This window comes from Alosa sapidissima, chromosome 11 (assembly GCF_018492685.1).
Source record: "Alosa sapidissima isolate fAloSap1 chromosome 11, fAloSap1.pri, whole genome shotgun sequence".
In the NCBI taxonomy this organism is placed as follows: Eukaryota; Metazoa; Chordata; class Actinopteri; order Clupeiformes; family Clupeidae; genus Alosa; species Alosa sapidissima.
The window spans coordinates 21,746,477-22,034,834 of record NC_055967.1 but is presented as its reverse complement, the minus strand read 5'-3'; the positions used below and the strand labels follow the sequence as shown (position 1 = coordinate 22,034,834).

At 43.4% G+C, this 288,358-nt stretch overlaps 13 protein-coding genes and 3 long non-coding RNA genes across 31 annotated transcripts in view; 7 read left to right on the top strand and 9 right to left on the bottom strand.

Annotated features, from left to right (window-relative positions):
* dgkzb (diacylglycerol kinase, zeta b) overlaps nucleotides 1–14,989 on the top strand; it is a 48,229-nt gene extending 33,240 nt beyond the window's left edge. For 3 of the 9 annotated variants that reach the window (XM_042110643.1, XM_042110635.1, XM_042110639.1), the window contains 14 exons: nucleotides 54–253; nucleotides 1,226–1,326; nucleotides 3,205–3,284; nucleotides 3,725–3,794; nucleotides 4,066–4,106; nucleotides 4,295–4,497; nucleotides 6,352–6,540; nucleotides 6,644–6,712; nucleotides 7,713–7,738; nucleotides 8,510–8,559; nucleotides 9,942–10,062; nucleotides 10,314–10,350; nucleotides 13,596–13,695; nucleotides 13,783–14,989. In XM_042110643.1, coding sequence (XP_041966577.1) covers nucleotides 54–253; nucleotides 1,226–1,326; nucleotides 3,205–3,284; nucleotides 3,725–3,794; nucleotides 4,066–4,106; nucleotides 4,295–4,497; nucleotides 6,352–6,540; nucleotides 6,644–6,712; nucleotides 7,713–7,738; nucleotides 8,510–8,559; nucleotides 9,942–10,062; nucleotides 10,314–10,350; nucleotides 13,596–13,695; nucleotides 13,783–13,890 — 1,395 coding nt within the window. In that variant the 3' untranslated portion in view covers nucleotides 13,891–14,989. Of the gene's footprint in view, nucleotides 1–53; nucleotides 254–1,225; nucleotides 1,327–3,204; nucleotides 3,285–3,724; nucleotides 3,795–4,065; nucleotides 4,107–4,294; nucleotides 4,498–6,351; nucleotides 6,541–6,643; nucleotides 6,713–7,712; nucleotides 7,758–8,509; nucleotides 8,560–9,941; nucleotides 10,063–10,313; nucleotides 10,351–13,595; nucleotides 13,696–13,782 lie in introns of those variants that run through there. The other 6 variants (XM_042110637.1, XM_042110636.1, XM_042110641.1 and 3 more) reach the window with 6 other exon arrangements.
* Nucleotides 14,990–19,977: 4,988 nt separating this feature from the next.
* mdkb (midkine b) lies at nucleotides 19,978–24,589 on the top strand. Its single transcript, XM_042109336.1, has 4 exons — nucleotides 19,978–20,104; nucleotides 22,970–23,043; nucleotides 23,376–23,543; nucleotides 23,808–24,589. Exons 2-4 carry the CDS (start codon nucleotides 22,971–22,973, stop codon nucleotides 23,993–23,995), a joined length of 429 nt encoding a protein of 142 aa, XP_041965270.1. The 5' UTR covers nucleotides 19,978–20,104; nucleotide 22,970; the 3' UTR covers nucleotides 23,996–24,589.
* A 952-nt stretch (nucleotides 24,590–25,541) lies between these two features.
* On the bottom strand, nucleotides 25,542–27,924 carry chrm4b (cholinergic receptor, muscarinic 4b). Of its 2 annotated transcripts, none has more exons than XM_042109334.1 (2): nucleotides 27,522–27,924; nucleotides 25,542–27,135 (listed from the first exon to the last, which is right to left on the bottom strand). In XM_042109334.1, exon 2 carries the CDS (start codon nucleotides 27,111–27,113, stop codon nucleotides 25,752–25,754), a length of 1,362 nt encoding a protein of 453 aa, XP_041965268.1. In that variant the 5' UTR covers nucleotides 27,114–27,135; nucleotides 27,522–27,924; the 3' UTR covers nucleotides 25,542–25,751. The 2 variants fall into 2 exon arrangements, with proteins under 2 accessions (XP_041965268.1, XP_041965269.1); XM_042109335.1 differs by having other exon boundaries at nucleotides 25,542–27,059.
* Nucleotides 27,925–30,592: 2,668 nt separating this feature from the next.
* On the bottom strand, nucleotides 30,593–56,936 carry ambra1b (autophagy/beclin-1 regulator 1b). 2 transcript variants are annotated; one of them, XM_042109333.1, is made up of 19 exons: nucleotides 56,610–56,936; nucleotides 55,155–55,357; nucleotides 52,722–52,780; nucleotides 51,294–51,477; nucleotides 50,686–50,858; nucleotides 50,464–50,530; nucleotides 47,397–48,880; nucleotides 46,087–46,173; nucleotides 45,705–45,881; nucleotides 45,473–45,553; nucleotides 44,991–45,088; nucleotides 44,206–44,316; nucleotides 43,639–43,827; nucleotides 43,182–43,336; nucleotides 40,228–40,367; nucleotides 38,182–38,292; nucleotides 37,764–37,999; nucleotides 32,216–32,362; nucleotides 30,593–32,101 (listed from the first exon to the last, which is right to left on the bottom strand). In XM_042109333.1, the coding sequence occupies exons 2-19, from the start codon at nucleotides 55,284–55,286 to the stop codon at nucleotides 31,581–31,583; spliced, it is 4,152 nt and encodes a 1,383-aa protein (XP_041965267.1). In that variant the 5' UTR covers nucleotides 55,287–55,357; nucleotides 56,610–56,936; the 3' UTR covers nucleotides 30,593–31,580. The 2 variants fall into 2 exon arrangements, with proteins under 2 accessions (XP_041965267.1, XP_041965265.1); XM_042109331.1 differs by having other exon boundaries at nucleotides 44,970–45,088; nucleotides 55,155–55,359; nucleotides 56,611–56,936.
* Nucleotides 56,937–62,179: 5,243 nt separating this feature from the next.
* Nucleotides 62,180–67,757, bottom strand: glcea (glucuronic acid epimerase a). 2 transcript variants are annotated; one of them, XM_042110496.1, is made up of 4 exons: nucleotides 67,400–67,757; nucleotides 65,139–65,626; nucleotides 64,769–65,008; nucleotides 62,180–63,703 (listed from the first exon to the last, which is right to left on the bottom strand). In XM_042110496.1, the coding sequence occupies exons 2-4, from the start codon at nucleotides 65,611–65,613 to the stop codon at nucleotides 62,679–62,681; spliced, it is 1,740 nt and encodes a 579-aa protein (XP_041966430.1). In that variant the 5' UTR covers nucleotides 65,614–65,626; nucleotides 67,400–67,757; the 3' UTR covers nucleotides 62,180–62,678. The 2 variants fall into 2 exon arrangements, with proteins under 2 accessions (XP_041966430.1, XP_041966431.1); XM_042110497.1 differs by lacking the exon at nucleotides 67,400–67,757 and having other exon boundaries at nucleotides 65,139–66,049.
* A 592-nt stretch (nucleotides 67,758–68,349) lies between these two features.
* nox5 (NADPH oxidase, EF-hand calcium binding domain 5) lies at nucleotides 68,350–83,337 on the bottom strand. Of its 3 annotated transcripts, none has more exons than XM_042109868.1 (17): nucleotides 82,571–83,337; nucleotides 80,125–80,275; nucleotides 79,860–80,010; nucleotides 78,258–78,468; nucleotides 77,375–77,612; nucleotides 76,777–76,930; nucleotides 76,490–76,671; nucleotides 76,191–76,373; nucleotides 75,833–75,965; nucleotides 75,521–75,663; nucleotides 74,594–74,758; nucleotides 74,459–74,503; nucleotides 73,977–74,101; nucleotides 73,462–73,546; nucleotides 72,722–72,821; nucleotides 72,436–72,602; nucleotides 68,350–69,471 (listed from the first exon to the last, which is right to left on the bottom strand). In XM_042109868.1, the coding sequence occupies exons 1-17, from the start codon at nucleotides 82,753–82,755 to the stop codon at nucleotides 69,340–69,342; spliced, it is 2,550 nt and encodes an 849-aa protein (XP_041965802.1). In that variant the 5' UTR covers nucleotides 82,756–83,337; the 3' UTR covers nucleotides 68,350–69,339. The 3 variants fall into 3 exon arrangements, with proteins under 3 accessions (XP_041965802.1, XP_041965803.1, XP_041965804.1); XM_042109869.1 differs by having other exon boundaries at nucleotides 82,536–82,658; XM_042109870.1 differs by lacking the exon at nucleotides 82,571–83,337 and adding an exon at nucleotides 80,517–80,522.
* A 94-nt stretch (nucleotides 83,338–83,431) lies between these two features.
* LOC121723780 (acidic leucine-rich nuclear phosphoprotein 32 family member A-like) lies at nucleotides 83,432–90,315 on the top strand. Of its 2 annotated transcripts, none has more exons than XM_042109873.1 (7): nucleotides 83,432–83,734; nucleotides 87,983–88,132; nucleotides 88,252–88,374; nucleotides 88,747–88,948; nucleotides 89,093–89,217; nucleotides 89,352–89,397; nucleotides 89,508–90,315. In XM_042109873.1, exons 1-7 carry the CDS (start codon nucleotides 83,447–83,449, stop codon nucleotides 89,591–89,593), a joined length of 1,020 nt encoding a protein of 339 aa, XP_041965807.1. In that variant the 5' UTR covers nucleotides 83,432–83,446; the 3' UTR covers nucleotides 89,594–90,315. The 2 variants fall into 2 exon arrangements, with proteins under 2 accessions (XP_041965807.1, XP_041965808.1); XM_042109874.1 differs by lacking the exon at nucleotides 83,432–83,734 and adding an exon at nucleotides 84,054–85,123.
* Nucleotides 90,316–91,539: 1,224 nt separating this feature from the next.
* Nucleotides 91,540–110,632, bottom strand: LOC121723779 (coronin-2B-like). Of its 2 annotated transcripts, XM_042109871.1 has the most exons (12): nucleotides 110,162–110,630; nucleotides 103,094–103,294; nucleotides 101,954–102,070; nucleotides 101,296–101,445; nucleotides 100,954–101,118; nucleotides 99,412–99,528; nucleotides 98,597–98,701; nucleotides 97,700–97,796; nucleotides 94,820–94,932; nucleotides 93,952–94,042; nucleotides 93,174–93,313; nucleotides 91,540–92,698 (listed from the first exon to the last, which is right to left on the bottom strand). In XM_042109871.1, exons 1-12 carry the CDS (start codon nucleotides 110,174–110,176, stop codon nucleotides 92,567–92,569), a joined length of 1,443 nt encoding a protein of 480 aa, XP_041965805.1. In that variant the 5' UTR covers nucleotides 110,177–110,630; the 3' UTR covers nucleotides 91,540–92,566. The 2 variants fall into 2 exon arrangements, with proteins under 2 accessions (XP_041965805.1, XP_041965806.1); XM_042109872.1 differs by lacking the exon at nucleotides 94,820–94,932 and having other exon boundaries at nucleotides 110,162–110,632.
* Nucleotides 110,633–119,514: 8,882 nt separating this feature from the next.
* LOC121723952 (integrin alpha-11-like) lies at nucleotides 119,515–172,371 on the top strand. The gene is made up of 30 exons (XM_042110198.1): nucleotides 119,515–119,659; nucleotides 139,217–139,328; nucleotides 144,131–144,240; nucleotides 145,542–145,633; nucleotides 145,908–146,022; nucleotides 146,380–146,507; nucleotides 146,861–147,009; nucleotides 148,200–148,344; nucleotides 150,187–150,349; nucleotides 150,454–150,524; nucleotides 156,823–156,967; nucleotides 157,464–157,612; nucleotides 158,278–158,421; nucleotides 158,937–159,140; nucleotides 160,958–161,088; nucleotides 161,193–161,359; nucleotides 162,350–162,486; nucleotides 163,158–163,268; nucleotides 163,493–163,578; nucleotides 163,737–163,941; nucleotides 164,524–164,622; nucleotides 166,291–166,367; nucleotides 166,636–166,719; nucleotides 166,828–166,918; nucleotides 167,494–167,607; nucleotides 168,048–168,131; nucleotides 169,789–169,899; nucleotides 170,069–170,164; nucleotides 170,499–170,612; nucleotides 171,079–172,371. Exons 1-30 carry the CDS (start codon nucleotides 119,611–119,613, stop codon nucleotides 171,157–171,159), a joined length of 3,564 nt encoding a protein of 1,187 aa, XP_041966132.1. The 5' UTR covers nucleotides 119,515–119,610; the 3' UTR covers nucleotides 171,160–172,371.
* A 3,143-nt stretch (nucleotides 172,372–175,514) lies between these two features.
* Nucleotides 175,515–179,828, bottom strand: fem1b (fem-1 homolog b). Its single transcript, XM_042110199.1, has 2 exons — nucleotides 178,816–179,828; nucleotides 175,515–178,684 (listed from the first exon to the last, which is right to left on the bottom strand). Exons 1-2 carry the CDS (start codon nucleotides 179,061–179,063, stop codon nucleotides 177,049–177,051), a joined length of 1,884 nt encoding a protein of 627 aa, XP_041966133.1. The 5' UTR covers nucleotides 179,064–179,828; the 3' UTR covers nucleotides 175,515–177,048.
* Nucleotides 179,829–186,065: 6,237 nt separating this feature from the next.
* Nucleotides 186,066–189,023, top strand: LOC121723954 (ceroid-lipofuscinosis neuronal protein 6-like). The gene is made up of 6 exons (XM_042110201.1): nucleotides 186,066–186,163; nucleotides 186,285–186,383; nucleotides 186,847–187,035; nucleotides 187,158–187,213; nucleotides 187,308–187,430; nucleotides 188,177–189,023. The coding sequence occupies exons 1-6, from the start codon at nucleotides 186,122–186,124 to the stop codon at nucleotides 188,475–188,477; spliced, it is 810 nt and encodes a 269-aa protein (XP_041966135.1). The 5' UTR covers nucleotides 186,066–186,121; the 3' UTR covers nucleotides 188,478–189,023.
* Nucleotides 189,024–212,699: 23,676 nt separating this feature from the next.
* LOC121724589 lies at nucleotides 212,700–217,956 on the bottom strand. The gene is made up of 3 exons (XM_042111264.1): nucleotides 217,471–217,956; nucleotides 213,581–213,699; nucleotides 212,700–213,490 (listed from the first exon to the last, which is right to left on the bottom strand). The coding sequence occupies exons 1-3, from the start codon at nucleotides 217,471–217,473 to the stop codon at nucleotides 212,908–212,910; spliced, it is 705 nt and encodes a 234-aa protein (XP_041967198.1). The 5' UTR covers nucleotides 217,474–217,956; the 3' UTR covers nucleotides 212,700–212,907.
* Nucleotides 217,957–248,117: 30,161 nt separating this feature from the next.
* LOC121724378 lies at nucleotides 248,118–250,105 on the bottom strand. The gene is made up of 2 exons (XM_042110901.1): nucleotides 249,406–250,105; nucleotides 248,118–248,510 (listed from the first exon to the last, which is right to left on the bottom strand). The coding sequence occupies exons 1-2, from the start codon at nucleotides 250,001–250,003 to the stop codon at nucleotides 248,431–248,433; spliced, it is 678 nt and encodes a 225-aa protein (XP_041966835.1). The 5' UTR covers nucleotides 250,004–250,105; the 3' UTR covers nucleotides 248,118–248,430.
* A 10,861-nt stretch (nucleotides 250,106–260,966) lies between these two features.
* On the top strand, nucleotides 260,967–273,472 carry LOC121724382. Its single transcript, XR_006035198.1, has 3 exons — nucleotides 260,967–261,505; nucleotides 270,101–270,112; nucleotides 273,463–273,472. It is a non-coding gene; the product is annotated as an uncharacterized LOC121724382 (long non-coding RNA).
* On the top strand, nucleotides 263,950–264,947 carry LOC121724380. The gene is made up of 2 exons (XR_006035197.1): nucleotides 263,950–264,060; nucleotides 264,918–264,947. It is a non-coding gene; the product is annotated as an uncharacterized LOC121724380 (long non-coding RNA).
* A 6,388-nt stretch (nucleotides 273,473–279,860) lies between the features above and the next one.
* On the bottom strand, nucleotides 279,861–282,097 carry LOC121724379. The gene is made up of 4 exons (XR_006035196.1): nucleotides 281,860–282,097; nucleotides 281,145–281,175; nucleotides 280,501–280,619; nucleotides 279,861–280,158 (listed from the first exon to the last, which is right to left on the bottom strand). It is a non-coding gene; the product is annotated as an uncharacterized LOC121724379 (long non-coding RNA).
* Between the last annotated feature and the right edge of the window lie 6,261 nt (nucleotides 282,098–288,358).

Here is a 288,358-nt window from a genome sequence, read left to right as displayed (position 1 = left end):
TGTGTGTGTGTGTGTGTGTGTGTGTGTGTGTGTGTGTGTGTGTGTGTCCGCAGGCGACACTGCAGGTCGGAGGCCACGGCGAGAGGCTGTGCCAGTGCCGTGACGCTGTGCTCACCACGTCCAAGCCCATCCCCATGCAGGTGGACGGGGAGCCCTGCAAGCTGCAACCCTCCGTCATCCACATCAGCCTGAGGAACCAGGCCAACATGGTACAGAAGACCAAGAGGAGGATCTCGCTTCCCCAGCTCAATGAGTGAGTCGCCCTTACTGGTCTCACCTGTCTCAGAAGTGCGTGTGTGTGCGCGTGTGTGTTAGTGTGTGTGTGTTAGTTTGTGGGTGCGTGTGTGTGTGTGAGTGTATGTGTGTGTGCAAGTGTGTATGTGTTAGTGTGTGTCTGTGTGTCTCTGTGTTAGTGTGTGTGTGTGTGTGTCTCGCTTCTGCAGCTCAATGAGTGAGTGGCCCTCACTTGTCTCACGTGTCTCAGAAGTGCGTGTGTGTGTGTGTGTTAGTGTGTATGCGCGTGTTAGTGTGTGTGCACGCGTGTGTGAGTGTGAGTGTGTGTGCAAGTGTGTATGTGTTAGTGTGTGTCTGTGTTAGTGCGTGTGTGCACATATATGTGTGTGTGTGCGTCTCGCTTCCGCAGCTCAATGAGTGTCTCACCTGTCTCAGAAGTGCGTGTGCGTGTGTGTGCGCGTGTGTGAGTGTGTGTGTTTGCAAATGTGTATGTGTTAGTGTATGTCTGTGTTAGTGTGTGTGTGTGTGCGCATATGTGTGTGTGTGTGTGTCACTTCCGCAGCTCATTAGTGTGTGCATGTGTGTGTGTGTGTGTGTGTGTGCGTGTGTGTGCGTGTGCAAGTGTGTATGTATTAGTGTATGTCTGTGTTAGTGTGTGTGTGTGTGCGCATATGTGTGTGTGTGTGTCACTTCCGCAGCTCGTTAGTGTGTGCGTGTGTGTGTGTGTGTGTGTGTGTGTGTGTGTGTGTGCGCACACACGTGTGCCTGTGTGCATGTGTTTGTGTTAGTGTGTGTGTGTGTGTGTGTCTGTGTGAGTGTGAGTGTGCGTGTGTTAGTCTGTGTGTGTGTGTGTGTGTGTGGGTGCGTGTGCATGTGCGTGTTAGTGTGTGTGTGTTTATGCGTGTGTGTGTTTGTGTGTGTTTGTGTGTGTGTGTGTGTTAGTGTGTGTGTGTGGGTGTGTGTAACTGTACTCTATTTCTCTACTTCACAGTCAGCAGCCTATTCCTGAGACACTTCAGATCCAAGTGAGCCGCATCAGTATGCACGACTACGAGGCTCTGCACTACGACAAAGACAAGCTGAAGGAGGCCTGTGAGTGTGTGTGTGTGTGTGTGTGTGTGTGTGTGTGTGTGTGTGTGTGTGTGAGTTTGTGTGTGCATTTGTGTGTGTGTTTGTGTGTGTGTGTGTGAGTTTGTGTGTGCATCTGTGTATTTGTGTGTGTGAGTTTGTGTGTGCATTTGTACATGTGTATGTGTGTGTGTGTGTGTGTGTGTGTGCATGTAGAGAGGCTCTTTATCATTCTCCAACTATGCCACACTGACTACCCAACACCAGAGACTTTGCTGAAGATCCCCATGCAGCTCTCTCCAACTGGCCCAAGTCTTGTGAGCGTGTATGTGTGTGTGTGTTTGTGTGTGTGAAAGTCAGCCACCCCACTCACTTTCTGTTTTTATGTGAATCATTTTCTCTGTGTTTGTTTGTTTATGTCTGTGTGGATGTGTGCTTGTGTGCGTGTGTGTGTGTGGTGTTGGGAGTAACGCGTTACTGTATTTTAGTTACTTTATTGGGTAACAAAGTTAGGTAATGCATTACAATTCAAATGTCAGTAATTAGTTACACTTACTGAATAACTGAAACATCCGTTTCTGCGTTTCTCACTGTATCTCTAATATATTGACTTATTGTTTCCATAGCAGCACGCAGTGACTGCCTATTTAAAATATAGATTAGATACATTATTTCATTGTAGAGGTGTGCACAGGAGAGAGCATGTATTCTCCCTGCTCCCTGCTCCCTGCTCCACACCTCCCCTACGCAAATCAGAACAGTGGCCTAAGCCAGCACTGGTCATGCAGACTACAACTGGCGCAGTGTAGCCTATTTTAAACTTTGTTCAAAATTGATGCATTCAAGTTAATTTAGCAGAGTTAGTATAGCCTAATTATCAATTGTCGCAAACGCTAATTTCTTCAAATGGCTCTCTACCAGACTACCTGTAGCTGAATTTGCGCAGGACGAAGAGAAAGCAGCCGTTTTAATAAATCAGCCAGCAGTGGAGAAGTAACTTTTAAGAAATAATCTGTAGCCTAGGCTAGGCTACTGCAAAAACGAATGTTGAATCTAGCGGACGTTTTTAACAGGCTACAAGAAATAGAGGCTTCGTCAACTGTATGGCCCATGTTCTGGTTCGTAAATTAATTTGCAATACTTCCAACTCTTCACTGCACTGTAGCCAAGTGACTGTATGACAGTAGGTTATTTATATTTCTGTACAATAACAAATTGATTCATTCAACTTTATTCAGAACTACGCACTTGGCTAGCCTGAACGGACACATTTTGTTTGGAGAGCACACAATTACAGAATTTGTAGGCTATTTGTGGTGGGTTACTAGCAAACAATGTTTACCTAATTCACTAACTCAAGACTTCAAGGTCATAGTATATAACGTTTTTTACACGAAAAACAGAAAGGATGCAGGCAGCAAATGTAGAGGAGTCATTTCCGATGGCAGAACAAAATGCTGAATGAAGCCCAAAGCTTTACTGATGTTCAAGCATACACAGCATAAAGCATACTGGCTATTGTTAGGCATGAAAGTAGACCTAATAGACTACTTTTAGCTGACCAATGCGAATCCTGAAATTGCACATTTTTTCTAATTTTGCACCCTGGTTAGAGACCAACTCAAAAGTAAAGTTGGTCTCTAACCAACAAGTTAAGTAATTTCATTACAATTTAAAGAAGTAACTAGTAACTTATTACTTTTTTTGAGTAATGGCCCCAACAGTGAGTGAGTGAGTGACACACAAGTTGTGTGTGTGTGTATGTGTGTGTGTGTTTATGTGTGTGTGAGTGAGTGAGTGAAAGAGAGAGAGAGAGAGAGAGAGAGAGCGTGGGTGTGTGTGTGTGTGTGTGTGTGTGTAACACACTGACTCAGATGTCCCTCTCCATGTCTCTTTTCCCAGCCATTCCTCTGGGGATCATTACTGTCCCGGGAGACAGTGATCTGGAGGTGTGTCGCTCTCACATCGAGAGTCTCCAGGAGGTACACACCCACACACACACACACACACAACTTGTCTCCGGGAGGTAAACACACATATACACACACATACGCACACACACACGCACGCGCATGCACGCACACACGCAGTGAGTCTCCAGGAGGGAGGTACACATACACACACACACGAGTCTCCAGGAGGTACACACACACACACACACACACACACACACACGAGTCTCCAGGAGGTACACACACACACACACACACACACACACACACACACAAACACAAACACAAACACACACACACACACAGCGAGAGTCTTTAGTAAGAGTGACAACACATACACAAAGGAACTCATTGAGAGTGCATAAGGTGGAAGGAGTGATGCATTGATGTTTACATGGGACAAGGATTCTCTCTCCCTCTCTCTCTCTCACACACACACACACACACACTGTGTTTTTGTCTCTCTGCAGGGGGTCGACAGCATGAGGTCAGATGCCGTGGTTTCCCAGAAGCTGTCTCCAAAATGGTGCTTCCTGGACTGTAAGTGCAGATGGGTATCTCTCCCGTCTTTAATGCAACACAAAACATCTCTCCTCAGAAACCAGCACTGCTGTTACAAACACAGCCTTCTGTTAAAGTCTATCTTTGTTAAAGTCTATGTGTTACAGTCTATCTGTGTTAAAGTATATCTGTGTTAATATCTATGTGTTAAAGTCTGTTGGTGTTAAAGTCTATGCGTTCAATTCTATCTGTGTTATTAAAAGACACCTGTGATCTAATATGTTGATGATGTTCTTTTATTCCTCTCCAGCTACAACGGCTGACAGATTCTACCGGATAGATCGTGCCCAGGTTGGGGATTGCTACACCTCCTCATTTAAAATGCTGCTTGCAGCTGTGGTTTTGAGAGTGTGTGTGTGTGTGTGTGTGTGTGTGTGTGTGTGAGAGAGAGAGACAGAGACAGAAAGTATGTGTGTGTGAGTGAGAGACAGAGTGTATGTGTGGTTTTGAGTGCTGCTCTGTTTGTTTGTGCCTCTCAGGAACATCTGAACTACATCACCGAGATATCGCAGGATGAGCTCTTCATCCTTGACCCAGAGCTGGTCACCAAGGAGACCGTAGGCACCTCCCCCGGCATGCCTAATTTGGTGGACTCCTGTGGGGAGAGTTCCAGCCGGGCAGATCAGTTCTCCTTTCCCCCCTCTTCTGCTTCGTCCTGCTCCGGCTCCTCACTGGGCCAAAGGTGAGCACAATCTAGCTGACCCCTGCTAGCCCACACCACAGCAGCCCGACCCAGCACTCTTGGTCAAGCATGCAGGACGTGTATCAGACACATTGGATTTGTGTGCCAAAAACATCAAGAAAAGCATTAAAGATTGTGTGTCCGTGAATAGGAAGCTTAAAGATTATGTGTATGTGAATAGGAAGCAGCCATTTTACTCAAACCTTTAGAGTAGAGAGGAGGTATATGTTTCTGGTTTCAAGGAGGGGCTTCACACTGGCATAGAACCCCATTTGCTCTCTTAATCAACAGTAGGGAAATTATTATGATCATCTAATCAGAACACATGGAACCGGTTATGTGGTTGTCCAGCAACATTAGTCAGATAGTTGCCCCATGCATAATCACCTTTAGAAAAGAGTTCTCATGCTAGAAGGCTCCAGCTAGACAGTGAGTCATCTTCATCTGGAGGTTCCAGCCAGACAGCGTGTCGTGCCCCTCAGAGCTTTAGGCTTCTGTCTCCCCTGGGAGACAATGACTTCTCACCTTCTCACAGACAGACCGGTACACATACAGGAAGAGCTAGGGAGACAGGCGGGCCTGCCACTGCTGCTCCTCCATACCATCTGGGCTGCTGCCTGGGCTTGTCCAGGTAATTTCTCCCATTAGCAGCCTGAGGCTGATGAGCAGGAAGTGTAGGGTCTGTACAAGACTCGGGCTGGCCCCCTCACCTCTCCGTCTGGGAGAGATGCTTATCTCACTGTGCTGCAGCTCAGCCAGTCGATCAGACTCGTCCCTGCCCTCAGGTATCAGTGGGCATTCTTAGAAGCATGCTTGTTGATCTTTGAAGTCTTCTAATGTATCAGACAGCCTGGAGCTCAGCTATGTGTGCAGGACCTAATGGCTTCAGTTCAGACATTACAAAGGCCCTATTAGTGTTTTGTACACTGTAAATAATCCAAATTTGGGTCTACTAGAAAGGATTTACACACCAAACCAGTTATTTTTTCTTACACTGTAAATATCTGTACACCCTCTGTCTGAAACACTCTGTAAGAGCAGAGAGGATTATATTCCAGAATCTTCAACTTGTTGCCAGTATAAGTCTGTATTCCAGTATTCCTGTTCATAAGGCAGTAAGGAGTGTGTAACGAGATTGTTTCATCTAGTAACAAAGACCAAGGGCTGGAACACAAGGGGTTTCAGATGAATATTAGTCTCTGAGTCACTTCCTCTGGCTGATCCCCGTTGCAGACTGACCACATGCACAAACACCAATAGCCAGTGGTGTAGTCTTGTTAGCTGTAGTGGGTATACTGTGATTTAGTCTAGTTAGCTGTAGTGGGTATACTGTGATGTAGTCTTGTTAGCTGTAGTGGGTATACTGTGATGTAGTCTAGTTAGCTGTAGTAGGTATACTGTGATGTAGTCTGTAGTGGTTATACTGCGATGTAATCTTGTTAGCTGTAGTGATCAACCCCAAATGTTAATACGTATCCTTGCCTATTTTTAGTGGGTATACTGAGATGGTGATGCTTTTTAAGTGGGTATACTGCGTAGTCCTGCGTATCATATAGACTACACCACTCAGCTTACAGGACTCCCGAGCTGGGGTTAGTGTAGCAGATGGTGCCTTATGGAAAATGTAAAAGGCAGCAGGACTGTGCAGTCCCAGCAACAAGTCAGTGCAGTTACACTAGCAGGACTGTGCAGTCGACCGTTCTGATGCATATGGAGATGTTTATGTGGTGTATGTAGAGGTGTTTATGTGGTGTGTGTGGAGATGTTTATGTGGTGAATGTAGAGATGTGTAGAGGCTCCATGGCGCCTCCTCTGGTATAGTGATGTAATGATGCTGCTCCCTGCCTACTGTAGATCTTTGGCCCCTGCGGCGCTCAGTCAGCGAAAGCGCACGTCCAGCGAGAGCTCTGCGTCTGAGGTTCTGACCCACAGCATCTCCTCAGGCTCCAAGGTCGGCCTGTGCAGGTGGGTCTCCCCTCACGCCACACCCGGTGTGTGTCCGGGTCCCCTCAAACCTGGTCCTCAGCTGGCTGGTGTGTGTTGGTGTGTGTCACACTCATGCCGTGTTAACATGTGTTTTCTGTGCTGAATGTCCATCTGTTTTCATCCTGTTGCCATCTGCCATCTCTCTTGTCCTGTTTTGAAGGAGGGGAGCTAAGATAGTCAATGTCCATCGATCTAACACCACAGAGGTTAATTTCAGGCCTATGGAAAGGTATGCATGGGTGCTCCATCACCGTCTCGGCCGCACAATTGTCTGTACCAGATATTAGAAAGCTAGATACCACATTGTCCGTCGAGTTCTATTAGGTAGCATCGTAAACGTGGGCGCCATATTGGTGGGAGCAACACCTTTACCGTCTATGGGCAACACTTGCCGGCAATCAGAGACACCTGTCTGATTTCCAGTCAGTCACATGTTCCTTCATTGGCCTCCAGTGATTGTTTCCCCCACCAAGATGGCGTCGCTATTTACACATGTTCTGTAATGCGGTATGTAGGAATGTGTAGAATCTAGAGATTGTTGAGAAATGAAATCTTAGCCAGCCGGGAGTAGAGTCAGAAATCTCAGAGTGCTTTATTCACGAATATCTGGAGACCTACGTTGTGTTGCTAACAGACGCAGTCTGATGCAACAAACAAGGAAACGCTTTTAATACCCCCCTGACAAGTCAGACAAGACATGACATCTCCATTAATGGTACGCAAACCATTTTACGACTTGGTTACCCAAGCAGTTGACCATATCTATAAGGTTGTATCCCATAACAACCGACATCTATGGAATCCAGTCAAGATTGACCCCAAGACAGTAGATAAGGTCTTGGGCGCCAGCCCGCCGGAGCAGGGGCCTACGCGTCCTTCTCTAAGGCACACACAAGCAGCATGGTTGCACAAACACCTTGAACATGGCATTCCACAGATGTTGCCTCATAAATCTACAGCAGCATCTCCCTCTTTAACATGCTCACAGAGCACACCAAAAGAGTAAATAGTTGAATATAGCACACACATATATGGTGAACACCTTTAAGGCCAACATTTCTTACTACAGGTATCTAGCTTTCTAATATCTATGGTCTGTACTACTAACTCTACATAGTCTCTATGGAGGGCACAGGGGGGAACATGCCAGCACTGTGGATCTCTGATGTCCTGTAGTAATGCTTCTTTCTGTCTCTCTCTCTCTCCCACTGGCTTGTGCATTACTGCAGTGCTGACGGTGACAGCACTGAAAAAGGTACAGAAATACCCCTGCTGTGAGTTTTCCTAAAGGGTGTGTGCGTGTGTGTGTGTGTGAGAGTGTGTTTGGGATGAGTTTCTTCTAAAGGGTGTATGTGTGTTTGGGTTGAGTTATCTTAAAGGTTGTGTGTGTGTGTGTGTGTGTTTGTGAGAGAGTGTGTGTGTGTTTGGGATGAGTTTTTTCTAAAGGGTGTATGTGTGTTTGGGTTGAGTTATCCTAAAGGTTGTGTGCGTGTGTGTGTGTTTGGGTTGCGTTTTCCTAAAGGGTGTTGGGGTCGAGTTTTTCTACAGGGTCTTTGGGTTGAGTTTTCCTTAAGGGTCTTTGGGTGGAGATTTCCTAAAGGGTGTTTTGGAATCAAACCAAGATCCACGCTCAGCCTGGTTAGGTGCAGGTAGATTGCAGGAACATACATAATAGGTGTGCCATAATAAGACATCTTTATTAAGACACACCTGAGAGCTCAGACCATACCTGAGCGAACCTGAGGACGCTGTATGCGAAACGCGTTGTTCGCTTTGAATAAAATCGAGTAAAAGTCAACAGTGTGCGGTAGAGCGATCTTTTTTTTGGTGTTGTGTTTTGGGTTGAGTTTTCCAGAGATGAGTACCAGATGGGGTGGGTTGTTTAGATGAAATGTCCTTTCCATCCAGAAGGGCGCATGGGGGTAGTTTTGGGGTAGAGGCCAGATTCACACACACATTTACAGTATGTTTGTTTGTATGTGTGTGTGTGTGGGGTGACTAACAGGTATGCTATGCTCTTTTCCAGAAGTGCTGAAGTTGCTCATTCAATGTATCAGAGAGAATGACATTGAAAAGGTAAAGGTGTTTACTATGTTGACTGACATCATGCGGATGCCATCATGTGCCTGTGTGCTAATCATCATGTGCTGTCATTAGCATGTATGGGAAGAATATCAATGACTGATGACTATGACTGTATCAGTCATATAGACTGACACAAAATACACTTTGGAACTGTTAGGGATGTGAGGATGTTAGGAGAATCTCCAGCTTGCTTGATGTTTGATATGATATCAGCAGTTGTAGATGTAGAGCACATGCAACCAAATTTTTAAGGGTGCGACTAAATTTTTTCCTGTGTCGCACTGGTGCACCTAACGTCGTAAGGGTGCCTAGACTTTCCTCGCATCTGCTGTCTCTCCACAAACTAAGCTTTGTTCTCCTTTGACTGGTGTTGCATGGTGCACCAATACTACAAAAGTATTGCAATACCCTGAAATTAGAAACGTCACAATACCTAATTTTATTAGTATCGATATACTTTTAAGAATGACAGTCAGTGCTTCCCATAGCCTATGTGTCTTTTCTCCACTCACAAACACACAGCTTTTAACCTTCAGCTGTGATACTTATCATGTGATAAGTAGCGAGACATGGCTGCTAGTTTAAGTGATGCTGTGGCCACACAGCAACAAATAATAGTAGGCTAATGTTAACATTTCCTAAATAAGCTACACAACCACGCAAACAAGGGGCAGCCGTGGCCTACTGGTTAGCGCTTCGGACTTGTAACCGGAGGGTTGCCGGTTCGAACCCCGACCAGTAGGCATGGCTGAAGTGCCCTTGAGCAAGGCACCTAACCCCTCACTGCTCCCCGAGCGCCAGCAGGCAGCTCACTGTGTGTTCCACTAATTGGGATAAATGCAGAGACCAAATTTCCCTTACGGGAATCAAAAGAGTATATATACAGTACTTACTTATACAAACTTCTCACATCTTGAGAACGTTCCATCTAGGTAACTATCCTGTTAGCTCACATGTCATGTCTATCATTCATGTAGTGCTCACCAAAATCATACGAATTAACATTGCAAGACACTTATCTCTTCTATGATCCCAGAAGGATTTTCTTTGACTTGTTAGATTTTTGAACATTTATTTTATCTAATGACATAGAAAACATAATGAATTTGCATTTGAATCCTTGCATATCCTTGGACTATATGCGCGACTATTTTCCTCTAGCCTAAAACCGTGAGCATGAAAGCTAATTACTTTCACATTCTTTTTAAAGTGAAAAAAAAAAAATTGGGACACCTAAACAAACAAAGTTAGGCGCACCCCGTGCAACCAATACAAACAGCTAGTCTGGAGCCCTGTAGAGGTTTTATAGGAGTGGGTGCCGAGAGGGGGACTGAGGTTGGGCTGACCCCGACTTCTGCGTTTCTCTTCCCCAGCTCAAGGAGCTTCACACACACGGTGCAGACCTGGGGGAGCAGGACACCTGTGGCCGCACCCTCCTGCACCACGCCGTAACCACCGGCAATAAGGACATTGTCAAGTTCATCACAGACAATGGTACGTGCTGTTGGAGAGTCACAACTGCTGAATAACGCTGTGACTGGCATCTGTAGGAGTAGTGAGAAGTCAACCAACACCATGGAGACACGTCTGTGTTCTCGACTTAACTTCTGTGTGTCTGTGCTACTAACGTCTTTCTACGAGACGAGTCTGTGTTCTTGACTTAACTTCTGTTTGTCTGTGCTACTGACGCGTCTGTGTTCTTGACTTTGTAATGGATTCCTCATTTCTGATGTGTCCTCTTGCAGCCCCCACAAGCATTCTGGACGTCACGGAGAAGGACACGTAAGTCCAGCCGCAGTTGTTGGGCCTCCTGATTGGTTAGGGATCTTCTCTTGTAGCTGCAGCTGTTGGGCCGTCGCACTTCTGTTTGGCCCCTCATCAATATCATTAGCATATGTTTTAATGAAATCAATGGCCTAAAAGCGGTAGCCTATGTAAAATTATATATTGAAAACATTGTATAGGCCTAGCCTATGCCATCTGAAATGCGTCATATACGCATAACTATATGCGTCAGTTCGAATAGCTTAACTAATTATGTTTTTCCAAGCAAGGCTTTCTGGAAAGAGATCGTATTCATCCATGTCCATTGTCCTCTACTCACTTTCATTCCTTTTGCTTGCAGTAATGTGAATAATCAACATTTAGGCCTACTTTGTAGAAAAAAATGGTAGGCCTACCTTATGAAGGAAAGACCTAGGCCTACAGCATAATCCTGTACGTTATGGTACAGTAGGCTACTGTACGTTTCCAATATGACCCAGGGTAATATGCTGATTTAGTCTACAAAACAGAGGACTAAATTAAGCCTGATATGTCATGTAGGCTTAACGTTTATTTTAGGATAGGCTATGTTTTTGCTGAAAAAGTAGCCTAGTTCGCCGGTCATTATTCATTCATTCTGCATATCTTTTCTATCGTTTTCTTTCAATAATGTCCAATGACTTAAACATTGTCCTTTATTGTTTGCTTTAGGCCTACCTTTATATTCTAGCCTACATTATTCAACTCACGTACTGTCATCTGATCTTGGGCACTGCCAGTCAAAAAAAGCAAACAGGTGCGCACTCTGCACCTCTTTACGCAACTCCGACGCAACACTAAATATGAAGATGCCTTGCTTTCAGAAGATAACTTCAGTCCCTTGGTTGTGTAGGCTATATATGATATAGAATATCTATAGCCTACATTGTATAGCTTACATTCAAATATTAACTTTCTGTTACGAAGCTGGGAATAGGCCTATGAGCGCAAATTAGGATGTAGTGGAGGCTAAACGCGAATAAACACAGTTTATCCACCTCTGAAAGTTCAGAAATAGAGTTTAGGCCTACCCACTTCTTATTAGAGTTTATCCACCTCTCAAAAGAGTTTATTAACTTTTAACATTCAAAACTGTATTATCCAATACTATCCTATATTCCCAATACTGTACAATAACCTCCACCATTATCAAACATGTTCTGAATGCCTTTTTAATAAATCTGATACCGCGAGATTGCAGAATTCATAGTTCACCCACCTCTTATTTTACCACTACCTCTCTGGCACAAATGTACTTTTCCTCTCCTAAACGAGGGCAATTGGACATTTTATGGTCAATATTAGATTGGTGAGAACACTAAATATACTAGATCACCTATAAGAAATTTCAATCATTCTATCGTAGGTCTTGGTGTTTTTTTTAGATATTAGGCTATGAAATAAGTAAGCTATACGTTTTTTCACTTTCTTAAAGGAACCATATGTAAGATTGTGGCCTGGTACTGCAATCACGTTCAAATTACTGTAGAGAGGTGTATCCCCTCCCCCTCCCCCTTGACTCGAGGTTGCCAACCCGGATGCCGAAACATACTGACTTCGTGATTAGTAGATGGGTGGAGGGTGGTGCAACAGGCCAAAACACAGAATGACATGACAAAACACATCAACATCAGTTGAGGGCTGCAACTTGACATGACAATATCCTGGCCGGACTACTGTTGTCAGTGATATAAGTATTTGAAATTAACATGATTTCTTAATGTCTAGTGACATATTAGGGCCATTTTATGATTAATTGAAATACATTTCTTACATACGGTTCCTTTAAGTAGGCTATAGTTCTCATTAGCAGTTTTATGCTAAACCATGAAACATTAGCCTAAGCTGCGTCCAAAAACGTCTTTATAAATCTTCAGACCCCCCAAGCGACTTTTTTTGTAAAAAGCGACTAGCGACAAATCTAACTACTTTTTCTGGCGTTCTTGAAGACTTTTTGAGACTGATGTGATGGCATGTAACGTCCCTTTTTACTCTTCTAAGTGAGCAGTGAGTTCGGCTGTGCTGTGTAAGAGTCTCATGCCTGTTTCGTTTGTAGGCTTCAAAATCGAGCATACAAGTTAGAAAAACCTAAAGCATTCGTTTAGGCTATGTAGCCTCAATGTTGTCAATGCAGGACAGACTGTCGGCTGAGGGAAAAAAAATTCTGTCGGTCTGTCCGAGTGACATTAACTAAATAAATCCAAAATATAGCCACTTAATTCTCATTCTGGTGTATACTATGACAAGATGTGCAGAAGTGTATCAATTACCCAATTACCAGTCACGACCTGGTGTAATTGATATGCAAATTAGTGTGTGACGTCATCTAGCGACATTTAGCGACTTTTGGAGCTGGCTTTAGCTACTTTCCATTTGAAATAGTTAGCAACACTGGCCGTCTCACTCCTGAATGGTTAGGGATCTTCTCCTCATAAGATAGTTTGAAGATATTAATCTCTTCTGTTTTAAAGCTTCAATATTTCAGCTAATCCTGTTTTAAAGTGTGTAGATGTTGTTAGTGTGTAGATGTTGTTAGTGTGTAGATGTCGTTAGTGTGTAGTGTGTAGATGTTGTTAGTGTGTATGTGTGTAGATGTTGTTAGTTTGCAGTGTGTAGATGTTGTTAGTGTGTAGATGTTGTTAGTGTGTATGTGTGTAGATGTTGTTAGTGTGTAGATATTGTATGTGTATATGTGTGTAGATGTATCGGAACACCCCCTATTACCGTCGGTCCCGTATTTCCGCCGTCTTGCGTGTATGTGTCATTTAATATCCATTTCTATACAAACCAAGACGGCGGACTCCTAAAGAAACGCAAACACCATAGGTGTATCTAAATTAGCTATGTACCAAAAATTACTTTTTACCGTGACTCAAAGAGCTGTAAACAGTGTTGTAAGGCTGTGTGTACACAACCGCTTGGAGCGCGGATATTTCAGGCAGTAAATGCTCCCGTTAAAAACCAAACCAGATTTTGTTCAAATCTACACACCTATGGCTCCTGAAAAATGTAAGGTTCATTTAGCAAATGTTATTTTGAAGTGTTAAAAAAAATGTTGTTTTAGAATTTCTGAACAAAAGTGGTGATAGTTGGGGGTGTTACGATATGTGTGTAGTGTGTAGATGTTGTATGTGTATAGATCTTGTAATTGTGTAGTGTGTAGATATAGAGCTTGAGGTTGGGAGTGTGTCCATGCTGATGTCTGTGGTCTGTCCCGGCTGCAGGGGTCAGACGGCTCTCCACCGAGCTGCAGCTCTGGCCCACAGGACCATCTGCCACTACCTGCTGGAGGCTGGAGCCTCACTCACCAAAACCGACTTACAGGTGCGCACACACACACACACACACACACACACACACACACACACACACACACACTGTTGTGGTGAGGACTGCTGATTTCCGTTTCAGGGTGAGACCCCCAGAGACAAGACTGGGGACCAGGAGCTGGCGGATTACCTAGAGCAGCTGGAGCACCAGCACATACTGCAGAAGGAGGACCAGGAGACGGCCGTGTGAACCTCCTCCTGCTGCCGCGTCTCCCCACAGGAACTTCCCCATGCGACGGAGACGCATCCCCAGGCCGGAGGCCTTCTTTGGAAGAGTCCCTCCTGGTCCTGCTGGGCTTCATGAGTCCGACTCCGGCCTGGTGGTAGAGACTAGTCCAGTCGGAGACCACTGAGGTCATCCCAGAGTTCAATCTGTAGTTACACTCTTTCGTTGGCGTTGGGGACATCTCAACTTTTTCTTTCTGTCATAGTTTTCTCAGCTTGATGCTTGTGATTGATGTGTGGTACCGTGGTTCCAGAGGGTTCTAGAGGCATCCCATTGGAACTTTCACTGAGAGCTTCCTGCTGCTTCCACGGCAACGCCAGTGTGCTCTGACTGAAAACTGCTTTGTTTCTGCTGCACATCCTGCTTTTTATCTCATGGTCTCTATTTTAGCATATTATTCTCTGAATATTTTATATAGATGTTTACTTCAAAAGGCTTTTCAAATAGTCACATTTATGCCAGATGTTTCAGAAAATGTCACGTTAGAAATAAAACATTTGTTTCGAAAATATCAGTATGGGTTATAAATGTGTATTGCTCTGGTAAATACAACTTTAGTAAAATATAAGTCAAAAACAGGTCTTCCCTCAGTGATATTTCTCTCAGAGGAGTGACCATATCATTCTTGAATCTTCACTTTATTTGCTGTTAGTAACTAAGGCCATCAGTATTATGCTAGTGAGAGAGAGAGAGAGAGAGAGAGAGAGAGAGAGAGAGAGAGAGAGAGAGAGAGAGAGTAGGAGCTGAGGTGCACCTGGCAGTCTGATGTACTCCTAACCGGGGCAGCCTCTCGCCAATGCTTGTGTGCGACACATTATGTGCCAAACTGGACTGCGTGCTTCTTAGTGGAGTCCACCTGCATGGGGCTGTGAGTGGGATGGCCTCCAGTGAAGCTTCATGGCTGCAGGCAGGAGAGGGTAGCGCTGGCAGGAGAGGGTAGTGCTGGCAGGAGAGGGTAGGAGAGGGTAGCGTGGGCAGGAGAGGGTAGCATGGGCAGGAGAGGGTAGCGTGGGCAGGAGAGGGTAGCGTGGGGGCAGGAGAGAGGGTAGCGTGGGCAGGAGAGGGTAGCGTGGGCAGGAGAGGGTAGCGTGGGGGCAGGAGAGAGGGTAGCGTGGGCAGGAGAGGGTAGCGTGGGGGCAGGAGAGAGGGTAGCGTGGACAGGAGAGAGGGTAGCGTGGGCAAGAGAGGGTAGGAGAGGGTAGCATGGGCAAGAGAGGGTAGGAGAGGGTAGCGCTGGCAGGAGAGGGTAGGAGAGGGTAGCGTGGGCAGAAGAGGGTAGCGTGGGCAAGAAAGGGTAGCATGGGCAGGAGAGGGCAGGAAAGAGGGTAGCATGGGAAGGAGAGGGCAGTGTGCACGGGGGCGTCAGCCAGCTGCAGACCTTCTCTCTTGGCTCTGATCCACTTAGGCAGCGGACGGGATGGCCGTCACATTCGCACGCCGTAATGGCCTTCACATTCCCATGCCGTAATGTTCTCTTTCATGACACTATAGTGGGTGTTAGCTTATTGTGATTGGCTGTTTGTTGACTATTTTTTCTAGCACATATCCAATGTTTTGGGGGAAAAATAAAAAAAATAATACATTTGTGTAAAATATACTGTATGTACTTTTCATTTTCTAGTGTTATTTAATGCTATTTTTCAGGCACTTGCTTTTTTCCAGAAAGCTTTAAAATATTGCCAGTAAGTGTTTTGTCAATGCTCTTTTATGAGTTGCTGTGCAATTCAGAATTAGAAAGTATATTTGTATCAAGCATTTTAAAAGATGTGTGAAGAACTCCATATGACGTCTTTGCATCAGGTTGTGTTTTAAAACTCAGAATACGTATGTAAACTATTTATAGTAGTGCAGTCAGATGTATAGACTTTGTTCTTTTTTGTGGGTGGGGGAGCTGGTTTATTATTGTCAATTTGAAACAATAAACATTTTGCTGTCTACTTGGAACATGAAATGTTCTTCTTTACTCCACTCATCTCTCTCTGCCTGTTAGCAATGCCGCCTGTGTCTCTTGTCTGTGTCTCTTGAAACAGCACTGCAAAAAATAAAATCTAACCAAGTGTTATTAATATTATATTAAAGGTGCTCTAAGCGATGCCACGTGTTTTTTAGGCTAAAACATTTTATGTCACTTACTGTAAACATCACCTAACCAACTGCTAGCTGTCTGTGTCCTGAATACACTGTAAAAAAAACGTGATCTCTGTGGACAGCCCAGGCTCCAAAAACGGCAACAAAAACAACCTGGGCAAACGTAGCCCATAAAAACATAAACTGTTCCAGCAAATCACAGACGAGATGCGCGTTTAGGAGAGTTTCAATTGCACGGGAGCAGCACGGGAGGGAGGGGGAGGAAGTAGCAAGCTAGCTCTCTGTTTTGTTTGAAAGTCAACAGAAGTGACGTTACCCAGCATCGCTTAGAGTACCTTTAAGATCAAAAGATCTATTTGGTATTGTTTTAAGTATGAAGAGACTTACCTAGAGCTCTCTCGAAAGATCATTTTGACTTAATTTAATAAGAAGACTGTGACTTATTATGACCGCTGCACAGCGAAGCGGCGGTCATATAGGTTTAGTCAGATTTTTTTTTTTTTTCCAATGTCCAAATGTTTTTTTTTTTTTTTCCAATGTCCAAATTTCCGTCAAGGATTCCCGGGACACTGAAAGACCGGGGTAGACAAAACTTGGTGGGCATGTAACCCCATATGGATAGCATGGAACCATCGTTTTTCGTTTTGATCTGTAGCCCCCCCGCTGGACTGCACCCCCCGAAAGGAGGGTAGGGAAGACAGGTTTTCTGTGAATATCTCGAGAACCGTAAGGTTTAGGAGGACAATTTTTTTTGTATGTTGATCTCAAGGGGCCATGTCAACCCATTCCATAACCACTCATTTCATGTATAGCGCCACCTAGTTAAACACAAAAAAGTAAAAATGAGGTGTTGTAATCGCAGATATCTGTGACCTAACATAGTCAAAACTGCACGAAATTGGAAGTGTAGGATCATTATGACACCCTCTGAATGCACGCCAAGTTTTGTGGAATTCCGTTCAGCCCCCCCGCTGGACTGCACCCCCTGAAAGGAGGGTAGGGCAGACACAGTTTTCTGTGAATATCTTGAGAACCGTAGGGCCTAGGATGACCAATTTTTTCCGTATGTTTGCCTCCAGGGGTCATGTTAACCCATTCCATGTGCACACATGTGCATGAACAGATACACACGCACACACATACATTCAGAGTAATCATACGTATGACACATACTCACACAGTAGACATATGTACGCATGCATGCACATGCACAAACACACATACGCAGGCAAACACACAAGCACGCACACACACACACACACATGCACACAATTAAAGAATTTCTCAGAATTATGAACAGGCAAGATGGGGGTGGGGTTGTATAAAATGAATTTTACATGTAAAATCTATGAACTAATCATGTTTTGGTACTTGTTGTCTAGCAGATACCAGTGAGAATTGAGTGTGGATAATGCAATTTAGTGAGACAGTTAGAATCATATAGGCCTTTCAGCGTGATTTATTTTTGTGGAAAAAATGTGCTGGACTGGACGGCGGTCATATTTTGTACCGCTCTGCGGTACATCTAGTTTTAAGGAGTCTTATGAAGACAAATTTGCTCAACGCATTGGCAGCCAAATTTACTTGTTTTTAGGATAAATTTGCTTAATGCACTAGCCGACAAATTTGCTTGTTTTCAGGATGAAACATCTTGAAATAAGTTAAATTAAGTCGAGTGATTTTACGAGAAAGTGCTAGATAAGTCTCAATAATGAAAACAATACCAACTAGATTTTTGATCTTAATTTAAGATTAATAACAGTTTTTTGCAGTGTGCAGCACAGATGACCTACTTCACCAAACTAACAACCTGCAGCACAGACTAGGGTTGAGCACCAAAACCCAGTTCCAATACATAAACGGCGCCGAGGCAGACGGTAGTAGTAGTAGTAGGCCTGGGAGCATGCCTATGTTCCCACAGCTCTATGTTCCCTAACCCTAACCCACCCACCCACACCTCAGGCCTAACCATAACTCCAACCTTATAAATTGGAATATAGGGCTGTGGGAACATAGGGCTGACCCCGTAGGCCTAACGACATTGAATAACAACGTGGATTTTGGTGCCTCATTTCGATGCCACTTAAATCTTGTGCATTTTTTAAATATGAGCCATCACTGCACGTCATGTGTCATCTGTAACATCTTGCTTTGATCACACCACATTCTATACAGTTAACTAACATAAACACTTCAAGATATAAGCTTAAAGCAGAGCGGTGCACAACATAAGCTAGTGGACAGTGATCACGTAAGCCCATGCCATTGCAAAATAGCCTACTTCAAAGCAATATCACAAGCTCTTTTCGAAATCTAGCAAATAACTACACACAAGCAAAAAGCTATGCAACAACAACAGCCTAGTTTACACAAACACTTGCTAATGCGCTAACTGAATGTGCTGATGGCATCTACAGTGTCCTCCAAAATGATTGGCACCTCTGTTGACTAGAAAGAGGAATATAAAATCATCTTTTGGAAATTGATCTTAATGCCTTAAGTAAAAAATGAGGAAATATCCAACCTTTAAGGACACTAATTTTCTTTGTGAATGAATAATGTATCATAAATAAATTTTCTTCCTTAAAATACAGGGGTCATAAGTATTGGCACCCCTATGTTAAATTCCCATAGAGGCAGGCAGATTTTTATTTTTAAAGGCCAGTTATTTCATGGATCCAGGATACTATGCATCCTGATAATGTTCCCTTGGCCTTTGGAATTAAAATAGCCCCACATCACATACCCTTCACCATACCTAGAGATTGGCATGGTTTTATTTCAGTTAGCTGGTTTGATTTGCATTGAGCTCAATGAGCATAAAAATAAAACCATGCCAATCTCTAGGTATGGTGAAGGGTATGTGATGATGTGTGGCTATAATATTAATATACCTCACTGCGTCAGGATTAGTGTGTGCTTTACCTCACTGTGTGTTCACTGTGTGCTGAGTGTGTTTCACTAATTCACGGATTGGGATAAATGCAGAGACCAAATTTCCCTCACGGGATCAAAAGAGTATATACTTATACTTAGCTGCCCAGCTGTGACCACTCTAGCCATGTTTCAGGTAAGTGATGGGTAGAGGCAGGTTGCTGCCTATTTGTGGAGGCCAACCTGCAAAGGTGTCTCACCTGAGAATGCAAGCGCTTCTGCAGACAGGTACCTCATTTATGAACAAGACCTCTCCTCCACTGGACTCCACCCTTTCTGCAATCAGGAAGTGTTGTCTTGAAGTTGGTTCACATTGCACGCGCAATCGACAGCGCTGCGCTATAAAACCCATTATTTTCAATGGCTTGCTTGCGCAAAAACTGGTTTGCCACTGCGAGGCCAAAATACAGCGAAAGCGGCATTTTATAAATCATAGGTATTTTGCGCTGAGCCCGACGGCAAGCACAACAAAAATCTTTGGGACATCAACTCCACAGCAAGAGCAACCTAGTGGCGAGCGTAGCACATGCCGCGTGCAATGTGAAGCCCCTTTGAGTCAGTAGAAGAATACGGGGGCTTTGGCACACTGGAAGCTCAGCAAACATACCTGCATGTTAAGAAATAATGGATGTTGTTTGCTTAGTTGGATCAACGTCATGCCATGACCACAGCTATAGAACTGAGATTATGTCTGGCGGCTCAGCATTGACAGGCTGTGTATCATGAAAATGGAAAATATGCATAACAATATCTGGTTATTTGACTTTTAGTAATAAGATACTGCCTGAGGAAAACATCAGTAGGTTAATTTACAGTAGGTTAAGAACCAAATCATCCAAAAGTACATAGCCTAGGGAAGTGTGGCAAATTGCAATAAAAATATGTGTTGTTTTGATGTGTTCAAGGCTAGACTACTGAACGTTCTATATCATACAAATTACAAGCATTTGGAACTGGGTGAACTAGACTACATTCTTCTTTAGAGTTATGGTCACGTGGTGCTGCCGGGGGGGTGGGGGGGCATTTAAATATCGTCCATAAGGGACCAGCTCAAACTAGTTGAGAAAAAAACAAAGCTTGGTTGCCTGGTTGAATACAGTCAGCTCCCGGACACGCATAACGTATTGACCAAACGGCGACAGTGCATAACAGTCAAGTAAGTCTGACATTCTTTATTCATCTGCTGCCACATGTAAAGCAGATCATTCCGTTAAATTTTTATAGCTTTTAGGCATACAAATATATAGGCTAGTTTAAAACTTAATTGTTTCAGTGTTCATCAATTGGTGTAACGTAATGCTTGCAAGATTGGGTAGCCTGTAGTTTACTTTAAACAACATCAAACCGAAATGAATAAAAATGTGCGATAGCCTTTGTGGAAGCTCATGTGAAACTCCTAATTGTTCGAATGCAAGGTTCACGTCAGAGTTAATTGTAGCACATTCCTCCGTTAATGCGTAGCATACGGTTCCAGGCTACATCGAAGTTTCCTTTATTGGAAGAAATTCAGTTCGCAGCATTTTTTTTGTCACTTTGTTGAATCAAATCGGTGTAATTGGCGTGACATTATGCGAAAGAATTAGATGTGATGCCGGTTTCTAGCCTGGTGTATTATTGTTTTTAATGTGTATCTAATTTCTAAAAATCCTCATCATAGCCTCCAGTATGAACCAGTACTTGATTAATTCCTTGCATTACTCTTAATTAGTCTATTCGTGTCGGTTCTGTTCCCTTGTCATTGTCGTTTTATAGCCTACTCTTTCATTTCAATGGTGGCATTATGTTCTAGGCTACTTTTTTGTCTGAAGAGTTGGATCAAACGTCAAACTTGGAGTCTCAACTAATTGTTGAAATTGTATCCTACGCCGATTTCACATTGCTGGTTAGACTATTTACTTGTAATCTGTTCAAATCATGTGGGCATGTGTGTTTTGGTGATCTGAGAGAGAAAAAGCTCCCGGCTCAGCCAGGCGGTCTGAGGCCATCTGGAAGCAGAGCGCGAGAGAGGGGGTGCGAGTCCAATTGTTTTGTTTGTGGCCCAATTCCTCCCGGTGGCTCCAATTCTGTCAAAACCATCAAGGCTTTTTTTATTAATGCAGGAAATGACTGGAACCAAATATTTGCATATCACTGAAGAGGTCTGTCAGGAAAATAGTTCTGTCAGAATGTACTTGATCTGTTTATTAATTTGACAGAGCCAGAACCTTTAGATCTAGTGTCATCTCAAAGTTGGAATGGAAGGAGTAACCTGAAATATCACTAGAGCAAACTAGGTCACCCTCTGGTATCTATTTTCCATGTTCTCCTGAAATCCCAGATTGTCTCATAAAATGTTGTAAATATTTAGCCTACTCCTCATTACCACGCCCGAAGAGTTTCCCATGCAAGCCCAAGGACCCAGGGTGCTTGGGACCCAGGAGGAAGTTTTAAAATGCCCTGCTAAACATTGAGCGAAAGGAGCGTCACACCCTCTTTCTTCATCTTTAGAGACGTTTTGTCTTCTTATGCAAATAAGTCTATATTCAGTGGCGCCTGAGGAGCCCCCCCTCTCCTTCTGCCCCCTCCCTCGGCGAGGGCTCAGCGGTGGGCCTTTAAGAGCAGTGAAAACGGGCCACAGCAGCCTTTGTGTGGAGCCAGTGAATCAGTCTTCCTTTGAGGCTACAAGGGGCTTTGAGTGCTGGCCTCTCCCTCGCATGGCTGGAGCAGAGTGGGGAGGCCTGCTGAGCGCGCTCACTGCACACAAAAGTGCTCCCCGGCAAAAGCCCTCCACATTTATGAGCAGCTGAAGAATGGGCCAGCCTTGCGCTACTCCTGGGAGAAACGGAGGGGGGGAAAATGGAGCGGAGAGCCTTTGCTTTAATAGAGAGCCGGGGGCCTCGTGAAACGGCCAAGATGGAGGAATTTGCCTGTGCAGCTGAGACACTGACAGACATCTGCTCTTAGACGGGATAGGCTGCCTGGGGCACAGTTCTCGCACTACCACACTCATGCTACTTTACTATACTTACACTACTTTAGAATACTCTACCATAGGCTCTACATGTCACTTCACCATACTTATACTTCTTTAGAATACTCTACCATAGGCTCAACCAGACTGATACTGCTTTAGAACACTATTTCTGCTTTAGAACACTCATACTGCTTTAAAATACTCATACGAAGGTTCAAACGTCTGGTGTTCCGCATTAACACATTTGCGCACCCTGTACAGCCTAGCTGTCAAAAGTGTGTACGTGTGAATGCCGCCTCATTCTGCTTTAGAACGCTCATACTTCTTTGGAGTACTCAGACTGCCGCCTCATTCTGCTTTAGAATGCTCATAGTGCTTTGGAGTACTCAGACTGCCAGAGTACTCATACTGCCTTAGAATATCCATACTGCCTTGAAATACCCACACTGCCTTTGAATACTCATTCTTTCTTAGCATATTCATACTGTCTTAGAATACTCAAACTCTCACTCAGTTATATTAGTGTACACAGTGGTGTGCATTTTTCAGTGAATGTATTATCAGACCCTCCTGATGAGTGTGTGCCTGGCCTGTGAATGTGGAGAGGTGTATGATGACTGTGTGGGCCAGTTGTGTGAGTGGTGAAAGGTGTGTATGTGTATGTGTGTGGTGACATTTGTGTGATGAGCGTGCCAGGAAGTGGACAGAAGTGGGAGTGGTGCCCGGACCGGAGTAAGAGGCGGCGGCTGGGGCCAGTACAACACCTGGAGAAGTGTGTGTGTGTGTGTGTGTCAGGGCTCCAGACACGGATAATTACAGGGTGAAGACAGCCTGACAAGTAACATAGTGTGTGTGTCTGTGTGTGTGTGTGTGTGTGCGTGCGCCAAGTCAGGAAAACCTTTCTGCAGTACTGAGAGCTTCCTGCAGCCTGGGGCTCAATCACGGAATGGCTTATATTGACCTGTCAGCTCCCTTTTCCCTGGACTGAGTGATTAACCCTCTAGGCTAGTCTTTGCACAGACTAGGGATGTAACTCAGCGTGTGTGTGTGTGATTGTTTATTCTACAGAATGCGGCACATCCTCTCTGTAACCCTGCTGTTGGTGATCGTGATGACAGCAGATGCATCAACAAGGAAGAAAGGTTAGTACATTACTGTTTAAAACACAAATCGGCTGCTAGCTGCTTTGCTAGCTAAAGTTGTGACGTCGGACATGTCTTCTGCTCTGGACTGATTCAGTAAAGTTGTGACGTCAGACATGTCTGCTGCTCCTCTGAGTTGCTAAGGTGTGTTTGTGCATCCTGTTGGTGTGTGTGTGTGCCCAGTTGGTGTGTGTGTGAACGCCCATTTGGTGTGTGTGAGCGCCCAGTTGGTATGTGTGTGTGTGCGCCCTGTTGGTGTGTGTGTGTGTGTGTGTTTGTTTGTGTGTGCATCCCGTTGGTCTGAGCCTGATGCCTGCTGTGTGTGTGCCCAGATAAGGTGAAGGAGCCCAAAAGCGGCGCGGACTGCGCTGAGTGGAAGTACGGCCGGTGTGTGCCCACCAACGGAGACTGTGGCGCCGGCGTGCGCGAGGCCACCTGCAACCAACAGACCAAGAAGCACAAGTGCAAAGTGCCCTGCAACTGGAAGAAGGACTTCGGAGGTAAGAGCCAAAGGTTCAGGCACAATCTCGGGCCCTGTTGCCATGACACTCAGGCACAATCTCAGGCCCTGTTGCCATGCATGTATGTAGCAAAGCTGATGTCACTAACGCCCTGTTGCCATGCATGGATGTAGTAAAGCTGATGTCACAAAGGCCCTGTTGCCATGCATGTAGTAAAGCTGATGTCACTAACGCCCTGTTGCCATGGATGTAGTAAAGCTGATGTCACTAAGGCCCTGCCTGCTCTGTGCTCTGTGTCTGCAGCGGATTGCAAGTACAAGTTCGGGCGTTGGGAAGAGTGTGACTCCACCACCGGCACCAAGAGCCGCTCGGGCACGCTGAAGAAGGTTCTGTTCAACGCAGACTGCCAGGCCACCATCAAGGTGTCCAAGCCCTGCGCCCCAAAGACCAAGAGCAAGCCGGCCAAGAAGGGTAAGGGCAAAGAGAACTAAGGGGCATCTGGTAGGACCACTCCGACGGAACCCGCACCTCCATCCTGTCCCCCACACAGAACAATCCTCTCCTACCTGAAGACCTGACCGAGATGGGAAGATCACTTGACATTCCTCTGGTAAAAGGAGGGAAAGGGTGTTTTTGTGGAAGGATAAACCTGTGGCAATTTGACGGTTTTTTCCCCCTGAATTTCGGTAGACATCCACACATGTAAATGATCTCAATATAATTATAGAATTGCTGTCTGTGGTTTTACAGAGTAACACCTCTAGGTTCTTATTATGTAGGGTTACTTTAAACGTTTACTGTACATTTGGAGGTTTCGACAATTTATCAAGTGCATTTTTACAATGAAAATTGAGATACTGTAGACGTAACATTTTATAGGAAATATTGATGGATATTTTCTTCAATTTATAAATAATTTACTTTTTTTAAATAAAAATGAAGATAATTGGTCACATTTGTATGCAGTAGAGACAGTATGTGAAAATATCTACATATCTGAAATGCTCTGTACAGTCCTATAAAACCTCACACATATGATGACTTAGTGCTCTGGCCTGTGAATAAAGGAGTGAGAGGAAATTGTATTTTCTCTGGTCTGGTGTCTTGACTCATTTCTGAAGTACATCCTCACCCCTAAACCCCAACCCTAGTCCTCATCCTTACTCCTCCTCCACAGTGGTGGACAGTAACTAAGTACTTGATTACTGTATTTAAGTATGATTTTCAAGTATCTGTACTTCACTTGAGTATTAATATTCTTTGGAAACTTGACTTCTACTCCATTATATTTGAAAGGCAAATACTGTACTTTTGACTCCACTACATTTGAAATATGAGCATGAATTCCTGGTTATTTTTAAGCACATTTGAAGTGATCATTTCAATGCAATAATGAAATAGACCATATTGAAGTTTATTTTTTTCAATAGTTCAATTTGAACTTGGCTGTGGTAATGATAGTGACAGCAGATTATTCATCAGAATATCCATGATCATGATGAATTTGGAAGAAAATTAGACCTGACCTGACATTCACCACATAGCTAGATCATTACATCATTAAATGGTAAATAAAATTACTCATAATTGAGTTATCCTGTTTTGTATTCGGTGGTGAAAATGCAAGGAACTTAAGATTTGTTTAAATCTTTGTGACCAATCAAAGGATGTACATCTTGGCAAAGAAACATAGAAACATTACATTACAACACATTAAAAAGGACAAATACTTGTTCTTTGTCCACCTCTGCTCCTCTAGCAAAGCGGTCATGAAACGGGTTTGATTGGGATTTACTACATCAGATACATCATAGTGAGCACTCATGGATTTCAGTCAGAAATGCCCCAAAGGCATGTGCTTCATCAGTAATGTAGAAAATTAAAATAACTCAGAAAATAAAATTAAAAATCTATTTGAAAAGTAATATTTCAATTTACTATCTAGAAACAATGTTTGAGGAGATCTTAATGTGAAAGAAAAGCTATTCAACATTTCATGGACATTTGTTTCATTAAAAGTTCAACTAATGGATGAAATTGAAAATCTGTGCTGTTCATATATAGAAACTATACTTAAAGTACTTTCTAAAACTATTGTAAATATACATTATGAGGGGGTTGCAGTATTCAAATTATTGTCGAAGGGGGACATGCCATTAAAAGTATGGGAACCACTTATATAGGTTATCAAGACGTAGCTCACACAAAGCTGTGGTCAAGACTTAGTTCACACACAGCTGTGGTCTTCTATTTGGAGTTGATGTTCTTATACCGACACAGCAGAAGATTCCGGAAGGTCTTCTTGAAAGTCTCATTGCAGAGCGCATAGCAAGCGGGGTTGATAGTGCTGTTGATGTAACACAGCCAGTAGCTAATTGTCCAGATTGTGTCTGACACACAGAAGTGGCAGAAGGTCCCGATGAGAACCATAATGTTGTACGGCGTCCACGTCACCATGAAGGCCAGGAGCACGGCCAGGATGGTCCTGGTCACCTTCCTCTCCCTCAGCGAACCACGTCTCCTGCTCCTCTTGCTCCTCTTGCTCCTCTTGCTCACGCGGCCGCAGGTGGGGGTGCCGGGCACAGGGGCGGAGGCACACCCTCCCAGCTTCGGATTGGAGAACCTCAGAGCCCTCCGGAGCCCCTGGTGCCCCACCTCCGAGAGCCGGACGGCCTCTCCCGTCTGGGCGGGCTGGCTGCTGTGCTGGCTGGACTCTGTGTCCAGTGGGGTGAGGTCCTCCCCTGCATGAGGGCCTCCCATAGGATGGGCTCTGGATGTGTGGGACAGTGCGCCACTCTCGATGGCCGAGACCTGGAGGAAGCGGGAGGTTGTCTCGGTGGTGGAGAAGTTTGGAGCAGAGCTCCGTGGGTCCGAGTGGCGTCGGCTGGCCCTGGAGATGCGGGCGTACAGAACCGCCATGAGAGCGGCCGGCAGGTAGAACGATGGAACCGCGGTTGCTAGAGTAACAGCGGGGTTCGACAGGAGCTGGATGTAACACTCGTCCCTCTGGTGAAGGCGTTGCCCATTGAAACGCTGCCATATCAGGATGGCCGGCGCCCAGAGCACGAGCGAGAAAACCCACGCCGTCAGAACCATCAGCCCTGCGTAGTGCAGGGTCCGTCTGGATGGGTAGGTCAGGGGGCGCGTCACGCAGAGGTAGCGGTCCACGCTGATGAGCAGCAAGTGCATGTTTGAGGAGTTGCTGACCACGTAATCTACCACGAGCCACAGGCTGCACATGAGTGGCCCAAAGGGCCACTGACCCATGAGCATGTACGCCGTGTAGATATTCATTGAGAATGCACCGATGACCAGATCTGCACACGCCAGGCTGAACAGGAAGTAGTTGTTGACGGTCTGGAGGTGGCGGTTGACGCAGATGGAGAGCATCACCAGGATGTTGCCCAGGATGGTCATGAAGCTCACAGAGCTGGCCGCCCCAATGATGAGCATCGTTTCCACGGAGCTGTAGGGGGTGCTGTGATGGCCGCACGCCTCTCCTGTGCCATTACCCAGACAACCAGCCCGACTACCATTTAGACCGGAGTCAGCACCCTGCGAGAATTCACACAGGCTTCCATTAAGGATTGAGGACATGATTAAATCCATCAGGATTAAAGCCAGTGCCACCCTGAGAACAAATAATTTCACTACCAAGTGTCAACATTGCAGTTTTAGAAGAATTATTTGCAATTCATGTGCAGGAAATGCAATATTACGGACATGAAAAATGCATTGCTCTAAATATTACTGAACAATACAGCAGAATCACAATATTTAGGACATGAAATTATCATTATTATTGTACTGCATTGTCTACTTCAGAAACACTGCAGTTTTTGTCCCATAACTGAAGTTATTTTTTGTAATATTTCACAATGCTGGCGTTCATCTAGTTCTTGAGTCATCCTGTAACACTCCAGGCATTTTAGCGACACTGAACCATCCATGACATTTGTGCAGAGAGCTAAACTGAAACTCCCAGTAAAAGCAGTGTTGTGAAATAACTCCACTCACCATTTCAGTAGGCTCAGCTCAGGCGTTTACCGGCAGTGTGCAGCAGCCTCCGCCCGAAGCCCAGCCCCACAGGATGTCCAGCAGGTACCGTTCTGGCGTTTCCAAGGCAGCTGGGACGTTCCCTAGGTCTCTGGGAGATGGGTAGTTGCTGCGGTGACCGCTTCAGAGGGGCACATGGCGCCTGTGCAGCAGAGCATCTCAGAGCTGTGTATCTGGACACAGCCGGCCAGGTGACCGGTGGTGGCTAATGCAATTATGCTAACTAATAGGTCACATCACTCACCCTAACCAACTTACACAGCAAACCCTTAATGCATACATGCATCCTCTCCCCAACCAACTTACACAACCCCCAGAATTAATGCATACATGCTGCACTCACACAACCACTGTCCACTCCTGTTGCAAGTGTTACCAAGTGAAAAGATATCCTTTTACATGAGACTGGTCTGTTATCAAGTGATAACATGTCTGTTGACATGAGACTGGTGAGTTATCAAACGATAAGGTATCCATTTACAGTACATGAGACTAGTCTGTTATCAAGCGATAACATATCAGATAATATGAGACTGGTTTTTGTTGGTGTGATGGCCTTTTCAACATAGCATGCTGACCGCAGGGGAGACAACTTTTTAATTAATTCAGAAAGCTGACTTGATGTGATGTCACTGTTGAAACCCTTAACAGGTGTGAGTTTTTGAACATTATAACAAAAGAATTCATGCTGCCATGATGAATTCAATGAACCCAGATATTTTTTAAAACTAAAAGGAATTTTCCAACATTCCTGTCACACCGGTGACAATGCACCTTTAGAAAGCTGACTGAGTGTGATACGACTATTGTATTAACAAAGAAAGCGGACTGTTGTTGTGACTTGATTTGTTTATTAACACAGAAAGCAGACTGTTGGTGTGACTTGTTTATTAACACAGACAGCTGTCTAAAATAACATCCATGAGGAGCCGCCCCCACTCTTGCCCCAGCCCCTGGTTTTGTTGACCTCTCTGTGAACGAACATAACACTGGATCTTTGGTGTTCCATTGCACTTGGTAGACCCTTCAACAGATAATCTCAGTTTTGTCAATGCCATGGCGACAGACCGTCACCGCCTTAGCGACAGACAACAGACATGATGCAGAAAACACCACAGGTTTCGGCGCCAGAGAGGGAGGGAGAGGGGGAGGGGGAGAAGGAGAGAGAGAGGGAGAGATGCAGAGTACTTCTGGCTGGGTTGAGCGTTGCTTCCTAACTCCCTCTGATGGCCACACCATTAGGGCGGGGAGTGGAGTGGACCAGATTCTAGTACTGCATGGGTTCCGGTGCTGCTAAGGTTTCGGCAGACAGGCTCCGGTGCTGCACAGGCTCTGGTGCAGATCACGTTTCGATGCTGCACGGGTTCTGGTGCTGCTCAGGTTCTGGTGGACAGGCTCCGGTGCTGCATGGGTTCCGGTGGACAGGCCCAGTTCAGTCACTGTATTTAAACCCACTGAAGTTGCTTCAGCCCAGCTGAACATGACCAGCCGCAGGCCTCTGGGAAGGGCAGAGAGCCGGCTGGGGAAACCTGTGATGGCCGCCTGTCTGGAGTCCCCAGGGGGCTACGCTGTCGCACCTGCCCTCGTCGCTAATGGGCCTCCCACCCTATGCTCCCCAACACCCTCATGCCCACCCCCCACCCCACCCAACATCACAGCCCAGCACACACACCAGATCAGAGTCCCCACCAAACCCCAACACCAGATCAGCGTCTTTGTCTAATGCCCACCTGGGATGATGGGGTGGGGGCAGGTAAGAGGAGCATCATGATTGTTAAGGCAGTCAGTCATTTTTCCTTAAAAAAGAAGATGCACTCAAGTGGCTGTTGAAGGCATTTCCAGATCCGTTGTCACGGAAACAGGCGAGTGATCCTGTGTCTCCTCCCCATAGAAATGTCTCTGTAAAGGTGGCGGGGTGCCAAGACAACCTTGTGATCGATGAACTGAGTTTTAAAGTTTTTTTTTTTTTTTTAAAACAGTTTTAAAGTATAAAACTTCTTTAGGAAAAAAAAAAAAAAACAACACAAACAATACTCAGTGATGGAGCATTCAAGATTACTTGTTGTCTAAAGTCAATCAAGGGTTGTGATTTTTTTTTTAAACAGATATTTGTGTTCAAGCAACAACAAACAAAACAAAACAACAAACAAAAGCAGAAAACAAACACAGCTGAAGCGCTACGATCAGACTGGTGACACCACTGCTTTCTCTCTCTCTCTCTCACACACACACACTGACAGACCTGTCTGAACCGCTACGATCAGACTAGGGACACCACTGCTCTCACACACACACACACACACAGACAAACACACCTGCCTGAAGAGCCAAGATCACACTGAGGACACCTCTGCTTGCTTGCTTGCTTGCTTTCTCTCTCTCTCTCTCTCTCTCTCTCTCTCTCTCTCACACACACACACACACACACTCTTCATCAGTGCTTTTCCTGTTAGTATGCCTTGGCGCAGGAGCAACACACACACACACAGCTGAAATGGGCTTTTTCAAGTAGGTACTGTTCTAGCCCCACACCTCAGCAGAGAGAGGTGCATATCCTCTCTCCTCACACACACACACTCTTTCCTAACACACACACACACACACTTTCTGCAGAGAGAAGGAGGTCCTAACACACACACACACACGCATACACACACACACACAAACACTCTTTCTGCAGAGAGATGGAGGTCCTAACACACACACACACACACACAGACACAGACACATGTGCGCATACACACAGAGACAGACACACACATACACACACTCTTTCTGCAAAGAGAAGGAGGTCCTAACATACACACACAAACGCAGACTGGACAGGAGGTCCTAAAACACAAACGTGTTAAATGTAGTGACAGTTACAGGTCATCTGTCAAACATACACACGCAGAAACAGGACAGAGAGAAGAACAGACTGCAGCTGCACACACACACAGCCCCATCCTGAGATGGAGCTCTGCGTTTTTGGTGGCGCAGTATGCCAGCACCTGTGTGTGTGTGTGTGTCTGTGTGTATGTATGTATGTATGTATGTGTGTGTGTGTGTGTGTGTGTGTGTGTGTGTGTGTGTGTGTGTGTGTGTGTGTGTGTCTCCCATTGCATGATTCTCAGTTTTCTTCAAGGGAATCCCAAACTGTACTGACCACTGGAGGTGCTTTGAGTGGGACACTCCGGGCGGTGTGTGTGAGTGTGTGTTATTGTGCCTCCTCAGAGTCCAGCTTATCTTACTTTACAATATTCATGTTTGCGTCAAATTAGTCAGCGCTTCCACTGCAGTCCACACACACACACACACACACACACACACACACACACACAGCCCCTGTAGCACAGCAGAGGATAGGTTGCATCAGTTGACAACACTCATCCGTTTTCCGACATTTTCGTTCATATTTTATGCATTCTGTCTTATCAGTTTAAAACACACTTGCAAGGAAACACCAAGACAGAAGACAAACCAGGCAGAACTCACTCTCCATCCAGGAGGGGTAACCATGTCCTCAAAACTTAAAAACACACACAGGCTCCCAGCTCAGACGAGCCAGGGGCATCCGGGCACAAGCCGTTAAAATCAAAATGGCACCAGTGCTGATCGGAGATGAAGAGAACTCCAGAGGCGCCAAGGGACCTCAGAGTTCCTCAAGAGCATAACAGACACTTGCTCAGCGTGAGAGAGAGAGAGAGAAGGAAAGAGAAAGAGAGACAGAGCCAGACAGAAAGAGAGTGAGATGTCTTCAAGTAAAGCCCTTTCTCTCTCTGGAATGCCTCTGCTGTCTGCAGGACCCAGGGGGCGCCCCAGTCCCGCCCTGAAGGTGCAGCATGGGGGGGCAGACTGATTGGTTGTGGAGTCGGGGGTAAATCAGGGGGGGCATGGGACGCTCAGGGTGCCAAGGCCAGCCGTGCCACCACCTCCTCCCCACTGGGGGCGCTGTGATGTGGGCTGGGGGGCTGGAGGGCCCTATCTGCTGTAACACCTCCTCCCCACTGAGGGCGCTGTGATGTGGGCTGGGGGGCACTATCTGCTGTACTGGTCTCCCGGGCCGCCGCTGCCGCTGCCTCCATTGTTGTTGTTGTTGTTGTTGGAGCTGAACAGGCGGTGGGGCGGTGGGGCGTCTGCGCTCCTCTCCTCAAACACGTCCTCCATGTCCACAGGCTCCAGCCTCCTGCGGCGCCCCAGCGGAGACAGCGGGCCGGCGTGCTGGGGGCTGGCGCTGCGCAGCGGGGCAGCGTGCGGTGGGTGCGCTGGGCGTTGGTGGCGGGGCTGCAGGAGCAGGTGTGCGGAGGTGGAGGCGCCGGTCTGCGAGCCGCGGTGGATGCGGTGGCTGACGATGATGTCGTTGCCGAAGCCGCCCATGGAGGCCATCGTGGTGCTCTGCTCACGCTGCACAACGGCCGTCATGCCGCCCTCCGCCATCAGCCTCCGCAGCCGCGCCAGCGCGTCCTCCCCTCCGGCCACGCCCCCGGCCGGCTCCACCACTGACCCGACACCGTCGGGGGCTCCTCCTCCCGCACTCGTCTCTGCGGAGCCGTCTGGACCTGCGAAGGACACGGGGAACACAGTCAGCAGTGCAGGTGAAGCTGTAGCTACGGCAACGGGGTGGCTATTGCGTCTGCTGCCGGCAGGCGTTGTTAATGCGAGAGGATGGTTACCATGGTTAGTGGTGGGACCACTGGTCTGTGCAGAGGTGTCCTGTGAAGCTGGTTCCTGTGCTGGAGGGTCAGAGGTCACCTCCGTGGTTACGTCAGTGCTGGCGTCGGGCTGTGAGCCACTCTGGGTCTGAATCTCCACACTCTCCACTGCAGGCCAGAGTAGAGGTTAGAGATCCACTACACTCCACCACTATACTCACCCACTCCACCACTATACTCACCCACTCTATACTCACCCACTCCACCACTATACTCACCCACTCCACTGTACTTGTGGGATCATTTTTATATGCTTCTCACTGAATGAAATGTTCAGTACCACGTGTACTATTATATGTACTATATGTAACTACAGTTAGTATAACGTGTGTGTGTGTGTGTGTATATATATATATATATATATATTGCTTATATACACACACACACACACACACACACACACACACACACACACGTAGTGAAATCTGGTTATGTAAGGGATAATGCCCGACGAGGTGTCCATAATCAGAAATAAATGGACGACGCAGAGGCGTGAACTGTCCGACGCGAAGTCCATTTATTTCAGATAATGGACGCATCGAAGGGCATTATCCCGTTTATACCATGGTCACTTACGAAATAAATAAATATGAAATCAATTATCAAGACTAAATGAGTTTTAGAGCTAAAATCGTTAGTTTTTTCAGCTCTTTATCGCAACGCTGTGGAACGTTGATAAGTTGATTGTTGATAATGCTGCCTTGGTTACCAACTAGCGTTTGAGCCAGCACAGTGATTTAGAACTGTCATCAGGCAATTCGAACGGAACGTCTTTTTATAGGTGTAGTATATCACTTTTTAAACGACACCCTTTTCAACCTAGACCATGGTATAACATAATTTAACTTAGGAATGTTAAGATAACCCCTGTGTCATCCAAAGTCTCCCTCTGTGGAAATTTCCAGAGTGAAAAGACTGTTTGCTGAAGGGTATCTGATTGTCTTCACCCCAAGGACACAAACATAGCCTAGGCCATTAGAAGGTTAAGGGGTTTTGTAACTAACTGGATGGATGGATCATTGTTGGAGGGAAGTTTCTTGTGATTTTCCATGTGTGTGTGTGTGTGTGTGTGTGTGTGTGTGTGTGTGTGTTAAGGGTATAAGAGCTGGCTTCACCCAGATATGTGGGATTGTTACGTGAATAAAGCTGCAGTCTCACACCAGTTGTCTTGAAGTCATTTTGACCACATACTCACTAGCTACACCATACTCATCCACTCCAGCACTATACTCACCCACTCCAGCACTATACTCACCCAATCATTACACCCCTACTCATGATCTAAATTATGACCAACTCTTGATCTAAATTAGAATAGATCAAGGTCAGGTCTGGTTTACAACCATAGACCTGAAAGATGCATATTTTCATATTCCAATTGCACTTCACCACAGGCAATTCCTCCGCTTCGCTTTCGAGGGGAGGTCTTACCAGTTCCAGGTCCTGCCATTTGAAATCTCTCTGGCACCCTGGCTCCACTTCAAGGGAGAGGTATGCGCAGCCTTCCTTTCCTAGACGATTGGCTTCTCTGTTCCCAGACAGGCACTAAGGGACTCAGCCCTGCTAGTCGCTCATGTTACCAGGCTAGGGCTCACTGTGAATTTCGAGAAGAGCTCCCTAATCCCCAGCCAGCAGACGGTGTTCATTAGAATCGAACTGGACTCGCAGGCAATGAGGGCAACCCCATCTCAGAGGCGGGTAGACGAGATTCTCCTCCGCATAGTGCGATTCAGGAGAGGCCGAGCTCTGACGCTCAGGTCCTTTCAGGCACTGCTGGGCATGCTTACAGCAGCCTCTTCCGTAGTCCCCCTGGGCCTCCTTTCTTTGAGGCCTCTCCAAATATGGATGATCAGGCTAGTGTTGCATCCGAAACACCAAAGGCACAAACTGCATTTGCTTAAAAGGGTTACAGCCATGGAAGAAGCGTTCATTCCTGACCGCCGGGATTCATTTAGGGGGGTCATACCTTCTCGCAGAGAAGTGGTAGAGAGCGACGCATCCCTGGCCGGATGGGGGGCTGTTTGGCAGTGCAAAACTGCCCAAGGCACATGGGACTTCGACAGAGGGAACAACACATAAATGTGTTGGAGCAACAGGCAGTCACTCTTGCTCTCGAGCATTTCCTGCCAGTCCTAGCAGGGAGACACGTCCTTATAAGGATGGACAACATGTCAGTGGTTTACCATATCAACCACCAGGGGAGCACAAGGTCTCTAGCGTCCCTGAGGCTGATTCAGCAGCTACTCTCATGGGCCTACCCTCAGCTATTGAGCCTGAGGGGAATGCACATCCCAGGCACACAGAATGTCACAGCGGACTCCTTGTCCAGACAACACCCCGATCCAGGGGAATGGAGGCTGAACCTAGAAGTGGTGCACAACAATATGGCAGAGCGGAGGTGGATCTTTTCACCTCTCAAGCCACGACACACTGCCCCCTCTGGTTCTCACTCAGGGAGTCAACAAGCCCCTTGGGCCAGGATGCACTGGCGCATGGGTGGCCCCAGCAGCTCCTATATGCATTCCCCCCACTCCCGCTAATACTAGAGGATTCTCCGGGAGGGCCACTAAGTGCTGCTTGTAGCCCCCAGGTGGCCAGGGAGAGTCTGGTTCCCGGTGCTATACAGCCTGCTGGACGGACAGCCTTGGCGTCTCCCTATGCACACAGACCTCCTCTCTCAGCTGGGTTTCCGGATCTGGCATCCGAACCCAACTTTTGCAACTTTGGGTGTGGCCTCTGAAGGGTGACCCTGCAGTGGTACGGACTATCCACAACTCACGGGCACCCTCCACTAATGCGCTTTACGCTAATAGGTGGAAGCTTTTTATACAATGGTGCCAAGAACATGGACAGGAGCCAACACGTTGCCCAATACCAGCTATCTTCAGTTTTCTACAATCACGGTTTGATGACGGACTGGCGGCATCCACTATCAAGGTGTACATAGCTGCAATATCAGCTAGGCATAACAAGGTAGAGGGAGTTACAGTGGGATCCCATTCTGTCTGGTGACCCGTTTTCTCAAGGGTGCTCAGCGACTGAGGCCCCCTCAAAGAAGGAGAATACCTTCCTGGGACTTGCCGCTGGTACTGAAGGCACTGTGTTGGCACCCGTTCAAACCTCTGGGGAGGTCAGGATTAAAATGGTTGTCTTTGAAGACTGCTTTTCTCCAACCCATGTCATCGGCGAAGAGAGTGGGGGAGCTACACGCGCTGTCTTTCAGCCGGGAGTGCCTACAATGGAGTTCCGACGGCACAGGGGTGACCATGTGGCCGAACCCGGCATTTTTACCCAAAACCTTCTCTGCAACGTACGCTAACCAGCCGCTCAGTCTGGGAGCATTCGAGCCCCCAGCTCAGGGGGAGGAACTGGGGCAAGGTGACATTCTTCTATGCCCAGTCCGAGAATTGAAAGCCTATATTGAAAAGACCGCTGCCCTCCGACAGTCAGATTCATCAGTGTTTCCTCTACGTTTATTTCAGCATGGCGGCCCCCCACATTTAATTAATACCGCCATGGTATCAGAATCAGGGCAGACGCACATTTGCTTTTTAAATAATCCTGCGACATATCCTCCCCTGCTGGCTGCCGCTCGCATTGCATTTTAACAATAAGTAGCCTAAACTAGTCAGAGGTTATTATGGCCCGTCCAGTTTCAGTTCATATATATTGTATTGATGTAGCTTATTTAAAGCATTAACTTTCTTCTCAGTGTTTCCTCTTCATTTAGCAGTGCCACTGCTTCAGAATTAGGGGAGACGCAAAATATTGTCCGGAAGCATAGTAGGCTAAATGCCCCCCGCTGGCTGCTGAAAATTGCAGTTTAAGAACAAACAGCAATGCTAATCCGAGGTGCCCGTCTAGTTTTATTCCATAAATATATTGTTTTTATAGACGTTAGTGACATGTGCTATCAAGAGCTTCCATGTGCTACGCATGTTTGTCAACATCGCAAAAACTACAATTTTCGCACTTGGTGGAAAGGTGTAGCACAGGCCAAGGAAAACCCATTCATTTCTGAAGCTGATAGTATAAAGTATTTCCCATATCATAGTCTATAAGCTTGCTTGCAACAACAGCAAAAATTAAACAGGAGAGAGGACGTCTCAGCGAAGACACCGCTGTTACATTACATGTACACTCAATCGCGAATCGACGCATTAAAAAAACAACGACTGCTCGTAGTACCGAAGGTAAATTACTGCCGCCACAAAAAATCTAGCGGAAACACTGTTCATTATTTATCTGCCACAAAGGACAAGTGCGGGGGCTGGCTTTGTCCAAGCAACGGCTATCCAAGTGGATCGTGGAGGCCATCAGCTATGCCTACTCTGATAGTGGCTTACGCTTCCACCTTGCGTTCGTGGTCACTCAACTCGGAGTGTAGCTGAGTCATGGGCAGCACTACGCGGAGTCCCACTCATGGGCATCGACTTGCACATTTGCAAGGTTTTATAGGGTCAATGTGGCCACGAACCTCGTAGCCACAGCCGCCCTCTCAAGCCATTAAAAGGGTATGTAGATCTTCCTCGTGACCCTGTTGGTATTTGTCATCCAGGTGCTGAAAGCACCGCCTCTGGCGGTCAGTAGAAATGAAATAGAACGATGGTTACGTATGTAACCGTGGTTCTATGAATTTCGGATGACTGCCAGAGCTTGGCAGTCACTCGGAAGGCGGACGAGAAGATTGCCAAGAGGTCACTTCCGGGGAGAGCGCTTCTTAAGTACCGGGACGGGGTCATGCGTCACCCATGTCACGAGTGACTTTGTTGATATAAACACTCGACCTGCACGTGCATGTGATGGAAATCCAGGTGCTGAAAGCACCCATCCGAAATTCATAGAACCACGGTTACATACATAACCATCGTTTCTACGCTCGGTTGATAAATGAGGGCCATTGTCTTCTTTGCTCTCAGTGCAATTTAATGTTTTACAATGTACAAGTACAATGTTTCAACACTTACTCATCAACTCCACCACTATGCTCCTCAACTCCACTATACTCTCTAGCTATACTATACTCATCAACTCCACACTATACTCACTAGCTATACTATACTCATCAACTCCACACTATACTCACTAGCTATACTATACTCATCAACTCCACACTATACTCACTAGCTATACTATACTCATCAACTCCACACTATACTCACTAGCTATACTGTACTCATCAACTCCACACTATACTCACTAGCTATACTGTACTCATCAACTCCACACTATACTCCACACTGCACCTCTCCTCTATACTCACTAGCTATACAATACTCATCAACTCCACACTATACTCCACACTGCACCTCTCCTCTATACTCACTAGCTATACAATACTCATCAACTCCTCCTTAATCACCAACTCCACAGTATACTCACTAGCTATACAATACTCATCAACTCCTCTATAATCAGCAACTCCACACTATACTCACTGGCTATACTATAGAGAGGTTCTAAGAGGTTCTGATGTTTACTAGAATGGACAATGATTAGGTGGACTCACCCTGAACTGCTTGGCTGTGGCTGGCCTGGACTGCTTGGTTGTGGCTGGCCTGGGAGGTTCCTGGCTGCTGGGGGTCACGGTCCGTCTGGGTCTGGGCGTTCTGCAGCGAGGGTGTCGGCGTTTGCGTGCCCTGAGAGTTAACAGAGGTCGCGGTGGTTGCTGGGTGACGAGGCTGCAGGCCAATGGCGTCCATTAGACCCATGTCCCTGTCCAGCCGCAGTATGGCCCTGCTCGACCTGCCCCACAAACAAACAAACAAAAAAACAATTAACTTTATCTGCTCAACCTGTCTGACAAACAAACTATAAACATGATCTGCTCAACCTGTCCCACAAACAAACAATAAACATGATCTGTTCGACCTGTCCCATAAACAACCAAACCGGCCCACTTCATGACTACGAGGGGCTGGACTCACCCTGGCCTGTCGGCAGCTCTGCCTCTGCTAGTGCCGGGGCTGTTGTTGAGGGAAAAGGCAGAAGACTCTGAAACCTGCTCTGTTGGACCCTCTCCATCACTGCGGTAGTCCCTGTAATGGTACACACACACACACACACACAATAATATAAATTCACTAAACTACATGGGTGCTTGTCACAATACACTTAAAAAGTCAGTCTTATCTTCAATAGTATTTTGAAGTACTATTCTGCTTTGTTGGTTCTCTTCCATCTTTATTTACCCTTATTAATAATTAGTGACCCCTCACTCATTATGTACAGTATGTGTGATGACTCCTTATTAAAGCCCTGTGCCTTACGCCTGCTGGATAGACTCCGGGTTCGCTAACTACGTTGTTGGTGCTTCGTTTTATGTATAGGGACCCTGAGCAAGCTACTGGCGAGGTTTGATGTTGTTTTGAACAATATTACTGGTTAAAAAATGCTATTTGGGAAACGTTTCACTCATGGCCCTTAGCTAATCCACTGTTTGCTATTTGGGGCTGTAGCGTATACCGTAGCAAGCTCTATAGTGGTTGATCAACGAAAAATACGGTTTCCACGGCTTATTTGATGTGTTTTAATGCAGAAAACCTTGGATCAATTTTCTCTGGAATTACACTTTAATATTAAAGATGAATACCGGTATACAAAATTTATGTATTTCAAAATGGGGTTTTCCAAAATAGTGTAAAATCATAACAAAATAGTTTAGAATGAATTTTACTACATAACTCTGCTAGCACACAACATTATTAAACACTAAAAATGTTAGTCTTTATGAATTGATCAAGTTAACATAAAATACATTTTGTTGTGTCTGACAAGAGTTGAATGATTAAAGGTGCTCTAAACGATGCCACGCGTTTTTTAGGCTAAAACATTTTATGTCACTTACTGCAAACATCACCTAACCAACCGCTAGCTGTCTGTGTCCTGAATACACTGTAAAAAAAACATAACAAACATAACAAACTGTTCCAGCAAATCACAGAAGAGATGCGCGTTTAGGAGAGTTTCAATTGCACGGGAGGGAGCGGGAGGAAATAACGAGCTAGCTCTGTTTTGTTTAAAAGTCAACAGAAGTGACGTTACCCAGCATCGCTTAGAGCACCTTTAAGTGAATAAATGTCCAATTTTATAAAAAGTGTTTTAATATAAAACCTGTTCCCCTTAATGTTTTTGTAGCAAAGACCTGTACCTATACACATAGCGACTTTGAATTAAGTAGGATTTTAAAAAGTGTTGGAAGACTTAGAGAGTGGTTTTGTCCCTTATCTCAAGAATCAGTGAGTTGCAGTGGTCTTTTAAATTATCCTGTCTACGTATCCTCCCACGCTGGCTGCCACTCACATTGCAATTTAACAATAAGTAGAACTAGTGAGAAGTCATTATGGCCTGTCCAGTTTCACTCCACATTTTGTATTGATGTAGCCTTCTTTATTGTAAAAACATTAACTTTCATCTTCGTTTTGTAGTGGTGGCCAATATTGGATACTTTCGGCTCAGATGTTGAATCATCGTCGCGTGCTGTTGTGGTACGCCAGTTCTGCTTTGCAGTGGACACATTGCACCTTGTCTTCTTTTCAAAGTTTGAAATGATCCCAAAACTTGGGACATTCTCTTCCTTTTACGGACAGTTTCTTTGCTCTCTGTCATCGTACCAACTTAATTCTGAAAGTGGTGTGTGCGTCAGTAATAACAGTCCGTGTGAAACAATAATCCCTGAGCTGAGCAGGCCACATAACGCACGTGATAGGAATTAAGAGAAGCTCTGAGGCAGAGAATTTTCCATTTTATCATTTTTTGTAATCGAAATATTCAAGTAATCGTTTCATCCAGTTACCATCACTACCGTACCACTGGATTACTAACACTACCAGCTACGAACACATGACTGTATGTATATGAGAGAGTGTGTGTGTGTGTATGTGAGAGAGAGAGAGAGAGAGAGAGAGAGAGAGAGAGAGAGAGAGAGAGAGAGAGAGAGAGAGAGAGAGAGAGAGAGAGAGAGAGAGACTCACACAGGTCGGCAGATGACCAGATCTCCCTTGTTGGTCCCGTAGGCGAGGCCCATTCCTGGCTCTGGAAGCCATCGAGCTGAATTGATGCTGACGTGCCGCCTCTGGTCGGGCCCCATGGGATAGACCACGTTAAACGCCATCTGCAACACAACGCAACACATCTCAACATGGGATAGACCACATTAAACTCCTCGTAGCACAACACAACACACAGATCACACCTCATTGGGCCGGCCTGCTCAAAAGGGACACCTGTAAGGCTCTACATGTAGCAAGCTCCCTTTAACACATTAAAAACTGACAAACAAGATCACAGAGAGAGAGGAGATGCCTGTGGGCTGGCTGTTGGGGGGAGAGGGGGGTCCGGTGTAGACTGACCCTGCCCACAGCAGTGGTCCGTGTCCGGATGCCCGTGATGGACGCGGGGGGCAGCGGGGTCATTTGGCTCCTTCTAAATGAGATGCCATTGTCTGCCCCCTCATCCCCGCCCATGGCTGGAGCAGGTGCCTGCCAGACGGACTATAACAGGCCACTAATAAGGTCTTTCCTTTTCAACAATGAGTTTGAATTTGTGTGTGTGTGTGTGTGTGTGTGTGTGTGTGTGTATAATCAGCATGGCGACAGAGCAGCAGAGCGTTCTGAATCAGATCAGCTTGGCTGCTGTTGCTGTGAGCCGGCGCTACACCATCAAATATCTCTGAAACTGAAATCAGTTACTGAGGCGTGAGGCACAAACTGGCTGGTCGGCACACTGCCACTCCGGCAGATCAAAACCTGGCAGCAGAGCCATGGGGTTAGGGCTGGATGGGGTTGCTGTGCTGTAAGTGGTTGGGGTTGGGTACAAGAAAAAAAAAAAAAAAAAAAAAAAGAAAAATCGGCCCTGGCATATTTGGCCCAAGCAGCCCTCAAATCGGTCGGAAACATATATTTTCAACTAAGTGTCGTGGTTTAGCCTAGAAATCTAGACGCACCCCAGCGGCAGCAAATTTAATTTGCTGCCCGGGCTAGTCTAGCAACTCTCTGTTGGCTTGTGAGCTGGAAAAAATAAACTTTGATAGGGCCAATCACATCGTGCATAGAGATGTTAGGCGGGCTTACCATAATGATTGATGGCAGAGTTGCAACTGTTTGGCTTGTTGCAACTGTTTGGCTTGAATTCCTTGCTACTTGAAAACAAAGATGGATGTTGCTGTTGGTGAACAGCGTGACACGAGTTAAGCTTTTTTTAAGTTGGCAAAACTGGAGTTACAAAACAAGCCAACTAGCTCCGCTGGTGGGAAAACGCATGGGACTCATGAGTTGTAGCGCTGTTCTATTGCGTGCAGAGGGAATTTGAAAGACAACCGATTATCCCGCCCCTCGGACTGAACACTGCCAACGGTGAGTGCCCAGACCCTACATTTCAATGTGGGTCTGGCTCGTCAGGCTAGTCGTGGAGCACTGACAGTGGACAAATGTAGGCCTCACTGGCTATCACTCTGACTGATCAGAGGCAGCCATGGAGCACATCATGTCCATATTTAAGTATGCAATCAATTATGAAAGAAGAGTTTCTGCTAGAAGTATCATTTCAAATTATTCAATACATTTAAACTAAGTTTACAATGCAATTGATTGTACCAAAAATGACTATGTATAAAGAGCTAAATTACCTAGATTGTGGTAGACCTTATTGTACTTTATACCAGTTAGTTAACACTATAGGACAACTGAAACACAAAATAAACAGGGCAATTTTAATGCTTGTTCCTGGAAATATTTAATAACAGTAGAGCTACATGAACTCATTCCCTTTCATGTCTTTCAGTAGCCTATCGTATGGTTATAGGTTAGTTGCCTTGTGCATGAATATGACTTGACGTTTTGTAGCCTACATTTCCGTCAGTCTACAGTCTTATAACCCATCTTTAGTAAGGGAACCCTTTCGATATAGAACCCTTTCGACGCTCTACTTTGAGAGACCAACCACTCATGCCATCGATGTTGAATTTTGGGCATCTAACGGAAACTGATAAATCTGACCAACAATTAACATCGATTTGACACTCTTTTGCTTCCCGGATTTGCAAGTCATTCATTTGGAAAACTTATGTTGCGTTATTTGTTATTGTGATCACAGCAGTGGGTGATGGCTTTATGTTATTATTACCATACCATTATATTATCGCAGTTAACAAGTCATCATAATCATCATTGTCAGCATGGCATGTCCCACACACCTGCTCCTCCATCGAGTTCTTGCCATTATGAAGCCTCAACTAGGCTACACTCTCCACCAGCTGCTGCTGCTCACTGTCCCTCTGCTCTGTATGCTTGATTACATCTCCACGTTCAAATTCAACGAACTTCAACAGTCATGAATTTATAATAGTTTGTTAGATAAGTTAATGAAGTTACCAGCGAGAGTTGCAACACAGGGACTTAAGTGGAAAGCACTAGGACTCAGGGACATAATAATCCAGCAAAAGGTAACAAAGAGATTTATTTACAACCAACGGATATCTGCTAAGACCTGAAAAAAAAAAACCTTTCCACTTTAGGAAATTACACAAACTCATCTCTCAGCGCCAGCCAGCTAGCTGCACACACCTTGGAAACTATGGTAATGTCTCCTAGTTGTGAAGAGCAGCAACCGAAGTATCATCACAGAGGCTAGTTTACTACTGGCATTGACGCCAATGCTGTCAAAATGGTGTCAGAAAACGGTTTACATTTCTTCTTCTATGGTGTAAAGTAGGTAGCAAAAGCCTTTTCACAACAGCGACACCTCTGTTCAGGAGAATACTGCAACTAGTGTTGACTGGTTGCAGAATTCGGCAACTAGTGTCGACTAGCGACTATAAATAGTTACGGCATTCCTGTGACGTCACATTGTCGCACGACAGGTCAGGAATGGCGAGTATATTAAGCGCATTGCTGTGGTGTTCTGTATTCTGACAGTGCTGTCCACTCACCCTGATGGAGGCCTCCCCTCCGTGAGGCTGCTGTAGGCGGAACACTTGCGCCACCATGTGGTCAGTGGCTGGGTGCAGCAGGATCCTGCGGGAGGCCAGGCCCACCATGACGTAGCAGCCCATGGGAGACAGGCTGACGGAGATGGCGTTGGGACCTGGGGAGCAGAAAACATGGAGTTACAGAGAGACCTGCAGAGAGAGGATGGAGTTACAGAGCGGCAGGCTGCCTCAGCTAACCACTACAGTAGCAACAGTGGAACTCACTGAAGCGCTTGGTGTAGATCAGTAACAGTGTGGGAGTCACTGAAGCGCTTGGTGTAGATTAGTTGTGGGACTCACTAAAGCTCTTGGTGTAGATCAGTAAGTGTGGAACTCACTGAAGCGCTTGGTGTAGATCAGTAACAGTGTGGGACTCACTGAAGCGCTTGGTGTCGATCAGTAACAGTGTGGAACTCACCAAAGCGCTTGGTGTAGAGGCGCTCCCCGAGGTTGTGTGGGGCGAGCGAGTAGACGGCCAGGATGCCCTCGTCGGGGAAGTCTCGCTGGCTGCTGGGAATGAAGACCGCCAGCAACTGCCCGTCCGCAGAGATGTCACAGCTCGCATCATTATAGATCTTACACTGTGGAACCAGCACATTCACCGAGCCTACACACACACACATTCATCATTATTCAGCTGTCAATATTTCAGTTCAGTCTGAAACTACTTGGGAGGAACTGAGCCATGTGTTTCAGGGTTTGGGTTAGCAGGCTGAACTGTGCCATGTGTCTTATAGAGGCTAGTTAGGGTTCAGGTTAGGTGGTGTTGCTGGTGTTTGGGGTTGAGGCTAGTTAGGGTTCAGGTTAGGTGGTGTTGCTGGTGTTTGGGGTTGAGGCTAGTTAGGGTTTAGGTTAGGTGTTGTTGCTGGTGTTTGGGGCTGAGGCAGTTTAGGGTTCAGGTTAGGTGTTAGGTGGTGTTGCTGGTGTTTGGGGTTGAGGCAAGTTAGGGTTCAGGTTAGGTGTTAGGACGTGTTGGAGTTTTTACCATTGCTGATTTCAGGTAGGTCAAACTTGGTGAAGTCCCACCACTGCAGCCGGTAAGTGGTGCTGGCGATGTTGCTGGCCACAGCAGACTGTCCGTCCCCGATGGATGCCCCTGCCAAAGCAAAGCGTCGCTATGGTGAGGAATCCTGACTGAGCACCTACACCTCACATTTACACGTGACACATTGTAACGATGTGAGCTGCGACATCTGTGCGGATGGGCACAAAGAGGCAAACAAATTTCTCCAATCCTGGCTTCTCTGCATCGGCTTCCTGCTCCGGAGTACAGTTCAAGGTCCTATTGATTGTTTTTAAGGCTGTAAATGGGCAGGCCCCAAGTTACATTACTGACCTCATCCATCACCACCAAGACCCAAGGTCACTCAGATCTGCAGACAAAGCTCTCCTCCACGTGCCCTGGCCACGGCTTTAACAAAAAGGTGACCAAGCCTTTGCTGTTGTGGCGCCACGGCTGTGAACAAATTGTCCCTGGTCATTAAAAATGCCCCCTCCATCTTTGCTTTTAAGGCCAGGCTCAAAACTCACCTTTTTTCTTTGGCCTTCCCAGTCTACTAAAACCTAACGATCTGTTGCCATATGCGGTCCTTGTTGTTGCAGTTTCCATTCAACACATCCAAAATCAAAACATTTTAATCAAATAAACAGCTTCTTCAGTGCTGACTCCATCTACCCCACCCTGTCCGATCCCCACCTGCCAGTGAGAGAGAACGTATGTGTGTGTGTGTGTGAGCTGACTGCACCTACCCCACCCTGCCCGAGCCCCACCTGCCAGCACGCGGTTGATGGAGGAGTGTGTGGCCACGCCCCCCTGGCTGCGCTCGTGGAAGATCCCATAAGGCAGGTACTCCGGGAAGAGAAATCTCCTACAGGGCATAGACCGCACTGTTACACACACACACACACACACACACACACACACACACACATCAACAGCACCTGAACACAGGCTACACACACACACACACACTAGCACCTGCTCAACCCGAACACAGGGTACACACACAGCACCTGCTCAATTTTGAACACAGGCTACACACACACACACACACACACACACACACACACACCAACAGCACCTGCTCAATTTGAATACAGGCCGCACACACACAAAGACAGGCCCCGCTCAATCTGAACACAGGCTGCTACATACACACACCCCGCTCAATCTGAACACAGGCTGCTACATACACACACCCCGCTCAATCTGAACACAGGCTACACACACACACACACACACTCTTACTGACCGTGGAACAAAGCGGCCGAGAGATGGCGCAGACATTCGGGTGTTCCGAGGCATTCTGTGCCTTGTCCTGTCCCCAGGGTCCCTATAGCGCGGGGGCACACACACACACACACACACACACACACACACACACACACACACGAAAGCAGATGGTGTGGTTAGAGAATGCTGTGCCCGGGTGAGGCATGCTGATCTGATGTGGTTTGGGGATGGCAGCCGAGCTGAAAACTCACTCCAGCTCCTCGTAGTCCACGTCGGCCGTCTCCATGGCAGCGGTAGGGCTGGGGACCTGGCTGTCCGACGATGACGAGAGCGTGCGAAGGCGGTTCTGCAGAGAGCGCTGGCGGATGCTGTCCCGCCGAGAGAGGTACTGGATCATCCGCTGAGCGTAGTAGGCAGCCGGAGACAACCTGCATCACACACACACACACACACACATCAATATACAAAGTCAGCTGGATCACACACACACACACACAAATACTTAGATTCACCTGAATCACACACAAACAATTATAATATAATATAAACAATTTTACACCCCTAAGTGAAAATGTCCAAAACACACACACACACACACACACACACACACTCACGGGTGGGGGGTGTGGTTACCTGGCAGGGTCGGGGTAGATGGGGTGATCCCGAGATCCTGTCATGTCGTAGCGGGACAGAGAGATGATGGAGGACTCCAGCAGCCGCCTGCTCACAGCAGACACACACAGTTCAGCAGGAGCATACACACACACACATTACTGCTCACAGCAGACACACACAGTTCAGCAGGAGCACAGTACACACACACACACACACACACATTACTGCTCACAGCAGACACACACAGTTCAGCAGGAGCATACACACACACACACATTACTGCTCACAGCAGACACACACAGTTTAGCAGGAGCATACACACATACACACACACACATTACTGCTCACAGCAGACACACACAATTCAGCAGGAGCATACACACACCAGAGGCGATTGCTCTAAGACTACATAGGGAAGCTCAGCCTCCTCTAAAATATTACGAAAAATTGCATCAAATAATACTGTATTACATTAGCCTACCCTTCCAATTAGAACATGCTAAAAACGTGTTCAACTTCATGGCTAGTTCGTTCAGCAATAAGGCTTTGCCGGTCATCTATCGTGATTTCGCACCCCTAATACATTGCTGTGACGACACGATACATCAAAAACCCCATAGACGCTCGGCTTCACTGGACTTCCAATGGCACTACATGGTGGGCCAATTTTAAAAGCCATTTGATAGTCTTCCCCACCAGGGGAGATTCAAAATAAAACAGCAAAGCAGATGAACGTACAGAATTGTCACAGAGAAATAACTCTAGTAGGCTACCAAATAGACTAGATTAAACTCTCCCCAACCCCCCCGGACAATTCACTACCCTATCTGTGTTATATTATTTATACTATAATTATTCCCACCCATAATGTTCTATTATTTATCTATAATTTGTACATACTGTAATTACACTTATACATAGCCATATTTTACTGCTCTTCATACTATTCATCCTACACATACACTTATTCTTACAACATCTTATAATGTTAGTTAATGTTAGTGAGTAGGTGTGTCCAAACTTCTGACTGGTACTGTATGTGTGCACCCACATCCACTCACACATATGCAGACACACAGTTCAGCAGCAGCAAACACACACACACACACACACGCACGCACCAACACACACGCACCTATGTGGGCACCCACATGCACTCACACATACGCACACACAGTTCAGCAGGAGCAAACACACACACACACACACACGCACACACGCACACAAGCACCAACACACACGCACCTATGTGGGCACCCACATGCACTCACACACTCACCCCGCCCCCCCGCCCCGGCTCCCTGAGGTGAGGTTTGTGAGGTGCTCACCTGCGTAAAGAGTCCTCGTCGGGCGGCTCCACAGGCACTTCCTGGTTTAAGGCGTCCTGGGCAGCGGGCTCCACAGGCCTGCGGGACAGCAGTGGGGGGGGCAGGGGGGGTCGGGCACGTTCCCGCTCGCGTTCGCGTTGCCGACGGTCCTGGCTGTACACCAGACACTGCAGGCCCAGCGGAGCCTCCCGCGGCACCACGTGACGCACCTCCGCCGGCTGCTGGGGGTCAAAGGTCGGCTCGCCAGGCTGCAACGCCGCCCCTTCAGGGGGAGGGGCATCCTGCGAGCCTCCCGGCGCCGAGAGCGAGAGCGGCCAGGCGGACGAGGAGGAGGAGGGGCCGGGGGACGCGGAGGCCACGGAGTCCTGCGTGGACGAGGACGAGGGGCCGGAGCGCTCCCAGCGCTGCGTGTCGTGGTTATAGGTCAGCAGGTTGTGGCAGGAGCGGCAGCGGTTCAGGCTGGCGTGGGCGTGGGGGGCGGGGGTGGGGGTGGGGCCGGGGGGCTGGTAGTGGGACGGGCCGGGTCTCTCCGCCTCGCCGCTGGTGCCCGCGCCCTCGCCGCCATGGTTATTGTTGCTAAGCAGCTGCTGCATGGCCTCTCGGTTACCGGCCGCAGCCAGGCCGCCCCCCCGGGCCAGGCGCTCGCCGTCCTGCATGCGCTCGTACTCCATGAAGTAGCGGCTCAGGTTGCACTGCAGCACGTTGCGGATGGAGGCGGGGCTCTGGCTGCGCGCGCCACCGTCGTAGAAGGGGTGGTGCCCGCTGCTGGTGCCGTGGCCGGGCCTGAGCGAGGCGGCCGCCTCCGCGCCCGAGGCTGCCGGCGGTCCGCGACCCTCGCTGGCCGACGTGTAGATGGGCGCGCTGGACGAGGACGAGGCCTCCGCCGGACGCAGGCCCGGCACCGGCGACGGGGACGAGGACGACGCGCTGGTCCTCGGGGGGAAAACGCCCTCCGCCTCCCGCCCCCAGGGCTCGGACCCCGCGGCCGCGTGCGCGACGAAGGGCCCCTCTGCGCTGCTGTGCACGCTGCTGAAGGCCGAGGGCCTCTCGGGGGCCCCGGGGGCGGGCGAGGGCTGCGGCTCGATGGAGAAGCGTGGCGTGAAGCTGAAGGGGACGGGCTGGGGGGGCGCGGGCTGAGTCTGGGTCTGAGGGTTCTGGCCCGTAACCGACAGGTAGGGGGCGCCAGAGGTGCAGCGTCCGCAGTAGCACACGGAGTCTAGGTGGCGCGTGCAGCCTGGAGTGGGGGCAGGGGCACCGGGGGGCGCCCGGGAGGGGTACTGGAACAGGGGCATAGAGGGCAGGTCGCGCCCCTCGGAGCCCCTGCGGGGCATATCTGAGGGCAGGGGCACTTGGGAGCGGGGCGACAGCATATGCAGGAAGTTGTGCAGAATGGGCGTGCGACGCACGGGGGGCGAGCGCACAGAGCGCTGACGTGGCAACGGCATCTCCAGGCCGTCCATCGACGCCTCCGAATCCTCTTCATTCTAACAGGGGGAACAGACGGCTCAGCAACAGCCTACTACAAATATCCATCACACGTAGGCACGCAAGAACACACACACACACACGTATTAAACTCACGCACACACGGAAGGGCAGACTGGTCATTTACAGGGATGCAAACACACGTGTGGTGAAAAAAGAGAGAAACACAACTTATCTTATCTTAACTTAACTTATAGGTTTAAAGGAGAATTCCGGTGTGATACTGACCTAAAGTGTATTGAAACATGATACCGAGTGTGAACGTATGTCTCATAGCCAATCTCGGCTTGTCCCCTGCACTCCAAAATCTGGCGCTAGTTAGCCGATGCTACCAACAGCTTTTTCAATAGTGGTGCTTCGGCATCGGGCTAGCCATGCAAATAAATCACTGTTTTACACCCATTTACGAGGCTCAATGTATCTCCACACTTCATTGGTAGACTTCCGAGGGCCCTGACATTTAAAACAAGACATTGAGAACTTTGAAAAAGCACTGGTAGTTTACTTGCAAGCCAAATACTGAACATTGACTGTGGAATCAGGTAGTTAAACATGGTTTAAACTCATATGTTGCAGTAGAAGTAGAAGTGAAAGGAAATTAGCCTATTTGGAATATTCTGTAGACCTGCTGTTCCTTTTATGAGAACAATTTAACTGACTAAACAAGTTTCCATTAGGCTATTGAATGCTTAAAAAGTGAATGCTATATACTTTACCATTAGCTAGATTAGAGTGGTTCTATTGTCATCTAAATGCAGTGTTTAGTTGGCTGCTCAAAGCATTTCACGTTCATCACTCGTGGTGTAGGCCTATGTCTGGAGTGATCGCTGTCCCTTTAATGTCTGGGACTTAAAATTACGTTTAACTCCGTGCTGTTTTTGTTGATGGACGGTGCCGTCTTTGATTCAGTTTTCCTACCATTTTAATAAATGACACACGCAATTGCGTGGTTAAAGTAAGGAATTGTTTTCACTAGTTTTCTTGCAATTCCCACATAACATACTAGGCCTAGGTTACATAAAAAAAAAAATTTGTCGGTTACTGTCTAGTTCGAACTTCGTTATTGACAGGCGGAATAGCCTAATTTTATTATTGTATGGTTCTGGATGATCAGTCAGATGGCAGCACACTCTGGTTCCTCTGGTAGCCTGCGGTAGATGACGTGAAAAAGCTAGAGTCGCCGGAAAGCATCCCAGATGATCAGACACCCCCCCCTCCCCCCAAAAAAAAAACTCTTTGGATCTGCACGATTCACAACTGACGTGAAAAAAGCGTGAGGCACCGAAAAGCGTGCTGTAAGTGTCCTGCATTTCAGAGACATGAGTAATGCCAGATTAAAATGGGAAATGAACATTGGGGCTTGAGTCCAAAACACTTTGGATACCATCAATTACCCATCTGCAATATTTAGGCATTTAAATGTCTTCGAGTTCTCATGAAAATAGTTACAACCAGGGAAGGTGCATGGAAACAGTATTTGGAAGTAGCCTGCATTGTAATCAAATCCAACCCTTCCTTCTTCAGTTTCACACACAGAGACAGACAGACAGACACAGACACAGACACACACACACGCACTCACCTGTTGACTGGATGGGTTCACTATAGCAGTCAAAAGGTTGTGGCCGAGAGGATCAAATCTCACCAGTCTAAAGACAACAGTTAGATCCCATTATTTCTGTATTTTAAAGGCAATGCAGAGGCTAAAACAACAGCTGGAAAAATGTGAATGTGACTAATTCACTAGTGTCCTCAGTGCCCTACTGGTGCATAGTCACAGGACACACACGACACACACACACACCTGACTCTCTCCATCTCGCTGGCCGTTTTGACCACAGCAAATGGCTCTGGCCGGCTCCAGTCCCAGAAGTGGATCTCGTTGTTGGTGGCGATGAGCAGGAGCTGAGCGGTGGGGTGGAACGCCAGGGAGGCGATGGCCACATCGTTCTCTGTGAACCAGCTCTCGCTCCCACCCTGACACACACACACACACACACAGCGCAACAATCACTGGATCAGCTCTGGATATGTGTGTAATCTGTGTGTGTGTAAGCGGCAGCCTGAATGCGTGTGTAGGTGACATGCTTGAGTGACAAGTCTGAATGAGAGTTTATAAGCCAGTTGAAAGCGAGTTTGTAAGTGAATGTGTGTGTAAGCGAGTTTGTAAGTGAATGTGTGTGTAGGCCAGCGAGTAAGTGAGTGTGTGTGTAGGCCAGCGAGTAAGTGAGTGTGTGTGTAAGTAAGCCAGTGTGTGAGTGAGTGTGTGTAAGCCAGTGTATAAGTGAGTGAGTGTGTAAGCCAGTGTGAGTGAGTTTGAGTGTGTGTGTGTGTAAGGCAATGTGTAAGTCAGAGTGTGTGAATGCATGTGCGTGTGTGGGTGCGTGCGCGCGGATGTCAAGGCTGACTCACATGTAGGTCCCAGATGCGGACCTCTCCATCGAGGCAGCCAGAGGCCACTAGGCCTGGGATGGTGGGGTGAAAGGTCACGCACCAGGGCGTCCTACGATGGCCGACCAAAGAATGCAGACACTTCCCAGTCTGCACCTCCGTGATGTAAATGTTGTGGTTCACGTGAGTGGAGGCCATCAGTTTCCTGTGAGGGAGAGGGATGAAACACCAGCACGTGTTTGTTTTTTTCTTTTTGCGTGTCTGTGTGTGTATGTGTTTGTGTGTGTATGTGTCTGTGTTTGTGTGTGTATGTGTGTGAGAGAGTCAGAGAGACCACCAGTTTACTGTGGGTGTATACAGCTCTGGAAAAAAATGAGGAGACCACTGAACATTTTTCTGATGTCATCCTATGGTTGCTGAGTGAAATTCGAATGAGCTGGCAGTCATGTTCAAAATTAAGAGACCACTGCAAATTTGAATATGACCGTCAACAAATTCGAATGCCACTCAGCAACGGTAGGCAGAAAAATGTGCAGTGGTCTTTCTTTCCCAGAGCTGTATTATCTCTAGAAACAGCGTCCTTTCCCAAATACAGGGTTTTCTACTGCTGCTTCCTCCACTCACACTTTATTTTCCCATTCATTTTTCCCAGAGATCCTTAGCGAACCAGGAAGGGTTTAAATGCTAACGCTAAAAACTAGAAGTTTCCGGATGATTGCCCACTCCATTGAGACTGGAAGACTAGATGAAAACTGTAAACCTTGGACTAGCAGGGTCCACAAAAAAGGCTCAGATCAATTGATGCAGAGAATCACTTGGATTGTTGTCATTTTGTGACAGAATTCAGTAATCTAAAATAGAATGCAGTATTCTAAAATAGACTGCAGTTAACGCACAAATTAGGTTTATTTACAGGATGCATCTTATATTCGGGATATGACAGTATGTGAATCCATTATGTTGATAATAACAACAACAGGACAGATATCACAGATAATATGAGTGGTGGAGGCTAAGGGGGCATGGGGGGTGAGCTACCGAACCCCAATTACCAAACCAGTTGAAAGACCCCACAACTACCAAACCGGATCAGAGGGATGTTGAGTCTAAACACAGAGGTGTGTTCACCATATTCACCAAGCACAGGCAAAGGTTTGTGTCAATTGACTTGGTGTTGGCCATTTTGTTTAGAGTTTAAACAAACAACAATTTTACGATTAAAAAAGTATATATGTAAAAGTTCAAAGAAAAAAAGTCCAACAGGATCGTTCGCCACTGTGTCAAATTTAAACACACTTCTGGCTTTACGCTCAGCATACCACTAATCATGTGTGTGTGTGTGGATACGTACATGTATGTGTGTATGTGAGAGAGTGTCAGTCAGTGAGAGTCAGAGAGGCCAGCAGATTCCTTGTTTTGTGTGTGTGTGTGTGTGTCCATCATGCCTACCTGTCTGGACTAAAGGCCAGTAGGAATGTTGAGCGAGGACTGTCCGGCAACTCCACCTTCTGTGGAGACACACAATGCCAGGAATAGTAATAAAGCACACATCACACACAGTCATCAAGCACACATCTCACACACACAGTCATAAAGCACACACCTCACACACAGTCATCAAGCACACATCTCACACAGACACACACAGTCATAAAGCACACACACAGTCATCAAGCACACATTTAACACAGACATAAAGCACACACCTCACATCTCGCACACAGTCATCAAGCACACATTTCACACAGACACACACAGTCATAAAGCACACACCTCACACACAGTCATCAAGCACACATTTCACACAGACACACAGTCATCAAGCACACATTTCACACAGACACAGTCATAAAGCACACACCTCACACACAGTCATCAAGCACACATTTCACACAGACACACACAGTCATAAAGCACACATTTCACACAGACACACACAGTCATAAAGCACACATCTCACTCACACACACATACATAAAGCACACATCACACACGTCATAAAGTACACATCTCTCACTCACTCACACACACACACACACACACACACACACACAAAGTCATACAGTAAAGGACATATCTCACACACACACATCCTAAAATACACATCTCTCGCAAAAACACACACATACACAAACACACACAACTCATAAAGCACACATCTCACACACAGACTTGGGCAGCACGCCACTCTCTCCCAGTGGTTAATCTGGTCACTATTAAGTTTATATTCAAGTCATCCTCCTTGTGAGAGAGACAGTGAAGCACACCTAACAGGAGTGCTGTGCTTCTCATGTATTAGGCTTGCTCACCAATCAGAAGTGGCCCAACTTAAAGTGAAATTTGGAATACTAAACTGAAGCTTTACTTTCGAAAAAATTATACTGCAAATTAAATATCTCTCAGAACAATTGCACATTGCTAACACATGCACACACCCACACCTGGTATTAGGATCGGATCTTGCCTGTTTCACTCCTCTAATGCCACTCAGATCACCATGCACTCGGATACAATCAGAGATCCATAAAGCCCACATGTCATGTACACACACACACACACACTCAGATCAGCACGCACTCAGAAAAACACACACATAAAGCTCACGTCTGTACACATACACACACACACAGTCCTAAAACACACCTCACAAACATGATCAAAAAGCACACATCTCTCTCATACAGTCATAAAACACACATCTCACACAGACAACAATAAAGTACACATCTTACACATGTCTAGCTGGGCACAGCCCCCTGGGTCGGGGCCCTGTGCTGTGTCGTCCACACAGATATTATGCAGATTATTACACACCTGCTGCCCGAACGCCCTCATCTCAGTGTCTGGCTCTTTAGACCTTTGATCTAGTGCTTGGCATCCAGCACGGGGCTGCACTGTCTCTCTATCCTTAGTGTCATTCGCACTAGATATAATAACTCAGGACTGAATAGTCTGTGTATGAACTAAGCCGAAGACACTAAACAGGAGGTCACCTTAGAAGGAGCGGAGACCTTTTACTAAGGAAATGTGGCATTCCTCATCCTACCCCTCCTACCCACCCTACTCATCCTACCCCTCCCACCCCACTCAATCTACCCCTTCCACCACTCCTACCCACCCTACTCATTCTACCCTTCACCCCTGGACCATCCAACTTTTCAATACCACACAAAAGGGGAGGGGAGAAATGGACTTTTCAGCATTAGCGTGTCTCTCTCAGCCCCTACCCTTATATCACTTACACCTGACTGTCTTACAGACAACTGTATATTAGCCCTCCTACATAATCTGGACTGTGGTCATAACATCTACATTTTATAACTTATTCCCTATTATATAATATTAGTATATTATTTTTCTTGTTCATACTTGTTTCTTTTCATAGTCATAGTTAATATTTAATAATAAGCAAAGGTATTGCACTGTATGTATGTGAGACATACAGTGTGTGTGTTTGTTGTGTTATGGTTGCTTATAAGCTACTGGATGCCTAAAATTTCCCTCTGGATGAATACAGTATCTATCTATATATCCCTTCCACCCACCTTATCCACCCCACTCATCCTACCCCTCACCATAGCCACAAAGCATCTTCTTACACATTTGCAACCCCAAGTGACACAAATGTCATTTATCCCTGCAGACACTAACTTACCCAGAGCTACAGACAGTAATTTACTAAATTAACCACTAACACTAACCTGCAGACACTAACTTACCCAGAGCTTCCAAGGGATTCAACAGAAACTACAGAAACTGACAGAACCCTGGCTTCCACGGGTCTGCCCTCTGATCACTCTAGGTGTGGACCGACTCATAGTGCACATCTGGTAACATGCTTGGCCAATTGAAGAGATGACAGTTGGGATGGGAGCTTAGTACCTGGCTTTGCCATTTCATCCATCGAGTCCTCTCTTCCACCAACTGCTGCAGAAAGCGTTGCGAGCCCAACACCGTGGCACCTCTCTCCCGTCCCAACAGGATCTGCACGGAGTTCCTGTTCCGCGTCGCCATGGTGCTCAGGGTACTTCCTCCCACTCAGGCTGGTCAGTGAGTCTGCAGCGTCTAGCCACACATTCTCTGGGCTGCCAGCCCAATAGTCAGAGGGCCACAATGAGTTGGTGAGAGCATGATGAGGATTCTGCAGTACTCCTCAAATTAAAGTTTCAGAATAGCTACGTCTAGATCCTAAAAATAACTGGCACAGGCCTATATGGGCAAAGCCACATCTCTGAAACGGTAATCTCTGAGAGACATAGGAAATCATCTTCTGGAACAGGGTGAAATATGACATGCACAAAGAGTTCTACTGTGGGTCCGTTTGTGGGGGTACATTTACATCGCAAGAATTTGGTTTCATATGGAACAAAAGAGTACCACGAGAGAACATCGAGTGGGAAAGCGCATGAATCCTTGGCAGGCTCAGCCACATTAATTTAAACCAAGACAGAAGGCCTTATTTTATGTCCAAGACAGGCATATGTCCAAACACTGATGATCATTGTGTAATTCTGTTTCCATCAACTCGAAGAAAAACTAGCCAGAATCTTTGTGGTTTGCCCTCTCTTCCAATCTGACGTCTACAATAAAGCGATACTGTTCCGCCTTGTTTTATCAGCATTTCTTATACCATTGCACATCATCGAGTTGTTCAATTTCTCTTTGCGAACTTACAGATTGTGAGTTAGTTAAGGGAAATGTTATGGGGATTACAACTTGAATTCCCCCAAAAAAAGGATTTAACTGGGGTGCAACATAGCTAATCAAATGTAACGTTAGCTAATCAAAATGGAGCGATGGACAAACTGTAACAGTAACGTTAACAGTCTTATAGTTACACGACCCTTACGTAATGTTAGTTGATCTGTCTCCCCACGTCAGCACTGTTACATCTGGCTGCTGCATTTTGCCAAGAAAATAAAATCATAATAAAACCAAAGTAGATTCTAAATTTTGCTAAAGGGCCGGGACTTGCTAGGTTTAAATAGTCAAACAAACAAAACACGCAGTGGCCCGCAAGCCATACCATCTCTCCAACTCATTCAGCATGTAAAAATCATTTGTGAAAATATGTGACATAGTAACAATAGTCTTGACGATTGCCTACCTAAATAACGACTCAAGCTAAATAGTTCGCACTATCGCTAGCTAACTTTAGCTGGCTATCATTAGCTTTCGTTAAAACACCAGTTCGATGGGAAGGTGTAACGTTAACGTTAGCCGTCGTATAACATTGATTCGTCATTCAATGCTATTTGTGCCATGTTGATTTTAATGATGCATGTATATATTAATGTACTGTAATCTTTGTTGTGTTGAAGATTTGTTGTGGCTCACCTTTTTTACCAGTCCGACTGTTGAAATTATTCATCGTAGGCGTAGCTAACTAACGTTAGCGTTCATGCTAACCTGGTAGTTAGCCAGTCCAGCTTGTTGTTGGACTGTTATTGTTTTCCATATATCTGGAACTGCATAATATTTTACGTTCCCTGCTGACTAATTCAATGTAAATAAATATTTACAACATTGTCTTAAAACGAGGAGATTGTTCGTCTAAATATGCTAGGCAGGTAAAGCAAAAACACGGCGCTAGCATTAGCTAGTAATTCAACAATTCAGAGAGAAGGCTAAGATACCCCTCTTGGCCAACTCAGGACGAGTAGTTGAGCGGAGATGTAGTGTATGCGTAACTAATCGAGCACAGAGTTTAACTTAGCTGTAACGTAATTTTTTGCTTCTTGTTTTCTTTTTATTTTGATACGTCCATGTAAAATACCATATCATAGAACTCCAAGAAGAAATCCAATACATGTATAGTAGAGGGAGAGCAGATAGTTAACAAACGTTCAGAAAAAGTCCTGTTGGCAAATTTGAGGAAAAGTAAAGGGGCTATTTCACACAATTTGAGGGTGCTGAATTCAAATATTTTGTTTACCAAGCTCAATTTTGAGTTTTAAGCTTGCTAATTAGCATACTTAGCATAATTCACATACTTTTTGGTTTTGCCATCAGATATCATAGGAATTGCAAAAAATAAGGCATTAATATATTCTTTATGTATCAGATATGTTGTAGGACAGGATAGGAATTACCCCAATGACCCTCAAGGTGGCAAATGAAAATAAGCTAAAATTTAAATATAAATTGAAATAATAGCTAAAATTCAGTATGACGTTTAGAAGCAAAATAGATTCCTTAAAAATAAATTGATAGAATAGTAGGTGACTGCTCATTTTTCTGTAGAAAGTACTTTGTCACTAACTATTATGAACAGTTGTCAGTATTTACAGAGGATTTACACTGTACACTATTTTTTTTTTACTGTAAAGGCGACTGTGCTTGCCTAGTTAAAACATCTCACTGATGCACTTTCCTATCATTCAAATTCCAGCCATGCAAAAAAATGGAAGTGTGCATGTTTGAGGGTTGCTGAAGAGTGCTATGGAGATTGCATTATTTGCAAAAAATTTAGACAAGATATCCCTTATAGTGCAACAAAAAGAAACATTCCCCAGTGCATCATTATTACATATGATGCTGAAAGGGAAGTGGACCTAGGACAAACCCTCAGCTATGAACTGATTAATGTCCCTGTACTGTAGCTATTGCAGATAGCGATGGTTATTTGTGAAGTGGAAATAAGTCTATCCTCACTCAAGTGCTGTCTAGCAATGTGGAATGTCCAGTAGTGATCACTGCAAAAACTGCTCATTCAACACTGGTAATAGATGCTCAAGATCTAGTAATGTCTTTAGGACACCCATCTGACTGCAGCACATTTAAGAAGTATGCAGGAAAGTTTGTAAGGAACTTTTGTATTGTTATTTGGTATTTGTTATGTGGTAGCAAATGATGCTGACTATCAAAGAAATAGACCTAATGTAGGAATGCACACAGATATTGCAACAGATACGCTCAGGCCAATCCAAACTTTTCTCATTTGTTGTTCCTCATTGGTGGAACACACTGCCAGTTCCTACAAGGGCAGGGTCATCCCTCTCCATTTTCAAAAAACTCCTGAAGACCCAGCTCTTTAGAGAACATCTCCTTTCATAGCACCAACAAGTCTTGCTGTTCCTAGCACTTACCACCCGTCTTCAACTGACACTCAACTGTTTAAAAACAGCACTCACTGATGCACTTATTCTTACTGTACTCTACCGTTTTTAAATTGTCCTAAAAAATTGTTGAGAGAATTGCTTTAAAACTTAACTGTTACCATGTTGTTAGTCACTTTGGTTAAAAATGCATCAGCCAAATGTAATGTAATGTAATGTAATGTAATAATGGTGTAGGCCTATCTGATTAAGACCCAAAGAATGGTTAAACGTACTTATTAAATAACACTGGTAGCAAAGAAGACTATCTTCACTTTTTTCCCTTTGCAACTGTCAAAGAAATCCCATAAACACAGGAAGGCCTTGGGTATCCTACATCAGATGGCCTAAAGATTAAGCTCTTCTGCATAGCATTAAGTGATTTACATGCAGTATTTTGAACACCGACCTTGATCTAGCCTACTTTGGCTATTTAAAGGTAATTTATTGCCAAAAAATCACACAATATAAATGAGCTATAACAAACAATAAAGGACTTAATCACACACAAACTACTATTTTGCTGACAACAAAAATAATAATTATGTAGGAAGTTTAGAAGTTTAAAACCCAGAATTGACCAAAAGTGCACCAAATTCAACACAAATGACTCAATACTCTTGGAGGAGGCCTGTGTCCTTTCTTTTCTTTCTATCTTTTTGGATATCGTTTCAGTATTGAGTATCAAGATATTTATGGCAGGTACAGTATTGTATCGAAGTTATAATTTTGGTATCGTGACAACACTATGACAGAGCCACTGTTTTCTAGATGTCGAGGATCGGAGGCTCTACCACCAACAAGTGATGCTGCTCAATGGCATATTAGAAGAGCACATTATCAAGCTCTAGTATGGAGGCAAGCACACATACCAAATCCAGTGTTACTAGAAGTAAAATGTTTTTTACTTGTCGGTTGTTGCTGACGGTAGATGCAGTTCTGCATTAGGCTTATTCCCGCTATTCATTGATATATTCTGAGTTGAAGGTTATCTGTGCAATTTGTTATTGTGATGAAATGCATTAAACACCACGAGTGACTCACATGTTAGCAATAAAATAATGGTTGTGTTTTGATTAGAATTTCCGAGTTTATTACATGTTAACTGTAATCATTTTCCCATTAAATACGTTAATAAACTATAGTATGGCTTCTTTAATGCTCAAACATGTATTTAGAGAACACTTTTATTTGGTTTTAGTGATTACTTTTGAAATCAACCCAATTTAGGGAAAAATAAGCAAAAATAATCGCTATTTTATGTGAAAATGCTGATTATGCGGCTTAGAACTCAGAATTGAGCTTGGTAAACAAAATATTCAGAATCAGCACCCTCAAATTAGGTAAGAAGGGTGGTTTACCAACTTTTCCTCAAATTTGCAGAAGTTCATCAGAAGTTCTCTTCTGTGAAGCTGCTCTCCCTCTATAGGACATTATGTTTAATTTCTACATAATACATCTGAATGTTAGCCTAGAAATCTAGACGCACCCTAGCGGCGGCAAATTAATTTGCTCAGCCTGTACGTCTAGTATCAAACTATAGGGATTTCTATTGGCTGACGCCGTGGACGTCATCCAATCACAGCGCTCTATTTTGTTAGAGAGTCTTAAGGCGGGCTTAACAGGATGACGACAGTCCTGCGACGGTGAACAACAAGGAAGGTGGCTATGGCGAACGAAGAGCGGTTGTTTGAATCGGACTTGTTGGTTTTCTTTGAAAGTTGAGCAACACAATGCACTTAAGTCATTCCTTTCAAAGAAGGATGTATTTGCCGCTTTGCCGACCGGATATGGTCGTAGCGCTGGCCTATTGCATGCCTAGGCAGTTTGAAAGACAATTCTCTGCCCGCCCCTTGGATTAAGTGAGGTGAATGGCTCGATTCCAGACTATACATTTCAATGATATAGGATGGCCCGCCAGGCTTTCTGAATGTTATATTAATTTGTAAACTCTGCCAGTTAATCCACGTTGGCTACTATCCTACTAAACTATCGGCCTCGCATACAGATTTTTTTTTAAGTTAAGCATGGGACATCCTCTCTTTAATGTGATCAGACAAAAGTGAAGACAGGAAATTAACAGACGAATATCAACTTTTATTGCACACATTCAAATAAGTTGGCACTGATAAAGAATACCCTATAGCCTACAAAATGTAGAATTCCTCACAGGCCTCACAAACCCTGTTCAAATCATTGCAGAACTTGGATGAGGCCTGACACTGTGCATGGGTGTAGTACCAGGAGATTGGGCACATATCTCAGACTTGCTGGACAGTTCTTCTGTAAGCATTGTTGTGCATCTGTAAAATCAGGTTTACTCAACACTTGATCTGTAAGCATGAAACCGTGTTCTTCTCATTTTCTTCTCAATTCACCTCCGAGGCAAGAATATTTATTCTCTCTCACACACACACACACACACACACAAACCAAAGAGTTACTGTACAGCAGAAAAAACACACAGCATAACAAACATCTTTTAAATTAAATGTAGTTTAAAGTGCTAACTGACTGCTCTGACTGCACTGCTAAGAGTGTTTACTGAATGATTCCTCTTCTATAACTACATTTAATTAGTAGATGAAGGAAATCTATGCAGGACTGTGCAACAGACATTCCGAGGAAGCACTGCAACTGTGGAGCAAGCTTCATCTTTTGAGGTGCTCGGGGAAATGTATCCCTGACACCTTTTGGGATGGTGTTCTAGTGTGTCTGAGGGGGGCGCTCTAATGTGTGTGTGTGTGTGTGAGAGAGAGAGAGAGAGAGAGAGAGAGAGAGAGAGAGAGAGAGAGAGAGTGAGTGTGTGTGTGTTTGGGGGTAGTGTGTGTGTGTGTGTGTGGGGGGGGGGGGTGCGTTATGTGGATATGTAGCATGTAGCTTACCTAAAGTACTGTAGCCTAGGCCCTATGTCAATGTCGATATGTAGCATGTAGCTTACCCAAAGTAGCCTACTGTATGCCACTGGGGATGTGCAGCATGTGCCTACTTAAAGTACTGTATGTCACTGGGGATATAGCTTACTTAACGTACTGTATGTTATTGGGGACATGTAGCTAACCCACAGTAGGCTACTGTATGTCTCACTGGGGGATATGTGCTTTTTATTCACAGTAGACACAGTAGAAAAATTGAGATGTGGTTTTGAAAAGGCAGTGGCTATTGGTTCAGATACTTGTTAATGCAGTTAGAACAAAATTCTCAATTTCAAGAACTTTGAACTTTGAAAACTGTGAAAGTTATTGTGAAAGTAGCTTTGGGGGACATAATAGTCTATAGCTGATTTAGGCTACGGTCTTCATGGCCGCGGATAAGATCGCCTCATGAATCATTTATTTTATCTGCTGCAATAAAGTGAAGTGAATCTAATTCTAAATCTAAATCTAAGATTTCAGCGAGTCTAATGCTACTCTTTAGGTGATCCTATAAAAGTGGATTAGACTGAAGCAGCATAATGTTGGTTTATAGCCTAGAAATCTAGATGCCCCCTAGCGGCAGCAAGTTACATTTGCTGCCAGGGCTAGTCGAGCAACTCTCCGTTGGCTTGTGAGCTTGAAAAATTAAACTTCTATGAGGCCAATCAAATTGTGTATAGAGTCTTAGGCGGGCTTAACATAATAATTGATGGCAGAGTTGCAACGGTTTGAATTCCCTGCTACTTGAAAACAAATAAGATGGATGTTGCTGTTGGCGAACAGTGTGACACGAGTTAAGCTTTTATTAAGTTGGCAAAAGTTTGAACTAGCCAACTAGCTCCGCTGGTTGGAAACGCATGGGACTCATAGCGCTGTCCTATTGCATGCAGAGGGGATTTGAAAGACACCGATTATCCCGCCCCTCGGACTGAGCACTGCGAACGGTGAGTGCCCAGATCCTACATTTTAATGTGGGTCTGGCTCGTCAGGCTAGTTGGTTTATACTGGGACTCAAACAACATTTTGGCCAGTATTTACTTCTATAAGATTATGCCTGTTCTCAAATCTGCCTGGCCTGTATGTACAAATATGTACCCATGCTCAGCCAAGACAAGGTACATGCTTTTCTACAGAAACTAATCAGCTGGTTTTCTAGGATCTGGTCCAATAGCCACAATGTTTTGGAGGAGTAAAAACATTGTCAAAGTAACATAGATTTGATTTGAAAAAGTGTGCAAAGCTGCTTCACACTATGAACAGCAGGACACCCAGTGAAACAGGGTGTCCCGAAAACTAAGTTAGCAACTTTGTTGGTTGCAAAGCAATTTCCCATTGCCAACCAACTAAGTTGCTAATAGGTTAGGAACTTATGGTTTTGGGAAAAGCACTCTAGGCTAGTTGTGCTTGGCACGGCCTCCTTTCAGGTAGGTCTTCCAGCGCTTGAGGTAGTCTCTGAAGATGGGGGTGCTGTGGAAGGAGGCGAGGAGCTGCAGCTGGTTGATGTGTGTGGTGTGGTAGTCCCAGCGAGCCACGTTGGGGGCCGTGCCTAAGACAAAGTGACGCAGATCGTAGACGGTGCCGGAGCCGGTGTCAAAGAGAGGCAGCATGGCCTTGAGAGACTCGATTCCTCGGCTGAAGAGAACCTCCGCCTCGCGGCCCAGCTTGTCTCCCGCTGTTTCGGCCACGTCGTACAGCCCAATGAGGGCGTAGATGAAGCCGTTGAGCACAAACGAGCTGGGCGTGGTGGGGTACTCCTCGTACCAATCGAACTTGTTCATGAACACGGCCCTCACCCCGTGCTGATCGACGGTGCGTTTCAGGGGCCCGGTGGCGCGCAGCGCGGCGCTGAGGAAGGCCGGGTCGTGGGTCAGCAGGTAGGCACGTACCAGCGTGGACATGGCCTGGCCCTGCGCCATGGCGGAGTACCAGCCAGGCTCCAGTGGCCGGAAGCCCTCGCCCAGCCTCCGCGCCACCCAGATGGGCCAGCCTCCACGCTCGTCCTGGTGCCGCAGCAGCCAGCGGCTGGCACAGAGGAAGGCGGCGCGATGGGCGGTGGACGAGATGGTGATGTTGTCGATGAAGCCGGAGCCCCGCAGCTGCAGCTCCACCACTCGCCGTGGCACCACCCTCACTGGCCGTGCCACCTTGGTGTTGGACAGACCCACGCCTTTCCGCAGGTCCGTCAGCAGGTCGCGTGTCACCGTGCTCCACACGGCCCTGGCGCCGATGCCGTAGGTGACCTCGCGTTCCTTGTAGGCTAGCAGTAGAGAGCTAGTAACGTAGTGAATGACAAACGGAGGGCCTTTTTCTGACGTCTCCAGCACCACGGACACACTCCCGTTGGTCAGGAACTTCACGTCGAATGCGAGGACAAAGTCCCTGGAGTTACCCAGAGTCAGAGAGATGCCTGGACAATTATCTACAAACAATGAGATAATTTTAGATAGCAAACAAAGACTAACAAAAAGCACAAACAAAGATTTAACTACGAGAAGATGGCACTACTTTTGTCCACAGTGCATGTATAATGTCCACATGGCTGTGTTTAACTCTAAAATAGTGATTATATTCTTCACAGGGGCGCCTGCAGGAATTAATGCTATGGTACGCACACCCATCACCCCCCCCCCCAAAAAAAAATAATTCACTCATGAACAATATTTGTCCGTTTTAGGTCCGTGCATTGGTCAGTCAGCAAAAAAGTAGCCTACATAGCATAACAACATCCACATGCAATAACACAACGACAACGTCTACAATGACCTATTCATTTGGACAACTTGATACAGCCCTATACAGGCTAAAGTTACCTTTAGTTTTGTTCTAGCGTAACGTGACGTCTGGCTTTAGTGCAGTCTAACGTTCTGACAAGCACACCAATTGCCTACCTTGTTCTTGTCCATCTAGAATAACTCCTAGCTTTGCTGCCTCCATCCTTTCTGTTTTCGTTGTTTAAAACTTGTGATATCCATGATGAGTATTGAGTTAGTGAATTAGCTCAACATTGTGTGCTGATAACCATATATAGATAGCCGAGTAAAAGAAAACTACAAGTAGCGTATTGCGTGCCTGCGTGCGTATTCTCTCTCCTGCTCAAACAAAATGTGTGCACGTTAATTTTGATAACGTGTTCACTAACTTTACGTAATAGAAAATGGTAAATAGCCTGATGGCATGCAGCTAATGGGATACTGTGCATAGTTGGGAAGGTATGGTAGGCCAATTTGGTATGAATACACACACACACACAAGGGACACAAAGACATTTTCTCTCGCTGTTGAGTAGCCTGATGGTACGCACAGTGCGTACGGACGTACACCTGCAGGCGCGCCTGATTCTTCAGATAAGAGTTAATGCTGGGTGGGTGGGGGTAAGAGTGTTGGGGTGGTGGCAGCAGAATGGTGGGTGAGGGTAAGAGTGTGTGGGCAAGAGAATTGTGGAGGTGCGGCTGCTGGCAGGTGAGTGGGTGGTGACATCACTGACCTGGGGCACTGAACTGTCGTGTGGATGTGGCGCGTGCAAAGTCACGGACTCTTGTGAGGGCACACCCCTTTGGAATGGTCCAGGGGCTGGGGCCTTCAACCGTGCCCTCCGGCCGGTCGTAGAGCTCCACACTGGGCGGTCGCTCCGTCAGGTTCTTGCTGTAGTGGCTCAGACCGTACTGGGCGATCTGGATGGGATAGAAGTAGCCCTGAGGGCCCCACTGTGTGGACACTGGGACTCCTGAGGAAAGGGAGGGCGAAGATACACACACACAGGGTGTTGAAGACCACACACACACACCAGACTCATATTTAGGCCTACTTTAGTATCCATGACCTACAGTAAGCATGCTTAGCCCTGCTCAACTCACCCTCTGCTCCACTGATGCACTTGACCCGCTCACGCACCTCCACGTTGTAGCCCTCAAACGACATAAAGACTCCATCGGGGTGGTAGGGCTCGCGCTGGGTGTACACCTTTGAGTAGCTGTGGGAGAACTCAAAGCGTTCTGCGCCGTCATACTGCGCAATCCTGCCGTACACGCCAAAGTACTTCTCCACCCAAGTGAAGGGCAGGAACACCTCGGCCCCCTCACGCCTGCCTTTGATGGTGGTATCTTCATTGATGAGGCACTCGATCTCCTCGTACGGAACCTCTCTGGCGATGGGTGGGGCCTCTGGCCGGTCGAGGGCATCGGCCTCGGCCGTGGGTGCTGGTGGGGGGTGGGCCGGGCTGGGCGGGGGCTCGTTGGAGCAGCGGTTCCACAGCAGGACAGTAATGAGGGTGAACACAGCACAGATCACTATCAGTGTCTTATAGTTGACCCGCGCCACCAGGCAACGCATCCTCACATCATACCTGCAATCAGCAGAGCAGAGAATCGTAATACAGAACAGAGAACCGTACTGCAGAGCATAGAATCGCACAGATGAACAGAGAACCACACTGCAGAACAAAGAACTGCACCTTAGAACAAAAACACATTTGGAACTCTTAAGGACAGCTGAACCTGCCTGTCTAATGGCTCACAGTGCTGATTGACCTTTGACCTATGCTTTGCAGATGCAGTGATGAATGACCTATGCTCCACAGACAAACTGATGACCTCCGCAGACCCAGTAATGAATGACCTATTCTCCACAAACGCAGTGATGAACTGATTGCATGATATGCTCCGCAAACGCAGTGATGAGTGGACTGCATGACATGCTCTGCAGACATAGTGATGAACTGACTGCATGATAAGAATTATGACTCTCTTATAACAGAACCAGTGATGAACTGACTGCATGATATGCTCTGCAGACACAGTGATGAACTGACTGCATGATAAGAATTATAATATATAATAACAGAGTAGCCTTTTTCACTCTGCATCTGGGATGGAGCTTTCCTGTGATTGAGTAGTACTTATCAATGCACTAACAATATAGTGACACTGTACCTTTATTGCACCTTGATTGTTGTAAGTCATTTTGCACAAAAGCGTCAGCTAAATGACTAAATGTAAATGTTACTGATGATGACGTGTTTCTACCCTTAACTTTAAAGTTGGAACTGTGAAATTTAAAGAAGAAAATAATCAGTCTTCCGAGTTATCTGGAGTACAGCATTTAAAGTATTACACAAAACAGGCATTTTAATTAGGCAGGACTCCAAGGCAGCCTCGTAGCAGAACTGCTAAATGGGCAAAATGCTGTCTGTTTTAAGGGGAGAAATGAAATACTCATGTGGCACATGCGTAACATAATTCCTCTAACTGTTCTTCAATAGACCCAGTGTCCAGGAGGATAATAGCCCATCTTAAAGAGCAGGCCTTTAGGCTAGGAGAAAGAATACCAGTGTCAGGAGAAAGAATACCAGTAGTGGTTCTTTTGAAGAAATATGGCTTTTCTGTCTATTGGTTTATGTTTCTTCAACCTATACAGGCACTCAAGAAATATCTCCCGCTACAGGAGCTGCCTGTCGTCTTCAGGAGGGCTCTCTCAATGGGTTGAACATATGATATGATTTGCTGTTATGAGTGTATGTGTGTGTAATGTGTATAGCCTATGTATGCCTTTGTGTCTGTGTGTGTGTGTTAGTGTAATCTTCAGGAGGTCTCTCTCAGTGGATTGAACATACCGGTATGTGAATGTCTGACATGTGATTTCTCTTTCAATGGGCTAAACATGTGAATATGCCTGGCATGTGATTTCTCTTAAGACTTCAGAGGCTGCGCCAAACGAGACTCGTGAATATTAGGCTGGCGCTGTTTCTGCTATGGCACTGGCAGAACTTGAAGCGACAGTGGCAGTGAGGATGAAGTCTTCAATGGCACTTTGAAAAAACACCTCGATACAAAACACGATAGCTGTTAAAACAAGGTGATAATATGAAATCTAGCGATAAACTTCTCAGCATGACACGGAGGAGATTGCTTGGACAATTAAATGTAGCCTACCGTTAGGCCATCTTAAAGTTCTTAAATGCATGCATCGATGTCATTGTCTATTTAAGACATGTAGCCAATTTGCGTAGTTTGCAACGTTTTTGTTTAGAGGGCCAACATCTGAGAAAGTAGGCTTTTTATTGAAGGCTTCAGTAACAAAACGCTATGCAGCACAAGACTAGACGGAAAGGGACACCTACCCACGCAGATGAAACAATCACAATACAGCGACATTCAGTAGATCCGTAGATTCAGTAGCACATCCACTCTTAGTGAACAACGCTATGAAAAACGCATCTTTGACAGTATATATCTTGCGGACCCCAATCCTTTCTCTAGCAGACCTCTGTCATATTTTCATTCTCGCAGACGCAACAACACATTGCTGACAAAGGTATCATGTGAGCCAATAGATGCGCTCTGTCAGTGGTGACTAGCTTGCAGTTCGACCAATGACATCTGGCATTTTGGATGAGCGGAAACCAACAGCATCGCATTTGGAGAGGCTCTGGACCAACTCCTTCAAATGTTGTGTCTCTGTAATGCATTAACCTACACGCATTTCCACAACAGAGTTTGGTTATGTTAACTATTTATAAAAGAATAAGTGTATTGTATGTTGTGAGTTTGTTATTATATCCGTTATAAATCCAGATTTCCCTATAAGTTAGGCTCTAACCAGAGAAGGCGGCATCTCTTTAAGAGAGGAGGTTATTGGTATTACCACAAACACATAGCCTAATTACACATCGAACTATACTGATACATTTCCATGTACAAAACATTTAACACTGGACATTTTTAATATAAAATGTACATTTCACATTAACAATTTCTGCTCGCATACTAAACCACATTTTGAATGCTAGGGGAAATCTTCACATGTGGCATTGACTAACTATGCTTTACGTACCAGAGCAAAAAAAGGCAGAACAATGACATGCAGACTGATCGCAACACATGAAGCTTATTTACAATGCTCCTAGGAGGAGGAATATCAGTAGGAACATCATCACAAGGATGTAGTGCAAGAAGACATGATGAAGCATTAGAAAAACATTTGGATAAACAGGTAATGCGTTGAAACAAATTATATATATATATATATATATATATATATATATATATATATATATATATATATACCGATATTGTATACATAGAATTATTTTCATATTCCTTTTTAAGTGTCTTCATTCACTCATTCATTCATTCATTCATTCATTTAAGTGGTGATAATTAATTGGGCCTCAGATAATGTTTGGGGACATGGCACAACATCTCCCCTCAGATAATGTTTGGAGAGATGGCACGACATCTGCCGTCAGATAATGTTTGGGGACACCGCACGACATCTGTCCTTAGATAATGTTTGGGGAGATGGCATGACATCTGCCCTCAGATAATGTTTGGAGAGATGGCACAACATCTCCCCTCAGATAATGTTTGGGGACCAGAACTCATGCTAATAACAAGCCATACGTTGACAATTTCTAATGAAGTGGGATTTGTCATTCAGCACACCAGGATCACAGCAAATATACATGTCAGTAAGACTGTTTGGTGCATCTGGAGATTACTTTTCTCAGGGAATGTACGAGACAATGTTTCTGCGTGAGACCCACTGTGAGAGAGGGATGACAAGACAGAGGGATGATCTCAGCTCTGCTTCTGATTGTGGTTCTGAGGTAAATACAGCTAGTGATGCACAGGAGCAAAGTCAGACAAGACAGCTGATCTCACATGCAGCATGCATCATGCTGAGGGACACAGTCCAGAGAGTGTGTGAGTGTGTGTGTGGGTTTGCAGTGGGATACAGTCCGGAGTGTGAGTGTGTGTGTGAGTTTGCGGTAAGAGACAGTCCAGAGTCTGCGAGAGTGTGTGTGTGGGTTTGTGGCGTGGCACAGTCCAGAGTGTGAGTGTGTGTGTGGGTTTGTGGTAAGAGACAGTCCAGAGTGTGTGTGTGGGTTTGCGGTTAGAGACAGTGCAGAGTGTGTAACAGTGTGCGGGTTTGTGGTAAGAGACAGTCCAGAGTCTGTGAGTGTGTGTGTGGGTTTGCGGTTAGAGACAGTGCAGAGTGTGTAACAGTGTGCGGGTTTGCGGTAAGAGAGTTCAGAGTGTGTGAGAGTGTGTGTTTTGCTCAGAAGTTCTCCTTGTAGAAGTGGAAGCCAAAGTTCTCACACTGAGCCTTGATGATCTTGGCGAGGGCAGGAGAACCGCAGTAGAACACGTGCACCTTGCCCTTGTTCTCCTGAGACACCTTCTGGAACACCTGCCATCAGAGAACACAAAGCCCTGAAGTACACACAGATCTGCCCAGATCAGACACACAAACACAAAAACACACCCACGCACACACACACACACACACACACAAACCACAAACACACACACACAAACCAAACACACACATACCACATACACACACACACACACACTACAAACTCATACCACAAAAACACACACACACCACATACACACACACCACAAACACACACAGACACACACACACACACATCTGCTTCATCACCTATTGGCATGAGCACTGTCTAAACTCACAGTTATGGTTCTGCCTTCTGCCCTGTAGCCCTCCAAGCCCTACACCATCACCTGACACCTTCTCAAAATAGCAACTTACCGTCAAAGTGACACAGACCGGGGTACTTCAGCAACCTACTGTGATTAGTTAGCTTAGCAACATGCTAGTTTGCTGACAGAAGCTTAGCAAATCACCTCAGACATATTTTGCTTTCAGCGATAGGGTTATCCGATTGGACAATGTATAATTTTATAGTACATTATAGTAATGTAACATGAACTGGCTGGCAGACACCACACAAATAACCTCAGACATACAGTAATTTCTGGTTATAATAACAAGGTTGTTGGAATATATTGTGTCTATTTGCTTGTTTCATAAACGGACTACAAAAGAAGTGACGTGACTACCCTTCGACGTTACTCATGGTAGCATGGTTTGTTTATTAGCCTGGTTAGCATTGACACTTAAAGCGATGGTTCGGAGTAATTTCACCCTAGGGTCCTTTGCACCATGACCCCGAGCCAAACACCCTCACAGAATCTGTTTGCCCTTGGTCGAACCCTGGTCGAGTAGCGTTGTGAGAAACGAATGAGTTTCTGCAGGCGTAATGGAACCAACTTTTATCTCGTAAATTACCCCACTAATAATGCCCTGAATGGTACGAAACTTCTACAGTATGTTCTTTACTCATAAAACGAGGCATTGAAAAGTTTGTAGGTACACCAGGAGTTTATTTAAATAACACTTGCCTGAGACTATCACTTACGAGATAAAAGTTGGTTCATTACGCCTGCAGAAACTCATTAGTTTCTGTCAGGGCTACTCGACCAGGGTTCGACCAGAGAATGTCTAATAAGGGGAGAACCGCCACTCTCGGGAAACTTCCGGTTTCTGAACTGGTTGCAGTTCCTGTTCTGGTTCCACATGAGGGCGCTCACAAATAAGTGCAGAATGAATGGAGGTCTATGGAGCTGTACCCCTCAAATCCACTTTTCTCGGGATATAATTTTTTGCCCAGAAATTTGAATGTTGCATGCGAAAGAGGGGGCAGAGAAAATACACACCGCTGAGTATTATATTTTTTGAGTCACTTATTTGTTCTAAAAAGCCTTTCAAATGCGTCAATGACGTCATTCATTAGCAGAAAGCTAGTGTGTTGTGGTCAACAACGACCCAACCTGTAAGAAATCGAAAGGACGTAAGTACTCGTTCATTCAACTTTTGACCTATAATCCATATTGAGCTTGCAGAAACCATAATCAAATCTACGATTTTTCAACGACAACCAGGTGAAAGAGACACATTTAGCCGTCTACCTCCATAGACCCCCATTGTTTTTGCACTTATTCGTGATCGCCCCTAGCGGAACTGCAGCAGATTGCAGGTACAATGGAGTTAATAGGTAGTGATCCGGCTCTCCGTAAACGGGCTCTGGTTCGACCAAGGGAAAACAGGTTCTGGGAGGGTGTCATGGTGCAAATGACCCTAGGGTGAAATTACTCCGAATCATCGCTTTAACACTTACTGCCAGCTCTTCATGTGAGTAGAAGCACAACACCAGTTATCCAGACATAAAGGTAATCACCACACGGTTTACATCACGTTCTGTTATTACAAAAATATGTTAAGCAAATTGCTGTATGCTGTACTGAGATTAAGCGCCCAAACTCTAGGAATGCAACCACTAGGTGGCGATGAGATTACTTTCCCTCCCTATATATATTTCGTATTTGATTAGCAACTGTCTTTTCGTGGAGACTACGCTCAGAGCAGCTGCAGAACAACAGCGAACGGAAAACGGGCTATGAAACAAAATTAAGGAGAGCCCTGTGGTTGATGGCTCGCTGCCAGCGTCTTGACGTCTAGACATTGAGAGGTCAATTTAGATAGATAGATAGATAGATAGATACTTTATTGATCCTCAAGGGGAAATTCAAGGGTCTCGGTAGCATACAGACATAACACACAACATGCACTTACAGCAGAAGTGGTAAACATAAGTGTAAGTATAAACATATAACTAAACTCCACTGTACAATAAAGACAGTAGAAGATAAGACAGATAAGAAAACTAACAAAGCTAAAAACTAAATACACTATATAAGTTAAATTAAGAAAGTCCAATGTGCTTGAGGGTGATCAAGCATAAGATCTGAGAGCACAAGAGCTGATCAAGTTTAGGTGGTTGCGATATTTTGACTGCATGTGCAGTGCTGTGTACATTTTTATTGGTTATTGAACTGTTAAGCCGCGAACTTGGGTTATGTTTATCGGCGTTACTATAGAGATGACGACTGGGGCTGGGGGACGTGAGTCCGGGCGTGTGCAGGCCTGAACTGCACTGTATGACCACTGAGCAGAGATAAACAGTAAAATGTAGCTGGGACAGTAGAGGGGTTAGAAACCCATGAATGAAAATAGCCTATTTATTTCAGGTAGCCTATTTTTGCACCAAAAATATGTGAAAACCATGAAAGTTTCAAATGTAAAAAAAACAAAAAAAAAACCTCTCATGTTCTCAGCGCCCCCCTAGGTTGTACGAACGGCCCCCAGGGGGCGATACCCCCTTTGAAAAACCCTAGTCTAACTGGTATCAGTACTGTCTAACTGGCATCAGTACTGTCTAACTGGCATCAGTACTGTCTAACTAACATTAGTACTGTCTAACTGAGCTGCGGTGGCCAGTGTAGCTACCTTGCTCCACTCTGGCCGTCCAGGCTGTGTGCGTGTGCGCAGGCCAGTAATGGAGTCCCGCATCTCCTTCTTAGCCAGCAGGTCCAGCGCCATCTGCAGGCCAATGGCCTTCATATCATTTTTACTGAGAGCAGAGGTCATGTACATATGCATCTCCAAGAAGCGCCCTGAAAACACAAACACACACACACACATACACACACACATTTGAAGACATATCAAAAGATGCATATTTGCTGAAATGTATCTGTGCGCAAGGAGCCTCGGCTCCTCTCGCTGAACGCACCCTCGGGCTCCATGTCTGCCTGGTCCATCTCCAGCTTGGTCAGCAGGCTCACAAACCACTCAAAAGACTTCTGGTCCCGGTTTATCCAGATGAAGTCCACCTATGGGGCAGAGTGAGCATCCAGTGGTTTACCCAGCACTGTGCTACAGTGGTTCACTCAGCACTGCACTGCACTCTGGTGGTTTACCCAGCACTGCACTCTGGTGGTTTACCCAGCACTGCACTGCACTCAGTGGTTTACCCAGCACTAAGTTAAGTCCACTGATGTGATTGGCCTGACCGAAGTTCTAGCTCGCAAGCCAACGGAGATTTGCTAGACTACCCTGGCTGCAAATTACATTTGCTGCCGCTAGGGTGCGTCTAGATTTCTAGGCTAGAATAAATGGGCATTGAATAAACAAAGTTGGATTAACCAGAACTACTCAAGCAAGCAGTAAAGCTAATAACCAGACATACACCGATTCTGTGTGGAAATATATTTATATTAATATATTTTGGCAAGTCAGTTTTAAACTGCTACAATAACATTCCCTGATATTCCATGACTTTGCCCCAAAAATGATAAAATTCCCTGACTTTCCATGTCTGGAATAGACTTTCCAAAATTCCATAATATTCCAGAAATACCTGCACTCTGGTGGTTTACCCAGCACTGTGACCCGTGGTTGACCCAACACTGTACTTTACCCAGCCCTACACTCTGGTAGATTACCCAGTCTGCACTGCTCGAGCAGACCTACCTTCCTCAGCTTCATCTCACTGTTCTTGATGTTCTCACACCAGGAGTAGTTGCAGTTGGGGCAGTTCTGCTTCCTCATGCGATACCTGCAACCCAGAGGGAGCACAAATCAGCAGAGCTTCAGTGCAGCTGCAAGTGTCTCTGTGCAGGTCACTCAGGCTGATTAAATACGCACATGAACATGTCTGTGTGATGGGAGAGAAAGTACTCATCTATCTCTGTGTACATATGAACACAATGCTTCATATGCTGACAGTAACTGGCATTAAAAGTAAAGTTATAGTTCTTTTAATTCTTTAGACAACTAAATCTTCCCTTCTCAGTGGCAGTCGCTGGCGTCTTTGATCATGTTCATGTTTATTTATCTACATTTTATTTGTAGAGCGCTTTATCATGTCACTCAAAGCACTGAACATGCTTTGAACATGAACATGTTTGTCTGTGGCATGTCTGTGATCATGTTCATGTTTGTCTGTGATCGTGTCTGTGGTCATGTTGGGTTTGCTTGGGACTCACCGGTACATGATGCTCTGCAGGATGGAAGCGAAAGGAGTGATACCAATGCCGGCGCCAATCAAAACCGCATGCTCCGACGCAAAGATCTGACGTGTGGGGGTTCCGTATGGCCCATCCACATAACACTGCAGAACACAGAGGTAATTGTACAGAACACTGGATGGTACCACAGAACTCTGAAGAACACACAAACCATTCTACAGAACACTGGATAACACCAAGATGACTACAGAACACTTGAGAACACAGAGATCATGCTACAGGACACTGGAGAACAGGTAGAAGATCATTCTACTGAAGGACACAGTAGTGAGAAAGTGCAAATGAGGAGAGCGCAAATCTAAACTGATACTTTACTGCAGGAAATGCTGATAAAGAGTCATATACTTTGAATAGTGAGCAGTTTCAGTGCAACCTCATACAGTATATTCTTGTGAGATGCCAGTGCAACCTCATACAGTATATTCTTGTGAGATGCCCACCTTTATGTTACAATATCTGTGGTTGTCACTCAACTTTGCAGAAATCTGTGAAAGCAAAAAAAAAGTTGTTTAGAATGCAAAATAAGCATCCGTCTGTAAGACTGAGGCTGCCTGTCTACACAGGGGTCCACCCACCTCCCTGACCACTGGGAGATCCCCCTGCTCCGCCTGCGTCGCCGGGTCGGGCTGGTGCTTCAGACCTCCCCGTGGGCCGTTGGGCCGATACAGAGTCAGCTCCACCGCCTCGTCTTTATTAGACGCCACAGCGCTGTTCCAGGACGTGCTCTTAAAGAGCTCCTCCTGTATGGGGCATGGAGATGAGGTGAGCCTCAGGAGATGCTGTAAGGCAGATCTGCCTTCCCTGCAGTGCAAGTGATACTTCATTTGCCTAGAAATCTGAATCAATTCAATTTGATGTTCAATGAAATTAATTGAATGTAATTAATTGATGAACATGAATGAGTATCTAGTTGTGCATCTGAGTTTAGTCAGAGAGAAGCACTAAGGTGACTAGGGTTGGCAAGCTTTCTGTATATCAATACCCCCCATTCTACTAACTGAAGTGTAAGCCAATGTAATGAAGTGTATAGCCCAGGGTGTTGAGGGTGTTGGGGATGTGGAGGGTGTTGAGGGTGTTGAGGGTGTTGGGGTGTTGGGGATGTGGAGGGTGTTGGGGATGTGGAGGATGTGGAGGGTGTTGAGGGTGTTGGGGTGTTGGGGATGTGGAGGGTGTTGGGGATGTGGAGGGTGTTGATGGTGTTGGGGATGTTGAGGGTGTTGATGGTGTTGGGGATGTGGAGGGTGTGGAGGGTGTTGGGGATGTGGAGGGTGTTGATGGTGTTGGGGATGTGGAGGGTGTTGATGGTGTTGGGGATGTGGAGGGTGTTGGTGATGTGGAGGGTGTTGGGGATGTGGAGGGTGTTGATGGTGTTGGGGATGTGGAGGGTGTTGATGGTGTTGGGGATGTGGAGGGTGTTGGTGATGTGGAGGGTGTTGGGGATGTGGAGGGTGTTGAGGGTGTTGGGGATGTGGAGGGTGTTGTTGGGGGATGTTGAAAGAGACCTGTGTCCTCCTCTGGTGCTGACGGTTCCTCAGGCTGGCGGTGAGCCGCTTGGTGCTGACCGCCTGGAGGTCCGGCTGCCTGAAGTACTCAAAGAGTCGATTGGTCCACTGGCCCATGGAGCGAATATGGACCCAGATGGTATCTGGACGCAGCAGAAGATCAGCATTTTAACCCCATACATCCAAAGGTGTTCATACAGCAGCATTTTAACCCTATACATTCAATGGTGTTATATACAGCATACAGTAGCCACCCATCAATACACCTATTAATGACAATCATATTAATATTCATTAACAGCCTCCGGCTACCTGGCTGCTCTGGGGCACTGCTGATGGTAAATGGGTGCCACTCATATTTGGCGATGGCAGGAATGTTGAGATAGACATAGTCTCCAGGTTTGAAATGAAAAAATGGTGGCCGTTTGATCACAAGGTGGGTGACCTGGATATCGCACAAAAATAGAGCACAGTCGTGTGTACAGTCAGGGAAGTGCAGTACTGAGCATGTTCACACACACACACACACACACACACACACACACACACACACACACACACACACACACACACACACACACCCCAGTAAGCAACCTCAGTCGTGTCTACAATCAGGTAAGTACAGCACTGAGCATGTTCACACACAAACTGCAGCAGGCGAGAACAGCACCTTGGATGGCAGAAGGTTGACCTCAACGATGTAAAGTCCGCCTATGCGGGACACGGCGATGCCCACAATCTTCTCCACCAGGAACACTGCTCCTGGCACAGCGAACCACTTCCAGAAGTTGGCACAGTGAACGATGAGCAGTGCCCACACCCACACGTACGACAGGTGGGACCAGTAGAACACCTGCAAGCCAGCAGGCGAGTGAGACTCACGCGTTTGGGTCTGGAAGAGTGAGGGGTATGGGGTGTTTGGGTTTGTGGGATATGAAGATATGTGCGTTCGAGGCGTTTGATTCTGACCTCGAAGTGGCCGCTGCGACGCACAAATGTGCTGGAGCACACGGTCATGAGGCAGATGATGAGCTGGAGGACGATGCCGGTGATGGAGGCAGAGCCGTGGACCCAGCCAATCCCAGGCCTCGTGGTCAGCAGGTACTCCCACAGCTGGTAAGTTCCCCTGCCGTCGCTCTGGGACAGCTGAACTGGAGGAGACAGGTCACGACGTGTAAAATGGAGGAGACAGGTCACGACATGTGCCGTGAGGGTGTGTGTGTGTGAGGCTCTTTGTGTGTGTGTGTGTGTTTTACCAAAGTTGGTGACGTGTGCGGTGGTGTGCACCAGGGAGAAGAGTAGGATGGTGTAGCCCACGATCTGGTGCAGCAGGATGTTCTGGTCCAGAGGCAGCAAACGCACTAACCAGGTGGCCCTCAGCCATGTTAGACAGCGTCTGAGCATGAGGATCTGAATACACACACACACACACACACACACACACACACACACACACACAAACATATATGCTCACACACACACACACACACACAGACACAAATACACAGACACACACATGCTCACACACACACGTGCGCTCAAACACGCACGCACACACACACACACACACACACACACATATACATACACACACACCCACACACATTTTAATTCTTTATTTGAATCCACCAATCAATCAATTCCTTACAGAAATATTTTCAGTGATGATACATCTTTGACACACAAAACATCACGTACGCCACCCCCCACCCCCCAAACAAACACACACGCACACAAACAAACATTTAAAAATCTGATTTCACAGCAACAAGTAAATGTCCTGTCCTAGGCACAATGGCCTTTAATCTCCTGTTCACCATGACAACCAAGTGTTTATGTGTGTGAGTGGCTCACCATGACGACAGTGCAGTTGAGGTTGAGGCACTGGCCACAGCCTTTGGCCAGCATGTAGCTGGCGCCCCCTGCCATGTTCTGCAGCATGGCCAGCACAAAGAGCAGGCCGTTGAGGCAGGCGTAGAAGCACAGGAAGAGCAGCTTGCGGCTGTTGTTGTGCCAGTAGACACGCGTCAGATAGCGTGGCGTTGGATGCCGCCTTGTCTCGACCTCAGGAGGCTTCAGCCAGTTAGCTGCACTGCAGACAACAAACGCATGCACACACACACATGCCCACACACACACATACATACACATACACACACACTCTCACACAGACACACACACACAAACACACATACACACACACACACACACATAAAGTGGGCAGGTAAGGACAGAAAACACACTCATACATATATACACACACACACACACACACACAAATATATAGTGGACAGGAAAGAACAGGAACACAGACATATATAGACACACATAGTGTGCAGATCAAGGACAGAGAGAATGACAGGAGGATCACACAGACACGGGTCTAGTGTGCAGGAGGATCTAGTCTCAGACTCTAGTAAACTGATCACACAGACACAGGTCTAGTGTGCAGGGTGATCTAGTCACAGACTCTAGTAAACTGATCACACAGACACAGGTCTAGTGTGCAGGGGGTAAACTAGTAAACCGATGTTTGAACTGTATGGATCTCGTCCTTGTTGCCGCTGTGTGTGTGTGTGTGTGTGTGCGTTTGTGTGTGTGTGTGTATGTGTGAGTGTGTGTGTGTGAGAGAGAGTGTGTGTGTGTGTGTGAGAGAGAGAGTGTGTGTGTGTGTATGTGTGTGTGTGTGTGTGAGAGAGTGAGTGTGTGTCTGTGTGTGTTTGTGCTGAATGCACACCTGATGGTGAGATTCTCCATGACTTCTGGAAAGTTCTCCAGCTCGGCCTTCAGCTCCTCAAATGTGATGAAGCCACTGTTGTCCTTATCAGCTGACTCGAACAGAGCGAGCGTCAGGTCGTCCAGCTTCTCCTCCGGCAGGGAGATGGCACTCTCACGCAGGCACGACTTCAGCACCGTGCGCAGCTCGTCTGGGTCTATGGAGCCGCTGCCTGAGTGGGGGACGGGATTGGGATTATCTGATGCTATTATGCTATACCATGCTAGTATGCTATACCATGCTATTGTGCTATCATGCTAGTATGCTATATCATGCTATTGTGCTATACCATGCTAGCATACTATAGCAGACACAACATGGATGCACCACACTTAGCAGCAGTTCATAAACAACTATTAACTTGGACTTAACTGTAAAATATATTTATATGCACGTAAAATGCCAACTATCTTTACACAGATATGTTTTTGTTTTAAATATTAATAACTGAACATAGCTTTCCTGAATGTTTTTCAGGAAATATCTTCTGCCACTTTTAATAACATTGGGCACTGAACACTCAGATATGCAGGGTAACGATACAGAGAATGAAACTACCAATAAACATGAATGTTCCTGTTTAACATTCTATTCTTCTGCTGTGTAGTGTGTGTGTGTCATGTATGTGTATGTGTGTGTGTGTGTAGTGTGTGTGAGTGTGACCTCCTACCTGCTCAGCCCGTCCACATGGTAGACCTGGATGTGTGTGTTCAAATGAATGTTGAAAATGAAAATTTGGACTATTTCATGGAAAATATCATCATTTTAAATTTGCTGCCAGCAACATGTTTTTAAAAAAAAGTTGGGACAGGGAATGTTTACCTTTGTGCTGCTTCACCTCATCATTTAACAAAATTCTGTAAATGTTTAGGAACTGAGATGATGCACCTAATTTGACAAGAAATCTAACCACCACCACGAACCCTCTTTTGTTTACCAGTATACAGTATATTGAAGAGTTTTTTGAGTGCTTAATTCATGAGGGCATCCATGGCCTACTGGTAAAATGTGAGTGAACAGCACTTCCCCACATCCATGGAACACCAACCCCCAACTGCTCCCTGGGTGCCAGATCAAGGGTTGCTGTCTTTTCACTTAGTGAATATACTCTACAAACTCTGACATACACCATCAACTGTGAGACCTTATATGAAGAGATGTGTGCCTCTCCTAATAAATTCCAGTGAATTAATTTAGGCACAGGTGGACTCCAATCAAGTTGTAGAAGCATCTCAAGGACCATTGATAGAAGTAGGAGGCACCAGAGCTCAATTGCAAGCGTCATAACAAAGGGTCTAAATACGTATGTAAATGGAATATTTCAGTCTTTTATTTTTTGTAAATTTTACGAAACACTCCAAACACCTGCTTTTTTGTGGAGTGTTGGAGTATTGTGTGTAGATTGATGAGAAAAATACAATTATTATATATATATAATAATTGTATAGTCTCTGATGTGAGAAATTAGGTCGAAACATATAAAATATGACCCCCACCGTCCACATCGCAGACCTGGTAGAGAGTGTGTGTGTGTGTGTGTGTGTATGTGACGTCCCCCCTCACCATCCACATCGTAGACCTGGAAGAGGAAGCGCAGCTTGTCCGTCTCGCTGCCGTGTATGAGTAGGTCTAGTGCGCCCAGCAGCTCGTCCAGGCTGATGGAACTGCTGCCGTCCGAGTCAAACAGAGCAAAAAAACGCTCTGCAAAGAAGGACTGCACCACAACAACCACAAACACACAAATAAACAAACATATTAGAACAACAAAATCCAACAGCACTTGGGCCCTGGCCCAGCCTCCACCCCAGGGTCACACAAAACCAGTCACCTCTTTCACTTTGAGGGCAGTTTTAAACTCATCCAGGTCAATCTCTTTGTCATCACCAGCGATACTCTCAAACTGTTTGGTGACCCACTCCAACCACCGAGCGTCCTCATCCTGACTCATGGTACATGGAGTGCTGCTGTTCCTTATAGCCCTGAGGGACAGTCAGAACAAAGAACACAGCAGTCAGCACAACAGACCACAGACCAGCGTAGATGACCACAGACCAGTTTAGGAGACCACAGACCAGTACTGCAGATCAATCAATCAATGCCTTTATTTGTCCCCCAGTGGGGCAATCTGTTTCACAGCAGTAGGAGCACACAAAATTACAAAAATACACATAGTATAATAAATAACATAATGCACATCCTGATCAATAATGGATAAACTACCTTTTCCTCCTGGGTCATTCCACGTCAGTTCAACCAGGGCCCAAGCACTTAGGTCTCAAAAAATTCTGAAAAAATTACCAGGTGTACCTATGTTGATGTCGATGGTGCATTTTGCCCATTGATGTCGATGGTGCATTTTGCCCATGTTCAGGGTGGAAAGTGAAAAAGAAAGATTTGCATAAGACAAGTCAAATTGGTGTTTTTAAAAAGAAAAGATCATGGAGAATAAAGAAAAAAATATTTAAAAAATCTTTGTATATTCCCACAAGGTGTTTGGGTGCTCTGAAAATGAGAACCAAAATGATTTTTTAAACTTGTAAGGTCTGCTGTTCAGACCCTGAAGGGATTTATTTTCTGTTCATTGTTTTTTGTGAGAGTGTTTCTACTTATCTCAGTAAGGAAAATAAATCAAGAGCCTATGTTGAGTACAAATATGTCTTCTTAAGGCTTAAACAGAGCCCAGCCAAAAACTCCAATAAAAATTGTATCAACTTTGAGGGACAGCTATGACCATGCAGGATTATCCAGACCAAATGTGACGATTTTGCTACATACTATTCCTATTTATGTACAAGCATGCAAAATTTGAGCCTCCTACATGGTTTAGTTCTTGCGCTGTGAGCTTGTGAACTTGGACAAAAAAAAGAGGCCGAACAAAATCGACACCCCCCTCCCCCTGTGAAACTGGCTGTATCTTGGAAAGTATTGATCTTACATAAGAGTAATTTTACAGTGTGTCTCCTGGGTAACATAGGTACACCTGGTAATTTTTTCAGAATTTTTTGAGACCTAAGTGCGTGAGCCCTGGTTGAATTGACGTGGAATGACCCTCCTGGCGTTTAGAAGAGAGACAGCAGAAGGAACAAAGGAGTGTTTGTATATGTTTGTTTTGGAAGTGGAAGTCTGAGCAGTGAACCTGATGGTAGAAACTGAAACTGTTGATGTAGAGGATGAGAACCGTCAGACAAGATAGAGTTTGCTTTCTTAAGCAGCTGGTTGTTGTAAATGTTTCTTGTGCAAACCCAGTGATTTTACTACTAACACTAACAACCTTGTTCAGTAGATTCCTCTCTTTTACCCTGAACGATTGAAACCAACAAATAAAGGAAAACGTAATAACAGACTCAATAAAAAAAAAGATAAAACATAGTCATCAGGGTAGAGTCAACCTGGAATTTAGAAAGTTTTCTAAGACAATGAAAGACACAGCTGACTTTTCTTATAGATCGAGTCAGTATTTTTCTCAAATGTCAGCTTGTTGTCAAGAAAAGTGCCTAAGTACTTATAAGACTCTACAGATTCAACTGTCTGACCATCAATCACTATGATGTCAGGAGAAGGCTGAACACGTCTAAAATCAATGCACCTGTCCTTTGTCTTTAAAACGTTCAAGGATAAAAACCACACCATTTTAAAAAAATAAAAGTATGATCACAGACCAGTATAGCAGACCAGAGACCACAGACCATTAGAAGAGATCACAGACCAGTACAATAGACCACAGACCAGTATAGGAGACCACAGACCAGTACCACAGACAATTAGAGACCACAGACCAGTACACCAGACCACAGACCAGTATAGGATATCACAGACCAAGGAGACCACAAGCACAAGCAGGAGCATTCGTCTCATGCGGCTCTCATCGCATCTCTACAGTAGCAGAGCTGTGGGTGGGACACTGTAAATTACATTTGCTCCGATGGTCACAGATTATCAATACGCGTGCATGGTCGTAAATACAGTTCTCAGAGAAAAAGAATGATACATTAAATCACTGTGACATCCTTATATGTCTTTGGTTGCTTGGGTCAGTGGCTCATAAAACAGCTGACACTACATGCAATATGATAAAGCAAAAACATGCCGTATAGTATCTTAAAATGTACTTGCAATAATTTGACTAATTCATAATCAAAAAGTCATACACGCTACACTGGTAAATGGTTGGATTATCTGGCCTTTGATCAAAGTCATCCACAGATAGAACCACCAATTCCCAAAAGAATCAATATTTACCTGTGAAAATGATATCCTCTCTTTTTGTCACTTACATAAACCAGACTCGTAGAAGTGCCTTTGGGTGAGACGTTCCTGTTCCTCTGTATATGTGTAAGTAAAGAGATTGTTCTCTGAGGTGAAGGAGGTCTGCCCCCCTTCCTGAGGTTCTCCAGCCACGGCTGCCTGCTGTCCAACAGGCTTGAGAAGGAAGAGCACAGCAGCTGTCCCTGACAACCATACTTCCCACTGTGCAGAGGAGCAGGACAGCAACAGGCCTTTCATTCACACTCCACAGCCTTCAGAATTTATATATATTACAAGTTTAGATGTTTACCAATAAATCAAGATCAATTGAAGATATAAACTCCATTCTGGTATCATGGGTAAAGGCTGCTTCCATCTTTCCAACTAGCTTGATCTGATCTAATATCTATGTTGCTAAGACACCAACTGAAAGACAAATCTTTGTCATGATCATGAGTAATTTAAAATAATCTTACCCAAAATAATAAACAAAACAGCATGTAGCCTTTCAATCTATTTCATGCCATTTTTATTGTGAAGTTATTTTGGGACTTTGCATGCTCTTTATTATTTTGAGTAAGATATTCTGACTATTGGTTTTCATTGGTTAATTATCCATTCAGCCACTAGGTGGAGTAAGATCACATCTTTTTAGGTGAGGGGGAGCTTTCATATTTTCGCTGTATTGACTAATGTAGATGCCACATTTTTATTGTAGACCTATGAACATACGTGGATATGAAATAGTTATATTCCGTATGCAGCTACATTAATAACGATGCTAAAGCCCTCATTTTGAGTTGGTTCAGTTTTTTCAATGCACCTAGTGCAACTTTGTCATTAGATAAAAGTCTATTTTAGTGGTTGTGACTGTTGACCCGACATAATTTAACATTTACGAAGGAATGACAACATTTTTTAAATCTAAGCAGCACACAAAACAAAACTTTGGTAGGAAGGCAGCACAGTTGCCTGTTCTACGAGCTGCGCTATGTACATTAAACCTGCGCAAATCAAGGACGCAGTTCGCCGATTGTGGCAGCTGCAGCACTGTGCAGCAAATTTGTTCGCTATGCAGCCAGCGAAACACACCCAGCGGAAAGGGGTCCTCGCCACGACTGAACAGCGTACAATGCCTTTCTATAAACCTGCAGGCGCGGGCTGGAATCGCCATACAACGACGGTCGAAGACGGTATTTTGCTGCAATGGCTATTATGTATCGACATTAATAGAACATTTGAAACAATGAAACGACTAAAGCCTTGCAAATGCGGTCTTTGAGCCAGAGTAGGCTACCAGGCGGGGCGCTTATGTAACCCATGGTGTCAAGCAATGTCTCTACTCTATTTCCGTGCCACCTATAGCGGCAGCGGAGTTCACATCAGTCGCCTGAATGATGGGTAATGTTTATTCATTTATTCAATACATTTAACAATCGTTAAATGTGTTTCCTTAAAAATGCGTTTGATAGTCTTCAAAATGGCGCCTATGTATTAAGGTCAGGTGATGTGTCGTCTTCTCCATTTTAGCTGGAAAATTTTAACTGGCAACGGAACTACGGGGGTGGGACCATAATTTGTATTTTCATTGGTAAGGTTGTGACGTCCGGATTTGGGCGAAGCGATTTCTCATTTTATTTGTTTAAATTGGTGTCAGTCTGGATCAAAAAAATGTGTCAATCTGGTAAATCTTGTTGTTGCGAAGGGCTGAGTTTAAAATGAGTTCAACAGTCTGCTTGTGTGCCCTGATGAGGGCTTGCCCGCTGTGTTCTTTCTGGTTGCTGGGGACTGTTCACTTCGGACACATGTAGCATACACGATCGACACTAGCGAGACCTTATTTTCAGGATATTTTGCACTTTTTAATGGTGTTGGTACGAAGTATTACACCCCGTGATTTCTTATTGTTTTGTCTTTATTTCACCTCACATGAGTAGCCTAACTGCAGTAAAAGAATCATCTAACATTGTTTTCTGTAGGCCACTGTTCAGTGTTGATCAGACGACCATTACCGTTGAAAATTAGAAATTCTCATTGTTTGATAATTTGATGAGCTCAACTGCAATCTAGAAGGATGGCATACAGGTTTTGCGACACGATGGCTCTATTTCGATTTAGATTCGTGTTCGCCTAGGCTGCTTGTGGACGTTCATGAGTTGTTGATATACCCCAAGTGGTGCCTCGGTCGTCTTTACGTTTCAACAAAAACGAAAATACTTTCTACGAGGTTAACTTGTTTAATAAATGATTATCGCACTTGAACTACACTCTTTCCTTTCTCAACCAAACAAATACACCAGCTCCGCCTTGTTGAACGATTGGTTCAATATGGAGGTTGGGCGTCTGCAAGTACTTGACGTGCCTATTCTTGTCTATTGATTGGCCATGTGTGACGACAGTCACATGTCATGTCCCGCCCTCTAAAGTGATCAAGGTAGTGTGTGAACTGTGTCTAAGAGGCGGCATCCTTTAACGCTTCTGCATGTCCAAGTGTTCCTGTATCTCCTGATTGCTTTACTGAAGCCGAAATGGATATGAAGAAAAGAATTCATCTAGAATTGCGAAATCGGACACCATCTGATGTAAGAACCTTTTTGTTGAATTAATGTTTACTTGAAAGACAGCATGTATCGTGATACTGCCCTGGATCTGGGTTAAAGGCGCACAGACAGTAACGAAGTTGATGTGGCATATTCTTGAATGGACTTTAAATGTAGTCGGCTTCAGGGTGTCATTTGTTGAAGAAGTACCTTAGACCCAGAACGGCATTTGTCATCCCTCTTTTGATCTCATGGAACTATTTAGCGCTTTGAGCTGTGTGTAAATGCAGCGGTTGCAGTGGTGAGCAGCCCGACGGTAGCTGAAGTAAACAAGGGTATCAGTGTGGAGCCATGTTTGTAACTTTAATCTCGTGCGCGCCCTTTTCATTTAGCACACAACTGCATGAGGCCAGAATTGGATGATTTCTGCCATTCTTCTATTGGGGTGCGAGAGATCAGTCGTTTGTTAAGATTTGCATTAACATCCTCCGGTGTGTCAACGTTTAATGGAGATAATGTGGCGTTAAATTTGGTTGGTGAAACAACGTTGGAAGGTACGTTAACGTTATAACGTTAGCCAAGTAAGCTAACATTAGCGAATGTTAGTCTGTATAGCTATACTGCTTTTCGCTAGTGAACGTTAACCCCAACTTGTACGTTTGTGGCTCGGTGTGTAGAACGCATTTAGAACAATAATGTCTGGAAAATATTTTAGCATTTCAAGCAATGTTATTGCTTTATATCTTATTTAGAAACAAAAACACAGATTTGCGGTAAAACATGCGGCAGTTAACGTACAAGATGATCTTGCGTTCTGGAATGTTTCACATTACCGTAAATTTACCTCTAAGGAAACGTTTTATAACACTTTTTTTAACACTAATTCAGGTTGTATCCAGTGTTAATGGTAGGGTTGACTATATACCTTCAATCCCATCGATAACGTTTTAAAATCTTTAATTTGGTCTTTAAGCCCATGCTTTAACGCACAACTCCAAGAAGTCGAGCCCGTTGTCTTGCCGTTTACCATCACTGGCCACTGTCTGTTGTGGATGCCCCGGTTGGGTGAGAGAAGGTTAACCAGCACAAGGCATGTGTTCTGGCGTACATGGTTCATCAAGCAGGAACTGCTTTCAGAATAAGTGAACAAACTCCGGTGTTGGAGATCAGGTTGGGTAGCTAGTATACGACGCGTTATCGTTTCGTACTCTTGTCCTGGCAAGCATAACAGTTACGCAGAGCTCCGTTACATGCCGCCATTTTAGTGGTTGATTAACCACTACACCATCTATTTGCCCGAAAAATGGTCCGTCTGTTAACACATAAGAGTTTAATGCAATCCCTTTTCAAAGATTACCCATTTAGATCTCCAAGTTGAATTTACTGTGTGCCAGCGTGGTTGGTTGAGCCCCTTGGCCACCTATTGTCTTAGCTTGGTAGCGCTAAAGCATTGCACGGATGCACTTTAAGCCGAAGTGATATTTGAGGGGTAATGTTGGCTAACTTGGTTTACTATTAAGTTCGGAATGGGCGAGACTGAGTAATGCGATAGAAATACGCTTTTATTTGCTTAATCGTACCATGAATATTGAATCAATGTCGTCGGCCATTTTGCATAAAACGTTAGCGAAATAAAATCGAAGTCGTGCGTTTTAGAAACTTGTTAAAAGTAACGTTATCCTAGTCCGTATTTTTAAAAACGGAAATAGTGTAATGTGGAAGCGGCTGCTTTTAAAAATAACCCCCTCTTCCATGGAACTGTATTTTGTATAATTAGCAAATGTAAGATAATCTTAACAGTACGTCAAGACGCGACACGACGGAATCCCGCTGTGGTTTGCCAAGAACTTTGGAAAATAATTATAAGCTCAACATCGGTGATCAATGGGAAGTCGAGATGTAACAGACTGTTTACGGGAGCTCGTGTGTTCAAGAGTACGCTGCAGTAATGCCAGTTAGCTCCGTGCAACGCACATTTATTGGTGCGGTGAGTGGAAATGAATCCAGCCTGCACTGCATCAATGGGGACATGATGTATGCCACCTTGGGAGTCTAAAGACACTGCATCATGGGCGGGGGCTGTTCAATGGCAGTCTAAACATTTGTGGTTTGGGGGAGACATGCCAACCATCACGCTCAGATGAAGTTTCTGTGTGTCCTCCACGGGTCAAACCATGTTTATTTTATCCGTGACTGCGCTGCCCTGGCTATATTAGCATAACCTGTAGCTCTGATACCGAGGTCCGCCGGATTCTAGCTAGTACTCTAGGGCACAGTAACAGCAAATTACCTGGGTTAGATGTCCTCTCTAATCATTAAAGTCATATTTGATATATCAGACGATGTACTTGATATGTTGTAAGGTTAGGCAACCTAACTTTCTAACTAACACCCTGGTGTTAGTCCTGTTGGAAAGCCTTGATCAATGCTGTCAATTCTTCTCAGTGTTCCAAGGTATGCTGCAAACATGCCTGAATATTTTTAGATTACAGTTTACCTTCTGTAGATATATAATGGACTATTCACACTGTTCACATGTGATGTATGTGGACTGTTCACATGTGGTGATGTATGTGGACTGTTCACATATTCTGGCCCTGTGTTGGAAAAAAAAACCCAGCTTTGTTTTGGCAGATTTCTCCTGGCCCTTGCCCTGATGAAATATTAATGATGAAAAACATTTTTGTTCAGGTTTACTGCAAGCAACACTCTGTGTCAAAACGTACTGATGATTTGACTCAATTTAATGCCTGCTAGACTAAGTGCAGTCTGACTGTCCTAAGGAGCAGACTCTGCTGTGAGGGGTCTGCATGTATGTGAACTGCTACATGTTAAGGTTGGCTGTGGCAGCCCAGTTGCAATGTATGAGCCGGTGCTAATTGTGCTCGCGTTGTGTTTCAGGTCAAGGAGCTGGTTCTTGATAACTGTCGATCAAATGAAGGGAAAATCGAAGGCCTCACAGATGAATTTGAAGAGCTGGAGTTTTTAAGCACAATTAATGTTGGCTTAACATCAGTTGCAAATTTGCCTAAATTGAATAAACTCAAAAAGGTTTGTACACAGACATATCTTCAGATGTGAAGTGACATAAGCACATTTCTCTCATAGTTTAAGTAAATGTTCTTGATGTTTTAATAGTTTGATTAAGTAGGTTATGTGCTTAATTTTAGCTTGAATTGAGTGACAACCGCATCTCTGGAGGCCTGGAAGTTCTGTCAGAAAAATGTTCAAACCTCACACACCTCAACCTCAGTGGAAACAAAATCAAAGACCTCAGCACCATCGAACCTCTGGTGAGACTCACAGGGCTATATGTGTGTCTGTCTTTGTGTGTGTGTGTATGTGTGTGTGTATATATATATATATATATATATATATATATATATATATATATATATATATATATATATATATATATGCGCGCGCGCGCAAGCAAGAGAGGAAGAGGTAAATGATGTCCGCAAACCACTGAAGGCTGCGTGTGTGTGGGTGTAAGAGGGTGAGCTCTGACCAGTCCGTGTGTGTGTAAGAGGGTGAGCTCTGATCACTCCGTCTGTGTGTGTGTAACAGGGTGAGCTCTGTTCACTCCGTCCCTGTGTGTGTGTGTGTGTGTGTGTGTGTGTGTGAGAGGGTGAGCTCTGACCACTCTGTCCCCTCCCTGGCAGAGAAAGTTGGAGAGCCTGAAGAGCTTAGACCTGTTCAACTGTGAGGTCACCAACCTGAACGACTACCGGGAGAATGTGTTTAAGCTCCTCCCCCAGCTGACCTATCTGGACGGCTATGACAAAGAGGACAAGGAGGCCCCCGACTCGGATGCTGAGGGCTACGTGGAGGGGCTGGACGACGAAGACGAGGATGATGAAGATGGTATGTCTGACATTAGCAGTGCCAGCTAGCTGAACCTCATGAACAAGGCCAAAGTCCTGGTGTTCATGTGGTGTGTGTGTGTGTGTGTCATTAAAAGAATCCTCATCTGATTGTGTGTGTGTGTGTGTTTTCATGCTTTTGTAGGAGCAGAGGAGGACTATGATGAAGATGCAGCTCCAGGGGATGAGGATGATGATGATGAAGAGGTGGAAGAGGAGGAGGATGACGAGGAAGGCGGCGAGGAGGACGACGATGATTTAAGTGGAGAGGTAAGACTGTCCCTTCCACTCCGCCACACGCACACCAGACGCAAACTGGACACGTGTGTGTGTGTGTGTCAACGCAAACTGGACATTTGTGTGTGAAACACACCGTAACATTAATTAAACTTGTGTGTTGACAGGAGGAGGAGGATGAGCTGAATGAAGGCGAGGATGATGAGGACTTAGGTGAGTGGAGTGTGTGTCTGTGTGTGTGAACATTAGTGTGATCTCTGTGTGTCCATGTGTGTGCGCAACAATATAGTGATCTGAGTGTGTGTGACTGTGCTGTGTTACAGACGAGGAGCGGGGGCAGAAGAGGAAACGAGATCCTGAGGATGAAGGTGATGATGATGATGACGACGACGACGATGATGAAGACTAAACCCGCTTCTTTACTTGCTTTTTAAAAATGACTCTTGTGTTTCCTAAACGGACATATGAGCTGTGGGTGGGTGTATGTGTGTGTAGAGACTGGGGGGCTGGGGACGTGAAGTCCAGGTTAGGTCACAGGCGTATTTCTTTTATGTTTATCAGTTGCAGACTTTAGTTCAGTTACATTTCTTTTCCAGCTCCGGTCCTGTAATCCAGACCACAAACATTATTTTGTAAAGGAACACACTCCCTTACTAAAGGTGTCAGTTCTTGCTACCATGGATGCCGAAATGCATATACAGATGTTTTTACAACAGAGAGCAGAAACGTACCCAAAGCTTTTGAGTGCTTATCCACCTATTTTGATGACTACTGCTTTTTTAATCTCATACACCAGCCTGCCCTTATTTTCCTCTGGAGGGTTGTTCATTTTACAGAGTAAACTATTTTACTGTTGTGAGTGTTGAGGGTGGCCTTGTCCCAAGGAGGCTCTGTGTGTGTGTGTGCGTGTGTGTGTGTGTGCACGCTTGCGGCCCCTGTCCGTCTTGCTCTGAATGTCTGCCATTATCACAGGCTGGCTCCTTCCTGTGCGTGAATAGTCTATGTGTGGGGTTTTTGTAAATAGTGACCAAAACTTTTTCTATGCTCTTTTGATAATGGTAGACATTTTTTCATTATCCAGCTGTAACAATTTAACTATAATAAAATGTTCATTGGACATTGAAGAATCCATATTGTGAATGCATGGTGTCTTCCTGTTGGTGTGTCTTGTGCCACTGAAAGCCTATTTCCACTGACCGAGAACTGGTTCCATTCCCGTTCGCTAACCAACATTTGAAAACAGTTCGGAACGTGGCACTGTGGTTCAGAGCTTGAACCAGAAAATAGTCTTTTTTTTCTGTGTGCAGGAGCGGAGAAGGCTTAAGAGTTTTCCGTCCATATCAACTGTTGCCATGAGTAAACAAAACTAGCCAATTAGCACTAATGGTAACTAGCATTTTAAACAGCTAATTTCTGTCATTTTTGTTCGTATCATTCTCCTGTTAATGCATGTCATTAACTTATGTTTTGCATGAGACACCCATTGTTGATGACACACCCTTGGTTTGGTTCAAACCTGGTGGAAATGTTGGCTCGTTCACTAGATAACAAAGAATTCTGAACGGTTCAAACAAGGCGTTTTCTGACGGTCGAAAAACGTCCTGAGAGATGAGCACTACCATGGTGCCCTGCTGTCGTGTAACGGGAGAGATGAGCACCGTGGTGCCCTGCTGTCGTGTAATGGTACAGTGGGCACCCCATCCCCCTCTGGACACGGGATGGGCACGGATGCTGTTTTCTACTGGGCGTCGCTGGCATGGCGACAGACTGCAGTAGATTGAGAGGATGCTCTGTGATTTGGCCGTCCCATCAAGAATAATGTCTCCCCCAGCTGATGAAGCACAGCAAGAACTCCCCAGCTGTTGAGGAAGTGCTCCATCTAGTGGTCAAGTGGCTGTGTTGCTGCACAACACTGAAAAATGGCCAGGGTATGGCACACTTAACGAGCAAAGCCATGTGCAGGGAATCCGTGCCATGGTTTTATTTAAAGAGTTGTGCATTCAGTGACTGCCTTGTTCACCTCAGCCAGCACTTCAGGGTCTGCGGCACAGAGGGGCAAGTAGGATGTGGGATCAGGTGCCCAGCTTCCCTTCCAGTCACCAGAGAGATAACCTAGGGTTAGACTCTGACTGGTTATCACAGAAGATTGACCCATCAGAGTCTAACCCTAACCCTAGGTTATCACAGGAGAGATGACCCGTCAGCCTAACCCTAGGTCATCACAGACCTGTCAGAGAGCATCACATGAGAGCATGGCCATTGAAACCAGATCAGCTGATAGTAGAAAAAGTTCAACCTGAATGAACACATATAAGAGATACTGATGGGTGACCTGCTTCAATCACTTGCATAATGTAGAAGTGGTCAATTTTTATAGTCAACATAAGCAAACGGTATTTATAAGCAAACAGATTATTTTCAAGAGTTTGAAGGTATTTACAGTACATATATTTAACAGTGTCAGCATTGGGGGTGGGGTGTCTGCCTCCTGTCGATGGCTGAGAAGGTGTAGGACTACACTGCACAGATTACTGCTGTTTTGGGATGTAGGAACAACGCATTGAACATGAGCTCATAATAAGGAGTGAATAACTGAAATACAAGGAACAGATATCGCCCCATGCTAAAAATGTCACATAAATGTCCTACAGAAGAGGTGGCAGCAGTAACCCACCATGGCAGAGTGATGTCTCCATGTCCTCGAATCTCATATGTCCCATCAGACCTGAGAGTAATGTCTCCATGTCCTCCGATGAGACCTAAGAGTAATCTCTCCAGTTTCTGAGAGTAATGTCTCCATGTCTTATGAGAGAGCTGAGAGTAATGTCTCCATGTCCTCTTATCAGACATCTCACTCATCAGAGAGTGAGAAAGAGTAGTTTGAAGGAAAATAAATGTGAGGGGACGTACAGTTGTTAAATTTAAGAGGGCGAGAGTAGTTTTATGAGAGGAGAGGAGCTTTTATTTAGTTTAATGGAAAACTTAGATTTTTTTCCCACATAGATCACCGTTTCTCGAGGTCACCGAGTACTGTCCATACAAAATAAAACAACAAAAACGGTGCTACCTAGCTCGAGTTGCTGCAGCCAACAGCTATAGTAGCAGGCAGCTACAGTGCTATACTCTGGGGGCATAATTTTAACTGTGACCTTGAGAAACAGATCTATGTGCAAAATCGCCGGAATTCTCCTTTAAGGGAGAGTAAATTTGAGGGGGTGAAACTCGTTAGGAAGTTTGAGGGAGATTAAGTTCGAGGGGGCGTTAGGATCGACAGTTAGGATCTCGTTAGGGTCGACAGTGAGGCGTCTATGCTGAAGTGCTTTATGAGTGTCAGGCTCCTGAGAGGGTTGGGGTCGGGGGGTCGGAGGGTGATGGTGAGGGGTCATGAGCAGGAGTTGTTGTTTTTCAGGTTCTTCAGCTCCAGTTCCAGCTGTTGGATCCTCTGGTCCTTCTGCACCAGATCCTCTCTCATCTGCCTCAACTCATCCTCCTGTCTGAAGAACATCCTCAGGAGCTATGTACATGGAGTCACACACACACACACATAGCACACACACACGCACAGCACAAGCATGAGAATGTTAATGTAACTTGCAACTTCTATGTATGTAATGTACTGTAAACTGAAATCCTATGTCACTATGTCATTCAACAGTTAGCTTAAGCTAATCTCCCAAGTTGTGTCTTTTTGCTTTATCAGTTTACAATCACAAGTTCCTAGAGGAATGTGCGTGTCATGCCACAGATTAACAGGCTCTACGATAAAAAAAATAGTTTAATTCTTTTCATTTTTTTATAGTGCTACACTCTTCTACAGTCGAGTCGAGACATTTGTTGAGTCCTAGTATTATGTTGGAATATACACCAAGAGTTCGTTGAAGGGTGTCCACAAAATATTTTCAACAGAAATTGTATTCTTCGGTCAATATTGTGTTTATTTGATACTGTGTTGGTGTGAGGCTCACACACACACACACACACACACACACCTCGCTGTGGGTCTTTGGCGGGACGTTCTCCAGCAGGTCGATGCTGTGCACGGGCCCCGGCCTCCTCCCCTGTCTGGAGGCCCGGGTGGCCTTCTGGCCTGGTGGCTTGTAGCTGGCTTTCAGGGACATCAGAACTGGTCCTGTTGGGATAGCACACACACACACACACACAAATGCACATGTGAATGAACATACACACATTCACAATCTTCAACAGAGTACAGGAGGTGTGTAGAGTGAGGGAGATGAGAAAGTGTATGATAAGAAGAGGAGGTGTATGTAAGTGTAAGTGTATGTGTGTGTGTGTTAGTACAGGAGGTGTGTAGAGTGAGGGAGAAGAGAAAGTGTATGATGAGAAGAGGTTGTGGAATAGAGGAGGTTTATGCGTAATAGTTTAGGTGTGTGTGAGGAGTGGAGGGTGTGTGTGTGTGAGGAGTAGAGGAGGTGTATGAGGAGGAGTGGAGGTGTGTGTGAGGAGGTGTGTTTGTGGAGCAGAGGTGTGTGTGTGTGAGGAGTAGAGGGTGTGTGTGTGAGGAGTAGAAGAGGTGTGTGTGTGTGTCTTAGGAGAAGAGGGTGTGTGTGTGTGTGTGTGTTAGTAGAGGAGGTGTTTGTGAGGAGTAGAGGAGGTGTGTGTTAGTAGAGGAGGTGTTTGTGAGGAGTAGAGGAGGTGTGTGTGAGAGAAGTAGAAGGGGTGTGTGTGAGGTGTAGAGGAGGTGTGTGTGTGAGGAGTAGAGGTGTGTGTGTGAGGAGAGGAGGTGTTTTTGGTGAGGACTCATACCTCGGTTGACCCCTCTTAGCCACTCGTCTGCTGAGAGTGCTGGTTCTGGTCCTGCTGTCATGGGGTAAAGGTCCTCCTGGTACGCCTCCGACTGTTGGCACACAACACTGGGTGTCTACACAAGCCTATGTGTGTGTGTCTGTGTCTGTGTCTGCCTGCACAGGCCTGTGTGTACCTGTGTGTCTGCACCAGTGTTAGGGTTTGTTACTCAAAAAAGTAATGTATTACACACTTGCTACTGTAAAAAAATGTAATTCCTTACATTACTTCTTTACTCTTTATGGAAAGTAGTGTGTTACATTACTTGTGCGTTACTGCAGTTCAAATGTTTCTATGGGCACTGTTATTGATACCTTCCCCTTTTATTTATTATTTAATTAATGATGTTATGTGAAACATTAGATTAGCATAATCTAGTCTATTAGACGCCTATCCCAGACACTGTACCAGGCATTTCTTACAGACAGCAGATCATTGCTTTGTCTTACTGAAAGATGCCTTCAAGTTCACAAACACGGCACCTCAGTGCTGCTTTTAAAAATTGTGCAAATTGCAACTGCTTAATGGAAGTGCTGCTGCCCAGCTTGCACACCCTCTCTCACAATGTTGAAAGACACAACTTACAACAATTTTAACTGCTTTCGTAAGTTGCGTACCTACCTTCTGTCAATCATAGGCTAGATGCTCTTGTTCACACTAAACCAGTGGCAGTCCTAGCTTGTATAACACCCTGAAATGTTTTTGGAGGCAATTTGTGGTGTGATTGACTTTAGCTTAGTAATTAATGCTCTTCCGCTCCAGTAGTAAGATAACAATGGCCCCTATTTTGGCGATCAGAAACGCAGTGACCCTGCGTAATATGACTTACCCTGCGTGGTACAATCATTGAGATAGTCTCCACCAGCCCCTTTAGTGTTACCAGCTTGTAGAATCGGAAGACTTCACAAGCTCCCACATCTAGTCCACGTTTAGGCATCACACCTGACAAGTACACGTCATCGTTATTGTCTAGTCCACGTTTAGGCATCACACCTGACAAGTAGCCTACACATCGTTATTGTCTAGTCCAGCGGTCCCCAACCACCGGGCCGTAGCCTACGACATGAGTTTAAAAAAACAAAACAAATGCAAACCAAATAAACTCAATTTAATTCACAATAATGTCACGTTTTTACATGGCATAGGCCTATATGCAGTTGTTTGATTGCACGCATGTTTGCATTTCGCAAGGTCTATTTTCTTACGTCTGTCTCTGTCCCGCCTTCAACACTACATATTCCCTAAAGCGCTGCGTCAGCTCACTTCACTTGATCAGTTCTTCGCTAACGGTAGTGTCACACGAAGTTAGCTAAACTGCTAGAATGAGCAACAAAAAACAACAATCTTTAGAGCATTTCTTTGGAAGGGGTAGTGGGGAAAAAAGACCCACTGATGATGGTAGTGAGCCAGATACCTCAAAGAAAAAGAAGGGGTCATTCAATAAGAAATATGACGAGTCATATTTAAAATATGGTTTCGCAGAGTGACTCGCATGCACCAAGTCCTTTATGTGTGGTATGTGGCGATAAGTTGTCAAACGAAGCAATGAAACCATCAAAGCTAATTCGACATCTAGAGTCCAAGCATCCTACACTGAAAGACAAACCCCTTGAGTTCTTTGAGCGTAAGAAACGCGAGCAAGAAGGACAAAAACTAGTGCTTAAAGCAACTACATCGGTGAACGTGGCTGCGCTAAAAGCCTCATACTTAGTGGCTAGTCGGATTGCTAAAGCTAAGAAGCCGTTTACTATTGGGGAAGAGTTAATTCTGCCTGCTGCTAAAGACATGTGCAATGAACTCCTTGGGGAGGCTGCAGCTAAAAAAATAGCTCAGGTACCGCTTTCTGCAAGCGCTGTCCATAGACGAATTGATGATATGTCAGAGGATATTGAGGCACAGTTGTTAGAGAGGGTGAATGGGTCACCGTGGTACGCTATCCAAGTTGATGAGTCAACTGGTGTTGAAAATAAGGCAATGCTGCTGGTGTTTGTCCGGTACATATTTGAGGAGGATGTTCAGGAGGATGTGTTGTGTGTGCTGTCACTTCCAACGAACACCACAGCTGCAGAACTGTTCCGGGCTTTGGATGGTTATGTGTCTGGAAAATTAGACTGGTCTTTTTGTATTGGCGTATGCACTGATGGGGCTGCAGCCATGACCGGACGGCTGTCCGGTTTCACTGCAAGGGTTAGAGAGGTTGCCCCTGACTGCGAGCCCACACACTGTATCATTCATAGGGAAATGCTGGCTAGCCGAAAACTGTCGCCCGAGTTGAATGGGGTATTAACTGATGTAGTTAAAATGATCAACAACATTAAAGCACACACACTCAACTCTCGCTTATTTGAGCAGCTCTGTGAAGAAATGGATGCAGAGCACAAACGCCTTTTCTCTTGCACACAGAGGTCAGATGGCTGTCAAGGGGCAGGTCACTGGCCAGAGTGTTTGAGTTGCGAGAGCCGCTACAGAGATTTCTTACAGAAAAAAAAGTCACCGTTAGCTGCACATTTTAGTGATGAGGACTGGGTGTCAAAACTCGCTTACCTGTGTGACATATTCGGGTTGCTTAATGACCTCAACCTGTCACTCCAGGGGAGAATGACGACTGTCTTTAAACTGGCAGATAAAGTCACCGCATTTAAAGCCAAGCTTGATTTGTGGGGACGACGAGTGGACCGGGATGTATTTGATATGTTCCAAACAGTAGTGGGGGTTTTGGGAGAGACTGAGGCAGGGCCCTTTCTCTCGCAGCTGGTGCGCGATCACCTTGTTGCGCTTTCAAATGAGTTTGAGCGTTACTTCCCATCCTCCAAAGATCCACGGCAAACCAATGGGTCCGCAACCCATTTGTCAATATCCCGAATAGTCCTAACATGTCAGCGCAGGAGGAAGAGCAGATCGAAATTGCAAATGACGGTGGTCTTAAAATTGTGTTTGAGCAAACCTCTCTGGCGGGTTTTTGGATCAAAACCAAAGCAGAATATCCAGAGATAGCCGTAAAAGCGCAGAAAACGTTGCTACTATTTCCCACCACGTACCTATGCGAGGCCGGGTTTTCGGCAATGACTGCAACTAAGACCAAATTGCGCAATCGACTGGACATTTCGAACACACTGAGGGTGTCACTGTCTTCCATCACCCCCAGATGGAACCTTCTTGTTGCAACAAGCACAGGGCTCCCACTGATTATTCGTAATGCACGTTTAGTTCCCATGTTTTGTTCCCATATTTTGTTAAGCATATGTTCACACTTGATGTAGCTTCAAGTTGTTCAATTTTCATAGTTCATATTGTTAAATTTTCACTTAAAGTTCACGTTTTTCACATTGTTAAGAGTTTGTTACCTTCACTGTTCATACATAACTGGAGCTCGTTCTTTTCAAGTAATGCATGCACAACATATGGAACATGGAACCCCCAAACGCACCCCCCCCTCCCCACATCGCCGCCCCCCCCCCGCCGGTCCGTGAAAATGTTTTTAAACCGGTCCATGGTACAAAAAAGGTTGGGGACCCCTGGTCTAGTCCACATTTAGACATCACACGTCATCGTTATTGTCTAGTCCACGTTTAGCCCCCATACCTGAGTAAGTACACGTCATCGTTATTATCATTAACCTAACCATAGTCACACCCTCTACAATGCATCCAGACCAGAGGCAGCACCATACAGATGTGTGACTAGTGCACATAGTAATAGCAGTTCTTACCGAGACCTTTCTGTGGAGCAGGTGAGTGGAACTCCATTATAAACTGCAGGTATGGCTTCTCTGGAATGACTTCATAGTACCTGATGTTTCCATCTCCCTGGTGAAAAGTTCACAAAAATGGTGTCAGTTGGATGTGACCTACCCTCCAGAACATATGAAACTAAACCCCGCCCTCGAACTAAACCCCACCCCTAAACCCCATGTTAATATTCTGGTTTTGCTCCTGTTGTCAGGGCCCAGAGTTCTCAGGCCGGACAGGTGAGAAGAGTTCTGAGTTGTGATTTACACCTGTCTAAAGAGATGATGGCGGTAGAGTTGTGATTTACACCTGTCTAAAGAGATGATGGCGTGAGGGTTGTGATGGCGTGAGGGTTGTGATGGCGTTAAGGTTTTCTAGAGAGGACGATGGCGTGAGGGTTGTGATGGCGTGAAGATTTTCTAGAGAGGACGATGGTGTGAGGGTTGTGATGGCATGAGGGTTGTGATGGCGTGATGGCTTTCTAGAGAGGACAATGGTGTGAGAGTTGTGATGGCGTGAGGGTTTTCTAGAGAGTACGATGGCGTGATGGTTGTGACGGCGTGAGGGGTTTTCTAGAGAGGACGATGGCGTGAGGGTTTTCTAGAGAGGACGATGGTGTGAGGGTTGTGATGGCGTGAGGGTTGTGATGGCATTAGTGCTTTCTAGAGAGGACGATGGTGTGAGGGTTGTGATGGCGTGAGGGTTGTGATGGCATTAGTGCTTTCTAGAGAGGACGATGGTTTGAGGGTTGTCATGGTGTGAGGGTTTTCTAGAGAGGACGATGGCATAAGGGTTGTGATGGCGTGAGGGTTGTGATGGCGTGAGTGCTTTCTAGAGAGGATGCTGGCGTGAGGGTAGTGAGTTGTCACGGACTGCACCTTGCCCGCCAGGTAGAGCATGTGTGTGTCGGGATCGTAGAAGGGGAAGAGCAGTCCAGACAGGCCGTCAATCTCCTCCTCCACCAAGGGCATGGACAGGTCCTCCTGCATTAATTGTATTTTTATTTATTCATTTCCCTTTCCATTTGGACATAATGTGAAGAATACCCATGCTCTGTGTTGCCTACATGCCACTAGTATTAGCATGCTAACCAGCTATTATCGGACCATATTATACTCCCTATTCCATTATCGGACCATATTATTCTCTTGTAATACCACATTGTACCTCAAGAGCTGTATCATAGACTATGTGCTGTATTGAGTAAGAAATTAGAATATCATGGAAAAGTTCATTTTCCCCCGAAATTTATTTAAAAAAGAAAACTTACATATAATCTAGATTCATTACACATAAAGTAAAATATTTCAAGCTTTTGTTTTGTTTTAATCTTGATTATTCTAATCTTGATGATTAGTGTTTACAGCTCATGGAAATAAAAAATCCAGTATCTCAAAATATTACAATAAATAATTTATAATACAGAAATGTTGAGACCTGAGAAGAGCTCTAATCAGCTAATTAAGTCAAAACACTGGCAGTACTTTCCTGAGCCTCTAATCTCTCAGTCTGTGCAGGGCAATGGACTTTTCCATGATATTCTAGTTTTTTGAGATGCAAGAAATAGAAGTGAGTGTACAGTACCTGGTCTCACTTTATATCATGTGGTTATGAAACAGTAAAATAGTGACGGAAGTCAGTTTACAATAAAATAGTGATGGAAGTGAGTGTACAGGAAGTGAGTTTACAGTACCTGGTCCCACAATGCAACCTGCCTGCTGTTCCATCGCGAGACGCCTGTTGTTGCTAACTTTTTGATGTTGCCAAGAAACACCACCCTGTTTACTCTGTGACTCTTGCAATCAGCCTCCTGGGAGGAATTTGAACAGTGAAGTCAGTCTTTAATCACCTTTTTTTATTTAATGTGTATGATATTACAGTTTTTTCTGAATGCTTAAACACAACCGTGATTCTTATAGCACAATTTCTAAAACTATTAATACTTATAGCAAAACCACTCACTGAGTTTGCAAAACTAAAAGCACAAACACTGCTTTGCTCTCAGTTTGCAATTTTGTAACACACACTTTGCACAACTGTAGGCACAATCCACTGCACAGCACTCTTTTTGCGGAACTGTAAACACAACTCACTGCTTTACACTCAATTTCCAAATGATCAACACACTCCTAGCAAATCTATACACATGTGTGGCTATTATTTACACTATTTTGCCAACTCTCTGGCACACTTTCTCATGTGAAAACTGTTTTAGATAATTAGTTCACTTTGCAATCAGCCTAAGCACTATAAATAAGCCACAGGTAATGTACAATGGGTACAATGGAGGGAGCAGGAAGAGTGAGAAGAGTAAGAATTAGAGGAGGCTGAAGAATAGGACGTAGAGGTGAAGAAGTGAAAGGGAGAGGATGACAAGGACAAGGAGGTGAAGTTAGAGGAAGAGGACAAGGAGGAGCAAGAGGAGGACGAGGAGGGGGAAGAGGAAGGGTAGGAAGAGTAAGAAATAGCCCTTTTATACAAGCAAAAAAATCAGTCTACATGTGGGGATATTGTCATGTCGGGCCTGGATACGGCATTCCAGAATATATTTTCCCCGGTGCCTTGGACTAGGACATTGCATGTGATGTAGACCAAATGTTGAGAGAGACGACCCGATGTAGACTGATTTGTTTTGTCTCAGTGAAATTGCTATTTTGTGTTTTGACTTGGAAAAACACACTTGTGTTTGTTTTGATGTGTGTAAATAAACACCAATACTTGAAGTTTGGATCCCTGTATGTTTACAGAACTATGACAAAAGCATGACCTCAAACTGACAGTCTACCTTGTGCACAGAGAAAGCAAAAGCCAGATGTGTTTTTGATTCATACTATGTGTGTAGTTGGCACATTGTGTGCTTATTATTGTGATGGCTTGTGTTTACTGTGTGATCCGAAAACACCATTTTTACGAAGGTGTGAACAGTTAAGCAAGGTGTGTTAGCTTTTGCAAGAGAACTACAATGTTTTGCTGATTGGGTGAAAGGTTTTCCTATTTGTGTGTAGAGTTTTGCGAAAAAATCCATAGTTACAAAAAATGTGCTTAAGCAATCAGAAAAAACTGTAAAGGCATAGTCCTTGTCCCTGAAACAACCTTGCAGCACAATTGTGTCTTGAAGTTTATTGGCTGGAACACTTTCCAGAACTTTAGAATGTGTAATTGCTTATAGGACTATACCTGTAAGCATTTGCCTTTTTGAGGTATATACAGCATGGATTGTGTCTCTATTTCCTACCTGAAGAACATCTCCAGACCGAGGGTCAATCAAACGTAGCCTCCTGTCCTTGCAGCTGGTGGCCAGCAGACTGCCGTCCGTGTTAAAGGACATGGAGAGGATGACATCAGAGTGGCTGTCAATCACCTTCACGGCTCCGCCCATCTCCAAATTCCACACTAAGATCTTGGGGGGGGGGGGGGTGCAGAGAAATAGAGAGGACGAGAGAGGGAGAGGGTGAAAGAGAGAGAGGGGGGGTTGTAAGAACTCATGAGTCATGACCTTGGAACATTATAATTCTGTCTAGAGGTGAAGTGACTGAAGAGACAGAACTAGATGAGTGGGAGCACCAGGTGTATTCACCTTTAAGTCGTATCCAGCGCTGAACAGCAGTCCGGCACAGGTGGGGTGCCACTCCACGAGGCCCACCTTGCGGCTGTGGCCAAACAACTCCAGAACACACTCGCTCATGTTCCGCCTCAGACCTCCCTCCGGAATCTCCCAAATACGCACCTGAAGTCAGCAACCACCCAATCAGCAATCTGCATTCACCCAATCAGCAATCACCCAATCAGCAGTCAGTATTCACCCAATCAGCATTCATCCCATCACGTGCTCTCAACCAGCCAATGACACCACCAATTTATAGAGTAGAGATATTCTACCATATTACCCGCTTACAGAGATACCACCCTACCCGCTTACAGAGATATCACGCTGATACCACCCTACCCACTTACAGAGATACCACCCTGATACCACCCTACCCGCTTACAGAGATACCACCCTGATACCACCTTACCCGCACAGAGAAATGTGGGATGTGTAATGAGCAAGCAACAAAGAAGATAAATCCATTTAATTTCTGACCAACCTATGTGGTGTTACTAAACTCTCCCAATTATTTTATATAGGAACCTGATCTTGTTCACTTGAGAGCTGCTCAGGGCCAAGGGTATTGCCGAGAGTAGCCCCTGCAGCCTCGGTGTGTGTGTTTGTGTGTGTGTGTGCTGAAACTCACAGAGCAGTCCTCTGAGCATGAGGCTATAATGTTGTCCATGAAAGGATTCCATTTGACGTCCAGAACACTGCCCTGATGGCCGCAGACTTTGGGGTAGTTTGGGTCTATCCGCCCTGCCTGAGAGAGAGAGAAAGAGAAGATCTTATCACCTAGAGACTTTGAGCAGAGACTTTCTAATGGAGACGCAGCACTCAAAAAATCCTCCATAGAAATGCATGGGATTAGTTTGTAACACCATGGCCGTTATGGCCGTTGTCTACACATATCCCACCCCTTTCGCGGCAAAAAAAGTCGAAATGTGAATACATTGTGCCAATCATGTGTTGTGTATTGTGCCAATCATGTGTTGTGTATTGTGCCAATCATGTGTTGTGTGTCGCTGCTGGAGCAAGGTTAGTGTTGTGAAGCCTTGTGCGCACGCATTTCTACCCAAAATATGCCCGATAAGTGCCCAAAATGCATTGCAATATGGACTTGCCCAAAATATGAAGTGAAGGGACTTGCCTAAAAGGACTTTGCTTTTAGGCAAGTACCTAGAGGACCTTGAGGGCTTGCAATGTGCCCCAGTGGCCACTGAGGGGTGCTGATGTTGCGTTTTGAGGCCCTCAGACCTTTCTGTCCCTCAGATGTCTGAGTACAGAGACCGAGGGGGTGTGTGAGACTAAGAGACTGAGTGGGGTTGGGAATTAGGTGAGGTTAATAGTGTGTGGGGTAATGAGTGTGCGGTGTAAGATGAGTGTATGATGAGTGTGTGGAAGTGTGGATGCAAAAAGGTTAACATACAACCCTGTGGGGTAATAAATGTATGTTTGGGGAGAGGAGTGTGTGTGCGCGGTGATGAGTGTGTTTGGGGTGATTAGTGTGTGTGGTGTAATGAGTGTGTGTGTGTGTGGGGGGGGGGGGGGGGGATTAGTGTGAAGGATGATGAGTGTGTGGGGGAGGTGATCCGTGTGTGTGTGGTGATAAAAGTGTGGGTTGATGAGAGTGTGATGTCAGCTGCAGAGTTAAATCTCAAAAGACCCTAAAATGTCTTCCCTGTTATCTTGACAATAGAACGGGGTGCAGTGTCTACAGGTGGACTGAGGACAACAGAGAGCCTTATTCAGAGATGGGTTCAGGTGACTACAGTAACAGTGTTACCTTGGTAACCGGAATGACAACAAAAGCTCCTCCTCCTGCGCTCTCGGTCACGACGGCCAGGAACTTGGCGTTGACGGCACAGAAATGGCTGTCGTGGACGCTCCTGGTGACGGGGATCCCATCGAAACACTGCTCTCGGCCGCCAACTTTGCCATACACATTCCGGAACTTAGAGCTCCGGTACACGGGCCGCCATGACATCTAGAGCAACAGAAAAGTTCACATTGTCACTGTCCTGCCCCAGACCTGCTGTCAGCCAGCTCAATCACACTTGCACTGGGAACCTACTCTGCAGCATGGGTGTGTGTGTGTGTGTGTGTGAAGGTCTGGGAACCCACTCCACAGCATGTGTGTGTGTGAGGGTCTGGGAACCCATTCTGCAGTGTGTGTGTGTGTGTGTGTGTGTGTGTGTGTGTGTGTGAGGGTCTGGGAACCCACTCTGCAGCACGTGTGGGTGTGAACAGATTGCCAGGAGTTGATTTCATTTTTAGCACAACTTCATGTTCGTCCAAGAATGTCAATCCTGGGAAACCAACAGAACAAATGTATGAGCAGATTAATAGGCAAATAAATCTAACTGACTTAAAGGGGTTATTGGAGAGTGGCAAGATACACACTTCCAGTTACAGAATTCACAGGACACAGACACAGTTAATCTTCAATCTTAGCAGTTTTTTTTATATTGAGATGATTGTACTTCGTATGTAAATATCTAAGTGCATCCAATGTGTTGTCAGTGTGATTGAAGTGTGTGCTATTTCTAAAAGTGGTATCGCCAGACTCAGAGAACGGCTGGAAGAACTTGAGAAAGGTAAAAATCAATTGTTTAACTCAAGGGGAGGTGGAAAATGAGTGTAATTCCCCAAATGGTGGAATATCCCTTTAATGTTTTTTTTAATCATGGTTGTGGCTATTAGCACAATGTTTGTATTATCAGGTGAGTTGTGTGCAAGTTGTGTTGTTTTAATCAGTATTGGTCATTCCAAAAAAGATAAATCAACTGTGTGTGTGTGTGTGTTTGTGTGTGTGTGAGTGTACTCAGTGGGCTGATGGTCGTTAGCGGCTGTGCTAAGGATTGAGCCTTTGTGCGGATCAGCTGCTGTTTGAGCACTAGCGTTAGCGTGCTAATGAGGACACACAATGTGTAAAGAGATCAGGGGTCATGCTGCCAGGGAGACACCGCTGGACCCCGCCTTGTCCTCACACAAACCCACCGGGGCAGAAAAGCATCTTTATGACAGAGCCACGACCTGAGGTCACCCCAGGGTCATGACCTTGAGAGAGGTCATCAGGCGACAGACCGCCTGTCCTCTTCCTGGACGGGAGCCTTTCCTGGCCCACCCGGTCTCCCACCCTGGCCGACCCTCCAGCTATTTTTACAGGTCTTTTCCTTTACTCATGAGCTCCATGCTGCTGTGTGTGTGTGTGTGTGTGTGTGTGTATGTGTGCGTGTGTACTGCCTGTGTTCTGAGTGTTTGTGCATGCGTGTGTATGTGTGTGTGTGTGTATATGCATGTGTATGTGTGTGTGTGTGTATGTACGTGTGTGTGTACTGCCTGTGCTGTACTGTGCTGCCTATGTGTGTGTACTGCCTGTGCCCTGAGTGTGTGTGTGCGTGTGTGCATGTGCGTGTATGTGTGTGCACTGCCTGTGCCCTGTATGTGTATGTGTGTGATTTACCTAATGCTCCTATTGTTTAACCTAATGTTTTGGGATCTTCTTTACCATGCATCTAACAAATTAATTCATACAGAGACGTGGTGTATATATGTTATTTATATATATGGTTATTGTTATTATTCTATTAAATTCTACCTAGTTTATTACTAATATTAGTATTTTTTTTATTGAGGCTCTATGACTTGTTCATTTTAATGTTTATGTAATGGATGTCATTGTAATTCATTTTGGACAAAAGTGTAAACGTGTGCGCTGAACCATCAGGAGATGTGTAGAACTAGATGGGGGGGTGGGGGCAGTAGAACTGGGGGGGGGATGCCAGCTGGATTACTCCTTGCTGCCCTACATACGGCTCAAACGCTGCTCTGACGTTGGGGCTCTGACCTAATTTTTCGCAAGATAATTTTCATCTCTCAGTGTATTCTGGGAGTAGGGCATCTTTGATGACATCATCACTGTTAATACTGTAACTCATAGAAAGCCCGGAAGAAATGACCTTGCCCTGTTAGAGCAGAGGGTCTTAGCCCTAGCCCTTGCCCTCATCCTAACATGAACCCCAACACAAACATGCATGGTGTCAGTATGTCTCTGATGCATGAGGATCTGTGTGCCACATTGTTTGAATTCATTCCATATTTGTCAGTAATCTGGAACAATAGAAACACTGACCTACTTCTGCCATCAGCAGAGAGCAGATTTAGCAGCAGAGCAGAAGCCCTGCAGGCACAGTGGAGCTGGGAGAGATCTCAGCAATATGCTCCTGACCTGGACGAGCCTCCTTACAGATGTGCTGCTACTGACCTGGACGAGCCTCATTACATACATACGTGCTACTAGTGACCTGGACGAGCCTCATTACAGATGTGCTGCCCGGGGTCAGGGGACTGACAGCCAGGAAATCTACATGCACCAGAGTGTAGACTGTAATTAATGGCAGCTCTCTGTACAAACTCTGCTTGACAGACTATCACTGCAGTTATATCTTCACCAGTCTTGAGTGTTACCATGTTCTGTCTGAGTGTTCTTGTAATGTATTTGTAATGTCATGTAATAATGTATGTGTCTCTATCTATCTGGAAGCAGGTTGGCTGGTGATCACTGGTGTAGAGAAGCCGTAAGGTTATGTGGTGTGATGCTGCTCTCTCTTGGTCTCTTGCTCTCAGATGCACAGACACACATGCAACCATACAGACATGCACACACACACACACACAAACTTGCACACACAAACATGTGCCCATACTCAAACAATACAAATACACACGCACACATGCACTAATACAGACCTAATCAAAATAAGAATGACAAAAGTAAGAATGAGAGATGATGTGTATTGTGTGTGTGTGTGTGTGTGTGTGTGTGTGTGTGTGTGTTTAATCCCCAGACCTGGCTAAAATGAGTGTGTGTCTTTTGTTCCTCATTATGAATCATGTGTTTTATGGGTAAATCTCCATTATGAATCATGTGTGTTATGGTGTGTGTGTGTGTGTGTGTGTGTGTGTGTGTGTGTGTGTGTTATGGGTAATGCCCCAGGGGAGCACTCCTTTGTATTAGCATCCGTGCCTAACCTTACCAAACACAGACACACACACACACACACACAGACACGCATACACACACACACGTGCGTGCACACACACACACACACACACACACACAAACAGCTGCTTTGACACACATGTATTGTGTCTTGTGAGGCCCATTCACCATTCAGGTGTGTTTCCTGGTTTGTTGTGTCTTATTTCCTCTCTCAGACCCAGATGTTTCCTGTGCTTGTTCAGGCTTACCCCATCAGACGCTCTCTCTCACACTCACACACACACACACACACACACAAATGGACATCTTACTGTCTATATAGACAGAATTACCAGATCTGTTCAGCTTGCGTGACATGACTTGTGTTCCAGCCACATCCAAACTGACTCCTACCCCTAACCCTATTCCTAACTTGACCCTAACCTTACAATTTTTGCCTATTGCCTACACACTTTTTGCTCATTATGTCAAAACTCAAAATGGTTGTCCTTCTGTAAGCTTCTCTCATCTTCACAAAGGAACTCTGGATCTCACTTATAGCGACCATTGAGTCCTTGGTTACCTGTCTAACCAAGGTCCTTTGTACCCAATTACTCAGTTTCACTGAGAGGCCAGATCTAGGAAGACTGTTGGTTGTTTAAAATATTTTCCATTTGAGAATGATGGAGGCTACCGTGCTCTTGGGGAGTTTCAATGCTGCAAATATTTTCTTGTATCCTTTCCCAGATCTGTGTCTTCACACAACCCTGTCTCGCAAGTCTACAGACAATTCTCTCGACCTTGTGGCTTGGTTTTCACTCTTGACATACATCATCAACTGTGAGACCTTACATGTGTGCCCCGCCTAATAATGTCCAGTGAATTAATTTAGGCACAGGTGTACTCCAATCAAGTTGGAGAAGCATCTCAAGGACAACTGATAAGTAAGATGCACCAGAGCTCAATTGCAAGCGTCATAACAATGGTGTGAATACTTATGTAAATAGTATATTTCAGTCTTTTATTTTGTATAAATTTACAAAACACTCCGTACGTACAAAAAACGTTAACTTTACTGTAAAAAACATATTCAGATCAACAACGCCATAATTGATCCTTCTATTTTAACTGTATCAACACATAAACTAATCATGACAAGGTGCGTAAGGATTTATCTTAGCCTACCTTTTATTTGAACAACCAGTATCAACCTTTGATCTGACCCCACCTCAATGTCTCTTCATATCTCTTCCATTGCTTGCAGAAGAGGCATGCAGGCATGTGGTTGGTGGTCATATACTTTTCTTCAAAGTCTCAGACATACCTGAAAACACTTACAGAGAAAACTGAACACCAACCAGTCTGAGACTACAAATAGACTTCAGGTAAGCCATTGTGTACCTGTTCAACTGTGTAGTTTTACTTTGAGTAACCGTGTACAGTTTTGTACTTTTTTGTACTTTTTGTACTTTTGTACTTTTTGTACAGTTTCGTCCCTTTACTCCCAATTTCTAAAACCTATCGGAGAATTCTTTTCAGTGTGCCAATGAAAAGTATATGACCACCAACAGCAACCATAAACATTTATCACTAAACACCCAACCTCACACATCTATAACCAAACACCAATATCCTCACACATTTATACACATCTATGACCCAACACACAACCTCACACATCTATACGCATACATAACCCAACACCCATAACCATAAATCTATAACCAAACACCCAACTTCACACACATATATAATACACATCTATAACTCAACACCTCACACATCTATAACCATCTATAACCCAGCAGCCGCAACCTCACACATCTATAACCCAACAGCTGCAACCTCACACATCTATAACCCAACACACAACCTTACACATCTATAACCCAACACCCATAACCTCACACATCTATAACCCAACACCCTACACATATATACACATCTATAATCCAACACCCATAACCTCACACATAACCCAACACCCATAACCATAAATCTATAACCAAACACCCAACTTCACACACATCTATAATACACATCTATAATCCAACACCTCACACATCTATAACCTAACAGCCACAACCTCAAACATCTATAACCCAACAGCCGCAACCTCACACATATATAACCCAACAACCATAACCTCACACATCTATAACCAACTATATTGTAAACCAACACCCATAACCTCACTCATCTATAACCCAACAGCTGCAACCTCACACATCTATAACCCAACAACCATAACCTCACACATCTATAACCCAACACTCATAACCTTACACATCTATAACCCAACACCCATGACCTCACACATCTATAACCCAACAACCATATCCTCAAACATCTATAACCCAACACCCATAACCTCACACATCTATAACCCAACACCCATAACCTCACACATCTATAACCTAAAACCCATGACCTCACACATCTATAAGCAGTGTTGGGAACGTTACTTTAAAAAAGTAATTAGTTATAGTTACTTACTACTTGTTCCAAAAAGTAACTGAGTTAGTAACTGAATTACTCTATGATAATAGTAACTCGTTACCAGGGAAAGTAACTATTTGCGTTACTGTTAAAAAAAAGTTGCTATATGTCAAAGAATTTGGATTTTGTGAGCAGGCAGTTGAAATGAGTAGAATAGACAGGTGTTTGTAGGCTACATAACTTTCGATATTTAATAGATAGATAGATAGATACTTTATTGATCCCCAAGGGGAAATTCAAGATATTGCACATCGACAGACCTATACGGTTGACTTCAGCCTGTGTCATAGGTTTTGAGGCAGAAAGATCTAGCTTTTGCTGCTTGGAGGACTTTGCTCCGAGTCCTTCTTTGCTAGTGGATGGCGAGCTATCATCTGTGGTGGAGGTATCGGTGTTTTTGGCCACTAGCTTTAGATGCGTGTTTGAGATGCTTCATTAAATTAGAGTTGGTTACAACGGATGCCGACAAAGTCTTCGCTCTTGGACATAATGTACACATTACATGCACATTCTTGCCTTTGACCACAATGAATTTGAACTAGTGCTTATATCTCCACCTTGAAAATGCCAACTTTTCATCGGATTGCTCCTGACCTCTGCTGTTTCGTCAAATCTCTATTTTAGCTGGTGCGTGTGTGTGTGGCGCGTGTGCTGGCTAGTGTGTAAAAACACTGGCTCTGATTGGCTATCATGAAACATGATTCTGCCTTAGCCAATCATGTCGTTATTAACCCACCTCCTCACTAGCTGTGAGCCAGTGGTGCGTTCGGATTACACAGTTTATTCAATCAATGCATAGTAACGCACCGCATTTAACGTCCAGTAACGTTAACGGCGTTGTAACGACGGGAAAAGTAATTAATTAGATTACCCCGTTACTGAAAAAATAACGTCGTTACCTAACGCCGTTCTTTTAAACGGCGTTATTCCAAACACTGTCTATAACCCAACACCCATATCCTCACACATCTATAACCCAACACCCATAACCTCACACATCTATAACCTAAAACCCATATCCTCACACATCTATAACCCAACACCCATGACCTCACACATCTATAACCTAAAACCCATATCCTCACACATCTATAACCCAACACCCATGACCTCACACATCTATAACCTAAAACCCATATCCTCACACATCTATAACCCAACACCCATGACCTCACACATCTATAACCTAAAACCCATATCCTCACACATCTATAACCCAACACCCATGACCTCACACATCTATAACCCAACACCCATAACCTTACACATCTACCCACACTCCTCCCACTACTCTACCCACACATCCATGTCCCTACTCTGGTCACAGAGACAGTTTCTATGTGCACACATGTCCCCTCTCAGATCACTTACCTTTGCTACAGTCATGCACAGCTGTCCGAAGCCACCGTCCAACACAGGCAGGCTGACCGGCTAGAAATCCGCCAGGGTGAGATGCTGTGTGTGTCAGAGTGACGGGAGAATTAGCGTGTGATGTAGAGTGTGTGTGTCAGATGGTGACAGAGCGTGTGTGTGTGTGAGTTGTGTGTGTGTGAGATAGTGACAGAGGCCACACGTGTGCGTGTTTCAGTTGAGTTGTGCTACTGTGTCTGAGAGTATGTGCGAGTGTGTGTGTGTGTGTGTGTGTGTGTGTGTGTGTGTGTGTGTGTGTCAGATGGTGACAGAGAGCATGTGTGTGTATGTGTGAGTTTGTCAGATGTGTTGTGCTGCTGTTGCGTGCCTCGCTGAGAGCATGCATCTCTTCCAGTCACAGAGGAAGAACTCCTCCCCGTTTTCCTCTCCACTCTGGCGACACGCTGCGCTGGAGAGAGAGAGAGAGATGGATAGAGAGAGGGAGAGAGAGATGAATAGAGAGAGAGAAATATAGAAAGGGAGGGAGAAAGAGATGGGTGGAGAGAGAGGGATTTAGAGAGCAAGAGAGAGATGAATCGAGAGGTATATAGAGTGAGGGAGAGAGAGATGGATAGAGAGAGGGAGACATAGAGATGAATGGAAAGAGGGATAAGGAGTGAGAGAGAGAGATGGATAGAGAGAGAGGGATGGAGGGAGAGGAGAGAGAGAGATGGATTAAGAGGGGGCTGAAGAGAGGGATGGAGGAGACACTAATAGTAGAGGCTTGGGTGAGAAGGGAGGAGTGGGAGAGAGAGGATGGGAGAGGGAGAGAGCGATGAAGTGAGGGAGAGAGGGATGTAGGGAGGGAGAGAGGGATGTATAGTGAGAGAGAGGGATGAAGTGAGGGAGAGAGGGAGAGAGGGATGTATAACGAGTGGGTGGGAAAGAGGGATGTAGGGAGAGTGGGTGGTAAAGAGGGATATGGAGAGAGAGGAGAGGGAGAGAGGGATGTAGGGAGAGAGGATAACATGTAAGCAATAAGGATTAGATCAGATTGACAGAAAGGAGAGAAACTGATCAAAGATGAAGATGTAAGAGAAGTGTGAAAACCGACTGCAAAATACCACACACAGATCACCCCAACATCTCCAATAACACACACAGATCACCCCAACATCTCCAATAACACACACACACAGATCACCCCTACATCTCCAATAACACACACAGATCACCCCAACATCTCCAATAACACACACAGATCACCCCAACATCTCCAATAACACACACACAGATCACCCCAACATCTCCAATAACACACACACAGATCACCCCTACATCTCCAATAACACACACACACACACATACACACAGATCACCCCAACATCTCCAATAACACACACACAGAGATCACCCCAACATCTCCAATAACACACACACAGAGATCACAGATTTGGGCAGCCGTGGCCTACTGGTTAGCGCTTCGGAGTAGTAACCGGAGGGTTGCCGATTCGAGCCCCGACCAGTAGGCATGGCTGAAGTGCCCTTGAGCAAGGCACCTAACCCCTCACTGCTCCCCGAGCGCCGCTGTTGTTGCAGGCAGCTCACTGCGCCGGGATTAGTGTGTGCTTCACTTCACTGTGTGTTTCATTAATTCACAGATTGGGATAAATGCAGAGACCAAATTTCCCTCACGGGATCAAAAGAGTATATATACTTATACTTATACTTATACAGATGTTCTCCTGAATGCTTTATGTGACACTGACGTGCATTTATCCTTTCAAACGTTTTTTTTTTTGGCAAGCGCTTATTTCTCTTGTGTGAATGTGTATCTGGAGCTGAGGCATTTGGATGAGTGTGTGTGTGTGTGTGTGTGTGTGTGTGAGAGAGAGAGAGCATGACTCTTTCCACTGGCCTGAGCTGCTGTAATGTGTGTGTGTGTGTGTGTGTGTGTGTGTGTGTGTGCAGGCCTCTTTCCACTGGCCTGAGCTGCTGTAATTCCCACTCCGCTTGTGTTCCTAAACTGATGGGAAAAGGCTGGATGCTGAGGCCTGTATGGAAAAAATTACCTCCTTGCCGAGCAACAGGAGCAACTGCGTTTTAGAATGAGGTTGATTATTGTGAGGGTTCTGGAGGTGGGATATCTCTACCACCAGCGCCACAGCAACCTGAGCAGTCCTGGGGTGCCCTCTGCTGGCAGGTTTGAGAACTGAAACATCATCTTCCTTTCAACTGCTTTAGCTATTGACACAAAATAATACAATTGACAAATGATGACTCAAGTATGTGTTTTAAAGCAAGAAGAACTTTAGAAAAACAGACAGACAAGTTGGAATTTTGGTTTAACCGCAACTTTCTATAAAGACATAGAATCTCTTTCTTTCCATTTAATGCACTTTGTGCACCATTTGTTTGCTAGGGATAATTGTGTGCTGAGAGTTTATAACGTATGCTGTGTGTCCCTCTGTACTTTTGTCTGTGTTAGAGTATTGCTTTGGGTAGGTTGAGAATGCACAGTATATAATATAGCCTAATGACAATATATAATGTACAATATACAATGACAATATATCATGTACAATATACAATAGCTACACAATATATAAAGTACAATGACAATATATAATGTACAATATACAATGCACAGCATATAATGTACAATATACAATGACAATTTATAATGTACAATATGCAGTGCACAATATATAATATACAATATGCAATACAGAATATACAATACATAATGTATTTTTTTCCAACTGTTTTGGGGTAGACATATGTTTGGATTCATGTGTTGTTCTGATGTGATCTCATATGTTCTCTGTTCTCATATGTTCTGATGTGATCTCATATGTTCTGATGTGATCTCATATGTTCCGATGTGATCTCATATATTCTGTGTTCTCCTGTGATCTCATTGACTCCCAATGTTTGACAAATCCAGAAAAGGCCCATGTGGCAACACAAGTCTTTTTACCTCCTGCCCAGACTTCTCAACACACACACACACACAAACTTTTCAACACACACAAACACACACACACACACACACACACACACACACACACACACACACACAAACTTTTAATTTGCTTTTGGGCCCAGTGTCATTCCTCCAAATGAAATTCAAACCAGATAACTCTGTAAATCTGTCTGTCTGTCTGCCCAGCTCTCCCCATAACCCACACATCCGGACTGGGGGGGGAAAGCATCCTTTTAATAAAGTGCTTCACAGAGGCATTTGAAGGAGCCTTTAGTTATTAATATTGATCAAATCTGTTTTGAGATGAAATCACAATCATTTATTTTTGCTCGCTGCTATTGGCATCAGAACTGAGAACAAAATAGACTCATTTTGAAGCTAGTGTGCAGGTGGACTGATCATCCAAAAGAGCATTCCACGTGAACCCGTAAGACGCAGGTCTGGCTTAATTCATCCTCAGGGACGCCTGCGGTATGGCTTCAGTTTTCTACAGGAGACAGGAGCTCATCCAGTGTGCTCCTCTGCGCTGGCCTCCGTCCTCCTCCTCACCACAGAGGCAGAAGTGCTCTGCTATGACAGATAATAATTTTGCATTATTATATATTACCAGAAGGGCCCTCTGGGGGCCCCCTGTCAGTGCTGGGCCCTTAGAATCGTCCTACGCCCACCCCCCGCTCAAAGGGGAGCTGCCCGCTCCTGAGTCTCCCTCATCCCTTCCCACAGTGACTGGAGCAACGGAAATATCTTAGGTAGTCATGCTTTACATATGGTGACATTAAAGGGCTGTTAGACAACGAGACAGACATAACTGCTTTGCTGCCACATGGCAAGGCTGGTATGCAATAATATAGTGCTGCTATAAAGAGCAATAGACGAGCTACATTTGTATATTTGTTATATATTTATATGTATATATTGATACGTTATATTTGGTTACATTTGCTACTAAATCTACACACAAAATGGATCAGAAATGAATGTAGAAAGGCAACTCTTTAAGCAGTCCTCTTGCCATAAGGCCGCCCTCACATGCTATCGGGAAGATGAAGATACTTCCCATTTGTGAATTCGGAACTACGAGTGTGTTATGTTGTGCTTATGAGTGCTTTTGTTGTTGGCACCATTTAGCATCTGCTCTGGGTAAAACGACATTTTTTAATAATATGTTAAGTGTAAGTAGAGAACACATTAAAATGTTCAATCAACAGCTATAGCAGTAACAGTAGCTGAACATAAAGGAATTATTTACCATACGTGGCGAATCCTGCATTACTCTTGTATGTCTTGCTATGTTGAAATGGGAGCGTGCCTATGTTCCCACAGCCCTATGTTCCCACAGCCTAACCCTTACCCTAACCCTAACCCTAGGAACTTTGGGCTGAGGGCCCTATATTCCCACAGCCTAATCCTAACCTTGGGAACATAGGGGTCTGGGAACATAGGGCTGTGGGAACATAGAGCCTAATTTTCAGTGGAAAAAAAAAAATCGTAGAAATGTGGGAACATAGGGCTGACCCCATTGAGAAATATCAAAGGTTATCTCATCTCGGGAACTTGTGTATCAAAATTATCTCCCAATTTCCCATTTGAAAATGCATTCATGTGCATTTAGCACTCATATTTACCATAATTCCAATATGTGAAGGCAGTATGAGTCACAAGAGGTAGTCGTCTCGGTCCCCTTTAACAACCAGATTCTGCGTTGCCTCTCCTCCCTCGACACCCACGTACGATTCCCCTTTCCCCTTTACCAACCACTTAATGTGTAGTAATGTGAAGTAAAAAGGACATTTTCCAAAATGAGTTATCTTTAAATACACTAATATTGAATTGAATTTGACATAGCTGATGTAATAAGAGGGTGTCTGGCCAAGTTAAAAAAAAAGGCAGGAAGCCCTGGAAGTTCTAACTGTTTGCTGCAGCAGGTAAAACCAATTGTTTTTTTGTTGTTTTTTTCCCATACCAACAGTACTCGGTGACCTCGAAAAACAGAGATCTAAGTGAAAAATCCCCAGGTTTCTCCTTTAACCTGACATTTGCTCTTTAAAAGAAGCCAGAGCGACAGCACAGTCCTCGGTCCTCATCCTGCTTGACTTATCAGCTGCCTTCGATACAGATAACCACCACATCCTTCTCCCTTCTCTCTAGGCCGTACTTGTCTCAATATGCTTCCCAACTCCTGATACAGCCCATGGTCATCATGCGACTGTGTGTGTGGTTGTCTCTCTGCCTCAGTCTATCTATGTGTGTGTGTATGAGTACACTTCTTATGCTCAACTACCTGAAGGATGTGCCCTCTTTCTCTGTGTGTGTGTGTGTGTGTGTGTGTGTGTGTGTGTGTGTGTGTGTGTATGTGTGTGTGTGTGTGAACTGAACCATCTGAGGCACGGGGCTCTGCTCTGCAGCCTGTACCGCACCACAGCTCTCTACCCCGCGGCGGTTATCAGAAGCAGCTGAGAGAGAGGAGAAGATTACCGAATGTCACGCACACCCCTCCTCGGTGCTCAGGAGATTAGTGGCCCCGAATGGTGCGCTGGTCTGCCCTAGAGTGGGTGATTATTGCCCCCGAAAGGCATGCTGGTCTGCCCTAGAGTGGGTGATTATTGCCCCTGAAAGGCGCGCTGGTCTGCCCTAGATTGGGTGAGGCAGTGTGGTTCTGGTGGCTGACTAGTTCCCTGTATGTGACGTTTCTCTCATTTGACTCTGGAGACAGCAGCTTCTCGTTCCAGGACAAATAGTTACTCAATTTCAGCTTCTCCAGTTATATAAATACCTTTCAGCTTCCAGATCCAGTAACCCATAAATGGCTCTACATCTTCAGGTCCAGTTAGAAATAAGTACCTTTTAGCTCCAGATCCAGTTAGAAATAAATACCTTTTAATTTTCATGTTTCATAGATAGCTCTCAGCTTATATATTCAGTTATACTGTATAGGCTAAATATCATAGTTACACATAGATAGCTATCAGCTTCTAGATTCAGTTATACTGTATAAATATCATGTTTAGTTACACATAGATAGCTCTCAGCTTCTAGATTCAGTTACTGTATGAATATCAGTCCCAGGTCTATCTATCAGTCATCTGTGTGTGCCCACACAGGAGTTTCAATACCGTATAATGAAAATACTCTATAGTTTATTATGCATATATACTTAACTGTTTTAAAATATCCCTCATTTGAGTAAGATTGCATATGTATATTTTTTGTAAGGTTTCACAGTTGTGTCCTCAATTATTGATGACCATCAGAAATTCATCATAATGTCATACAATTAGACAATATCTAAGGTAGCTGCCACTCTGATGGACCTTCTGTCACATTTCACATCTGCATAATACATAACAGACTCTGTCTGATTAGTTTTTATAGTTACTGAATATCACAACACTGTCATCAGATATCGGAAATTGTTTGATATTTTAGATCATTTTGTTCTTCTTAAGTCAGCAGAAAACACAAAATGGTTCCATACCTAATTTGTCGGATGTCAATTCTAATCTAAAGTAAACAAAACTTTAAACTTTCTCAACTCTAACTCAAATATATTGTACATAAAACCTAACATCTTCACTATAAATGTTGTTCTAGTTCAGTATCTGATTACTACAAAGAAATTCAATAATTAAAATTGCTACATGCACTGTCAGACATAAATCAACTCTGTCAGATTGAGATTTTATTTATTTGTCATTAGGGTATTTGTGTTTGTTGTGGAAGGTCATCTAAGTAAGAGCATGTGTTTCAAGTTTGTAGGCATAAATACATTTGTTTTTGGTATCTGACAGTGTTGGAAAAAGGTACATTTTGATACAAAAAATGGTTGAACCAAAACATATCTGTAGATTAGAATGTGTTAAAAATATGCAGTGTAATTTGTCATAGTCTGAAATGTATTTTTTGTCCATTTTTGCAGAATGTTTTGTTCCATGTCTCCAGAATGACTACCTCTCAGCTTTCAGATCCAGCAGCATGTCAGTGTGATGAGTGCTCTGTCTGTGCACATGTTGATCAGGTGTGTTTTTACCATCAGGCCTTCGGTTTCTCTGGCACGGCTCGGCATTCCAATCAGAGGAAGCCAGTCAGGCCCTGGCAACCCCACTGCTCCTCTAAGTCATCCCCGGCAGGAGTGACAGCGTTCCACGGACTGCAGCTCATGGCAGGACAGCAGCTGTTTGGCGAGACTGAAGCACCGCCAACCTTTCCAAGCAAGTCATATATCACAGCGAGACCCTTCACGGCTGCACATCCTCAGGCATTCATTTGGAGAACACGTCTCAAAATAAATGACAATAGTAAAAAAAAGTATTTTTAGTTCATTTATGGAATAAAATGGTCACTTGTTTGGTAGTTAACGTGACCTCAGTGCAATTAGAACAGAGTTTCACTGTAGATTGGGCCATGTGGCAGTTATTGGGCCATGGTGCTTTCAGGAACAACTGCATGGAAACTTTGCTCCCTTACACAATTCTCATTCTGCAGTTGAGTCTGTGCTTTTATACATAACATCTGTTCTGTGGAAGAAAAGGAGGCAGAGAACAGAGTGTTAGACTGTCAGTACAAACCATACATGAAATCTGTAATGGAGACCCTGTCTAAATGATGAAACTGTTGGGAGTGATAAGGGAGTTCAGACTCTACTAATGGCTGCCTTACCGCCTGCCTGCTGTGAACGCCTGCGGGTGTTTACTTTTACATTTATTCATTCATCCAAAGCCACTTACACACACATACACAGTCACATCACACATCAACTATATTACAGGGGCCCCAAATTGTCCCTGGAACAATTTGGGGTGAAGTGTCTTGCTCAAGGTAACAATGGTGGAAGGCGGGAATTGAATCCACAACTTTTCAGGCTACCTCATGGGGTTCATCCCTATGTTCCCCGGGTCCTATGTTCCTTGCTCGGGGTTAGGGTTAGGGTTATGGTTAGGGTTTTACAAAAGGGTCCTATGTTCCCCGCTCGGGGTTAGGGTTAGGGTTTTACAAAAGGGTCCTATGTTCCCCGGTCCCTGAGGTTAGCAGGGAGTTTCACTCCAACAGTAAAAACAGCTGTGTCCTCTGAGGCTGCTGCAGTTGGCCAGTGCTGGGTGACCACAGGGTGACCCATGGGAGAAGATGAGAGGGGAATTCGCCTTATTCAGGCCATTGTGTGAAACCAAAACCAGACAACAGGGGTACACTGACTATATCATTAATGCGTTTTCGACACCTCCTGGCGAATGCATAGAACACAACAATCCTATGGTTTGTGTACCTTGTAGCCTCGTTTTGGTTTACAATGGCCAAAATCTGAATAAGGCGAATGAGGATAAGATGAGGGATGAGGATGTGATCATGAGATGGGAATGAGGATGATGGGGATGAGGATGAGAATGATGAGAGGGGGATGAGGATGAGAGGGGACCACATTTGTGGTTTTAATGGCAGTTAGTGTCAAGTTACATTAACTGAAGGAGACGCTGGATTTATTTAGACATTACGCTAAACCAGCACAGAAACACACAAGCACACACACCTAAACACACACACACACACACACACAGAATTCTCCCCCTTTGAAGCTTCAAATGCTGTATTTGAACAGTCACTGGTCTGGAATTGTTTTCTGTTACAGCGCAGGGATCGGGCAAGTGTTTGCACCAGAGGGTTTGTTCCGGGGTAAACACGCAGGCGCCACTAGATCTGATTTATGATGCCTCTGTTCTGGCTCCCGCTCTCTAGTTCAAAGCCAAGTCAATTCAAGTCAAGTTTATTCATATAGCACATTTCATACACAGAGGTCATTCGATGTGCTTTACATAAGCAAAACCAAACAGTAATAGCAGATAAAAGCATAGAAGGGCAACAGTCAAAGAATAGTTTTAAAAAAGATCATAATAATAAAAAAAAGAATAATAAAAAAAAAAGTGAAGCAGCGGAATGTGTTGTGTTTCTGCCAGGGATGCACGTCAGGGTTCCACTGCCAGGGATGCACGACAGGGTTCCACTGCCAGGGATGCACTCCTTTGTGAAGCTCTTCTCAGAGGCTCAGAGGAGAAACGAGGGGCCGTAGACTCAGGGTGCAGTGAAGCCTGTCTGCTTAAGAGCACAGGACTGACGCTGAGCAGAGATGTGAATGAATGTCCAAATCTGGTGTCCATTAGCATACCTGACTGGCATTCCTCCTCTGTGCCAGGTGTGTGTAGGGGTGACTAGTAAAGCCGCCACGGGATTTACGGCACTGCAGAGAGGAAAAAACTCTTTAAAAACCCCAGAAAGAGTGGTGTGTGAGGCTAGGGTTACTGTGTGTGTGTGTGTGTGTGTGTGTGTGTGTGTGTGAGCAGGAGAGGGGTAGTTCCTCCTAGTCTCCTTTCATGTGCCCAGTCTCCTCCTCCTCCTCTTTCTGCTCCTCCTCTGATCTGCTTACAGGAGGGCTGCTACAGGGTTGGAGTTAACAAGACTTTCAGTCCTTCTCCATCATACACACACACACGCACACATGGAGTATTACTTCATCCTCTTACTGTTCACCTGGACGCTATTACCAGGTAAGCACAGTGTTTGTGTGTGTGCAAGTGTGTGTGGGTGAAGTAATTATGTATAGCTGTATATGCACACAGGTGTGTGTAGTGTGTAGTTTCTTAATATTGAGGAAATAGGACTGATGTGTATGTGTGTGTGTGTGTCTGTGTGTGTGTGAGAGTGTGTGTATGTGTCCGTGTGTGTGTGTGAGTGTGTGTATGTATGTGTGTGTGTGTGTGTTAGAGAGAGACTGGGGGGGGGGGCTCTGTGAGTGCTGCTGCTGCGTGTGTGTGTGTATGTGTGTGTGTGTGTGTGTGTGTGTGTGTTAGAGAGGGACTGGGTGAGTTCTCTGTGTGCTGCTATGTGATAAAGAGAGAGCGGGTTGACAGGCTGTATGTTCTGCAGAGGTCTGAGAGGCATTAACCCACCTGCTTGTCTTCTCTCTGGATGGTGCTACAGTCTTGCATATGAAGGGTTTCATATTCCTGTGTGTTTGTGTGTTTCATATTGAATTAGAGTCCTGTATGTGTGTGTGTGTGTGTGTTTCATATTTGATCAGAGTCCTGTTTGTGTGTGTGTGTGTGTTTCGTATTGGATTAGAGACCTGTGTGTGTGTGTGTGTGTTTCATATTGGATTAGAGTCCTGTGTGTGTGTGTGTGTGTTTCGTATTGGATTAAAGTCCTGTGTGTGTGTGTGTGTTTCGTATTGGATTAGAGTCCTGTGTGTGTGTTTGTGTGTGTGTGTGTTTCATATTGGATTAGAGTCCTGTGTGTGTGTGTTTGTATGTATGTATGTGTGTGTGTGTGTGTGTTTCGTATTGGATTAGAGTCCTGTGTGTGTGTGTTTGTATGTGTGTGTGTTTCATATTGGATTAGAGTCCTGTGTGTGTGTGTGTGTGTGTGTGTGTGTTTCATATTGGATTAGAGTCCTGTGTGTGTGTGTGTGTGTTTCGTATTGGATTAAAGTCCTGTGTGTGTGTGTTTCGTATTGGATTAGAGTCCTGTGTGTGTGTGTGTGTGTGTGTGTGTGTGTGTGTGTGTTTCGTATTGGATTAGAGTCCTGTGTGTGTCTGTGTGTGTGTGTGTGTTTCATATTGGATTAGAGTTCTGTGTGTGTGTGTGTGTGTTTCATATTGGATTAGAGTCCTGTGTGTGTGTGTGTGTGTTTCGTATTGGATTAAAGTCCTGTGTGTGTGTGTGTGTTTCGTATTGGATTAGAGTCCTGTGTGTGTGTTTGTGTGTGTGTGTGTTTCATATTGGATTAGAGTCCTGTGTGTGTGTGTTTGTATGTATGTATGTGTGTGTGTGTGTGTGTTTCGTATTGGATTAGAGTCCTGTGTGTGTGTGTTTGTATGTGTGTGTGTGTGTGTGTGTTTCATATTGGATTAGAGTCCTGTGTGTGTGTGTTTGTATGTATGTATGTGTGTGTGTGTGTGTGTTTCGTATTGGATTAGAGTCCTGTGTGTGTGTGTTTGTATGTGTGTGTGTGTGTGTGTGTTTCGTATTGGATTAGAGTCCTGTGTGTGGTGTGTATATACAGTAAGGTGGTTCCCCAGTGTGTACTAGAGCAGGGCAGTAAAGGAGCTGTGGTGCTGATCTATCAGCTGCTGCAGCCCAACCTGAGAGGAAGAGCCACACACATCCCCATCACACACACTACCCCCATCACACACACTACCCCCATCACACACACCACCAACATCACACACACCACTCCCATCACACACATCCCCATCACACACACTACCCCCATCACACACACCACCAACATCACACACACCACCAACATCACACACACATCCCCATCACACACACTACCCCCATCACACACACATCCCCATCACACACACCACTCCCATTACACACATCCCCATCACACACACCACCCCCATCACACACACCACCCCCATCACACACACCACCAACATCACACACACCACTCCCATCACACACACCACCAACATCACACACACCACTCCCATTACACACACCACCAAATGCACACACACATCCCCATCACACACACTACCCCCATCACACACACCACCAACATCACACACACCACTCCCATCACACACACCACTCCCATCACACACACCACCAAATTCACACACACCACCTCCATCACACACACCACCAAATTCACACACACCACCCCCATCACACACACCACCAACATCACACCCAGTGTGTACTAGAGCAGGGCAGTAAAGGAGGTGTGGTGCTAAACTATCAGCTGCTGCAGGCCAACCTGAGAGGAAGAGCAACACACAACTGCCTCATCTTCCTCCTCCTCCCCCTCCCCAGCCACACAAAGATGCCTCCTCCTCCTCATTTGGACAGAGCTGCCTCCTCCTCTTCCTCCTTCTCATCCGCACAGAGCTGCCTCCTCCTCTTCCTCCTTCTCATCCGCACAAAGCTGCCTCCTCCTCTTCTTCCTTCTCAGCAGCACAGAGCTGCCTCCTCCTCCTCTTGTTGCCCACGGAGCTCCTTGGAGACTCCCCCTACACTTTGGAGGCTTATTGGAGAGTATGGATGGAGTGCTGCATGTCACTGCATGGTCTGAGTGAAGGGAAGGTGTGTTATGGGGTGATGGAGGTGTGTGATGTTTATGATAGGGGTGATGGGGGTGATGGAGGTGATAGAGTTGATGAGGGTGATGAGGAGGTGTGCATGATGGTGATGGTGTGTGTGATGGGAGTGACGTGGGTGGTAGGGGTGATGGGGATGGTGTTTGATTTTTGTGATGGGGATGGTGTGTTTGATGTGTGTGATGGATGTGTTTTTAGGAGATGGGGGTGGTGTGTGTGATGGAGGTGGTGTGTGTGATAGGGGTGGTGTGTGTTATGGGGGTGGTGTGTGTGATGTTGGTGGTGTGTGTGATTGGGGTGGTGTGTGTGATGTGGGTGGTGTGTGTGATGTGGCTGGTGTGTGTGATGAGGGTGGTGTGTGTGATGGAGGTGGTTTGTGTGATGGAGATGGTGTGTGTGATGGGGGTAGTGCATGTGATGTGTGTGGTAGTGTATGTGATGTGTGTGGTGGGGGTAGTGTGTGATGTGGGTGGTGTGTGTGATATGGGTAGTGTGGGTGATGGGGGTGGTGTGTGTGATTGGGGTGGTGTGTGTGATGTTGGTGGTGTGTGTGATGTGGGTGGTGTGTGTGATGTGGCTGGTGTGTGTGATGAGGGTGGTGTGTGTGATGGGGGTGGTGTGTGTGATGGAGGTGGTTTGTGTGATGGAGGTGGTGTGTGTGATGGGGGTAGTGTATGTGATGTGTGTGGTAGTGTGTGTGGTGTGTGTGGTGGGGGTAGTGTGTGATGTGGGTGGTGTGTGTGATATGGGTAGTGTGGGTGATGGGGGTGGTGTGTGTGATATGGGTGGTGTGTGTGATATAGGTGGTGTGTGTGTGATCTGGGTGAGCCCTCTAATCATCCCCCTAATCATCCCCCAGTGTAATTGATTGATTGATTTGTACCCTCACTCTCCACCTCAAGCTGGTGTGTGTATATAATAATATGGGCTGCCTGCCATGCATCACCCAGGTGGGTGCTACACATTGGTGGAGGTCAGTGACATTCCCCCTCCACTATGAATCGCTATGGATGCCTTTAAAAGCATAGAGTGAAGTGCATGCGACTTCCACACAAGAGAAAGACCAATGACTTCTGCCCATGGAGGTGGATTTAAGCAGACCAAAAGAATACATTTTGATTTTTGTGTGTGGTGTGTGTTTGTGTGTGTGTGTGTGTGTGCTTGGGTGTGCATAAACGCTTGTGTCTCCATAAGTGTGTGTGTAGGAGTGTGTGTGTGTGTTTGGGTGTGTATTAAAAGCTTGTGTCTCCAAACGTGTGCATGTAGGTGTGTGTGTGTGTGTTTTGGTGTGCATAAATGCTTGTGTCTCTATACGTGTGTGTGTGTGTGTAGGAGTGTGTGTGTGCATAAGGAACACACTGTACAGCACTGCTCAGCTTTCCCTGGTCAGGTAACCCGTCTGGTTAGATTGGCTTCGTATTTAACTGAGCAGAAGAGAATAACCAAAAGATGACATTTCAATTCGTGTCTATGTGTGGGTGTGTGTGTGTCTGTCTGTGTGTGTGTGTGTGTGTGTGTGTGTGTGTGTGTGTGTGCACGTGCGCGAGTGTGTGTGTGTGTGTGTGTGTGTGTGAGTCTGTGTGTGCAGTGAGTCATGCGGATGAAGAGGTGTCAGAGAGTAGTAGGCCGGCTGGTTATGACTGTGCCTCTGAGACTGCAAGGAGTGTGCTTGACATCTGTGAAACTGATATGAGTGTCTCTGAGATCTGTTAAACTCAGATGAGTGTGTGTGTGTGTGTGTGCATGTTTGTGTGTGTGTTAATGCATGCTTGTGTGTATGTGTGTGTGTGCATGCTTGTGTGTGTGTGTGTGTGTGTGTGTGTGTACATCCTTGTATGTATGTGTTTGTGCATGTGTGTGTGCATGTGCATGCTTTGTGTGTGTGTGTGTGTGTGTGTGCGTGTGTGTGTGTGTTAGTTTATGCTTGTGTGTAAGTGTGTGTGTGCATGCCTATGTGTGTATGTGTGTGTGTACATCCTTGTGTGTATGTATGTGTGTGTGCATGCTTGTGTGTATGTGTGTGTACATGTGCATGCTTTGTGTGTGCGTGTGTGTGTGCGTGTTGGTTCATGCTTGTGTGTAAGTGTGTGTGTGCATGTCTATGTGTGTGTATGTGTGTGTGTGTGTGCATGCTTGTGTGTATATGTGTGTGTCTGTATGTTTGAGAGAGAGATCTGTTAGGCTGTCATGAGTGTGTGTGAGATCTGTTAAACTGAGGTGAGTGTGTGCAACATCTGTGTGGTTGAGATGAGATTGTTTAGAGACTTTGGGCCCTCTCTTAGTGATCTAAATCCCAGCGCATAGCGTATTCTTATCACGACGCAAAGTGTATTCCCATCTTACACCCAAGTTTTTCACTATGCCCTTCTCTTTTATTACACAATGCACCCAGGGGTGTGGCAATTAACAACCTAAGGTGTGGTCTGGCACATAATCTAAAAATCGCTATCTTACACTATTTAAAAAGCATAAATGTCCTTAGGTTATGTTTTCGATGGTAACCCAATGTCAGTCAATAGTGAAAGTAACTGTGTAACTGTTTTGTCGTGGAATATCTGTTCTTATATGTATCTAAAACTTAAATGAGTTTTGGGCTAAGACAAGAGGAGGGCTATTTCTCAGGAACTGAAATTCAGAAATACAAAGAAATGGCCAAAAGCTGATATTGATATTAAACTCAGTTATGTCTAGGAGAAATGGGCCAGACAAGGAAGAGATCTCATTTTGATTTTTTCTTTCCTTTTTCCTCTCCAAAGTGGCTCTCAGAAATGTGGCCCGCGGGTATTCAAACACGTGACCGTGACCTCCGTAACGGTCGTCTTCGCCAGTCAGCAGGGTACCAGAAGCTCCTTGCCCTCACTTGAGTCAGGGGAGGCGTGTGTGTGTGTGTGTGCGCATGTGTGTGTGCATGTTTGTGTGGAATGCATTGTCTTGGACAAGATGTCTGTGGTCAAAAGCATGCCTCTGAGTAGGAAGTTCATAGATGATGTGGCTGTTGTGGCTGTTGTAATTGGTTATTGGATTCTGACTCTGGAACAGAACAGAAATGTCATCCAATTGGAATGTGATGCTCTCCGGTGATTGATTACTGGAATATGCCCATAGGAACATCTTTGTTCTCAACAATGGATGTTTGATAGCTCAGGAGATCAAGATGTGATCTTACTATAGTTTCAATTATGTATCAGGAGAAAGAAATGAGAGAAGTTAATTCATTTAAGCATAATTGTCTCAAAACTGTAAAAGGAGCGTCGGATATCCCGCCTGTCTTTGCACAATTATAGGGCCATGATAATGCATGCGCTAGCCTAGAGTCGAGAAAAAGAAGACTAAATAAATATGCAGACATGTTATGTGCAATTCAACAACTACACGCATGACATATAAAAGATATAAGCCTAGCCTACTGTAAGAGCCATAATGTTAATATGAAGGAAATCATTTAATTCTAAATATCTGTATTATTTTTTGGAGTATTTGAGATTTATAAATAGCTGTTGTGCAATGTAGTAATGATAAAGTAATAATTTAGTATTGCACATTGTATTTGACCTTTGACTGACGTCACGGATGAGTGCAGCAAACTTAGAGATTGTGGTGAGACGTCAGAGCGCAACAGTCTTTGACCGTGACTACATGGAATTATTGTCACTGCTGAAGGATTTTAAGTTTGGAAGATAATTGTTTTGTAAAGTGACTATTTTTATTTCAGTAAATCTTTAAACTTTCAAGAAGTCTCGCGTCATTGATTTTAGTCTCTCAAGAATTAGAACAACAAGAAAACCAAAGAAATCGCCCCTACAATAGTCAAAGACTAGTGGTGTGCTCGTGGATGCTGAAGCATGGTGGAAAGGAAACCACGTTGTTGAAGCAGAAAAACGAAGTCTTCATCTACAGAACATCATTCTAAAAGGAAGGTAACCACGCAGTATTATAGCCTACCGTGAGTGTTTAGCCTACTTACCGAATGCAGATAGAATGTTGATGATGGAATGTTCAAGACGAAGATTTGCATGGAGAAACGTCTTTGAAGCTCATATGCTAATATGAACATGCTAGTTATAGCCTACTTGCTACTGCAAACTAACCTGACTATAGCCAGATGAATTTCGCTCCACTCATCCATCTGGAACCGATCCATTGAAGTGTTGCTTCAGAAGGCTGGGCCTAATCAAAAAATGCTTGCATATGATTGAATAAGCCACTTGTCCGTCATCTATTGACGTGCTACTTCAACCACTCACATCGAAGCCAACCCGTGACGCTAATAACAGTCTCACAGTCGCTTCTACGCTATGTCACATCTATGAAACTCCCGCCCTGCGTCCTGATTGGCTGTACCATAAAATCGGTTGCAGAAATCACTCTCAATGGAAGAGGTCCCAGATGGATGTGAGTGAAGCTAGGCGGAGCTAAGTGGAACGAAATTCATCTGGCTAGGGTCAGGTTAACTGCAAACGCCATTGGACCTCCTTTCAAGTAAGATTGCTTTATTCGGATGTTTGGTGCACAATTGATGTGTCCATTCACAAGAGGATTTGTAAACATTTAGAAGACAAAGAAGTTGTCACATTTACAGCTACGTGTGATAATTGATGTGCAATAGCTTAGCCGAACTGAAGTGTTAAAATTATGGATGACTCAGCAATGGACAACGGAGACGATAGCGGCCATAAGAGGGCGCCAATGCCCACAGAATTGGCTAAAGAAGAAAAAAATAAAAAGACTGAGAAATCAAAGATAAGGAAAATTGGCTTTACTTACTCGAAAGGTCCATGATATTCAGCAAATGAGATAAGTTGAAAATAATGTGGAAAAAGTTGAAGAGGAAATTTCATATGCCTTTCAACGTATTTTTGTTGAGTTTAAAGACCTAAATACAGAAGTTATGGAGATTATGCCTGAAGAAGAAAAGGAAAATGACCAGTCAAATTGGTATACACCTAAGTGTGAGAAATTTTTCATTTTGGAAACTGGAAAATGAAAAACAGTTCATTTTGGAAACTGGAAAATGGGTAAGGGTGTCACGATTTCGATTTTATATCGAAATCGTTCAAAATTACATCTCAATCTCGAACTTCGAATTTAAAAGTAGAATCGACGATGCAGCCACACCCCCAATGTCACATCCAGCATGTATGCCAAGACGCACAAATACACGTGCTGAACTGCAGCATCAACACTCCTCTAATTTTAGGCTGCAGCCAGTTAAAATATACACATCAACCTACTGAAATCAAAGCCCCTCTTGCTACTTTGAAATCACCGGTGTGGAAGTACTCGTTCATTCACGTCAATTAAAACTAACTTACCCTACTCAACTTAGCAAGTGAAAAGATGATCTAGTTACAGTCCAAAGTTACTTTAAGGCTTAAAATGCACATTGATAAGTATCCATGAACACTAACCTTGGGTCTCTTCGAAGTGTGCTGAAACGATCAAATTATAATTCTGTGTTGTTTCATTTCACTATGTTCACGTCTCTGTTTTAGCCTAATGTTGGTTCTGTTTACATTACAACCTCGCGGTTGGAACGGTTTCAAAATAAAAAGCGGTTTCAAAATAAAAGCCCCCCGAAACAGAAAAGGAAAAGGCCAAAAAGAGTAAATAACATATAAGGAATGCATTAATAGTAATGTTGAAAAAAAGATCGAAAATCGAATCGAATCGTGACTTTAAAATCGAAAATTGCATCGAATCGAGGATTTGGAGAATCGTGACACCCCCAAAAATGGGTTCATTTTGGAAACTGGAAAATGGGTTTCACAAACTCGCAAAGAGCGTAGTGAAGAAGATGTAAATGATGATGTATTGCCAAGGGATAGTGTTTCTGAAACAAGGAGAAGTAGACATGGGTCTGTAGCACAATCCACAACCAACTCGGCACGTTTGAGAGCCAAGGCAGAGCAATGAGCATTGATGGCGCGCGCAGCCGCTTTAAAGAAAAAACATGAAATAGAAGCTGAGGAATTTAGATTAAAGGCTATGCGTGAGCAGATGGAAATGGATACAGAGATTGCAGCTTTAGCTGCCAAGATGAAAATATTAGGTGAAAAAGAAGAGACTTGTGATGGCATGAACAGCTATTATCGGTCAAACAAGAGCATTAGTATGGAACAAGGACATGACTTTTTAGATTCTCCATTCAAAAAAGAAAAAGTGATTTTCAATCCACTTCCAAGGTCAATGCATAAGGAGAGCAGTCGCAACAGGGTAACTGAATCAGCGAGAAGCATGCCACATTCTGTTCCCTCACAGCAACGTCCGTTGCAACACACTGATAGAGATCTTCACAACATTATGCAACAACAGAATGAAGTGACACAGCTACTAGTTATGCAGCAAAGGCTATCTCAGCTACCTCAGAGAGATGTACCAGTATTCTCTGGAGACCCCCTTGCCTATAGATCCTTTATGAGGGCATTTGAAAGTGCAACTGAGAGCAAGACAACCAATGCTCAAGACAGGTTGTTCTACTCAGAGCAATTTACAAGTGGCGAACCAAGGGACCTGGTCCGCAGTTGTGAAAACATGAGGCCTGAGAAAGGATTTAAGGAAGCTAAGGAACTTCTTCAGTACCATTATGGAAATGAACTGAAGGTAGCCACAGCATACCTGGATAAAGCACTTAAGTGGCCACAGATCAAAGCTGAGGATGCCAAGGGATTGAAAGCATACGCATTGTTTCTCGTAGGATGCAGGAACACGATGACTGATATCCAGTTCATGGAAGAGATGGATAATCCCAGCAATATGAGGACAGTAATCTCCAAATTTCCCTTTAAAGTCAGAGAACGATGGAGAAACACTGCATTCAAGCAACAAGCACGCCAAGGAAGATGAGCCAGATTTGATGATTTAGTGAACTATATTGACTGATCCACTCTTTGGTGACATTCAGGAAGTGAGCTCTGATGGAAAGGCCAAGTCTAAACCCGTTGGTGCAAAGAGTTTCAAGAGGAATGACATCAAGGGAGCTAACTATGCCACGTCCGTGTCTCCTATTGTGGAAGACAAAACCCAGACTCCAAAAGAAAAGAATAATACGACTGACACTCAACAGAAGACTTGCTTGCATTGTGAGAAGTCACATGCACTCAGTTCATGCAAGAAGTTTAAAGAATTGGAACATAAAGACAGAATACAATTCCTGAAAAGCAAAGGACTTTGCTTCGGATGTCTCAATCAAGGACACATGAGTAAAGATTGTAAGAAAAGAATGACTTGCGAAGATTGTACTTTGAGACATCCAACTATGCTTCATATCACAAAGGAAAGAAGTGTGTCTAATAAGAATTTCCATGATGAAGTCTACAGTATCAAATGCTCTTCTGTCACTGGAAAAGGAAAGCTGTGGATCTACTGGGGTCATTGACGGTGATTGCATCCTTTCGATAGTACCTGTAAAGGTGAAATCAAAGAAAAGTGACAACATTGTAGAAACGTACGCATTTTTGGACCCAGGAAGTACCACTACCTTTTGCACAGAGAACTTGATACATAGACTTAATGTCCATGACAAGAGAACAGACTACATTGTACCATGAGGCAAAGGAAGAAGACGCATGGATACGTCTTAAACGATTTAGAGATATGTGGAGTAGAGAAGAACAATTACATTGATCTTCCGAAGGTGTTGACACAGAAGAATCTACCTGTGAAGAAAGGAAACATTCCAAGACAAGAAGATATTAGTAAGTGGTCTTACCTAGGTGATGTACGTCTACCACATATTGATTCAGATGTTGGATTGTTGATAGGTGTGAATGCCTACAAGGCCATGGAACCATGGAAAGTGGTGAACAGCAGAAACGATGGGCCATATGCTATACAAACAGTACTAGGCTGGATAGTGAATGGGCCAAGACAAGAATATTCAAGTGGGAGCTCTGAAGTTCTGCAAAACTGCATGGTTAATCGTATATCCGTGGAGACCATCGAAGACATGCTGGTGCAGCAGTTCAATGCTGATTTCCCCGAACGTCAGTATGAGGATAAGAACGAACTGTCTCAGGAAGATCATCAATTCATCGGTCTGTGTCAGACTCAGTAAAGTTCAAAGATGGTCATTACCATATAGGACTGCCATTGATAGATGGAGCTGTTGAGGTTCCAAACAACCGATGTATAGCCACACACTTTTTCAAGTCTGAAAAAGAAGCTCTCAAGAAAACCTCAGTTCCACACAGATTACAGTGGGTTTATGACTAGCATATTGGACAAGGGATATGCTGAAAGAGTACCTGACGAGCAGTTGCAGACAGACAGACGGGTGTGGTATATTCCCCATCACGGGGTGTACCACCCCAAAAACAAGATACGAGTGGTGTTCAACTGCAACAACTCTCCCCCCTCCACCCTCAGCTACATAACATCCTGGACATTGGACCCACAATGGCCGCCTGCACTACTCCACTTGCACACTTGCACACTTGTACACTTTACAACTTGTTGTTGTTGTCCTGAAAACACAACACTTCTGCTGCTCTTACATAACTTGCACCACTATGCCACTTTCTTTCTTACTTAGGTCAAACAGAACTACCCAAGCCTTTTATTGGCCTGACTTTGCACTAGTATTTTATTGACTGTCTATGCACAATTTCAACCAAATTTTGCTGCTCTTATTTTTTTCATTATTATATGTGCCCTCTTATTTACTTATTTACTTACTTTTTTGTTTACTTGAATGTTATGTTTGTCTGTGGACTTAAATTGGTAAAATATGTCTTGTCTTCACCGTGGGATAGTGAGAAACGTAATTTCGATCTCTTTGTATGTCTGGAACATGTGAAGAAATTGACAATAAAGCTGACTTTGACTTTGACTTGAAAATATGGAGAAGAGATCAAGATCTTGATGCAGGGAAAGGATGTTAAAAAGAGTAGCCACAGTTGGATCCTTACCTTGAAGATGGAGTGTTGAGAGTGGGAGGAAGGTTAAGCAGATAGGCGATGCCAGAGGAGGCTAAGCATCCAGCCATCTTGCACAAGGACCTCAGGATTTCTGCTCTTATTCTCCAGCACACACACCGACAGGTAGGACATTGTGGACGAAACCATGTTTTGTCAAGGCTCAGGCAGAAATATTGGATCCCGAAAGCAAATTCTGCCATAAGGGAAATGTTATCACACTGTTACACATGCCGAAGATTGCGCGCTAGGACAGGTGAGCAGAAGATGGCAGATTTGCCAGCTGATCGACTGACACCAGATAAGCCGCCATTTACACATACTGGTGTGGACTACTTTGGACCATTTCAAGTGAAGAGAGGAAGATCCATGGTCAAAAGATATGGTGTGCTGTTTACTTGTTTGACAATAAAAGCGGTACACATAGAGGTCGCACACTCTCTCGACACAGATGCATGCATCAATGCATTGCGCCGCTTCATCAGTAGAAGAGGACAAGTTTCTATTATGAGATTGGATAATGGAACAAATTTCGTTGGCACAGAAAGGGAGTTGCGTGAAGCCATACAGAACATGAACAAGAACAAGATCAAGGAGGATATGATGGAAAAAGGGATTGAGTGGATCTTTAATCCACCTGGAGCATCTCACCAAGGAGGTGTCTGGGAGCGCCAGATTAGGACTGTAAGGAAGGTACTTGGTGCTCTACTGAAATAGCAAGTTCTTGATGATGATGGATTACACACACTGTTGTGTGAAGTGGAGTCCATAATCAACAGTAGGCCATTAACCAAGATGTCAGAAGATCCTGATGATCTTGAAGCACTCACTCCAAATCATCTGCTTCTGATGAAAACCAAGCCTACTATACCACCAGGAGTCTTTGAGAAGAGTGATGTGTATGGAAGGAAACGTTGGAGACAAATCCAGTACCTGTCCAACCTCTTTTGGCGCAGATGGACTGCGTAGTACTTACCTCTGCTGCAAGAGCGACAGCGCTGGTCCAAGCTGAAAAGAAACTTTGAAGTTGATGACATTGTTTTGATTGTGGATTCTTCTAGTCCACGGAGCTCATGGACAATAGGCCGCATCATCAAGACGATGCCTGATTACAAAGGAAATGCAAGAAGTGTGCAAGTTCAGACAAGGAGCAGCCTCCTGGAAAGGCCTGTGACCAAGATATGTCTGTTGCAGGAAGCAGTGTAATAAATGTGATTTTATGCTACTGTGTGTGAAAACAAAACAAAAAAAAACCTTGTAATTTCACTGTTATTAATGTGTATTTCACAGATTGTTTATGGAAAAGAATGGCTCTATCTGATTTGAGTAATTAATGTAGTTCTCCGCCCTACATAATTAGGGGTTGGGTATGTAAGAGACATAATGTTAATATGAAGGAAATCATTTAATTCTAAATATCTGTATTATTTTTTGGAGTATTTGAGATTTATAAATAGCTGTTGTGCAATGTAGTAATGATAAAGTAATAATTTAGTATTGCACATTGTATTTGACCTTTGACTGATGTCACGGATGAGTGCAGCAAACTTAGAGATTGTGGTGAGACGTCAGAGCGCAACAGTCTTTGACCGTGACTACATGGAATTATTGTCACTGCTGAAGGATTTTAAGTTTGGAAGATAGTTGTTTTGTAAAGTGACTATTTTTATTTCAGTAAATCTTTAAACTTTCAAGAAGTCTCGCGTCATTGATTTTAGTCTCTCAAGAATTAGAACAAGAAAACCAAAGAAATCGCCACTACACCTACATTATTATGTGGTAAATTGAATTTATCCAACCTGCTGGCAAGCCAAAATGCGTTGCACGTGGCTTTATCATTGTCCTCTGCAATATAAGCAACTTGAATATATCGCACATCCAGTTTGAACACCCTGATGGACACTGAACTCTGGGGGTTATTTGAACGTTCACTGAAGTGGTTTAGGCTACTGGAGCGTAAGAATTCCGCCCGTCTTTGCGCAATTGGCCATTGATTGACGGCCATTAATTAATTAATATAGGTGGCCTGCATGCACAGAGTTTGTTTGATGCATGGAGTTTCCGACCGTTTTCCGCTGAGAGCTTAGAGAATAAAATGAGGAGAGCTACCTGTGTTTTACATAATGTGTAACATTTATTCACATGGCCAGTTCAAAATCACCTAAGGTTTTGACTGAAATGTGTGCCGATATCAATTATTGGGAAAAACATTGTTTGGAGTGGATGGCGGGTGGATTGTTGATGTAGCTGCAGGTGCAGATGACATGACTACAGCTCATCCATGCATCTAGGATGTTGGAATTTGATAGGATACAGGAACTGCAGAGATAAATTGAAAATGAGGATTTGTAATGTCGGAATAGCGGTACTAAAAAAAATCGGAGTAGGGGCATGTCTAAATAGAGGCATGTCGTAATAATGGTATGTCGTAATAGAGGATTGTCGTAATAACGGGATGTCGTAATAAAGGGTGAACCCCGCTAATTAGCGGTTTGTGGTAAAACTGGTCACGTTCGATTAGCATAAAAACATATCCCAGAGAGCGAACGAACTCGGTACACATGTGTTATTAACCCCTAGGTTCATTTTACGCCAGAATTGTCCTTTAAACTTATGATAAAAACATTTATCATAATATTTAGGATTAAAAAAATATGAGTACAGAGAAGCCATACCTCATTTGCCATTAGGCTCATTTGATTTTGTGCAGCACAGATCTGGCTGAACATGAGGCATGCTGCACAATGCACGTGCTGCGCATGAAGTCAAATGAGCCTACTAATTTGGACGTACTTTTCCTCAAGATGGTGGCGACCGGAAGACAAGTTAAGGTGACTTCTGACTTCATAAACAGTCCTTATTATAACCTCTGCAAACGTACAAAGTTTATAATACTTCAATTTGTCTGTAGAGGCCCTCTTCACACTACCACCTCTCCGATTAACATATTCTTGCTCCCAAACGAAAGTTTTAACTTGTTATCATCCATAAAAAGACCCCAAGCTGTTTTAACTCCGGATCATTCCTTTAGAGGTTAGTTATCTTTTTAAAAGCTAGTTATTTTCTAGCACTGTATTTTAACATATGCAGTCTTAAAAAATAATCTCTTTTTAGATGTTCTTTTCTTGTGGGTGACTTTCCGTGGTGGTTAGAAGAATTTGTCCATTGATGATGGCTGGTTACTAGACCCTGGGTGATGGCCGGTTATTGTATTATGACCCTGGGTGATGGCTGGTTACTGACATATGACCCTGGGTGATGGCTGGTTACTGAAATATCACCCTGGGTGATGGCTGGTTACTGAAATATGATTCTGGGTGATGGCTGGTTACTGGAATATGACCCTGGGTGATGGCTGGTTACTGGAATATGATCCTGAGTGATGGCTGGTTACTGGAATATGACCCTGGGTGATGGCTGGTTACTGGAATATGACCCTGGGTGATCAGAGCGCTTCCCAGATCCTGCAGGTGGCTGTAGTGGTGCTGAGGGGGATGTGAGTAATAGGGTGGAAATGTGTAAGCTGTGTGTGTGTATTACTTTATTAATGTGTGTGTGTGTGTGTGTGTGTGTGTTTGTGTGTGATTGTATGGGGAGGGTGTAGACCAGGACTCTCTGCTGCTGGGTTCTGAGGAGGGGGTAGGCCGAAGCCACGTGTTTATTATCCAACACTTCAGCGCTTCCAGAGATGCTGGCCTGAGATCAGGAGCTCGCGCTCTCCAGACAGCTGCTGGCATCTGCACGCTTGTGTGTGTGTGTGTCCTGGTGTTTGCCTGAGGAAGTCCTGGACTCACAGTTTATTTATGTGGGCAGGAGCTGGAGCTCACTGTCTGCTCAGGAATGAGAAGAGGAGGAATCTTACCGAGGAAACGACACAATCTGTCTCTGTCCTCTACACATGCACACACAATCACACTCACACTCACACACACACTCACACACACAAGCTCACTCACTCACTCACTCACACACACACACACACACACACACACACACACATGCATACTGTACACATTTACACATGCACATACACACATACACACAAATGCATGCACTCTCTCTCTCTATCACTTACACACACACACACACACACACACACACACACACACACAGTGATATATTTTCTTTGGAAAAAGCAAAGTAATTTGTTACTAGTCAGTTATTTCTTTCTTTGGAAATACTGTAATTTCTGTCTTTGGCAAAATCAGGCTAAAAGCATAAGTATTCCGTCCATATCAACTGTTGCATAAACAAAACTAGTCAACTAGCACTACACTGCAGATGTTGACTAGTATTTTAAACAGCTAATTTCTGCCGTTTTTTACGGGGCAACTGTTCATATAATTTTCCGGTTTATGCATCTCAGTAACTTTTGTTTTGCATGCAACACCCATTGTTGATGACGCATCCATGGTTCGGTCTAAACTGGTGGAAATGTGGGCTGGTTCACTAGATAGCACCAAGGTTCAAAGAACTCCAAACGGAACCAGTTCTAGAACGGGTTCTCTGTCGGTCGAAAAACGCCTACAGTGGTTGCACAGATCCAGCAGACACAGAGAAAGTGAACCAATCTGCTCCCATTTCAGTCCCGCAGCTGAGAGGAAGTCAGATAAAGATTCATTCGGAGCTGTTCTCTCTTGGCCAAAAGGACAGACTTTTCATCTGCTCTTCTCATAATATCCTGCTGTGGAAATCACAATGGAGAAGCATCATGACATCATTCATGCTATGCGATTTTTTGTCGTCTTGGCAACAGCACTAAAGTCTGTCTGAAATGGCCTCCCTGATAAACATTTAAATTGAAACCAGACTCAACAGCTGCCCCAGAATGTGTCGGGCCAGACAGACAGGTCGGCGTGGCGACAGAGCAGTGAGAGAAAGAATGAGAGAGAGTGAAGAGAACTGAAGAAGAGAATAAAAGAGAATGGGATGTGGAGGGTCAAGGTGCACATGACTAAGCTTGTGTGGTTGAGGTGAACATTACTAAGCTGTTCTTTGATCATTTCTACTGTAGTTGGTCTTCCAGTTTTCGGTCCTCCTGTAATTAGCGCTGCTTGGCTGTTGATGAGGACGTCCTGTGCTGAGGTCACCACATGCTACACACCATCTTAACACCACACAACATCACACGCCATCTCATTACCTAAACACCATCTAAAACTTCCCTTGGAATGAATAAAGTATCTATCTATCTATCTATCAATCTATCTATCTATCTATCTATCTATCTAACACACCAACACCCCACACATCATCTCAACACACCACACACCATCTCAACACGCCACACACCACAGGCCATCTTAACACATCACAGGCCATCTCAGTACGCTACACGCAATTCCAATACATCCAAGACATCTCAACATGCCATCTCAACACACAACACACAACATGACATCTCAACCTACAACCCACCACACACTATCTTACAGTAACACGCTACACGCCACCCCAACACCCCACACGCCATCCCAACACACCACACGCCACCCCGACAGGCCACATGCCACCCCAGCACGCCAGACACCACACCCCACCCCAACACACCACACGCCACCCCAGCACGCCAGACACCACACGCCACCCCAACACACCACACGCCACCCCAACACCCCACCCCAACAGGCCACACGCCACCCCAGCACGCCAGACACCACACACCACCCCAACACACCACACGCCACCCCAACACACCACCCCAACATACCACACACACGCCACCCCAACACACCACACGCAACCCCAGCACGCCAGACACCACACGCCACCCCAACACACCACACGCCACCCCAACATACCACACGCCACCCCAACAGGCCAGACACCATCTAGTGTTTCCACATGTGATTTGTGAAAATCCGGGACATTCATTGCCGAACCCACCCCCCCCCAAAAAAAATAAAAATAAATAAAAATAAAATAAATGCCTATAATTCATTAGGTACTAGGCTTATTATTGGTTTTAAATAATAGCTTATTAACAAATGCTGCAGATGTTATACTGTTTAACTATGGTGCATTCATTGTCACTTTAAGGTTGCGGAGTCTAAACGGTTCTTATAATGCCCTTCCACCAGCTCTTTTAAGATAAGGCTAATCCATAAAACATGAACAATAATATGCATAATATTAAGTTGTTACCCACTCCGGAAATTTTCACCCTGTCGGCGTGGTATACTATGTATCTCTTTTTCTTTGCCGCTGGCCCTGACTTTGATTGTAGGCCTATATCCTCCTCCGTTTCCCCCCCCCCATTTTATGAAACCAAATCGAACCGAAATTTCTTTTTTTTTTTTACTAGGCTACCGTCTCCAATCTGTTACCCGCACGCACGCACTCACTCTCTTGGACATGCTGCGCGCGGCCGGTAGTTGCTAGGTGATGCTGATGGTTAAGGTAAACTTTCGTTTCGCTGGTCTGCATTACAACCAATCAAATAAGCGCATGCCTGCCTCCGACAGCTGGATACAATCAACATAACTTAAGATAAATAGTAGGAACGTAGGTTTTATTGAAAGTGAAACTATTAAAAAAATAGAAGTGCCTTTGCACCAAAAAACAGGACATTTGGTATCCCGGGAAAGATTATAAATTTTCCGGGACAGACATTAAAAAAGAGAACAATTCCGGGAAAACCAGAACGTGTGGTAACCCTAACACCATCCTAACACCCCACACACCACCCCAACAGGCCAGACACCATCCCAACACACCACACACCTCACATGCTACATGCCCCACACCATCTCAACATGCCACACACCACACTAGGGCTGCGCGATTTGGGGAAAATATATAATTGCGATTTTTCTGAAAGATATTGCAATTTGCAATATGATTTTGATTTTGACAATGAATCGATTCAGTTCAATATTTCAAAGGTCTCTTTAATTTGTGCCACCCTTGATTTGTGAGCACGCCGGTGCACAAGAAGCACAGCACCCCTGACCAACTGTGAAGCTCACCAATCAGAATTTCTGTGTCCCTCACACACAACATACACCCACCAACCAGCAGTTCCATAGTCAAGGAGCTTTATATGAATATATGTGATGTAGGGCCCTATTTTGGCAATCTAAATGCATGGTCACTGACAAACAGCAGGGGTTTGTCCAGACCACATTCGGGGTGGTTTTGTTATCAAACATTGGGTGCTTGGCGCAAAAAGGCGGTTCTTATGTTTCTTAATCAGTCATGGGTGTGTTTTGGGTGTAACATCCTTTAAACCAATGAAAATGACATCATTCCCTTTAACAACAAGCAGCGCAACTTCAAACAGCGCATCGATATTTTGAAGGAATCTGCTTGCATGCGAGACCGTATGGAACAGTTATTCCACTAAACCATGCTTAACTAAAACCTAGCAGTGTATAGCCTGCATGCATTAGCACTCATCTATTATTTGAAATAATAGGCAAAGTGAAATTAACTTTAAATTTTATGAACTTATATTTTCCTGAACTATTTATTAAATAATTGTTTTTAAAGTATTTTTGCATGGATTCTACTTTTTAAATATATGTATATTTTAAAATCTCACATACCCCCTGGAGTGCCTTCACGTACCCCCATTTGAGAACCACTGTCATAGTCAATGACAAAACAGTTATACACAGTTAATTACTTTCACTATTGACTGGGTTACCATCAAAAACATTTTGCATTTGCTGCTTACATCTCGTGACAGTGCATCTTCACATTGTATTTTTACCATTAATTTTTCGAGTTGTCAAGGTGCTCCAGTCTGGCTATTAATAATATAACATATACTATTCCAACATTATGACGTGTGTGTGAAAAATGTGAAGTGCACACCCTGATTGTGAAACTACTCGTATGCTGGTGTGTATTTTGTTCCTGATGCCTTTTTACTGTACACTTCACACTGTGTGTGTGTGTGTGTGTGTGTGTGTTGTAGCTGTGTGATTCCAACACTACGTTGGTGTGTATTTTGTTCCTGATGCCTTTTCCTGTACACTTGTGTGTTTGTCTCTGCTGTGTGTGTTTCCAGGGCTCTAGTGTGTGTGTGTGTGTGTGTGTGTTGTGTCTAATGCATCTCTGCTGCATGTGATTCCAGGGCTCTGTTTCTGCTTCAATATTGACGTGAAGAGGGCAAAGGTCATCCATGGCTCAGAGGAGGCCCAGTTTGGCTACACGGTGCAGCAGCACCAGGCGGAGGGACAGAAATGGTGAGGCTGCCGCTCTTTCTCTCTCTCCATCACACTCTCTTTATCTCTCTCTCCATCACACTCTTTCTCTCTCTCCATCACACTCTCTTTATCTCTCTCCATCACACTCTCTTTATCTCTCTCTCCATCACACTCTCTTTCTCTGTCTCCATCACACTCTCTTTCTCTGTCTCCATCACACTCTCTTTATCTCTCTCTCCATCACACTCTTTCTCTCTCTCCATCACACTCTCTTTCTCTCTCTCCATCACACTCTCTTTATCTCTCTCTCCATCACACTCTCTTTATCTCTCTCTCCATCACACTCTCTTTCTCTCTCTCCATCACACTCTCTTTATCTCTCTCTCCATCACACTCTTTCTCTCTCTCCATCACACTCTCTTTATCTCTCTCTCCATCACACTCTCTTTCTCTGTCTCCATCACACTCTCTTTATCTCTCTCTCCATCACACTCTCTTTCTCTGTCTCCATCACACTCTCTTTATCTCTCTCTCCATCACACTCTCTTTCTCTCTCTCCATCACACTCTCTCCCTTTTTCTCTCTCTCTCCATCACTCTCTCTCTCCATCACATTCCCTCTCTTTCTCTCTCTCCACCACTCTCTCTCTCTTCCTGTATATCTCTCATTTGCACTTTCTGTCTGTCTCTCTTTGTCTTCCTCACTGTATCTCTCTCTCACACACACAGAGACTCTCTCTATCTGTCTCTCTTCCTCTCCTTCACTGTCTATCTCTCTTTCTCTCCTTCACACTCTCTCTCTATCTCTCTTTCTCTCCCTATCCGTCTTTCTCTCATTCTTTCCCTCACACTCTCTGAGTAGGTGCATTTCTATTAACCCTGAAAATGCGCAAATCTAATATGAAAAATGGAAAACGAATAATGGAAACGTGAATATCGCAAAAACTCACAAATATCGCAAAAAATGTTCACGCTTGCATGAGGTGTTTTTTACCGATGTATCAAAATAGCACTTTATCGCAAAAGCGCAATGGAAACACTTTTTTCGCATTTAGGTGAGTCACAAAACACTAAACGCATTCAAAAAGGTGACACATTTTGTGCGGCCTAATGAGAAAGGATTTTTTTTAGAGTTGGTTCGAGGTGAGAACATCTGTGCAAGTCTACTGTGAGAAATAACAAAATGCAAGCATTTATAATGTTAAATGTGGACTATTTCCTCCCACAATCGTCACACGTTGTTGCCAAGAATAAGGGTTTCACTTTCCATTCTGACCCACTCAATTTAACTACCACGGTTTTTGGTGGATGCAATTGAAGATAAATTGACAAAACTTGTCAGATTTTGGGAGACACGTTGTCACATTTATCTAAAATGATTATCGCGACAAGATAAAACTTATTTTGCGCAAAGCTTTAATGGAAATGCAGCTTCTGTCTGTCTCTCTCTCTCTCTGTCCCACTCTGTCCCCTGGTCTCTCTCTGTGCCTGTCCCCTGGTCTCTCTCTGGTGTCTCTCTGTGCCTGTCCCCTGGTCTCTCTCTGTGCCTGTCCCCTGGTCGATGTCCTCATATCCTGTGCTGTGTCTCATGTCGGACCCTTCAAAGGAAAGGCGTCAGCATGAGACATAATTTGTCATTTGTTTTTAAAACACTTAAATAACCTTTCTTCCTTGGGAGAGAATGTGAGGGATGCTCTTCTCCATGGAGACCTACTCTACCCCAGTGTGTCTGTTCCTGAGACTGAGGTTGGGGTCAACAGTCCGCCTCTCTCTCAGATGCTCTTGCGTCTGCTGATGTGAAACTGCGCTTATGGAATAATAATGGTTGACATAGGGGGAGTATACGGTATGATCCATCATTCTGACTCGTATTTTCCATCAGTCTGTGTGTGCCTGTCTGAATGTGTGTGTGAATGTGTGCACGTGTGCATGTAGAACAGGAACATGTTCAGGTCAGCACAGAGGTTCTTTGCGTGTTCAGTCTGGCTGTTTAAGGAACACTCAGGGGCTTGGTGTGTTGTTATCTCCCTGGACACTTGAGCCACCTCACACACCAAACACCCCTAGTCTGTGACAGTTAAATATGCGGCGTAAAATGCATGATGTATGAAATGTTTTCTGTAATAGATCTTATAAACTATCCACATTCACAGCTGAGCTTTACTGAATCCTCTATCCGTCTTATTTCCATCGGCCCCTGGGTTGTAAATCCTCTTTTTTTCTAGCTGCTGCTGCAAGGTTTCCCTAAACCAAACCCTTCCCATTGTAGCTGCATCTGGTCTGGCTGCATCTGGTCTGGCTGCCCCCCCCCCCCGGGCTGTGTTCCAGCACTCCTCTCTCTCTCTTCACAAAGCCTGTTGGGGTCTTCCAAAGGTCTCCTCTTTCAGCAAAGAGCACTCTGTCAGTGACCACAGGCTCTGCGTCTCTCCTTTTGTGAGAGCAAAGTGAGAAGTAAAGCAGAGGTGATTTGAATACAGTCAAACAGCAGTGCAGCAGTGATTTGAATGTAGCTGGACTAAACGGAATTAATGTGATCTTGATCTTGCTCTTACAGGGATAGGTGAGAGGATCACGCCAGTGATAGGTTAGACAGCTCCACAGGCCGGTAGGATATTAAAATGGACTAGATTAGACCAGCTGTTAAAATCTGGGCTGGACCAGCTATTAGAAACTGGACTGGACTGGTTGTTAGAATCTGGACTAGACCAGCTGTTGAAATCTGGACTAGACCAGCTGTTACAATCTGGACTAGACCAGCTGTTAGAGTCTTGACTAGACCACATGTTAAAATCTGGACTGGACCAGCTGTTAGAATCTGGACTAGACCAGCTGTTAAAATCTGGACTAGACCAGCTGTGCGAAGAAGTCTGTGTTGCCCTCTGCCCACTGAGACCATCATAAGATCAGGTTTGTCCAGATTGTTTGTGAAGGCAAAACACTTTGAGCTGCTGATGGAGCTGTGTATTGCTCCGTCTGTTCTTGTGCTGCTGTCCCTCTAGACAACCAGGACTGCTGCCAGTTTTTCTTCCAGGGCCAGACACATCTTTTTAACAGATCACAAGCAGTCAGACCCTCTTAATCATGCTGTGAGTCATATGTGAGGTAATGTTGCTCAATCACTAGGGCACTCTTTCCTGTTTTTCATCTAGGGGAGGGAGGCATAGTTTGTGGTCCTCCTGGATTGCAGAGTGTTTTTGTCTTTGAAGTTGCAGGTAAATAAGCGGAAAGTATGCGAGTTTGTCTAGCAACCTGTCCTCGAGGAGCCCCTGGCTCTTCATGTCTGGAAAGTCTGTGTTGTGGTTGCCCCCTCCCTCCCTGTCTCGTGCACGTCCCAGACTCCAATAAAAGGGGGTGGGGAGAATATACAACCAAAGTGTTTATCATGACACAGTTGCTGGGCAAAACTATTTGACCAGGGTCACAGTCTGTCACCCTACTGGGTCGGAACAGCAGACCAACATGTGTTTGTCTAGAAGGAATGCTAATGACAGATGTCAACGCAGTCAGTCAACTGAACTGGTTACAGTAAGTGTTCCATGGTTACTTATTTAATTTATTTTCTTTCAGAATGAACATTTGTGGAACACATTATGGGCCCTATCTTCCACCCAGCACAATGTGATGCAAGTCTTGTTCCTATCTTCCCCTCGACACATTGTTTAAACCATCCGTTTCAGATCGCTAAAATAGGTCCCTCTATCTCTAAACTAAACCCTAATCTTACTGGGTTTCTCAAACACTAAACCATAATCTTATTGACCTCTACCACTGTACCCTAGTCTTATTGGCATTTTCGAACACTAAACCCTAATCCTATTGGTCCTTTCTAACACTAAACCCTAACCCTAATCTTATTGGCCTTTTCTAACACTAAACCCTAACCCTATTGTTATTGGCCTTCTCTGCTTGACTCCTCTACCTGATGTGGGCTGTTTCCTGACCCCCAGCTGAACCCTCTGAAGCTCTCACAGTGGGCAGCAGCGAAGCTGTGGTCCCCTCACTGCACTAGGTCTGCGTGGTTAAGGTTGACATGGGGAGAAGAAAACTGCAACCGCAGAGCTGTGAGACCCTGAGTCTCACTCCCATATGGTACAGACAGAGACCCCAACTCTATGGCCTGGACCAGTAGCACTATATGACTAGTTAGTGCCAGTCACAAAGATGCCCAGTTTTGTCAGTAGTAGATGTCTTGTTACATCACACGCAGTAGTAAGAGATGTCATTTTACATAACAGGCCGTATGGATGACCAGTTCCTGGCAGTAGTGATGCTGCAGGAATGTAAACACAAATGAACTTAGCAGACTGAGTTTTAGGAAGTGGTTTGGCAGCCTCTCCATGCTTGACATGAATGTGAAAGCCATAAGTGCATTACGGATCAGATCTTTGTTTTGCCTTAGAATCATAACACACAGGCACAACGGTTGTCGTCACAACTGTAGAGATAATATAGAAACAGTACTTTACACTTAGTGGTTGCTTTTTCTGTCTGTTACCATGAAAAAATGTGGGCGGGGGAGGTGCTCTCCCATGCCCACATCCACAGCTGAAGTGCCCTTAAGCAAGGCCCCTAACCCCTCACTGGTCCCCGAGCGCCGCTGTAGCAGGCAGCTCACTGCTCCGGGTTAGTGTGTGCTTCACCTCACTGTGTGTCTTTCACTAATTCACGGATTGGAATAAATGCAGAGACCACATTTCCCTCAAAAGAGATCAAAAGAGTATATATACTATATATGTTTCCATATTGTTGCTGTGACGGTGGATTACGATTACTTACATATAATGGTTGCTCTTTCTTGTTGCTGTGACAGTGGATTACTGTAAGATGTTGTCTGTATTGCAGGCTGCTGGTGGGAGCTCCGTTTGAGAGCAGTGGTGATCACCAGACAGGAGATGTGTACCGCTGTCCCCTGGACCCCCGCCGTGAGGCCAGCTGCTCCAGGCTCCATCTGGGTACTCGCCCTTAGATTGATGGATGTATGGATTCAGCACAAGGCCTGAGTGACTCAGACTTAAAGATGCATTGTTTTTTTTTAGTATGTGGATGTAATATAAGAATTAGTATGGCAGGTTTTAAATCCAATACCTCTCCAAAGCAGGATTTCTTGCAGGGTTCATAAGTATAACCACTCAACAGCTAATCTAAAAATAAACAGCCAACCAACAGCCAATCAAAAATAACATTTGTTGTTTTGGGGTAAAATTCTTAAATAGAAAGTTCTGTTGATGTTATATTCAGTCTAAATAATCTGAATGAAGTTCTGTTAAAACTCACAGTGTAGCCCATTACTTTTGTAGCATTTCAAACTCCATCATAGTGCCTGTATACTATGCGCAGGATGGAACTTGTATTGACCTGTGGGGTGTACTACGAATCTCGATTAGTGGGTTAGCGAGGTATGTTGCGCTCAAAGCCAGGGTATGCTGTGACACGAAAGTGGATCTGTTTTAGTGTCGCTATATCACCATGGTATCTTATGCTGTCAACCAAACCTGGTCGGGAGGAGGTTATGTGCTAAGTTATAGCTCAAATCGTGTAATCTACCGCCCACTGACCAATCAATTATCTTAAAAACGAAGTTATCTCACATGTAGGATTCTGTCATATATCTTACAGGTGGAGCTCCGCCTCTACTAACATTTTGGATCTCGAATGTGCTTTAATAGTGCTGTGCGTGCAAATATCCCACTATGGACGTGCATACCATACAACAACTGATGACAATTCATTTATTTGATGTTAAAGGTTCACAAAAAATGACCGCAGTGTAGATTAAGCTATCGCTCATGAATGCGGAAGTAATTGTTTTTAAATAGAGACGGTCTTGTGCGTCTCCACGTTACACGATTGGCCAAAGTCATCCCAATACCGAGAACGCGCACAGATCTGAGCTGAAAGCCTAGTTTGACAAATATATCACATAACTGCTATCGTAGTATCACTTAACGTATACCCCTGAGTCAAGGCTTTGTCAAGCCTCGCTATGTCTACATAGCCTAGATATGTCTAACGTGCTTCGTAGTATACCCCACTGGTGCTGCTCACTGCTCAGCTCTGCTTATGGTACCCCTTGCTGTCTCTTAAGCAGGAGGGTGTTGGTTTGGACTACCTGCCATGACATGTTATTTACAGCAGACATTTGTTTTTCTAGCAACTCTTCAGTGGCTAGATGTATGCCCTGACATTGTATGACCACTGTTGTTGCTGCTCAAATTTGGTTACCGTGTGGGTTGCTATGTCTGCTCTCTTCCAGGGAATGAATCTATGAGCTATGTGTCAGAGCGGAAGGACAAGATGAGAATTGGAATGTCACTGACATCCAACCCTGAAGATCAGAGCTTTGTGGTGCGTTCAAAAAGCTTTCTTACGTGTATGTCAACATGATATAGTTATACTGCATTCAACAAACTGAAAGTGTTCATATATTTGTGTCAGATCGTGTTCTTTGGGTTGTTTATTTGTTGTGTGTACGTGAATTTAGTTAGCACTGTGCATAGGTTAGTGCACTAACTGTGGCCCTGTGTGTAGTTAGTACAGTATGTGGGTTTGTGCACTAACTGTGGCCTGTGTGTAGTTAGTATAGTATGTGGGTTTGTGTACTAACTACCATGTTGCCCAGGCCTGCGGCCCCCTGTGGTCCTATGAGTGTGGAAGTGCATACTACAGCACGGGCATCTGCTCCAGAGTCAACAGCTCCTTCCAGTTCACCAACAACATTGCCCCGGCCTTCCAGCGTGAGTCCTACTATCACCTCGTAGGCTCTCACACTTGGCTTTATTCCCCTCTCTCACACACTTGGTTTTATTCCCCTCTCTCACACACTTGGTTTTATTCCCCTCTCTCACACACTTGGTTTTATTCCCCTCTCTCACACACTTGGTTTTATTCCCCTCTCTCACACACACTTGGTTTTATTCCCCTCTCTCACACACACTTGACTTTTTCCTGTCTGTGTTTGATATCTTTCAAGACAAGTTCTCATATGTTCTACAGGGTAGATTGTGCCTGAAGGAAATGAGGAATATTTGGACCTCCTGAAATGCTGATGACAGAAGTGAGTGTTGTTATTCCGTTCCTGTTTGTTTCCCTAGGATGCGAGACGTTCATGGACATCGTGATAGTTCTTGATGGCTCCAACTCTATTTATCCCTGGTACGAGGTGCAGGACTTTCTCATCAATGTACTGCAGAAGTTCTGCGTTGGGTCCGGTCAAACACAGGTAAGTCTCACACATTTATGAGAGACCTATGGCTATCCTCCATCCTCTCACCTAAGAGCTGCTTACCTACCAGAGGCCCTTTAATCTTGTGCGAGTTAAGCATGTCGTATGATTGGTGGAGAGATGTGTGGGAGTGTGTATGTCATATGATTTGTGAAGAGTTTTGTGTGAGTGGGCAAGTGTAGGGCAGCCCAGTAGGGCAGTTGTGTGTGAGTGTGTATGTTGTAGTTTTCTCTGTGTGTGTGTGTGTGTGTGTGTGTGTGTGTGTGTCATACTGTATGTCTATTGTTTGTCTATGTAGTACTTTAGAAATGTAATCTATCAGTATCATTACGGTGTTGGTTATATGTCAGGTTGGAATCGTGCAGTATGGGCAGCGGGTCGTGCATGAGTTTGCCCTGGACGACTACGAGTCGGTGGAGGAGGTGGTACAAGCAGCCCAGAACATCCAGCAGAGAGGCGGAGAGGAGACGCGCACCGCCCTTGGCATCAGCAGTGCACGGTACCAGAACCGACCACTCCAACAAGACCAAGAACAAACACCAACAGAACTAACAACTCTAACAGAACGAAGTAGTTTAAGAAACCCCACAGAACATAACTAGGAATTAGGAACATTATCAGAACTATCAACTGAACTGTAAACTACAACAGTACTTACAATACAGACAAATCCACTGACAGAAATCCACTGATGAACAGCATTCCACTAACACTCCACTTAATACTCACAGAACTGCTAAATTGTCTAAAACAACCAATGACTTTAACACAGTGACCACTAACTCTAATGAAACCAATTTAAAGACCAATTTAACCTAGCGACCCACCAGTCTCTATGAATGGCCAGAACTAATCTAACCAATGCCAAGTCCTTGGTAACACTAAATATTGTTAATCCCCTATTAACACTACTGTCGGTGTGCATGTTAAAGGAACACGCCACCCAATGTCAGTAGTAATATATGTTCTTACCTTAACTTTCACGAGTTGAGTCATACCTCTCCCGTGTCGGTATGTGCACTCAAACACTCTGGTGCGTGGCGCGAATGTGTTAGAATGTTGCTATGCTAGCAGGCTCAGACGTAGCCTTAGAGAAAGGAAGATAGCAGTCACATCCAGCAACTCTGCTCATGCTGATAAGAGTTGGTTCTCAGGTCTTTCTTAACCCCTTGATGCTGATGAGAGTTGGTGTTGGTTACATAACATAACATAACATAACATAAGGAAAGATAAAGTATACTTTATTTACTTTATTGGTTCTCAGGTCTTTCTTAACCCCTTCATGCTGATGGGAGTTGGTGTTGGTTACATAAGATAGGATAAGATAAGATAAGATAACATAACAGAACATAAGATAAAGTATACTTTATTTGGTGTTGGTTAGATAACATAATATAAGATAACATAAGATAAGATCAAGTATACTTTATTTGGTGTTGGTTAGATAACATAATATAAGATAACATAAGATAAGATAAAGTATACTTTATTTGGTGTTGGTTAGATAACATAATATAAGATAACATAAGATAAGATAAAGTATACTTTATTTGGTGTTGGTTAGATAACATAAGATAAGATAACATAAGATAAGATAAAGTATACTTTATTTGGTGTTGGTTAGATAACATAATATAAGATAACATAAGATAAGATAAAGTATACTTTATGTACTTTATTGGTTCTCAGGTCTTTGGCCTTTAAGCGTGGCGGGCGAGAGGGAGCCAGAAAAGTGATGATTGTGATTACTGACGGAGAGTCGCATGACAGTCCTGACCTGCAGAAGGTTGTTGAGGACAGTGAGAAGGACAACATCACGCTCTACGCCATTGCTGTGAGTATGATGAGGGAGGTACAACCATGCTGTACACCATAGCGGTAAATCTCCTAATGGAAGAGGCCTATGACTTCATCCTTTCAACAACACAAAGGCCCCAAGGTTGGCAGCACTGTATCACCGGCGAATATGGTAGAGCATGCGCAGTATTCGCATTATTCACCTGGTGGTCATTTTGATAACTGGAACACCGCTGAGGCTCGTTGAGGGGTACAAAAACCAGGAAGTTGAATTCATCTCATTACTATGTTTTTAATTCACTCTCAATAAAGTAATGGGTTTTTAGGAAAATGTTAGAAGGTTTGACACTGAAAGATTTCTTTCTGTGGGATGAGGTACATTTGGATGCATTGCAGTGAGGCACCATTGCCATTGGTAGAATTCCCAGAAGGGGTGGGCGTACTGTATACCTCAGGTTCGTTCTGACGCTCCGGGTGGATGAGGTGAATTGCATGAGAGAATTGCCACCAGGAAGGTGTGATCAAATGCAATAAATGGGTTGAACCAGGTTGGATTCAATGTGGTTAGTGTTGAGCAATACCTTTACATGAAATGCGTCAGGTGAGATTACAGTAGCCTTTGAAATCTCAATATTGCTCATCTGATTCGTTTTTCAAACTGTATGTGACTATTCATGTAGGCCTAGCATTTGTTTTGCAAACAATTAAATTCAAAAAAACATTGTAGCTTTTTTTAATACTGTATAACATCTGGCCAGATTGTTAATCTATGTAAGTAGGGCCTAGGCTAATACGATTTTGAGCAAAACATATGCAATATTACATATTCAATTATGAGTCGCACTGAATCGGGTTTAATGGAATCCGATGTGATAGCCTAATCTGTGATAATACCAAAAATTATCTTATACAGTGCCTATAAAAAGTATTCACCCCCCTTGGATATTTCCCCTTTTATTGCTTTAATAAATGGAATCTTTGTCAAATCAATTAGACCTTTTTTTTTACAATGATTTTCCAAAATCCCCTCTTTAATGTCAAAATGAAAACACATTTCCACAAAGTAATGTTAATTAATTAAAACATGTATGATACAAAATAAGAGAACATTGGGTAACACTTTACTTGACAGTATTGACATAAGAGTGACATGACACTGTCATGACACATGAACCCTAACCCTTATCCTAACCTCTAACCCTAACCTTAACCCTAATCCTAACTTGTTATGACAAAAACCGAATGTCACTTAATAACAGAAGTGTAATGTCATAAACGTTTATAACTTGTCTATGACACGTTCATGACAGTGTCATGTCACTCTTATGTCGATACTGTCAAGTAAAGTGTAACTGAACATTGTAAAAAAAGGCGAAATTAAATTGATCAAGATTCCATTTATAAAAACAGTAAAAGGGGAAATATCCAAAGGGGGTGAATACTATTTATTGGCACTGTAGCCTAGTTGATATCTGATAACTATGATAGGCCAACTATTGCTTTAGTATTAATAGGAAAAACGTGCAAAAAGAGATGAATGACACCGCAACATAGGAAGATATGTTTGTCTACCTTGTTTCATAAGTGTTGGCCATGCATTGATATACTATAATACGTTCTGTGGATAAACCATGGTTTCGCACATTTCGCACAGATTCCCTTGACATAGCTTTGCGGGAGAAAAGCCTTTATGACATGGAAACATCGCTGCCAGACTCAGGGCCAAAGTCTTTTGGGGTTTTCTTTTTGGAGATGTATGACTTACTCGGAGTTACAGCTTAGCACTTACGCTGAGTTAAAATGTAGCACTTACTGTAAATTTAGCACTTGCTCTGAGGTGTTAGTTGACCCTGTTCTTGGTGCTCTGTGCTCTGACCAGGTGCTGGGTTACTACAACCGTCGGGGCATCAACCCTGAAGCCTTCCTCAAGGAGATCAAGTTCATCGCCACCGACCCTGATGAACACTTCTTTAGTGTGACTGATGAGTCAGCCCTCAAGGACATCGTGGATGCCCTGGGCGAGAAGATCTTCAGTCTCGAGGGTGTGTCTTAGATAGATAATACATAGAGATAATAATTAATCTCTAAATATGTTTCTTTTAAGTCTTTTATGGTGAATGGGTGGGGTGTGTTGTTTTGTGTCCAGGAACCAACAAAAACAAGACATCGTTCGAGCTGCAGATGTCCCAGGCAGGGTTTTCCTCTCACATAGTGGAGGTGAGTCGCACTACCAGACCTCACTCAACACTGTTCTAGCCAGCTTTCCTTCCTCTCCCCGCCAGTGCCACTGAAGTCACATCTATCTATCTGTCTGTCTATCAATATATCTATCTATCTATCTATCTGTCTGTCTATCTGTCTATCTATCTATCTATCTGTCTATCTATCTATCTATCTATCTGTCTGTCTATCTATCTATCTATCTATCTATCTATCTGTCTGTCTATCTATATATCTATCTATCTATCTATCTGTCTATCTATCTATCTATCTATCTATCTATCTATCTATCTGTCTGTCTATCTATCTATCTATCTGTCTATCAATATATCTGTCCATCTATCTATCTGTCTATCTATCTGTCTGTCTATCTATCTATCTATCTGTCTATCAATATATCTGTCCATCTATCTATCTGTCTGTCTATCTATATATCTATCTATCTGTCTGTCTATCAATCTATCTGTCTATCTATCTATCTATCTATCTATCTGTCCGTCCATCTATCTATCTATATATACATATATCTGTCTATCAATCTATCTGTCTATCTATCTATCTATCTATCTATCTGTCCGTCCATCTATCTATCTATATATACATATATCTGTCTATCAATCTATCTGTCTATCTATCTATCTATATATATATATATATATATATATATATATATCTGTCTATCAATCTATCTATCTATCTGTCTGTCTTTCAATTCCCTCAGCTTCAGAAAGTAGACAAGGAAGTGTCCTTGCTGGGTGGGAATTCTGCCGGTGTGTTTGGCCTTTCCCAGCCTGAAGGGCAGTGGGTGTTGCGGGTGCCTGACTGAGGCAGGTAATGGGTTAGAGTAAATGCCTTAAGCCACAGGGCTCCAGCGGAGCTGGGAAAAACAGCACATTCCTGCCGGGGACTAAGGATTCCAGAGGCCCCGCTCAGGGGAAGGGAGAGAGAGAGAGAGAGAGAGAGACAGAGAGAGGGAGAGAGAGAGTGCTGCACGATAACCCTGTGGAAAGTTATTTTCCTCTCGTTCCTCTCGCCTTAAGGACCAGAGGCTGGCCAGTGAACACATATGGTTTTGTTGATTTTTCCTTGTAGAAGCGTACACACACACACACACACACACACACACACACACACACACACACACTCACACACACACACACACTCGCACTCACTCAAACACACGTGCACTAGTGTCCCATTTGTATGGTTCTCCATGTGACCGTGTTTAAGACTCTTTACTGGCACGTTGATGTGAATTGTATTGTATAGTTTATTAGAAATGAGAGCATAGTCATTCGAGTTTGGTGCAAATAAAACGGGCTGAAATGGATGAAATTAAATTTCAGTGTATGTTTATTGGTTTGGCTCAGAGCATCTTTATGAGCTCTGCTGCACTAGAACCACTGGTCATTTAATTGTATAGGTCTCCCTGTTAATTTAGTGTTCTGATTCCTATGTTTAATTTGTGCACAAAAAACTAGTTTAAATCTTCATTTCTTATACTGATCTTTAGTCATGGAGCCCAACCATGAGGTATGTAGTTGGTCGTGTTTGTTTGGTGTGATAAACTTTTGATCGTGGATTTATCTGCTGTACTTATTGACTTGTGCCTGCAGACAGAATGTACCTGTTGTCAAATGTGCTGAAGTAAATGGATCCCAGATGGAGGCGTTATTTGGTGAATATGCCGTGGCTGGTAGTCAAGTCTTCCACGTCAACAGTGAGCAAATCCTTGGCCTGTGGCTGTCCTGCAACAGCTCCACTGCTGAAATTTAGTGGGACTGGAGAGCTGGCCTACTTTAATCTATGATGTCAGAACGCAAACTTCTGCACACCAGTAGAGTCTTCCTTATGCAACGTTATTGATGCCCAACTCACTTATTCCTCTGTGAGCAGATGGTCTTTCTTGTCTTCACTACAAGAGTCATCTCACCTGTAAGGTCTCTCTCTTCCTCAGTGGCCAGTGTTCTCTTCCTTAGTGACCAATGCTCTCTTCCTTAGTGACCAATGCTCTCTTCCTTAGTGACCAATGCTCTCTTCTTTAGTGACCAGTGTTCTCTTCCTTAGTGACTAGCAGCTAGTTGCACTAGTCGAGTGTAAGTTTGATCATAAGTTTACGTGTAAGGTGTGTCTCAAAACTTACGTTGAAACTAGCTAGTTTTAAACTAGCGCTGCATTTTCTGTCTTTTGCACCATTACTACTTACTGTAAGTTACATGGTAGTTAGTAGCTACAAAATCAAAATATTGTGGGAATATTTCAGCCACCGCTGTAGGGCTACTGTAGCAGTAGGTTTTTGTTAGATAGTGAAGGTAACTCTATATTGTTAATATGGTTAATGAAATTTGTGATAACAGATCAACAGCAATGAAAGATGTGATTTGCAATGGTAGGCACTAGGCAGATGTTTGATATTTGTACTGCTAGGTCCATACGATTTCCAGTGAATACAAACAGGATCGTCGCGAATCGACAACTTATACTTTGTTAAATTCAACATTCCCACCATGTAAGTGAGTTGTCCATGTTACAGTTTTTCTCAGTCGCTTTGGTGCTTTTCTCACATCACTATTAAAGGAGAATTCCGGTGTGATATTGACCTAAAGTGTATTGAAACATGATACCGAGTGTGAACGTATGTCTCATAGCCCATCTCGGCTTGTCCCCTGCACTCCAAAATCTGGCGCTAGTTAGCCGATGCTACCAACAGCTTTTTCAATAGTGGTGCTTCGGCATCGGGCTAGCCATGCAAATAAATCACTGTTTTACACCCATTTACGAGGCTCAATGTATCTCCACACTTCATTGGTAGACTTCCGAGGGCCCTGACATTTAAAACGAGACATTGAGAACTTTGAAAAAGCACTGGTAGTTTACTTACAAGACGATTTATACAGGCAGTACCTTCACGAAGTTTAGCGTTTGCAGCCATCTTGAATTTAGTCACGATAAGTCGAGCAACGAATAAGAATGAACAGGTATGATAAGGGATCAGATTCCAAAAATAATTCAGTGAAAATGCATGGATTCCAGTTTCTTCCAGTAGCAGCAACTGGAATCCATGCATTTCCACTGAATTATTTCAAGTAGTGCAATTCTCAAAACAGTTAGTGCAAACTGCAAAACCTAGTGGATGACCTGCAAAAGCACGTCACTTGCTCAAAATGGATAGTCCATTCCTCAAAAGCAGGTATTCATGTCAATGAAACTGTCAGTGTCATCAAAATGAGAAGTCTTGACACCATCGTTTATGAACAAGATAGTCAAATGGCTTTGTCATGTTTTCATTATGACAGTTCTCTCAGTGTTTTCCAATGCAAAAAAAGGTCAGAACTCGGTGACACTACCTGAACATGCTCAAGACAGCACTATACAGTACTTGTACAGCCATTTGAAAACTACAGTAAAGTTACACATTGCTGTAGTTAGGCGAGTAAGTGAGTACAAGACACTGAATCCATACATTTTTACTGTATGCTCTTTGCAATTCTACAGCACTGTGACAGAATTTGATAACTAGTTCAACAATTTTGTATGTAATGACTCAAGCAATGAAATGAAGACTATTAGTTTTATTGGGAACGACTATTCAGCATTCATAAGTATAGTTCATTTTGACTGACATGACATAAGCAAATGATAATGTTAAAAAACAGCAGAGAATTGTATGAAAGCAACTGATACATGTCCAAAAGTATTTGCAATTTGTTCAGAGGAAGGAGAAATTGCTACTATGATGTGCACAAATTACTAATGATGGACCTTACACCTAGGGAGAGGGAGGTGTAAGGTCACAACTTAGCGCTAAGTCCTGACATACAGGATGGGGTGGGATATATGTAGACAATTGTCATATTGCCGTTACGAGCTAACACCATGCATTTCTAAGGAGGATTCTTAGTGACCAGTGCTTTCTTCCCCAGTGACCTTTGAGCAAAGATACTTCAGTTTACAGTAACAAGATGAAGCATATCAGGCTTTGCCATTGGAACAAATTGGTACCTACTTCCGATTCCTAAATTGGCGCGTCCATAAACGTTTCTCTGAATAAGCAATAAGAGAAGATAAATATAATTCTGTATACTGTTTTACTGTCATTGTTTGTGTGTGATGCCAATTAAACACTCTTTTGAACATGGAATAAATAATTCATTTTGCACGTTAACCTAGCTAGCTAAGTTACAGTAAGCACAAGAAACGGTTGTGAATGGGAATGGATAGTTATGTTCGTTAGCTTGGTGTAGCTAAGGACTTGTATGGAGTGTTTCTTGTGCCACTACAAACTGAATCTGATTTTTTGTATTTGAATTGCTGAATTTGAGCAATTGTATTGAAAAAAAAATCTATTTGGAAATTGAATTCATTTAGTATTTTGAAGTTTGTAACTAGACCCCAAGGCATGGCCGCAGGCGTTCAGTGTGGCGAAGTTGACCCACCTGAAGCCCCTGGCACACTGGCCTGAAGCCAGTTGATGCAGGGACAGGGTCAGGCTGGAGACTAGCAACCTCACAAACAAGGTCACTGGTGGGAACAAGGAGGGACTGCAGATTTCTACCCAGACCTGAAATCTGGTTTGCCATGGTAACCATTCCTGGAACCCCTGCTTTGAAGAAATTGTTCTCTCCATTAGGGAACAAATGGCATGCCAGTACTCCAAATCAGTGGATCTTACCAGTTCCGAATTAAGCCTGCTGAGGGTGTACTCAGCCTTGCTTAACTCCTCCATGCGGGCATTATAGTCTGGTTCCATCTTTGGTCAGTTCGTATTGTCAGAGTTGGAAGGACAGGACCCAAGACTCTTCTAGGCCGAAGTTCAGACAAACACGCTTTATTATGAATCTACAACTTATAACCTTACAAGCTTACAAACCTACAAACAAACATGACTGACAGGACAACAAGAGAGACGGAAAGAGGAACAGAGGGGTGTAGAAATGCACAGACCAATTAACAGAAAGCCAAAGGACTGGACAAGACCAACAAGACAATAACAGGGAACAGGTGAGAGCAGAAACGTAGGGAAACTAACGACACAGGAAGTGCAGACCAAATAAGGGGTGGGCGGTGAGAAAGACACATGACAGACAGGTAAACACAGAGCTCATGAGAAACAGCAACAAGCACAAAACACAAAACAATATACAAAATGCCCACCATGGTGGCACAAAGGCAGTCATTCCCTGCAGGATCCTGACACGTTCACACAAAACTCAATCTATTTTAAGGGACTTATGACATCTCATAGTCTTTCCCACAGTGCTCTTCTCATATACAAGCCTCTGCAGAGGGTCTTATTATATCTTATTCTGGTCTCGTCCAACTACTAAGACTTGGTAAAGAAGGAATTATTCTGCATATAAGGGGCCTTCAACATATCAGCATTTGTGCCCCAAAACCTTTACATAACTACCCTAAACACCTGCAGGTTCAGTAGTGAACACTTCAGTGGTCTTCACATTATGCTTGATTGAATCTTGATGCCATCGAAGGCCTTCTTTAAAACTGCCAAAACACACAGATGCACACACACCATACACGCTATAAGTCGCAAACACACAGACCACTTATGAAGAAATGCACACATGGATCCATCAGAGGAGAGTAGGGAGAGGAGGAGGAAGGGAGAAGAGGGGGGAGAAGAAGAGAAGAGGGGGAAGAAGAGGAGGGGAGAAGAAGAGAGGAGGAAGGTTGGAGAAGAGGGGAAAGGAGGATGAGGAGAAGGAGGGGGTGAGGGGAAAGGATAAGATGAGAGGGGGGTAAGAAGGGAGTGTTCGAGAGATGAGTGAAGAGAAGGCTTTTATGGAGCCATTACACAATGGAACAGTGGGTTTTACAGAGTGCAAATGACCTCAGACCAAAATAGCAAAAGTCAGTTAGACATAATATTACCAAGACAACCACAGGGGTGTCGGCATACATTCCCCTGCATCTCAGAGAGCCAAACACCAACAATCACCTATATTACAAACACAGCAAACTAACGGACTAACTACAGAACAAACACCTCTGTTATCAACACCAGCAAACTACACAACAAACACCTCTGTTATCAACACCAGCAAACTACAGAACACGCACCTGTATTGCAAACACCAGCAAACTACAGAGCAAAGAAACTACTGAACAAATACCTCCATTATAAATGACAGAAACTGCAGCACAAACACTTTTATTTCAAACAAATTACAGCACAAACATTTTTTAATTTAAAGTGGTTACATCAAAACACAGTATTGTGTGTTTGTGTGTATACGCGTGTGTGTGTGTGTGTGTGTGTGTGTGTGTGTGTGTATAGGACGGGGTGCTGGTTGGAGCAGTGGGAGCGTATGACTGGAATGGGGCGGTTCTTAAAGAGACGGCTCATGGGAAAGTGATCCCTCCCAAGTCCTCCTACAGCTACGAGTTTCCGGAGAGCTTGAAGAACCATGGAGCCTATCTTGGTAAGAAACACACTCATACACACACACACATGTGGCCTACCTCAGTAAGACACACACTCACTCACACACACACACACACACACACACACACACACACACACACACAAACACATGGGGCCTACCTCGGTAAGACACACACTCACAAACACACACACACACACGCACAAACACATGGGGCATACCTCGGTAAGACACGCACTCACACACACACACAAACACATGGGGCCTACCTCTGTAAGACACACACTCGCGCGCACACACACACAAACACATGGGGCCTACCTCAGTAAGACACACACACACACACACAAACACACACACACACACACACACACACACACGGGGCCTACCTCGGTAACACACACACACACACATTCGGCCTACCTCGGTAAGACACACACTCACACACACACAGACACACACACAAAGACATGATGTGTGATGTTCCATTTGAAATGACTGCTTGTAGATTGACCTCTGACCTTTGCATGGCTAGGTTACACAGTCACGTCAGTGGTATCAGCTAAACATGGCCGTTTGTACGTATCTGGGGCACCACGCTTCAACCACACTGGGAAAGTCATCATATTCACCCTGCAGAATGATGGGAACCTTACCATTCTGCACTCTCTTAAAGGACAGCAGGTAAATATCATCACATTCTGCACTCTCTTAAAGGACAGCAGGTAAATATCATCACATTCTGCACTCCCTTAAAGGACAGCAGGTAAATATCATCACATTCTGCACTCCCGTAAAGGACAGCAGGTTAATGTCATCACATTCTGCAAGCACACAATTGACCCTGAACCCATCTCAATCATGTACACTTACAGTAAACAACTAACCCAACCCAGAGCTCATGAACACACACAGCAGTCATACACGTCCATAATCAGACCTCCAGGTGAGGTCAGTCATACACGTCCATAATCAACCCTCCAGGTGAGGTCCCGATGCCCTGGTGTGCTCCTGTTGCTGTTAATGAGTCAATGGCCCTCATTTACCAAACGTGCGTACAACATGAAACAGGCGTACACTCATTTCCACCCAAAGCATTGCATTTATCAATTTGTGCGTGAGTGATGGCTACGCTCAAATCTCACCTCAAGTCTCAACTTGTGTACACAAGTTTTTGAGTCTGAAGTCTTATGGTGCATCATAATAAATCTTGCGCTCAGATCGGTGCTGGTTTCTATGCTCGATTGATAAATGAGGGCCGATATTAGGTGCAGCAGTAAAATGCTGGACATCATTGGATATCCTCATGGGTCAGCTGGCTGTTTTTGTTGACTGTCTGCCTCCTGTAGATTGGGTCATACTTTGGCAGTGAGATTGCTCCACTCGACGTCGATGAGGACCAAGTGACAGACTTCCTGCTGGTGGCGGCACCCATGTTCTTTAGCGAAGGCTGGGAGAGGGGCAGAGTGCACATGTACAAAGTCACGGAGGAGGTGAGAGTGCACGTGTATGAGAGTGCACGTGTTCTGAGTCACGGAGGAGGTCAGAGTGCACATGTTCTGAGTCATGGATGAGGTCAGAGTGCACGTGTACAGTCACATAGGGGGTGAGAGTGCATGTATATGAGAGTGCACGTGTACAGAGTCACAGAGGCCATGAGAGTGCACGTGTACAGTCACAGAGGGGATGAGAGTGCATGTATATGAGAGTGCACGTGTACAGTCACAGAGGGGATGAGAGTGCATGTATATGAGAGTGCACGTGGTGTACAGTCACAGAGGGCATGAGAGTGCACGTGTACAGAGTCATAGAGGGCATGAGAGTGCATGTATATGAGAGTGCACGTGTACAGAGTCACAGAGGAGGTGTGACTCTACATCATATTTAACAGAAGAGGTTAGAGTGTGTGAGTCTCTCTATTCTGCTGAGCCTGCACAGACATCCTCACCTAGATTAATTTATCAGCTAGTTCCCGTCTGACCCGTCCTCTCCTCTCCTCCCTCTTCAGACCCGGTTCTTTCTGGTGGGCTCACTGGAGGTGGCCGAGCGAGCCGAGAATGCACGCTTTGGTTCTGCGCTGGCGTCGGTGCCGGACCTGAACGGGGACGGCTACAGTGAAGTGGTGGTGGGAGCTCCTCTGGAGGACGACCACCGGGGAGCCATCTACCTCTTCCACGGCCGAGCTCACGGGCTTCACCCCACACACAAACAGGTACAACCACACAACATACAGCCCACCCCACACACAAACAGGTACAACCACACAACATACAGCCCACCCCACACACAAACAGGTACAACCACACAGCATACAGCCCACCCCACACACAAACAGGTACAACCACACAGCATACAGCCCACCCCACACACAAACAGGTACAACCACACAGCATACAGCCCACCCCACACACAAACAGGTACAACCACACAACATACAGCCCACCCCACACACAAACAGGTACAACCACACAGCATACAGCCCACCTCACACACAAACAGGTACAAGTACACAACATACAGCCCACCCCACACACAAACAGGTACAACTACACAACATACAGCCCACCCCACACACAAACAGGTACAGCCACACAACATGGGGGCAGCTGTGGCCTACTGGTCAGCGCTTCGGACTTGTAACCGGAGGGTTGCCGGTTCGAACCCCGACCAGTAGGAATGGCTGAGGTGCCCTTGAGCAAGGCACCTAACCCCTCACTGCTCCCCGAGCGCCGGGATTAGTGTGTGCTTTACCTCACTCTGTGTTCACTGTGTGCTGAGTGTGTTTCACTAATTCACAGATTGGGATAAATGCAGAGACCAAATTTTCCTCACGGGATCAAAAGAGTATATATACTTATACTATACTATACTATACATACAGCCCACCCCACACACAAACAGGTACAACCACACAGCATACAGAGCATGTAGCTCTGATGCTGTGTATAGCTAGGATTTTACATACTGCCCTGATGCTAATTTATCTATAAATGACAGAAACATCTGTCTGTCTGTGTGATTGGGTGTGTGTTTTTCACATATCTGTCGAACCGTTCATCTTACTGATTGCTAAGGGGACGAGTGAGTGCAGTGCCAAGTTTGACGTTACTTGGAATATATTGGTTAAAGAAGCACACATTGGCTTTTGCCACTCTACTGTAGCTACTCCTCCTCTCACACAGCACTGGAGAGTGTGTGTGTGTGTGTGTGTGTGTGCACGCACTACTGTAGCCACTCCTCCTACAGGAGAGTACAGGTGGGTTTTGAGCCTGGATTTAAAAGGTGGCAGCTGATTCCACAAGCGTGGAGCAACAACTGTGAAGGCTCTGTCGCCTTTTTGCCTTAACTGAAAGCGGGGTATGTGGATGTAACCTGCACGATTCAGCCCTGCACACGCCCGGACTTGAACCTGCGAACAGCAGCACCTCGGATCGGGAGGCGAGCGTGCTGACAGTTGAGCCAATAACCCAGGCTACTGGCTCGCATGCCAGCAGCACTCTTGAGGCGTCGGGGAGTGAGGTTTACCAATGTTCCACGAGCACAGCTAAGCTAGCTCACATCCGTTACATGGAGAAGGCCTTTGTTGCCAGATCTAAGAGACCTGAGGGCTGAATGGGGCTGTAAGGTCAGAGATGTAGATTGGGGCCAGACCATTTTGTGCTATAAAAACCATTAACATAATCTTGAATTGGATCCTGAAATGGACTGGGAGCCAGTGAAGGGAGGCTAAGACTGGGGTAATATGCTCCAGTTTTTTAGTGCCAGTTTGCAGCTTTACCACTGCATTCTGGACTATCTGAAGGCGTGACAACAGTGATTGAGGGAGACCTAGGGAGAGGGAATTGCAGTAATCAAGCGGTGATGCTAGCAGATAGCAGATTTGATAAACAGCAGATTTGATAAGAGGTTTATAAAGTGTGGCTGTGTGTGTTTGTGCGTTTGTGTGTGTTTCTGTGTGTGTGTGTGCCTGTGTGTTTGCGGCTGTGTGTGTTTGTCTGTGTGTGTGCCTGTGCTTGATGTCATCCCCAGAGGATCGCTGCTGTAGACGTGGACCCAGGCCTGCGTTACTTCGGCTGCAGCATCCATGGGAAGATGGACGCGAGTGGAGATGGGCTGGTGGATCTGGCTGTGGGCTCCCTTGGTGCTGTGGTGCTACTGTGGTGGGAATCGCCATGCACACTCACACCTCACTGACTCTATGGCATAGGAAACAACTGTATAAAAACAGAACATGTGTGTGTGTGTGTGTGTTTCTCTTTCCCAGGTCCCGCAGTGTCATCCGTGTGCACCTAAGTGTGAGTTTTGAGCCTTCAAAGATTAACGTGTTCAACAAAGACTGCCGACGGGCAGGGAAGGACGTGACGTGCATGGCTGCCATTGTGTGTGTGAGGGTTACAGCACAGACCCCCATGCCACCGACTCTGGGAGCAGGTCTGTTCGCGCCACGGACATTTACGCAGTCCCTGAAAAACCTGACTTATGTCATAGTTTCTATAAATGAGTCAGTTTTGCTATGAAAAGTATTTTCAAATTGTCCTCAAGTCTTAATAACTTGGCTAATCAATAACTTGGCTTATCCATGCCCCCTCCTACTGTGTGTGTGTTGTGTGTGTGTATGTGGAGTGTGTGTTTGTGTGTGTGGAGTGTGTGTGTATGATTGTTGTGTGTGTGGATAATTCCTGTCAGATGTGGCTCAAGGGGCTACGACACCAGGGTCAGGGAAAACTCTTTCAAGTCCGTCACACACACACACACACACACACACACACACACAGAGCCATGAAAACCGTCTTAAAGTGTGTGAGCCCCCCCCCCCCCCCCTCACACATACACACACTCCCTGCATCTGGTTTACATCAGACATGTGTGCACACACACACACTCAGAAGGAGGGCAGGGAGAAAGGGTGAATGAGAGGAAGAGGGAACTTTATTGTCACTGCACAAGTACATTATCAGTACGAAATGCAGTTGACATGGGGACTCTCTCAGGTCCTCATATTCCTCAGTAGACTCTCTCAGGTCCTCATATCCATCAATAAACTCTCTCAGGTCCTCATATTCTTCAGTAGACTCCATCAGGTCCTCATATCCATCAGTAGACTCTCTCAGGTCCTCATATCTGTCAGTGGACTCTCTCAGGTCCGTATGTGCCTTAGTAGCCTCCTGGGCTTAAGCTACATGCCACAGCAAATCAATTTGAGTCCCAATGAAACCTTAACATGTAAAATATGTCCTTCCTCCGCATCGCTGCCGGCTTCTCCTTCACGTGTTCTCTCTGGAGATTCACATAATCCAGACCAAAGCCACAGAGGGCTAACTGAAACCTACTGCTGCTGCTGCTTTATAAAGTGTGTGTATATAGATGAGCAGCCGATTTCTGAAGTGTGTGTGTGCGTGTGTCTGTGTGTGTGTGCTGCAGCTCTGAGGAGGAGTGTGTATATAGATGAGCATCGATTCTCCCCCAGGGCAATGCTGGATGATTTAGAGCATCTCCACTCCAACATCACTGTGCTCCCGGACATCCAACACTGCCAACAACTCCACTTCCACGTGCAGGTGGGCCTGTTGGATATGTGTGTGTTTGTGTGTGTGTATACGTATCAGTCAATCAAGCTTTATTATAAAAATTCCATGGCTTCCTTCCTTGTCTGGTATCGTCAAATCAGCAGGCGCATTCAATCGAATCAGTGCTGTGCAGATCTGGCTAAACGTAAGGCATGGTTGTATTGAAAGATTCAGCCAGATTTGCGGAGCGCTGCATGATCGAACGCGCCCGCTGATTTGACGATACTGGACCAGGGAGCCATGGAGTTTTCTTCCTACAGATACAGGTGTTTTAATAAACTCCTGGTACACTTACTAAGTTATTGATCCTTCATTTTATGTGTAGGGGCCCTATTCATACTACTGCAGAAGTATGGTGCTATTTTGAGCATGATAAGTGGTTAAAATCCTTTTGGCAGCCTGCCCTAAGCACTGCCACTGTCAGCCTATTGGCTGGAGGCGCTGAAGCCGGTCAAACTCGGTACTCCTTCAGGTTGAAATCGCTCCGGAATTACGCTTTAACAATGGGACTATGAGGGCTGTATGCTAACCGTGGGACTATGAGGGCTGTATGCTAACAGTGGGACTATCAGGGCTGTATGCTAACCGTGGGACTATGAGGGCTGTATGCTAACAGTGTGGGACTATGGGGGCTGCAGGCTAACAGTGGTTTGTATTTGCAGGAGACTTCAGATTATGTGCGTCCTGTGATCTTCACTATGGAGGTAGTCCTGCAGGACCCAGACCATGGCCCTGTCATAGATGAAGACTGGCCAACTACTCTACGAGTGGAGGTATGGACACACACACACACACACACACACACACACACATTGGTCTGGTCCACCTGCTCATCTTACACTTGTTCTCTTCTTCCATCTCTCTCTCTTCATCTCCTCCTCTCTCTCTCCCCCCCTATCTCTCTTTCTCTCTACACCTTTCTCTCGCTACTTCTCTCCTCCTCTCTCTCCTCCTCTTTCTCTCTATACCTCTCTCTCTCCTCCTCTCTCTCTTCCAGCTGCCCTTCTGGAATGGATGTGAAGAGGATGAACACTGCGTTCCCAACCTCATCCTGCACAGCCACACTGACCTGCTGGACCTCCAGTAACACACACTTTCCCTCTTTCCCACACACACATACACACACACACACACACACAGACTCACACACTTTCTCTCTCTCTTTCTCTCCCTTTCTCTCTCTCTCTCACACACATACACACTCTTCCCTCCTTGTCTCATTGTGCTGTGTGTGTCTGCAGGCAATTCTGCAGCCAGAGGAAGTGCTCTGGCTGTACGGTGTGTGAGCAGCAGGGGGCGCTACAGGGCGCGGAGCGTGTGATGGAGGCCACCCGCAGGCGCATGTTTGTGGATGCTCGTCTGGAGAACCGCGGGGAGAACGCGTACGGAACCACTCTCAGGATCTCCTTCAGCCCCAACCTGGCCTTCTCCAGTCTCGTGCTCAAGGTGTCTGTCTGTACTGCCATTCAGCACTGTACATCTGCTGTCTGTACTGCACACTAACACAGTCCATTCGCTGTCTGTACTGCCATTCAGCAACATTATATCTGACGTCTTTACTGCCCACCAACACAGTGCTCTCTGTATTGCCATTCAACACCATACAGTGTGCAGTGTACGCATACGTGTGCAGTACAGACGTCAGCTGTACTGCACACCAACACAGTCCATCTGCTGTCTGTACTGCCATTCCGTATTGTCCATCTTCTGTCTGTACTGCACATGAGCATGAGATGAGCTCCATCTGCAAGGCTGAGGCTCCACCAAGGACTAATCTCAGGGAGGCACTAAAACCAAACTGTGTGTGTGTGTATGTGTATGTGTGGTGTGTGTGTGTGTGTGTGTGTGTGTGTGTGTGTGTGTGTGTGTGTGTGTGTGTGTGTGTGTGGGTGGGTGGTGTATGTGTGTGTGTGTGTGTGTGTGTGTGTGTGTGTGTGTGTGTGTGTGTGTATGTGTGGTGTATGTGTTTGTGTGTGTGTGTGTCTGTGTCTGTGTCTGTGTGTGTGTGTGTTCTGTCCCACATTCCAGGGTTCCTCAGACATCCAGATCGACTGCTACAGTAAGTCAGACCGAAGCCACCACAAAATCTGCAATGTCAGCACGCCCTTCATGAGGTCACAGAGTCAGGTGAGTGTGTTCCTCTTCATGAGGTTGTAGAGTCAGGTGAGTTTGTCCCTCCTTATGAGGTTTTAGAGCCAGGTGAGTTTGTTCCCCCTCATGAGGTTGTAGATTCAGGTCAGTTTGTTCCCCTCATGAGCACAGACATCCTGCAAACCAACGGCTGGTGCTGCTGGTACTGCTGACCAAATTTATCATGGTGAATCTAAGAGCCTGCTTCAGACTCGGACATCTGAAACGGCTTTGGATGGATCACTGCACCTGATCATACAATCATTTATTCAGTCCATCATCAATGGGACATAGCAGCCAAATGTCACAGACACAGATTACAGTTTCTACCATATGAGAGGAAACATTTGCACTCACATTCCTGTAGATCTCAATCCCTGATCCCACTCCAGAACAAAGACAGACCTGTTTTCACCTATTACAAGTGTAACCTAGCAGCCTTGTTGAACCCCTGTCAGCTGGGGTTCAATTCTGGGACCTGCCGTTGCGAGTTTGTGTCACTTTAGATAAAAGCGTTTGCTAAATACACGTCAACTTTAACTTTATATTGTAGTATGTTGTTAGCATACTATAAAAGATCAGACCAGTTAGGTGGGGAAAATATCTCATTTTCTTTCCCCTGCAGCCTAGCTGGTTTGCATTGTGATCTTGATACAGAAACAGGAGCTGAGCCCTTCCCCAGGAGCCTGTCAGCATTTGCATTGCTCACTTTATCACACCCAGATTTCTACTCCCCAGTCCGAGTTGGCCAGTTGGCTGGTGTCCAGATCACTCTATCGACGTCTGTTCTCCCTTCCTCGTCTGAGCCTCTGGACATCACAGCTGAGTAAAGTGCTCAGATATGTGTAGTGATTTAGATATATGACAGCACAAAAATGTGTGTGTGGGTGGTCTAAAGAGCTAGCTAATGCTAGTCCATGCTGCTGTCATAAACTTCTCCTGTCAGGATCTACAAGCTCTGGGTATTGTGCTGCCAAGCTCCTGCCAAATCTTTCATCTCTGAAGTTGCCGGCTGAGAGAGGACTTCATGTGAAGGCTTCTGATATCTGTTTTAGTCTGCATTCATTCCTGGGTGCACCTTACCAGCAGTGAAATGTACTTGAAGACATTAGGGTTAGGGCTAGGCTTACAGACATTAGGGTTAGGTTTACAGACATTAGGTTTAGGACTAGGCTTACAGACATTAGGGTTAGGTTTACAGACATTAGGTTTAGGACTAGGCTTACAGACATTAGGGTTAGGCTTGAAGGCATTAGAGTTAGGACTAGGTTTACAGACATTTAGGTTTACAGACATTAGGGTTAGGACTAGGCTTACAGATATTAGGGTTAGGGTTAGGCTTGAAGACATTAGAGGTAGGACTAGGTTTACAGACATTAGAGTTAGGATTAGTCTTGAAGACATTAGGATTAGGACTAGGCTTGAAGACATTAGGATTAGGACTAGGTTTACAGACATTAGGGTTAGGTTTACAGACATTAGGGTTAGGACTAGGCTTACAGACATTAGGGTTAGGACTAGGCTTACAGACATTAGGATTAGGACTAGTCTTATCGACATTAGGGTTAGGATTAGGCTTGCAGGCATTAGGGTTAGAGATAAAAACATGAGAAGGTTTGTGTGAGGAAGGCAACCTGAGCAAAGGCTTCTGTTTGTCTGGCACAGGTGTCTTTCCGTGTGGAGTTTGAGCTGAGCAGGTCGGTCTTCCTGGATTACGTGCAGGTGACTCTGGAAGCCAGCAGGTGAGACTCGGAAGCAAACATGATACACTCCCCTGACCAATCAGCACACACAATACACTCCCCTGACCAATAAGAACACACAATACACTCCCCTGACCAATAAGCACACACAATACACTCCCCTGACACACACCAATCAGCTATATGACTCTTTCACCTGAAGAGCTTCCAGCATACATGATATCCATAAACTTACATAACATGCAGATGTGTAATATGTAAAGAGACTAAATAAATCCACTGAGATCCACTGTCTGTCCATCTGCAGTGAGGGAGAGGAGAGGAGTCTGCAGGACAACCTGAACAACCTCTACTATCCCATCAAATACGAGGGCGACCTCCTCTTCACCAGGTAGCTGCCTGCCCAGGGGCACGTTCACCAGTGCACTGCTCAACACTGCCCCTGGTACTGTGTCCACATACTGTGTGAGTCTCTGACGTGGATATGTTTCCTTCATAGAGACTCAAACCCAACGCGCTTTGAAATTAAACCTGAACCTTCTGAAACCAGTCCTGGTGCCATCGGACCGACCTTTAACCTTTCATACCAGGTGGGAAATCTCTGGTTTGGTTGAATTATCCACTTACACTGTAGTTTTAGCCACACCTGGCATGCACTAAAAAAATATTTATAAACATTAACAATTAATGGTTTCCCGCTGTGTGTAAGCCTGTGAGATACTTTGTGTCAGTGGTTCTCAACCTCAACAAGATCATTATATTTTCTGGGGGTCGCCAGGTTGCGTGATTTTCTTTATAAAAATATAAAATAAACCACCACTTTTCATCCGTTTTGTTTCATTTTCATTACCATTTCTAACACATGCATACAAACAGCGGTCGTGTTCACACAAGACAGACCATACATGGCAGTCTGGCCTTAAGCATCCGTAAAATTGGCTATAGTAATATTGCATTGAGTTCAGGAGTCACTGTTATGAACAAAAATAAATGCAGGTGGCTGGTGGGGTGGGGGTCTCAAACACCAACCTGATTATTTTGGGGGTCGTGACTCAATAAAAGGTTGAGAACCACTGCTCTATGTGACCCTGTAGTATGAGTTCTTATCTCATGTGTATAAGTGCACTGTGTGACCCAGATTTCCAATCCACTGCCCACCACACAGATCCAGAATTTGGGGCTGTTCCCGGTGGAGGAGCTGCAGATTACTGTGGAGATGTCGGCTGTCACCAGTGGCGGCAACCAGCTCCTGCATATCAGCCATTTCCACATAGACCAGGCAGGACACCCTGCAGAACGCATCAGCCATTTCCACATAGACCAGGCAGGACACCCTGCAGAACGCATCAGCCATTTCCACATAGACCAGACAGGACACACTGCAGAACGCATCAGCCATTTCCACATAGACCAGGCAGGACACCCTGCAGAACGCATCAGCCATTTCCACATAGACCAGACAGGACACACTGCAGAACGCATCAGCCATTTCCACATAGACCAGACAGGACACACTGCAGAACGCATCAGTCATTTCCACATAGACCAGACAGGACACACTGCACTCTACTTAAGACACAGCCACAGAGATCAAGCAGGATCAGATTGGTCCTTATTTGTTTGCAATGCATGAGGTGGCAGTATGCCATGTTTATGTATGATTGTGTTTATGTGTGTGCTCATGATTGTGCTTATGCGTCCATAACTGTTTCTTATCAGATGGCAGGCTCACACTGCAACCCCTCCCGCTCCATCCCTCCGACACGAGCTTTACCTGAAGACCTGTCTCTCACTCCACAGCTGGTGAGGACCTCTCTCTCTCCCTTTCTCTCTCTCACTCCACAGCTGGTGAGGACCTCTCTCCCTCTCTTTCTCTCTCACTCTCTCTCTCATGCAACAGTTGGTGAGGACCTTTCTCCCTCTCTTTCTCTCTCACTCTCTCTCTCATGCAACAGCTGGTGAGGACCTTTCTCCCTCTCTTTCTCTCTCACTCTCTCTCATGCCACAGCTGGTAAGGACCTCTCTCTCTCTTTCTCTCTCTCACTCTCTCTCATGCTACAGCTGGTGAGGACCTCTCTCAAATTATTGGCATGACAAATTTGACAGTTGAAATTTGACATTTGTATCGCCAAAGCAATTGTTACATAAATATATCAGGACATAAGCAATTCCACAGGTATATACAAGGGGTACATAGACAAAGTGAATTGTAAACAGAAATGTGTACATACAGAAATCACTCAGTGTCTCTCAGCTGGTGACCGGCAAGGACATATTGGGCAGCAGTAATACAGCTGTCTGTGTCCTCTCCCAACAGGTACTGTATAGTAGTTTGTTCGGGTTTGGTAGGTCATACAAATCAGGGATTTTGTCTTAATTTTGGAAAGTAGTTATTACGAATTTATTGGAATTTTGGCCATTCTGTTAAAAAAGTGTAATTCAGTTTCAACAACATCATCTCTGCACTGCTGGAAGCCGGATCTTTTTGTTTCATCCTTTCGTTAGGGTCAAATAGCACTGAATGTGTTTTTGATTGCCAATATTCGTCATAAATGGCTTTTATGACGAATATGGTTCTCTCCCTCTCATGCCACAGCTCAAGTCTTTGAACAAGTTGCAAATGCTTTGGTACATCCATGCAAATGGATATTTACAATTCTCTGCTGTTTCCTACATTATCAATTGTTCTAGGGATAGTTTGGTGATTTACCTAATCTTCGTTCTAGCGGTGATTTTCAAAAAGTGTTTAAAGACTCATCTGTAGTATCTACAGTAACTAATAGTATCTAACTAATTAGTTCTCGAGTCACAGTTTGTATGTGGTTATTGTTAAATGTATGTGGCCTGTTGCTAATATTAGTTGGTAGGCCATGTGGTAGGCCATATGACTATGTTGTTTAACTGTTAATTATTTTATGATGTTTCTTGTTATTGTTGTATATCACTTTGGACAAACGTGTTTGCCAAAGAACCATAACCATGTAGTCAAAGTCAAAGTATCTTTAATTTGTTTTGGACGCTGAGAGAAATTGCTGCAAGAGTTACAACAGAGACACAAAACAAGCACAGGGTTAAAACAATTACAAGACAATGTACAGTAAAACATCCTGTTGTGTGTGCATATGATTCCCTCATGCCCATCACTCAAACTTCCCTGTTGTTGTTCCTCCTTCAGAAGCGCTCCAACAGTGTTCTAGTTAGAGCAGAACTCATACCTCTCTCTTCTTCCCCTCACTCCCTCCCTTACTACACAGCTGGCTGGTTAGGACAAGTGCCTTCCTCTCCCTCCCTGCCTTGAGTTCACCTGGTTTAGTTATATTTCTCTTTCAGCTCTTGTTTTCTAGCCCTTTGTGGGAGCTCTGTGAGGACCCATGGCCTGTGTGTTGTCCGTCCTGTTGTGTGTGTATATGTTTCCCTCATGCCCATCACTCAAACTGCCTTGTTGTTGTTCCTCCTTCAGAACCGCTCCAACAGTGTGGCCCTGTCTGTGCAGTGCAGTGTGACCTTACCTGCCCAGGCCCAAGTCGGCGTGTCCATCGGAGGATGGCTTCACCTCCACGCCTTACTGGCTGTGAGTCCCCCTCCCCCAACTCACTCTTTCTCAGGGTCACAATCAGGGTCGGGGTGAGGGTGGTGATTTGGGGCTGCTGTCTCTGGAGAAATAGTGAACCTGTGCTATTTCATGTTGGCCTCAGATGTCTCAGTAGAAGTGATCCTGTGCTGTTGGTGCTCTTGTTCAGGTGCAGTTCAGGAAGCTGGAGCTGGTTACGACTGCTTCAGTGGAACTCAACCCGGTCAGCCCAACTTTCCTGCATGAAGCTCGGCCAACACGGCATGTATGTGTGACCCATGGGGAGGGGGGGGGGCGCATGCCAATTTTTTTCTGTTTGATAACACTTAAAAGCAGGTGGCTTATCGGCTTTATGGATGGAGACCTCAGTGGTCCAAGGTGAGCAAGAGAGTGGAGCTGCTCCGATGTTCCTGCTTACATTGCCTCCTGCTGTTTAAAAATCGGTACTGCATCAAGATCATCTGTAACAGCCTTTCCACAACAGGAGCACAATAAGCAATAACAATAATCTCCTGGGGCGATGAAGCTTTGCTCTGGCAACTCCGACTACAATGTGATCTGATCTGTAGGAGTTTCTCATTTGTGTTGATTTCCCCCAGATAATCCTAGAGATTAGAAAAGAGGAAGATTACAGAATTCCCATCTGGATTATAATCGGGAGCTCACTGGGAGGCCTGCTGCTTTTAGCTCTGCTTGTCCTGGCGTTATGGAAGGTGAGTCGTTTCATCAGGTGTTATCACTCGTACAGTCAAGTAATGCTACAGGACGTGCTCAAGGAAGCTACAGGACCTGTTTGAGGAAGTTACGGGACCTGCCTGAAGAAGCTAAAGGACTTTTTTTATGATACAGTCTGCTTGAGGAAGCTAAAGCAGTGTTTGTGATACAGTCTGCTTGAGGAAGCTAAATCACTGTTGTGATACAGTCTGCCTAAATTCAGGCGTGGGCCAGGGCGTTTGAGATTTGAAAATAGGTAATTATATATCAGTTCTTTGAAAGTTACTGATGACTTCAGGCAGACAATTTCCTTGCTTTAAGTCCCGTGTCCAGAGGCCACTGCACCTTATTCCAGTTTGGGAAGCCCTGTTCTCACTCTTGAGTTAGTGAAGTTATGTGTTCTGTTCTCACATTCTAACTTGTGAGGTCATGAACTTCCTGAACGTTTTCCCTTTGTTTCTCCAGCTTGGCTTCTTTCACCGGCAAAAGCGAAATAAAGAAGAGGATGAAAACCAGCTGACCAATGAGAAGACACCAGAACAGTGATAACCCCGGTGACTACACACCAGCTGACCAATGAGAAGACACTAAAACAGCGATAACCCTGGTGACTACACACCAGCTGACCAATGAGAAGACACCAGAACAACGGTAACCCTGGCTACCACATGGGTTTTCTTTGGCTCAGGTATACAGATGGGAGACAGTGGACATGGGTGTGACCTCTGCCTACCACACAGCCAATTAGCACTTGTTGAACCCTGTTTATCCAACCACTCAGGCTCCTTACCATCTTGGCCTTAACCTAGGACACCTTCAAGAGATGCAGAAGGTCCCGCTATCCTCAGCTTGTAGCACCTGCCTTAAAGGAGACCCACTCACTTGCAGAACATTCAAATTGAGGAGCCTTCGCATCACAGCCTGCCTCTGGCAGCAGAGCTGTGGGTTGGCCAGTCTTCAAAATATATTTGCCAATGGTTTGAAATCACTGCAGAGAACTTGCCATGTCAGATGAATGCCGTTGACAAAGCAGTGTCAAAAGAGTAATATGGCAAATTGCACTTTTAGGTTATTTAGGTTATGTGTGGTGAGGAAAACTGTTGGACGATGGGTGTAGTAGAGTGGACAAAAGGCTCTGTATGTTTCTGTGTGAGAGGTCATCTTTTGGCTTCATAATAGCATAACCACCCCACCCCCACTGCACCCAATGCTCAGACACCACCAGACTACCCATGATGCTTCTGCCAGGCCACATGCACACTCCAGCTCCAGCACTTCACAACCTGATATAAAACATGGGTTTGAATGGAATTATAATGTATTGTTAGTTAGTTGTATACTTTAATATAAGCCATGTTCGAAGTAAGCTGCCATACCAGACATTCAAATACAAGGCTGAGTCACACAAGACTCAGACTTCTTCCATCGGCCTGAAGGATCAAGAACTATGAGGGCTGTAATGTAACTTGCTTTTAAAAACACTTTGCTGACCTAGCTAAAGTTAACGCACAGTAGCACAGTCCTCGGCTTGGAATCTGCTATCTTCTTTGGTTGACTTCATGTGTAGTGAGTGAGGGGTCACATAACTGATTATTTGTGGATGAATTATCTTTTCAGAAATGTATGTTATATTGATGCACTTTTCAATGTATATTAAGACAAACTTGAAGAATGTAAATAACTTATAGTGTTACCCACTAACACAAAAAGGGAAGCACAGTTCACAATGAGAGGCATTATTATTAAACTGTAAAAACAATTTTGCAAAAATATTATTACCTTGTGCTTTTAGTAGACAATATGATAGTGTGTGCCACACAGCCACATTGCAGTACCCTACATTGTGCATGCCCTATGTACACAAAAGTGTGTGTGTTCATTATGCGTCTCTAAACGTCCCACAAAGGTCCTGTGTATGGGCGATGGCAGACATCTCACAGGCTAGTTTAAGAGGGCTAAGCCTCTCCATTTGATGGAAGATGTGCAATGAAGCATCTTAGGTAAGACCCTTACAGCTGGCATGGCTGGTGTGAAACCCATAGAGCTGGCATGCAGACATTTCTGTTTGCCCCCAACATTGTCTTCAAGGCAGCGCTGCCTGGAAGGCGCTATGGTAATCCATGGGTTAAGGTTGGGGTTAGGTTTAGGATAAGGTGCCTTTAAGTCGACGGTGGCAGTGTTGCCTGGAAGACGACGTTGGGGGCATAAAACACCATCGAGCCATGCAGACTGAATGCTTGTGGCCAAGCACCATCTAAACAAAGGGCTAGTACTACTGTTGCTCATCTGTCAGGGTTTTTATGTTGGAAAATGCACAAATGTGCCTCTTTAACAGTGGTCATGCTGTGTTCAACTACAAACAACACGGAATTCAAATCCAAGCCCTTCTGCAACTGAATGTTATTTAAAACTAGAAAATGTAATTTCGAGGAAATTACCAATGCATGAAAATATAAACATACTGTATATTAACATAAAATGCCAAACAAACTTTTATTTGGAAACAGTTGGCAGGAGTCATAGTTGATAACAACTGACAGTTGAAATGGCTGAATAGTTAAATAGTTGAGTAGTTTAAATAGTTAAATTATTTAATAGTGAATTATTGTAGTGAGGACATTTATTTTGAAACAGTTGTGGGCAGAGGAAATAGTAGTCTTAAGAGAGCCAGATTGTATGCTTAAAAGCCTGAGACAGAGTATATAGTTTAAAAGTTGAATGTAGATAGTGTAATGGATGTTGATAGACAGAAAGTTGAATGGATGTTGATAGGCAGATTGTTTAATGGATGTTGATGGATAGTTTAATAGGTGGATGAGTGAATGGTTTGAAGAGGATGAATGGATAGAAAGTTGGATGGAATGTGCCTTATATTCTTGTAGAATGGAGACACAGAGTTGGCCTAGTTAAGCAGAAAGCAGTTGATACAGGTGCAATCAGTTTAACTGGCCCTTTGATGGGTCCTAGTTGAGCAGCTGGAGGTTGATACAGGTGCAAATCAAGTTAATTAGTCCATTGTGATGTCATAGTGCTAATGTAAAGTCTATGGGGAAAAATAAGCTTGTTTTTTGTTAATATCTCAGAAAGTATAAAGTTAACAAAAGTGAAAAATACATTCCTCAAGTGTCCTTTTCAAGACCTACGTTACAAAGTTTGAACAAAGTTTCTACGTTAAACGGTTGAAGCTGAATTAGACGCAGAAATTTGGTGGGAAGAATAATAATAAGAACTAGAAAAGCATTTCCTGAAGGAAATACAGTGCATGAAAATGCAAAAATATGATGTAAAATATCATATAGAGTAAAAACAAACTATATTGGTTGCTAGGTAGATGAGGTTTAATATAGTTGGAATGACTGAACAGTTAAATAAGTGGATAGTTTAAATGGTTAAATTATTTAGGTAGATAGTTGACGATAACTGACACTTGGAATGGCTCTAATGTTTGCTAGCAGTTATGCTAACTATGTTAACAAAGATAATAATGTTAACCAAGTTACTATGCTAACTAGCATGCTAACAAGGTTAAAATGCTAAGTATGTTAACCATGTGACTTAGCTAACTTAGCTAATCATTTTTAGCAGTTATGTAAACTATGCTAACTAGCATGTTAACCATGTTACTTAGCTAACTTAGTTAATCATTTTTAGCAGTTATGCTAACTATGCTAACCATGTTACTTAGCTGACTTAGCTAATCATTTTTAGCAGTTTTGCTAAAAATGCTAACTAGCATGTTAACATGCTAGCATGCTAACTATGCTAACCATGTTACTTAGCTAACTTAGCTAATCATTTTTAACAGTTATGCTAACTATACTAACTAGCATGCTAGCATGCTAACTATGCTAACCATGTTACTTAGCTAACTTAGCTAATCATTTTTAGCAGTTTTGCTAAAAATGCTAACTAGCATGCTAACATGTTAGCATGCTAACTATGCTAACCATGTTACTTAGCTAATCATTTTTAGCAGTTTTGTTAAAAATGCTAACTAGCATGCTAGCATGCTAACTATGCTAACCATGTTACTTAGCTAACTAGCTACAGTGGGTAGGAGTCATAGTTGATGACAAGCAGACAAACAGTTACAATGGCTGAACAGTTGAAAAGTTCAGTAGTTTAAAAGGTTAAATTGTTTAACAGTGAAATACTGTAGTGAGGACTTTTATTTTGAAACAGTTTTTGGCAGAGGAAGCAGTTGAATAGGGTGTGTAGTCTTAATAGGGCCAGTTTGTATGCTTAAAGCCTGAGACTGGCAGTTGATGCAGGTGGCCCGAACACCTGCCATAGGATTCTAATTGCTTAACGGCTCTATTGTGATGTCATCAGCCCATGTTAAGTCTATGGGGAAATTTTGACTAGTTTTTAATTAATAGTTTAAAAAGTATAAAAGTTACAAAGTTGAAAAATACAAAGCCCACATGTCCTAAGTAAGACCTACGTAACATAGTTTGAATGAAGTTTCTACGTTAAACGGTTTAAGCTGCATTAACTGCGTTAGAAGAAGAAGAATAAGAAGAAGAAAAAGCCTTGGAATAACAGTACAGTGCATTTTCATGCACTGTAATACTTCGGATAACAGAACAGTGCATTTTCATGCACTGTAACTAGTCGTAAGGTAAGCCCAGTCTTAAAGGTCTGTTTGATTCCTCCCTTTCAAACTCAGCCGAGGACCCAAAAGTGCAGACAGCAGTCTTTGTGTAGCCTTCTGAGTGAATCTCAGTGAGCCTTATGATGCATTCACATATAATTTCCATTTCTGTCTGTAGTACAGAGACCTGGTAGCAAAACAGCAGTGTGCTGTTATACAGTATAAGTCCACACTAATTTCTCACACACACAAACAAACAAACACACACACAGGCATCAGGAGTTGTGCTATAAACGGAGAAAGGAGCCAATGATGAGGTCTCATTTATTAAGAAAACAAACAGCTGTAGTGTGACAATCCATCTCTGCTGGAGCACAGACAATGACCATGTCCTCCCACCCTGAGAGCACAGACACTGACCATGTCGTCCAACACTGAGCACAGACACAAATCAACATGACAATCTCTCCATGACAATCTGAACACTGGTGGGAGTTTGGCGATGTAAGGATAATATATATAAAGAAAGTCAGTCCTTTGGTTGTCAAACCTTTAAATTAAAATCTCTCATTCATAGCATCTTAGATGTAATTGTTAATTACAAGGTCTCCAAAATAAAAAATAAAGGAATAAAGACCAGGCAAACCAACCCAAAAAGTTAGCAATAAATAGAACACATTACTGTTCCGCCTGGAGTTGTATCCCATGTGTGTGGGGAAGCAGACCTCTCCTCCACCTCAGCGCGACACATTCAGGCGGTACAATCTCAAGCAATAGGGACACCATGGCTGGTGAAAAGGGGGGGGGGGGGGGAGCTTCCACATTCAAAGCAATGCTCAGCACATACACATACACTTTTTCTGTCTTCCTGATCCTTCACAATGACATGGACACATTCGAATCTGTTCTCACTCTTGACAGCTTGAAGGATGCTGTCTCTCTGAGGTGGCTGTCTCTCACACACTCTCTCTCTCTTTGACACACGCACACATGCTTGCGCGCGCCCTCTCTCTCGCTCGCTTGCTCACACACACACACACAAGCCTGATCACCAAAGAGAGGAGAGGAGTGCTTAGAGGGGAGGGGAGGGGAGGGGAGGAGAGGACCTTTTGCACCTCTGCATTCAACACACAGACGAAGCAAGCACTCCATGGCAACTCAAGTTGGATTTCTTTTGTCCAATAGTTGATTTTCTGATAAATGATTTTCTGATATAATTTAATAAACATTTTTTTAAAACAAAATATTCCAAAGTATGTATTTCAAATATACCAAAGGATAATCATAAAACCAGTTGTTAAAAGCTAAGAGCAGCCCGAGTAGGCTGATGGTGCAGTGGAGGTCTCTCCTGCTGCGGCCATCTAGAGGTCAGCCCTCACAGGGGTCAGACAGCGCTGGTGGGGACATGACCTGGCAGGTCACACCTTTCATACACACACCTGTTAAAGGACACACCAGTAACCCGGGATGAAGTGTGCAAATGGCTTCCAGACAGAACACATTCACCTGGGTGGGAACGAATAGCGGGCTGCCACTACAGACATTTCACCCGACACAGGCCCTCTCTCTCTCACACACACACACACACACACAGACACAGGAGAATGCACCTGGCACAGTCCTCACACACACACAGACCCACCTGGCTCAGTCCTTTAAAACAAGCAGTCCTTCACACATGAGCCAGGTGTGTGCATTTTAGACATATGGCAAAAAGAACCAGAAAACAGCATCTTCAGCACCACTGGATTTAGTAGAGCATGGGCTCATATAAAACAAAAGTCAGCTGTGTGGCAGAGGAACTCTAGGCCAACGCGCTCTCGTATAAAAGAGTCACCGTTTCAGTGGAACTCCACAAACTCCTCGAGCGTGCGTGGGATCTGGTTGCGGTAGGTGATGTGGTGCTGCCTCACGGCTCGAGCGGCCAGGCACTTCAGGCTCATCTTCATCTGCGTCTTGAGCAGGATCTCGGAGACGCCGGTGGTGCTCTTGTCCAGCGGCGTCTTCTTCTGCTTGTTGGTCATGTCCGTGTGGGCGCCGGACTCCACCAGGCTGATGATGATGGCGTGCAGCGTCAGGAAGTCGCTAATTGGCCGGTTGTACTGCACGATGATGTGCAGAGGGCTGTTGCCCTCGTTGTCCACGGCGTTCACCTGGGCTCCGCAGTCGAGCAGCAGCTTGGTGACCTGTGCGTTGGGGAAGCTGCACACGTCGTTGGTGTGGAAGTCGTCGACGGGCGTGCTGGAGCTGATGGCCAGGTGCAGCAGCGAGGAGCCCTCTCGCGAGCGCGGGTCCAACTGCAGCAGCTGGTAGACATGCTTGTTGATGCAGGCGCGCTGGGCCGCGCTGCACTGCGTGTGCGTGGAGATGCAGAGCAGGTAGAGGAAGGTGAAGATGTTGGACTCCAGGTTGTCGGTGGCGGCGGGCAGCTCGGGCTCCGGTGTGCTCTCCATGCGGGCCATGCTCCGCTGGATCTCCAGCACGCTGCAGCTCAGCACCTGCTCCACGTCGGCCGGCTGCACCGTCTCCTTCAGGTGCACCATCTGGGAGAACACCTGGGCAAAACGCAGCAGGTCCTTGTGCGTGTTGCGGTTGCTTCTCTGGCGCAGGTGCAGCGCGTGGAGCCACAGCTTGATGCAGCGGTCAAACTCCATGTTGTCTGCGTAGACGGCGCCGCGGTAGATGATCGGGTGCGACACGTCGATGTTCTCAGAGCCCAGGATGCGCTCGCGCACCTTCAGGCCCTCCATGTGCAGCGCGTCGTGGTCCAGCCGGATGGCTTCCAGCTCAGTCAGGCTTTGGCACTCGCTACGGCCGCCGTAGGCCGGCACGGGGGGCAGCTGGGGCTTGACGACGGGGCGCTCGTGGTCGCGCATGCGCTCCAGCATGGCCAGGTACAGGTAGTGGTAGGTCTTGAGGATGTCGTAGTACTCGCGATCGTTGGCAAAGGAGGCACCGAGCAGCTCGAGCGCCTCGATGCGGCTCTCCGCGTCGCAGTCCGTATGCTGCAGCAGCAGCTCCACCACGTCCGCCTTGCAGCTCTCTGCCGCCACCTTCAGCGGTGTCATGCCGTGGCCATTCAGCACCATGGAGGCATGTCGCTGCACCAGTGCCTTCACGATGTCCAGGTGGCCGGCCTCGGCAGCGAAGTGCAGGGCGGTGGCGCCACAGTGGGCCTTGGCGTTGGGATTGGCTCCCCGCTCCAGCAGGAAGTCCACCACGTCCGAGTGGCCCTTGTAGGCGGCGATCATCAGGCAGGTATTGTCGTACTTATTAGCAATGCTAATGTCCGCCAGGTGCTCAACCAAGTAGCGTACAATGTCGAGGCGTCCATCGAAGCAGGCGGCTCGCAGCGGGGTGGAGTTGGTGACGGTGGTGTGGTTGACATTGGCACTGTGGGACACCAGGAGCTGAACCACCTCAAAGTGACCCGCCCCTGCAGCGCACCACAGGGCCGTGGCTCCATCAATCACGTATCTGACAAACATAGACACACATCAATCAGCCTGCCGCCAAAAACACGACCAGGAAAACCTCGTAGTGTTTTACTCATGACAGGATACTGGAGGTCACAAAAGTCATAGAAATAAAAGACAACAAATACTAACCCATCAAATCTTACAGTGCCCGTCTGTTCCGTGTCCACTCTGTAGTGATCCAGAAGAAACCGCACAACTTTTTCATGACCGTTGCGAGCAGCTATAATGAGCGGGGTAGACCGCTGGCCGGCGAGATGAGTTACATAGTTGAGTAAGTATCGCGTTTCGGTCTCTGAGTGGTTCAGCAGCAGTGCGGCTAATGTCAAGACTCTGCCCTCGCTAGCCGCTTTGTAAACATACCCGGCCAGCGACTCCATTCAGGACAGTGGCACTTCCTTCGTCTCCACAAGTATCGCCCACGGGTTGCACCGATAAGCAGCTCGCCTCCCATTAAAATGTACAATCAAGATCAATAACGCAAGTGAAAGTCACTGGTCCACCGATTTTCTGTTGAGGCGAGGTAACATCTTTGCAGGTTAAAAGTCGCTCGACCAAGCTTAGCTTCTATGTTAATCAGTAAACATCAGCTAGCTGCTAGTTCAAGTTAGCCTGTCCTGTCGTTTGGCTGGATAGCCAACAGGAAACGGTGCTGGTATGATAGCTTACTTCGAAAGTGTCTCGTTATCGTTGAACGGTTTACGTTAAACGAAAAACCGCACAAATTTAATGAATCTTGCAAGAGTTCACTTGCCTCATCCACTCGAGTTGTTAGCTTGACAACTTGTATGGTTTGCTTTAAACAAGCATCTAGCGAAGCGAAGCGTCTGGAGCTAGCAAGCTACCAGCTACGAAATATTAGCTTAGTAACTATCACCACGACCGAATCCTAATGTTAGCCTGTGAAGTAGTTCTAGCTGCTACTGTCTTTGCTGTCAAACCTTTCGTTTAACGACTCTGCGTAATTCACTTGGACTACATATATTATACTATGGTAACGTGTTCGATAACTGCAGGTAGATAGCTAGCCAGTAACTAGCTTCTGACTTGAGATTAAAACACTTCCAGCTACCTTTAACCTTTGCCACCTTTGGTGAAGCTGGTGAAAATCACGCACAAGAAACCCCGGAAGTGTACGTCTCGTTTTCCGATTCTCCGACGATACATTTTCGCCTACCTATCTTTCCTATTCATCCCTGTCAGTGCCTAATCTATTGAACTCACATTAAAATAATGTGTTAGTTAAGCACTGTAAACACTCTCAGGTATACTTACCAAAACAAATAAGTCTGTGTGTTTTTTTAGAAGCTTTTGGTTGTGCCACCTGGTATTTTTTGGGTGGTGAAATTGCAAATAGGCCTACACTCTAAAAATGTATTAACCCCCTGTAGGCTAAATGTTGCACAGCCATTAAGACTTTAACAGTCTTCCAACTTCAAAAAAATACATTTTGTCCATTTTTAAAGATTATTTTGAAAACACAAATTTAAAAGCCTTATTTGTCAATACTCCTCTACGTCCAAGCTGGGTTTTGTTGCACACTGCACAAATGCCCAACTGAAAAATCTGTGTATTGGCTGACCAAAATAAAAACAATTCTTGATTTTGTTTGGGTGGGCAAGACACAATGCTTAGCCCACCCTGGCCCCTGCCAAGAGCCGGCCCTGAAACTGTCAGCTTTTTCCATGTTAGGTAGGGCCTAGGTACAGTATGTCACTCACACTAAAAGTTATCTAGGCCTATAGGTTAGAGCTATTCACAGTTCTCAGATTTGTTAATGGCAGTGAAGATGAGCAAGCATGTACCTCTGGATTGCTTAGGAACTTTTCCTAAAATTCACCATTTTCAATAGGATTTTCGATAAAGGACCGAGGCCAGGGGTTTTCAAATTGGGTGAATATAAGCCTCCCTGCATACAGTGCCCTCCAGAATGAATGGCACCCCTGGTGAAGTTGGTATAAAAACAGGTATATAAAAAAATAAAAGGTTGCACTTTTCATCATTGTTTTCATTGTGAGATTGAGATAAATCACCAAAAAAATGTATTATACCTTTTTGCAGAGCATCATCAGCCCCGGTCCACGAAAATACAAACTTTAAATAATCATGGTCATACTTCCTACATTTTTGTTTGGCCCAGTCTTCTCTCTTACCATAGATATATGTACTGTAGTCACTAAAAAGCGATACATCTTTTAAACCCACAAAGAAAACATGCACAATAACACGCAGCAGTACAGCACAGTACAGATGAGAGCCGTTGTGCTGCACCTCCCTGAGGCTCTTTGGCACCCCCTAGGGGAGGCATGTCTCACCATTTGAAAACTGCTGGCCTAGGCCTATATGGCAGTGTGTCATTGACTACAAAGTTTCAGATTAAATGGATGTTCAGAATATTATGAGACATGTTGGTGTATTATCATGTTTAGAGCCTAAAATGTGTTGCTATTAGGCTAACATACAATTAATTATGAAAAACAAATAGTCTACAATATGCTTAGTGGTGGCCATCAGTGATAACAAATAGTCTATGCTTAGTGGTGGCCACCAACTGATCATGGAAAACAAATAGTCTATGCTTAGTGGTGGCCATCAGTGATAACAAATAGTCTATGCTTAGTGGTGGCCACCAACTGATCATGGAAAACAAATAGTCTATGCTTAGTGGTGGCCACCAGTGATAACAAATAGTCTATGCTTAGTGGTGGCCACCAACTGATCGTGGAAAACAAATAGTCTATGCTTAGTGGTGGCCACCAGTGATAACAAATAGTCTATGCTTAGTGGTCACCAGTGATAACAAATACAGTAGTCTATGCTTAGTGGCCACCAGTGATGTGTGGGCTGTCCAACCTGGGTCAACCCACTTATTGCGTTTGATCACACCTTTCCGCTGGCAATTCTCTAGCAATTTTCTTGTGCCATAGGCTACTACACATGCTCCACCATTCCGCATGCTCCACCATAGTCTTCTTCTCATTTCTCGTATTTGTTCATTCTCTCTTCCTTCCTTATTTCCTAGCCCCTCCTCCTAATCAATCATGTGAAAGAAACGAGGAAGCAATGCAGTACAGATGGAAGGACAGACAGATATGAGACATAAGATATTCTGCTCACTGACACATCACTTTTAAGAGAGGTCAGTTACTGATGATGCGGCAGCTTCACCACCTTGTCATAATAGTGTACGGAATTAGGGAATAAGATTAATCATCAAAACATTATTGCGTATAATCAGAGCTTGGTTGAAACAATAAATGGAATTTGTATGCTGAACCGACCCAAAAACAGCATATTAAAAAGTTTAAATTATTTCAACCAAATGGAGGCGACTTTATTTTTAAATCTGTGGAAATCGCAGAGAATATTGATCTACAAAAGCCTAAAAACATCCTGTGAACACATAGAATGATTTGGTATTGATACTGTGAATGAGTTAATCTTTGGCTGTTCTCAAGATGAGTGATTGTTATTTAAACACAATCCATTGGCAAAACAAGCATCAACTTTTTGATAAAGTTGTCATTGTAGTTGATGATGAGTCAAGCATATTATTGCGCATTCTGACTGAAAATGCTTCCATGTAAGATGCACCTCTGCTTCCTCATGTATCTGTTCTCTCTCCTTTCTCTTCTCTCCTGGTAGCAGTTAGACAGATGAGACATCCTCGATGACGTCAAGCTTTTCAAGGGCACAAGGAGGAGGAAAGACCAAGGAGAGAGGAAGCAAATAAGGTCATGAGATGGCTGGTGCACACATAAGACTTACAGGGGAAGCATTAGGCTGGTGTACACATAAGACTTACAGGGGAAGCATTAGGGTGGTGATACACATAAAGGACTTACAGGGGAAGCATTAGGCTGGTGCACGCATAGGCCTTACAGGGGAAGTATTAGGCTGGTGCACACATTGGACTTACAGGGGAAGCATTAAGGGGGCTTCACATTGTACGCGCAAGCGGCAGCGCTGCGCTATGAAACCCATTATTGTCAATGGCTTGCGTGTGCAAGAACTGGTCTGCCACTGCGGCATTTTGCCCCTTAGCCGCTCTTGCGCGTGCCGCGGTCAAAGTTGAACCATGTCGAACTTTGACCACGGCACGCTGTAAATCATAGGTCTTTTGCACTGAACCCAGCGGCCACCACAACAAAAATCTTTGGGACATTATCTCAACCAAATGCAACCTAGCGGTCAGCGCAGCGCATGCCGCATATAATGTGAAGCCCCTTTTAGGCTGGAGATACACACATAGGACTTACAGGGGAAGCATTAGGCTGGTGCACACCTTGAACTTACATGGGAAGTATTGGTCTCACATTGGACTTTCCTGTTTCCGTGGTGCTAAGCAGACGAGAGCTAGACTCCTCCTAGACGGGATACTAGTCCATTGCAGGTATCCCCCATCAAAAGCTGGTACCCATTTTACAGCTGGACGGACTGAGACAATGCAGATGACGTGCCTTGTCCAAGGGCATGACATGCAACATCAAGTCATCATCTGGGACCCGAACTAGGCTGGTGCACGCATTATACTTACAGGGGAAGTATTAGGCTGGTGCACGCATTAGACTTACAGGGGAAGTATTAGGCTGGTGCACACATTGAACTTACAGGGTGACTGAGGACACGTTTTGGCACAACTGAAGCACTCATCTTCAGGTGTTTATTGACAGCAAACAGGAAATGGATATACAAACTTCTAGACAATAACGGAAGTTCGTCACTACGCTAGTGCATGGTGAATTCATGGCACCTGGGAATGACAAAGACGGCCCCCGTGATTACTTTGTTTTTCCCACAGCGAGTGTTCATGTGCTTTTCCGTCGGAATGTGTGACAATCATGGATGCCACAACAAAGGTTTAAACATACGCTCACTAATCCTAAATAAACAACTGTATTTGCTTAAAATATAGTGTAAGACGCTTGTGAAAGAAAGATATGCAGCTTTCAGGTGACAAAAACGGCAAATTCCCAAGTTCACATTAAAACTGTTGGACATGAAAGGCCACATGGACTACAAATGAACTACAACATGACGACAAAAGTGATGACAAGCCCCTAACTGGCCAACTCTGTTAGCAAAATCTAGCCCCAGTTTCCGACCTCTGACTCACACATGACGTGACGTGAATGATGTGCAATGATGACGTTTTCACTGGGAAAAAGGTTTTTCCGATGCCCATGAACGCTAGGACAGAGCCTATTAGGCTGGTGATACACACATAGGACTTACAGGGGAAGTATTAGCCTGGTGGTATACATAGACCGTGTCTCAATGTCCTTCAAGGAATCCTTCAATTGCTTTTTCAAGGATGTCATTGAATCTTGTTGAAGCACTGCTCCAATGTCAAGCATCCATCAAATTCTACTAAGGACAAAGTCCTTCATTTCACAGAACTTTCAAGGATGCCTGTGTATCCTCAGTGGGCTTGGAACATATTGGCACATTTATGGAGGATTTCAAAAGTGTACTTAACAAGTTCAGTTCACTATGTATTTAAATGTAAAAATAGTTTGTTTCATTTTAAATGAATGAGTGCACACATAGGACTTAAAGGGGAAGTCTGTATTTGAATATTATTAATTATAGTTTGAGCTTTATTTGTCTGGTTACTATATTATTATTATTATTTTTAGCTTTTGAAAATGGGCGGGTGGCTCCATGGAGGATTACAGCTTAACGTTTATCCTCAGTGTACAGCACTTCCCCTCTTCTGTCCCTCGGATGATGCGTTAACAGGGAGAACATGCAAATGGTGCTTATGGAATTTACAGCAATTCAAAAACAACCTGCAACTGCTGGAGTGGAAACAAAAACTACAGATATTGGATGTCATTTCAATTCAGCGTGTGGTGGGATACGCATACATTTCTGATTTTGAGAACAGGAAAAGAGAGAGAACTGCTCCTGTTATCCTTTATGAAGTAATTTTTCATCAGCAAAATTCTCAATCACCGCTTGGTTGAATAGGATCCGGGATGCAAATAAACACAAACCGGTCTGAAAAGGTACTCTTAAAGGATGTCTTCACGGCACATGGCAAAGGATGCTATGGTACAATACGGAAACGACCCAACTCTGTACCATATAGGTTTGAATTTCTTTACTTCTTTATTACTTTTACATTGAACCTTTACATTTTCTGTCTATATATTTCCTTTTATCTAGTTTATGGAAATGCAGCCTGAATGAAAAGATAAGGGAATGGTCCAGTGGGTTAAAACTATCAAAGGATTTATTTTGGATAAATGTATTTGCTTAGTGCAATACGTATAGCCCAGACAGGGAGAGACCAGATGTGTTGAGAGGCTTGTTGTGAGGAGGGAAGATGAATACTCTGTTTTGCAAGTTATTCTATTCCGAGTGGGCAGGCTAGTCGCTGTTTGCTCACACCCTGCCCACACTAACCTTTCCTCCTTGTAGCAGGAGACTTGTTTGGTGAGGATTTAACAGAAACAGATCGGAGGGGATTATAGTTTGTTTTTGCACTGCAGGGGTTGAAAAAGCTCAGCATTCAAACATTGCAAAGGGATTAGCAGGCAATTCAGCTGCCACCCCAAAACTTGAAATCTTGTCCTCTCAGTGAATAACAAGTCACTCTTGTGACGCAGCATGGTCAGACCAAATTTCCCTCACAGGATCAAAAGAGTATACTTATACTTAGAGCAAGCGTTGCATATGGGTACAGTGTTTCAGTACCATACATGCAGATACACACGTACATAACATCACTACAGAAAAAAATCACAAAACTTAACACAAACAGACACACATGGGATGGTGCTGATAGATGACCAAAGCAGTTGTGAGCGAATGGGGCTTTAACGCTGCAGATGAGGGCTTAGAGCTGCAGATGAGGGTTTAAAGGGGAGGTGACCGGGTGTCCCGACCTCCACCTCACGCCAGCCCTGACCCCTTGCCACGGCTGGGCCCGTGCTTCCACCTGCTGTTGGAAAGATGTACTGCGGTCTAGAGGCTCAGAGCTACTCTCTTGAGCACTGCACTGCACTGCCGTATCAGATGCTCTGAGCTTTTCCTTACATGCACAGAGCTGGCCACAGTTTTGCAGGTCCAATACAACCATTTTTTTGTTTTGTTTCAAATTGTTGTACCTCTGGTTTTGGAATACAAGTTGTGTTGATTTTATTTTTCGCTTGCTATTTCATGTGATGGCTAACTCTGATTGATATAAGATTTGTATTTGAAAGTGTTGATGTGGTAGGTATCATAACATTTTGCAAGATGTAACCTAAATGTAGAGGCTCATTTGTTGATATCAAGGAGGAGAAGGAACCTCCCAGATTATGTTCATACTGGCCTTTCCCAAGCTCCATGGCTCACTGTTCTGTATAATGTCGGATGTGGCAGACTCGGCCTCCCAGACGTCTCCTTGAGGAATCCGCCCTTCCACTTAAACCTCTGGTTGTACTTCACCATGCAGAACTGGCTGCTTTACTGTGGAAGGGCAATTGTCATAGTGAGTACTCCCTCTTATTAATGTTAGATTTGGTTTACTTATTTGTCTTGCACTACGTGACACTGCGTGCCGTCACACCTGTACTACATGTCCAACGCTAAGTGATTGTTTATTTGGTCAGATTATGTGTCCAGTGGAGTGGTGTCCTCCGAACAGGCCCAGTCCTGCAGACTACATCCACCTGGCCTCCAACCTCCTCACTGCTCTGCTGCTACTAAAGGTACTGACCTCAGCAGGGTGTACCGGTATGTGTGCAAAAGGAACATTATCTGTGCTCTCACACCCATACAGCTACAGTACCCTTCCCATCTGCCCTCACACCGCACACACCTCTATGGAGCCCTCAGTGCCTGAATTTCCTATGTGACTGACTGCTGTTTCTTGTGTGACTGAGAGCTGTTTGCTGCATAGGTTTCCTGTGAGACTGCGGAGTTTCCTGTGTGACTGACTGTTGGGTTTCCTGTGTGACTGACAGCTGTTTCCTGTGTGAGTGACTGCTGAGTTTCCTGTATGTGGCTAAGTTTCCTGCAGTGACATATGTTATCATATGACATATGATGACATATGATTGACGTGCAAATGAGCGAACTGACTGACTGACTGCTGTTTCCTGTGTGAATGCAGAGTTTCCTGTGAGAGTGACTGCTGTTTCCTGTGTGACGGACTGCTGTTTCCTTTTTAAGATCACCCAGCGGAGCCCCAAGATGCTGCCCCACTCTGCCATGCAGCTGAGCATCATCATCTTTGCCATGGGAACCAGCATGCACCTGGTGGGTGACTCTATCACCCAGCGCCTCATCCTCAGTGGGTACCAGCCACACCTGCCCTTGCGGGAGAACCCTATCATCCAGAACGTCACGCCCAAAACACTGGTACCATAGAACCCTGTCCCTGTCATCACGCCCAGAACACTCGTACCATAGAACCAAGCCTACCCCCAGTCCTCTGCCCTGGACTGGACTAAAGTGACCTGGAAATGTTCTGTTTGTTTCAGATTTACTCTTTTGAACTTGTGTCTTACTATGACGAGGGCCTTGGTCATGTCATGTGGTACGTGATACCCAAGGTTTTGCAGTGCATACTTTGTGATTTGTTTAGAATCCAAACTTTCTCTGTTTCAGTAAACGCTCTTACTCTTCTTCAGGGGAGTCCCCTTCCTCCTCATCCTCTTCCTGTACTTCACCGGCTGCTTCACACACAGCGAGGAGGAGAGAAGCATGCCGTACTCAGCCTGGCTACTTCTGGGGCCTAGTGCTCTCTTTTACTGGTCAGTCCATTTGCAGTAGTTTGAACTGCAGAATAGCATCATCCATTATATTTAAGAGCCATCCAGAGACAGGATATGTTAATCCAGAAACATTTGTTTAAATAAATCTAGATACAGTATATTAGATGCTTAAGAGTAGTGGCTACGCTACTATGTGTTATGGGAAACTGTGTTTATGTAACAAATTAGGTGGTTCTGCAGCATGTAATTGTAATTACTGTAACAGTAAATTGGAAAATTACACAAAATGGGGGTTTTGCCCCCTGGGTACAAGCCTACATTTTCCCAGACTCACAAGTCTTTCAGTGGATTTGAATCTTGTAAAATGAACTTCTTTTCCAGACTTGCACAGTGGTAGTTTGTGGTAGGAACATTCAGATGTTCTCTGTCCAAAATTCACATCTTGATGTTATAGCTAATATCCTAATATATTTTAATCCTAATAATCTCCTAGGTATAACCTAACCCGCCTGGCAGAGGTTTCCACAGGGATTTTTGTGATTTTTTTGTGATTTTGTGATTTTTGCACTGATCAGGAGTGGCACCTTGAATTTCATTGTTAATACACTGTATTTTTTGCAATGACAAATAAAGCTAGGAGAAGCCCACCCCTAAATTCTGAGCATTTCAGTGAACAATTCTATGTAAAGAATTTTGTTTTCATTACTGGCCTGCTGTCCGAGCTGTCCACATGTCAGGCAGGGGGCTTGAGAATAACACTCAGGCTTTTCTCTTCCTGTTCCCAGGTGCGTGATAACCGAGGGGCAGATTTTTATTCTCTTCACCTTCACTCTGTTCGCCATGGCGGCCATGGTGGTGCAGCAGAGACACAGAGGCTTCGGCCTCAACAGCAACGGGCTCTTCCTGCTCTCCAGCTTCTCCGTGGCCATGGCTCTGGTGGTGCTGTGGGTGGCCTTCCTCTGGCATGACCCTGTCCTGCGCAAGAGGTACCCTGGGGTCATGTACGTGCCAAGGCCACGGGCCTTCTACACTCTCCACATCCTAAAGACACACCAGCCTCACGGGTACCCCAGCTCTCAGGGCTGATGCTGCGCATCCTCCCCCCTTCCCCAGTTACCCCAGGGCACCCGAGAGGTCCACACCCGTGCCCCATTTACCCCAGGGGCCTCAGAGAAAGTGACTGGTGGAGGGCAGGCTGTCAGGAGCCTCTGCAGTCTTCATGACCACAGTACATGCCCACAATGGCCCATAATGACCCAAAGCCCATAATGACAGGGCAGCTCCTCCCCTGAAAGGTTTTAATACTGAACATTCCTCAGACTGAGAGACACAGCAATGCCCAACAGATCTGCTGAAGATGAGTGAATCTGAGCAAAAAAGAAAGAGCATCTGTGTGTGTGTGTACGTGTGTCTGTGTGTGTGTATGAATGTGTGTCTGTGCCCTTTGAATGGTTTCAGCACCCTTGTACCCTCTGCATACTTCTGCTGCATCATGGACCTGCATTGCTGATCCTTCTGTGATCCTGAGCTCTTCCATGCTGTTCCTGTGTCCAGAGTATTGTTGATACTTGCCGTGCTGTAGAGGTCTGCACTCCCGCGGTAGACCCGCAGGTCCTGACTCAAATGAGTGCGGCGCGGGACAACTTTTGAAATCTCTTTGCGGAAGCGGGTGGGATGAGAGAGGTGCGTTCGCAGGTGCGTGACAAACCGATGATTCACTGCACTCCCGCAAATTAAATATGTGCGTAAAATTAAATAGGGAAATGATTAAAGTAGTGTTCATAACTATAGTTCAGCTGGATGTTCTGTTAGGCAGCATTAAAAAACGGGGTTTAAGCATAACTGACGGATAGCAGGCCTATAGCCTATATTGTCGTTTATGTGGGTTCAATTTGTTCCTGCTGCTCATTGTCAAAATTCGAAATCGAAAGCATGACAGAGGAAAAAGGCACCAGACTAGGCCTACTTCAGTTGTTAGCCTACATTCAGAACCAAGAAACTGAAATCTGGAGCGGGCGGGAGCGGGACATCATGTTACAGATGACACATTAATGCAGGGGCGGGACAGAATATTGCAGGAGCGGACGGGCGCGAGACCGAAAAATCAGTCCCACGCAGACCTCTACCGTGCTGCAGTAAAGCACTGTCCTTTTAGATTTAAGAAGCATAAAAAGCGTATTGGCAGCAGGTGGCCTATTCTAACACACGCCCAGAGTGAGTGTGTCTGAGTTAGTGTTAATTTCGTCAGACGAGACGAGAGGAAATATGTTCCTCAATGACCTTTTTTTTCATGACTAAGACGAGACGATGACGAGACGCCATTAATGTCCTGAGACACTGACTAAGACTATCTTAAGATGCATTATTGTTGACGAAAAAAGACGAGACTAAAAAACGAGACTTTTTAAAAATAAAAACTAAGATAAAATCTCTCTTCATTTTCGTCTACAAAATGAGAAGACAGAATATCTAGCTGTTACGTTTTCAAAATATTCCGAATGAGTTCATGCTCAACAGCTTTCCTGTAGGCTAGTCTACGTGCTGTTGCTGTAACCCTGTGGCTGCAACACAAAACTACATGGAACAAGAACACCGGAGATTTCTGCCAGAGTTAGCAAGCTAACTACCTAAGCTTTATGCCACAATGCTACATACCCAGAAGTTGAAGCTTCTCTTATACACAGTGTTTCCCCTAGAATTTTTTCCAGCAGCGGTGCTGTTGATCGTAGGGCCCCCCCCCCTCCTTCAATGGTGACTTCTGGTGGATTTTGTGAAAGAAATGGACAGATTGAGTTACAAATTATGACTAACCATCAACACAAGCATTTACAAAGCATGATTATTGCAGTACTTTAACAGGATTATTCATGTTTTTCTTTCACCTTTTTCATTTACATTATTAGTAATTAGCCACTGTACAACTGTACACTGTAGGTCACTGTACAAACTATTACTATTTAGAATACACAGTGCTGTGCATAAGTTAAGACATTTATTTATATAATAAAATGTATTTATTTACGATACATGATACATTAAAAAATAATTGATGTCCTATTTTTTTTTTTAATTAAGGCATTAAGACAAAAGGCAAAATATGTTTTTTATTCCTCCCTTTAGTCAATTTCAGCATGGGTGTCTTAACTTTTGCACAGCACTGTATAAACTATAGACTTCTCTTTCATGTCATTACACTGTATTGGTGCTGTGGAAGTCGAATTGAGTGCCTGTCACTTTAATGTCGTGACGCCCGTGAGGCTTGCTTGATTCTCACGGTTTTAAGCTAACTTAGTAGCGTTGTTGTGCATGGTGCATAAGAATATGTGGATGAAATGAATTATGTTTCCCATGTCATGGTGAAAAACTGGAAGAAAATCTATCTTGGATTATAGCAGATAAGTGTCTTGTATCATATCTATAATTTTGGTGAGCTCTACAGGAATTACAAACTATCTCAGATGTAAATGGTTGCCCTATTACTCAAATTCAATTAAACCCACCAATAGGCTAGCTAGACCTTAGTTTCACAGACTAGGTATGTTAGCAACACAGGGCTTGAAAGCATTGCCTGTATCACAAACAAAAACGAAACAATGCGTGGAATTGATCTGGGAATAGGCTACTGAAGGTAGGGGCAAGCTATCTCACATGTTTAATTTTGTTCCTTGGTTAACATAATGTAGGCTACATTTTTTGCACAAAATTGCGTCTGCTAATAAACTTAAACATAAACACAAACAAGCGTGATCTGTGGAATCCCTGACTGCGTCTTCAACGTTAGCCTACTATTATTTGTTGACATGAAACCTGAACGAACGGCAGCTGTTCCTGAAGATCACTTGCGTCTATTTTTTTTTTTTTTAATTAGGCAACTTTTTTTGCAGTGGTGCTTGAATTCCAGGAGCGGCGCTGCGCAGCTGATGAATACATTGTAGGGGAAACACTGATACAAATTAACATCCCCCAGAATGTCCATACGAAAATGTTCAGCATGTAATGTCAACTATTTAACTAGTTACACTGATGATGCAAAGTTTGCTAGCAAGCAAGCTAATATGGAAAGTTCGCTAGCAAGTTAGCTATGGCTAAGATGGAGAGTTTGTTTGGGGAATGTGTTGCGTTTGGGCGCATATCGCCATCTAGCGTGGCGGAGTAAAACATTAATATTTGGGTCTACGACAGTGTTGCTCAAACTTTTTCAGACGAAGGACCACTTAACTAACCCTAGCTAAAAACTTCAACAGTATATTAGTCTACACAATAGGCCTACTCACTGAACCACCTTGCTTATTGTCTTTGCACTTTGCTTATTGTGTCAGAGGATTCATACTGTATGATTTAAACTGGCATATCTTACATAGACAGTGTTGCAGAACTGTTTGGATTTACATAAAAGTAGTTCAATATTGCAAACAACTCATCTATATTATATTTTACCATGTCTGCTCGCGGACCACTTGGGATAGCTTGCGGACCACCAGTAGTCCACACTTTGAGAAACACTGGTCTACGAATATCATGACAGTGGTCCAGTCAAATCTTTTACTGTCTATGGTCAAATCCCAGCCGAGCTATAACTAGCTTGACTTACCTGTGCATGTAAACATACTGACTGACAAAAAATGAGTAATTATAACAGACGAGTAGCCCTGTGGACACACAATATTGTTGTAAAATTGAGATGTGTGAAACACTTGACTCAAATGGTAATCAGAAATAATTTGTTATAATAAAAAAAGACTAAAATGTTTTGACTAAAACTGACTAAGACTAAGATACCTTTAGTTTTCTTTTGACTAAAACTAGACTAAAATGACGAGACTTTTAGTCGACTAAAACTTGACTAAAATGATATTTGAATGACTAAATATGACAAAGACTAAAAAGGACATTTTGTCACAAGACTAAGACTAAATTAAAAATATGTGACAAAATTAACACTAGTAGAGTGTGTTTGTGAGTATGTCTGGATGTATTTGTATCTGTGAGTGCGTCTGGGTGTATTTGTGTCTGAGTGTATTTGTGAGTGTGTCTGAGTATATTTCAGAGTGTTATATATAGTGTTATGTATATATATATATATATATATATATATATATATATATATACATACAGCTATGTAATAAATAATTAATAATTTGATACATTATTTATTACATAGCTGTATGTATGTATGTATATATACATACATACATACAGCTATGTAATAAATAATGTATCAAATTATTCATACCCCTGGCAAATATTGATTTAATGTTGATTTTCTCTTTATCAATATACTTGTTATGACTGAAAATGACACTGCCACATGCCAAAAGGTTAGACAATGTAAGACAATATGGGAGAAACATGGAATAAAAAAAGTGTGGCATGAAAAATGGAAAAATGTCAAAATAGTGAGCACAAGGCCAGAGTGATGGCAAAGAATCGTTCCTGCCTCAAAACCCGGATTTCTGCTACAAAGGTGTGGTCTACAATCATTGTGGAGACATGGAGAGGCTTGGAAGGTATTATAAGAACCATTTTGAGAGCTGTGATGGCAAATAAAGATGTTTCCACTGATTATTTAAAAAGGGTATGAATAATTTTGGACATGCCATTTTTCATAAAAATGTTTTAAAAAGTGGAAAATGCTTCTATTTCTGATTCCATGTTTCTAACACATTGTCTTACAACATTTTGGCATGTGGCAGTGTCATTTTCAGTCATAACAAGCATATTGACAAAGAGAAAATCTACATTAAATCAATGTTTGCCAGGGGTATGAATAATTTTGTTCCTAACTAAGTGCTTGGCACAGTTGTTCTGTGACTTTGATAGAGTGCAGACGCCTTTATTAATAACTATGCTTCAGATCCACAGTCTCAATCATTGTATGGAATGTGTTTTAATACTCTAAATTGTCTACCCAATAAATTGATGATTGATTGTTGATGGTTGATTTTCCTGGCAGAACTTTTTGTAATGCATTTTGCAGGTAATAAAAAAAAGTGCTCAGCACATTTGCTCTGTGGCTTTCCGTAGAGAGAACTTTCAAAATTGCTTAGAACGTAGACTGGACATAAACAAGTGTCCTTGATCTGAGATCAGCTCTGTGCCTGCATTCCCTCAGTGCTACGTGTGATGTTTCATATATTGTGATTGCAATATTGTCAACAGTGTGCTGACAGGAAGTGTATCATACAACATAGTTATTTGAGTATAATGAGCTTTCTTCATTAAAAACTAATTACATGAGCTCATCTGCTCCACTAACAGCACTAGTTTTCTTCACCCCGATGGAAAGTGCTTTCTACCTGAACATATAGACAGGGTGCGATTTGTGAAAAAAATGTGATTTTGAATAAGTTTGTAACAACCCCCCCCCCAAATAAATAAATAAATAATTGCCACCAAACAGCAAACAGCGAGTGTGCTACTGATTTTCAACCTTAATCAGGACAGCGACACTTAAAGTGCTGCTACTGGAAGCAACTGGAATCCATGCATTTCCACGGAATTATTTTTGGAATCTGATCCCTTATCATACCTGTACATTCGTACTCGTCGCTCGACTTATCGTGACTAAATTCAAGATGGCGGCGAACGGTAAACTTCCTGAAGGTACTGTCTGTATAAATCGTCTAAATTTAAATTAAACTAGATGTACCGCATAGTGGTACAAAATATGACCGCCGCTCAGTCCTGTACATCCATTCCGCGAAAATAAATCATATAAATTAATTTGTCTCCATCTTCTACTCCATCCCCCACTCTTGAAACTTTTGTGTATGCTTGTTTGGAATGTGTGTTTGCGGGCCACACACAAAGTAGCCTACTGGTGCTGCAAAGGTGAATAGATTTGTAGCACTTGCCAAAAAATTTGTAGCATTGTTATAAAACCTTTAAAATATCTAAACAATCACAAGTAGGGCAGTTCATCACAGTCCATCCATTGCAACTGGACGGACTGATGAAAGGTACACCTTTAGGCTACATTGTATTTGGGAAAAGCAGAAGGTAGCAGCATAATGTATTTATTTATTTATTATTTAACAAAACAATCCCTGTCAGTTCCATGCAGTTTTCAACAGCTATCAAGAAGAGAGGTCATGTCATGGATTTTTGTGAATGTTTCTTCTTCTACATATGCATAAGGTTAGTCATCTAGTTCATATGATATTCAGAGTTCACCCAGCCTAGTCCATTGTAGGCGCCCGATAGAAATATTGTTTAATTTTGCAATTGAGATATCCACGCACTGGCGCCCCCCCCCAGCGACTTGTTCGCCCCCAGTTTCAGAGCTATTCTAAATGCAAAAATGCATAGAGGGAGTTATGACAAAACCGTGACTGTTAACAAATTATAAGCTATATAAGGTAGGCCCTATGCTAGGCCTATTACACAACATAAATTGTCACTAGGCTATGCTGGCGACCCAAATGGAATCTCTTTTGGGATTCAATGGCTTACAGTATCAAGCGGACTTAAGCTGCCACCTCTTGGCGAAAAGTTAATAGTTTTGCATATCAGTAGTAATACATTTCACGCAGCTGTGTGAATCACGGAAAGCGACACTTCTAAATGGAACCCAACCCACTGTACAGCAGCTCAAGGTCTATGGCTAAAGCAGCCATAATGAAAGCGTTATCATTGTTTGGATACTTCACACACTTATGTTTTTTAATCGCATAGACTACTACTACCAAGCTGGAATCAAAGCACATCGACTCCCCTCTCACACCCTAAAGACACACTTCGAACAAACAAAAAACATCTCAGTCTCACGGTATAGCCATAGGCAAAACTGTATTGGACCGGTGTAACGTTGGTACTAAATCATCCATCGCAAAGAATGATTTTTGTTAGCCTGACGAGCCAGACCCACATTAAAATGTAGGGTCTGGACACTCACCGTTCGCAGTGCTCAGTCCGAGGGGCGGGATAATCAGTTGTCTTTCAAATTCCCTCTGCACGCAATAGGACAGTGGCAGCGCTATGAGTCCCATGCGTTTCCCACCAGCGGAGCTAGTTGGCTAGTTCAAACGTTTGCCAACTTAATAAAAGCTTAACTCGTGTCACACTGTTCGCCAGCAGCAACATCCATCTTATTATGACCGCCGCGCAGCGAAGCGGCGGTCATATAGGTTTAGTCAGATTTTTTTTTTTTTTTTCTTTTTCTTTTTTTTTTTTTTTTTTTTCTTTTTCGCATGCCCAAATTTCCGTCAATGATTCCCGGGACACTGAAAGACCGGGGTACACGAAACTTGGTGGACATGTAACCCCACATGGATAGCATGGAACCATCGTTTTTCGTTTTGATCTGTAGCCCCCCCGCTGAATTGGACCCCCCGAAAGGAGGGTAGGGCAGACACAGTTTTCTGTGAATATCTCGAAAACCGTAGGGTTTAGGAGGACCATTTTTTTTTTGTATGTTGATCTCAAGGGGCCATGTCAACCCATTCCATAACCACTCATTTCATGTATAGCGCCACCTAGTTAAACACAAAAAAGTAAAAATGAGGTGGTGTAATTGAAGGTATCTGTGACCTAACATAGTCAAAACTGCACGAAATTGGAAGTGTAGGATCATTATGACACCCTCTGTATGCACGCCAAGTTTTGTTGAATTCCGTTCATGGGGGGCCACACAATAAATTAATTTATGTTACTATACACCAACTGGCCTGTAGGTGGCCGGAGACAGTTTTCTGTGAATATCTCGAGAACCGTAGGGCCTAGGAGGTCCACCTTTTTTTTGTATGTTGGTCTTAAGGGGGCATGTCAACCCATCCCATTACCACTTATTTCATGTATAGCGCCACCTAGTTAAAAATTAAAAAGCAAAAAATTAGGTGTTTTCATCTCAATATCTCTGGCTGACAAGGTCAAAACTGCACGAAATTAAAAGTGTAGGATCATTATGACACCCTCTGAATGCATGCCAAGTTTTGTGTACTTTCATTCATGGAGGGCCTTACAATAAAATAATTTATGTGTACATTTAGTGACGTACACCAACAAGGATTCCCGGGACACTGAAAGACCGGGGTACACAAAACTTGGTGGGCATGTAACCCCACATGGATAGCATGGAACCATCGTTTTTCGTTTTGATCTGCAGCCCCCCCGCTGGACTGGACCCCCCGAAAGGAGGGTAGGGCAGACACAGTTCTCTGTGAATCTTTTATGGTATGTTGGTCTCAAGGGCCCACATCAACCTGGCTCATAATCACTCATTTGTGATTTGCCCCCACCCCCCCCCCCCCCCCGGTCAAAAATGAAAATGCAATATTATTCTGCTTTAATCGCCCCTATCTTCAGTTAAGATGTTCAGAACTGCACCAAATTTTATGTGTATGATTGACCTGGCATTCTCTGGGGGTCTGGGGGTATGCCAAGTTTCGTAGAATTTCATCCATGGGGGGGGCTAAAAAAATTAGGTTATGTGTACATTTAGTGACTGTACACTCATTGGCCTGTAAATGGCGGTGCACACATATAAACATGCACACACACAGGCACCCACATACTATCGGTATTAGAACGGCCGATACATAATTACAAATTCAATAGGATCAAAAGAAAGCCAAAATATTCATCATCATCATCATGGCTGCATTTTCAGTATTGGCGATAAGTAGTCGTTTGTCCACTAGATGGCGCATCGTTGCAGTGAGACGTAATTTTTTTGGAAGTTAAAAGTGGGTTGAAAAAATAATGGACACTTCCTACAAGGACTGTAATTTACCGCAGCGAACATCTAATAAGGACAGGACGATGTTCACATGAAGTGTAAGTGAGGATGAAGTGTAAGTGAAGATGAAGTGAGGATGTTTATCGGACATGCTTGGTTTTTACTGCAGGTACGTTAATCTTGTAATATCAATAAGGACCTAGGTAATGTTACCGTTAGCGTTGGTTGAGTGATGGAGGCCCATTTGATTGATTGCATTTGTAGAAAACTCTAAATGCGGTTATACCAAGCAAATTGATAGCAGCACTGTTTGTATCTTTCGACTGTCATTTATTGCACGTGCTACAAAATCATTCTGTGCAATGGAAGATTTACCAACGTTACACCGGTCTGATACAGTTTTGCCTATACATGCGTGAGACTGAGACGCCTGTTTATTTTGTTTTAAGTGCGTGAGGGTGTGAGAGGGGAATCGATGTGCTTTGATTCCAGCTTGGTAATTGTAGTCTGTGAAATTAAAAAGTACGTGTGTGTGAAGTATCCAAACAATGACACCTTCATTTCATTATGGCTGCTTTAGCAACACACCTTAAGCTACTGTGTAGTGGGTCCCATTTAGAAGTGGCTACTTCATTCGCGCTTTCCTTGACTCATGGAACTCATGGACTCATGGAACTTTTCGCCAAGATATGGCAGTTTAAGTCCGCTTGATACTGTAAGTCGTAAGCCATTGGTTTCCAAAGGAGATTTTATTTGTGTCGCCAGCATAGCCTATTGACCATTTATGTTGTAAATAGGCCTACCTTATAATCCTACCTGTAGCTTAGGGAAGCTAACCGCTTTCTATTAGGATCTAGTTTGTTAGTTACAGTTTTGTCATAACTCCCTAATGCATTTTTGCATTTAGAATAGTCAGAGCGTGTATATCTCAATCTGAAAATTAAACAATATCGGGTGCCTATGGACTAGGCTGGGTGAACCCAGCCTGATCTGCCCGCTATTTCTTTTTTGATTTCTTAAAAGATTGAGCTTGGTCTGATGAAAGCCAGACTAGCCATGGACCTCAGTTACACAATGCAAGGGAACATGAATCAGCCTATATTTGCACGAACAATAACGGACAAAAGCTCTTCAACTTTGGCCCGTTAAAATGTGTATGAACAGTCTAGCGACGCATTTCATCAAGGCCCATTTGGACATGTCAGTTATTTGCACCACTGGTTAGATGTAAAACAGCATTTCGTTTCAGACTACTGTTACTTAATTTGTGCATTAACAATAACGTTTCAGACTACTGTTACTTAATTTGTGCATTGACAATAAAGTATTACATGAACTAAAGATGACTAAAATCTTATGTAGAAGAAGAAATATTCACAAAAAATCCATCCATCCAAAAATGACCTTTGTTTTTGATAGCTGTTGAAAACGGCATGGAACTGACAGAGATGTTTTTGTTTATAAATACATAAAAAATAAATAAATAAATAACATTATGCTGATACCTTTTGCTTTTCCCACATACAATGTAGCCTACAGGTGTAAGTGACCTTTCATCAATCCAGTTGCAATGGATGAACTGTGATGACCTGCCCTACTTGTGATTGTTTAGAGATTTTAAAGGTTTTATAACAATGCTACATCTTTGGCTATTCTACAATCTATTCACCTTTTCAGCACAAGTAGGCTACTTTCTGTGCAGCCGCACACACACACACTCAGGCATGCCAAACAAGCATACACAAAAGTTTCAAGAGTGGGGGATGGAGTAAAAGATGGAGACAAATTGAAGTGTGATTTATTTTCGCGGAATGGATGTACAGGACTGAGCGGCGGTCATGTTTTGTACCGCTATGCGGTACATCTAGTTTGTTTTCAAGTAGCAGGGAATTCAAGCCAAACCGTTGCAACTCTGCCATCAATCATTATGTTAAGCCCACCTAACGACTCTATACACGATTTCATTGGCCTGATTAAGTTTCGATTTCTGGAGCTCACAAGCCAACGGAGAGTTGCTAGACTAGCCCTGGCAGCAAATGTAATTCGCTGCCGCTAGGGGCGCGTCTAGATTTCTAGGCTAGATTTTTGTAGCACGTGCAACAAATATGTGTAGGTACAGCCCTGCCCTGGATACATCTCTCAACGTGCGCTCTAAAACATTTGGTTTAAATGGAGATGTAGATCACGGGTGCGTTAATAAATCTACATTGCGGCGAGTTGACACAAATTATTCACTTTGACAAATTTATGTAGTTTCAGTCCTAGTTACTGTACTTTGAGCCATGCTCTTCCTTACTTGAATTACCTTTGAAAATAGAGGATTGAAGTAGCCTATATTGGTGTTTGGGAATGAACGTTGACTCAGATGCTTTTTGAGACTTTGAGCTAAATGTCCCAGCCCGGTGTTTAGGATGCATCATCAGGTTATCTTTCAGGTAGCCTATATTTTCCATTAGAAAACCATCACGTAGCGAACGTGTTGTGGCTAACTCACTTAGCTCCTGTTAGTAGCCTAGGTTATGGTTATAAGCAAATGAGATGACAGTCGAAAGATGCAATTAGTGCTGTTATCAATGTTCTTGGTAGCCTATAACCGCATTTATGTTTTTCTACAAATACATCAATAATCAAATTGGCCTCTATCACTCAACCAATGCTAACGGTAACATTATTTTACCTACTCTAGGCTATTGATATAACTTAAGATTAACGTAGCCTACCTGCAGTAAAAACCAAGCATGTCCGATAAACATTCACAGATGCGCCATCTGGTGGACAAACGACTACGTGACGCCAATACTGGAAATGCAGCCAAATTATTATTATGATGAATATTTGGTTTTCCTTTAATCCTACTGAATTTGTAATTATGTATCGGCCGTTGTAATTGCCGATACTGATGGTATGTGCGTACCTGTGTGTGTGTGTGCGTGTGTATATGTGTCAGAGGAGGCTCCTTCATTGAGGAAAGGGAGGAACACCCTCCCTAAAATTTCAGAGAAAAATAAAAAATATATATAAAGTGAATTACTATTCTGATAAATTACTGTTAATATATTACTATTTGAACACTTTATATGATCGCTTCGCTAGCTTCGCTAGCGGCGGTCATAATAAACTACCAGTGCTTTTTCAAAGTTCTCAATGTCTCGTTTTAAATGTCAGGGCCCTTGGAAGTCTACCACTGAAGTGTGGAGCTACTTTGAGTCTCGTAAATGGTGTAAAACAGTGATTTATTTGCATGGCTAGGCCGATGCCCGAGGCACCCCCATCGAAAACCTGTTGGTAGCATCGGCTAACTAGCGCCAGATTTCGGAGTGCAGGAGACAAGCCGAGATGAGCTATGAGACAAAAGTTCACACTCGGTATCATGTTTCAACACACTTTAGGTCAATATCACACCGAACTTCTCCTTTAAGACTTATGCCTCTCTCTCTGCCTCCATAGGCTAGTCCAGTGGTCCCCAAACATTTTCTTCCGAGGGCCAGCTCACTATGCCTGGCTCTAAGAGAGGGCCAGAGACTCGGAGTATATCAGTAACCATAAATAGCTTAGCGCTGTGAACAAAGGCAGTCTACTTTAGTTGAATATTCCATTACATTTAATCTATAGGCTATTCCAATTTAATACCATTGTTATCTGTGTTTATATTGCCATCATGCCATATCAGTGTAAAATGTAGCTCAAATGAAATAATAATAATAAATATTAGCATTCTCAAAACTATAAGCAGGGAGTCCCAAAAGTATATTTTGAACTCTGAACTTTGCATAGGCTACACAGCTCAAGTTGTGAACAAGCAATATCCTACAAATAATTTAAAGTTCTCAAACTATGAGTTTTATGAAGTGGTGGCAGAAACATCTGAAATGACCACCATTCTAACTTTCACTCACCTGATGAGAACTTTGTGAACTCTGTATGAACATGTGAATGAGTGAATAAAAAATAAAAATAATTATACCAGAAAGTTTCAGAATTATGACTTGAATAGAAGTAAGTTAGTTAGTTATTAACAATTAATTGATACATTTTTAGAATACTTTGAGCACTGATGCAGTCAGCAGAGGCCTCTTACATTGTTTGCAGGTAGGCCTACTATACATTTCATTCCGTTTTCGATGGCGAACACGAAACAGCGCCAAAACAACCACCAGTGGACACAAAGAGTATTACATGTGTACTGTTAAGACCCGCCATAGAGAATGAATGGGGGAAATTACGGAGGTTATAGTTTGACGATGTCGTACTCCTGTGCGGGCCGGATCCTATATACCACGGACATGTTTTGGGGGGCCACCTAAAATGAGGTGGCTGGCCGTAGTTTGGGGACCACTGGGCTAGTCTGTTCAGACTGTTAAGACAGCACAGCACTAAGTTTTTATTTTGTGCATCTGTAAGCTACAGTGCACTGTCTGCACGCACACACACCTTTGGCTTAATGCCGCCCTGTCTGTCAGACTGTTTAGACAGCAGAGCACACTGGGAGATTACAGCCTAATAATAAAAACAGCTGCTGTAAATCATTTCTGTGTGGGCCCATTGTGTGAAATTGTGCACAAGCCTGCACAGCGACAGCAAAGAGAGACGTGCATACGCGCATCGCAGTCAGTGGGAGGGGGGGTGCCTTTTTTGATATTGTGAACAGGGGGCAATATCTGTTTAATCAGTCCCTGGACTTGAGTCCTAGCATCAGGTCTTGTGAAGGTGTGTGCAAAAGTAGATTAATATAAAATGACAATACGAGTACTTTAGACCATTATTTGCCAAGGTATGCTCATGCATTTTGTAAAATGCCCTATGAAAACTCCCCATAGGACTTTTGATTATCCAACATGCATACTGACATACTTACTGCATATGAACCATATAAGCATAACCTTGGCCTCAAATGAAAGGTAACACTCTGAAGTTTCATGCTTGCATTTGTATTGTACTTCAGGGGTCATTCTAATATGGAATGACTACACTGAATATGGAATAATTACAAAAAATTGCAAATCTTTACCATTTCTATTTCAATTCAATTGGTGTGTATAAGATGGACTATCCATCTGCAAAACTAATATTGGATCAACTGGTAACCAACCTTGGGCTGGTGTAACCAAAGTCCTTTAAGGCAAGTCCCTCCACTCAGCGGCCATTTTGCAACGCTTTTTGGGCACTCATCGGGCATGTATTTCGGCAGAACACCATGACACCAATCTTGCTCCGGCGGCGAGATCACAACACATGATGGGCACGATGTCTTCACAACACACCACATTATTGGCTCAATGTATTCACAACACAGCACATGATTGGCTCAATGTATTCACATGTCAACGTTTTGCCGCGGAAGGGGTGTGATATGTGTAGACAACTGTTACAAACTAACCCCATGCATTTCTATGAAGGATTTTTTTAATGCTGTGTCTCCTCATTAGAAAGTCTCTGGTGTAACGGAGGCGTGTAAATCCTCACAACCTTTGGGCTTTTAGCTCAGTGGTTAGAGCGTTCGACCAAAGTCCTTTTAGGCAAGTCCCTCCACTTAGTGGCCATATTGCAATGCTTTTTGGGCACTTATTGGGCATCTATTTCGGCAGAAATGTGCCTGTGCAAGGCTTCATGACACCTTCATGACACATCACATGATTGGCTCAATGTATTCACATGTTAAAGTTTTTCCGCGGAAGGGGTGGGATATGTGTATACAACTGCCATTTTGGCATTACAAACTAACCCCATGTATTTCTATGGAGGATTTTTTGGAGTGCTGTGTCTCCTCATTAGAAAGTCTCTGGTTAGACTCCCATGACGGTGTGTGTTGAGGTGGCGGGTTCGAGGGTCGTGAGCGGCGGGCGAAACGACCTCTGTTACACAAAAACACTAATAATAGTATTATTAATGAAACACCCCTATTCCCACAACCCGTCTGACCATCCAACATGATAAATGTTGTCCCCAAACGACTCGGAAGATCTTAGACACAATAGGCTATTGTTTAAAATATTTATTAAGGTATCGGCACAAACTGAGTGTTAGTGTAGACGGGATGTACCCAAAAATTGAAAGTGAGGAGTATTTATGGGTACAAGTTGGGAACTTGCCTACTTTACATATTTCAAGGGTGCTGAACCCAAAAAACCCAAGCGAAATTGTGAGTTTTTGACCTTCTAATTTGCATATCAAAATGGCCGCCAAATTGTCTATCTTGCTCAGTCGTTGGGCCATTTTCCCCTAGTTTTTTTGTAAGTAGGCAATCAAAGATGAGGAAATTAAGTTTCTAGATCTATAGTCTAGGGTCAGAGCAAGGATATCACACACACACAATGAAAGAAAAAGATAGACACACACACAAACAGACACATACACACACAAAGAGAGAGAGAGAGAGAGACACACACTCAAGCACTAGAGGTGGATTTTGTCGTTCGTTCTCATGACACAGTTCGCCAAGATGATTCGTTCTGAATCGTTCGTTCTTTCGCATTTCCGGTAGCCTACAACGTAGTTCAGCAGTGAATCATGGAATGCAGGTTCTCAGCTCCTCGTTTGTGAAAACGGTCAACACAACACTGTAATTGTAGCGCAAATATAGCTGCAACTTCAGGATTATGTGTACTTTTAGACAAAACAGCAGTAGCTAATGTGTTCATTCACCTTGACATTACTTTTTTAAAAATGTGTTCATTCATAAAGGAACAAAGACCCAGTAGGCTATGCCGACAAACATGTTTAAAGGCATGGCAGAAAGATTATATTGATGAAAAGGTTTCAAGTCCCCATTTTGCCTAGGCTACAGAGCTAATCACTCTGCTTCTTCTGCTTCACTCTGCCAAGAACGAGTGACTGACCTAACGAGAACGACAGACCGAAGTGAAACAGGTGGGGGATCTTGGCGTGAGAACGAACGAACGAACGAACGAACGAGACAGATTGAAGAGACATTTATTAACCTGGCATGACACAGAAAATACAAAGACAGCATGCATTTACCATTAGACAGATATTTAAATGTAAATGCCAATATTGAAATGCAAAATGGAGTTGTTAATGTAAACCATTATCATTATGTTTTATCGTATGCTCTCCCACTAGTCTCACTAGCCCATTTGTTTTTTTTCCATGGAAACGGTTGCTATGCTTTCATGCCTCTCATTGGCTAATTCGATGAGAACGTTTTAGAAACAATACAGACAACAGCATACGATTGGTTTGGCTCTCGCCTTAGGAAGCTGGGCCATAGGCATTCACAGCAGCACTAGGTCAGTGTGATTCAGCGACGAACGAAAGAACGAACAAGAACTGGAAAGGCGAACCAGTTCAGGTCGTTCATTTTAAAGACCCGTTCAAAGGAACTAGTTTGTTCGCGACCGACCCACCTCTATCAAGCACACGTGCACACACACACATAGAAAGATAGCAACACACGCACACACAAACACACATACACGCACACACAGAGCAAAGAGACACACACAGAGACACACACAAACACAGAAAGAGACACACACACAAACAGACACACACTCAAGCACATGTGCACACACACAAAGACAGACAAACACACACACAGAAAAAGCGACACACACACACAGAGAAATACACACACACACACATACACAAAGAGAGAGAGACACACGCACAAACAGATAGAGAGAGAGAGACACACTCACACACAGAGGGAGAGAGAGAGCGAGAGAGAGAGACACACACACACACACAAACAGAAAGAGATATACACACACACAAACAGAGAGAGATATAGACACACACACACACAGACACACAAAGATAATACCAATGATATTTATATATTAAGCTACTTTACAAAATCTAAGTTGGAAAAGGCCAAACAAATAAGGTTAATATTTCAGCACAGCAGTCGAGGCAACGGTGTAGTCATTGTGTGGGGTGGACGCAGAAGCATGAAACAGCCTTAAGGCAAACATGAAGAGGGATAATGCCCCCCTTCCCCACCATCCCACATCCGGTAACATGAAAACAACTTTTTAGGATCGTCTCTTTTTGAATATTTTTTCCTAGCCTAGAAATCTAGACGCACCCTAGCGGGCTAGTCTAGCAACTCTCCGTTGGCTTGCGAGCTGGAAAAATGAAACTTCGATAGGGCCAACCACATCGTGTATATTGCTGTTGGCGAACAGCGCGACACGAGTTAAGCTTTTTTTAAGTTGGCAAAAGTTTGAACTAGCCAACTAGCTCTGCTGTTGGGAAAACGCATGGGACTTATGAGTTGTAGCGCTATCCTATTGCGTGCAGAGGAAACTGGAAAGACAACCAATTATCCCGCCCCTCGGACCGAGCACTGTGAATGGTGAGTCCCCAGACCCTACATTTTAATGTGGGTCTGGTTCACCAGGCTATATTTTTCCCTATTCACCTGGGTTTTTCCCGTCTTATCAACAGGGGAAACTTCAGAGTAACATTTATTGAATATTTATGTCCACCTTAAAAATAACACATATAATGCCACCTTTGAAGTTGTACATTTGCATATAAAAAAGGCAGTGAGCCTCCACTATATCCTTGCTCTGACCCTTGACTATTGATCTAGAAACTTCATTTCCTCATCTTGATTGCCTAAAAAAACTAGGGGGAAATGGTCCAATGACTGTGCAAGATGGGCAATTTGGCGGCCATTTTGATATGCAAATTACAGTAGAAGATCAAAAACTCAAAATTTTGCTTTGGTTTTTTGGACTCAGCACCTTTGAAATATGTAAGGTAGGCCGGTTCCCAACTTGTACCCATAAATGCTCCTCACTTTTTATAGAAGGCCTTTTTTCTGAAATCTGTCTAGACTATGTAGGCTATGTTTTTCGCGGTAGAATCGTGGTAAAAAATTTAAGCTAGAGACTTTGGTTATCTCTAAGAAATTACGTTAGCACTTCACACACATGTAGACTTGCCTCCAGTATTGAACCAAAGGTAACTCTTACTCTTAACTCATATGCTATAGATTGAAGAATGCTATTAAAATTGTTTCCTTAATTCCAAATGGAGACACCGTTGACCGAGTAGATTCCAGTGTAGTTAAGAGCAGGTAAAAACTTGAGGCTGGCTTGCGAAAGAATAGTTCCTTATTCTGGATGTAACAACAGAGTTCTGTAGCTCTGTTGTACGCACAGCACAGTGTTGCAAAGTGAAGCCAAGGTAATGAACGAAGCGCACAGATCTAGGAAACTCCTGGTTTATTATAATTCCAGAATATACATTCACATCTGGGGTCAAATTGGAGGAGGGGAAACGAGTAGTGATATGGCCTTATTCAATTAAAGCTGCAGTTGGCAAGATTTTTTTGATCATATTCACTGAAACCGATACTATGCTCCAACAGAACAACATAAATCAGCCAGTTTTAGAAAAAAAAACCCGCACTTCTACCTCCACCTAGAGCCTGTTATTTGTTTTGCAAAAACCCACAGCTCCCGGTTCTTCTGGTCCAATCAGAGCTGTGTGAGATCTGACTGTCAATCACAGTCTGGTGCGCCCTGATGAGGACAAACTCGATGAGAGGGTGTTCGTCAGTGGCAGACCGTGCGTTCAGTGGTTAGGCCTTCAATGATGACTATTTTTTGACAAAAAATAATAATAGGGGGGCGTTCCGGGGGGAACACCACCCGAAGATTTATTTTGCATTTCAGCGTTAAAATGTGCAATTTCCCAGCATTTCACGGTGGGGGGAAAAAGTTCTCTTTCTCACGCAAATCTGTGTAGCACTCTAGAATCTTTGTTAGACAAATAATTAATGTTCCGAGCTGAATTCCGCATTGCTTAGATCTTTATTAGGCGAATAGCACCCGGCCATCATCCTTATCAGCAGCAAAGTGAATAGGCTGCTAGGCTAGGCTACTTATTTATCACCCATATTCATTACAATCTGCTGCCTGCTACTGTTCGGTGAAGACGTGCAATTTAGTCCATGTCATATTGAAAGTGAACACCAAGTGCGCTCAAGTATGGGTTTGTGCAGACTATTTTGAAATATTTAGGCTATCGGTTCCCTAACTTATGTTCATGACTTGCACGCACATATGGCGCTGCAACTGGTCTACAATGATGTGTCCAAATCATTTTATAGTTTAATCTGACATCAGCAAACTTGCTTCAGACTGTTTGTAGGGCTCTCCTACTTAACTGTAGCTTTAACATTACAGTGCAACTGTTTTAGGTTGTGCTGCTGCTCTGATTACTCAAAAGCTAATGTGGAACTACAGTAGGCTATCCTACAGTGTTTGCCAAATGTATTTATGAGAAAGTGTCTCAACAGAAAATTATAAGAAAATGTCTCAGCACACCACCATGATATTAAACATAAAAGTCAGAAAATGTATTGCCCTATGCTGCTACTACTGCTTGTTGCCTATTTCATAATGTCTGATGGCCACGCCATAGATTTCACCAATAATGGCTACAAAACACAGATATATAAAAAAATTGTGACTAAATAGCAGGGCAGGAAACCAAGGCAAATGACATTTTTCACATAGATGCTGATCCAGACAGCTTCACCAAAGCCACATCAACTCACACACAACTTCAAGATAGCATATAATCTAGTAGTAAGCACTGCGGTTTGCAAGCAGCACAAAAACACTTTTTTATATAGAAAAGGGCCAGATTACAAGCATGTATTACAAGTCTATGTTATCAAATAAACATGAAACAAAACTTACCAATTCCTGCATAGGCCACTGACCAGCTACGTGCAGAGCTAGCTGACATTATGTGTATCTTGCTAACATGTAGTCCAGTTGACACTGTAACGTTACATGATATAATTTTGCTTAAAGGATAATTCCGGTGTGATTTTGACCTAAAGTGTGTTGAAACATGATACCGAGTGTGAACGTATGTCTCATAGCTCACCTCGGCTTGTCCCCTGCACTCAGAAATCTGGCGCTAGTTAGCCAATGCTACCAACACAGTGTTTCGTTGTGGTGCCTCGGGCATCGGCCTAGCCATGCAAATAAATCACTGTTTTACACCATTTACGAGGCTCAAAGTAGCTCCATACTTTATTGGTAGACATCCGAAGGCCTTGACATTTAAAATGAGACATGGAGAACTTTAAAAAAGGACTGGTAGTTTATTTACAAGACGATTTATACAGACAGTACCTTAAGGAATTTTACCGTTCGACGCCATCTTGAATTTAGTCACGATAAGTCGAGCGACGAGTACGAACGAACAGGTATGATAAGGGATCAGATTCTAAAAAATAATTCAGTGGAAATGCATGGATTCAGTTGCTTCCAGTAGCAGCAACTGGAATCCATGCATTATTTGGACAGGTTGTATTACACAATAGGCTATCCAACGCTGCACCCAGTGTGAATTTGCAGCTTGATTAAACCTAGGCTACATTTGCAGGCAGACAAAATGAATCCAACGCAAGTTAAACTTACCGATAGAAGCGCACATCCCTCGGGTATTGTGGTTCGAGCAGGCATAGTCTGCAACTGTTGTTGGATATTTGGCTTTTGTCTCAACTGGCAGCCTCAACATTTAAATCAAATGCATATAGCCTAATCATGTCAATGTTGCAAGAAAGCAAACTAAATAAGTCATTGACATGTCACTTGGAGAGAAATAGCAGCCTATATTATCCAGACGTTGCGTTGTCATGGACTACAGAACTACAGCCTGTGCGTTTTAAAATAGTTTTCATACACAACGCAATGAGTAGGCTAATAATTGGATATAGGTCATTGCTATGCAATGCATCTGCTAAAATGTATGGTCATAGTCAGTTATGTCAACCCACATATACGGCAAATAATAGCCTAATATGACAACATTAAAATTTTTCTTTTATTTACCACAAAGTCCGGTAATATAGCCTAAACCATGTAGGCATTAAGTCAAGTATCAGTAGCTTAATCCAAGAAGTTAGTTGTTTTAATTGTCGTCTTCCAGAAATGCAAACCAACAGACGCGCGAGGACGTTTGTGCCCAACACTAAACTCGTGCATGAGCATCTACCAATCAGCATGCAAAAACTGGTGCCGGAAGTTGCAACCATGTAACGCCATGTTTTCAAAAATGTCGGCGGCCAAATGCCCTGCTATGTGGCTGAAGCTAACCCTACAAATCCTGACTCCCTGGTGTCGAGTGACCCATCCCTAGTTTTAAATGTCAGGGCCCTCAGAAGTGTGGAGCTACTTTGAGCCTCTTAAATGGTGTAAAAGTGATTTATTTGCATGGCTAGGCCGATGTCCGAGGCACCCCCTTTGATAACCTCGGAGTGCAGGGGACAAGCCGAGATGAGCTATAGACATACGTTCACACTCGGTATCATGTTTCAACACACTTTAGGTCAATATCACACCAGAATTATCCTTTAATTCCTTATCTAGGTTTTGTGAAATACCCCTCAGGTCCGTAGCAGGTTAACTTTCAAGCTAAATTAATTAAGCTGTGTTGCAAAAAACCCAATCAGTCGGAAAACAAATCCAAAAAGATGGTTCCGTCAACCTGTGCTTTCGTCACCTGTAGACTACAACTTCAAAAATATAAGTAGGAACGCTTTTTCCGACAGTGTCACCAAGCATGGATTTACACATTCACTATCTCCAAAGAATTTATGAAAATTATGCGACTTTAAATGTTTTAACTAGTGTGGTTCTAATCTTGCATCGTTTGCGTTCTGTGGTGGTGTGATGCGTAGCGAGACGGTGTAGTAGGAAAATCATAATGTGTGTGCAGGTTCGCTTCCCACCTATAGCAAGCTTGATCATGCACTTTTTAGTTATACTTTTTAATGAAAGACATGTCCTACTGTTGATGTCATGCACATTTGCCTGTTCATTGACAGTAAATATGCCAGTGGACTACATTATATCTGATGCAAGCCATAAGGTATACAGTGTTGGCCAAAAGTATTGGCACCCATGCTAAAGTTGACTGAAAAGAGGAATATAAAATCCTCTTTTGGAAATTCAGTTAGCCTATTAGCTGGTTTGATGCTCATTGAGCTCAATGCAAATCAAACCAGCTAATAGGCTAACTTAAATAACATGCCAATCTCTAGGTATGGTGAAGGGTATGTGATGATGTGGGGCTATTTTAATTCCAAAGGCCAAGGTAACTTTATCAGGATGCACAGTATTCTGGATCCATGAAATAACTGGCCTTTAAAAATAAAAATCTGCCTGTCTCTATGGGAATTTAACATAGGGGTGCCAATACTTATGACCCCTGTATTTTAAGGAAGAACATTTATTTATTTATGATACATTATTCATTCACTAAGAAAATTGGTGTCCTTAAAGGTTAGATATTTCCTCATTTTTCACTTAAGGCATTAAGATCAATTTCCAAAAGATGATTTTATATTCCTCTTTTCAGTCAACTTTAGCATGGGTGCCAATACTTTTGGCCAGCACTGTAATTCTGTATAGGCTGCTAATAGCCTGATTTAAACCGCTTCAACCGCTTCGATAACTGTTCATGAATGTCAAATCAACTGTGTGCTACACAGATTAAATATTAAATGACAAATTGAAAGCCATTACATTTCAGATAATTATATTTCACTAATTATTGTATGTAATGTAATCATATTTACACTTTGGCAGAACTATGAGACTTGGGAGACAATAGGCTATACTAAGTTGATACCAATTTCTTTTATGACCACCTACGCCTAGACAATAATTTGGAATGAACCCTTTAATCTAAGAACGTAGGCCTATGCCTAATATTTTGAATAGCCTATGCTATGCCAAAGCTGTTTTTTGAGTTTAGGCCTACTATTTATTCATTCACTCGTTTGTTTAAGAGTGAAGACAATCAAACTCACAATTGATTTCAAACCATCATTGTTGTTTAAATGTATGCTTGCATTACTTTCCAATTTATGTAGGCTAGTCCTAGACAACTAGCCTATCTATTTTTTTATGTTCAATTTGATGACTTTCAATGAAAATTCTGTAGATGGCGCTTGTACACAGACATCCCAACTTGCAAAAAGTCATTTCAGGGAGGCATCACGAAGCCCCCCCCCCCCCCCCCCCATGTCTTTTGCAATAATTTAACCCGCTATGGGCAATGCTAAAGTCACTGTTTACAAACAGTGCAGCGTGCAAGATTAGGTCCATCATTATGTTTTACTCTTGTGAGACAAGGGTAGCCTACACTTGAAATGGGTCTTACATTTTCCTTTTTTTGAGGCACTGACCATGACGCTTCTGTTTCTACTGAACTGATTAATTAAGTTCGGGAGAAAAGACATAAAAGCCCGCCTACATTGAAAACTGATTGGTTGATTTAGCGAAACAGGCCAATCAGGATGCTCTCTGTCTTGGATGCGCTCAGACACACACGCACCACCCCTCTCTCTCTCTCCCCTCGTGTGCGCGCTACACTCAGATGCACACGCGGTCTCGCATGCGCGCTCTTGATCGCTCACTCTAGATTCCGGGAGATTTTATCTAATTTGCGGGCGTCAGGGAGCCGCTATCAATATGCGGGAGACTCCCGGAACTTCCGGGAGACTTGGGATGTCTGTGTACATCGAACAGAAATAGTGGCAATAGGCCTATTGCTTTAATTTTACGACACATATACTCTTTTCGTCAACCTACTGTTTTGGTCTACTTTTCTAGATCAGAGATGAAGCTGACCTAAACCTCGCTTAGATAAACATGGCCAAGATGCCGCTTGAGGTAATTAACGGCTTCAGCAAGTGAAAGTCTATGCTAGTTCAAGCCAGGCTATTTCTGTTAAGCGCTACACCTTCATAGGGAGGTTGATGGAATACCCCTCCGGTTAATACGTCAGTACCAAACATTACTAGCCTATTTGTTTAAAGGAACTCAGTGTCCACCCACCAGGAAGAAGACACTTGCCAATGATGCCTGGCCAGACTCTTTGCAGGAAGAGAAGTGAAGATTCTGGTTTATGAGGCTAGTTATTGCATTCCTTACAATGCACAAATTCCCTCGCGATTGAGACCATTCTCTGCATACGTGCATTTTGAAACATCGCGATGTGAAATGCTAAACAGCTGCTTACGATTGTTTGTGAAGAGGTCTAGAGTCCTTTCGACTACTTCTAAGCTGTCCCAGACTTAGGTGCTACTTTTAGCGCTAAAATGCTTCGTGAATTACTCTTAGTCCAAAAATAATTGGAGTCCTGAAGTAACAGGTGACACGCCCATTATTTTTAGAAGTTTCTCCTAACTTCACCAGTTAGAACTGCTCAGCTGTCACCACGGGAAGGCTTCAAATTGTGCTTTCAATGTGCGGCCGACTGTTCGTTTATTTTCTAGAGGCAGTGGTTGTCATTAGCCTATATTAATAAACAATTATTGAGGTTATTAATCTGTTGCAGTAACCATGTATTCATAAATTATGAATACCAGGCGCAACGCAATAGCCTCCGAAACATGTAGCCTAAATATATTTACACATTCTGAATATCACATCTAGAAAATAATGAGTTTTGGCAATCTATGGAAGAAACAGGGTTTGATCCCTGAACCCACTGCAAGGCTTACAGTTTGTATGTGTGTTGGAGTTAAGACAGCACTGAAAACCTATTGCGATGCGATCTATTTGATCTTAAGTTTGATTGTATAAAGACCCTTAGGGCTGTATTTAACATTTTTTTTATTTACTTTCACATGTGTGGAAACAAAGAATATGGAGCAAGACACATTTTTGATTCTACAGATTTGCATATGGGCGAACCCACATATGACGTCCACAGGCTGCACAGATACCTAACATTTTTAATCTATGAAGGTGTACAGTGCAGAGACAATGACATGAAAAGTAAATGTAAACAGCGACAACAAAATTAACTGTGCTGATATCCTTCTGATTTCTTGATTTACTCTCCCGTTGCAACACAATTACTTGCTTGAAGAGTTTCCCTTGTTTTTCCACAATAAGCACAATTATCATTATGGCAGCGGTACAAGAACACCTTATTTGCCAGAGACAGCAGTTGTTCCACATTTTCTGTTCCCTGATAGATTTCATTGAACACAAAGGCCACTGGGCCAGTGAGAGTTTCCCAAAGACGTTCAACAAATGGTAAGATATATCTTTGTTTGTTTTGATTTAGGCATTGGTTCACACAGGGGGAGTTGTAGGTGTAGAATACCACACAGTCATTAAGGTGATCTGAGGTCAGGTAGTTCATGGGAGTCGTTTTTATATCATCCCTGATCTTGCCCAACAGAATGTACTCGGAATGATGAGCTGTATCCCCTTTACCAACAGGTCGAGCGGCAACCAGGTTTTCTCCCACAAACACTCGATCTTTCGATGTGTTTTGAATTTCAGAGATCACATCTTCACGGGATGGCAGGTGTATTGCGGGGTTCAGCTGACCAGATTCACATTGATCTGCCGGGAATCGGACAGCAACAGCAGTCTGAATGACATTCTGACCACTTTTTAGTTGGTACCTGTGGGAGAACAGACAGTTACAAATAATGACAGTGAATTCTCTTTCCTATGTTGTAGTTTTTATGAAGAATGGCATGGTAGTTTCATACGTATTCTCAATATGCGCAATGATTTTTTCGAGTGCGTTGAGATTCACTTCATTCACACCAGTAGTCCCAGAGGAGAGGAGAGAGAGCAGGAGCAGTTGGCTCAGCACACCTGAACAAACCTGTACAGGAAACAGAATTGCAAAGGTGGGGGGCCATGAATGTACAAGAGTTAACACTGGTTACTAATAGTAATATGCCTAGTAAGATCCCAACACACATGATCAAATGGTTAGGCCTAAATTCTCTAGTATAAAATTGCCAATCAAATTACCAAGCCACCATGTACTCTCCACTGCACAGGTAAAATAATTGCAAATGAGGAGGTGACGGGCACAGAAGATATTTTCAAAGAGGTGGGGGGCAAATTTTGAGAAAAATCCCGGATACCACAATCAGATTTCCAAATATCAAACCACCACTTCTGGCCCACTAAGACTACCATCATATTTTAAAGTTGCCTGAATATTAATATAGTAACATTGATTGTAGATGAATCCTTATATCCACTACACTACCTCCACCCAGTGAAAAACACCTACAACCATGCAACAGTTTCGGTTTTCTTCTACTACACACTGCATTTATTAAACATTTGTAAACTATTGTAACGATTGATGAGACTCAAAGTTGTCCAATGAAAAGTTATATTAATGGAAGCGGGAATCACACACATACCAAGACGCCATTACACAAGAAACACAAGGAAAGTCAATAAAATACTGACATACACGGGGTAAACACATGAGGTACAACCTAAAGAAAGACTACACAAACTAACACATACATGACAAGGTAAATGCAATCACAAAAACCGACATTACACAATCTAGCATTCACACACATTGCATTCTGGGAGGATAGCTCTCAGTCCGAAAGACGTTACACTATTATTAAATGCTATGTTCCTCGGAAGACGTTACACTATTATTAAATGCTATGTTCCTTTTTCTCGTTTTTTTCTAACTCTCTAGGTCCTAGACCTATTCACAAACAATCCTAAACTGCTTTTTGTGGCATTTCACGTCGCAATGTTTTGAGATGCACATGCGGCTACAGGAGCTCTCAACCGCAAGGGAATATTGTGCATTGTAGTGCTGGGCGGTATAACCAAAAATGTATATCACAGATTTTTTTTTAAAAATTCTTACGGTTTCACGGTATATGACGGTATTTTTTTTTTCATGCATAATCAGATGTTCACAGCATTTTCTACAGGTTGAGAGAGGAATTGCTGCAGTACATTGACTAAGGATGGTCTATTTTACTGTCATGATGTAGAATAACTCCACACTAGTGGTAATGCAGTTTTGCATGGCCCCAGAAAATGATGCTGTTTACAAAGAGACACTCATAGATAAGATACTTTATTGATCCCCAGGGGAAATTCAAGAAGATCATGATTCTACTCATGACTCTAATGAAGAATCTAATCAGAATGCAAAGACAATTGCAGTCAAAATACAGAACTTTTACTGTGCAAATTTCACAAACATCTTATATAACCAATAAAACGTATAAAACCAATACAAAAAGTAGTGCAACTTGCAATAATTATACTTTTTTGAAAATTATACAATTTAAAATAAAACCTCTCTGCTAATATGCTTACTCTGTCAAACAGGCCTATCAGAAACATGCCTTATTGTTATTGTGTGGTTTGCATGACGTTAGTGGTAGGCTAACGTTAACTTCATGTAGATGTAGCTGTCTTGTTAGCCTGCCATGAGTTTCGGTTCAGTTCGCTAGGCAAAACATTAACAAAAAAGTTCGTTTTGGTGCACTGATGACAGTCAGGATCATTTCTAACTAGCCTGCTAGAATTGCGCAGTTCATGTCTATAACATGCTTTACTTGCTACCTGGATAATTTCAACGAATATTCTTAAGGTGAGATGAATGATAAGATCATTAAACTTCACTGTGTTCGGTGGGTTGCTAACTAACGACATCACCTACTAGCCAGCTAGTTACAGCTATTGAACAATCTCAATAGAATTTTCGTGACGGTAAATCCCTTTCAATACAGTATCCCTTAACGTTTTTTCCTTAACTAAAGAAACAATTTAAGGTATTCTGTGCAACACCCTTAAATAAACCCCTTACCTAAGGATAAATTAAACCTTAAGGGTCATACTTCAGGGGAAAAACTTAAGGTGTTTTGTGTTTACCCTCACTATGCCTGCCTCGCAGTCGCACCATGCGTGCGTGTGAAAAAAGTCCCGTCTTGTGTAATGAAATACACCGGTATGGCGGTATATTAAAAATTCACATCATAACGAAAATATACACCGGTTTACGGTGTGAACCGTTATACCGCCCACCACTAGTGCATTGTAACTAAGGGATGCAATAACGCCACTAACAAAAACCAAAACCTCATTGTCAACATGTAGCTATAAACTAAATGTAACGTTTCATTGTAAATCAAATTAAATTGTGTCTCCCCTTTGCCTAGGCCTACGTGTCTTCATACAGATTAATTTAGAAAATGTTGAAATATACTGCATCAATCCGTATATTTCATTATGCTATAGGCTATTTGCTTTGTCTTACTCTTTATTTAATAGGCTATTTATTCATCATCTTCCGTCCTTCACAGTAGGCTACTTGTGTAGCGCACGCATTCTCACCAGAAAGACCTGTCACCAGTCACTCATCATCGTAGGGGAGGGTTTCCCGCGTTATAATCATCAGCCAATCAAGGTGGTCACTTCAGTCAAGCTTGTGCATGGGTAATGACGTCAACCATAGCAACGGAGCTTGTCTTAGAAGTTATCATTTTTCCTTACTAAGAGTAGGCCTAGGTCTGGGCCCGTATTCACAAAGAATTTTAAGGCTAAAAGTAGCTCCTAACTGGTGAATTTAGGAGCAACTCTTAAAAATAATGGGCGTGTCACTCGTAACTTTAGGAGTAATTCACGAAGCATTTTAGACCTAAAAGTAGCACCGAAGTCTGGAGCAACTTAAAAGAAGTCGAGAGGACTCCTCTCCTAGGGGAGGAAACAATCCTAATCCTCGAGAGGAAACAATTCTAAAACGCTTTTTGTGGCATTTCACGTCGCGATGTTTTGAAATGCACGTGTGGCTACAGCTCTTAATCACGAGGGAATAATTGTGCATTGTAGACTCGTAGTGTGAGCGATATTGGAGCGGAACAGAGCGGCCGCTCCGGCCTCTAAATTAAAAAGCACTCCGCGCTCTTACAAAATTCCATCTGCTCGGCTCACTAGCTCTGGCTCATGGTATAGACGCCCAACAAAATGTTGACATTTCCCGTATTTTGGTTGAGAAACCCGGGAAATCTTACTTATTTTCAATGCTGAATGTTGACAGCTATGGACCGAAAGGATATTTGAAGAGTACAGAAATCACATTCGCTCTAGAATCTTTGCTAGTGCCTAGAGGACCCTCAGTATCTCCACTCAAAAGCCACAGCGCGAGGTCTTTATTTTACAACCTACCCTGCAAAAAATAAGGAAATGAAGGATAAACGTGGTGAGCCGATGGGTAGGTGCCTGAAGTGTAAAGACTGAGACTGAGAGCTACATAGAAAAATATGCACCAAACAAGCCACTTGCTGTTTTCATGAATACAAAAGTTGGGTGACCCCCCCACCCCCCCTAGACTAATAAAAGTTGGCTGAATAAAAAGACATGACTCTCCCCTATTTTCCTCCAGTGGTCCATTCCATACTGAACGGTCCCTTAGGAGCTACTTTTAGCCTTAAGATTCTTTGTGAATATGGCCCCAAATACATAAAGGGAAAAAAATGAGCGAGATGTGGAAGACAGACTTATGAGGGAAGACAGACTTATGAGGAAAGACAGAAAAACAAATGAATGGAAGAGCAAAGAAAGAGATAGTGAAGGCGACAGAGAGAGGGAGGCTCACCATGGTTCCTGATAGATGCTGGATGTGGTTGTTGTGAATTCCCCCAACAGGATTGATTTCAGTAGAGTGCTCAACCTTGATCTCTTCAGCTAGGATGCTGTGAAGTGAATATGGCTGTAATCTTCTCCTACATATACTAACTCGGTGCCTCCCTTGTCCTCATTCTGATACTGGTCACTTATGCAAAGTGGACAGGTGTCTGAGACGCCCAGGGCTTGGTCTGGCATGAGAGAAAAAAAGAGACCCATACTAACGGATGCCAGCTGGGACAGGGTTATCTAAAGGGGTGTGTGAAAGGTAAGGTGAAGTAAGGTATTTTGTTTCGTCTCAAATGGAATTTATCTCACATTTATCTTTCTGGCAGCAGTACAAGAACACCTTTTCTGCCAGGGGCAGCAGATGTTCCAAATGATCTTTTCCCTAAAAGAGATTTCATTGAACATGAAGGCCACTGGGCCAGTAAGAGTTTTCCAGTCTTTCAACAGATGATAAGATATATCCAGACATGGGCAGTATTTTAATTATATGTATTTTAAATACATATTTATTAACTTTAACATATTTTGTCATTTGTATTTTGCAAGATTGGAACAAATCTAATGTAGTTTGTAACAAAATACTTTGAGGGATTGTATTTACATATACATAAAATACATAAATACTTCTAAAAAATAAAATCTGTTGTTTTTCTTTAATAAGCCACAATTTCATTTCTCAGTTAAATATACTACCTATAGCCATTACAATAAGCTATGCTTATCATAGTCCAGGAGTCAAAGGCCAGAATTTTGGTGAACCTGGTTTTGTCAGTTGAAGTTTTTTTTTCTTTGCTGTTTCTTCTTGCCTGGGTTTCTCCAAAAGAATAGGGTGGGTGCCCGATGATATCCCTTGTTGGGCAATTCCCTATATTGAGCTCTAAAGTTGACCTAAGTAGCGATTTGTCCATACAAATACTCACTTCATTACTACTGGTGTCAACAATAATCGATTCGGCGATGCATTGCAATGCGGGGCATGCACGATTCAGCATCGATGCGGCAACGTGCCATAATCGATTATGTCACTGTTTATTTTCTGGCCTTGAGTGGACAATAAAGTTGTGAAGTTTCAATTACTTCTGGGGGCATTTCCGGAGCAACGTTGTAGTGACATGCGCAGCCTGTAGCTACAAGCTAAGCGGCAGCACTAGTTAGCATAACAACAACACTAAAGAATTAAGATGACGGAGGGACAAGACGTACGCGGTGTGTAAAACCTGCCACACTAAAATCAAGCACGTTGGCAATACAACTAACTTCATGAACCATGTCGAACGTTGGCATCCTGAGCTTGGTTACTGTGTGTGCAGTATGTGCAGGGTAGGAATTTTACGACGGCCATGGCCATCGTTGCCCGAGGTGGCCATGATGCCCCTTTGAAAATCAGAGGTTTACAGACCATGGCATCATTGAGCCTACTCATCACACAGACATCACAAGTAGCCTATCACATCACATGAAAGAGCTTTTTCTCAGCTTTTAAACGATGTTAGCCATTAATTGCTGTGGTGAACGGTTCATGAGAAAAGTAAATAATATAATTAAATTTAAAGGAGAATTCCGGTGTGATATTGACCTAAAGTGTGTTGAAACATGATACCGAGTGTGAACGTATGTCTCATAGCCCATCTCGGCTTGTCCCCCTGCACTCCAAAATCTGGCACTAGTTAGCCGATGCTACCAACAGCTTTTTCAATGGTGGTGCTTCGGCATCGGGCTAGCCATGCAAATAAATCACTGTTTTACACCATTTACGAGGCTCAATGTATCTCCACACTTCATTGGTAGACTTCCGAGGGCCCTGACATTTAAAACGAGACTTTGAGGACATTGAGAAAGCACTGGTAGTTTACTTACAAGACGATTTATACAGACAGTATCTTCACGAAGTTTAGCGTTTGCAGCCATTTTGAATTTAGTCACGATAAGTCGAGCGACGAGTAAGAATGAACAGGTATGATAAGGGATCAGATTCCAAAAATAATTCCGTGGAAATGCATGGATTCCAGTTGCTGCTACTGGAAGAAACTGGAATCCATGCATTTCCACTGAATTATTTTTGGAATCTGATCCCTTATCATACCTGTTTATTCTTACTCGTCGCTCGACTTATCGTGACAACAAACTATCCCAGGTAAAAAAGTAGTATACTTTAGTGTGTTAGAAATATGATTAAAGTATATGAAGTATAAAACAAGTATGCTTACACTTTTTGTACTTTATGTAAAGCATGTTTAATGTGTACTTTTAGAAAGTATACTTCAAAGTAGATGTTATTAAGTTCAAATTCAGTGTACTAAAAGTAAATATACTAATTCTGCAATATTCAAAGTGTTTTTGTAATGTACTTTTAAAAAGTGTACTTTGTTGTTAGTGTATTTTAAATGGTAAAGAAGTTTATTTTGGTTAAGTGTATGGAAAGTATATTTTTGGTAAAAGATTGTTTGTACAGTGTTTCCCCTAGAAATTTTTCCAGCAGCGGTGCTATTACTTGGCGGGGGGGGGGGGGGGGGGGGGGGGGGGGGGGGGGGGTTGTTGCGCATTTTTTTTTTTTAATATCATACCTTCGTGTTTCTTTTGTGGACATTTTCAGCTTTCTTTTACATTATTGGTTAAAAATTATAGAAGAAAAATGAAATGGCACAACCCAGAAAAAGATTATTTACAATTTATTTAAATTTGTCTTAATGGCAAAGACCACACCCAATCTGCGAGCACTTAATTTTTCTGGGCTTTTCAAAGAACATCTCTACGGCTCTTTGGTAATTGAATTGAATTGTGGGGGGGCCATTAATGCTGACACGCATGCACGTAGCCAGATGCTCTCCTTGTAGTCTATTTCTCAGTCCCAAAACAACAAACCCACGTATAAAAAAGTAAATACTCACTTTTCTTCTACATCATTCCCACAGTTACCATACAACTCACTCACAATTAACTCGAAAAAGACCTAGGCTACTTGATTGAAGTGCGACCGTTCGTCTCACCGTCAAGAGAACGCTGAAGTTATGAGAACACGTCTTTCTGATAAGAGAATGTAGGCTCCTATATGTCTAATGCCGTAAACGTAGAAAAGGTCTGTTTGTGATAGCCTATTATAGCTAAGTGGACAGAATTTAGGCTATACGTATATGCCAACATATGCTCATATTTCCTTTAACTATCAGACAGTTTAAACAGGCCTAGACTGTGTTCGCCTAGCTTTCCCATGCAAACATTACATATAGCCCTACGCTAACGTTACAAGTCTAGGCTACAATTAACGTTAAGACCATACACCTTGTAGCACATTGGTTTACTCTTGCATTACTTACGTTTTAATAATTTGTCGTTGAATGTTGATGGAGGCTCATCTTTGGGAAATCAGCTCTCTGGATAAAATTGTCAGCCGGAGCAAGAGTTCTCAGAGTTGACGACACGGGGGGTAAATCCAGTCAGCAGAAAGAACCACATCACAACAGTAGGCTAAATCGCAACAAACTTTTTTCCCCCCATGTTAAATTAATTTCGGTAATCATGAATTGGTTTCTTTTATTTGATGTAGGCTAGGAGAGGAGGATGCATGTTTCACATTAGTGTCAATGTGTCAAAGCAGGCTTTGGATCAGAGGAATTGCTCAAGCTTAACATATGGCATAGGCTACAAGCGAATTCACGGCATACAAACAGCTTTGTGATGAAATATAACTAATATCATTTTTTATTGTCACCAGGCCTATAAGTAGGCTATTTATTGTGCAACCTACAAGTGAACGATGACACCATAGGCTACACTGTGGCGGAGCAAGACCCCATCAGTCGGATAGCTAAACAATGTAACCGTGTTCAGAACGTAGGCTAGCCATATGGGCTGCAGACTTGTCTTTGGGCTTGTAATCACCTGACACATCATGCCGCATATATGTCCTGAATAATGAGAGGCTAAGTGCGGATTTGATGCACTTAACTTACTCAAGACTTTCAGAAAACAATTTCGAGATGACGTTGGCCGTTGTGCTTTTACAGTGTGTTAAGTGAATCTCGTGATATTATGTTGCAGCGGCGCTGAAAATCCAGCGGCGGCGCTGCGCCGCTGTTAAATACATTGTAGGGGAAACACTGTTGTATAGTTTCATCTAACTTTGAATAAAATACTAATGTGTGTAGCCTATGGGCCTGATATGTCAGCCGCATGGATGGCAATGTGCAATAACCTAGCCTACAGAGAGATACACAGATCAATTTTTGTCATCAAATAATATTTTTTCTTTTGTTGATTTTGTGTCTTAGTAAGTAGTTTGTGATGTAGTAAAGGTTGTGAGAGGATGAATGTGGCATGTTGTTAAATTTATAGGCAACACTGAGTGGCAGTCCAGTTGACCAGTCACAATGGCTGTTTGAATTTGAAATGGAGTGGGCGGGTCTGTGCACCTTTCTAGCAAAACGTGGTGTGAGCAAACATTAACATTATTTTATACAGTCTATGCACTTGTAACTTTATTACAGAAAAGAGACCAGAAAATGCATACGTTTAGGGTCTGTATAAGGTTTCAGGTTTGTCAAAATTAAAGATACTAACGTTATAGATTCTAGTCATGCCAGAGACGTTGGTCCTAGAGCCAGAAGGACTCGTCATATGAGATGACAAGGGTTGAACCCAGTTGGATCTAAAGTGCCAAGTTGTTCGTTATCAGGTGAGTCCCAAAGCATATTGTTAAATGATTCTGATGTAGCTTACTCTTTATGGCATTTGGTAGTCTTTGGAGATGTGAAATTGGTGGCTTAGCAATCTTTCAAGAGTTTGTTTGTAGGCCTATCCTTGCTAGTACAAGCTAGCAATGTCAGATCACATTAGCTAATTTAGCTAACGTTAACGTCATAAACGTCGACCCAGACCCAGAAAACTACATTCACCTGCTTTGTGTTTGTGGGATTATTGACAAGCGTTGGCTAGCACTAACGTTAGACAAACTATTATGGGAAAAAAGTGTGTTCTTTATTAAGCAACGTTTGCCTAAAGTTCACCAATGTTCTTTAATGTTATGTGGGGTGAACCTCACACTATGGAAAGGAGGATGGTGCTAGTCAAAATCCCCCAAAAGTGTCACACTTAACATTAATTAGACATGCTAATGACATTGTAGCTGTTTTTTTCCTTTAATCGTGGAGACATCTTTTAAAATTAGTCTACAGGACAAATTACATGCATTTTATGAAGTAGAACGTTTTTTTCCACCATTGATATTAGAGGGGGAATTAAACCTGGTGTTCTACTAGTGCTATGAAGCTTAGGCTACATTATTGATATTTATGCCTTGGTTTATGCAATAGATTTAGATTTTTTTTAAATTATTTGTGTTTGACAGCATTCAAGTTAATTTCATGGTAGTGTTTGTAATTTACCTAGTTTTAATCTGTAGCCTAACTATGTTTTTACAGGTGTTCCTGGACAGTTTTGAAACCGAGATGTCTGAGGGGCCGTTTATTCGAGAACGACTGCGAAGGAAGACGACAAAATATTTTATCAAGCGCCTTTCGTTTACACGGCGACCCCGCCATCGGGGCTTGAAGACGCAAAAATATGAAGACTCCTTCCAGAGTGTAGAGTTTTGAAGATGACCCGGGTTGCGTCTCCGTCTAAACGGCTAAACCAAAGATCCTTGATTACCTCTCTGGCTAAACTGTGAAATTAGAATGTCTGCGCGTGACGTACCGGGGTTCTATCACACCACCACCCAGCGGTCTGGAATGCATATCCAATCGAATATCACATACTCTTGCGTCTTCATATAAACAAAGATTTCCCCCTGAGAATGCTCGTCTAAACGCGAATAAAAAAATGAAGACGAGACGCCACTTCTGCGTCTTCTCTTTTTATCGTCACCATATAAACGTAGCCTGAATGCCTCAAATAATCAGCAGTAAAGGTAAATATTCTTCATCCAGGACCTTGCCCCATTACTTTTAAAGCATAACTCAAGCCAAAATGCAACCTAGGGTGTTTTTGTGAATGTACCCGAGTCAAACTTTCGTTTAAAAGCATAATTACATCAGAAGCGCCACTATTAAGCTTGACCGTATTGTCGTTTCTGGGTCAAATGCCATTTTGAATGGGAGTCGTAGGGGCACAACTATTTTGATACAGGATGATTTTGATTCATGCATCAAAATAGTAGACTAGTGCCCCTACGACTCCCATTCAACATGCCATTTGACCCAAAAACGACATTACAATTGTATTGAAAACAAAGGAATCTAAGGTAATCAAATGGAGAAAACAGGGTGGTTGCACTCATATCGGTGCCAAGGTGCACAACGCTTTAACGAAAGACTACCTGGCCAGGTCTACCCATACCAGGATGGCAAACAGATGGTGTCAAGTACCAATTTGACCCATAAAAAGTAAATGTCACATGTTTCTGTGTAAAATATTGTTTATCTTGTAAAATGTTGTCCATCTTCTTTCTGTTCACAGACAACAGAGACAAATTCTCTAATACCAAGGTCAATGCATTTGACTGCCGTCCAGCCCCGGGTTGGCACCGAAAACTTTATGCATCTTGGACTGAAAGATGGTGTGCTAGTAAGGAAGCTAGCTACCACAGCTTTTGCCACCACATCTCAGTGTTAGGAGGGAAGTTCACTCACTGCACAACTCTACCAGCTGTACCTTTCCTCCTCAGCCATGATCCGTAGCCACCATGGTTTTCTTTCTGGGCCAGAAGACTTTGCAAACAAATAAGTAATAAATGATCATGCATTACAAATGTAGCCATGTTAGACTGTTAAGTTGTTGGCTTGTAAGCTGGGTGTCCAGTAAACAATTTCAAGCTTAGAGGGCAAATTATCTCACCTAGGAGGGTAAACAACTTTTGTTTTTCATGAAATCTGCATTTTTAATTGATGGTCTACCAATGAGGCTGTAGAGTATCGCGACACAATAGTGGCAAAAAGCACTTGCGCGATAAAACATGCATTCGGGTGTATTATATTATATATTATTTCACACACGTAGATATTAAATGCGAGCGCGCAAATTCTCTCTGCGCATGCGCACTCAGAGGAAACTGCTCCCCGAGCAAGGAAGAAAATGCTGCAAGCGAGTAGGAATCTGACCAGCGCTCCAAACAGGCACTCGAAAAATCACTCGGCTCTCTCAAAGTTGATTTCTGCTTACGGGAAGTGAATTTCTGCTCTCGTGGGTCTCTACTTGGGGGCTGGAACCAGGTTCACTGGTCAGATTCCTCCTTACTCGCAGCATTTTTTCCTCGCTCAGGGAGCAGTTTCCTCTGAGTCCGCGCGCGCACAGAGAATTTGCACGCTTGCATTTAATATCTATGCGTGTGAAACAATATAATATGCCCAAATGCATGTTTTATCGCGTGAGTGCTTTGTGGCTCTATTGTGTCTCCGTGGTAGGCCTACAATGGCAAAGTTACCACATCCAACTTGAAAAGATATGCTCAAGAGATCCATAACTTTCAGAAAAATGTTTTACTTTTGTAATGGATAAATATTATGTTTGTTATGGATGAATATTATGTTTTGTTTTGAGAGAAATCTGTAATTTTCATTCATGTCAATAAAATGTTTTTCTCATAAAGTGTAATTTATCATGTAACACAATAGGTAGGAGAGTACTAATAGTACAATTTTAAATCACACTAATATTATACTTAAATTGCATGCCAAATGAGAATGATAAGAGTGTATTCAAAATACACTACTACACTATTATTAGTTATACTGTAATGCCTTTTAAGTACATTTCCAGTACACTTGGGATGTTACAAAAGTGTACTGTGACTGTGTTCTGAATGCTCATGAATCTCTTTTCGTATAATGTACTTAAGAACACTTAAAGTTTGAAAAAAGTTGTTCCATTTTAGCACACAATTTACACTTGAAGTGTAGTCAAATAGATTTTAAGTTGAACTTAATACATAATTGAACACTTAACTACACTTGGATTTGACGAAAAAAGTATGAACTGTACTTAGTACACTTTTAAAAAGTATATTTTTAATAGCTTTTTTTTCACCTGGGATATATCAGAATAAACAGCTGACCTTACCGAACAGAAGGGTGTAAAGCAGTCCCCTGTACAGTTAGCCGTTCCAGAGTAATCAAGTTTTGAATTTGCAGCAAATTTCGACATGCATGGATGTCTCCAAATTTGGGCTTTAAGTTTTACAATGTGTTTAAATTATTAAACTTATTAAAATGCCATATCCAATACCCTGTACCATTCAATTTTATTTTATTTAATGATATTTATGTCAAAGATACAGGAAAGTGATAGCAGCCAATAAAATCTGTTGTTCAATATCTGACTGCTTGTATTGCCACATGACCTCAAAATTTGCCTTGTTGTGTGCAGTAGAATTTTGATGCATCGCAATGCATCGTAGAATCGAATTGAATCGAATCGTTACCTGGTGAATCGTAATCAAATCGAATTGTGAGGGCAGTGCCAATGCACACCCCTATTAGTTACCCTCTATGGAAAGTAACTTTTTATGTTAGTCGTTACTTTTACGTTACTTGACTTTGGGCAGAACTAAATATCTGTTCCTAAATGTGTAGGCCTACATACAAGTACAAGTTCTACTATGAAGGACATAACAGGTATTTCTTTTGTGCTCTTTATTATAAAAAATGTCACAAACAGAGCACTTGACAAAAAACATTGGGCTGTTAAAGGCTTCAACACCACCACTAAAGCCCTATGAAACAATAATAAATAACATAGCCTCGATACATCTTAAGGGCATATAGGTGAACACAAAATACATGAGGGCTTATTTTATTTTATAGCCATATACTCTTTCATTCTTTCAACAAGCGCTCATCCGAAATTTGGTGCAAAGCTAGTGCAAATCGTATCAATAGGCTGGCAGTTGAGTTAACGGCAGTGGACAAAAGTTTCTCAGGGCACAGTGTAGGCTACAACTTACACTCACATTCCTCCCCTTAGTTTCAACGAATTTGAAGTCATGTGAATACGTCCATCCCTCAGAAGTTAGCGTTGGCTGCGTCTCGCTTGCTATGATTGCTCTTCATTGCCACCAGCCTTGGTCACGTACCGTGTGGAGCTATGATTGCACTTCACGCTACCAGCCTCTGTCACATAGGCCGCCTTGTGGAGCTCGTGCCTATTGCGCAAGCGTGCAGCTGAGAAAGCAGCATCGCTGTCAAATCTGTCCCTGGGAAAAGTAACATTGCGCCGATTTGAAAAAGGAACTACGTTACGTTACCAAATTTTCAGTAGAAGCGCGTTACACTACTTTTTACCCGAAAAAGTACACTGCTGATATAGCCTATTTATGAATCGTTAATATACAAATTCAATAATGTACAACATTTTGAATGATTCATATACAAATAAATTGTTTATGTAAACCAAATGAATTCAAATGTTGTGTCTGTTGTTATTATAGTAGGTCCTACACTAGACGCACATGTAGGCTATATGTATTTCCGCAAAAAAACTTGTTTTAAGAGCTCTGACAACATTCTAAATCACATTTTTACACAGATTACTAAATTTATCATAACTTTTGAACAGATGTACTGTATATTTGTTCAAACAAGGTTTTGTTAAATCACCCACAAAATTTACTGCATTTCATACACGCTACATTTTTCTCTTGTAGACAAATATGGCAAAAATGGGTTTTTATGTGAATTAAAACAGATTTTGGATAATTTTCAATATACATTAGGAGAGGATTTTCAGAGACTGCACTCTACTGTATCAAAATTACCCTATAGGGTAGAGTAGAGTGCAGTCTCTGAAAATCCTCTCCTAATGTATATGTAATTATGTATTTATACACCATTTTATAGAACTAGTCTTTCTTAATAAAATTATATGTATTTCATTGGTGGGATATAATATATTTGAGAAATATGTATTTTATTTTGTGAGGTGGTCATTCATCACTGAAAATGGAATGGTCGGTACAGGCACCAAAGGGTTAAACACCCGTGGGTGCAATGTTCAATAGACCTGATGTTCGCCTACAAAAATGCTGCCATCTTTGGTATCTTGCTATTTTTCCCTATGGGAAAAAAACATTGGGATTTTCAATGATCGCACTTGTGAAACTCTCGCGGGGATGAATAACTCAGAAATGTAGACGTTTCGCTCTACACTTTTTACTGTGACTGCATGTTTACTGTTTTTTTCCTTCCCTGCTCATTACAGAAGTAGTTATAACTGGAGAGCGAGCCATTCAGTTGACTGAGTGGCTGAAAAACAACATATGGCCAGCGTCCCAGGTCGCTGAATTCATGCAGAAGACTGCTATCCACAGGGCACAGTGGATCAGAGCCAATGGCACAAAGCCGCTAAATGTCATTACTGCAGAGTTTCCACGCTTAGTTGATACTCCTGGGGTGGTGAGATTAACTACCTGTAATCTATGGTGTTCTATGTTTCCATAACAGTGCTCTATTATTGCAGCAGTTCTGATTCCCTTGTTCAATGATGTTGTGCCTTGGTCACTCATATCATGGCCTTGTGAAGACATTTATCTCAGGAACAGATGTATGTCTTTGTTACTTTTGCCAAGTAGGTTATGGAGGTTATTTTTTCACCCTTGTCCGTTGTTTGGTTGATTTACATATATATTTATTCATTTAGCAGACACTTTTATCCAAAGCAGACTTACAATTATATTACAAGGGCCATTCTCCCCAGAGCAACTCAGGGTTAAGTGCCTTGCTCATGGGTACAGCAGTAGAATTGAACCCACAACTCAGGCTACTGCACAAATCACTATTTACAATGTACAAACTAGGCTGCTTCATTTGTGAGGCTGTAAGACCAGCTATAAGTTAACTTGTTGCATCTTGTGTATGCAGTTTGAAAAATATTATGTTTTTCTGCATGTAGATTTCTCAGGATATCTTAGTTCTGCACCCAGAGTCTTCCTGCAAGTTATCTGAGAGAAGGAATCTCTAATTACCATGGCCAGGAAGAAGGAAGAAGACTGCTGACCTTCTCACAAATATAGATGACCTCTCTGCAGGTATTTAAATAAAAAAATGTGTGATTCTGTATATAGCTGAAGCTGGCTGCAGAATGTTTAAGTAAACTTTGTACACCATGAATAAGTAATTGTTGTTATATTCAGTGGTTAAAGTGGGATTTGGCAGATGGGGGAACCCTGAAATCCAGTGTCGGGAAAAATGACTCAACGTTGGACAACATATTGAGTATCGTGGTGTAGCAATACTTTTTTTGACAAGAATTGCTAGTCCCTGTCAAAATATGGATGGAAATATTTGTGCTGTAGCCAAAACTGTTTTGCACACACAGGTGGAATAGTTATGATGATGATAGCCTACAGCAATTTGACATGTTTAAATTGTGGAATTTTAACATAACTTCACCTTCGACTTTAACTTCCCTCCAACATCTACGTGCTCTGGCTAGAACAGCAACTGTAAACACAGCGACTTCATCTGCATACGTGAACCGACACATGTTCACTCAAAGCAGACAGGAGACCCATGAGAACCTACATCGGGAGGGGACAACAGGGGGGATAACGGGTGGTAGTGAAGGCGTGGCCAGGGGGTGATATTATATTTTGATTTGTTGAACACCGTGTTCCTGAAGGAGAGGCAGGCTGCAATCTGATGGTAGCCTACACGCGAAAAATTAGTTTTAAAAAATTGGTCGACATCCATTGTTTAATCTCTTTTAGGCAATCAAGCAATGGGTTTAGAGCACCAGAGGAACCACATTTAAATGGGAGATACAGTTGTGTATCATCCGCATAGCAATGATAGGATATACCGTGCTTTTTCATAATTTGACTGAGTGGCAACATGTACAGTGAGAATAAAATACAACTAAGCACTGATCCCTGTGGAACACCATAAGATAAGGGGGCAGATGAAGATGAAGTATCATTGAAAGAAACTGAAAAGGTTCTTACCTCTAAGAAGGAGTCAAACCATTTCAGTGCAGTACCTGAAATTCCAACCCAGTGGCTCAAGGCGCTCTAAAAGAATGCAGTGATCTACAGTGTCAAAGGCGGCGCTATCTAGCAGCATGAGTAATGCACAGTTCTTTGCATCCACAGATAGTAAGAAGTTGTTAGTGACTTTAATTAAAGCAGATTCCGTGCTGTGTTTAGGTCGGAATCCAGACTGGAAGATGTCTAACATCTCATTCTCTGATAGAAAGGATTGGAGTTGTTGAAAGACAACCTTTTCTAGGATTTTAGAAAGAAAGGGCAATTTTGAGATGGGTCTATAATTGTTTAAGTCAGTGTCATCAAGCTCTGGCTTTTTAAGCAGGGGCTGCACTATTGCATGTTTAAAATGAGTTGGTACTTGGCCAGAGATAAGTGATGAATTGATAATAGAGAGGATGGAGGGACCCATACTCTCAAATGCCTCTTTCACCACCCTTGGTGGAATACAGTTGAGTGGATAAGAGGAGGGTTTTAGATTAAATACAACTTGTTTCAGGTGTGACAAGGAAATGGGTACAAAGCTAAGTAAGGAGGCTGTGAGCACTGGAGGAGATTTTGTAGATATACATGTGCATCAAACGTAGATACTTGGTCACATATATTATACATTTTGTTAACAAAGAAATCAAGGAAATTACCACAGTTCAAAGAAGGAGGAGTATTTGCAATTTCCTTGGGACTGATTAAGGATTTTAAAGTGTTGAAAAAAACCTTAGGCTGGTGACTGTTTAGCTATAAGATCAGCAAAATATTTCTCTCTAGCAGATTTAACAGCCTTCTGAAACACAGTTAGGGAGTGTTTAAAACAGTCATAAGATATTTGCAGCTTATCTTTCTTCCATTTTCTCTCAGCCCTTCTACAAGCTCTGCTGAGCATTCTGGTGGTGTCATTAAACCAAGGTTGTGGTTTGGCTCTAGGTCTAATGCATTTAAGCGGGGCTAAATTATCAAGAATCAACTGACAGGAGGTGTTGAAAACATTTACAAGCCAATCTGGGCTGGGATCATTTAGAGGGTTCTCAAGAATGATGGTAGAAGGGGCAGACTTGAAAACACTAGCAAAATTGGTTACCGTCATGTTGTTAATAACACGTGAATAACGTGGTGGAGGACGGCTTTTCTTAAGACCTGGGATATTCACGTGAAAGACAATTGGCATATGATCAGAACTACAAGTGGAGACAATGTTCAGATCATTAACGTCAAAACCATACGATAGAACCAGGTCAAGTGTGTGCCCACGTATGTGAGTTGGACCGGAGACTGACTGGATCAAATCAAAGGCTTCAATTAAATTATTGAAGTCCGAAACCATAGGTTTATCAGGACTTTATCTCCCACAATTAGAACCCTTTCCCAGTTGGGCATAATCATACCAAGGAAGTCAGAAAAGTCTTGAATGAAACTGGTGCTTGGTCTTGGAGGCCGGTAAATCACTGCGCAAAGCAGTGGGACGTCGATGTCAATTTTGATCAGCTGCAACTCAAAGCTCTGATACAGTGGGCATCGCTTTCAAATGACCACTTCATTCGCGCATTACGCGGCGTGAAGCTGCGTGAAGCTTTAGTACCACTTTCAGCCACTGTGCGTCGCTCTGCCACTGTACATCGCTCTGCCTGCCGTCCCTTACATAATTGTTGCCGAGAGTAATCCCAGCCTACGAATTCAATAACAAAATAAATCATGCATAATTAAACATTACCTCTATTTAGGCTACTTGGGTATGGCTTAAGGCTTGACTACACGAAAATTGAAATCGAAATTTGCTGTCTACATTATTGTCAGTGTTGGGGTTAACGCAACTACGCAAATCAAAACAGTGGTGTGATAATTGAGCCAGTAGAGAAATAACTGTTCAGAATTAATCTGTAGCCTTGGGTAGGCTTCTGCAGAAAACAATGTTGTTGCCGATTTAATACTATCTGGCGACGTTTTTAACAGGCTACGCAATAGAGGCTTAGACAACTATGACCCACGTTTTGGTTTCGTAAATTAATTTGCCCTACTTCTTGACTGCAATGTAGTCAATTGACTGCTTGACATGTCATTTTTATTTTTCTGTACGATAAACAATTACATCTGCTTTATGCCGCAGAATTACATTCATATTTGGCTGACTGCAGACGCGCCACTTCCCTCCCCATATTCCAATATTAAGATAGTATGAAGTGCTTTTTGTATAGGCTACTATCATAAAAAAAAATAGTTAAAACGAATAGCTATTTGCAATTTGACAAAACACTGGTCCTCATTTTGCGAATGCGAGGACGATATGAGCCTTTGATTGATTGATGATTGTAACGATGAGATGATTGTAACGTGGGCATGATTCCAAACACCTTCCTTACGATGATGAGTGACAGGTCTCAGAATGCGTGCGCTACACAAGGACGGAAGATGATGAATAACTGGGGCCGTAGGCTATTCACAAAGGCTTTTATCTTACTACTAGGAGTAGGCTACTCCTAAATCGCACTTAAAGATTTTAGATTGGAGTTTTCTCTTAAAAGTTATTCACAAAGCCTTTCAGACAACTCCTAAACTAGGAGTGAGTCTTCGTGGCTATGGATGCCGTCATTACTCATGCACGAGCTTGACTGAAGTGACCACCTTGATTGGCTGACGATTGTAACGCGGGAATTCCAAACACCTCTCTTCCGATGATGACTGACAGGTGACAGGTCGGAGAATGCGTGCGCTACACAAGTAGTGCTAAGGACGGAAGATGATTAATAACTGAATAAAAAGGCCTAGCCTAAATGAATAAAGAGTAAGGCAAAACAAATAGCTTAGTAGCCTAATGAAACATAGGCCTATGGATTGATGCAGTAGCCTACCTTTGCAACATTATTAAATTAATCTGTCACCATATCCCTAGGCTACGTTTGCAAAGAGGAGAACATTTTAATTTGATTCACAATGAAACGTTACATTTCATTTACATGTTAACAATGAGTAGTTTGTGTTGTTGGTGGCGTTATTGCATCCCTTTTATGAATGCAAAATTGTTCCCTCGAGATTGGAAGCTCCTGTTGCGCATAGGCTATTTCAAAACATTGCAACGTAAAATGCCACAAAAAAGCTGTTTATGAATAGATCTTAGTGAGTTAGGAGTCCTCTCGACTTAAGCTGTCCCAGACTTAGGTGCTACTTTTAGGTCTAAAATGCTTCGTGAATTACTTTTTGTGAAAAAAATTAGGAGTCCTAAAGTTAGGAGTGACACGCCCATTATTTTTAGGAGTTGCTCCTAAATTCGCCAGTTAGGAGCTACTTTTAGCCTTAAAATTCTTTGTGAATATGGCCCCTGAATAAAAAGGCCTAGCCTAAATGAATCAAGGCAAAACAAATAGCCTAGTAGCCCAATGAAACATACGGATTGATGTAGTATCTTGTAACATTATTAAATTATTCTGTTACTATGCATACATTTGCAAAAGAGAACATTTTAATTTGATTCACAATAATGTTACATTTAATTTACATGTTGACAATGATTAGCCTAGTTTTGGTTGTTGTTGGCGGCGTTATTGCATGTTATTTATGCCTACAATGCAAAATTGCTTCCTCGCGATTGGAAGCTCCTGTAGCTGCATAGGAATAGGTCTGTGAGTAAGGAGTCCTCTTGACTTCTTTTAAGCTGTCAGAGGTGGGAAGGTGTGATTTTTTGGGGGAAGGGCTGGATTAACTGGGCACAATTGTCTGATGGCCCCCCTTCCCCCCAGCCAACGTGAATCGGGTGGTTAGTTAATAGGCCTATCGTGAAGGTTTTTCCTGCCATCTAAGGCACGAGCGCATCTGTGAGGCCAAGCCTCACCAAGTAGCTCGTTTGTTTACAACTAACATTCCATTTAATTAAACTGCTTTATAGGCTATGCCGAAATAGTTTTTAACATTTTGAATATTAGTGTCGGGTGAACTGAAATGTTCTCAAAGTAGCCTTATGCCCCCCCCCCCCCCCCCCCCCCCGTCAAGCAATATAACCATACAAACGCGCTTCCTGCACTCATTGTTTCAAAAGGAGTAATTTTGGCTTTGTCAGAACTGAAGAGCTGTGGACGGCACGGCATGGTATGCCCAATGAAAATAAATTAACGCAACGCAACACAACACAACACAGACCCCGCTTCTCTCGCGTCAGTCACTGACATGAACGAAACACAGAACCCGCTTCTCTCACGGCAGTCACTGACAGTAGCCTAGAATAAATGCATGGGGTAAAACACTTCCCCATGACAAAGACATCGTAAAACACTGAAAGTTAATATTTTGTCACTAGCAACATTCATCTGTCCTTTGTCAAATGTATTATGTTCCAAGTAGCCTATGCGTAATTCTGCTTCATAAAGTTGAACAAATAAATTTGCTTATTTCACAGAAAAATATAAATAGCCAGTCTACAGTGCAGAGTTGGTAAGTTATGGTAGGCCAACTTGCAGTGAACATACAAAGAGGGGAAATTATTTATCTTGCAGCTGAGTAGCCTCAGGTGCGCACGTAGACATAAGGCTGAACATGCAAGCGCCAATGAATCGTGCTCTCACGGCAATCGCGCCGTTAAACTTAAATAGGTTAACATCACTCTGAGTTCGCCTTCAAGCAAGGAAAACGATGATTTGAAGACATCTGTTTCGTTGGAAGGGCAAGGGGTAGCAACAGGGCAACACAGAGACAGGCCCGATGGCAGGGCTGTTATGAGAGTATTAAAATATGGGATATTCTACGGGAAAACATTAAAACGGCAAGACAGCGGGGAAAGTTAAAATACGTGATAAACACGGAAAAATTTGGCATGCATTGTTTCGGTCCCCGTGCACAGGGATTATTTGTCATACTATTAATCACATAGGATTATTTGTGAAATTGTGCAAACAGGCGCAACACATTTGAAAAGGAAGGACTGGTAGCATGCAAGCTCACGGGAAAGATTGATTTAAGAATGTTATCACAAAGTGTGTGGTTGTGGCGCGGGCGGAAGACAATTGGCAGGGGAGGGTCATGTCTTTTTTTAACAATTCTGTCGGAGGGTCATTGAACAATTTCTAGCAGGCAAGAGAGGGTCGTGCAACTTCCAACTGAAGCACTCCAAATTCCTCCGGTGGCCCCTTCAATAAATAACGATCAGTCCCTAGATTGCTGCTGGACTATATGTCTTGGTTCTGTTAACAACTTATTGTCAAACGCATAGCCTATCTCGCGGTTGCATCCATTACAAACAAACATGCAATGTGAACGTCTGGGATTGGGGAGAGCACTAAATGCTCTACTGAATAAGCACGAAGTCAAACCTTTAAATGAAAAAACACTCTTTAATAATCCAAAAAAATAAACCGCTAATGAAGTAAACTTGTGACCATCAAAAATCGTTTATCGCTCGTAACTCCGTGATACCAGGACGTAACAGGAAGGCATTTGGCTGAGCAACGGAGGTTAATATGCTCCATGTTTTGTCCAAATTATGACTGTCTATCATCGTTGCACTCGGAGAAAACCGGAATGTTTCATTCGTCCCCGTTTCAATCGTCCCGGTTGTACCTACTCAAAACGCAGATAGAACCTTATTATTCTAAGGTAGCGAAATAGCGTTCAGCATGATTCATGCCCAATTAATTCCCCCTGTTAAAGTGTTCGCCTTTGTAGTTTGGTTTCGTGATGGCCTATGATAAACGGCTTATGGCCAAATATGTGAAAACGTTAAAATACAGTAGGCGATAAAGTTGACAGTGATTTTTTCATAATCACTTTGGAGGGTCATAGAAAAATGTATTGCTGGCGAGGGAGGGTCACGTCTTTTTGGACTAATGCTCCCCAAACTCCTCCGGTAGCCCCTTAAATAAATAACGAACAGTCCCTAATGAAGTAAACTTGTGACCATCAAAAATCGTTTATCGCCTGTAGGCCTAACTCCATGATAACAGGACGTAACAGGAAGGCATCTGGCTGAGCAACGGAGGTTAATACTCTATATTTTGTCCAAATGATGTCTGTCTATCATCGTTGCACTCGGAGAAAACCAGAATGTTTAATTTGTCCTGCGTCTCTACGGCTGCAAACGGGATTCACTCGCAGTTAACCAAATATTTCTTTATTAGGGCAGGCATATTTCTGGCTATTACATTATTTCTAAACCAGTCTGCTAAAGTCTGTAGTGAAGTCTGTGTAGGGTTTTCCAGGCTCCATTTCTTTTTACGAGACACCCTGCTCACTTGAGCCATCTACCGGTTGTTTGGGTTGTTGCAGCGTCTCACTGGAAAAATACAAATTAAAGTCGCGTGATCCCACGCGCGGACCGCGAATGAAGCTGGCCAATTCGAAGCACTGCCCACTGTACGTCATAGGTGGAAGCAAACGGCAGTTAAAATCTTGCTTGAAAATAGCAGCAGTCCCACCACCTCTTCCAGAAAGTCTTGGTGAATTTAGGCAACTGCAGTCCACCGGAGTTAATTCATTTATAGCGCTCAACTCACCAGGGTTGACCCAGGTCTCACATAAAAATAAAAAGTCTAAACTGTGAGATTTAAAAAGATCGTTCAATATGAATGTCTTATTAGCGATAGATCTGGCATTTAACAGAGCCATCTTCAGAACAGATAGGCCTGTAGTATGCTGTGGAGGGATATAGAAAGAGCACCAAGTGCAAATAATTTTGTGACCAACATAGGTGAAATAAAGTGGTGACACCTACCTTTGGTTGGCATAAAGTTTGAATATGTGTGAATATGTTTATAAATACTAACTATTTATACCATAATAAATTTGTTAATTTTTCCCCATCTTCTCAGAACAAAAAATGTTTGTGAAATTAACGCCCATACAGACCTCTGTCCCAAAAGCAGGTTGAGTTCTGGGATTGAAGCCAAGACTGTTTGGCTATGTTGGCTATTGATCAAGTTTTACTACACTACCCTTTTTACTCACCTTCAGGGGTGCCAATAAATATGGATGGTGCTGTACAGTGTAGTTTGCATTATTTAACTATGACTGGAGATTATGCTTTTATGTACTATGTACTTTTAGTAATGTTTTTTTTCTTTTTCTACCTCCACAGATTGGAATGAACATTGTGGAGTACCTCACAAAGGCTAAGGCGGAGTACCCGTTTGTATTGATGTTGGGGGAGGGTCATCAATGCTCTCAAGGCTTCCTAATTATAAATGGAACTGCCTTGGAGCACCCATCTCTGCTGGGTGCAATAGATGGATGCTTCAAGGCATTTTTTGTCTTTGATGTGCAGTATCATGGTTCCTGCACACAGGTTTGGGAATTCTTACAAACCGTGTATAACATCCCTGGACCAGTGCGACCGACTATTAAAGCAATGCGAGCACAGTTCGCCACTTAATTTCAACTTGCTCAACTCACTTTTTGGCCGTTTAAGTTAGAGGGCATATACGGTATGTGTGTCCCGTATTTGTCCTGCTTTTTGCTGTTTGTGTTGGCCGTTTAAGTTAGAGGCAATAAATGTTTGTCATGTTAACCCCCCCAGTGTTAGATCAGATCCTATAATTCATGGTTGTTTCATTTATAGGCCATATCTATTTTTTTGTTTGTTTTTTTTACTTGATGCTAATTCCCTGTCATTTAAGTTAGAGTCTAGTTAGAATCTAGTTTTACACTTTTAAGAAATACATTTTTCTATACTTCGGCCGTTTAAGCTTGAGGCCATATATGTTTGTCCCGTGTTTGGTCAAATATCAAAAACATAATTATTGAAATCTGAATATTTTTGTTATTTCTTAAGCAGTGTAACATTTACAATAATGATTAAAATAAAAAAACACCAATAATAAATGGTGACGATGAATGAATAATGTTAACCCATTTTTTAACCAAGAATTTGGGTTGTAATTTTGAACACTTATTGGTAGTTTTGACCCAGCAAAGAAGTCATTTTTACCCAGCTGCTGGGCAAAAAACATAACCCAACCTGCTGGGTTAATTGAACCCAGTGCATGTCAGTTAGGGCTGGGTTAATATAACCCAATGTTGGGTAGGTCCTTATCTGACTGCGCCTGGGTTAGTAGATAGATAGATAGATACTTTATTGATCCGCAAGGGGAAATTCAAGTATAATCCAGTGTTGGGTTGGTCCTTATCTGACTCTGCGCCTGGGTTAGTATAACCCAATGTTGGGTCGGTCCTTATCTGACTCTGCGCCTGGGTTATTTTTGGGTTAATTTTAACCAAGCAGTTTTTAGGAGCCCCATGAGGAAGAGCAGGGTGACGGCCATGCCCAGCATGGACAGGAGGTAGTTCTTGGCCGGAGAGATTATGACCATAGAGATGCGCTCCTCTGGAGCCACCTGTGGAGAGAGAGAGAGAGTCAATAAAATGGAGTCAGAAAAATGGAATGTCTGCATGAATAACTGTATTAAACACTGTTTGCCTCAACATGCTTCAGAGAAGTACAAGTATGGGTGGGGGTCAGTGTGTAGCTGTGTGTGTGTGTGTGTGTGTGTTTAGCATCTAAATGTGTGAACCTTGGCGGCATACACTTGGCTCCACATATCGATGCGATCCTGCAGTCTCTTCTTAGTGATGCCAGCGACCACAGTCTTAATGTTAGTAGCCTAGCCTAAATGTTCATCAGTTTTATTTTTATTTATAAGACATGGCCCCTTAGATGAAATCGAACCCTGCTGTGAACTTTACAGAAGCCGGTTTCACCAATTGAATGTAATTTCCATTTTAGCTTAGTTCTAACGTAAACTGGAACTATGTTGTAGTTTACGAGCTAACAAGTTAGACCTTATGTATTAGGGGTGTGAATCTCTCATGTAAAAGACGATACGATTCGCATCTAGATACATGGGCACGATTCGATACAAGAAAAGATACATGTTTATAAAAAACGATTCAGTACGATTCGATGCGATGCGATTTGATGCAATTCGATGCAGTTCAAGAATGGAAAGCATTCTGAAAGATTTTTTATCATTTGCTCATGGTGCACATTCATTTTATATTATCAATTATCATGGTCATGGTTGTCACTTAGGCAAAAAATGTGTGAATATGATTATCTAAACTGAGGTTTGTTTCATATACTGTATTGAAATGAAAAAAGAATAGTCTACATTTCAGTCAAACACAGCAGCCAAATACAACATAATTTTTTTTTATAGACTTTATAGATTTTATAGAGTTATATCTGATTGTTTTCATGGAGCTGTAGCCTTGTTGAGGTAAGACAATACCGAAATAAAAGTGCTTAAGAAACTCTTGGCCTTTTCTCATATAGCCTAGCCTACCCTACAAGAATAAAATAGGCCTACAAATCAATGAACTCTGGGCTTATTTTGTTCCAACAGTAGACCTAATGCAGAAACCTATAATGCCACAAGCCTGAGTGAATATGAACAAAATAATTGGCTAATAATTTGTGCATCGTTTTAGCAGCAAGGGCCAAATTATTATTTAACATTAAGGAAATCCCTTCATCAAAGGTAAGGCTACTCTACAGACCATCGTTGCTGTTTAGGAACGCTATAAGCAGAGAATGTCTAATAAGGGGAGAACTGCCACTCTCGGAAAACTTACGGTTTCTGAACTGGTTGCAGTTCCTTCTGCGGTTCCACATGAGGGCGCTCGTCCACGAGAGCAGAATGCATGGAGGTCTATGGAGCTGTACCCCTCAAAATCCACTTTTCTAGGGATATAATTTTTTTTCAAGTAATTTGAATATTGTATTCGAAAGGGGAGGCAAATAAAATACACTTGGTGGAGTATTATATTTTTTAAAGTCACTTAATTGTTCCAAAAAAGCCTTTTTAAACGTGTCAATGACGTCACTCATTAGCACAATGCTAGCGTGTTATGGGCAACAACGACCCAAATTGTAAGAAATCAAAAGGACATAAGTACTCGTTCATTCAACTTTTGACCTATAACCCATGTTGAAGTTATACAAACTACAATCCAATCTGAGATTTGTCAATGATAATCAGGTGAAAGACAAATTTAGCCGTCTAGCTCCATTGACTCCCATTCATTCTGCACTCATGGCGATCGCCCCCAGTGGAAATCTGGTGGAACTGCAACCAAAATTCGGTACAATGGGACTTTGTATCTCTCTGCTCTGCTATAAGTGTTTAATTTCGCGCTGGATTTCGAAAAACAAAAGCTGACTGAGTGCAAGTTGTCACATGCTTAAGTTGCAGTAGATGTATGGGTAATGAGGTCATTTGACAACTTTGGGCAATGAATGTAACCAAAAACGAACTGCATTACCCACAATTCCGTACCACGTATAAAAAAGCAGCAACTGGAATCCATGCATTTCCACTGAATTATTTTTGGAATCTGATCCCTTATCATACCTGTTCATTCTTACTCGTCACTCGACTTATCGTGACTAAATTCAAGATGGCTGCAAACGCTAAACTTCGTGAAGATACTGTCTGCATAAATCGTCTTGTAAGTAAACTACCAGTCCTTTTTCAAAGTTCTCAATGTCTTGTTTTAAATGTCAGGGCCCTCGGAAGTCTACCAATGAAGTGTGGAGATACATTGAGCCTCGTAAATGGTGTAAAACAGTGATTTATTTGCATGGCTAGCCTGATGCCGAAGCACCACCATTGAAAAAGCTGTTGGTAGCATCGGCTAACTAGCGCCAGATTTTGGAGTGCAGGGGACAAGCCGAGATGGGCTATGAGACATACGTTCACACTCGGTATCATGTTTCAATACACTTTAGGTCAATATCACACCGGAATTCTCCTTTAAATAATAATTTGGCCTTTGCTAAAACGATGCACAAATTATTAGCCAATTATTTTGTTCATATTCACTCAGACTTGTGGCATTATAGGTTTCTGCATTAGGTCTACCGTTGGAACAAAATAAACCCAGAGAGTTCATTGATATGTAGGCCTATTTTATTCTTGTAGGCTATATGAGAAAAGGCCAGGAGTGTCTTAAGCACTGTTTTATTTTATTTCGGTATTGTCTTACCTCAACAAGGCTACAGCTCCATGAAAACAATCAGATATAACTCTATAAAAAATCTATAAAGTCTATAAAAAAATATGTTGTATTTGGCTGCTGTGTTTGACTGAAATGTAGACTATTCTTTTTTCATTTCAATACAGTATATGAAACAAACCTCAGTTTAGATAATCATATTCATTTTTTTGCCTAATTGACAACCATGACCATGATAACTGATAATATAAAATTAATGTGCACCTTGAGCAAATGATAAAAATCTTTCAGAATGCTTTCCATTCTTGAACTGCATCGAATCGCATCGCATCGAATCGTATTGAATAGTTTTTTATGAACATGTATCGTTTCTTGTATCGAATCGTGCCCATGTATCTAGATGCGAATCGTATCGTCTTTTACATGAGAGATTCACACCCCTAGTGGAAACACACCGTCAGACGCAATCATATAAATATCTGTGTTAAATATTGTCATCCATAAGATTGCTTCACCTTATATAGTCTGTATTAAGTTTATCTATATTATTATGACCGCCGTGCAGCGAAGCGGCGGTCATATAGGTTTAGTCAGATTTTTTTCTTTTCTTTCTTTTTCGCATGCCCAAATTTCCGTCAATGATTCCCGGGACACTGAAAGACCGGGGTACACGAAACTTGGTGGGCATGTAACCCCACATGGATAGCATGGAACCATCGTTTTTCGTTTTGATCTGTAGCCCCCCCGCTGGACTGGACCCCCCGAAAGGAGGGTAGGGCAGACACAGTTTTCTGTGAATATCTCGAAAACCGTAGGGTTTAGGAGGACCATTTTTTTTGTGTGTGTTGATCTCAAGGGGCCATGTCAACCCATTCCATAACCACTCATTTCATGTATAGCGCCACCTAGTTAAACACAAAAAAGTAAAAATGAGGTGTTGTAATTGAAGGTATCTGTGACCTAACATAGTCAAAACTGCACGAAATTGGAAGTGTAGGATCATTATGACGCCCTCTGTATGCACGCCAAGTTTTGTGGAATTCCATTCATGGGGGGCCACACAATAAATTAATTTATGTTACTATACACCAACTGGCCTGTAGGTGGCCGGAGACAGTTTTCTGTGAATATCTCGAGAACCGTAGGGCCTAGGAGGTCCACCTTTTTTATGTATGTTGGTCTTAAGGGGGCATGTCAATCCATCCCATTACCACTTATTTCATGTATAGCGCCACCTAGTTAAAAATTAAAAAGCAAAAAATTAGGTGTTTTCATCACAATATCTCTGGCTGACAAGGTCAAAACTGCACGAAATTAAAAGTGTAGGATCATTATGACACCCTCCAAATGCATGCCAAGTTTTGTGTACTTTCGTTCATGGGGGGCCTTACAATAAAATAATTTATGTGTACATTTAGTGACGTACACCAACAAGGATTCCCGGGACACTGAAAGACCGGGGTACACAAAACTTGGTGGGCATGTACCCCCACATGGATAGCATGGAACCGTCATTCTTCGTTTTGATCTGTAGCCCCCCTCCCCTGCTGGACTGGACCCCCCGAAAGGAGGGTAGGGCAGACACAGTTCTCTGTGAATATCTTGAGAACTGTAGGGCCTAGGATGACCAATTTTTTCCGTATGTTTGCCTCCAGGGGTCATGTTAACCCATTCCATGTGCACACATGTGCATAAACAGATACACACGCACAAACATACATTTACAGTAATCATACGTATGACACATACTCACACAGTAGACATATGTACGCATGCATGCACATGCACAAAAACACATACGCAGGCAAACACACAAGCACGCACCCACACACATAAACATAAATTTGTACACGCACACAATTCAAGAATTTTTCCCGTCATCTACTCCCTGAATTTTTGGTCATTGATACCCGGGACACCGAACCACCGGGGTACATGAAATTTGGTGGGTATGTAGCCCCACTAGACTTTTACGGAAAAATTTCATTTCGTCCCCGGGGACCACCACCACAATACCCCCCCGCCCCTCCCCCCCCCCCCCGTGCTGGGCCCCCCGAACCGCAAAAAAAAAACAGTTTTTCCTAAATAACTTCCTGAACCGTGGCACTGAGGATAAAGAATCTTTTATGGTATGTTGGTCTCAAGGGCCCACATCAACCTGGCTCATAATCACTCATTTGTGGTTTGCACCCCCACCCCCCGGTAAAAAATGAAAATGCAATATTATTCTGCTTTAATCGCCCCTATCTTCAGTTAAGATATTCAGAACTGCACCAAATTTTATGTGTATGATTGACCTGGCATTCTCTGGGGGTATGCCAAGTTTTGTAGAATTTCATCCATGGGGGGGGGGTCTAAAAAAATTAGGTTATGTGTACATTTAGTGACTGTACACTCATTGGCCTGTAAATGGCGGTGCACACATATACACATGCACACAGGCACCCACATACTATCGGTATTAGAACGGCCGATACATAATTACAAATTCAGTAGGATTAAAAGAAAGCCAAAATAAATATTCATCATCATCATCATGGCTGCATTTTCAGTATTGGCGATAAGTAGTCGTTTGTCCACTAGATGGCCACTTCACAGACATCTTTAACACTTCCCTGAAGCAAGCCATCGTCCCATCATGTTTCAAAGCTGCCACCATCATACCTGTGCCGAAGAAAACTGCTCCATCCTGCTTCAATGACTACCGCCCTGTGGCACTGACACCCATCATCATGAAGTGCTTTGAGCGGCTTGTCATGTCACATATCAAAACCATTCTCCCCCCCACCCTGGACCCCTTCCAGTTTGCATACCGAGCCAAGCGGTCTACAGAGGATGCAATCTGCTCTGCCCTCCACCCAGCCCTCACCCACCTGGAAAAAAGAGACTCATATGTGAGATTGCTGTTTATAGACTTCAGTTCTGCATTCAACACCATAATACCACAACAACTCATCTGCAAACTTGACAAACTGGGACTCAGTACCTACCTCTGCAACTGGCTACTGGACTTCCTCTGTCAGAGGCCCCAAGTAGTACGTGTTGGCAACAATACCTCAAGCAGCATCACACTGAGCACAGGGGCCCCCCAAGGCTGCGTGCTCAGTCCGCTGCTCTTCACCCTGCTGACGCATGACTGCACTGCAACCTACAGCAACAATCACATAGTGAAATTTGCTGACGACACAACTCTGGTGGGTCTCATCACTAAGGGCGACGAGACTCAATACAGGTTGGAGGTCGACCATCTGACCACGTGGTGCAGGGACAACAACCTCCTGCTGAACGTCAGCAAGACCAAAGAGATTGTTGTTGACTTCCGGAGAGGTCACACCCAACACCTGCCACTGACCATCGACGGTGCTGTGGTGGAGAGAGCGAGCAGCACCAAATTCCTGGGGGTGCACATCAGTGAAGACCTCTCCTGGACCACCAACACTGTATCACTGGCGAAGAGAGCTCAGCGCCGCCTGTACTTCCTGCGGAAACTCAGTCGAGCAAGTGCTCCACCCATCATGACCACATTCTACCGAGGCACCATTGAGAGCATCCTCTCCAGCTGTATCGCTGTGTGGGGCGGAAGCTGCACTGAATACAACAGGAAAGCCCTGCAGCGCATAGTGAACACAGCTGGAAGGATTATTGGTGCTTCACTCCCCTCCCTGAAGGACATTTACACCACCCACCTCACCCGCAAGGCGACCAAAATTGTGAGTGATGCAAGTCACCCCGCTCACAATCTGTTTGATCTACTGCCCTCTGGGAAGAGGTACAGAAGCCTGCGCTCCCGCACTACCAGACTCACCAACAGCTTCATACACCAAGCTGTAAGGATGCTGAACTCTCTCCCTCCTCTCCCCCCTCCACCCTCAGCTACATAACATCCTGGACATTGGACCCAAAATGGCCGCCTGCACTACTCCACTTGCACACTTGCACACTTGTACACTTTACAACTTGGTGTTGTTGTCCTGAAAACACAACACTTCTGCTGCTCTTACATAACTTGCACCACTATGCCACTTTCTTTCTTACTTAGGTCAAACAGAACCTCCCAAGCCTTTTATTGGCCTGACTTTGCACTAGTATTTTATTGACTGTCTATGCACAATTTCAACCAAATTTTGCTGCTCTTATTTTTTCATTATTATATGTGCCCTCTTATTTACTTATTTACTTACTTTTTTGTTTACTTGAATGTTATGTTTGTCTGTGGACCTAAATTGGTAAAATATGTCTTGTCTTCACCGTGGGATAGTGAGAAACGTAATTTCGATCTCTTTGTATGTCTGGAACATGTGAAGAAATTGACAATAAAGCTGACTTTGACTGGCGCATCGTTGCAGTGAGACGTAATTTTGTTGGAAGTTAAAAGTGGGTTGGAAAAAACAATGGACGCTTCCTACAAGGACTGTAATTTACCGCAGCGAACATCTAATAAGGATAGGACGATGTTCACATGAAATGTAATTCCCATTTCTTCTTGAAGCCGAAATAAATCTGAGGATGTTTATCGGACATGCTTGGTTTTTACTGCAGGTACGTTAATCTTGTAATATCAGTAAGGACCTAGGTAATGTTACCGTTAGCGTTGGTTGAGTGATGGAGGCATTTGATTGATTGCATTTGTAGAAAACTATAAATGCAGTTATACCAAGCAAATTGATAGCAGCACTGTTTGTATCTTTCGACTGTCATTTATTGCACGTGCTACAAAATCATTCTGTGCAATGGAAGATTTACCAACGTTACACCGGTCTGATACAGTTTTGCCTATACATGCGTGAGACTGAGACGCCTGTTTATTTTGTTTTAAGTGCGTGCAGGGTGTGAGAGGGGAATCGATGTGCTTTGATTACAGCTTGGTAGTTGTAGTCTGTGAAATTAAAAAGCACGTGTGTGTGAAGTATCCAAACAATGACACCTTCATTTCATTATGGCTGCTTCAGCAACACACCTTAAGCTACTGTGTAGTGGGTCCCATTTAGAAGCGGCTACTTCATTCGCGCTTTCCTTGACTCATGGAGCTGCGTGAATGTTATTACAACTTTTCGCCACGATATGACCCGCTTGATCCTGTAAGGCGTAAGCCATTGGTTTCCAAAGGAGATTTTATTTGTGTCGCCAGCATAGCCTATTGACAATTTATGTTGTAAATAGGCCTACCTTATAATCCTACCTGTAGCTTAGGGAAGCTAACAGCTTTCTATTAGGATCTAGTTTGTTAGTTACCGTTTTGTCATAACTCCCTGATGCATTTTTGCATTTAGAATAGCCAGAGCGTGAAAATTAAACAATATCGGGTGCCTATGGACTAGGCTGGGTGAACCCAGCCTGATCTGCCCGCTATTTATTTTTTGATTTCTTAAAAGATTGAGCTTGGTCTGATGAAAGCCAGACTAGCCATGGACCTCAGTTAAACAATGCAAGGGAACATGAATCAGCCTATATTTGCACTAACAATAACGGACAAAAGCTCTTCAACTTTGGCCCGTTAAAATGTGTATGAACAGTCTAGCGACGCATTTCATCAAGGCCCATTTGGACATGTCAGTTATTTGCACCACTGGTTAGATGTAAAACAGCATTTTGTTTCAGACTAGGCTACTGTTACTTAATTTGTGCATTAACAATAAAGTTTCAGACTACTGTTAGATGTAGCATCTATATAGCCTAGATATGTCTAACGTTCTTCGTAGTATACCCCATTGGTAACGTTCGCTGGTATACCCCATTGGTAACATTTCGGTTTGACTTCCTCCGCTATTCCTTTGTTGTATGTAATAAGATAACAGTATGTTTAATAACAACACGCACAGCAAAGAACATGCAGGGTGAATTTGCCAATAGCTCCTGAAAAAGTTCACACAAGCCAATGTGTGGTGCTGCTAATGCTATTCCAGCTACGTAGCTATGCCACTGTACATCACACTGTAACGGCTATTTTTGGCATGTGGCTAGACTGGCGTATACATGCATTTTAAAAGTAAATTCACAAAATACTCACAAACTAGATGTACCGCATAGCGGTACAAAATATGACCGCCGCTCAGTCCTGTACATCCGTTCCGCGAAAATAAATCACACTTCAATTTGTCTCCATATTTTACTCCATCCCCCACTCTTGAAACTTTTGTGTATGCTTGTTTGGCATGCCTGAGTGTGTGTGTGCGGCTGCACAGAAAGTAGCCTACTGGTGCTGAAAAGGTGAATAGATTGTAGAATAGCCAAAGAAGATGTAGCATTGTTATAAAACCTTTAAAATCTCTAAACAATCACAAGTAGGGCAGTTCATCACAGTTCATCCATTGCAACTGGATTGATGAAAGGTCACTTACACCTGTAGGCTACATTGTATTTGGGAAAAGCAAAAGGTATCAGCATAATGTTATTTATTTATTTATTTATTTTTTATGTATTTATAAACAAAAACATCTCTGTCAGTTCCATGCCGTTTTCAACAGCTATCAAAAACAAAGGTCATTTTTGGATGGATGGATTTTTTGTGAATGTTTCTTCTTCTACATAAGATTTTAGTCATCTTTAGTTCATGTAATACTTTATTGTCAATGCACAAATTAAGTAACAGTAGCCTAGTCTGAAACGAAATGCTGTTTTACATCTAACCAGTGGTGCAAATAACTGACATGTCCAAATGGGCCTTGATGAAATGCGTCGCTAGACTGTTCATACACATTTTAACGGGCCAAAGTTGAAGAGCTTTTGTCCGTTATTGTTAGTGCAAATATAGGCTGATTCATGTTCCCTTGCATTGTTTAACTGAGGTCCATGGCTAGTCTGGCTTTCATCAGACCAAGCTCTCTTTTAAGAAATCAAAAAATAAATAGCGGGCAGATCAGGCTGGGTTCACCCTGCCTAGTCCATAGGCACCCGATATTGTTTAATTTTCCGATTGAGATATACACGCTCTGGCTATTCTAAATGCAAAAATGCATCAGGGAGTTATGACAAAACGGTAACTAACAAACTAGATCCTAATAGAAAGCTGTTAGCTTCCCTAAGCTACAGGTAGGATTATAAGGTAGGCCTATTTACAACATAAATTGTCAATAGGCTATGCTGGCGACACAAATAAAATCTCCTTTGGAAACCAATGGCTTACGCCTTACAGTATCAAGCAGACTTAAACTGTCATATCGTGGCGAAAAGTTGTAATAACATTCACGCAGCTCCATGAGTCAAGGAAAGCGCGAAAGAATTAGCCACTTCTAAATGGGACCCACTACACAGTAGCTTAAGGTGTTTTGCTAAAGCAGCCATAATGAAATGAAGGTGTCATTGTTTGGATACTTCACACACACGTGCTTTTTAATTTCACAGACTACAACTACCAAGCTGGAATCAAAGCACATCGATTCCCCTCTCACACCCTGCACGCACTTAAAACAAAATAAACAGGCGTCTCAGTCTCACGCATGTATAGGCAAAACTGTATCAGACCGGTGTAACGTTTGTCACGTCCCACTATCTAGGGGTTTTGTGGGACATGAACAAAAGATAGGAGATGGCAAAAACTACTGCGGAGGATCAATGCAAAAATATTTATTTACAAAAATATAGGAAAAAGTATTAAAGAACACAAACTAAGGCTGCAACAAAAGTCCAAAACGAAAGGGCCTCGAGCACAGGCCCAGGCAATCCCCAGCCTATTCCCGGACTCTCACTCCGAGAGCAGGCAGGAGCGACGGAGACAAAACTGCTGGAACGCGTGGCTTGAGCGAAGCAGCGGAGCGGCGTAGCGTGGCATGGCAGCGGCAACCCCAACCTAAATCCCAAAAGCAAGTGAGCAAACGATCGAGCGAGCTCCCGGATGACGTCAGCCAGCACCTTTTATAGGCCGGCCCAGCAATTAAGCCCCCCTGCTGGACTGTCTGAAACACAACAGAAAGATACACAGAACAGACAAAAGCAAACAAACACTGATAAAACATACAGGGACGTAACACCCCCACCACCAAAAATCAACATCTAATGTTGATCAATTAATGAGTTGGAGAAGGCACAAACTGTCTAAAGTCTTGGACAAGAGACAGACACATCACCGAACATACGAACATCCTCCTCAAGAGGGTAGATGGAGATCACAGGAGCTATGGACACAGACACAGGACAATTGGCACCGTTAATTTATCAGGAGACATATGTTAACATGCGACATTCACAAGTTTTACAACTCATGCAGTGATATGTCACAGGCTTAGCTATATCTCCCTTCCCAACAGTGGTAGTGTGGCAACAAGCCAGAGAGTGGTCAGTTCTCTGTGTAGGCCTACGACGGATCAGCTTCAGCACGTCAGAAACTTCAGCACCAGACGTAGACAGCGACCGAGGTTCAAAGTTAGCTTTAGAAAAAGACACCAACTTATTCTCTGGTGATGTTAAAATATTAGACGATTCTCCAGTGTGGACTATTGCTGACTGAACACCTGACGAGACTTGAGACAGACTAAAATCCAATTCAGAATTCTCCACTGATGGAGTCGAAATGATCTGCGAATGAGATAACTGTTTGGCCAGCTAAATCATTACCTAAAATAAAGGTTAGCCCTTTCATAGGTAGCTGCGGGATAACAGCAACTTTAACAAAACCAGAAGCCAGAGCACTTGTGAGGTGCACAGTGTGTAATGGGACTTTTAAAAGTCCAAGCTCAATTCCTCTTACAAACACATCAGAGCCACAGTAGGTCTCCTTAGAGAACGGCAAAGCAGAAGAAAGAATAAAAGACTGGGCTGCACCAGTATCTCTCAGCACCTTGATAGGAACACTGTCCCTCTCACACCCTGAGAGAGACACCATTCCTTCCAAAACGAACGGATCAAAGACTGAATCCAATTCCCTGTGTGGATTAACTGAACTTAAAGTGTGCACAAGGCCAACACTTTTCGAATTTCTCCGTTTAGGAGACAAATTTTTCTTTGCCAGAGTCGGACACACAGCAATGAGGTGACCCACCTCATGACAGTAGTAACACTCACGAGTCTCACCTTCAGAAGGTGACTTAGGCCTTCGGAACTCTGAATCTCTTCCGTTCTGCCTCGGACTAGAAGGCTGAGCTGAACAACGACGACGAGGAGGAGGAGAAGAAAAGAGAAACGAACTTCTGTGCGTTAACACAAATTCGTCAGCACAGACAGCAGCCTGTGACAGTGTTGTTACCTTTTGGTCGTTTAAATAAGTAGCTACAGTCTCTGGAACACAGTTTTTAAATTCTTCCAGCAGAAGGAGTTCTCGGATTTGTTCTTTAGTGTGGGCACGTTGAGAAGTGCACCACCGATCAAAAACGCTCTCTTTCTCCCTCGCAAACTCAACGAATGTGAGCTGCTCAGTTTTTCGAAGGCCACGAAATTTTTGCCTGTATGCCTCAGGAACTAACTCATATGCATTTAGAATTGTCGTTTTTACTAAACTGTAGTCTGAGCTCTGTGGTACAGTGAGCGCAGAATAGACCTCCTGTGCTTTTCCGGTGAGCACGCACTGTAACAGCAGGGTCCAGAACTCAACAGGCCACTTTAGTGTGACGGCAACTCTCTCGAAATGACTAAAATACTTATCCACCTCGCGGTCACTAAACGGAGGAACCATGCGAATATGTCGACTGACATCGAAAGGTTGGTTCGGCGGAATCGAAGGCACAGACGGAGCCAAAGGAACAAAAGGGACAGCATTATCTGAAATGTCCAACGGAACAGACAGCGGAGCAACTTCATCGGAATCTCCCAAAGGGGCAGACGGCACAGGCACAGTAACATTGACACTAGAGCGAACAGGAGAAGTAGGCAAAGAAACGTCAGATTGAAAACCTGGAGGAACTGTAGCGATGGTAAGTTTCTTTATGGCCAATTCCATCTCAAGTTTTCTCAACACGAAACCGTGCTCTTCACGTTGAAATTCCCTTCTACGTTCATTCTCTCGTTCCTCATGTTCTAATCGTTTAAAATCAAGCTCCAATTTCTTAAGCTCGATCTCTTTGTCAATTTCCTTTTCTCTGACAATTCTGTTCTCACGTTCAGCCCGTAATTTTGCTGCCTCTAACTGCATTTTCCGTTCTTGGAATGAGTATTCCCGAAGTTTGAGCTCATTGCTTGCAGCTGATGACTCTGAAGCTATCGGAGAAACAGGGCCTTCAGCTTTCGCTGAGAGAATCTGCTTCTCCACTAGGCCCGACTCAACAACTTTAAATAAAGACTCCTTAAGCTTTTTATCATCACTGGAAAGAGAAATCGAGTAATGAGCCGCAATCTCAACTAATTGCTCTTTAGTGCATTGCGCCAAAAGAACATCTGACGGACTCTCAATAAATTGTTCTACCACAGACATTTTGACTAATTGCCACTAACGAAATCGAAAAGGTCTGTGATAGACAGAATATCCAGTATGAAAGAACTATTGTTTACTGATTTCGTTTCCTCCCTCCACACCCAAAGAACAGGCCTTTATTGCGCAAAAATATCCAGTATGAAAGAACTAATGTGTTTACTGATTTCGATTCCTCCCTCCACACCCAAAGAACAGGCCCATTGCTCAAAAACTATTCTCAAAAAACAATTAACCAGGAAAAGGGGAAAAGGCCGAAAGCCACGAAAAAAAGAACTAAGCGTTTGCTACACACCACGGCAAAAACACGTCCTTTGTCCAACCCGAACAACGATTTGCACACAGCGAAACAAATTGCACGAGTCAAAAAAAACAGCCTTGCAACTAGACTAACAAAAATGCCATCTCCAAAAAAGTTTAACCCAAAAAAAATCTCAGAAAACGATCATTCGAAGATACAACGCTGTAACCTACCCCAGCTTGGGCATGAAACTCTGGTCCCTACTTACCTACCCCAAAACTAACTTAAACCTGGCATAGCTTCAAAAGCGTACCAATTGAAGGTCCACAAGGAACCTCCCCCCGGAGTTGCTTTCATAACCCACAACCCAAACAAACAAATAATCAAATGTCTAACTCACCAGAGTTCCATGATCACAGCGTTTCGAATAGACAAAAAAGGCTTTTAACGCAGAAAACAATTAATCAAAAAACGAGTTCAAAAAAACGGATGAGCCCCCAATTTGTCACGTCCCACTATCTAGGGGTTTTGTGGGACATGAACAAAAGATAGGAGATGGCAAAAACTACTGCGGAGGATCAATGCAAAAATATTTATTTACAAAAATATAGGAAAAAGTATTAAAGAACACAAACTAAGGCTGCAACAAAAGTCCAAAACGAAAGGGCCTCGAGCACAGGCCCAGGCAATCCCCAGCCTATTCCCGGACTCTCACTCCGAGAGCAGGCAGGAGCGACGGAGACAAAACTGCTGGAACGCGTGGCTTGAGCGAAGCAGCGGAGCGGCGTAGCGTGGCATGGCAGCGGCAACCCCAACCTAAATCCCAAAAGCAAGTGAGCAAACGATCGAGCGAGCTCCCGGATGACGTCAGCCAGCACCTTTTATAGGCCGGCCCAGCAATTAAGCCCCCCTGCTGGACTGTCTGAAACACAACAGAAAGATACACAGAACAGACAAAAGCAAACAAACACTGATAAAACATACAGGGACGTAACACGTTGGTAAATCTTCCATTGCACAGAATGATTTTGTAGCACGTGCAATAAATGACAGTCGAAAGATACAAACAGTGCTGCTATACATTTGCTTGGTATAACCGCATTTATAGTTTTCTACAAATGCAATCGATCAAATGCCTCCATCACTCAACCAACGTTAACGGTAACATTACCTAGGTCCTTATTGATATTACAAGATTAACGTACCTGCAGTAAAAACCAAGCATGTCCGATAAACATCCTCAGATTTATTTCGGCTTCAAGAAGAAATGGGAATTACACTTCATGTGAACATCGTCCTATCCTTATTAGATGTTCGCTGCGGTAAATTACAGTCCTTGTATGAAGCGTCCATTGTTTTTTCCAACCCACTTTTAACTTCCAACAAAATTACGTCTCACTGCAACGATGCGCCATCTAGTGGACAAACGACTACTTCTCGCCAATACTGAAAATGCAGCCATGATGATGATGATGAATATTTATTTTGGCTTTCTTTTAATCCTACTGAATTTGTAATTATGTATCGGCCGTTCTAATACCGATAGTATGTGGGTGCCTGTGTGTGTGCATGTGTATATGTGTGCACCGCCATTTACAGGCCAATGAGTGTACAGTCACTAAATGTACACATAACCTAATTTTTTTAGACCCCCCCATGGATGAAATTCTACGAAACTTGGCATACCCCCGGAGAATGCCAGGTCAATCATACACATAAAATTTGGTGCAGTTCTGAACATCTTAACTGAAGATAGGGGCGATTAAAGCAGAATAATATTGCATTTTCATTTTTTACCGGGGGGTGGGGGTGCAAATCACAAATGAGTGATTATGAGCCAGGTTGATGTGGGCCCTTGAGACCAACATACCATAAAAGATTCTTCATCCTCAGTGCCACGGTTCAGGTAGTTATTTAGGAAAAGCTGTTTTTTTTTTGCGGTTCAGGGGGCCCAGCACGGGGGGGTTGGTGGTGGTCCCCGGGGACGAAATGAAATTTTTCCGTAAAAGTCTAGTGGGGCTACATACCCACCAAATGTACCCCGGTGGTTCGGTGTCCCGGGTATCAATGACCAAAAATTCAGGGAGTAGATGACGGGAAAAATTCTTGAATTGTGTGCGTGTACAAATTTATGTTTATGTGTGTGGGTGTGTGTTTGCCTGCGTATGTGTGTTTGTGCATGTGCATGCATGCGTACATATGTCTACTGTGTGAATATGTGTCATACGTATGATTACTGTAAATGTATGTGTGTGCGTGTGTATCTGTTTATGCACATGTGTGCACATGGAATGGGTTAAAGGAGAATTCCGGTGTGATATTGACCTAAAGTGTATTGAAACATGATACCGAGTGTGAACGTATGTCTCATAGCCCATCTCGACTTGTCCCCTGCACTCCAAAATCTGGCGCTAGTTAGCCGATGCTACCAACAACTTTTTCAGTAGTGGTGCTTCGGCATCGGGCTAGCCATGCAAATAAATCACTGTTTTACACCCATTTACGAGGCTCAATGTATCTCCACACTTCATTGGTAGACTTCCTAGGGCCCTGACATTTAAAACGAGACATTGAGAACTTTGAAAAAGCACTGGTAGTTTACTTACAAGACGATTTATACAGACAGTATCTTCACGAAGTTTAACGTTTGCAGCCATCTTGAATTTAGTCACGATAAGTCGAGCAACGAGTAAGAATGAACAGGTATGATAAGGGATCAGATTCCAAAAATAATTCAGTGGAAATGCATGGATTCCAGTTTCTTCCAGTAGCAGCAACTGGAATCCATGTATTTCCACTGAATTATTTTTGGAATCTGATCCCTTATCATAGCTGTTCATTCTTACTCGTTGCTCGACTTATCGTGACTAAATTCAAGATGGCTGCAAACGCTAAACTTCGTGAAGATACTGTCTGTATAAATCGTCTTGTAAGTAAACTACCAGTGCTTTTTCAAAGTTCTCAATGTCTCGTTTTAAATGTCAGGGCCCTCGGAAGTCTACCAATGAAGTGTGGAGATACATTGAGCCTCGTAAATGGGTGTAAAACAGTGATTTATTTGCATGGCTAGCCCGATGCCGAAGCACCACTATTGAAAAAGATGTTGGTAGCATCGGCTAACTAGCGCCAGATTTTGGAGTGCAGGGGACAAGCCGAGATGGGCTATGAGACATACGTTCACACTCGGTATCATGTTTTGATACACTTTAGGTCAATATCACACCGGAATTCTCCTTTAACATGACCCCTGGAGGCAAACATACGGAAAAAATTGGTCATCCTAGGCCCTACAGTTCTCAAGATATTCACAGAGAACTGTGTCTGCCCTACCCTCCTTTCGGGGGGTCCAGTCCAGCGGGGGGGCTACAGATCAAAACGAAAAATGACGGTTCCATGCAATCCATGTGGGGGTACAGTACATGCCCACCAAGTTTTGTGTACCCCGGTCTTTCAGTGTCCCGGGAATCCTTGTTGGTGTACGTCACTAAATGTACACATAAATTATTTTATTGTAAGGCCCCCCATGAACGAAAGTACACAAAACTTGGCATGCATTCGGAGGGTGTCATAATGATCCTACACTTTTAATTTCGTGCAGTTTTGACCTTGTCAGCCAGAGATATTGTGATGAAAACACCTACTTTTTTGCTTTTTAATTTTTAACTAGGTGGCGCTATACATGAAATAAGTGGTAATGGGATGGGTTGACATGCCCCCTTAAGACCAACATACGTAAAAAAGGTGGACCTCCTAGGCCCTACGGTTATCGAGATATTCACAGAAAACTGTCTCCGGCCACCTACAGGCCAGTTGGTGTATAGTAACATAAATTAATTTATTGTGTGGCCCCCCATGAACGGAATTCCACAAAACTTGGCGTGCATACAGAGGGTGTCATAATGATCCTACACTTCCAATTTCGTGCAGTTTTGACTATGTTAGGTCACAGATACCTTCAATTACAACACCTCATTTTTACTTTTTTGTGTTTAACTAGGTGGCGCTATACATGAAATGAGTGGTTATGGAATGGGTTGACATGGCCCCTTGAGATCAACATACAAAAAAAAATGGTCCTCCTAAACCCTACGGTTTTCGAGATATTCACAGAAAACTGTGTCTGCCCTACCCTCCTTTCGGGGGGTCCAGTCCAGCGGGGGGGCTACAGATCAAAAACTAAAAACGATGGTTCCATGCTATCCATGTGGGGTTACATGCCCACCAAGTTTCGTGTACCCCGGTCTTTCAGTGTCCCGGGAATCATTGACGGAAATTTGGGCATGCGAAAAAAAAAAGGAAAAAAAAAAAAATCTGACTAAACCTATATGACCGCCGCTTCGCTGCGCGGAGCTACAACAGAGGGCAGCTCATCCCAGACAGACAAGCTACAGTCTGCCTGACGTGACTCGCGGGAGATATCGCGGAATTTAGATTTGCAATAAATACAGCAGAACTTTAATTCTTACTCATTAAAATGAGCATGATGACTGACGAAACTAGATATACCGCATAGCGGTACAAAATATGACCGCCGCTCAGTCCTGTACATCTGTTCCGCGAAAATAAATCACACTTCAATTTGTCTCCATATTTTACTCCATCCTCCACTCTTGAAACTTTTGTGTATGCTTGTTTGGCATGCCTGAGTGTGTGTGTGCGGCTGCACAGAGAGTAGCCTACTGGTGCTGAAAAGGTGAATAGATTGTAGAATAGCCAAAGAAGATGTAGCATTGTTATAAAACCTTTAACATCTCTAAACAATCACAAGTAGGGCGGTTCATCACAGTTCATCCATTGCAACTGGATTGATGAAAGGTCACTTACACCTGTAGGCTACATTGTATTTGGGAAAAGCAAAAGGTATCAGCATAATGTTATTTATTTATTTATTTTTTATGTATTTATAAACAAAAACATCTCTGTCAGTTCCATGCCGTTTTCAACAGCTATCAAAAACAAAGGTCATTTTTGGATGGATGGATTTTTTGTGAATGTTTCTTCTTCTACATAAGATTTTAGTCATCTTTAGTTCATGTAATACTTTATTGTCAATGCACAAATTAAGTAACAGTAGTCTGAAACGTTATTGTTAATGCACAAATTAAGTAACAGTAGCCTAGTCTGAAACGAAATGCTGTTTTACATCTAACCAGTGGTGCAAATAACTGACATGTCCAAATGGGCCTTGATGAAATGCGTCGCTAGACTGTTCATACACATTTTAACGGGCCAAAGTTGAAGAGCTTTTGTCCGTTATTGTTCGTGCAAATATAGGCTGATTCATGTTCCCTTGCATTGTGTAACTGAGGTCCATGGCTAGTCTGGCTTTCATCAGACCAAGCTCAATCTTTTAAGAAATCAAAAAATAAATAGCGGGCAGATCAGGCTGGGTTCACCCAGCCTAGTCCATAGGCACCCGATATTGTTTAATTTTCCGATTGAGATATACACGCTCTGGCTATTCTAAATGCAAAAATGCATCAGGGAGTTATGACAAAACGGTAACTAACAAACTAGATCCTAATAGAAAGCTGTTAGCTTCCCTAAGCTACAGGTAGGATTATAAGGTAGGCCTATTTACAACATAAATTGTCAATAGGCTATGCTGGCGACACAAATAAAATCTCCTTTGGAAACCAATGGCTTACGCCTTACAGTATCAAGCGGACTTAAACTGTCATATCGTGGCGAAAAATTGTAATAACATTCAAGCAGCTCCATGAGTCAAGGAAAGCGCGAATGAAGTAGCCACTTCTAAATGGGACCCACTACACAGTAGCTTAAGGTGTGTTGCTAAAGCAGCCATAATGAAATGAAGGTGTCATTGTTTGGATACTTCACTCACACGTGCTTTTTAATTTCACAAGACTACAACTACCAAGCTGTAATCAAAGCACATCGATTCCCCTCTCACACCCTGCACGCACTTAAAACAAAATAAACAGGCGTCTCAGTCTCACGCATGTATAGGCAAAACTGTATCAGACCGGTGTAACGTTGGTAAATCTTCCATTGCACAGAATGATTTTGTAGCACGTGTAATAAATGACAGTCGAAAGATACAAACAGTGCTGCTATCAATTTGCTTGGTATAACCGCATTTATAGTTTTCTACAAATGCAATCAATCAAATGCCTCCATCACTCAACCAACGCTAACGGTAACATTACCTAGGTCCTTATTGATATTACAAGATTAACGTACCTGCAGTAAAAACCAAGCATGTCCGATAAACATCCTCAGATTTATTTCGGCTTCAAGAAGAAATGGGAATTACACTTCATGTGAACATCGTCCTATCCTTATTAGATGTCCGCTGCGGTAAATTACAGTCCTTGTAGGAAGCGTCCATTGTTTTTTCCAACCCACTTTTAACTTCCAACAAAATTACGTCTCACTGCAACGATGCGCCATCTAGTGGACAAACGACTACTTATCGCCAATACTGAAAATGCAGCCATGATGATGATGATGAATATTTATTTTGGCTTTCTTTTAACCCTACTGAATTTGTAATTATGTATCGGCCGTTCTAATACCGATAGTATGTGGGTGCCTGTGTGTGTGCATGTGTATATGTGTGCACCGCCATTTACAGGCCAATGAGTGTACAGTCACTAAATGTACACATAACCTAATTTTTTTAGACCCCCCCCCCCCCATGGATGAAATCCCACCAAATTTAATGTACCCCGGTGGTTCGGTGTCCCGGGTATCAATGACCAAAAATTCAGGGAGTAGATGACGGGAAAAATTCTTGAATTATGTGCATGTGTGCGTGTACAAATTTATGTTTATGTGTGTGGGTTTATGTTTTGCGGTTCAGGGGGCCCAGCACGGGGGGGTTGGTGGTGGTCCCCGGGGACGAAATGAAATTTTTCCGTAAAAGTCTAGTGGGGCTACATACCCACCAAATTTCATGTACCCCGGTGGTTCGGTGTCCCGGGTATCAATGACCAAAAATTCAGGGAGTAGATGACGGGAAAAATTCTTGAATTGTGTGCGTGTACAAATTTATGTTTATGTGTGTGGGTGTGTGTATGTGCGTGCTTGTGTGTTTGCCTGCGTATGTGTGTTTGTGCATGTGCATGCATGCGTACATATGTCTACTGTGTGAGTATGTGTCATACGTATGATTACTGTAAATGTACGTGTGTGCGTGTGTATCTGTTTATGCACATGTGTGCACATGGAATGGGTTAACATGACCCCTGGAGGCAAACATACGGAAAAAATTGGTCATCCTAGGCCCTACAGTTCTCAAGATATTCACAGAGAACTGTGTCTGCCCTACCCTCCTTTCGGGGGGTCCAGTCCAGCGGGGCGGGGCGGGGGGGGGGGCTACAGATCAAAACGAAGAATGACGGTTCCATGCTATCCATGTGGGGGTACATGCCCACCAAGTTTTGTGTACCCCGGTCTTTCAGTGTCCCGGGAATCCTTGTTGGTGTACGTCACTAAATGTACACATAAATGATTTTATTGTAAGGCCCCCCATGAACGAAAGTACACAAAACTTGGCATGCATTCGGAGGGTGTCATAATGATCCTACACTTTTAATTTCGTGCAGTTTTGACCTTGTCAGCCAGAGATATTGTGATGAAAACACCTAATTTTTTGCTTTTTAATTTTTAACTAGGTGGCGCTATACATGAAATAAGTGGTAATGGGATGGGTTGACATGCCCCCTTAAGACCAACATACATAAAAAAGGTGGACCTCCTAGGCCCTACGGTTATCGAGATATTCACAGAAAACTGTCTCCGGCCACCTACAGGCCAGTTGGTGTATAGTAACATAAATTAATTTATTGTGTGGCCCCCCATGAACGGAATTCCACAAAACTTGGCGTGCATACAGAGGGTGTCATAATGATCCTACAATTCCAATTTCGTGCAGTTTTGACTATGTTAGGTCACAGATACCTTCAATTACAACACCTCATTTTTACTTTTTTGTGTTTAACTAGGTGGCGCTATACATGAAATGAGTGGTTATGGAATGGGTTGACATGGCCCCTTGAGATCAACATACAAAAAAAAAATGGTCCTCCGAAACCCTACGGTTTTCGAGATATTCACAGAAAACTGTGTCTGCCCTACCCTCCTTTCGGGGGGTCCAGTCCAGCGGGGGGGCTACAGATCAAAACGAAAAACTGGTTCCATGCTATCCATGTGGGGTTACATGCCCACCAAGTTTCGTGTACCCCGGTCTTTCAGTGTCCCGGGAATCATTGACGGAAATTTGGGCATGCGGAAAAAAACAAACAAAAAAAAAAAAATGACTAAACCTATATGACCGCCGTTTCGCTGCGCGGCGGTCATAATAAATTCTTATGATGTAGTTTAAATAAACCACTGTTGTCATACAGTTAACAGGCCTGCATTGTAGCACATAAATTCAATATCAATAAGTGTTTCCCCTATATGTGGGTCTATTTAGCCAACAGCAGAAAATAACGGAATATCCAAATGTTTTCAGTAGGCTAGCCTACCATTGTTGCAGAAATCACATATAAGAAGGTATCCCTTCGATTTCTGTTTATTTTCTCATATTCCAACATAAGGAAGCAGCATGAGTCTCCCGTCAAAATTGTCATGAGGAGATTCCTCCCAAATGGCCCTATCACGTCTTTGAACTGACGTCATGAGGGCGTGTTTCAGCTCGTGCAGCTCGTGGAAGGCAACTGCAAGATCTGTCTGCAGGCTAAGACTCCCGCGATATTTTAAGGTCATGTGACATGGTGTCACAGTGGTAAGTCCCTCCCTGGCTGACAGAAGTCGGACAGAATTTCTAACCAGTAAGCATTGCGTCCATCCCAGTATGCATTGTGTTTAACCCAGCATGCATCACATCAAGTCAGATCTGCACAGATCTACCTCAAGTCGAACAAGCCTATTAAGTGACGTGAATGACGCAGAATGATGATGTTTTCACTCGGAGAAAGGTTTTTCCAGAGAATGTCTAATAAAGGGAGAACCGCCACTCTCTGGAAACTTCCGGTTTCTGAACTGGTTGCAGTTCCTTTTCTGGTTCCACATGAGGGCGCTCACAAATAAGTGCAGAATGAATGGAGGTCTATGTAGCTGTACCCCTCAAATCCACTTTTCTTGGGATATCATTTTTTGCCCAGAAATTTAATTTGAATGTTGCATGAGAAAGAGGGGGCAGAGAAAATACACACCACTGAGTATTATATTTTTTGAGTTACTTATTTATTCTAAAAAGCCTTTCACATGTGTCGTCATTCATTAGCAGAAAGCTAGTGTGTAGTGGGCAACAATGACCCAAGCTGTGAGAAATTGAAAGGACGTAAGTACTCGTTCATTCAACTTTTGACCTATAATCCATATTGAGCTTGCTGAAACCACAATCAAATCTTTGATTTTTCAACGACAACCAGGTGAAGGAGACAAATTTAGCCGTCTAGCTCCATAGACCCCCATTGTTTTTGCACTAATTCGTGATCGCCCCTAGCGGAACTGCAACAGATTGCAGGTACAATGGAGTTAATAGGGAGTGATCCGGCTCTCCGTAAACGGGCTCTGGTTTTTCCGAAGCCCATGAACGCTAGGTTATCTCCATGCGACAGGCATAATAGTGTCATATTACGTCAAACGTTAGCTTCCCTATAACCGGACTCGCTAACTATACTTCTTACGGGAACCTCAACGTTACATACGAGGTAGTTGAGCCTGTTTTGCCTTCTATTTTTTATGTAGATAATACAGAAGCTACAATGTCAGCACAGGATATATGTTATATGAAGTTATGGGATTTCAAAAAAATCCTAAATGAATGGGCGTTCTATGGGGTTAGCAGAGAGTTGATAACCAGCGCTACATCGATGCTTCTACTTCCGGGAATTCGCCTGCCCCCTTGCGTGTTCGTCTGTGCAGATCTGACTTGATGCATGCTGGGTTGAACACAATGGAGAGCTCCATTGTACAATCCAGCATGCATTACATCAAGTCAGATCTGCACAGATCTGCATGAAGACGAACACGCCTAATGATTGGTGGTCAATGGTAAAAACGTCATTCTATGCGACAATATTTAATAGCTACTAACTACGGTGTTCAATGGTGCAACAGAAAACTAGTTTGTTTCAAAAGGTTTAAGACACACCTGAGTTTATGATCGACCTAGGTAAGCTTACGTTCTACTGGTGCACCGGCTACAGATTTGAAGAAAATTTAGTTTGGGAGGTGTCAGATTTGTGTTAAACTGCTCATTTAAAAAATGGAAGAGCAGGAAGGTATCCTGGCAGCCCCAACTGGAAGTTGTGGATACTCACCATTTGTTTCAGATGGGCTGATGGGGCATATTTTAGGGTTTCCCCTATGAGGAGCTCCACCACCTTCTCCCCCAGCTCCGGCTTCCATTTCATGACCGCCTCTGAAATTGGAGAAATTATTTCACTTAGGCTAATCTGTCAGTTAGAAAATGTTACAATGGACTTTTTTGTTAGCTAGCCTAAACAAAATGTAGCAGTTCAGTTGCTTTGTAGCTTGTGTCATTTGGGTAAGTTTGCTTTAGCGTTTTCCATATTTTGTGCCAGTAATGTGTACAGAGGACTGACAGATTGTTTGCCTTTATTTAACAGAGGTCGTAATTCGTCCGCCGCTCACGGCCCTCGAACCCGCCACCTCAACACACAGTGGCATGGGAGTCGAACGCTCTAACCACTGAGCTAAAAGCCGAGGCTTCCAACTCAGCGGTTAGAAGCGTTCTAGGTTAGGAGTGTGAGGATTTACACGGGCAACTAGCATGCTAGCTCAGTTCGCCTCCGTTACATTTAGACTGGAGAGACCATTCAGACCAATTATTCATGTGCACATCATAGACTACATGTCGGCATGTCACGAGTTGTTTGTACATCTTTTAACACAAGTTTTACTTACATTTTATTATGCTGCATACTCGTGTTCCGAGCAGTGGCAGCTTCCCCTTCAGGCTATACTGCCTCCAAACGTCGTTGGCTGCATCACCCTCCTGCATTGGACCCACTTATCAGACTGAGGTGGGATATCTATGCAACAAAGGGGAAAATCAACACAACCCTTGATTCCGTTGAAATTTGGGGGATCACAACATATGTATTGTATTGCTGTGCATTTGTCATGTACCATTTTGGCTCTGAATATTTGGTCCAGCAAACGCTCCTCCAACTCCGTCAATTCAGCAATGGTGATTGCAGGGTTAATGTCAATTGCTTCTCCTGCCTGAGCCACCTGTTGCCCCCGCAAGAGCTGGATGACTCCCTTTTGGGTCTGCTCCAGTTCACTCACTTTTCACACAAGGACCTGGAGTGTTGCTGTAAAGTAATATTGAAATGTCAATTTTTATACAGGGTTTATTATACACTGAATTTACATGACCTGCAGAACAAATAATTATATTTAAAAAATGCCTTGTTTTTGGACAGACATAGGCCTAATAAAGAAACCCAATAAATCACATACCTTGATCATAAATCCAATACAGGCCACATTTTGATTAATACAGTTTAAAATTCAATAAAAGATGTCCCTGATATTCACTGACTACATGACTGGAACTACTAACTACTTTCCATGACTGGAACAGACCCCCTGAAGTTTTCATAGCAATTTTATGACTTGTTTGAACCTTGAGGGTATAAAAAATAATTACAATACAAAAACCTTTGAAATTAATTAACCCAAAGTCTTACCCTGTATGTTTTTCGCCCAAATGGGCATTGTTTCAGTCCCCTCTGAAATACACATTTGTTCTTAGTCAGTAACGGATATCAACAGTAAAAAATAAATAAAAATGAAATGGATACATGCTGCAGTTGGTCAGTGATGCAGTTTTCTATTATTTGCAAACATTTCTGTACATATATCCCCTTCACTTCATGAGAGTCATTTCATGATCACAGAGTCAATATGTCCCACTTTACCGTTTGTTGTTGAGGCTCCATGTTGAGGGGAGGGAGCAGGAGAAGAAAGTAAGGCGTCTGCATAAAGTACAGCATTTTTATATTTTTAGGTTGCAAGTCAGAGTAACTTGTATTTGTAATTGTAAGGATCATTTGGCACCACTTTACCGTCATTCTGGGAGAGGAATGGTGAATCCTGCACTGGTGAAAATTGCAGTGAATCTATAGAAAAGTGTAAAATAAGGGTTGTTGTTTTTGTTGATTTTGTTACAAATTACAATAAATAGTTGAGACACATTATTACAATTACAATAAGATTTAATTCCCATGTTTTTATGTTTTCACTCCAGTGCTTCAGTTTACCTTCGGAGGTTGGGGATCCTGGTCGTCTCAGTGATCAAAGTGGCACGTCTACATAAGGTATAAGATAATAATTCTGGTCATGTTTTTGTTGTTTCAAATACCTGCTGGATCAGAGTTATAAGTAATTCTTGTGTACACTTTACCATAAGACCACCCTTCAGACTGGGTTGTCTGCTGTGTTAGGTGGGGTGGAGGTGGTGGGGGAAGAGATGCCTTTTCAACCCCTCCTTTAAAGCAGAATCAAATGGTTATCAATCTAGTGTTAGTGTAGGGCTAAATACCCGCCCCCCCCCCCCCAAAAAAAAGAGAGTAATGTATGTACCATTATTATTATTTTTTTTTTGGTGTTGTCCTGATAGGGCTTCATCTTAACAGAAATAAAGACAATTACTCTATGGCTGATGCACAGCGAAGATTTTTGGGCAGGAATACCTTACAGTTTCAAAGTTGACAGCATTTGCTCTGGTTGGATGACATTCATTTTTTAAATGATTAATTGGATGTAACCAAAACCTCCACACCCACCCACCCAAGGATAACAAACTATGATCTCGCACAGCTGAATGTACTACACTGAAGTAACAACTTCAACAACACCAAGAATTAAGGTATACCTTCTTGGGTATATTTGTTTGGCCTTTTGGTTGGCCGTCTTTGGTCCCCCTCCAACTCCGTGTCCACATTAGATTTGGCTTCCGACCTTCGGACAGCCTGCTCCCAGTCATCTAATGATAAAGTCAGGTTGAACAAAAGCAGATTAGAAATTGTGTAGTGTTTTTGTAAATGTATGGATGTACTGGTACATTACCTAATAGGTACAAGTAGGGCTGGGCGATAAAACGATAGCGATGTATCGCAATATGTAATCGATATTAAAAAATATGTTCGATAGAACATTCGATAATTAAAAGCAACACACACCTCCCGCCTTACATTGTCCATAAATAAATAGGCTAAATATATCTTGCATTGTAGCCAGTATGTGCAACTCTACCAGAGTTAGTAGGCGATAAAAGTAGGCCTACCTCAACAGACTCTGAGTCCTTGTCCCGTGCACTCTCTCTCTCTCTCCCTCTCAACAGGCGCATCCCTCCTCAGCATGCACATGTAATCCAAACATTCACAATCGTGCAAGATGACTGGCTAAATTGCTATTAAATCCGGTTAGCATCATTAGCACGCTGCACGAATTTGTTCAAAACTGTTGCATTCAAATTGACTGCTAAATTCTAATCATCTCAATCCCGATGCAAATGTTAACGTATTTTTCAAGACTCAAACGGGCCTGTCCCATGAGAAAAAGTATGAAACTGAACAGTCTAACCAGTAGCCTAGACTATGATAAACTAGCAAATTAAGCTACTTTGTTTACAATATTTCCAGGCTTCAAGCAGTGCTGCTTTTCATTCAGACTTATGTGCACATTTATTTATTTGAGTGTTTTTCATGATTGTGTTGCTATTTCTTTTCCCTGTTTGCTTTGATTGATAACTGAGGTGATCCAAATCAGAAGAAAGGTTAAGTTTAAAATAAAAGTGTTTAAATTGAACTTTTTTTCCCTTCTGGTCCTTGTCTGAAATAGATAAATAAAAAAAATCAATAATTATCGATATCGACTGATATGAAATACTTATATTGTGATACAGTTTTCAGCCATATTGCCCAGCCCTAGGTACAAGTCTCGTAAATCCATATTTAGCAGCAAAAAGGACATAGACAACATATCAAATGTTGAAAATTAAAATTTGGACTATTTCATGGAAAATATATATTCATTTTGAATTTGATTCAACATGTTTCAAAAAATGGCTGCCGTGAAAAAGGTCTATTGCACTGTACAATATTAACATGCAGCCAGGGTGATAGGATCGTCATCTGAATAGCAAAATAATCCTAATTGAGTGTAAAGTGAACGCGGCCATAGTTAACTTGTATGCACTTGTATGTGAAAACGTTCTGCTTATTTACCTTTTGGTCCATGACTTCCTATCAGGCAATGATTTCTCCTTGGCAAGCTTGGTCTGGTCTTTTGGGGGCCGAATTTGGCTGCAGTTCACCTAGATGGCGATCGCGGGCGAGTCCAAAATACATGGGGTCCTATGGAGCTACATGGCTACATTTATTGTTTTCACCTATTTAACAACTGAAACACTCAGATTTTATTTTATTTTTCGCAAAATGGATATGGATTATCAATCAAAAGTGAAATAATCCGGGAGTCATGTCCTTTCGTTTTCTTACAGGTTGGGTCGTTGTTGCCCATAACACGCTAGCATTGATGCTATGCTATGATCATGCTAATGAATGGCGTCATTGACACGTTTGAAAGGCTTTTTAGAACAATTAAGTGACTTTAGAAAATATAATACTCAACCAAGTGTATTGTCTTTGTCTCCCCTTTCGAATACAATATTCAAATTACTTGAAAAAAAATTATATCCCGAGAAAAGTAGATTTTGAGGGGTACAGCTCCAGACCTCCATTCATTCTGGACTCGCCCGCGAGCGCCCCTAGATGCAGTACCACACCGGAAGAGTTCCGAGAGTGAAGGTTCTCCCCTTATTAGACATTCTCTGATCATAGTTTGAAACTTTATCAGCGAAAATTATTGACAAAGATGGCAAAGTCTTTTACTGCCTATGGCGAAAATCTTAATGTGAATAAAAACTTTCTAGACGAACATTGGTACTTGTATCAACAAGGATTGTGGTTTATATATCACACAAACTTAGTCAGGGCCAATACACCATCAAATAGAACACTATAAATGCTAGTTTAAACACTTAACTTTTCAGGTAGCCGATAGGCTAAATATTAGCTTTTCAGACATTAGAATGTCATTATAATGCTGCTAACATTAATGTAATGTTTTAGTGACCTTGTTGTTTCTATGAACATGAATTGTTGTTTATAGGAAACATCAACTTAGTCGAGGCATAAAAATAAGTACTTCAACTTTTGAACTAGCTAGCTAGCTGATAGCACATGCAAGCTGGATGCTACCACCGGCTAGCAGCTAGACACTGCAGTAAAATGGTTAGTAAACCGCCCATGCCCCCGTGAATATTTCACTGTTTCAAGGACGAAATCATGAGTGTCCAAAGGGGTGAAAACCACTTTAAATCGGGTCACATTATTGACTGTTGTGTGTCCGAGGGTTAGCTTGTGGGTTTTGTAAGGGCCAGCATGAGGGACAAGACCTACAAAGTTGTGTGGTGAGTTTTGCAGGGAGGTTGGTAATGCTAGATCTAGTTAACATTAGCTAGGCTACTGTAGCATACTGTAGTGTACGAGTCATATCATTAATCATTAAAGGAATTATCCGGAGTAAAATGCACTTTAGATCAATTTACGGATGATTGGGAGTACATACGTTGAGTTGACATCCAAATCATGTCATTCGGATGTGTTTTGAGAAAGTTCGATGTTACCGTTTTTAGTCAAAACTCGTTAGCCTGGAATGACGCGGGCATGTCATTTCGCCGCTACAAAACGCTATTTTTATACCTCTTCTACAGTTCCAAACAACATTACACTTACGTGGTAGTGAGTAGAGGGTCCCTAAAGCCAAACCGAAGTATCCCGAGGTCTTTATGTGGTCGGATAGAGTCCAGAATGAATTTCATCAAGCCAGTACCTTTCCGGAAATGTTGCCATCTTTGCTGCCATCCTCAGGGGAAAGTCCGTAGGAGTCGATTGCTGAGTGTGGAGTAACACGCTCAATTTCGTCGCTGTTTTTTTTTTTTTTTTTTTTAAACATAGTCCAGTATTTCTTTCGAAATTGAAATGAAGTTGTATGGACTGGACTATGTTTTTTTTTTCATGTTACTCCAGACTCCCTATTAACCTGACCCTAGCCAGATGAATGTCGTTCCGCTTAGCTCCGCCTAGCTTCACTCACATCCATCTGGGACCTCTTCCATTGAGAGTGATTTCTCCAACCAACTTTATGGTTTAGCCAATCAGGACGCAGGGCGGGAGTATCATAGATGTGACATAGCGTAGAAGCGACTGTGAGTCTGTTATTAGCGTCACGGGTTGGCTTCGATGTGAGTGGTTGAAGTAGCACGTCAATAGATGACGGACAAGTGGCTTATTCAATCATATGCAAGCATTTTTTGATTAGGCCCAGCCTTCTGAAGCAACACTTCAATGGATCGGTGGAGCTAGGCGGAGCGAAATTCATCTGGCTATTGCCAGGTTAACTCCCTATAGCACACCTGGAAATAAATTAGGCCTATCGATCAAAATGAGAAGCTTGGAATGTTCTGGTGATTTTTTTTCTATGTGCAGATCACTGTCCTTCAACAACATGGGGTTCACTCTTTATTACGACATGCCTCTATTTAGACATGCCCCTACTCCGACTTTTTTTAGTACCGTTATTCCGACATTACCAATCCTCATTTTCAATTTATCTCAGTTCCTGTATCCTATCAAATTCCAACATCCTAGATGCATGGACGAGCTGTAGCAGAGACTTTCTAATGAGGAGACACGGCACTCAAAAAATACTCCATAGAAATGCATGGGGCTAGTTTGTCACGCCAATATGGCCGTTGTCTACACATATCCCACCCCTTCCTCGGCAAACCGTCGACGTGAATACATTGAGCCAATCATATGGTGTGTTGTGAAGACATCGTGCCAATCATGTGTTGTGATCTCGCCGCTGGAGCAAGACTGGTGTCGTGAAGCCTTGCGCACGCGCAGTTCGACCCAAAGACTGTGCCCGATGAGTGCCCATAAAACGTTGGTATATGGCCGCCGAGTGGAGGGACTTGCCTAAAAAGACTTTGGCTGTAGTCATGTCATCTGCACCTGCAGCTACATCAACAATCCACCCGCCATCCACTCCAAACAATGTTTTTCCCAATAATTGATATCGGCACACATTTCAGTCAAAACCTTAGGTGATTTTGAACTGACCATGTGAATAAATGTTACACATTATATGTAAAACACAGGTAGCTCTCCTCATTTTATTCTCTAAGCTCTCAGGGGAAAACGGTCGGAAACTCCATGCATCAAACGAACTCTGTGCGTGCAGGCCACCTATATTAATTCATTAATGGCCGTCAATCAATGGCCAATTGCGCAAAGACGGGCGGAATTCTTGCTCCAGTAGCCTAAACCACTTCAATGAACGTTCAAATAACCCCCAGAGTTCAGTGTCCATCAGGGTGTTCAAACTGGGTGTGCGATATATTCAAGTTGCTTATATTGCATTTTAGAGGACAATGATAAAGCCATGTCAACGCAGTTTGGCTTGCCAGCAGGTTGGACAAACTCAATTTACTACACAATAATGTAGGCTAGGAATATATCTTTTATATGTCATGCGTGCAGTTTTTGAATTGCACATAACATGTCTGCATATTTATTTAGTCTTCTTTCTCTCGAAGGCTAGCGCATGCATTATCATGGCCCTATAATTGTGCAAAGACAGGCAGGATATTCGACGCTCCTTTTACAGTAAACCACTTCACAACGAACGTTCAAATAACCCCCAGAGTTCAGTGTCCATCAGTCCCAACATTTAGAAACATAATCGAAAAGTCCAAGCGTGAATTGGGTGTGTTTTGATTTTGAGAGAGACTGGGGACCCACACAGCAAAAGGATCCGCCGCGGAGGTATGACGGCTTCCGGAACGGACCCGCGAAACAGACCCGTATCGGAGTCCAGATGCTCTCAGGAACGGATCCGCTACGAAGGCGAATCGCGGACCCGCGATTTAAACCTTACCTCCGCGGCGGGTCCGGTTGGGATCCGCAAATTGATACATACATCTGCCTCGGACCCGCAACGGACTCAAAGGCTCATCTGGCCCGGGTCCGTTTTGGACCCGTTTATCTCATTTTCAAAATTCCTTCTGTTCTTGCTGTAGGATAAAACTAGGCAACTATAGGATAAAAGTAAAACTATCACTAGGCTACTACAGCAATATAGGCCTACGATTAATCTGCATTGCCTCGTATTTTTAACTTAACAATACTGTCAATAAACCTAACAGAAAAGGTTTAAGTCAAGACATCAATTTACTGTACAAACGTGATCACTACTCAATGGAAATATAAAATGGACATTTATGGAAAGTTACAGGTTATAAGCTATTCTGTTTTTGTTAAGTAGCCTACATTGCCTAGGCTACTTTACATTCATTTTGTGGCCAAAACCTAATTTAGTGCTTTATAGGCCTAGGTCAGTGCAGACATGAAATATTTTATCTAATAGGCTACAACTTCAATGAAATACTGCGCTATGCACAGCTAAAATATCAGAAAATGAATAACTGGTGAATGACAAGAAGTTCAATAAAAAGATTGTTTAATGCTTATTTCTCCTATTACTCCATTTGAGTGGATGGAGGCGGAACACATCTCCTCGTTGCCCGATCCACCGCCGGTTGAAACACCTGATTGCGTGTTTGGTGACCTCAGTGTCCGTGGCAGACCGTGTCACCATGTTTTTCCTCACAGCACCTGTAATCAAACAGACAGATATGTTTATGTTTATGGTATGTAGCATCCAAAGCCAAGTATGCCTACACAATACAATATATGAGATAGGTATTAAGGAGATTAAATTTAAAAAGAAACATGACTTACAAAGCTCCTCTGTTCGCTGCATGTTGAGGGCTGGTGTGGGGGTGGAGGGAGTTGAGGAGGGACTGCCGTTCCTGGCCCATAGTGAGGTGGGTGGTGTGCGAGAGGGGGGGAAAAATTGTATTAAATGGTAGTTATCTGTTAACCATGACTGATAATACACATGGGGCCTTTCTATTCACTAATATTTCAGAGATCAGTCCCTACCTTGAGTAACTCTCCGTATGTTAAATGCAGGTGCAGGTGCAGGGAGTTGAGGTGGTGAAGAGTGTTGCGGTCCTGCCCCATAGTGAGGTGCTAAGGGAGATAAATGGTTGTGATCTGTTAACCATGGTAGGCTGAGAGCTACAGGGCCAAACAATGGCAAACAAAATCAAATCTCTGGTCATGCTGGACATGAATTTGTATGTTTCAGTATTTTGGTATGCACTATCTATATCAACTACATTGAAATCAATGTGTTTCAATACAATCTGATAATAATGAATGAACTTTTCAGGCAATATTGCATGAATGCAGATGTTTTAACTGACAAAATATTTGGCTGAGATTTTGAAAGTAATGGATAAAGTATGCAGAAAATCTGAGATGGTAATGCAGATGCAATCTGTTGATCTGAAATGGAGTGACTACTGCTGTGTTAATATTGAATACAGTGGCCCCATCTATATTATTTCAGAGATCAGTCTTTACCTTAACAGTTTTCTCCAGGTTGAGGGGTAGTGACTCGGCTGCCTGGCACTCGGCGACATGGTGGAGCTGGAGGAATAGATACAAAGAGAGGGGAATGTCTTTAGCACTAAGAATGTTAACCATATCTCTAATATTAATATTATGATTTAGTTATTTCAATGTTAAGAGAGTATTACTTACTTTGCCAGTGCAATAGGCTTGGGCTTGAGGCTTCAACTGATATACCAGGCGAGTTGGAAGGTACCTCAGAGATGCAAAGTCACCATTTTCTGGCTCTTCACTGTCATCAGAGTCCCCAAAACGATGGCTGTTACATAACGATATCATTATGGTTATTGCAATCAGAAAATTTCCAAATATACATATAGTACAAGCATCTCTGGTCTATTTTGGAATGCTACGGGAATGTGTTCACATTACATTTTAACAACCCAGAAAGTATCTTACTTGATCAAGCAAACCCAACAGAGGCAATCGTAACGTTAGATGCTAGAATCCAGCCGATAATGATGGGGATGGGGACCAAGTTCCATACAGTTAAGTTACGTTAGCATAATAAATCACAAACAGATGCCAATAGTTGTCTGAACCGACTTAAACAGTGATTAAAATGCCGAGGCTTTCATTACAAAGATGGCAGATAGAAACTAAAGTTACGTAATGTTATGATTCCAAACTTGGCAAAATGCAAACGTTAATGCACAGCTAGCTAGAGGCTAGGGCTAAACCATTATCAGTGAGTCAACATGCTAAAGTTGTAGGTAGCTATCATAGCAGACGAGTGCTTCACTGACTTCATTGACTGAAATACCAGTGCCAGTATCACCTTAATCAAGGTTTGCATCGCAAACGTGATTTCAATATATGTATAGCACTAATAGACATTAGCAATAACTTATGCAATTGCGCCTAGCAGCATGCTAGCTAGCAGCTATATGCCGCTAGCATAGTAGCACTATATGGACAACAGCGACACATTAAAACAGACAAGACCAGACTAATGTTAAATAACAATGTGTGTTTTTTAAATCACACTACCATAACATATTCTGCCGAAATTGCTATCCCATTTTAAATCAGATAGGCTACAGACTCATATGAGCATCACAGCTAACAATAACGTTAACTTTGCACAAACTGTTGCACAAAATGACAAACGTCTCTGGTTGCACTAACGTTAACGTTAGTCCTAATATCAAACAACATCATTACAATCAATAAACATGATGATTATAAAACCACAAAGGCCAATGTTTAGCTATTGTGAATGTCGCAATGTATTAATAAATATCACTTACTCGAGAGGGTTCAGCGCAACCGTGTCCCAGCAAAGAAAATATCCACTAGTATGACTCTTCTTGGCTCTTGGTGTACAGTCATGTTCAACCGTTACAGCAGAGACGGTTGATAAAGCGAGACGATTCACAGAAGGGTTCTTCCTGTTCCCCTATGACGAATGGTTCACTAGCGCCACGCCTTTTTAGGAGACTAGCGAGAGATTCTTTACACTGTGGCCCTATGGAAGAAATCATTTTTTTCTCGGATTATGCCCCAGCCCTTAATTATACAGCTCGAGATTGGACATTTTAATGCATTTTCTGTAATTCACATGTGTTCCTTACATTCTGACACCGACATGGCGTTTTTCAGATGAACAGTTAAGGAGAAAAACGACTTTGTTTGCCACTTGTCTGTCTGTTTCTGTAACCCACTGGCACGCGATCTACTAAGTAGCCGAAGGTTCTCTGGAATAAGTTACCGTTGCTTACCACTTCGATGTTGATCGCGAAAATGCCTAAACTTTGGGTGCATAAACAGACACCTTTCTGTCTTCTCTTTCCCTAAGGACGTAGACATGTACATACCGTCATATTGACTGATCAGCATCGTTTCTGATGTCTGGATTGCGTTCAAATAGGCTGTATAGCAGACGGCCATACACATAAACTAGGGCAGTGGTTTCTCAACCTTTTTTCAGTGATGTACCCCCTGTGAAATATTTTTTCAGCCAAGTAGCCTTCCCCCTAACCAGCGCAAAGCATTTTTAGTTGAGAAAAAAAGGATTTAAAACAGAGCACTGTGCCATCAGTGTCTAATTATGACCGCCGCGCAGCGAAGCGGCGGTCATATAGGTTTAGTCAGATTCTTTTTTTTTTTTTTTTTCGCATGCCCAAATTTCTGTCAATGATTCCCGGGACACTGAAAGCCCGGGGTACACGAAACTTGGTGGACATGTAACCCCACATGGATAGCATGGAACCATCGTTTTTCGTTTTGATCTGTAGCCCCCCCGCTGAATTGGACCCCCTGAAAGGAGGGTAGGGCAGACACAGTTTTCTGTGAATATCTCGAAAACCGTAGGGATTAGGAGGACCATTTTTTTTTTTGTATGTTGATCTCAAGGGGCCATGTCAACCCATTCCATAACCACTCATTTCATGTATAGCGCCACCTAGTTAAACACAAAAAAGTAAAAATGAGGTGTTGTAATTGAAGGTATCTGTGACCTAACATAGTCAAAACTGCACGAAATTGGAAGTGTAGGATCATTATGACACCCTCTGTATGCACGCCAAGTTTTGTGGAATTCCGTTCATGGGGGGCCACACAATAAATTAATTTATGTTACTATACACCAACTGGCCTGTAGGTGGCCGGAGACAGTTTTCTGTGAATATCTCGAGAACCGTAGGGCCTAGGAGGTCCACCTTTTTTTTGTATGTTGGTCTTAAGGGGGCATGTCAACCCATCCCATTACCACTTATTTCATGTATAGCGCCACCTAGTTAAAAATTAAAAAGCAAAAAATTTGGTGTTTTCATCTCAATATCTCTGGCTGACAAGGTCAAAACTGCACGAAATTAAAAGTGTAGGATCATTATGACACCCTCTGAATGCATGCCAAGTTTTGTGTACAGTACTTTCGTTCATGGGGGGCCTTACAATAAAATAATTTATGTGTACATTTAGTGACGTACACCAACAAGGATTCCCGGGACACTGAAAGACCGGGGTACACAAAACTTGGTGGGCATGTACCCCCACATGGATAGCATGGAACCGTCATTTTTCGTTTTCATCTGCAGCCCCCCCGCTGGACTGGACCCCCCGAAAGGAGGGTAGGGCAGTCACAGTTCTCTGTGAATCTTTTATGGTATGTTGGTCTCAAGGGCCCACATCAACCTGGCTCATAATCACTCATTTGTGATTTGCCCCCCCGGTAAAAAATGAAAATCAGTAGGATTAAAAGAAAGCCAAAATAAATATTCATCATCATCATCATGGCTGCATTTTCAGTATTGGCGAGAAGTAGTCGTTTGTCCACTAGATGGCGCATCGTTGCAGTGAGACGTAATTTTGTTGGAAGTTAAAAGTGGATTGGAAAAAACAATGGACGCTTCATACAAGGACTGTAATTTACCGCAGCGAACATCTAATAAGGATAGGACGATGTTCACATGAAGTGTAATTCCCATTTCTTCTTGAAGCCGAAATAAATCTGAGGATGTTTATCGGACATGCTTGGTTTTTACTGCAGGTACGTTAATCTTGTAATATCAATAAGGACCTAGGTAATGTTACCGTTAGCGTTGGTTGAGTGATGGAGGCATTTGATTTATTGCATTTGTAGAAAACTATAAATGCGGTTATACCAAGCAAATGTATAGCAGCACTGTTTGTATCTTTCGACTGTCATTTATTGCACGTGCTACAAAATCATTCTGTGCAATGGAAGATTTACCAACGTTACACCGGTCTGATACAGTTTTGCCTATACTGTACATGCGTGAGACGGAGACGCCTGTTTATTTTGTTTTAAGTGCGTGCAGGGTGTGAGAGGGGAATCGATGTGCTTTGATTACAGCTTGGTAGTTGTAGTCTGTGAAATTAAAAAGCACGTGTGTGTGAAGTATCCAAACAATGACACCTTCATTTCATTATGGCTGCTTTAGCAAAACACCTTAAGCTACTGTGTAGTGGGTCCCATTTAGAAGTGGCTACTTCATTCGCGCTTTCCTTGACTCATGGAGCTGCGTGAATGTTATTACAACTTTTCGCCACGATATGACAGTTTAAGTCCGCTTGATACTGTAAGGCGTAAGCCATTGGTTTCCAAAGGAGATTTTATTTGTGTCGCCAGCATAGCCTATTGACAATTTATGTTGTAAATAGGCCTACCTTATAATCCTACCTGTAGCTTAGGGAAGCTAACAGCTTTCTATTAGGATCTAGTTTGTTAGTTACCGTTTTTTCATAACTCCCTGATGCATTTTTGCATTTAGAATAGCCAGAGCGTGTATATCTCAATCGGAAAATTAAACAATATCGGGTGCCTATGGACTAGGCTGGGTGAACCCAGCCTGATCTGCCCGCTATTTATTTTTTGATTTCTTAAAAGATTGAGCTTGGTCTGATGAAAGCCAGACTAGCCATGGACCTCAGTTAAACAATGCAAGGGAACATGAATCAGCCTATATTTGCACTAACAATAACGGACAAAAGCTCTTCAACTTTGGCCCGTTAAAATGTGTATGAACAGTCTAGCGACGCATTTCATCAAGGCCCATTTGGACATGTCAGTTATTTGCACCACTGGTTAGATGTAAAACAGCATTTCGTTTCAGACTAGGCTACTGTTACTTAATTTGTGCATTAACAATAACGTTTCAGACTACTGTTACTTAATTTGTGCATTGACAATAAAGTATTACATGAACTAAAGATGACTAAAATCTTATGTAGAAGAAGAAACATTCACAAAAAATCCATCCATCCAAAAATGACCTTTGTTTTTGATAGCTGTTGAAAACGGCATGGAACTGACAGAGATGTTTTTGTTTAAAAATACATAAAAAATAAATAAATAAATAAATAACATTATGCTGATACCTTTTGCTTTTCCCAAATACAATGTAGCCTACGGGTGTAAGTGACCTTTCATCAATCCAGTTGCAATGGATGAACTGTGATGAACTGCCCTACTTGTGATTGTTTAGAGATTTTAAAGGTTTTATAACAATTCTACATCTTCTTTGGCTATTCTACAATCTATTCACCTTTTCAGCACCAGTAGGCTACTTTCTGTGCAGCCGCACACACACACTCAGGCATGCCAAACAAGCATACACAAAAGTTTCAAGAGTGGGGGATGGAGTAAAATATGGAGACAAATTGAAGTGTGATTTATTTTCGCGGAACGGATATACAGGACTGAGCGGCGGTCATATTTTGTACCGCTATGCGGTACATCTAGTTTATTAAACTTTGTTACTAATAAACACATACAAAATTCAAACATTTGGAACATTTTAAATTTTAATAATCCATGACTACATTTATTGCTAATTATTTGTATATTTTAAAATCTCACGTACCCCCATTTGAGAACCACTGTACTATAGTATTGCATATTATTATGACCGCCGCGCAGCGAAGCGGCGGTCATATAGGTTTAGTCAGATTTTTTTTTCTTTTCTTTTTCGCATGCCCAAATTTCCGTCAATGATTCCCGGGACACTGAAAGACCGGGGTACACGAAACTTGGTGGACATGTAACCCCACATGGATAGCATGGAACCATCGTTTTTTGTTTTGATCTGTAGCCCCCCCGCTGAATTGGACCCCCCGAAAGGAGGGTAGGGCAGACACAGTTTTCTGTGAATATCTCGAAAACCGTAGGGTTTAGGAGGACCATTTTTTTTTGTATGTTGATCTCAAGGGGCCATGTCAACCCATTCCATAACCACTCATTTCATGTATAGCGCCACCTAGTTAAACACAAAAAAGTAAAAATGAGGTGGTGTAATTGAAGGTATCTGTGACCTAACATAGTCAAAACTGCACGAAATTGGAAGTGTAGGATCATTATGACACCCTCTGTATGCACGCCAAGTTTTGTGGAATTCCGTTCACGAGGGGCCACACAATAAATTAATTTATGTTACTATACACCAACTGGCCTGTAGGTGGCCGGAGACAGTTTTCTGTGAATATCTCGAGAACCGTAGGGCCTAGGAGGTCCACCTTTTTTTTGTATGTTGGTCTTAAGGGGGCATGTCAACCCATCCCATTACCACTTATTTCATGTATAGCGCCACCTAGTTAAAAATTAAAAAGCAAAAAATTAGGTGTTTTCATCTCAATATCTCTGGCTGACAAGGTCAAAACTGCACGAAATTAAAAGTGTAGGATCATTATGACACCCTCTGAATGCATGCCAAGTTTTGTGTACTTTCGTTCATGGGGGGCCTTACAATAAAATAATTTATGTGTACATTTAGTGACGTACACCAACAAGGATTCCCGGGACACTGAAAGACCGGGGTACACAAAACTTGGTGGGCATGTAACCCCACATGGATAGCATGGAACCATCGTTTTTCGTTTTGATCTGCAGCCCCCCCGCTGGACTGGACCCCCCGAAAGGAGGGTAGGGCAGACACAGTTATCTGTGAATCTTTTATGGTATGTTGGTCTCAAGGGCCCACATCAACCTGGCTCATAATCACTCATTTGTGATTTGCCCCCCCCGGTCAAAAATGTAAATGCAATATTATTCTGCTTTAATCGCCCCTATCTTCAGTTAAGATGTTCAGAACTGCACCAAATTTTATGTGTATGATTGACCTGGCATTCTCTGGGGGTCTGGGGGTATGCCAAGTTTCGTAGAATTTCATCCATGGGGGGGGGCTAAAAAAAATTAGGTTATGTGTACATTTAGTGACTGTACACTCATTGGCCTGTAAATGGCGGTGCACACATATAAACATGCACACACACAGGCACCCACATACTATCGGTATTAGAACGGCCGATACATAATTACAAATTCAATAGGATCAAAAGAAAGCCAAAATATTCATCATCATCATCATCATGGCTGCATTTTCAGTATTGGCGATAAGTAGTCGTTTGTCCACTAGATGGCGCATCGTTGCAGTGAGACGTAATTTTTTTGGAAGTTAAAAGTGGGTTGAAAAAATAATGGACACTTCCTACAAGGACTGTAATTTACCGCAGCGAACATCTAATAAGGACAGGACGATGTTCACATGAAGTGTAAGTGAGGATGAAGTGAGGATGTTTATCGGACATGCTTGGTTTTTACTGCAGGTACGTTAATCTTGTAATATCAATAAGGACCTAGGTAATGTTACCGTTAGCGTTGGTTGAGTAATGGAGGCCCATTTGATTGATTGCATTTGTAGAAAACTATAAATGCGGTTATACCAAGCAAATTGATAGCAGCACTGTTTTTGTACAGTATCTTTCGACTGTCATTTATTGCACGTGCTACAAAATCATTCTGTGCAATGGAAGATTTACCAACGTTACACCGGTCTGATACAGTTTTGCCTATACATGCGTGAGACTGAGACGCCTGTTTATTTTGTTTTAAGTGCGTGCAGGGTGTGAGAGGGGAATCGATGTGCTTTGATTCCAGCTTGGTAGTTGTAGTCTGTGAAATTAAAAAGCATGTGTGTGTGAAGTATCCAAACAATGACACCTTCATTTCATTATGGCTGCTTTAGCAACACACCTTAAGCTACTGTGTAGTGAGTCCCATTTAGAAGTGGCTACTTCATTCGCGCTTTCCTTGACTCATGGAACTGCGTGAATGTTATTACAACTTTTCGCCACGATATGGCAGTTTAAGTCCGCTTGATACTGTAAGTCGTAAGCCATTGGTTTCCAAAGGAGATTTTATTTGTGTCGCCAGCATAGCCTATTGACAATTTATGTTGTAAATAGGCCTACCTTATAATCCTACCTGTAGCTTAGGGAAGCTAACCGCTTTCTATTAGGATCTAGTTTGTTAGTTACAGTTTTGTCATAACTCCCTAATGCATTTTTGCATTTAGAATAGCCAGAGCGTGTATATCTCAATCTGAAAATTAAACAATATCGGGTGCCTATGGACTAGGCTGGGTGAACCCAGCCTGATCTGCCCGCTATTTATTTTTTGATTTCTTAAAAGATTGAGCTTGGTCTGATGAAAGCCAGACTAGCCATGGACCTCAGTTACACAATGCAAGGAAACATGAATCAGCCTATATTTGCACGAACAATAACGGACAAAAGCTCTTCAACTTTGGCCCGTTAAAATGTGTATGAACAGTCTAGCGACGCATTTCATCAAGGCCCATTTGGACATGTCAGTTATTTGCACCACTGGTTAGATGTAAAACAGCATTTCGTTTCAGACTACTGTTACTTAATTTGTGCATTAACAATAACGTTTCAGACTACTGTTACTTAATTTGTGCATTGACAATAAAGTATTACACGAACTAAAGATGACTAAAATCTTATGTAGAAGAAGAAATATTCACAAAAAATCCATCCATCCAAAAATGACCTTTGTTTTTGATAGCTGTTGAAAACGGCATGGAACTGACAGAGATGTTTTTGTTTAAAAATACATAAAAAATAAATAAATAAATAACATTATGCTGATACCTTTTGCTTTTCCCAAATACAATGTAGCCTACAGGTGTAAGTGACCTTTCATCAATCCAGTTGCAATGGATGAACTGTGATGAACTGCCCTACTTGTGATTGTTTAGAGATTTTAAAGGTTTTATAACAATGCTACATCTTCTTTGGCTATTCTACAATCTATTCACCTTTTCAGCACAAGTAGGCTACTTTCTGTGCAGCCGCACACACACACTCAGGCATGCCAAACAAGCATACACAAAAGTTTCAAGAGTGGGGGATGGAGTAAAAGATGGAGACAAATTGAAGTGTGATTTATTTTCGCGGAATGGATGTACAGGACTGAGCGGCGGTCATATTTTGTACCGCTATGCGGTACATCTAGTTGTTTAACAAGTAGGTCATATCACATAATAATCTGGACAGCCAGGGGTGCGTTTCCCAAAACCATAGTTTGCATTGCAACCAACAAAGTAGCTAACTTAGTTAGCAACTATGGTTATGGGAAACGTGCCCCTGGTTAACAAGTTGCTAACTAGCACACCTAACCAGACGTCTGCTTTCTCAATTAGCCTTACCTCTGATGTTTGATAAAGTAGCGCCAATCGATGTATCCCACAGCGCCGCCACACGGCCATATATTTAGGCCTACTACCCACGCAAATTACAATGGAAATACAATAGGCCTACACCACTTATTTTTTCATTGACATAAGGCTAAAAATATGATGAACACTGGCATTTCTCTTTCAGATACCATATCATTGAACTAGTAGAAGAAAGAGGTAGCTTGTTAATATAAGGAGTGCCGACTTGTCCATCCGATCCAAACAAGTAAACCTGAGGAAAGGAGGGTATAAAGTGTGTGAGGCTAATATTGAATGGTAGGGTTTTGTTTGAAATTCACATTTTCAACAAATCCCACAATTTAACACCTGCATACATAGCCACATTCTGCAGTCTACCCACAAGGAAAAGAATAGCACAACTGCCCTAAACCCCCTCCATCAACTGCCAGTAGATGTGTCCTGCATTGAGTGGTAGTTAAGCATTTACAAAACTAAATACTGTTATTGTCTTTGAATTAACTAACATCCTGAATGGAGTGTAGGAAAGCAGGATCTCTTCGTTTGGTTGGATGAAGGTTGAAGTCATATGGCCAGCATTTACAGCACCTAAAACAGAGACAACACCACACAAAGTAAAATAAAAAAACATCATGAATTACAATTATGTTCTTATGTTCTTGAAATTAAGTTACTACACCTGCACATTGCTTTGCTTAATATGATCCTTCCTACTATAAATGCTGTGATAACACAATAGGACTGAAGACTATGATACAGCTGGAGAGGCTGCCAAGTTAGGCAAATACTACGACTGACTTCTTTGAGGCCATGAACAGGCTTTTTGATGTCTTAAATTCACGGTATAAATGTCCATTCAAATACCCTACTCCAGTTTTAGCATCAGTCAAATTGTGATTACAGCACTTGATTACAAACACAAACACTTACTTCTCAGGCGCATCTCTGACCCCAATCCATGGCGTCGTCCTATAGGACCACAAAGCAGACATCAGATCCACCATCTTACGGAGAGCCTTCAGTGGATTGAGTCTTGGACCTTCAGGTTGCTAGAGAACAATACATATAGTGCAGCAATCATTCTCAGTGTGTTAACTAATGTTGAATAATAGATCTTTTTTTCCATACAGAGGGAAGTTTAAATCTAGTTACAGAGTTTCATAGTGACAGGCTGTTGGTCGAAACATGTTGGCCAATGCAGCCAAAAAGGCTTTTCCTTGGAGTGCCTTTTGTAGAATTAGTTTCAACTTTATTTTGGTAGTGTTTCATGAAGTCTTCAGGTCTGATTGTTAGTAGCCTATATGAAATTATATTTGATATGTTTAACTTTGAAAGTCTGTAACTTGTATAGGGCAATTCCACGCAAAACTGTCACATCCATAATGCCAACTAAATACCATGGCATTGTGTTGGTGTTATGGATGTTACAGTTTTGCGTGGAATTACCCTATACATTTGAATGGCCACAAGAGTGGACGGTTACAGAACACAGTCTATGTACATAGCATGGACTTATCCTCTGAATAACACAGGTTCAAGTTCATTCCTCCCTGTCATCGCGGGTTCATCCTCACCATCCATAGCGTCCTTCTGCTCGTCCAACAACTGGGGAGAGAATTAGCAAACATGACGTTCATTTTAGTGCTGCTTGATAAGGGTCTGTGCAAGACCATCCGAGAAAAACTACTCAGAACTGATGTAACGTTATTCAACACAATCGTTGAGCACCACCCTGACTACACATTTGCCATCAGAGACAAACTTAATAAAAAATTAGTAATGTGCAGGATCGGGGCAGAGATCAGTAGAGAAAATCGTCGCGTCATCGAGGACAGACAGAGAATATGGCGTAAAACTAAATGTTTCACTACGCTAGGCTGATAATAAAATTCAGTGCACCAACAACTGTGTACATACGGTACTCATTTTTTACTAGCAGCTAAACACATTTCAAAACTGCTAAATCAATGTCGCTTGCAGTAGATCTGATCCACAAGCTATAGTGATGCCGATTTAGGTAGAGCAAATATCAGGTTCGTAAATTATCTTTGTAGCCTAACTACCAAATTAATCTGGTAGCTAGTGCCTCAGCTAGCTCTGCTATAGGTATCAGATGGTTAGCTAACGTCAACTAACGTTACTCCTCAATGAGCTAACATTCATGACGGCGACACGAGATAATAATAATGTTATTACCTAAACTACGCAGACATTTTACTACATAGATAACTCGTTACACAGACACAGACTAATCACAAATACCTTGCCACATTTCAAACTGCCACTTACCTGGAAATCAGACCGCATCTTGCCACGACGATGTACCAAATTCAGTCACCCAGGCCTGCTCCAGTTGGTCACAGCAAGAGAGAGGCGCGAAAATGAAAAATCTTTGACGTTTTCATCAACGAGGTAGCGTCAGCGCATTCTGACCACGCCTTTTTAGGAGGCAGGAACTGTGTACAATTCCATTCCATTGTAGAAGCCTGTGCTGCTTTATCTTTGTATATTAAGGATCTTTGGTTACAGTAAAGGCGTGTCCGCGCCCGCGGATCCGACATGGGTCCACTCAGGATCCGCTGTTTGACAGTAGAATTTACGGGGCCGCCTGAAGGCGGAGCTGATCCTCTGTGCGGCACCAAAATGAATGCAACAGTCACGCGGGTTTGGCGACTTGAAGGCGGATCCGCCTAGGAGTCTACTGCTGTGTGGGGAAGGGCCGTATGTCTCACAGCAACTGCGATAAACTTGTTTCTTGAAGGCTATCCTAACCTCCAAATATCCACATCTAATGAGGGTCGGCGACTATCCAATACCCAATACTATTTGCAATACCCTCGATATGCATATTATTGGAAAGTTTAGTTTATGGCCATTCGTGTGAGTACAATAACTTAATTTTGTAAATTTTACCAAAACGACTGGTTTCGCCACCAAAACGACTGGTTTTTGCAGGGTCACATTTCATTTGTTGTCTTATCTTTTTTTATTCAAAACAATTCGTAAGTATCTATACTCAAGTCTAATTACCACCAGACACAAATAATCATCACCTAGGTTAAATCTTCTCTCTCTCTCCAAAATCTCTTCCTCTGAGATGCACGCGCTATAGGCTATAATTTAGACTACCCGACATTTCAAATGTGACTCTCTAATCAACTTGTTTTAGCTCTTAAACACGAAAAATACAATGTTCAACGGAGCTGGTGTGTGTGAGGCGCACTCTTAAGACGCGACTAACCTTTCGGTTTCATTCGGTTAAAGTTCTTGTGCGTAGGCTATTATAGAATCCAATCCTGTCGATGCCCCTGCTATTTATCAATGTAGCCTTTTATTGTTTTTTTTTGCCATGAATCGTCTGAGCTGTGATGAAATCGTGTGCTGTTTAAAGTTGGGACGATTACTGTAGGCCTAGGCTATACTGCCCATATTGGAATAAAAAAATAAAGGCCCACCCTAGGCCTACTTCATAAAAGTCCACTCCGTTGAAAAATCCTGGCTATGGCACTGTTAATAATGACCTCGTGTCGGAATGGCAGGACGTTTGAAAAAAGGTCAAGTACCGCTACTCCGACAATGAAAAGAAAAATGTTGCAGTAGTGGGACGCCTGAAAATTAATGTTAATGCCGCCACTTCAACAATTAGACACCAATGTCTAAGTAGCGGCATGTCGGAATAGCAGCATGTTATCCTTCAACATCACCATCTTGCTCCCTTTGATGATGTTCAAAATGTTATGCTGAAATTCAGTGGAGTTGCAGCTAGCTAACCTGCACTGAAAATTAGATATCAGAGTCTGGACCAATAGTAGCATATAGATAGTAGATAATAGTAGATATTTATATGGATATTATCTAAGCATGATATTGATTATTGGTCAGTTATTTACACAGGAGACAGGAGAAGGGAAATCAGGCAGAAAGGTGGAAATAAAGAGAAAGAGTTAGGAGAAGAGAGGGAAATAATAAACAAAGGGCCCTCACAAGTGAGTGAGAGTCAAGATGTGACACTCACTTTGTCAGAAGGTAAAGCCTTGCAGCCTATGACCCTGCAATTTATAAATCATGATAGCCTTTACATTACAGCCCTCTATGGTTAAGTCTTTCATAGGCATATATTGGCTCTTTTATAAATGTACCATATGCCGGAATAGCAGCATGTAACTCTACTATCTACTATTATCTACTATCTATATGCTACTATTGGTCCAGACTCTACCGAAACGGTTCTGCTGTCTGTAACAGAAGCCTTAAAAGAAGCCAGGGCGACCGCTCGGTCATCAGTACTCATTCTGCTTGACTTATCGGCTGCCTTTGACACGGTTAATCACCGTATCCTTCTCTCTATACTCGCTGACATGGGAATCTCCGGTTCTGCTCTCTCCTGGTTTGAATCCTACCTCACAGGACGCTCGTTTAACATATCATGGCTTGGTCAGCTATCCGCACCTCACCATCTCACCACAGGGGTCCCCCAGGGCTCAGTGCTGGGCCCCCTCCTCTTTGCTATCTACACCACCTCCTTGGGACAGATTATCCGTTCGCACGGCTTCTCATACCACTGCTATGCAGACGACACACAGCTCTATCTGTCCTTTCCACCTGACGACCCCCTGGTTTCAGCACGGATCTCGGATTGCCTTTCAGACATAGCTACATGGATGAAGGCACACCACCTCCAGCTGAACCTCTCAAAGACTGAACTGCTGGTCATCCCAGCTAAACCTACCATACACCACGACATCAACATCAAATTTGACTCCCTGTCTGTTTCACCGACCAGGACTGCAAGAAATCTAGGAGTTGTTCTTGACAACCAACTAAACTTCTCAGATCATGTTGCCTCAGTCGCCCGGTCATGCCGTTTCGCACTCTACAACATACGGAAAATCAGGACTTACTTGACTCAAGATGCTACCCAACTTCTGGTTCAGGCAATAGTCATCTCACGACTCGACTACTGCAATGCCCTCCTGACAGCTCTCCCAGCCTGCGCAGTGAAACCACTTCAGATGATCCAGAACGCGGCGGCGCGCCTGGTCTACAACCAACCCAAAAGGGCACATGTTACCCCGCTGCTCATCCAGCTACACTGGCTACCTATGGCGGCCCGCATCAAATTCAAGTCTCTAACGCTTGCCTACAAAGTAGTCTCCGGTTCTGCTCCCACCTACTTGAATGCCCTCATACAGACTTACACTACCTCCAGACCGCTGCGCTCCTCTGACGAACGACGTCTAGCTCTACCACCGGTACGCTCAAGCCAATCCAAACTTTTCTCATCTGTTGTTCCTCGTTGGTGGAACACACTGCCAGTTCCTACAAGGGCAGGGACATCCTTTTCCACTTTCAAAAAACTCCTGAAGACCCAGCTCTTTAGAGAACATCTACTCTCATAGCAACACTTACAACAAGTCTTACTGATCCTAGCACTCACCAGCCGTTTTAAACTGACAAGTAACTGTTAAAAACAGCACTCACCGACGCACTTATTCTTACTGTACTCTAATGTTTTTTTTAAACTGTCCTAAAATTGTGAGAATTGTTCTAAAACTTACTGTTTACCATGTTGTTAGTCGCTTTGGTTAAAAAGCGTCAGCCAAATGTAATGTAATATGCCTAATAGGCTGTATTTCTAAGTGTGATTTATGCTATAATGTATAAATTATATGTATGTCAATTTATCTATTAGTTTCCGCAATATTTACCATAAGTCATCATTTAAGGGGTTATTTTTTTCAAATTTTTCTTCCTTGGGGGCATGCCCCCGGACCCCCATAGTATTTTGCGGGGGGGGGGGGGGGGGGTTACATTTCTATCAACACCCCTGACCTCGGTATTTGAATCCTGGCTACGGCCTTGGTCAACTCAGCTTAGTTTTGTGGTTTAATGCTTATAGGCCCTACAAGTAGAAAGGACATTAAAACACCATGCATATGTGCATATCGTGCCATTTGGCAAGAAGTTAAATTTATCCAATTATATGACAACTCATCTTCATGTCACCCAACATCACATCTCCGCATTGTTAACCTACTGGTTGGTAGCTCATGATAACAGATGTAGGCCTGTCTGCATGCCGTTGTAGGCAAGAAAGAGACATAATCAGTCTTGACTGTCATGAAAGAGCGAGCCTTAACATTAGTTTGAGTTCACATATTCAGCAAAGAATAGTTATTTGTTGAGTGATTATTTTTTTATTTTATTTAATGTTTTTTTTTTTGTTTTTTTTGTATATTGACTTAGCCAGTTAGATAGCAAGCAAAGTCTACTTCCAGACAGGTGACACATTTTTTAAGTTTTCCTTTCATTTCTTTTCCTGCTATTAAGAAACACAATTTTGTCTGTTAAAACCAGGGCTTGAAAACGAAATTATTTTTCAAACGTTCCGTTCCGAACGGTTCAGGTAGGCCTATGTTTAACGTTTTCGTTCTTGCATGCGTTCCGCCACCAACATATCGGTCCTGAACCGGTTCGGAACGCAAAATATCGTTCGTTCTTAAAGTTCCGGCAGTGTTTGGCGGGCCTATCAAGTCTATTTTTGTGAACTTTACCTTAGAATAGACGTACTCATTATTTCCCCTTGATTTAGCCTATACCGTAGCTATGCCCAAAAATAATAAATCACAGGCGGCATCCAAAAACATTCAGATGGGCTATCCATCCCATAGCCTACAGACTTACTGTAAGCCTAACCGATGCCTATAAATATTTTCTTATCAAAAATATTTCTGGATACGTGCTAAACTCCTTACCTGGTTTTATCCATATGGATTTCTTCAAAGGCTTGCGCTATAATTTCCAACCTGTCTGTTGCTGACAAGGCCTATCTCAAATTTTCCGTTTAACTCTTCTACATAGAATAGGCTATAATTGCGCAAACATTTCAAATCCCGACTTTAAAACGACAAGGCGTGGACAGGCAAAATAGGCTATTACGCATAGGCTACAAACAATTTCCAAATAAGTTTCAGTAGCCTACGCTACGAGCTGGCCTAAGATCCGAAGTGGCAGACGGATAGGTAGGCCTAGTTGGCTACATAGCGGCTTGTTAGCTTACATTAACAGTGTAGATGCGGGCTTGTTTTTCGCACAACCGGAAATAGTCTCCCTGACATAGGATATGCTTTTGTGAAATTTTATAAAATATATAGAGAACGAAAAAAAAACGTTATTAACCGGTTTTGTGGATTTCAGAATAACGTTTCTGTTCCGGAACAGTTGAAGACCATTTTGTTTTCGTTTCCGTTTCTGCTCCTCGTAAAATTCCGTTCGGTTTTCGTTTTCGTTCCTTGAACCGGTTTGGAGCCCTGGTTAAAACCATCTCTAAATGATAAAAAAGTAGAAATCATTTTGAGTTAGTATATTCATATAATATATTGTTGGATATTCTGGTTGTTGCGTTGTGTTTTATTTCTAATGTCTGTATTGAAGATGGTCAATAAAGCTTGACGGCGCGATCAGGATCGGCGATTAGATGATGATTTATTGTAGATGGTACAACAATGAATAACAGAACACAGGCTAAGTCTCAAACAGTAAAACTGTGCAGAGTCTAACATAGGGCTGGGCGATATATCGGTATTACAACTACGACCGATATATTTTTGAAAACGATATGTAGTTGAGACAATATCGTAATACCGGTATTATGTCAAATAATGGGCCATTTTATCAAAGCCACTTGCTCTTCTGTGTTCAGACCATTCAGATAGCCGCAGCTCTGCTCAACTGCGCCCCTTGCGTGTGCACGTTCTCCCTCGCAGCACTACAAACTTTCAAACATGAAACACTGAGTCAGATTTTGTTTACCTTGATCAGAGGTTGGTGCTGATGCCTATTCCGTCGGCACATCAACGGCTAGACTGAGAATTCTCGTTGTGAAATCAAAATTCCACTGGATCTCCAAGCGGTTTTGTACACGCAGATTTAAGTTACAACACTGTTTACAGCTCTTCGACTCACGGTAAAATGTCATTTTTGGTACATAGCCTAGCTAATTTAAATACACCGATGAATGCTTGCGTTTAGTGATATACAGTAGCAGATCTAGTCCTCAGGGAGACAACCTACACGCTGATTTTATTAAGAGGATATGCACGCGACTTGCGAGCAGTTAGGGCATCATTTTTTTATGATTCCTGAAACCCCATTCAATCGTGCATAGGGATTTTTCTTACGAACAGAAACATGCAAAAATGAATGCATACAAAACGACGGTAGCGTCTATCACACTCTTGATGAGTGACTCAGTTACGTTGTTTAAGTAGCCTAATTGTTTAAAACTATTTTTGTTGTTGATGGCAACATGTCTAGGCCATCATAGTCTACATTTGCTTGTCATCTAGGCCCTATCAAACCCTTACAGGTAAAAAAAACTGCATTGTGTGACAAAACTGCAGGTTTTTTCAATATTGTTGTGCCCAAAATAGCCTATTGCATTGTGCAGTACAATGTAGGCCTGCGTTGTCAGTCAGGGTCAACTTTTGGTCTTTTGTTATTTGCACAGCTTTATCAGAGCAACTGTAGCCTATGCCTATTGTAGGCCTATGTTATTGTTTACACTTTTTGCACAGCTCTGTTAGAGCAGTCTGAAATGAATATAATTAAAACTGGCTGTGTTGTCATAATTGCTGTGTTGAGTGAATATACCAAGCACTTCGCTCTTTCTGTTTGAAATATCAATATCGTATCGATATCGTATATCGCCAATCAGCCCCAAAATATCGGGATATCAGTTTTGGTCCATATCGCCCAGCCCTAGTCTAACAGTTGTGGTTGTTATTAG

What these genes read in the sequence shown, in the direction of transcription:
- LOC121723952 (XM_042110198.1), top strand. Translation starts at nt 119,611, where the DNA reads ATGGAGTATTACTTCATCCTCTTACTGTTCACCTGGACGCTATTACCA. An exon ending in GCCATTTCCACATAGACCAG is followed by an intron (nt 167,608 to 168,047) that starts GCAGGACACCCT and finishes GTTTCTTATCAG; the next exon opens with ATGGCAGGCTCACACTGCAA. An exon ending in TTGTCCTGGCGTTATGGAAG is followed by an intron (nt 170,613 to 171,078) that starts GTGAGTCGTTTC and finishes TTGTTTCTCCAG; the next exon opens with CTTGGCTTCTTTCACCGGCA.
- chrm4b (XM_042109334.1), bottom strand. Translation starts at nt 27,113, where the DNA reads ATGGATTTAATCATGTCCTCAATCCTTAATGGAAGCCTGTGTGAATTC.
- mdkb (XM_042109336.1), top strand. Translation starts at nt 22,971, where the DNA reads ATGCGGCACATCCTCTCTGTAACCCTGCTGTTGGTGATCGTGATGACA. An exon ending in TGCATCAACAAGGAAGAAAG is followed by an intron (nt 23,044 to 23,375) that starts GTTAGTACATTA and finishes GTGTGTGCCCAG; the next exon opens with ATAAGGTGAAGGAGCCCAAA. An exon ending in CTGGAAGAAGGACTTCGGAG is followed by an intron (nt 23,544 to 23,807) that starts GTAAGAGCCAAA and finishes CTGTGTCTGCAG; the next exon opens with CGGATTGCAAGTACAAGTTC.
- nox5 (XM_042109868.1), bottom strand. Translation starts at nt 82,755, where the DNA reads ATGGTTGTCAGGGACAGCTGCTGTGCTCTTCCTTCTCAAGCCTGTTGG. An exon ending in GGCAGACATGGAGCCCGAGG is followed by an intron (nt 72,603 to 72,721) that starts GTGCGTTCAGCG and finishes TTGTGTTTTCAG; the next exon opens with GGCGCTTCTTGGAGATGCAT. An exon ending in GACGGCCAGAGTGGAGCAAG is followed by an intron (nt 69,472 to 72,435) that starts GTAGCTACACTG and finishes CTCTGATGGCAG; the next exon opens with GTGTTCCAGAAGGTGTCTCA.
- fem1b (XM_042110199.1), bottom strand. Translation starts at nt 179,063, where the DNA reads ATGGAGTCGCTGGCCGGGTATGTTTACAAAGCGGCTAGCGAGGGCAGA. An exon ending in GGCACTGTAAGATTTGATGG is followed by an intron (nt 178,685 to 178,815) that starts GTTAGTATTTGT and finishes TATGTTTGTCAG; the next exon opens with ATACGTGATTGATGGAGCCA.
- LOC121723954 (XM_042110201.1), top strand. Translation starts at nt 186,122, where the DNA reads ATGCAGAACTGGCTGCTTTACTGTGGAAGGGCAATTGTCATA. An exon ending in GTGGAAGGGCAATTGTCATA is followed by an intron (nt 186,164 to 186,284) that starts GTGAGTACTCCC and finishes TTATTTGGTCAG; the next exon opens with ATTATGTGTCCAGTGGAGTG. An exon ending in ACGTCACGCCCAAAACACTG is followed by an intron (nt 187,036 to 187,157) that starts GTACCATAGAAC and finishes TGTTTGTTTCAG; the next exon opens with ATTTACTCTTTTGAACTTGT.
- LOC121724378 (XM_042110901.1), bottom strand. Translation starts at nt 250,003, where the DNA reads ATGGTTCCTCCGTTTAGTGACCGCGAGGTGGATAAGTATTTTAGTCAT. An exon ending in GCCTAAGTCACCTTCTGAAG is followed by an intron (nt 248,511 to 249,405) that starts GTGAGACTCGTG and finishes CTGTGTCCATAG; the next exon opens with CTCCTGTGATCTCCATCTAC.
- LOC121723780 (XM_042109873.1), top strand. Translation starts at nt 83,447, where the DNA reads ATGACAACATTTTTTAAATCTAAGCAGCACACAAAACAAAACTTTGGT. An exon ending in TCAGCACCATCGAACCTCTG is followed by an intron (nt 88,375 to 88,746) that starts GTGAGACTCACA and finishes CCTCCCTGGCAG; the next exon opens with AGAAAGTTGGAGAGCCTGAA. An exon ending in AGACGAGGATGATGAAGATG is followed by an intron (nt 88,949 to 89,092) that starts GTATGTCTGACA and finishes ATGCTTTTGTAG; the next exon opens with GAGCAGAGGAGGACTATGAT.
- ambra1b (XM_042109331.1), bottom strand. Translation starts at nt 55,286, where the DNA reads ATGGCGACGCGGAACAGGAACTCCGTGCAGATCCTGTTGGGACGGGAG. An exon ending in AGCGAGATGGAGAGAGTCAG is followed by an intron (nt 50,531 to 50,685) that starts GTGTGTGTGTGT and finishes TGTTGTCTTTAG; the next exon opens with ACTGGTGAGATTTGATCCTC. An exon ending in TGAACCCATCCAGTCAACAG is followed by an intron (nt 48,881 to 50,463) that starts GTGAGTGCGTGT and finishes TCCCCCTGTTAG; the next exon opens with AATGAAGAGGATTCGGAGGC.
- glcea (XM_042110496.1), bottom strand. Translation starts at nt 65,613, where the DNA reads ATGCGTTGCCTGGTGGCGCGGGTCAACTATAAGACACTGATAGTGATC. An exon ending in GTGCATCAGTGGAGCAGAGG is followed by an intron (nt 65,009 to 65,138) that starts GTGAGTTGAGCA and finishes CCCTTTCCTCAG; the next exon opens with GAGTCCCAGTGTCCACACAG. An exon ending in ACGACAGTTCAGTGCCCCAG is followed by an intron (nt 63,704 to 64,768) that starts GTCAGTGATGTC and finishes CATTGTTTGTAG; the next exon opens with ATAATTGTCCAGGCATCTCT.
- LOC121724589 (XM_042111264.1), bottom strand. An exon ending in ATTGCGCATATTGAGAATAC is followed by an intron (nt 213,491 to 213,580) that starts GTATGAAACTAC and finishes GTTCTCCCACAG; the next exon opens with GTACCAACTAAAAAGTGGTC.
- LOC121723779 (XM_042109871.1), bottom strand. An exon ending in CATGCTCAGAGGACTGCTCT is followed by an intron (nt 101,446 to 101,953) that starts GTGAGTTTCAGC and finishes TGCTGACTTCAG; the next exon opens with GTGCGTATTTGGGAGATTCC. An exon ending in AGGTTGCATTGTGGGACCAG is followed by an intron (nt 98,702 to 99,411) that starts GTACTGTAAACT and finishes CAATTAATGCAG; the next exon opens with GAGGACCTGTCCATGCCCTT.